Source organism: Aphis gossypii, chromosome 1 (assembly GCF_020184175.1).
Source record: "Aphis gossypii isolate Hap1 chromosome 1, ASM2018417v2, whole genome shotgun sequence".
NCBI lineage: Eukaryota > Metazoa > Arthropoda > Insecta > Hemiptera > Aphididae > Aphis > Aphis gossypii.
Window position 1 is genome coordinate 39,277,070 of NC_065530.1, and position 288,358 is coordinate 39,565,427.

General features: G+C 29.0%; 10 protein-coding genes and 3 long non-coding RNA genes across 66 annotated transcripts in view; 7 read left to right on the forward strand and 6 right to left on the reverse strand.

Moving 5' to 3' along the window:
* Positions 1-2,884: 2,884 nt before the first annotated feature.
* LOC114123885 (uncharacterized) lies at positions 2,885-6,358 on the forward strand. The gene is made up of 2 exons (XM_027987020.2): positions 2,885-3,994; positions 4,855-6,358. The coding sequence occupies exons 1-2, from the start codon at positions 3,599-3,601 to the stop codon at positions 5,197-5,199; spliced, it is 741 nt and encodes a 246-aa protein (XP_027842821.2). The 5' UTR covers positions 2,885-3,598; the 3' UTR covers positions 5,200-6,358.
* A 27,917-nt stretch (positions 6,359-34,275) lies between these two features.
* On the reverse strand, positions 34,276-34,891 carry LOC126548972 (uncharacterized). The gene is made up of 2 exons (XR_007603097.1): positions 34,445-34,891; positions 34,276-34,383 (listed from the first exon to the last, which is right to left on the reverse strand). It is a non-coding gene; the product is annotated as an uncharacterized LOC126548972 (long non-coding RNA).
* Positions 34,892-58,955: 24,064 nt separating this feature from the next.
* LOC114123869 (cyclic AMP-responsive element-binding protein 5) lies at positions 58,956-66,303 on the forward strand. The gene is made up of 2 exons (XM_050197120.1): positions 58,956-59,610; positions 62,815-66,303. The coding sequence occupies exon 2, from the start codon at positions 62,844-62,846 to the stop codon at positions 64,335-64,337; it is 1,494 nt and encodes a 497-aa protein (XP_050053077.1). The 5' UTR covers positions 58,956-59,610; positions 62,815-62,843; the 3' UTR covers positions 64,338-66,303.
* Positions 66,304-72,019: 5,716 nt separating this feature from the next.
* LOC126548969 (uncharacterized) lies at positions 72,020-72,866 on the reverse strand. The gene is made up of 2 exons (XR_007603093.1): positions 72,386-72,866; positions 72,020-72,293 (listed from the first exon to the last, which is right to left on the reverse strand). It is a non-coding gene; the product is annotated as an uncharacterized LOC126548969 (long non-coding RNA).
* Positions 72,867-72,992: 126 nt separating this feature from the next.
* On the forward strand, positions 72,993-88,678 carry LOC114123883 (pancreatic triacylglycerol lipase-like). The gene is made up of 7 exons (XM_027987018.2): positions 72,993-73,194; positions 80,899-81,037; positions 82,699-82,853; positions 84,623-84,871; positions 86,475-86,663; positions 87,958-88,126; positions 88,331-88,678. Exons 1-7 carry the CDS (start codon positions 73,122-73,124, stop codon positions 88,362-88,364), a joined length of 1,008 nt encoding a protein of 335 aa, XP_027842819.1. The 5' UTR covers positions 72,993-73,121; the 3' UTR covers positions 88,365-88,678.
* Positions 88,679-91,043: 2,365 nt separating this feature from the next.
* Positions 91,044-97,335, forward strand: LOC114123899 (inactive pancreatic lipase-related protein 1-like). Its single transcript, XM_027987035.2, has 7 exons — positions 91,044-91,235; positions 92,319-92,436; positions 92,533-92,684; positions 94,419-94,664; positions 95,199-95,390; positions 96,828-96,990; positions 97,080-97,335. Exons 1-7 carry the CDS (start codon positions 91,142-91,144, stop codon positions 97,120-97,122), a joined length of 1,008 nt encoding a protein of 335 aa, XP_027842836.2. The 5' UTR covers positions 91,044-91,141; the 3' UTR covers positions 97,123-97,335.
* A 140-nt stretch (positions 97,336-97,475) lies between these two features.
* Positions 97,476-102,197, reverse strand: LOC126548968 (uncharacterized). Of its 2 annotated transcripts, XM_050197122.1 has the most exons (3): positions 99,261-102,197; positions 99,091-99,191; positions 97,476-97,826 (listed from the first exon to the last, which is right to left on the reverse strand). In XM_050197122.1, exons 1-3 carry the CDS (start codon positions 99,583-99,585, stop codon positions 97,770-97,772), a joined length of 483 nt encoding a protein of 160 aa, XP_050053079.1. In that variant the 5' UTR covers positions 99,586-102,197; the 3' UTR covers positions 97,476-97,769. The 2 variants fall into 2 exon arrangements, 1 of the variants encoding a protein (XP_050053079.1); XR_007603092.1 differs by having other exon boundaries at positions 99,087-102,197.
* Positions 102,198-102,291: 94 nt separating this feature from the next.
* On the forward strand, positions 102,292-107,019 carry LOC114123901 (inactive pancreatic lipase-related protein 1-like). Its single transcript, XM_050197121.1, has 7 exons — positions 102,292-102,474; positions 103,206-103,323; positions 103,409-103,560; positions 104,314-104,562; positions 104,660-104,848; positions 106,578-106,740; positions 106,816-107,019. Exons 1-7 carry the CDS (start codon positions 102,396-102,398, stop codon positions 106,859-106,861), a joined length of 996 nt encoding a protein of 331 aa, XP_050053078.1. The 5' UTR covers positions 102,292-102,395; the 3' UTR covers positions 106,862-107,019.
* A 2,263-nt stretch (positions 107,020-109,282) lies between these two features.
* Positions 109,283-116,348, forward strand: LOC114123898 (pancreatic lipase-related protein 2-like). 4 transcript variants are annotated; one of them, XR_007604736.1, is made up of 9 exons: positions 109,283-109,540; positions 112,723-112,861; positions 112,974-113,125; positions 113,331-113,579; positions 113,886-114,074; positions 115,276-115,444; positions 115,844-115,886; positions 115,960-116,076; positions 116,150-116,348. XR_007604736.1 is itself a non-coding variant. In XM_050202582.1 (8 exons), the coding sequence occupies exons 1-7, from the start codon at positions 109,462-109,464 to the stop codon at positions 115,866-115,868; spliced, it is 1,002 nt and encodes a 333-aa protein (XP_050058539.1). In that variant the 5' UTR covers positions 109,283-109,461; the 3' UTR covers positions 115,869-115,886; positions 115,960-116,148. The 4 variants fall into 4 exon arrangements, 2 of the variants coding, with proteins under 2 accessions (XP_050058539.1, XP_027842835.2); XM_050202582.1 differs by lacking the exon at positions 116,150-116,348 and having other exon boundaries at positions 115,960-116,148; XR_003592394.2 differs by having other exon boundaries at positions 109,286-109,540; positions 115,844-116,076.
* A 437-nt stretch (positions 116,349-116,785) lies between these two features.
* Positions 116,786-190,185, reverse strand: LOC114124808 (muscle-specific protein 300 kDa). Its single transcript, XM_050202560.1, is given in 80 exon segments — positions 116,786-118,253; positions 120,497-120,552; positions 121,579-121,863; positions 121,967-122,101; positions 122,423-122,623; positions 122,712-122,886; positions 122,963-123,336; positions 123,409-123,615; positions 123,738-123,844; positions 123,847-124,066; positions 124,161-124,356; positions 124,435-124,589; positions 124,768-124,902; positions 124,963-125,269; positions 125,328-125,890; positions 126,000-126,494; positions 126,561-126,728; positions 127,131-127,643; positions 134,825-135,160; positions 135,230-135,481; positions 135,556-135,828; positions 135,895-136,188; positions 136,300-136,581; positions 136,654-136,962; positions 137,118-137,447; positions 138,071-140,373; positions 141,073-146,827; positions 147,949-148,107; positions 148,176-148,259; positions 149,291-149,455; positions 149,596-149,844; positions 150,348-151,688; positions 152,372-152,482; positions 152,572-152,721; positions 154,569-154,781; positions 154,835-154,993; positions 155,068-155,214; positions 155,751-155,930; positions 158,648-158,842; positions 166,918-167,031; positions 167,496-167,670; positions 171,576-171,727; positions 171,790-172,077; positions 172,160-172,495; positions 172,562-172,873; positions 173,427-173,750; positions 173,829-174,095; positions 174,158-174,487; positions 174,619-174,815; positions 174,905-175,028; positions 175,102-175,280; positions 175,362-175,734; positions 175,885-176,166; positions 176,243-176,524; positions 176,717-176,818; positions 177,025-177,198; positions 178,130-178,442; positions 178,505-179,150; positions 179,853-180,037; positions 180,110-180,756; positions 180,826-180,918; positions 180,989-181,195; positions 181,273-181,500; positions 181,559-181,747; positions 181,900-182,106; positions 182,204-182,386; positions 182,461-182,838; positions 183,375-183,659; positions 183,720-183,914; positions 183,975-184,106; positions 184,180-184,355; positions 184,413-184,734; positions 184,826-184,978; positions 186,247-186,402; positions 186,491-186,661; positions 187,218-187,385; positions 187,583-187,732; positions 187,816-187,978; positions 189,238-189,398; positions 189,486-190,185. Coding segments are annotated over 80 exon segments (27,903 nt in total). The 5' UTR covers positions 190,074-190,185; the 3' UTR covers positions 116,786-118,036.
* A 2,110-nt stretch (positions 190,186-192,295) lies between these two features.
* On the reverse strand, positions 192,296-224,333 carry LOC126550644 (muscle-specific protein 300 kDa-like). Its single transcript, XM_050202567.1, is given in 43 exon segments — positions 192,296-192,390; positions 192,393-192,470; positions 192,538-192,796; positions 192,883-193,078; positions 193,144-193,464; positions 193,604-193,892; positions 193,953-194,112; positions 194,181-194,345; positions 194,413-194,574; positions 194,680-194,878; positions 194,937-195,076; positions 195,134-195,277; positions 195,335-198,551; positions 198,662-198,954; positions 199,028-199,259; positions 199,871-200,070; positions 200,144-200,446; positions 200,515-200,765; positions 200,957-201,239; positions 201,366-201,887; positions 201,966-202,190; positions 202,268-202,582; positions 202,642-202,803; positions 202,861-202,998; positions 203,071-203,205; positions 203,273-203,458; positions 203,522-203,715; positions 205,342-205,471; positions 205,533-205,697; positions 205,779-205,919; positions 205,999-206,418; positions 206,584-206,745; positions 206,806-206,970; positions 207,042-207,188; positions 207,289-207,486; positions 207,560-207,755; positions 207,837-207,994; positions 208,240-208,332; positions 208,426-208,509; positions 208,576-208,671; positions 208,734-208,795; positions 214,884-215,222; positions 223,581-224,333. Coding segments are annotated over 43 exon segments (11,544 nt in total). The 5' UTR covers positions 223,732-224,333; the 3' UTR covers positions 192,296-192,322.
* A 26,582-nt stretch (positions 224,334-250,915) lies between these two features.
* LOC114124814 (cell adhesion molecule Dscam2) overlaps positions 250,916-288,358 on the reverse strand; it is a 65,243-nt gene continuing 27,800 nt past the window's right edge. For 9 of the 50 annotated variants that reach the window (XM_050198085.1, XM_050198112.1, XM_050198106.1 and 6 more), the window contains exons 7-35: positions 281,945-282,126; positions 281,586-281,843; positions 281,378-281,522; positions 281,061-281,323; positions 280,815-280,976; positions 274,663-274,950; positions 263,528-263,647; positions 263,267-263,449; positions 263,056-263,203; positions 261,951-262,099; positions 261,727-261,858; positions 261,487-261,654; positions 261,206-261,428; positions 260,781-261,022; positions 260,546-260,701; positions 260,338-260,477; positions 260,058-260,214; positions 259,728-259,997; positions 259,437-259,668; positions 259,196-259,372; positions 258,942-259,108; positions 258,416-258,604; positions 257,439-257,600; positions 257,145-257,291; positions 256,390-256,577; positions 256,087-256,252; positions 255,298-255,447; positions 254,069-254,132; positions 250,916-253,388 (exon numbers count right to left, since the gene is read on the reverse strand). In XM_050198085.1, coding sequence (XP_050054042.1) covers positions 253,316-253,388; positions 254,069-254,132; positions 255,298-255,447; positions 256,087-256,252; positions 256,390-256,577; positions 257,145-257,291; positions 257,439-257,600; positions 258,416-258,604; positions 258,942-259,108; positions 259,196-259,372; positions 259,437-259,668; positions 259,728-259,997; positions 260,058-260,214; positions 260,338-260,477; positions 260,546-260,701; positions 260,781-261,022; positions 261,206-261,428; positions 261,487-261,654; positions 261,727-261,858; positions 261,951-262,099; positions 263,056-263,203; positions 263,267-263,449; positions 263,528-263,647; positions 274,663-274,950; positions 280,815-280,976; positions 281,061-281,323; positions 281,378-281,522; positions 281,586-281,843; positions 281,945-282,126 — 5,101 coding nt within the window. In that variant the 3' untranslated portion in view covers positions 250,916-253,315. Of the gene's footprint in view, positions 253,389-254,068; positions 254,133-255,297; positions 255,448-256,086; positions 256,253-256,389; positions 256,578-257,144; positions 257,292-257,438; positions 257,601-258,415; positions 258,605-258,625; positions 258,806-258,941; positions 259,109-259,195; positions 259,373-259,436; positions 259,669-259,727; positions 259,998-260,057; positions 260,215-260,337; positions 260,478-260,545; positions 260,702-260,780; positions 261,023-261,205; positions 261,429-261,486; positions 261,655-261,726; positions 261,859-261,950; positions 262,100-263,055; positions 263,204-263,266; positions 263,450-263,527; positions 263,648-270,940; positions 271,229-272,386; positions 272,675-273,052; positions 273,341-274,157; positions 274,446-274,662; positions 274,951-275,230; positions 275,519-278,647; positions 278,945-279,599; positions 279,894-280,814; positions 280,977-281,060; positions 281,324-281,377; positions 281,523-281,585; positions 281,844-281,944; positions 282,127-283,708; positions 283,839-284,031; positions 284,156-285,314; positions 285,439-286,022; positions 286,147-286,821; positions 286,946-286,999; positions 287,124-287,535; positions 287,660-287,823; positions 287,948-288,358 lie in introns of all 50 variants that reach the window. The other 41 variants (XM_050198101.1, XM_050198104.1, XM_050198100.1 and 38 more) reach the window with 32 other exon arrangements.
* On the forward strand, positions 268,014-268,831 carry LOC126549309 (uncharacterized). Its single transcript, XR_007603452.1, has 3 exons — positions 268,014-268,139; positions 268,613-268,688; positions 268,748-268,831. It is a non-coding gene; the product is annotated as an uncharacterized LOC126549309 (long non-coding RNA).

Below are 288,358 nucleotides of genomic sequence, written 5' to 3' on the forward strand. Positions count from 1 at the left end.
AAAAAAAAAAAACATTGGTACGCCGCCTTCAGACGACGCAATAACACACGCGCATGCGCAGCTACCTCAGACCGGTTTCTCTTGCTCGCATACACTGACACTGCACCGTGGCGATATTGTCGGACGGGCTTATCTCATTCAAGAGCCCCGACGACCGAGTACAAAATAGTATTATTTTTTATTTTTCAGTTTATGACTTGATGTATTGAAAATTTAATTATGGGATCGACTTATATCATATATGCCGTCTCATCCGATTTTTAAATGTGAAAAAAGCCCGCGTACAGCGGTTTTGGTGGTGGGAGGAATGTGTGTTCTGCTTTTGAATCTGTTTCATTTTTTAAGTTTTTGAGAAAGGACATTTACGGGTGAGCCTATATATATATAGTGTATACTAATATAATTAATTAAAAGGGTTGAATAAGACGTATCTAATTTGTGGTTTTTCGATTCATCGTGTCATTTAATTGAAAATGTATATTTTTTATTATCAATTATCATATTATGTTCTTCATTTTTTTATAATTCGTTTGGTGTAGGTTATAAAGCAAAAGACATTTACTTTTCGTCACGGTGGTGTTTTTATTTTCATTTTTTTACTCCTACAAAGTACATAAAAAACTTTATATTGTTTCAGTTTATTATTTATTTATTGTTATTGTTTTTATTTTTTTTAATTACAAAACTTGTGTGGACTGAAATATGTTTGAGTAGCAGCAGTGTATATACATGTATAAATAAATTTTTGTAGGTGCACCATTAACAATTTTTTTCCCAACCGTTAAAAACATTTCATTCAATTATCTTCTGCTCTCGTAGCTGCCATCGTCTACTTCATGTGAAAAGTATAATTGTTTAAGACCCAAAACATATTTATACTCGTTATATTATTTTCATAAGTCGAGTATTATACACGCCTGAAATATAATATACTCCATAGATACTATAATATGTTCGATCTACGTAGACAAAATTATAAAATGGTAATACCTATATATTATACCTATGCAAATACTTGGCATATTCCGTAGTTATCCCGACTCTTGTGGTCTCACTCAGTAATTGTGGGCGTTGTGGCTACTAGAATAAATAAAATAATAAACTAAACAAACAACGATTTTGATTATAACGCAACCCTTTTACTTGATTTTTCATTATCACTAAAAACCAGATTTCCCATTGCAGTACAAAAATAATCATATTATGCAATAACATAATTATTCAATGATGGCAGTGTTTCGTTGTTTTGATATTTTACGCCTTTTGCGTGTGTATCATAATTTTATTGAAACTATGCGCCGCTGAATATAAGAAAATATATTACATCATCGATCGTCTAAAGACCATTTCGTGTAATTTGTAAGTTGACTTTTGAGACCTTTAGATAGATCATTTCAAACTTATCAATTTTATTTTTAAATCGGTATTGAAACGATTGATCCAACGGCGAATGCGCCGAGTTGTGAAACATAAATTATAATAAATAATAATTTGTACATAAATAATAACTAACAGTAAAACTATTTAATAATTATAACGTCTACAATATTGTTGGTCCTTATATAATTTTGCAGAATCAAAATAGTACATAACATTTTATTGTGGAATTGAATTGATTAAAAATCGAAATTTTCTCGTTAACTTTTCTATGTTTTATTTGTGCGTTTAATTAATTATTATTATGTCACGTGACTTCTAATTAAAACCATTTTGTATTAATTAACGTTGAATAATATGACTAAATAGAGAAAGTCATACCTATGACCTATCTCAGCTAGATTTATCTCCAAAAAAACCAAACACGTTTTGTTATTCATATTCATACATAAATATTTTTTTTATCTATTCGTTGAATTATATAATTATATGTGTATACAGATATTGTATTGTGAACAAACTATGTATAGGTATATTGCCAGGAAAATATAATGTGTATGTATATAATATGTTTTCAAGTTTTTAACAATAATTGACACATATAATTTTAGCCTATGCCTAAACCGCTAATATTATCATTTTACTTATTGTATTTTGAACACGACATAATGCATTGTTGGTCATTTAACAGAAAGTACATAACTATATATTTTTTTATTTCCAATTCTTTAAGTATATTATACGATATAATACTCGGAATACTTCAGACGTTCGTTCACGCAAACGATATCGTATACAAATTACATAATATTGTTTTCGATAATATTAAAATCAATATAGTTGAAAACATACAAGTTTTTTTATAGTATAGTACCTATAGTATACTCGATATTGTGTGAATACATTCTGTTGCGGTAATATATATATATATACTTGGGTAGTGCACACGTTAAAACGGTGATATTATTTATTTGTAATTTTTCGCCTTTGTAATATTTATACGTTACAATATGCGCGACGATTATTAAACACTATTTAAAATCGGAATTTCACTATCGAGATGGACCTTTGGAATATTATCTACGATATTAATTTTCGATTTGAAAAAGTCAGACTAGAAAAAAAAAACCGCACAGTCGAATGGTGCATGTAATCGATACCCGCTGTTTGTTATACAGCACATATTTTTATTTATTCGACGGCTATAAATATTATTATCGGTACACAACGTAATACATTATTATTATTTTATCATGTTATTGTACGCGCGGCTTGTAGAACTACAAAACGGAGGCCAAAGTAATGATGGTATAATAATATTAAAATGATTCCGAAATCGTTGTGAATATTTTAAAACAATAGATCGGCGCAGCCTCGTCTCGGAAATAAAACTTAGAAAACTATTGCGCTAAATAATAATAATAATAAATAATAATAAAACAATCAGGGTTTTTGTACACATAAATCCTGTAACAAGGATTATTACACTTCTGTTGTGAAATTGTGTAATAATAATAAATAATAATGTCGCGTCTACGAAAACAATATTTCGGTCGCGGTTTGGTGGATTGCGACGGGCGGCGAAACCAGTTTCCCCCCCTCGTTCCGCTTGCACGACATTACGTTTTATTCTCTTTACTATATTATCCGATCGCAATCGTCGGCCGCGAAAATCACTCCTTCTTAAAATAGGTTTTAATTCCAAAACGACGTATGATAAAAGTGTAACGACGTCGTGTCACCCGGTATCGATCGAGAGAGCAGAAAAAATTTTGAAAACCGACACGACGACCGACCGTTTCCGACCCAACCCAAAAGAAGACCGGCCCCGTATCATTTCGATGTTTATGACGTTATGATATATTATGTTAACCGCGCGCTCGCGCGCGTGTGTGTGTAAATAATCGACGGTCGTGTATTCATTATTATTTTTTTTCCTCTTGACGGGCGGCGGCGGCGGCAGCGCGCCACACACACAAACACATAATATACACTGTGCTCTGCCGCGGAACCAGCGACCGAGACGAGTAGGAGAGGTACACGCACAAAACGGGCGCTCGACGAGCACTCGCCCGCCCCCGTCGGCACTGGCGTCAGTACGGCCGCAGAGCGCGTGGGTGCCGGTTCGGTGTGTTTTGCGTTCTGTTCTTAATTTTATATTTTTTTCGATTTTTTGGCGGTCCGTTTCCCTCCTCCCCCGTCACACGACCCAGGAACCGACATGTCGTCCGTCATCAACGTGCGGCTCAACGAAAAGATGACGTTACAGTTCGTTGAGCTGTACCGGGACCAGCGGGTGCTCTGGGACAAGGAACACGAAGCGTACAACAAACGGACGGAGAGGTTGCGGGCGTACCGACGGATCGCCGAGGCCATGTCCGTCGAGGGACTGGGCGTGCCCGAGGTGGCCAGCAAGATCAAGAACATCCGTTCCACGTACTTGCAGGAGCTGAAGAAGATCAAAGACTCGGCGCAGCGGCACCTGGTCCAGTCCGAGGAAGAAGTCGCCTCGTCGCCGTACGTGCCCAAACTGCTCTGGTTCTCCATATTGGACTCGATGATCGGCGGCGCGGCCGTTAAACGCCTGTACTCGTCACCGTCCACCGCCGACATGCTAGTGAGTATAACCTACCTCGTTGTGTCATGAGTCGACCGTATATTTTTCAGGTTTCAAACCTGACAGTAGCTCAGGCCCCCTTCCGGGATTAGCAAATATAATTGGGTAACATTCTGTTGATGGTAGGCGTGGGGGAAATGTTTACTATAAACGAAACATTAATTGAATCGTTTGTCGAAATCGAAAAGCACGTATTTATAATAGTTATTTATGTCAAATTCGAATTAGCTCTGTTGGTATTTCAAATCACCGCTAACCTCGATACCACAGCCAGTCGAAGGCTTGTCAGACGGACTCAAAATGTTTATAACCACTGGTCTGTACCAGGTTTTTTTTTTTTGTTCGATATAAAGCGACGATCGGTGGGTACGTTTTGTGTACTCGCATATTCTTACTGCCATTGTTCGCGCGATAGGAATGGGACGACTCGCAGGTAAAATAAAGTAGTTTCCTGTCTGGAATAACGTATCCAAGTGGGTCCCTTACGTTATCGGACGTATATTTCTTTATAATAAATATGAAATTATAATAATGGGAGTAGTTAAAAACAAAGATATAGTGTTTACTGCACCGATATGTATAGATTGATTTGATCCGCGATAACACTAAACGCTATATTACATAATCTATAATACGCTTTATACTCGTAACTAAATTATGTTATAAAACGATTTAAATCACTTGAAGTGGAATCAAATATAGTATACAAAAAATGATTATAACATTCGTTGCAACGATATATGAGTTAAGAAAATATGTCTACGATAATGCAGACAAGTCCATGTTAACCCATTACTGATTAGTTTATATTGATAATTATTCGTTTTCACGTGATGTACTATTCTCTTGTGTTTTTTCAGTCCATAGATTACGCAGACGAAAGCAGCTGCCCCGCAGGTTCCAATAATTACAGCACCCCATACGACTACAACTCTTCGTATGCCAGTGACTCGGCCGACCCTGCAGTCAAAAGAGAGAGACCGTCGTCTTCGTCATCGATGGTGGATGAAGTGCCACCGGCCAAGAGGCTGATGTACGAACGACAGCAATCGTCCACTGAGCTCTTCTCCAGATACATTGCCACCTCGCTGGAAGCACTGCCGCCGCGGCTGTCAGTGTGGGCACAAAAAGAAGTACACGACGTCCTGGTCAAGTACAAATTTATGGAATTAGACCAACTAGACAAAATTGACCAACAGCGTTGACGACGACAGTCAATCATACTAATAAGTATACGCAGCTTAGAAATAAAATCGTCCCGAATGTAACTATACGAATTTTGTTATTTTCCTACCGGCTCGTAATCAACGACGGATCATCGATTTTCCTCCATTTCAGTGCAAAACGGCGAAGGGCTAGCGTGTAAAATGTTCTTTAGAATGTAAACAATAAACCTTTCTATACGGCGCGTCTCATGTTTAGCCGTTTTCGGCGCGCACATCGAAAGTCCCGAACACATTATTATAATAGGTATTGCGCACCTACTTATACCATACATGGCGGCCTGCCTGCCAGGTGTTCAGAAAATATTAACAATAATTTTAAACCGTCTACTATTGGGAACAAACGGTTTAATTCAGCGTTGAGAGAACATATATTGCGGGTACGTATACCTACTATTATTTTATAATGTTTGTAGTGGATAATATTTTTATTTGTTATCCTTTTATTTGTCGTTCGTACAATACCTATTCGCTTGGCATTTCGATTCCCTTAAAATGGATAAATATAAAGATTGCTCGAACCGTCGCTGTCTTCGAATTCTATCGTGCACAGTTCTATATAGTAGAGCTGCTGGGTATTTGAAGAATTTTTCACCATGAAATGTTTTTTTTACCATACATCCTAACCCGAGTAGAGGGGCGACTTGAGGCGACGCTAAAAATATCCATTATTACGCAAATTGGCCGCCGCGCCGACTTCAAAGCGAACGTTTTCGAATCGATAGGGACCGTAATCTCGCGGCGCTGAATCTGCGCGTTATCGACTAGAGACCCCTACAACTCATCCACTCTCCCTACTACCTTAGGACGAATTTTGTTTTGTATGAAATCGGACCGGCGCCGAACGGCGAGGGAGAACGATATTTTTTATTGTTGTCATCACTCATCAATCGCGGCGTATACTTAGCACTTAAGTAAAGGTAAAAATCAATTGTTTTTTTTTTTTTATCATGGTATATAGTGTATTATAAAATGTTTGTAAATAATATATTTTATGACTGAATGTATTTTTATTGACGGTTCATCATCGGACTTTAAAAATCGAGACATTGTTTATTAATATTATTTTAATTTGATATAAGTACCCAACATGTACATTATCTATTGTATTAAACATAATATAATATATTATATTAACATATGCATTTTTTAAACTTTTTGTCTTAAAAATATTGATATTTATTTTATATTTTATACTTTGCTCGACTGATAATATTATTACAGCTGCCAAAGTAGTAAAAATTGCAATGGCCGTTCGTTCAAATGTGGTTTTTGTTGATTTAATATAAAAATACAATAAAAAAAAGTAACACACTACAACAAATACGATGATAATATAGGTATTATTTTGAAATAATGGTCGGTCACCGATTGCCGTTGCCTTTTACGATTTCATTCACAGATCTATTCTTACAATATTCAGTATATTATGTTTGGCGATGGATCGTGAATTTAACTTTTACATTAAAAACGCGCCGACATTATTATGTCAATAAATTGTCCTTCCACGACCCAAACCAAACAATAAATATTGCGAAAGAAATTTAACATCTCAACATCTCTCGGCGTTCGTTAAATTATAGGTATAGTGAAAGTTAACTATGTATGATGTGTACTTTGAGTAAAATTTTGCCATGATAGTGACGTGCACAGATCACGTGATTCTATTACGAATGTTATAAACCGATTCATGTTTACGTAATATTATTAATATTTTTCAGTGAATAGACTTATTCGTATAGCTATTATAGTTTGGGATTTTCTGAGCTTCGAATGATCGATAACATCGATAACTGTGTTGTTTGCAGAAGGCAAAACTAAACAAGTACGATTTTATTATGTATATAAAATATAATTAACTCACGATGCTCGCGTTTTCGAAATACAATCCACATACCGTCAGCCCATTGGGAGCTTATCACCATTATTAGTCTCAGAAAATAATTCCTTAAAAAATATAAAAATATAAAATAAAACATAAAGTCACTTAAAAATACTTTTACAAATTAATTTAATTGCGTTTAATTTAAAAATAAATTACCTATTTATATATTTTTATATTACATAATCAAATACAACAAAATTCGGAATAGTTCTATTTTTATGAAAATGCAAGTAAAAATAATTGATTAGTATGTCATACCTAATTAATTTTCAAAATAAAGTTTCGATTTTTCTTTTAATTAATGAAAAATGGTTAAAAACGACCCAAATCACAAAAAATGACCTTTAGGTAGATCATTTCCCTATACATTGTCGTAAAATATTATATTAGATGATATGACCAAAGAGCTTTAAAAGGATAAACATTATAATATACACGTCATCGATGAGTTAAATTTTATGAACGTGTTACAATCATTGAAAATCTTCCAGGTAATGGCGCCTACGTTGGTTCTCGTGGCAGCATGATGTAGTCGGATTACGGCTACATTTTTTAGTAGTCCAAAATTGTACATTGTGATATAACCATTTATTTTTGACACTTTTGTAAGTCAAAATCTGATTTTAAGTTTATAGATTTCTGTTGTACATCACTATATTGTTATAGTAAGATATACAACGAGACAAAATGGTATTTGATGAAACGTCGACGCTATTAAAAAGATTTTAAATATTATCTTTATAGGTAATAAATAGCTCGAGAATAAATAAGGATTTAAATTTTATTTTGATTTAAGATATTATTAGTTCCTATTATTAATTTTTCTATAAGTATATGAACTGACATTTTTGAATTCATTTCAATTTAACCTATACACTCGGACTCGGATCATTTTGGTTCGTAACGTTTGATGTTTCTATTTTTATTTTCCACGAAGTTGGAAAAATAATAGCATTTTGCGTCAACGAATTGAATTACTTCCGAGTCATGATTTAATACTTATTTGTTAATACTTTATTTATCGGTGTACATTGAGTGTGAAAGTTTAAATTATATCTGACTTCATAAGGTTTTTAAAGTTTTTGTGCATTTGCCGTTTGGTTTGCTTATTTAATATTTCTAACCCCACATTTTATAATATTACTTAGCTAAACTTTTTACTGTAAGACGTTTTATTGTGTAATTGTGTGTAATAAACGATTACTGTTTACTGTAGCCTATATAGTGTCCATACGTACCTACACTTTTAGAAAACATGTCCAGATAGACACAAAAATTCTAGAATTCTAGAATTTGCATTTTATGCAAATTTGGCAGGTGATAGCAAAATGTTTCACTTTATGGAATTATATGTATTGTTTGCAGTATATAAGAAAGCATCGTGATTCGTGACAGTTGAGTGAATAATTTCGGAAATTAATTAAACACAGTTTAGTCAGCTTAAAAGTGATGTCAATTATTTTTTAATATAATGTACCTAATTCCTGTAGAGTAAAAAAACGTATAAATATTTAAAACAATCACAACAGCCATTAAAAAAAAAGGATAAATGTTCAAATTGAAAATATAATTAAATAAATTATTTTCATATTTAAAATTGTATTTTACAACCCCCCTCTCCCAAATAAAACTTAGCGTCCCATTTGAAATTTAAAATACTGCTAGCCATACTAATATAGTTTGGTATATTAAAATGTTTTACTGGCTGGCTCCCACGCGAGTTCATTTGTGAGTTACTTTTATTTGCTGACCAATAAATTTTTTAAAAATTCCAGAGCATTTATGACATACCAACATTATACAGGAGAATATCGTATTGCATGATGCGCATATTGTATCGAAACTATTTAATTCGTACCATTTCTCTCGTTGTGTGATATACATAAATATTATTAAGTTGGTTGTTTCGTCGAATCACGTGTATCGAACGAACGAGCAAGATTGTATATTACATGACAATTTGCCAGGATTAATTCCCTTCTCCTCGGCCATACCGTCAACACACGTTAGAGCTCTCTCTACGTCCATGTGAACAATAATAGCCGTATTATTGACTGACGATGAAATTTCAATATAGAACGATAGACGAAGCTCGTGTGTTGTATGGGAAGTGTATTTTTCTGAAGACTGCTAAAACTGTAAAAAAATGCCAAAGTACTTTTTCGTTTGAGTTTTTCAATAAACTCATAATTGTTAACTTCAGACTTTACGGAGTTAAAATTAAGTATTTTCACCATGCCATTCGATTTTTAATCGAAATGTCAAATTATTCCGATACAATTTCGTTTGCGTTGTATTGTTGAAAATAGTACCTATACTGATAAAGTGGTAACAGTGATAACGTTATGTACGATTTGTGTGATGTTCATATAATGGGAAAAATAGTTTGTCTGTTTAGTGTCCAGCTTGGTGGCTTATTTATGAACAAAACAAAAAACATACACATATATAACAGCAACTTCAATTTTTTTTTTTTTTTTGTAATAAATATAAAACAACCAAAACATTTATAAACTTTTTGCTTACACCAAAAAAGCAAAATAGAATCATTTACAATTTTACTAGGCGAAATTGTTATGTTGTATTTTATTAATAGATATTCCGCACTACATAAATAGAAATTAAAATATCGTGATTTCATAGTAATTTAATTTTTTAAATTAAGGGTGCCTATCATCAGAAACTATTAGTATCTAAAAATCAAAATTAATCATTGAATTGTGTAGATAATAACTAATAAGTTTGCCCATAAGACCATAAAAAAAAAATTGCTTACTTGCCAGATTTATAAGGATTTCTATTTCTATAGAGTATATTTAGATATCTAAATTCATCCCATACCACATACTTACTTGGATGTAGTAATAAGTTCATTAGAAGCTCATCGTTTCAATAAAAACAATGAAACTCCGCTTAAATAATATGTAAAGTAATACAAATTAACTACAATTTAAATTATTTTTCAACTTGATAAACTATTATAACAATTTCTTAACTTCTTATTAACTATTATTATTATTTATAATCCTTTAACATGATCTAATATCATAGACATGTCGATACGGTTGTGCGTGGGTTAATAAACACGTATATGCATACATAGTACAACACACGCGTAATAATAACATGAATATTACGACATGTACCTATGTTAATATGCTATATACGCTTATTTATAATATACGGACCGTACAGTAATATAATATTTATAGAATTATTTTTATCTGTCTAAAATCTAGAAAACTTATCAACCGTCACAAAGTAAAAGTCGACGGTCGATGCGCTTTTAATCGGTACTTTGACTTTAAAATGATTTGTATTAGAATATTCGTCGTTATATGCCCCGAGGTGATAATAATATTATGTCGTCGTATTATTATTATTATTATTTCAACCTGCAGCGTTATCAAGCTTGAAGTATAGTGGTTTGCGCAGTAAAAAAATGTCCTGGGCGTATAAAATATCTCACTCCCCGCGTTCACCGGTGTGTTTTAGGCGGAGGTGGAAGTGGGGGAAAATCCCTCTGATGCCTCTTTTCAGAGTGTTAAGTGTATAATACGCCTGTAATATTATTATGTACGAGCATAAGGTAGTTTTGTTCGTGGTACGGAGTTAACAAAAAAAAAAAAAATAAATAAATAAAACAATACTACGCTTTACGATGCCATAAATTATATAATAATATATTTAATAGGCGAGACCGTCAAAATTAATTCCATCGTTACCATATAATATTTTATGTACCGTGTACGACTGTGTAATATTATGATTAAATGAATTTCAATCAATTTCTAACAGCATCGCTTTTTATATTATATCGTCTCCCGTTAATCGGCTGCTTGCAATATTGCATGGGATACCATAATCGTCCGACAAAATATAATTATAACAATTTACAAAAATATTTGCATTCGTTTGTATAGGTATTGTATTTGTATATTTACACGTAAAACTTTACGACCTGACCGAAAAAAGCAATGAAATGTAGGCTGCATAATTAAGTTTGGTTTTCAATGTCTCTTAAAGCGTAGAAAAATTCATCTAAAATATAAAAAATACTATACACAAGCATTCAAACTCCCACCTAATTGCTATAAAACGCAGTTGCAGATCTCATTTTCTCGTTTTCTCGTCGTCCGACCGCAGCGGCGGTTTGATTATGTAACGGTATGATAATTTATTTTTTCACCCAATACCGGCCTAACAGAGGAATGGTTTTTATTAGTTTAATTATTCCATTTTTTTTTTTATGTTTATTTTTGGAACGTGTGAATTTTGAGTTTCTATCCGTGTCCACTGTGTCGTCGGTCGTTTTGAATTAGAGGTACCTACCTTAAATTTGTATTGAATTCCGCTATAAATGGTCAAAATACATACACATATACATAAGTATATTAAATTATATTGTACTGTATAATGGATCTATATCATGTGTAATTCGAACTGTTCATGTAACGAAATTACATTTTTATCATTTGGAATTTAAACAGCAATCATCAGTAATTGTTATAAATTAAAATATATTATAATTTATAGTATTCTCTCTTTATAATCTCACACATTCTTTAGCTACAGTCAGTGTCCTTAAATATACTATGCACTAATTGGAGGTACCAGCTACATTTTCGTTCAAAGGATTTCTGTAGTAAAAGAAAGCTTCAAAATGTTATGGGTGTTTATCATAAAGGTGTCAAGTTGCTTTTTCTAAATATTACGAGAGTACAAAAACAAAATGTAATTTTAATTACGCGCTTCCTTGTTATGTCACGGAAGACATCTATCATCTATCACATTTTTTTTTTTCATTAGGTATACTTGTTAATTTAATCAATGTAAGGTTTCAGATCTTTCGATGCTTGACAATTGCTTATGCCATTTTAAGGATAAAATTATTAATAATATAAATGCCTAAAGTAAAAAATTCAATTTCAAAAAAAAAAAAAATGTGTCATTTATTAGTGCCTTTTAATTGAATAAACGTCCGCGATGACATGATTCTCGTTTCAATTTTGAACCAGTAAAATCTCCAACGATTTTACTATAATAATTATTATATATTTTCAACTGTCTTTCATTGTCTATGCAAAATATATTACTACATTATGTAGTTCGACTGGTTCGTCATGTGTATGGTGTACCTATGTCAGAGTCGTCATTCCAATTATTTTTTTATATGGGATACAAATTAATATGTTTATTAAAATTCCAGTATAAAATTATACAGCCAATTTTTTTGCTCGTGAACTATATTCCTCTTTTTAATTTTAACAGTTGTTATGTACCCTACTTTTAGGTTTTGAGCGAAGCGATTAATGTATTGATTTTAAAATGGTGGGCGAGTAGGTATATGATTTTATATTCTGCATATGTGTGACCCTTTTTTTAGTGGAAAAATTGCTACCATTTCGAAGAATATTTTTAGTAGAAAATTGTATGAAGTTTGTAATTTGGTGGATCGACACTAAGCGTTTGTTTGTACTTTTTTTAATAGTTTAATACTTTTAATATCATTATTAAAATAATTGTTTGGTAACCTTGGTAACCAAAAAGTTATTCGCTCAGAATCATTCTTAGTCGTATACAATGATTTATCATTGAACCACAATTTAACATTACCATTATAATAGTAATAGTGACCTACTCAATGGCAATATACTACTCAACACTGTAAACAGCAGAGCAGTCACCTACTTGACGACTTTTTTATATTATTAAAAACTACTACTACTACTTTTTTGTATTTATATTAACCATCATACACACGAAGAAATATTATGTAATTTTAAGACGACCTTCCAATATTATTAATTAATCTATTTATATAAATGAATGTACGTTTGTACAGATGTTAAAATTGGAAACTATACTGAACGCATTGGTACCATATTGTTCATGTATATTCCTTGAAACTCGCAGAGTGTTCTTTACTATTTAATTCTCAACACTTTATATTACCATACCGGCATTTTGTTTTGATTCACAAAACCCGACTATTAATCGTTTATATATATATATATATATATAGTTTGCAATTGGTAACAGAAAAAAATAATTTTAAAAAATTGTATACTGTAAATTTGCAATGCGTTGTTATGAAATTTTTAAAATTAATAGTTAATCTATATTCTGTGTTACGTATGTTCGTTGTCGGAGTGCAGTAAATTATTATTATTTTTTCGTTCTTTGTCCGACTTGCGAGATTGAGATGTAGACCAATTTTAAAAGCGTTGTGTCGTCTTAGCAACCTAAATGGCTACATCGTGAAGATGTGTGCAAAATGCAAATACTCATATAATATTCGATTGACCATCTCTATTTATTCGTACGCGTAATTGATATTATTATTTACAGTTAATTTAGTAGACGCGTTCTGCCACACGATTACGACTATACGTATACTATGCCGGGTAGCCTGTATAATATGTTATGTCGTACCACTCGTACCGCACTGATAAATATTAATAACAGTTGGTTTATTCACGGTGTACGTGCATGTTTACATTTTACGAACCACTGACATAAAATTACACCGTTTTTCCAATGCATCGAATTCCCGACCATAACCGCTCTGGCTTTAGGTTTTTTGCCACCCTATCAAATCTAATTTACGCTGCCCCTATTTAATAGTTTATTTTTTTTTTTTGGTAGGTGGAAAGTCGTTCGGAACGAAATATATAAAATTAAATATTAAAATAAATGTAATGATAAAAATGCAACAAATCATATTTATAACCGACATTTTACACTATCATATAGGTACATAAAAAATGAAATAAATACAATATACATTGAAAAAATACAACTATAGCTACAATATTCAAAACATATTAATTTAAATTTATTATGCGAGTCATATCTTGTGAAAAAATAATTTTTGAAGATCTTTCATCACTTATTTGTTAATAAATATCATAGGTAGATCACATTCGTATAAAACACCTTAAATAGTATTTAATCATTTTTAGTTAAAAAAAAATTAGTTCGCTTGTTGTCTACATATTATTGCAAACATTGATAAAATTATGCAATATGATAGATCTACTTTTGGTTTAAATTTTCATTATTCATAATAAACTGTAACACTTCCTGCAATGGGATACTAATATACCATTGGTCTTTATTAATTTGGACACTGTCTCACTCTTCTTACTCTTCGGTCATTTCTAATGTATCTACTAATATCTGCTTATTAATAATATCAAAATTGTCTGAAAACAGTAATTTAAGGTCTATAATATTTTCATAATATCTTATTTTTTTGTCATATTATATAGATTTTTAAATTATACGTGTCATTATAATAACTTTACTGTTGTAGTAGTTATATATATTTATTGAAATCTTTCTTTAAAAGAATTTATTGCTGTATTTAATATGTATAAAGTATAAACTCTACTTTAAATTTAGTTTTTAAATCAAAGGAAAAAAAATACAGTTTTCTCTTTTTGTTGGGCAGTTGGGCTTGTGTGAAATAAGTCTCAATAATATCTAATTTAGTAGCAGTCATGACTATGGCATTTTTTAAGAATTCTTTCGAGTTCTCATCACTAATTTTTTTTTTTTAATTAACGGTCTAGAATGAAATATTTAGTGTGCCAATAACATTTAGCATTACTTTCTGTGGTACTTAACTTACTAGTTTTGTTAGATTTAAAATTGAGTTACAATGCAACACATAAGTTAAAATTTTTATCAGCTTTTAATCGAGCAATTTAATCAAAAGATAAATTTACCTCGACTTATTTTGTATAATGCACGATATTACCGATACTTCACTAGTTTGATATCTGGATGGTCCTAAATGTTGGTACAATAGGTATAATATTAATAAACTATTGTTCAATTAATATATGAGTCTGATACCGTTGACCGATCGACCGATCATTATCATCGTTCTATTTTGATTCAGCATTACAATACTATAAATATATTGTTTAGTTTACTGGGACTAATTATATAATTTAGTTTACTGGGTAATATAATAATAAAATAAATTTAGTTCATTCGAAATTTTTATCCCTTCAACTTATAACGTCCTAGGCGGCTGGTTATTTGTCTATGGCATTGGGCAGGCCCGTTAAGGATACCAGGCGGCAATAGTATTGGCACTGTTGCAATTTGCTATCAATTTTAAGAGATTATTGACTTCAAATATTATTGTCGCGACTCGTGAATGCATTTGGAAAATAAATTCGAAAAAACTGTTTCTTTTTCGTCAGTTAAATGCAATAGAACTATAAAATCATTTCTTAATCTGTAAATAATACGACGTATAAGCTACCCACCCCACCAATTGTATGGTCTACGTTACATAATAATGTCAATAATGAGAAATAAACGAAAACTAGTAATAATGATCTTTGATTTCACTGAATAATAATATTGCGCGTTATTCTATGTAGTATAAATAGTATAATAATAATATGTTGTGTACATTAAATTTATACTTTATCGGACGGAATTAATTAAAGACAAAATTTTACCGAAAATGTACTTTGTTTCCAATGGGAATAATCGTATTATTGGACATATTACAAATAAGTACTAATATATATTTAGACGTTTTAGATATACTTGAAACTTCTATGTAAATATTTTGGTAAATAAATAGCAATCTCGTAATACTAATTAAAACTATTAATCACTGTCCACTGATAAGACTGTATATTTGTACGATTTTGTTATTTTTCTTTCGTGCTATTTCAATTATTCATTCTTATTAATACAAACCTGTTTTTTGACGTCGCGACTATATACTTTTTCAAATCAATAATATTTTATTATAGTAAAGGAATATTATTATACAAATAACGGAAAATATTAAAATAATTTCTTGAATATAACACCTCCCTATAATAACCGTCTGTTGCCGGGGTTTAGGGCAGAATATTTTTACCGTTTTTCCCCTTGCTAAAACAATTGACACTCTGTTCTTGGACACCGTTTTCCAAAATCACTTGTTGTTAATCGAATAAAATTGACAAAATTATGCATTTTATTACATAGGCACACACGTATGGGTGGCTAATCAAACGGATGCCTATTATTATTCGTAATATTATACATATTAAATATTATTATTATTACATTGTCAAAAACTCGTAAATGCTGCGCACTGTGCAGTTTTACAATATTACTCATTATTCGGAATTTGAATACTTACTGTTTGATAATGTAAAATAAAATAACTAATTTTTATAACTCAAAATTCATAATTATTTTATGAACACGTAATATTGTCGGTGAGGTGTTCCTACGATAAAAACGTTTCTACAATAACGTAATGTTTTATATGAGGACACTCGGCAAATTATCACAAAAACCTTGACTGCAGCTGTGAATCGCTAAATAGTATCAAACGTATACACAACACGATGATCTATTATTAGGTATATGACGCTATATTATAATCCACGCGTAATCAATTTGCACTGAGCGCGGATAGGAATTTATTTTTTAAATGATTATCATTTCTTCTTGTTTCCCTAATCCTCTTAAGGTGTGGCGTGTGCGACTTTATTCGTATAGTTTACTTACAAGTTGACAATAATAAAGTAGGAATATAAAAAGGTAGGAAACTTAACGGGGAACAATATAAATATGTTGATATTATGACCATTATTATTATCATACGTAGGGTGTATTCGAGGGGAGGTGGATGTGTGAAGCCGTAGGAATTACCCATAGCGTTTATTTTTCAAAGAAGTGTTATGAAATTATTTTACATTTTTTTTTAATGCTTAAAAGTATATTACATTTTTAAATAGGTGTATTATAATACAAAGTGATAGAGAATTACTAATTAGTAATTACATAGAATTTGATATAGTTTTCTATGAACAATTTCTAACCAATCTTAACTGTAAAAGAAATAATAGCAAATTTATATTAATTTTTTTTAGCATTTTTCATTATACATATTCGCTGAAAAATAAATTTAATTATTTTATAGAACCAACATAATTTTAAAATTAAGCTTACTAAATACATAATATACCTGTATAATATGTTTCATTACAATAAAAATAAATAGGTGTTTTATTTTACTATATACACAACTAAACCTTTACATATATTATGAAGACTGTGGTTTGCTTAAAATTACTTTTTTATACAATAATGATCTTTGTTAGAGTATTTTTAATTTAAGGTGTTTTCCCTTGATTCAGGTTTATGTAAACGCCATAGATCACACAATAGACTATTATGTTGTTTAGTCGTATAAATAAAACGAGCAGAGAGAGTATCAGTTAATTAATGGTAATAATATCGATCTGCGGTTTTCATATATCGCATCGCACTGGCGCATTCATAAGCGCCAAGCATTACGCGGCGGATCCAGAACCGCATCCTCTTCCCTAACCCACTCACGAAAGGTTTAAAAGGTTTAAATCTAAAAGCATTGACACCCACACTCAGATTTACCGGAATAAAAACGTCATCACGCGCTTGTTATAGAAACTCTTTTTAAATAATTAATTTCGTTATAACATTACCTATGTAGACAATAAAAATGTGCGCCTACTAATTTTTCATAATTCTATATCACGTTAAAATTAGTAAAGTATTACTCTGTAAGGTAATATTAGGAATTATATTTTTTTTTGGAATGTATTCTTGTATATTATACATTTAATAATACATCGAACCGATCAAAGACGTAGGTCTTACCCGTGTAATTTTCGCCGGAAAAACAAAAGCATGCACTTCTGAAAATATTGTGGTATTTATTGGTCTGGGTTTTGGAAGCTGAAGAATAAAATGTATAAAATCCCAAAATATTGTTAGTTTCACGGAAATGTACGAGTACTTAGTTGTGTGTCACGAGGAGCTGCCTCGTGACATTTCAAAAACCCAGCGACTATGGCTACAAATAAACTTTATTATTTATTTATATAATACAACCGTTGTCGTTGACAGATTTTAACCGTTTCGCCGCATATATACGCCTGACGGATTAATCGTTTTTAGCAATTGACTCCGATCACGATGTATAACATGTTGAACAAATACAATATTATACATTCGGTTTTCTTCGTTCTGATATAGAAACAGTAGTGGTAATGGCGATACCTATATACAGTTATTTTTTACTTGTAGGTCGCCAAAAAACAACATTGCCGCGCCGCCGGGAATTGCGCAAATGACCGTGACGGCTCGCTGCTGCAGTGGAGAATCAATGCGATGCCAAAAAATAAAATAATATAAATAATAATATTTTATAATAACCCGAATGGTGTTGTATTTATTATTTTTATTGATGATTTCTAAAATATCGTAATCACGGTATAAAACCGTCTTGGTAGTTTTGTAGTGCAAAATTTTGATTTTCTAGTTTCTATTCGTATATCGGGATCAAAATAATATTAACCATTGCTATGAGGGTTTGAGGGTTGACATCGATATAGATTTCGAATACTACTCCGGATCGAGTCGACGAATCATCGATCACGATTTTTAAATAGGTATTAATATATAATATCGTGTTTTGCGCGGCGCCAAACAGACGGCGTTGTTCAAACGAATTGTTTTTCTCCACGTATTTATCACCGACGCGATAATTACGTCGCCGGAAACGTATAATACCGTCGATACGGCGGCGGCAGTGACGGTCGAGAAGGGATGCTGCAAGATGAAGAAACCGGCGCCGTGCATTGTTAGATTAAACGACGTCTATTACACTCGCGAACAACGGTCGTTTGGGTAAAAAAAAAACACACACACACATTATTAATATACTGCAGACCTCTCGTCGTATATATATAAGATCTCTGTCTCATCCTCTCTCACTCAAATATACGATTGCGGCGCGTATATACATATAAGGTACCTATGTGTGTATGTGTATATATATATAATATACCGGATTCGGTCCTCGTCGAAGATATCCATCGGACGGCCCCGGTCGTTGTGTGTATACCGACAATAAATCCGAGTTCAAACTTGTTTCTCCCGTCGTCGTCGTATATATATATATATATATATTAATATGTAGAGTCGTAGAGACGACGACTATACGACGACGGTGGCGGCGGTGGTTACATACCCCGAGGTCGTTTATCTGGCTTATCAATGGGGTCCGAACCGAATACACCCCAAAGCAAGGGGCTGCTGCTGCCGCTGCCGTTCGGCGTGTAGGCGGTGGTCGTACGGGGGCGGTGGCGAAGAGAGGCCAACCCGGCGGCAAAACGATTCGCATATCGATCCGGCGGCGGCGTGCGGTGTACAGTGTACCTACGCCATCGTATATATATATACGTATACATACGTACACCCGTATATAATATATATATATATATATATAGCTGGCTCACAAACACACGGACACATCACTGCCATCACACAACACACACAAGCTTGCGCGCGCGAGGGGAGCGTAAAGTGCCGGTGAAATTATTTACCCGGCGAAGAGGAAGGACAGCGTGCACCGCGGGTTTAAGTGGCTTTTTCGTTTAATTGACATTGCGTGTACATTTTTGTTTCGTTATTATTAGTCTATATAGAGGTAACTTACCTTATTGTATACACTATTTACACGCGCGCGCGCAATAATAAAATAGCTTCACCAGTTTAGCTTCCGGGTATGTGTGTGTGTGTGTGTGTGTGTGTCGCCTTTGGCTCTCGAACACATCAAATAATAACAATAAAGACGACTACTCCGGTGTAACGATAACAATAATAATAATAATAATAGTATAAATAATAAATATCGTTACGAAATACGAGAGATGGTTATTGAACCGAAGACGGCGACGGCCCACTTCGACAACTCGAATTCCAACAGCAGCGGCGCGGTGAGAGAGAGAAACGGAGAAGACGAGAGATGGGAGACTGACAAACGAAAACGGACGGGATAAAAAAAACAAAGCGGTACAAAAACACCGCTCTAATACTGCAAATCGCTCAAACCTAAGGACTAAATAGAAAATTGTATATGTATATGAACACAATGATGATCGACATCTCTGGTGCAGAATCCAATCCGACACAACTATATATAAATCGTGATTTAAAGGTTATTTTTAAAAATAGCTTATTCGGCTATACTCTATATACGAAAACCATAGTAGTCAATTATCTCTCTCTATTTCTCTCTCACACTCTCTCTCTCTTTCTATATATATATATAACTTATAATATGTAAATAACAACATTATATAACATAATTATTGTTCATATATTGTTCATTTTTATTATCATTTTGGCAAAAACAGTTAACCGTCGAATTCTACTAATCTTGGCACGAATATATGATGTATAATATAGTATGGTAAATTGATGCACAATTTAATATTTATAACTTGTGTTTAGTTGATAACCTCATTGCTCGAGTATACGAGTATACCTACCTATACTTGAATTTTATCTCTATTTTTTTTATATTAATAGGTACCACCGGTGTACAGAAATACACTCTAACGGTTTTTATATTGTTTACACTCGGAGACGGTCGGTGTTTTTCTAAGTAGTATGTTATACAGGTACATGATATCCACTAGCTGCAGTACATATTATTATCCTGCTTTGGTAACAGTGCTTTTTGGAAAATGCCTTTCTAGCAACGTTGTAAAAAAAAAACCGAACAAAATGCTTCGTGCGTTACACCCTCTTGCAGTGTACGATAATAATATAATATATAATACCGTATATCGGAAATCGAACACTAAAGGGGTCTACTTCGTTTTTCGAATTTTGGTGGTATACAATACACGATGTGAGGCTGTTTTCGCGGGAAACGTCCGTACCCAGATCAATATATTATTATTATACAACGGCACAGGCACCAGTGTTTCGCGTACCACACGGACGGACGTTTGTGGATGGACGTGCTCGGAATCGTTTTTCGGGGCGAAGTGCGCAACGATCACAAATCCAAAGCGTTGGACCGCCGTTTTTTTCTCTCCTCCCGAAAACGCCCGCCGGAAATGGTCGAAACGCTCTCGAACCCTTCAATGCACTGTAATATTAAAATTTGTGTATGATTATGGGTACCTACGCTTTACTATATTATAATAATTCCGACCCCGCGTGGAGCCTATTACGGCAATTAGCAGCTACACCCCTTCCTCATCTGCAGTGCCTTGGTATAGAGGTGACGACGTCCATAAAACATTTACCGCTAAATATAATTATTAATGCGCCGGCCGCGCGCGCGTTTGCCGTATAATAAAACAATATGTGGCTTTATATAATAATAATAATAATTTACGTTTTCGTTTAATCAACCGTTCGGTGAAATGTGTAATATAATATATTATAATAACATACCTGTGTAGTGCGCAGAGTACTCTGTATATTATACACGTATACCTTATTTTTTTATTTTTTTTTTATTATATTATCATCATTATTATTTTCTACGAGGGTCAATAATAATTTACATACAAAGTATACGACGAGTTCAGGGGAAAAAAGTGATATAAACACGCTCACCGCCCGGCAAAAATTTACCCGAGTCATTCCCTCGAGAGGTATATTGGATTTATTATAAAGGTTCCGAACTCGCCAAAAGTTGTATTGTGTTTTATTGCACAACGTTTTTTTTCTTCCTTCCTCTTTCTTCTTTTTTTTTTTTTTGTTGTCCTATACACGGACAATAATAATAATTATAACAATATTATATTTTACGAGGATTTTTATCCTCTCTGAATAATATTAAAAATAGTCATTTTCGTCGCGTGCAATGCGCCCGTTGCTGCAACAGCTACCTACCTGCGAATTCTGATGTATATTTTCGAGAAAAGCATAAATTATTTAATGTAAATCGTATATATTATACAATTATTAAAGCGTAAGTAAGTTAACCTGTATCTATAAGTTAATTTTTAAAATGAAAAAACACTAATTCGAGTTTTCGAAAAAAAAATTCATTAACTGTCAGAGGCGGCCCATCAGAGACTATTTTTTTTAATCTCAGTTCTACTATACCTATGCATGGTGTATATCATACCGACACGACACGCTGCCAAATCGGTCGTTTAAAATAATTAGTCGTTTTTCCCCTCATTTTTTTACTTTCGAGGGAAAGAGCTTAGGCTACTATATGCGTTACGCGACCCCTCTGTGCACGCGCATATATTTTATCACGCGCCGCTGTCAGGAAATCCTTTTCGATCTCCGACGGCGCCAAAATTCTCAAACGGATGGAAAACCCGTTATCGTAATATATTATTGCATTAGGTTTAAATGTGTTTGATGTCATATTGCCGTCGTGCTGCGTCGAATATACTCGCGTAATATGTCGTTCGATGACTGCTGAAATGAGTTCACAAACCTCGGACTAGTCGCGGCAATTAACGGTTGACGTTCGATTCTTTGTTTTAGCTCGAGCGCGCGCAGGTCAAGAAAAAAAAATAATATTAAAATGAATGCGTTGTCCATACGGCGAGCACACAGATATACGCTCGCGCGCGTGCTCGTAAAACCTTCGATAACATCGACCGACGACGACGATCCCAACGAGTTTGCCGAGTATTCACACGCACGTTTACGTAAATAATATTGTAGTATTGTATCCATAATAATATATATATATATAATATATATGTGTGTACGCGTACTACGTGTATAATAATATTAAAATATGTACAAGTGTATGTAATGTGTGTCGTTTGTTAGCGCGCAGTGGTTGACGGGAAATAGGTGGGGACGTTAATGTCTCGATGATTATCAGACGACGATTAAATTGTCGCCCTCGAAAAACGATTCGGCGAGAGGGCCGCGGCGAACTCCTCTGCAGGTCCTCGTTGTTTACCCCTCGCGCGTCACGCCACGGCGGCGGAAGGATCGGGAGAAAAACATTTTTCGTCGAGTATTATAATATACATAATATTATTATATACCTACGGGTAACGGGGATGACGGGCGCTCCACGAGTCATCCGCGTCTTCACACAGTTTTTAAGTGCCCGCGTTCCGTGTTTTTTAATTTCCGATCTACATAATATTATATACGTATAACGAATAACAATAATACGCACAACGCGTGTCGCTGCCACCGCCTATGTTGTATCGTGCGAAGTCGTTAACTCTTGGCAAGATGTTCACGCCACCCAGTCGAGTACGACAGTGTGTTTTATGGTGTAATGACGTGTGGGAGTGAACGAAGGAGTGAAATAAATCCCAAAACACGTGTACCTACTACTGCTGCAGCGGTGACGACGTGCAGTTTATTATAATATTATATAGTCTTTGTTCCGCGGGTGTCTCAAAGTCGTTCTGTTTAATATTTATACAAGTCAGACTGACCCGTATATATGTTTACGATGTACTTTAAGTATATATTCATAAAATTTTGCGCCCCGTGATGGAACTGCAAGCCGTGCAAGTTTCGCGCAACTAGCGACCATATAAAGTATATATTTTTGAATTTTTCTTCTAATTCGAAGGAAGACGATCGCTTTTTTCACACGTTTGACATTGCATGTCAAAACCGCAATCTCTGTGTTATATATACCTACGTACATGTACACAAATAAAATGTATATATAGGTATACGCAGTCTCTGGGAACGACACACACGCTGCTGCAGATGGGCGGTCGCCACGAAGGATATCCGCTTCCGGCCGAAAACAATGAAATCGATACTATATGAGCAAGCAGACGGTATAGGACGAACGCGCTATAAAATAAACCGAATTCCGGTCCAGTGCCCGGTGGCGATCGTATTGTACATTCACATTCGTGTATATTTGAGTATGTTTGACCTTTATTTTATGCAAAAATTGGCGGTCTGCGCGACATCTTATTCGTTATTTCTTTACACGTCGTCTGCAGCAATTGAGTAAAATCGTATTTATTTTTCTCTCAGTACGTTCACAAAAGCTTTTATGCACGTTTTTCATCATCAAAGCATTATGATTTTGTTATCGTTATACGCGTCTTGCATCAGTTGCATCTATATACCGAGAACCGTTAAAATGTTATGATATACGTATACGTTGTCGTTTCAATATTTGGCTGGGCCTAAAAAATTCAACGCCCCGAGGCGCGAACAAGTCTGTCGGCGAACCGCGCACAAGTAGATGATTAATGAGTATATATAGATATATAATGATATATTGATATAAACGATGTATAAACTATCGACGAGTCTTTCACCGCACTAACCTCCGGTTTAAGAGCACTTAAGCGTAATCCATACGAGTACAGTGTAATATTAGTTTATATGTGTGCATGTTAAAAAAAAAATCAAAAGACGACCGCGCACCGGACGACACGCGGCCACGTGGGACGGAAAAACGGAAAAAATTATCATTATTATACACTATATATTGCTCATATATATTGTGATACGTACTATATAACACGACTACCGCGCTGTTGCAGTTACACACACGCACTTATACATATTTATGTGCTTGCGCGCGTTTAAGACTTAAATATTTATATCATATTGTATACGATAACGATGAGCCGGTAATAAAACGTTTATGTATATCGGCCTATTGCATATATAGGAGACACAGGTACTACCCCGGAGGAGCTGAATATATTATGTACAATTGTACGCGCGTAGGTATATAATATATATAATACTTGTTTTTTCAAGCGCCGCCGCTGCTGCCACTCGATTACTTACGCGCGTGTAACAAGGTGTCCGTCTCCTCGCCCGCGGCATCGTGGACTCGTGATGTGTACGTATGTTTGGGGGGAGGTGGGTCAATTTAATGCGTTTTGACACGACAACCAGATGAATAATTTTTTTTCCCGTTCGCTTTAATCGTTTATTTTACAGTTTTACACACGTTCGATTCGACTGGCTCAGGAACAATTGACAGATTTTACCTCTAAAATCTAAACCTCACAACACGTTATATACTCCATACATATAGTCACTAATACATTAATAAATAATAATATTGAATCACAATTCACAATAGTATAATATGCGTGTTCTAAACTAGTAATACGCGCAGTGTGGGTGGTCAGACGACGCACTCAACTTCGATAATTACCGTTGATTTTATAATATATTCAATTCAGTAAATTATAAAATCAGATCTATTACATCATATACAATATATTGTGATACCTGTATTGTATTGTGATTTAATATTTTTGTGACTACTCGATGAGAAAGTTTTGTAGAATATAATATTATTACGTTTATTATAGTATATTATTTATATACAGCGATAATTCAATTTTTCTCTGCATTAATTCGCTATTATATAAGTAACACAATACACTTATGGTTTTAAAAAATATACCAACTAAAATAATTTGTATTATAATATTATACACGTGCTGCATTTAAAGAACATTAAATAACGTAGGCATATACTTCGCAGCAGAGTAGGTTCTTTAGGCTTTGATAATATGAAGGCGACCGGAAAAAATTATGCGACGATATGGAAAATAAACATTTAATTATAGGTCTTCATAAATCATAAGTCTTTTGATATTTAGTCTTCTTGTGTATACTTCGTACATCGGAATACAGACGCGTTTAAAGACCGCAGGCGAATTTCTTGGATCGTAATTGGCGACCGGAATTGGATTGTGTCTACGTTGTCGTTTGCAGGCTTCAGTAGATTCACTGGTTTGCGTTTCGTTGTAAAAATAAAATAATTTCATGGGATCCTAACTCCTAGGTGTCGACATAGATCGGATTAGTAAGGTATAATATTATGTAATCGGCTACCGACCGTTGTAGACGTCAATCGCGATATACGTGTTCTGTGCTATCTATTCTGTTTATATAATTTATGTTTGTGTGTGTACGTGTGTTATACGAGGCACGTGGTGACGAGACGATTTTCTTCTCAGACTTATTGTTTTCGGATTATTGTCGTCGTTTCGGCATCGCGTTATACTAATACATACACATATATATATATATATTATTATACGCGGGGGATCTGTCTTTGCTCCCTTTTCACGACGATTATCGCAACTCGCTCACCAGCCAGTCACCCCTCTGTCACGACTCTTATATAACGAAAAAACCCGCGTTCACACACACACACACGGGAGTGCGAAACGACCCGTGCGGGAGGGTGCAGCAGTGTGCCCGTACTGCGACGCTCTGTATATATACGGTCGTTGCCGCCGCCGCCATTGTTGCGAGGGGGCTTTTTGGGACGTCACTTTAAACCCGAAATACAAATGTAAAATATTATTAAAGTCACCCGACACCGGTGCGCCGCCGGTGGTTCCTCTTTTGTGCCATTATATACATTTATATATATATACATATTGTATACATGTATATACGCGTTATATTTGTGTGAGTACACCGCCTAATCCACCCCCACCATCACTGCCACCACGCACCCTTCCGTCGCCGCAGTCCTCCTGTAATCTGTATATACATATATTATAATACACTACTGAAAGATACGTAGTTGGTATTTCGATTGCCGCCTCGAGAACGCACGCTGTTCAAGCGTAAAACAACACATCACGTCATAAGTAACGAGATCGGACAACGGTTTAATTTTTTCTTTTTCGATTTTCGATAACATATACCACATATATTATGTGTGTAACGTGTAATCGGTCGTGTGGACGTGTACAGGACGATCAGGTTTACTCGAAACGGGCTACCGGTGTTTAAAAAAAAAAAATCTAAGCTAATGTTCGACTAAACGTTCTTTTGGGCGGCGACGCTTAAAATTCAATCGCCGCGAATGGGTTCGCGATTTAAATATACATTATAATATTATAACCTCTGACTATATGATATTATACTACGGTCAGCGTACTCTTATAATATATATAGTACATCGCTGTTGATCGTTTCAATTATATAGTCAAGGATTCGGGGTCGTTGCAAAATTATGTCTTTTTATACATATTATTACAGTATGATTGATACAAATCTGAAAATTCGCTTCGTGGCGGGGCGTGTCATCTAAGCAATAAATAATACAAGTAGCTACGTATATGTACAGTAAGTACTAGTAACAGCGGCGATGACTCCTTTCGACGATCGAAACCACAAACATCCGATATAACGCTGTATACATATTACATATTATATTGTTGATAGTCTTTGTGCATGTATATTGTTGTATACTATTATGTATTTCGTTTGTCTTTCACCCAAAAGCGCGGCAAGGTTATAAGGTAGAACATATTATATTATTATTATTGTGTACGATATAATATTCTATGACTGAGCACGGTTTGCGTCTGCGTCTCTCCCCCACCTTCTCTCGTGCTGTCTTTCTCCTACGATATCGTTACAATGACCGTCGCGTGATGTAATCATCGTAGGCCAGTCCCCCTCTCGCCGGCACCCTTCCGGTGGGTTTTTGCGCAGCAGTGTGCCGGTGAAAACGGTTTTTTTTTTTTTATTTATATTTTCGTTTTCCGCGATATTTAGACAATTCGTCATCCGACTACGGAGAGAACGGGAACAGAGTTGAAATCGTGTCTGAAGGCCGGTAAATAATATTCTACATTCGATTTACGGGGAACCGGATCGTCAATAATATTATCATGTGTAATGAGTAGTAAGCTCTCTCGTAAGTATTGGTCGATTGGTAATAGGTATAAAATTGTTATGCGTCTAAGACCGCGAAGTCACGTTGTAATGCGGATGGTCGCGCCATGGCGCAGTGATGATGCGGAGTTGTCGGATAATATGTTAATATTAAATTTTATAATATTATGCCATATATTACGCTAATCTGCTAATATCATACTGTTATAATACTTTGTAATTTGTATATTGATTACAAAACGCGTGGCGAGAAATCGATTTTTTCGCGATTTTGAAGTGTTATTTTTCATCATTACGGCAATGATAATATATTATAATAACAATACAATGACGTACTTTATACACGTCGCATATTATAATAATAGTACATTAGTACATAATATATATTATATTAGTCTGTAGTACCTACGCGTGTTGTGCGTGCGTGCGTGTGCAAACATGTTTTCCCGACAGAACTATTATACAGGTCTCGACCTATGCCGATAACGATAAAAACCGAACAAAGAAGTAACAAACCGTAAATTCTGCCCACGGTGTATTGAAACTCTAAATTCTCGCCGTAATATACTCCGTGCAGTGTCGATGACATTGTACAAGTAACGCCGAATGAATATTTTACATAATCCATTATAAAAACCAACAGCGTCGTCTGCGGCGAAAACAAATGGCACGGTTTAAATTCATTTTTGTAAATAAAATATTATAAACGACGACCCGTAAATGATAACACCGCGTGCGTTACTGGCCTACAAAACCGATATATTACTGTGTACATTATATTGTTGTTGCATTGGTTGGACTTGTGGTCCTCAGTTAGATAACTATACACTTACGCCAGTTATTTTTTTTTATTTTTTAGCATTTCCATGTATCGATTTCATATTTGCATACTTCCTATAGGCATCCTCTCAGCCGCTGCATTTTAATTTTTCGGCGATTAATCAATCATCCTGTGCACATCATGTGTCGTCCGTGTCGTAAATCACTGCAATCGTAATTATTTATGATGCGTTATTAATTATTATAATAATAATAATGCTATCGTCGTCGATTGCAACTCGTGTGTATTATTACACCTGCGGTTGCAGTTGCGTTTCTTGTTCGGATTTCTATTTAATTGACGCGCGGCGGCGGCACGTCACCACCGCGTGACCTAGGTATATAGTATTACCCGTATCATTATATTATTATACCTGAATACGGTACAAGCTGTACCCACGGCCGAACTCGTGTTTTTCACGCCGAAACATATTATAATAAATTAATAACACGATTTAAAACCAATAACGCCGATGTTTAATATTTTCTTTATTTTACTCGAATACCGTTTATTAATTTATTATTATGGTGTATATACGGTGTAATTTATATTTGCCGTATATTATGTTACTTTTGTAGTGTTGTACGCAATTTTCGACGGATCCGCTCAAATCATGACGACCCGTTCGGAGACTAGTACGCCATTGTCCAGTGATCGACACTCTTTTCTCAGTGCTCCGCTATATTATGTTTTTTCGATCGTTAAATCGATGTTATGATGTTTGGTTGGACACCGAACAGTATCCTTATACACCCGCGATATAATGTCTCACTGAACAACAGGTTACCGGTTGCGCCTGCTCGCAGGTGGTCGAGTGACGACTAAATGCCATCGGCCCTTTTTTCACGATTATTCACATTAACTGTATAATAATATCGTCAACCCGGTATTTTATTTTCTCCGTTTGATTGTCAGTTAGGTACACGGGCGCGCACATACGGTTTTTGAATCCGAAGCCTCACGTCGTTATTATACTCGTTAGATCCCATTATCCCACTCATTGTCCGCCGCTATAATATTATGCAGCGGCGTGCGTAGAAAGTCTGTTTCACTGCGTTTTGTAATGTATAATAACGACGCGCGACGGTTACTATTTTGCATGATGGCTATAAATACTTACTAATAGTATTCGCGACGAGTGTCCATTTACGTTTTGGACTTTTTTCGCGTGGTTCGAGTCTAAGAGATTATTACTGAAAAAAAAGAATATTATCATTGTAGTAGGTATAGGGTTTAATCGTTTGATATAATAATATGATTTTACCGGGAAAATCGTACGGGCCTTTTGAACCATGTCATACCCAACGGTACGTGTCTACCGGCTACACAGCCCGCGCGTTCCAGTTTACTATCGTTATTAAATATTATTATCATATTACGTACGCATTACGAAATATTGTATGAAGTATTCGTCGTATAATTAATTCGAAACGTACAAAATGCATTTGTACGGCACTAAGCGTAGCCAGAGGTCTACAATACACACGTTTATTATGATAATAGTAATAATAATATGTGGTTGTTTAATGTTCATTAGTTTTTAATGACTCGGTGGGACTTATTACACGCGTCATACGCGTTGCACGAAAACGTAGACAAAATACTATCGTACCCATACACAATGAAATACGTAGGTATTTGTGGGGAATAATGGTGTTTATTTCTTTTTAGATTATAATTGTTATCGTGTGGACATTAATTATATTTGGGTTCTGGTGCAACGATCAAAACGCAAAGTTTAAATCAATGCCTTTTTGGTAAATTAAATGCCACGAAAATTCGAAATTTCGTAATATCGTGGTGAATTAAGTAGGACCTGTGCCGAGCTATCACATCGCACGTGCAATATATCGTTCGTCGTCCAATGAGTACCGATAAATAGCTTTGATCCAGGCGTAAATGCGTATAATGGAATTATATATGAAACAGTTTGTTCACTTGTAATGTCGTATTATTGAATTAGTTTTATCTAACATTCAATTTTTATTAAATACCTATATCTCTACTCTCGCGGTGCAGTCCTAGGTTACGGAACATCAATGTTAACTTCAATTACCATAATATTTTATTATTGTTGTTACAAAACAAGAACCGATAAGTACAATAACAGCGCGTTGTGTTATAATAATATTATAAAGGTAATAAGGTAATACTCGACGTGTTTTTTCCTATTGTTTGCGACATGTAAATGAGAATAATTCATGAAGTATACAATTTCCACGTCCACTACTACCACTGCGTCGCCTACCCACCGGAACGTGTAATATACATACCTTTACGGCAAGCAATAAATTATCGTTATATATTGAAATGTGTTTTTCAACGCAGGTATATTTCGGATCGGCATGGCGAATCAAGGACATTTACATCCGTGACATTTCCCCCCGCAAATAGAATTTTTTTGCTTCAAAATGTAATAATATGAGGACATCCCCCCCCTAAAAAAATGTTTTTTATATCGAAGTTTTCAACTATATTAATATATTAGTTAATAAATAACAATTAATTTTGTAATTTTATTTATAATTTTATAATGTACTATACATTATACATCTACTTATCTACTATACCTAACCTATAACATTTACGACATCATTTATCTATAGATAACCTAACATACAAGTATTTGTTAGTACAAAATTGAAAAAAACAATAAATATCTTTATAATAGTGTACAAAATATATCGATTGCATTTAGCATAATATATAGTGATCATAATTTTTAAATTCTTGATTACCTATGTGTTTATCTGTAATTAAAAATTAAAGTATTTATTGAAATTAAATACCTGCAATTTAATGATTAATTTCGTTTTTATTTGATTATTATAAAGAAAATATAGAAATTAGTTTCATAACTTTGAAAATAATTTAGGATGTTATTTCTTTAGTCTTTAACATGCACCGCAAACTGCAGCTTCCGTTGAGGCGCCTCGAAAAAATATAATATTGTATAATATTTATTAATATCACGGGCTGCAGCGGTCACAGTTTATCAATCCGACGTCGGCGATAAATGATTATTATTATCGCATCTCGCCGCTCCGTAGCCCTATTCTAAAATGTATATACTAATACTATAGAATTGTATACTAATAATACCATTATATTATTATATGATATAATATAATATGTATATGGTTACTGATACTTTTATCGTATTAATATTTTTATCGGATTAGTATCTAGCGCTGGGTCTTGATATCGCAATCGCGAAGTGGGTTTATGTACCACACGCCATTTACGGTCGGTTTACGTCCGGTGTGGCTTATTTGACGAATGGTTTGAAATTTTTTGAAAAAAACACTGCCTCGTCCTTTTTCTCGCTACTCTGCAGTCGCTTCGGTGGTATTTCGGTAAAATGGTTAAAAATGAAAACGAAAAAAAAAGTAATAATAAAACATCCGACCTCACCACCGCCGCCGCTACCCCGTCGTGAGCGCTCGCCCCAACCATACACACTTCTCGCCGGACCGGGGGAATCCGCCGCGGTCGACCACCGCAAGCGGTTATTGAACCGCCGCCGTAGCCGACATGTGTTTATCGTATTTTTAGAGAGACCCTCGTCGTCGACCGTCTGCGTTCGTCGTCTCCCTGCCACACGCACGTACGCACGCACGCACAATGCACACAAAAACACACTCGGTACACACAATATACCTGTCCCACTCTACAAATCGGTCGAGTCAAATCGGGTCTAGTCGGTCGATCGGTCGGTCGGTCGGCTGGTCGGCCGGCCGGCTGACCATCTACAATACGTTCCGGGATGGCGTTCGTAATAAATAATAATAAATTACACACGCACACTCACACACAAACACATACACATTACCCGTCGTCGAGGAGGACAATAACCACCGCCGACAGCGTTAGTGCCATATTATAGTGATGGCGGTAGGTTAGGTGTGTGTACGGCGTATTATAATTTATAATAATAATATAAGTAGTATTTTTTTTTTCTGTAGAAAAAAAATCGAACCAAGAGAGGACGAATGAAAGAAAAAAAAAGAGAAAAATGTAAGAAACCTGCAGACGGTGTCTGGGGATCAGATTCCAGAGGGTGTCGTCCCGAAGAGCCGTTTGTACGGACAGATGTGTACGTGTGTGTGTGTGTGTGTGTATGTGTGACGAACGCGTCTGCGCGTGTGTAAGTGCACGTAGAATACGCGTCCGCGTGCGACGAGTCTGGTCTCGCGCCGTAGCGTTGCGCGTGCGGTCGAGTCTTTTTACACGCGCGATCAGGCCATCTGCCCCGCACGGTGCATAACATCGGATAAACGATATATTATTATTCCATGCGTCGTGTTGGCTACACGTTTTACCAGACAAAAATAATAACATCGTCTAATCGATCTGGGACCCGAGAGACCCGAAGACTTTTTACCCTCCCCGGTCGAGCTCGGTTCTAGAGATGTGGTGACCCGCGCTTTTTGCCGAATACACGTCGCTCTGAAGTGTGAATTCGACTGATGACGAAAATCCCGTAGGTTGTAATCCAATAGACTATCATGCAAATATTAAACGGACCCTATGGGCACGTCGAAAATGAAATGTAAAATTAATAATAATAATTATTTATGACTGACACTTTCCGCAGTCATTATTAGTCCAGTGTATATTTCAAAAGATAATTAAGATATTTTAAGCGTTTACATTTAAGACGAACAAGTTATCTATAAAAATGGTTATGACTGTAATGAGTATACACTTTACCGTGAGATACTTTTAAGTTTATAGAATATATATTCATATTATTTTTAAATCTTTATAATCTTAATTCTTAAGTGTTATATATAATATTATATCTGTGTGACTGCAGTGTATAAAATGAGTAATGAATAATGACTAATGAGTAATAAGAATAATTAACTACTAATTATTTTATTTATTTAGACTTTAGAGTACAAATGTTTAAATATATATATCTATATGAAATTAATTTAAAATAAACGATTAAAATGACACCGTTATTTGTTATTAAAGAACATAATATAATATGCAAATTAAACGAATCAACAAACCTAAAATTTATTAGTACCATATAGATTGTAATTACTTTTGAAACATTATTTAATTTCAGAAAAAGAATGGGAAACAAAAAAACATTCGGTTCACCAGATCAAGAAGATTAGAATTGCATTAGTAATTTGTATGTAACAATTTGGGACATTTTATAATTATGGTATGCAGAATTGGATAATAGTAATTTAAAAATATATGTAAAATTACAGTTTTTACTTTGTTTAACTATCTGAAATCCTGAAATAGTTTAAACTTTCTGCTATACATTAATTGACAATAATTTTTTATTACTGTATCCTTAAATAGTACAAATAGTTGTTGGTTTTCATTCTTCCTATATTACCATACATAGTGGCATAGTGCCATACAAGTTACAACCATAATAATATTATCACAATGCACGAAAGATAACAGGATCCACCATCTAACTAAGGTAATAATAATTCTTCGTCAATACAATATCATAATAACAATAAACAATAGAATTAAAAATTAATAATATCGTTAATTGGTATTTGGCGGTGATGAGAGACTCGTCGCTGTCGAAATTGCGTGAAACACATTATTATCTATTACTCTTAACGCTAGAAAGTCCTCTCAAATATCTTTATCGCGGCGTATGATGTACACTATTTTAATATATATTATTATTATTCGGTACCCGCCGAAAACGAGTTATGTTAATTTTGGTACACGGGAAAAAAACTCTCGTTTGATCAATTGAAATTGAACACCCGTCCGCGGCCGAATCGAGTCGAAATCCATTCCGACACACACGGTCGTGTAGGTACAAAACTACAAACAGTAGGTATACTAAATTATTACAACTCAAAACCGCAAACTATGTGTGCTGCGCGCGACGTCTGCTGAACAAAAAAAATAAAAAAATACTATTCCGATTTATTATATATATATGAATAATAATAATATGTAACAACTAGATTGTTGCGCCAGCATTGCGTCAAACGGTATGCAAAAACGGTAGCACCTAAAATAATACAAATTTTATGACAACGAAAAAAAAAATAATAATACAAATAAAAACATACAAACGGTGTGATTGACTGAAAATAAATTCATTTTTTTTCTCCGGCACGCAAACGTGATACGATAGTAACAATCTGTTTATGTTGAACAAGGCGAAGGGCCCGTCGACTCGGCGGCGGGGATAATAATAAATAATAATTAATCGTGGTTTTGTAACAGTCATCACGTGTCGTAGTGGCCGTATAATAATGATATTCACGCGCACCGCTCGTGTAACTGCCGCCGCAGTAGTCGCACGTCGTCGAGCCGCAATTCGTTGACATTGATCTGACATTTTTCCATCAAATTGTTAATATTTTTGTGATACAATAATTATTATCGTCGCGATTCGCGGTAATGAATACGAATATTTTGTAAAAAAAAAAAAAAAAAATTAGCTTCGAGATAAAAAAAAATATCGATATAGTCAGCACTACAATGTCAATTCTGCCGTTACGTCGTTACCCGACCACTTGTCAATACTAAATAATTATCACCGCGCGTGTGTATTGCGTAGGTAATTGAGTATTTAAACTTTTAATCGTCTTTTAAAGAGCGGAGGAAAAAATCGTCAAAATACAATATTAAAATAATATTATATTTGAAACACTTGTATAGAAATCATTTTCGGTCGGTTATTATATAGAATTTCCCCGCCCACGCAGTATAACAACGGTGAGACTCGCCGTATGAGAATTATTATTATGTAAAACTGACGCTTTATCATATTCACTCGTCGCCTGCAATATAATATTTATTATGTACAAACAATAAAACACGTAGGCGGGTTAACCTAACCTAACCCAACGTGTTTAAACGAATTAAATAAACCGCCGTACACGGCAAACGAACTGAACTATGTATACAATTTTATAATAAATTATAAATCGCGCGTTAAACTTATACAAATATATTCAGTAACACGAGTATCGGTATAAGAAATAATTAAATACAAATTGTGAGATAGCAGATAAAATGTGCATCGTCGGTGGAACTTCGAGACGGTAATTCGTATAGGTATACTTATTACTTGGTAGTTACTCGTGTATGTGATGAAGCTCAGTAAAATACGAAGTAGCTATAGAAAATTGAACCTGGTTCAAACGTTTTACGTAAAAATTATTAGTGACTTATCAATGGCCAATGCATCGTTTGGCTGTGAAAAATGTCTGTCCGGTAGCACCTGCAACAGAACGGAGGTCGAAGAGAAAACTAACCGACGAGCGGTTCCACCCGAAGGCGACAGCGGTGTCGTATATTGAATTTCAAAAACCGGGAGTACCAGTCCATCGTATCTTAGGTCCTATGTATCATTGTGTGACCTATATTATATCTTAACAACTATATAATAAAATAATATGTATTAGTGTACGACTATCATTCGTTCGGAAACGTAAATATACTTTTGGAACGATAGGTATGCGATGATTTTATTATTATACCTAGGTATTACGCTATATTATATTCAATTTTGTTAGCTTTTATTTTATTGCACGACATCGGCACACGAAGATTGCTAAATTTCAATAATTTTCTCAAAATCGACGACAACGTTTGTAGAAGTTATCAGTATCTATATTTTAGTCCTGTGCAAATATAATTGAATAAATAGTTTGAATTTTTTCAGACAACCTGCAGTATCTAGATGAGACATACCAAAATATTTATAAAAATTAATTGTTTAAATAATATTATTTTTCAAACATATTTTAATTTTTCTCCGATTTTGGTATTATATTTGCAGATGTATTTCATTGGTGTTAAATCATTAAATAAACGTTTTCCGATAACTAACTTATTTATTATTATTTATATTTTCGTAAATATATAACGCGGAAAGCGACAAATTATATTATATTATATTTTGCTCAAAGTCAACGACGCTTTGAAAGTTTCCAGGAAGAAACTATTTCTCGTTTCTAAGAACTATATGAATTTTATGATTGCTGATTAGAATATAAAGTAAAAACTATATAGACAGTTAACATATTATCACCCATAGATGATAGATAATTAAAAGACATAATTTTTAATTGAATTCGTAAAAATAATGAAAGATGTACATATACTAAATACTGTGTACTAATTTTGTAGATAAGTAATATTATACAACAATTGTATATTGGCTGTCGGTTGACTTTAATATAACCATCCAAATCCTTAAATTTCAGAACTCAACTTAACTTTAACGCAATACCAAGAAACTCCCTGAGAAGATTAAAGAAAATACGGCGAAGAAATCTAATTCCCGACAAGAAAAAATATAATAAAATCTCTTCAACCTATACGTCCTGAACTTAAATCAAGTCCAGTACATTAATATAAAGTGTGATTGTTGAGTTGTTTCTTGTTTCTCGTTATCGTGCACATATAATTAATATTCATTATTCAGCTAATAACTAATAAGTATTTACTTATTGTAAAAATTGTACCTACAGATTAAATTCTCAAGCATTCTTTCATTTTATTTTAAAACGAATTTTTAAAATTTGTACACAATTAATACATAGCATAACAAAAAAAAATAAAAAAAATAATGACTAATGTAAACATTTGAGTGATTTTAAATTTCAAATTATTTCCTTGAAAAATCTTGTTTTTTGAGTTGTTCACAATCTTATATTTAAATCGTATGGATTTTATTTCTGATGGTCTGACTAATACCACACCCGTCAATGAATTTTATAGGTCTCGTGATAGTTGATAGTTTTATTGGACCGTCTCATAGTTTATTAATATGACGTATATATATTATATTATAATTGTTCGATATTCGTATAATATGGTATATATTATTATATTTTATAAATTATAATCGCATTGCAACTTGGTGGTGGTCTACACGCTATACGGTAGATGGATAGTTCGCTTACAAATCAGGTATTTTTTGTTATTTTTCATTGTACATTTTTATTAAAAAAAAAATCGGAACGCCAACGAGCCGCCGTGCACGCGCGCATTTGTGTGTGTTCTGCGTGTAACAATAATATACCTACACTATGAAGTGTTAAACCTACAATTTCGAGTGGTTACACAAGGTAATGGAGTGTTATTAATATAATATTATACACGAGAAATAAACGAAAACGAGAATATTATTTTTTTTATCACTGTTAAAAAAATCAAGGATCCAGTTGTTTTCGAATAATTTTATTGGTGGTTGCATGATAATTATTATTGGCACGCCGTTACCCCCGCCTTAATATTTTTTTCAATATTTTAACGAACGCTTTTTCGTTTTTTCATAATAATATTATATTTAACACGATTATTGTTCGTTTTGACGACGTGCTCTTGGGATCGTCGACGAAACAATAATATTATATTTGAATTACATTTTGTTTAATGTTTTTAAAACCGTCTGCGCTGCGCGAAAACGTATGTGTGTATGTGTGTTGTTGCGTGTTTTTTTTTTAACAGTTTTGTTCGTAACAAGTTCCCGGTCTACGGTAGAGAAAAAAATTAGAAAATTGAGAACATGCCAAGGATAAAAGTCGGACGTTGGTTTTTATACGATCGCTTCGTCAATAATATTAAAATACACAAACACATACGTCAGAAAAAATTTTGTGTAAGACATTATGACGATATATCATTACGTATCGATCTAAAATTGATCGGAAACGAAGTTCGATGAAAAAGTTTGACTATTATTGGCGAGTGAGTTTGCAAATAATTAGTAGGTATATATTATAAAATAATTTAAAATAATTATTATGCCTACCACCGGGATGATGCACTTGATATAGAGATAAATATTAATTGGTCATTCCTCATTACTCATAACAGCCATAACTACAGTAATCACTAATCACTAATCAATAATACAACATTATATTTTTCTTCGAAAAACAATAACAGCGTATTAAATAATAATTATACAGAGGTATAATATAATATAATCGTGGTAATTCCTATAGTTCTCGGTACTCGGTAGCGGTCCAAACTCCTCCGACAACCGATGGTCGCTGGTGCCAAGTCCTTTTCGAATTCACGACAATTTACCGATGATCAATAGAAATATCATAATTTTTTCATTCGTAAATAATGTACAATCGCATTAGAAAACGGTCGTAAAACTACCGAGGATGTCAAAGTCCAATTGGCTTTTCTATAATATTTCTTTATATTTATATTTGTTTACATTTTTTTCTGTATTCACTCCGTGTTATATGAATATAAAAATTGAAAAAAAAACTACAAAAATTAATAACGCCATTTCAGACTCGAAGTCTGTGGAATGAAACGTGCTAATTTCTTGTTACAGAGGCGGTACGGACGTGTGGTGTACAGAATAATAAAAATAATTATCAATTTATTATTATTTATCAATATTATTATGATTGAACTGAAACATCTGAAACTAATAAAAATTTAAACAAACGATAATAATATGGTTTCAGCGGTTTCATAGTTTATACGCTCATTAATGAATAAAACGTCGTCTTAGGATTTTTTTTATTTGAAAATTCGCGTGTGCGATTTTATTAATATCCTGTAACTTATTGTAAATCGTCCAACTTATTATATTTGGTCTCTGACGCGGCTTATTATTATACGACCAGACAGCTATTAAATTTTAATTCGGACCAGTCCCGTGGAAACTAATTTCGGTTACGTAAACACTTAATCTACATTAGATTACGTTATCACGATCCGACATTTTGTGTTTATTTATGTAACTCGGTCTGCGTGCGTTTACTCACGCGATTCTCGAAAAATATAATAATATAACCGAATGGATTCACAAGTGCTCTCTTAGTGTCATTTCTACGAAACGCTACATATACGTCATATACAAGCGTGCAGTATAAAGTTCAAAACGATGAGGCCAAAGATATGGCCAAAACTTATTAGCCGAAAATTTTCGATCAACTACGAACATTATTTTTATGTTCTACCTTTAAGTTTGGTAAAATTTATCAATTCACATTTCACTCAATAACAACGTTAGCTAATTTGACAAAATCTGTTGTACTTAAATTTGGCATGGTGTACGTTTGTAAGACAACACGTTACACATTGCGCAAAGTAGTTTCTATACGGTGCAGGCAGGTTCAGGCCGACCTTAGCCTTAGTGTTGAATTATAGAGTATAGGGTTAGGTTTTCAACACGTATTTTAACACGTATCGTTTTGGGCTTGAAAAAAATGCTATTTCTCAGACCGAAGGAAATATAGTTCTCATTTAGAGTGAACGTTGACCGTCCGCGTCTCCCCGTACGTTCGTATCGGATAATGTAATAATATTGTTATTGGGCAGTCACTAATAACCACTGTAGCAGCGTATCACGCGTATTATAGTAATGGTAAATATTACTGTGTTCGGGCGTGCGTATAAAATTACCATTTATGCGTTCGCGGAGGATCCGTGATAATAAAATATTATGTTGGAACTCGTTTCGGTCGTCGGGCAACAATAATTTTTATTTAAAACACATAATAATAATAATAACACGATAATATACGAATCGACGGCAATGGCAGACGGGCCTCATGTGTACGTATTGTGCTCTCCCCGAGCAGCAGCCATGTTCGTCATCGTCGTCTCCCGCGGCGAGCGCTTGCTTGTGTGTGTCTGAGTGTATTTATGGGTCTGTGTGCGCGCATTATAATCTGTCGTCATTCATCCGGACAACGATGATTAGGACGAGGGTCTTACTCCCGGTGGGAGGGGGGGGTGATACGGCGACGACGGTACAATAATAAAAAAACGCACTGGTCGCGTTTTTTCCTCTCTGTGTGCTCTTGTTCTTTTCATCTACCCTCTGCGTCGCCGTGTCGTTTTTAATGCAACGTTTCGTATCGACACATACGGTTAATAATCACTTTGGTTCGGATGTTTATTTCTTATAGTTATATTTTTGTGTACACCACACACCAAATCGTTTAATCGTCGTTTGCCATGGCATAGAAGCAGATGTATTCGATTTTATTTTGACAATTTTTACATTTTCGGTATAAACGCATGTGTTAAGTTTTCACAGATTGTTTTGTACTGAAGTTTATTTTTTATACATTTTATACAATGCAAGTCGTCTTTCTTTGATTTTAAATTTCAAATAACATTTTTAAAAATATATATACCTATATTTTTTTTTATTGGATTTATTAGTATTTACAAGTACAGGGTTTGTTGACGCTATACAGACGTGTCGTATACGCTCATATACACGATAATATAATATTATGCTTTTTCAATCTTACAGACACGCCCGTAAATACCGACCATAGGTAGGCATTGTTGGTGTCACAATTCACTAGAACGCTCGAATGCGAAACGTGTTCTAGTTATAGTCTATTAAAAATGTATGATATTATAATTTATATTGAATGAATAATGAATAGGATACAACAGTTTTTTTAACACATTTTATCATGTAATTTGATTGTTTTAAGGGTATACTATAAAGTATTGTTTGGGCGTATTTGCATGTATTTTGTTGTTTTTTAGGTCATAAAAATCATAACACTAATGATTAAATTATACTAATAAAATAATAACTAATAAGTAATATTGTTTAATAGTTTCATGATATAATAAACTATTATATCATGAATAGTATTATATAATTAAATATATAGTTTTATTTTCAAATGATTATCATTCGCTCGAAACCACAAACGATAACGACGTCGAAATAACAGTATAACGTATTGCGCTTCTTGATAGCGAGTCTGAAAATAACCACTAATCAAATCGTCCGCCGCCGTTTTATATCATTGCAATTTCATAACAATTTCTAACAGAATACATTTTTACGTCAAAAATTGGGTCTCTCAAACGGCGTAAGGTGTACTCGACTTATTTGCAGATTATCAAAATTGTGTACCGGTTGGTTGCAGTAGAAGCACCTCGACAATAATTATAAAAAACACCATCATTGTTACTTTACATTTTTACGGGCTTTTAGTTTTTTTTCGGTTTTTGTCATTTTATTTTTAACGATGAACTGAGCGTTCACTCATAATCCTTGTTGTCGAGTTGTTTTTTTTTATTATTATTGACATGTATCTTTAAACATTGTCTTGCTCCGGGCGTTGGCAAATCGTCGAGATTTGGTATTTTACCGAAAAACTCATTTTTTTTTTTTTTATTACTTCTGCTACAGTGCTACGATACTACTGTGCGCCACTGTTAAACATAATATTAAATATTTTTATGAAGTTATGACTAATGTAGTAACGAATGCGTCATTATTTAAATAGCGACATTATTATAATAATATGTAACAGATATTTATATTATTTTCGGTTTATCATCGTATCAAATCGTAACAACTAACAAGCGCATACGCTAAACGAATAAATAAACATTTCGTAAATGTGCGTAAATCGAATTAACGTTTGCACGCGAAATTGGGGATTTGGCACGTTCGGGTAATATCAGCTGTGCAGTATAGAGCCGCGAGCAACAACTTCTACGTAATTTGCGATAACGTCGAACGTTGAAAGAAAATAATATATTATAGTGTATTTTATACTTCAGAGAAGAAGTCGAATGATATATTATAATTATTATAATAATTTTATAATATTACCGAATACGTTTTTCGATTAAATTTCATAATGCAATTTATTATTTGTTTTGTTAAGTTTCGGGAACCGAAGAAACGTTCGACACCATCATGGACGTTCACACGTCGAAATCAGTAATTCCCTTGATAATAATTTATGAATTCTTAGTACATAATCCCCGACTCCCGCCATATCGTCTGCTGTGTAAAATAATACCATTTTTATAAATGTTTGATGCGATTACGAGAATAATATGTGTGCACAAAACGCACTAGTTGCGAACAAAGTATATTATGGTATAAATTGTATATACCATAGTGATAATAATTAATAACGATCGAGTGACGTCAAAGTGTGTGTGTGTGTATATAAATAGTTTAGTTGATAAGCAGCGACGCAGAGAGGTCGTCCGTAATGTCGAGTGAGAGATATCGTTTTTAGAGGTATCGACTGCACTGTATCAAATTTGTATAAAATTGAATACAAATTGTTGGCAGCACGTCAACAAATGGCGTAATTTCTCATATTTTTAATTTTACCAAAGAGCGGTAAATTTGGCGCAGTTTGGCCGTTTGTTGGATGTAAAAATTAAAATTATCAAATTCGTGCTCATCTTGTGGTGATGCATTGAAATTACAAGTCAATTAGCATTTTGAAAGTTGAAAACAGCTTGATAATATGTTTTCATTGTTTTCAATTCTTGGAGTTATTAGTGACTATTTAATGTTTTATTGTATTATACATTTTAACAAAGTATAGATTCTCTACTAAATCTATAATATGTGTGCCATTAAGTCTGTTTTAAGGAATTTATACTTTGCCTTAACATTTTGGAAATTTTATGTTTTGACTGAGGAAATTTACTTTTTTATTTTTGAAATCTAGAATTACTAAAAAAAAAAATGAGATACTAGATAACCTATTAGAATATTATCAGAAGATGAAAGCGAGTATAGGTCAGTCTCAGAAAGTCAGAATACATAATGTATTTAAAAAAATTAAAGAAAAATAATTTGTACTCGACAACATAATATAATGCACATATAGATGAGCATACAGTCTTACAGTTGTAGATGTGCAAAGGTCTCGGTGATATATTGATATTCCTTATAAGTTGTCAGTCCTAGACTTCTCGAGTTATGATGTACGTCTATCATAGAGGATAAAGAGGTCAGTGTGTCAGTCAGAGTCCTAACCGTCCGGGATCCGGCACGAAAACCGTCAACCCAACCGCTCCTCCTGCTCTGTGACGTAAAAAAATAAACAGACATCCAACTCGTGTATTGAATCCGCGAAAAAAATAGTATTCCGAAATATTATTTTGGTTTTTAATCGTTTGGCTGCGTCTACGAAGGAATTAAGTGCGTATACAACAGTACGACACATGGTGGTGTAATCGTGTAAACGTAATGTACCAGTGTTTATAATACAGTAGGTAGGTCGTATAGCTGGCGAGAGTTATATACGAAAAACGCAGTCGAAAAATCGGTCGGGCGCGACGTAATAACAATTATTATTATTATTCGTGCGAACGGGAAAATTGCGGCTCGATTGACAAGCGGTTAAGAGCGGGGGGAGAACGGAAAGAGAGAACGCCGCCGAACAAATGTCGGTCGGAGCAGTGCGGCGGAGTGGGGTTTCAAGCGCGAAACCGGTCGCGGGGGGCATTGTGCCTATCGACGGTAATTTTACGGTTTTCTGGTGTTACCGCGCAGCGGTAGCTGCTTAGCCGTCGCACCGTTGTCGTCGCGCCAGTAATAATTAATACCGTAAATAATAAAAACAATCATAATACAGAGGTACAATGTGTGTACTCTGTATATAAATTGTGTGAGGGGGGGCGCAAAAATATTATAATTCACAGTTCAATCAGCGAAAAATACTATATAAAATAATAATAATAAAACGTCGTCGTCGTCGCTGCACCGACCGACCTTATCGATTGCGAGTATAGAGTATAGACCGAGTAGGCAGGTAATAATAATAAAGGTGTGTGTGTGTATGTGCAGTTTTGTTTTATGCAGAACTGGTTTTCAAATTGAAATCGGACACGATCCACACTCACACTACAAGTACACTACTGCGTGTTCGACTCTCGGCCGGAATGTCACTTTGTTCGTTCTTTTATATTATTTTCTTTCCTTGTAATTCGTCGGAAGACATTCCGTTGTCGGTTCAACGCGCGGCTTCGTACGGACCCAACGACGTCCGCGCGGCGGTTTGCGCTCTTTTTTTCGCGGTCGACCGTCGTCCACGACTGACGCACGACGCGCCGCCGTTTGACGTACTACGGTCGCGCCAACGACGCGTCGGCGTTTCAAAAGGCGATCACGGGCGGACCGAATGGATATCGTTATATTTTCGTGCGGTCGACCGTAGTCGAAGTAAAACACTTATCGAAATTAAATCGGTCGAAAAACCGGGATTTGTGTCGCGCAACCGAATATAATAATAATAATATAAGCCCTCGAACGGGCGCGCGTGTCTCCTCGTCAAAGGACGTAGGTAGGTCGGGTCCGGCCAGCGATATTTCCATAACGTTATTATAATATTCAAGTGTCTTGGCCGAGGCGATTACGATTTCTCTCGGCGGCGCGCGCCCGTTGTACGTCACACACACACACACAAATAACAATAAACACGACCAACGACGATAATAATATTATAATGATGATGATAAACACAACAATAATAATAATAATATAATATATTTATATCAGTAATAAAAACGTTTATCCGAAAAACCGGACGAGAGTGGTGAAGAGACACACGACTACGCAGTGTAGTGGAAAAAAAAAAAAAATACAGAAAAAAACAAAAAAAAAAAGGTCGAAATTTGACGACCCGCGGCGATGTGTTTGTTCCCCTCCCGCCCCCCGGCAAACCCATCGCGTCTCGCCGTTCGCCTACGTGCCGTCGCGCGCGCCTTGTGTACATTTATGTGCGTTTGTGTGTGGTTGTTTCATATCATTATCGGGTTGTTCCATTACACACGACGACCAAGGGACGCCTTATTACATTATTATATATATATTATTATTTTCGTTGCCGCCGCGCCGAGTGAGTTTACACCGCGTCTCCCCCCCGCCCTCCCGCGATGGGCGGCGTGAGTGCGTGCGTCCGTGTACCCTCCGCCGCCTCCGCCGTCGTCGATGTGCAACACTGACGCGCGGGCGCGTGCACTCGCACTCGCTCGCACGTACGCAGCATTCGTTCGAAACTTCTATCCACCGCCTCCCGCCGCGATCCGTTGCACTCGCCATAAAATATTATAATAATAATAATAATATATTAATATCACATTATTATTGTGTAACTTATTTTACAACAATAATAATAAATATACCTTTAAAACGCAGTCGTTTATAATGTACTAATACCACTACTACTACAATTGCTATACTCTTTTATCACCGTACGTCATACTTTATTTTTGGTATTTCTCCGACCGCGTTCGATTGTTGCCCCGTCGAATCCTTTACGATTCTGGCGAAGACTTGTCGTTTTATTATATAACACAAGAAACGAATGAGGGGTGTTATCCGCACAATATCTCCAGATATCAGATCTCGATGTACGTTTCGATAATATCCATCTCTCGTTATTTTATTGTGTATTGAAAAAAGAGTACACGTTAATAATAAAACCACATACAATACTCCAGATTTCGTCTTCACAATAAAATTCAATTGCAATAATTTTTCTAATACCTGTCACCAAATACCAATAAACGAATTGTAATTGAAAGTGATTACTGTTTTAAATTTACAACATTTTTCTAAAAGGAAGAAGACCATAACAAAAGTGTCAAACTCCTCGGGTGTGAATGTTGAGGGGAGGGGGTCGGGGACGTGTACGGGATTTGTACGTTTCGTACTCTTTCGGCCGTTTCTCTGTACACTCGGCACTTCGGTAGCTCTATTAGATTAGATCTCTTGGGCTTATATGATTTATAATTTCGATGATCGGTGGCGTTAACGACGACGTGCGAAATCAATAATCCGTATACACGACACGAATTTTGTCTGCCAGATTGTGCGCGTGACTTTTGCCGATGGCCGATGGCGGCGCGCCAGCAGATTCGATTAAGCCGCCTCGAAATAACTCGACGACGACGGTCCATTACTGCAACAATAACGCTCAACAGTCGGACGACGTTATCCCGCCGCCGCCGCGACGATCACACCGGAAACGGTTAGTTTACACCACCCCTACCACCCTCTACAGGATTAACGAGCGGCCGTCCCTCCCAAGAGAACCAAGTGCCTTTTAATTACATATTTTTTTCTCTCGTCGTATGCACAGAGTTTATGATTTGTTGTCGTGCGTTTCGCAGTTTGTATAGTTTTCCTACGAAATTATATCATTTTTTTTTTTTTTGGAAACAGCGGTACGATGTAAGATACAATTTTCGTTTCCATAAACTTTTATCCTTTGTGCGTGTATACGTATATCGATCGGGGAACCGTCGTGAAATTATTACGCTCGGAGGTTGGCGAGGAAGACTCGGAGGAGTAAGAGGAGGAGTCGACGCGCGCGTGTTTCGGCTGGCGTATAAGTTTATAAATATTGGTAGTCGTGTGCTATAATAGGGTTGTATAGATGTCTTTTTTTTTCTATTGTTACACGTTTGCGGAAAACAATTATCGAATTACACTGATTTATTTTTTGTTTGCATCCGTTTGGACTCTTATACTTATTTACCCGCCGTGTGCGGAACGTCTATTTCAAATCGTATTGTGTACCCCGTACTTCACCATACCGTCCAGTACGTGTATAGTTTACTTACAACTCACGTGGTGTTAGAGGCGACGACGATGATGATATTATTATTATTATTACCCGGTCGTGATTCGTCATATTATTGTATATTGTCAATTTTTTTTTTACATCATTCAGTTAAATGGTCATATTACGGTCGCACATCGGGCCGAAGCGTTTATTGTGTAATATTGTTATTACTGTCGATCGTGGATGTAATATAGTCGTGTACGACGAGTAAAAAAATAAATAAAATAACAATATGCAACAATACGCGATAATACGATTACGACGGATTCGACAATGACGGTAGTAGTAGTATTATAACAACAATATTTATTATTTTCAAATAAATATTAATTTTATAATATACCTACGATTTATTTACACTTAATACACACCATTGTGTGCGGTCGAAAACAAAACGCGATTCGAGTGCGCAAGTGTGTCAGATGTAACGAAGCAACGACGTAGTAGTTTTATAGTGGTAAGAGCTGGTGAATTGCCACCATTGTCTATGTGTGTATAAGTATATTATGTATAATAATATTATACGGAAAAACAATAATAATTAGAAGAACAACAAAAATATTATTCGAGTTCTAAACGAATGACGTAATGCGTGTCCGTTGCAATTAACATAATATTATTCTGGACGTCTATATGTTACTATTATATTATATTATGTATGGTATTGCGATTATAAGTATCGTAAACACTAAACGATAATAATTGTATTTTTACAAAACCTATTGCATTTTTCGATCTAAGCGTGCGTGTATCCAGTGGCTATTTTTTTTATTTTCCGTAGTGCACATTTGTAATTTTGTAGTATACAAAATGTGTCGTAGTACACACAAAAATAGCCACTGCGTGTACCGCAATCGAACCTCACTTAACCTTTATTAATTATTATTTATTACGAATGAAAAACGAGTATAGTGCAGCTTAAACGTTGTAATATAATATAGTAGTTAAGTTGTAAATAGTTTTCAACTAGTAATCGTTCCAGGTTTGACCCCATACTCGTAAAAATCGCAGAAAACTAACTTTCACCACGGATGTAAAAATATTATATTATTTTCTGCTTATAAACGACAACAATATTGTACTCTACCGATGTGTTTGAGCGTAGACAACCGTTCTTCTCGATCGCTTTAAAACGTACATAGGTATTCTGTCAATTACATTTTCTCTCTCTGTCTTCTATTCACAGCTATATAGTAATGAAACGGAGTGTTAATCACGACGATCGCCGAGGAGATGGTGATTGGTGGGGGGACGGGTGACAACACACACTGTTCCGAGCAAATTCCCTCGTCAATAAAATTCAATAGAAATACCTCCTTTTAGGATACGTGAAAGTTTTTCAATCGCCGTAGATAAAGCATCATCAACCAACGTGTTTGTACATATTATACACGATTGGACTGGCTGAGAGTGAGAGAGAGAGAGAGAGAGAGAGAAAGAGAGTAAAAGACGCCAACAATTTGTTATATATACACGATGTGGCGACCAAACTATAGTCACTGCGACTGCTTGTAAAAGAGGGGTATGATGGCGAATAGGGGTGGTAGAGATACGTGTTGCGAGAAACAGAGGGTGAGTACTTGTAGTAGTACGCGTGCGGGACGAGGGAAGGAAAAAAGTTCGAATTTGAACAGTTTCCATTGTGTCGGAGCGTTATGGATTTTTTGAACGCAATAACCGCGTCCATGTATTTAACACACACTCGGGGCTCAGTGACACTACGTTCAAGATGGTCATACCGCACTCGCTTCGATCGTTCACATAATAATAATTATTATATTTGTTGATGTTCCAACTACAATGTAAATACAAAAATAGTCGAGAATACACTTTTTCTGTTACCGGTGGTGTGTAATTGAATTTTTTTTTACTTGGTTGATGCTGAGGTGGTTGCGACTATGGCTGACTGAAACTTATTCGAAGATTGTATATCATTATTATCACTTCACCCCCGTCAGAAAAGTGCAACACTCCTACGTTTATCCTATATACGCACGCCGATAATTTTCGGCGTAATATGCTTATATTATGTCCACATATATATACCTCACGTATACACGCATATACACGCAGATTATAATATTATAATACACGTATATAGGTATTAGGCTACTAAAACCTATAGTTCGTCGGGCCTGCTGGTTAAATAGTTGTGTTAATTGTTCATCCGAACAATATGTATAATCACCGCGTAATACGATTAACTATTGTTGTACCTATATTACTATACATTCAATACAAATATAAATACTTATATGATGTGTTTGATTTTTAAGTGGAATGCAGTTTTCGTTATATGATATCTGATATCTATGTCCTATACCTATAATAATTTTGACAAGCCACCGTTATTATAGATTTTTGAATTGTTTGTATATTTACGATCTCACGTTTTGTCAAAATAATATCAAGGTCTGGAATCTGAGGTACATTGATTAATGATTAAATTTTTTTTTGGATACAGGTAGGCCTTTTTTTTGAATAAGTTAACGTTACAATATTTTGTAGGTATCACATTCATTGAAAATCATTAAAAACTAGTTTATAATAACTAATAATAGTAATAATAAGTAGTATATACGTATACAAGATAACTTTTTATTAGCAAATAATATATTATACTGTTTACAATACACTTTGTTTTATAACTTACCATTGTTTAGTTATTTATTCAATTACAATCGATTTGTAGTGCGCTATAGTTAAAAACTATTATTAATATTCTATTATTTTGTAGTCTGTAGCAAATTTTGGTTATCAGTTATTATTTGTAAAGGTTTTGTTAAAACTTCAAGGAGAAAGGTATTGAGAAAATTTAGTACCATATAACAAAAATATGTTGTTTTTTTTATACTCTTGCCGAACTTTATTTGACAGATGAAGACTGCGTCCACAAGCGTATTTACTTTATTCTAACTTTGTAAAAACATTTGCTTTGTTGAGATAATTATTTAATTAGTTTTATAAAAACTCAATTATTTTTCAATATTTACATATTACAACGAATTAACCAATTTCTTGTACCTTTCCTCCGTGATTATTGCTTACTCTTTCAAAACCATCCCATCATTTGAAAATGATATCATTATAATATATGATGGTTAACAAAAATAAAATGAAAAAACATCAATGCAATCATGAATCATTGCTGTAATACCGTGTACTTCCTACTTATAATAATAATATGTAAGTACCTATAAAATCCTTCATTTTCATGCGCATCTAATACTAATGTATTTCTTTACAAATATATATTCTGGAATGAGAATACCCTCCACTAATAGGTACACCTTTGTGAGCATGTATATATTACCGTCATATCGATAGTTGAGACTGCATGAACGAGTTACAAATCGAAATTAAATCGTGATTGGCTTATCGTTAAAACATTTATACTTGTGCTTGTATTGTGTATACATGATGTATAATATTATATTATGTTCTTTTGTTATAATGGTATAATGTTTTTTGTACATTATGATGGTATGGGGTGCGCGTATATTTGTCGTCACTCGTCGAGCGTTACAAACTTACAAAATACTTACTTCGTGCGTCTATAGTTTATTGTATTACGACTATAACGTTATGTCTACCCGTTATATTGTTACTATTATTATTAAACAAATATTTGTAATTACGTTAAAATATCGGTTTTGAAATGAATTCGTCGACTTTGTATCTATTGCAACGCACAACAATTGACTTCGTTAGGGTAGATTTGTGTGTGCCGTTTATATATACATATAGGTACTTCGGGATGTAAAAGGATATTTTAAGATTGACTATGTCATTCCGGTGAGGTACCTACTACTGAGGTTTTATTTATTTATTGCGAAAACGCGTATACACCGGGAACCTTGGCATGTAGGTCGTCCATTCGTCATTATACACAGTTTGTTCAGCGATGTATAATACTATATATATATATATACACAGTACACACACACGTACACACACACATACACATTTTTTTACGTTCAGTTTCACTTTTCATACATATACGCCCGTCAATTGGATAATTTTATTTTTATACAAAAACGCCGACCACACGTATTTTGTTTTCAATTCATACATCATAATATTAAATAGTAAAAAAATGTGTATATAAATGTTATACTCATTCACAGGTTTGTTTCAATTTGATAGAATATTGTTAATAACGTCTTATTAAATTGTGTATACACCGTCTGAGCATATCATTTACTTTTCTTATAGATTTAATGCGATATTAATTTTTCAATGTTTTTTATCCTGCACAAAGCCCGTTACAATATAATATAGGTACGTATTAAATACTTATTGATTTATCGTAATACTTTATGTCTCCACTGACTCCACAACTATACTAGTCAATATATAGTAGTGAGCAAAATATTATACAGAGTACATCGGTCATAATATTATTTTTTTTATTATATAATATAATATGTTTGACTGTTTGAGAGCAAAATGTACGGGCGGTGTACCCGCGGTGCATTGTCATTTGCCGTATATTATATTATATTATTATAATAGGTATTAACGTAGGTACTATAGTGCATGCGCGCGAGGTTCTTTTGGGTGCTAATTATTGTGTACATATTTGAATAACGCGACACACGGTTTCACGTGCGTGGGATAATTATATATATCTACATGTGTGTATCGGTAAAACTGTAACTGGCGTGCAAAATTCGTTCGTACTTTCCGCAGCACAATGTTTACACTTTATTACAACGAGTGTTGTTCGATTATTACGCGTATACAGGGCGTTAATCTATTCGAGTGCGTACGTATTATTATCATCTATATAAATTATAATTAAGACGCAGAGAAAAAAAAAATTAGAAACCGTCCGATTCGTTATCACGATGACGGGCGACGTGTAATAATTATGCCGCGTCGTGTCGCGTTCGTTTATATTATTATATTATATTAATATATACTATAAAACACATGATATTACTACGCTATACGGACTATACGGTACTACTTACTACTATGAATACTACTACGACAACTATTACTATTAATACTACGACTACTAGAGTATAGATTATTTTTTACTATTATAAACTATAGATACCACTAAAAAATATTACTATATAATATTTAGTTATAATATACAGTCGTCGGATGCGGTGAGCAAAACCAGTTCTTACTGAAGCGGCTTTTACCGCCGAAGACGTCATATTCCGATACGAATTGATATGATATTATTATTGACGTCTAGATTTAAATTCTTTATTAACTCAAAAAAAAAAAAAAAAAATGACCTTACAAAACGTCTACAATAATGCAATTGAAAATAACCTAAATATGGTTTTTTTTATTTTATTATAAAAAAAATCATGTACATATTTCAATATTTAAGAAAGTTTAATTATCGATTGCGGTGATGGTTTTTACTGGAGAGCGACTTACATAATCTTGCCTTTTGAGACTGAATATTAATTATTCTAAACAAACAAAAATATTAAACAAAGATTATGTAAAATTATTCTTTAAAATGTGTTATACCTGTTAAATTATGACTCGTGAGCATTGCATTAAACCTAACAAAATCTTTAGAGATAATATTTTGAATTTCCTAAATTAAAATCAGGTGAACGCGTTCTTTCTAAATACTGCTAATTTTTCACTAAAACTTTTAATACACATGAATCGAATTGAAATTTATTGTTTAAGAGAATTAAAAAAAAATGATTTAAAACTAATCAGGTTTAATCCTTCAAAAAATAAAAATAAATAAATAAATAAAATTATTCAGAATATTAGATAGTTTTGTTTTTAAATCTAAAAACCTATACATAAATATTTTTTTAATGTTTACGAACGTATCCTTACTATTTTAACAGTATACACGTTATACTTCACCAAACGGGTATACACCATAATATATATTTTACAAAACAGCTCTAGGTGTATAGTGTATTTTATAAATACATCCAGAACTGGAAGGGTTGTCATTTAACGCGAATCTATCGGTTTATGTCTAAGCTAAACGTTTAAATTATAATATATATTCCGTTTCTATATACTGCAGCAAGCAGCTTTATAATGTTTGCACACTGGTACCAAAATGGGGTTCACTTTTCATATGATTCATGTCAAACGGCACTACAGCATGGCATCTACTTTTTATTTTAATCAACAACTATATAATTTATATATCATATATTTTCTAACGAATATAATTTACATTTTTAATATTTAAATTTTTTAAATCTTGTAACGATCAATATATTGTTGATATTTAAATTCTAAACGTTAAGAAGACATTATAATTAGATAAGTATGTAGATTAATCTGTATATCAATAGAACTATATAGAAGGATCACTCTGTATACATAAAATGTATGTATGTATATTGTATATAGTTTTTCTTTTCTCGAAAATATTTAACAATCAAAGACGGTCATCACATTGGGAGAAGCGACGTTCATGCATTGTTCGTTTCCCTACTGCTCCAGTCACGGCGACCATGACGACGTTGTTGGTCGATAAAACACCACTTCCCTTTGGATGAATACTTTTTTAATGTTCGTTAAACAAAAAAAAAATAAAATAAAAATAAATAAATAAAAACTGATTTATTATGTTCAATAAACCCCGAAACCTTATACCACCACGCCGTTGCGTGTATAAGTCTTCCGGCAGAAATAATAATTACAAGAGGGTGTCTTGATAATCTCTCGAACCGTGTTGATCTGTTGTCGCGTATTTATTATGAGGCCCGCAGCTATTCGGAGAGAGATGCTAATGGATTTTTATTTGAGCTATAATTCTGTTTTCGCTCAGTTTTTTAACCGTATGATAATAATATTATTAAAATGCGGTTTGTTCATCGCGATGACATATTTCATCGCATCGTTATTTAACGCGACCAAACGAGTTTTATTAACACTCACTATTATAAACATAGGTTGTGTATACCTACCTATTATAATATATTATTATCTACTTTTATTATAATTAATTTTTCAAGCCGAACTTACTCGTCCGTCGAGAAAACAATATAAAAATACACATACGTTCGATTAACGGGGGAAATATTAATTTCAACGCACCGTTACATATAGGTACAATATTATGATTTTTTCAGGTAAGTACATTCGTCATTCGGTGTAAGTACTCTGGACTCTGGTATTGAACAGTGAATCAACCGCGATAGTATAATAAATAATAATATAGTTGATTTGTGATCGGTATAATACTCGGCACAATAATAGTATGACCGAGTTAATATAATATATAATATTATTATTATACGTCGGTATAAAACGACAATAATAAAATATTTATTAAACCGTGTTTTAAATCGCGCACGTGTGTATACAACATTATTATTACGCTATAGCAGTATAGACGTATATTTATAATTGGTAATGAATGAGTTTTAATCGTGTCCACAATGACTACGTTTTATGGTCGATTTGATTTCAGTTGTTTAAATCGTCGTAATTTGAACATTGCACGACGAACGATATTATAATAATATAATATTTCGAACCGCGGCACGAACAACATATTTTCAGTTGCTTTATAAAACGTTTGAATGATTTATGGCGGCCATTAGCTTGAATACACACCACGCACAGACACACAAACACACACGTCGTACATGTGTACAGCGTACGTTATAATATTATTTTCTTCGTGATGTTTTTCAAGTAGGTACCTAGGTAATCTACTTGGTAAGTACCTGTGTATTCGCGGGTATATACGCGATAATAATTATTATACATTTGTACACATGTAGGCTAATTTAATTAGCACCGAGCTCGCTACACATATTGTGCGTACGGCGTACCCATTCGTAGTTCTATATTATATTGCATATTATAATATTAACGAGTCGATAAACGCGCGTGCACGCGAGTGTGTGTTTACCGAGATTACGCCATGACGTAAATCGTACGATGATGCGAAACAAATTTTCAACGACTTAATATACCGACTAACAGTATGATCTTTCCGGTCGCGTTAAAGAATAATATTGTTCGATGTAATAAAAAAAAGTTTAAAAAAGTATATTATGCAGCACTGCGTGGGCGAATCGCAGCGACTTGTACAATTAAACTTTTTTTACCGTCACTATACATACAGAATCACGTTGATTGTTGGAAACGATAATATTTTATTAAATAAAAACATGTTTAATAACTTATCAAAACGTTTAAAAAAAAACAATGAACAATAACACATTAAAACGCCGAGGAAGTATAACAATGTATAATATTGGAAAATTTGAAAATTTTCAAAGCCGGAATATTTGTATATTAATAAAATATATTGTATGTTTGTGTAGAATACAAAAAAAAAAACTTTGGCCAATAATACAGGTATTATAGTGCACGGTTAATATAATATTATTCTACACAGGCAATACTGGTGAACACGCCTGTGTGGCTGTGTATACATTATATACGTTGCAGCATATTGAATTATATTTACGTCATCAGCTGCTCTTGTACATATCGTGTAATGTGTGTTAAAAACGGATAATAATAATAATCTTTTAATTCTTATTCGACGACATATTGTACGCAATCGATTATTGCTATTACGGCCGTTGATTTGATTTTCTCTCTGACAAAAATGTCCGAGCGAGAGACATTATAAAATGTAAATTGTCATAAATAATGGGTGGCTGGAGCGGGAGCTGTGGCAGGTCTTCTTTTTGTGGTGTCGTAAAAGTAAACACGTGATTCACTCGTCGGAGAGGAATAGACAGCCGTCGTCTTTGTTATTCAGTCGTCCCCTCGTCACCGCCATTGCAATGACACCCGTCGACGATTTTTCGTAATAACAATAATAATATAATATAGGGGTGTACGCCAATCGGTCTGACTGTGTCGGGCTACCCTCGGGCGGTAGCGATGGCGAAAAGGTTGACCGTATACACAGTGTACACACACGACAATATTATTATAGAATAATAATTAATTAATAATAATAATATATTATATTATATTATTTATTGTGTTTATATGAAAGTGGTCGTCCGGTTTTTATAGTTTTTCGTTTGAATTAGAGTTAGTTGAATTTAGACTTAGCGTGCGTGTGTATCGGCGTGTTCGACGTTTACGTACATATTTCGTGACCCGAAAGACCAACCGATAAAAATAATAATAATAATAATATATTTTTATTATTATGGTTCCGCTGCCTCCGTCGATTAAATAGGAATATTGTTATTATCATTAAAACTTACAAGACTGTGCCGACGAGAATGAGGAAAACCGACAGGTATACATTATAAAAAAATGCATACACCGTCGTAGATGGAGAGAGAGAGAGAGAGAGAGAGAGAGAAAGAGCGGTAGTGTAAGAGAAAGGGAGAGACCTGATTGAGTGAGAAAGAGAAATACATGCAAACGCATCGCACGGATGTACGACGAAGGAGGATTAAAATGTACCACAATATATTTGTCGTTTGTTGGACGCATGTCTTTTGTTTTCGTCTCTTCTTACCCGTTTAATATAATATCTAATAACACCGCGTCGACGGATATTAATTGTACGACATTATGATATTATTATCACTATCATCATCACAATGACATGGGCGTGTATAAATAGCGTATTATATCCGCATACGAGGCGGATGTGTGATGCAGGATAAATAAAAAGAAAACACTTTTCCGCGCCGAATTTTGTTGGTTTTTCTTTTTTTTTTTACCACCGTACAAAGTAATATCATAAGAAATATTTTATGAATCTTTGAAAAATTAAAAGACGCTTGAAGAGACACCTTACGATTTCCGGATCCCCATCATTTGTTATTGTCCCGTCCTCTAAAACTGGTGATGGATTATTATTCGTCTCGATGTTGCATTATTGTTGTTGAAATGCAAGGACATAAGTAATTACTAATAAGTATGATATTGTAATATACTAATATACATCACATGAGCAACGAGCTAATATTTATCGTTCACATTTCGTTCTATTCGACTTTATGACCATATTTACTTATATTACCATTATTGTTTATTGGTGTTGTTAATACAACACAAACTGCTGCAATGCATCGTATGTAATATTATTATATTTATTATGTGTGACAATACGAGTTCTATAATTATTATTATTGTTGATACGCATTCCAATTTTCGATCGCGTTTCAATGGAATTATGTTTAGTTGAATTATTGTGATTATAATATAATAATATTATATATTATATTATTTTATGTTGTATGTACTATGTACTGCCACAGATACTCGCGATAAAAGATAAATAACTACTGGCTCGGCTATAACTAATCGCATTCCACCGTGTTTTTTTCTTTTGGAATACTTAAAATACTATAAGTACCTATATTATTATATATAGATTTATTTTTTTATATCGAACATTCAAACTGGGTAAATGACGACGACGACGCCATATAGCTTGTGATTAACAACTACAACAAGTATAAGTCTGATTTTTATCTCGAAAATCCATTAGAACCGTTGTTGTCTGTATAGTATATGGTTTGAATAATTCAGTTATTCACGTTCAATTTTTATTTTCACGAACACGACGAGAATTTAAATTAATTTTTATACAAATGGCTCTTTTTTACGCAATATACATGGGCAAAATTGTTGTCTTGGAAACATTAATTATATAGGTTTATTGTTAGGCTATTCATAATTATCCGTCTTTCTTTTAAGAGAAAAACAAGTTTTCACAGAGAAAAGTAGGCCTACATTAAACATAATACCAAGTACTACGTGTTAGGTGTACGTAGTTATTGAAGTGTTTGCTTTATTCGTTGACGCTTATTTTATTGTCTCGCGATTTGTGTGCTCGTTATGTCTAATGATCATTTAAATCTAAAATCAAATGTATACTCAACCAATTAGCACACATAAAAACAACCACGGTCTGTAAATGAAATACACACTACATTTGACGTGCCGAATACATTGTCATTCCAATCTTGCTTTAATATGTTGATGTGTAAACAAATGGAAAATTTAAATGTGTGTTTTTATACAAGTCGTTCCGCAGAAGTTAATTTTATTTTAAATCATTCGTAAACGCGCGTGAAAAAAGAATAAATAACTATTGATAAAATGAAAAAATTATAATCATTTTACTTTCCAAACGGAATAATCAATAATCATTAAGAAAATTAAACATGATAAAATACAGAAGCGATTATTCCTAAAAGCCATAGGTTTAAGCTGGGTGCAACAGTTCAAAATAGTTATTAAAATGTAATTAATACATGAATACGGTTTCAGTACAACAAAAAGGAAAATAAATGAAAAAAAAATAATTATAACGATGACAACACGATTCGTTAAAGAAGACGTATTAAGAATTATCGATAAATATTCATTTTATCGAATCTTGTTCGATTTTCGAACACAACAAATTAAAGATTGTGTAATACTACTGCAGCTAACAGTATGTGATTACTGATTACGCTCAATTTTTCGTTACATTCTACCTATGGGCTATGTTATTTTGTTTTAGCGTTCCGTGCGTTGTATAGATACGACACACGACTTTGTACACGAGCTTATAAAATACAATATTTTGAAATTTAAACGCTAGAACGAGCACCTGCCCGGAACTCGTTGTAATAAGGCCATTACGAGGAGTCGACTTGAAAACGTGCGTGTTTCGCACACGACACCGGAAAAACAACGGAGGAGGAAGAAACGAAAACGATTTTATTTTTGCACGGAACTTCAGCATGGTCGGTAAAGCCACGGCGACTCGGGAAAACACCGTACACGTAAAACAATATAATAGCATAATATTAATTACAATATTATTACGATTTAGTAATTATTTTATCACATTATACCGCGGCGATTATAAATAAACGAAAAGATAATATTATTATTATAATACATTTAATATTATTATTATTATTATTATTGTCTTTGGCGCGCGGCGAGTCAAATCACTCGAATCCGTTTTGGCGAGCGTCGTCGTCGTGCCAGCAGCTCTATACGGCAGTGACGGGTCGGCGGCGGCCGGCGGGGTGGGCACGAGCGGCGGCGGCGCCCGTTCGCCCGTCATCGCCGATGTCGCGTTTGGTTGTCGGGCGCGCCGGCAGGCGGCGGCACGTTACGGTCCGACCGTGGACGTGACGTCACGACACGGCACACGGTAACGCGCGCGCACACGCACGCACACGAAACTTACGAGGCGGCGGCGGCGTCCGACTACAACTCACATAACGGAGTTCCCCCCACCGACGGATACAGCTGTGCCGGTCGGGGCGGCGGCGGGGGGGACGGACGAATAAACGCACACGACGCGCGCACGGCGCGCCGCACATTCTCCAGTTCGCCTTCTGCCCGTCTGCCGGCCACAAGTGCCAGCGCTCGTTCCGCTCTCGCTCGCATCGCACACACACACGGCCGCCGCCCGACCACGACGTCGCTCGCTACTCGTACGCTCTCCGTGACCACCGACGCCGTCGCCGCCCCGCCCCGCCGCCCGAGAGCGCGCGCGTGTGTAATTGATTCCATAATCTGTCCCAGTCTAATTTCGCGCGCCCGTCCGTGTGCGTCTCCGTGTCCGTCCGACTTGGTGTTTCGTTTTGCGGTGCGTTATATAGAGATATCGGCGCGTACACGACTATCAATTGATATTGCTATAATTTTTATTTATTTATTTTTTTTTTCGATTTGTGTTTTTATTACATAAGTGCGAGCGGTGTTTGAAAAATACACTATATTTTTTGCGTCGTCCGTTCGCGAAAAACATTACTTTTCCCGTCTACTCGCGGACGAGTGTGTGCGGTTTTTTTTTTTTTTGTTTTTGGTTTTAATAAATATTATTAAATCGGTTTATATACCCGGATCGTCGACGATATTAATGGTGCACGTCGTCTGTTTCGATCATATTTTTGGATTACCGTTCTTCCGCTCCGGATTCACCGGTAAGTCGAAATTTTTATTATTCACTACACCACCACTTCCCCTCGACTACGATAGGCATATCCGAGTGTTAACCAGTTCGTCCCGCGAAACGGTCGTTGCGCCGAACACGCGTGTACGGTACCGATCGCCGCGCGTACGTCCTATCCCTTTGGCGCCGCCAAAGCTTGGTCGCACGTGGCCTTGTCGCGACGATAAAATTTTTTCGATCGAAAATAGCAGTCACCGATTTTGAATATCCAATTTTTATTATTATTATTATTTTTTTTTATCGAAAATCGCAAATTGACATTTTTGCACGACGACGATTTTTTTTTTGCAAATTATTTATTTTCTGTACGATATTGACATGTCTTTCTCCGACGAATCGCGTACATCATCAATCTTTACATCAGCGAAAATATGAATAATTTTTCCCGTATCGACTTGGATTCGCGAGTGTTCGCACTATTATTATTAGCATAATAGTATTGCTTTCAAAACGATACTGATATGATTATTATGTTATTATACACCTGTGGGCGGTGGTGGCCTAATAATCGGCCTTGCCTGAGGAGAGCAGTGTCGTTGCCGTGCCCGCCCCCGCCACCGTCAAAGACTGGTCCGACAAAACCGGCCGCCCCTCCGCGCTTGGGGATACGACGTCGCCGTCGTGTCACGACTTGCGGTTCACCGTCTTCCGCGATGGCCTACATATTCGTCACCGATTTACCGACACATCTATGGTCGCCTATATATAATTCTAGCCGTCCTATAATTTTTTATTATTTTGATCGTGCTGGAAAAAAAATCGCTAATCTCTGGTCAAAAAAAATTACCGCGTCGTACTATTTACATAACGTTTTCTGCATTTCTTTAGTGGTGGTTAATAAATTAAATAATCCCGTCCAGTTCTTTTGGCGGCGGCTCCTTTGCCTTGTCGCACGGAAATCCGCCGAAGTATTAATATGATAATAATAACAACATAGTCGGCGAAGTCGCGGCACGCGCGAAGGTTGCGTGCGCGCCGCCGTACTGTACTCTCGCGAGAAGAGATCTCCGCGAGGTAGAGGGGAATCGAAAAAATAACAAATTTTATTATGTGGGTCAATGTCGCGGGCGCCTGCCCGCCCGCCCGCCCGCTGGGGGGCTGTCGTTGCCGTTTAGCGGCACTGTCGTATAAACATTTATTGTCGTTTATTAGGTTAGGTGTGTTGTTATTTTTCCAGTCAGTAGTTGTGTGTTATGATTAAAACAAATTTCGAGAAAATGCAGAAACGCGTGTGTGCCGTGGTGTTTCCCCCCAAATCATCAGTCCGACGGCCGTTTATCCGTTTACTCGATTTTTCACTCGTTGCCACCGCCACCGGTTAGTCGCCGTCGTGCTTGCGGTTTTACGTTTCGTTTGGATCATTCGTCACGCGCCTGAATGGCAACTGCGCAGCGCCGAGCCGCTCGGACGGACTAGAGAAAGTGTTGTCGACTTGCGATCGTGTTTATATTTTTTTCACATAGGTATATTTAGATCTCGCGAAAATCGCGTTTAAGAACGAATTTCGATTGAACTGTGTGTTGTGCGAATTGTGGAAGAATTATAATCGTCCACTCTTTAACAGTAATACCATAACAATTATATGTCATCAGTTCGTTTAACCGTAATTGGCTCGTTTGTGATAACTAATATAAGTAATAACAATAATTCGTACTTGCACAACACGATATTTTGTCGTCGGTACCGATTACCAATAGTTGTGCTGTAACGTTTGCGAACAGTATTTCGTTACGACCTTGTGGTCTTGTCCTTTTATAGTTTACCTTGAAACCGAGATATATCTACCGTCGATGAAAAGCTTTTCCGGTAAATTCATATTTACGTTTGTAACTATAAATAAATAATAATAATAAAACGCCGTATTACGTTTTTTATACGTATTTAATGTTTTGACTGCGGACCACTTTCTTTGACATTGAGATTTGCGATCCGAAAATTATAATATACCTATTAAGACATGATATATGAGTATTAAACCGTCTGTCGGCTTCTGCAAAGCACTTGAACAGAGTAGTAGTTAGTAGTAATTTGATGAATAAATAATTATTTTTATCGAAGTCTTTTGAAATTCACATTAACGGTTTGAAAATACAATATTCATCGCGTACTTGGAAATTGCCAAGGTCAATTTGGTGCACAAGTAGTAGGCATTTACAAATTTTTGCAACAGCAGCGTTTTACGGAGTCGGTTGTTTGCTGCAGGTTTGTGTTTGTGTATGTTATGATGTGCAAGTCGTGTACATCGTCTCGGCCTTGCTTTGGCAACCTCCAAGCGGCGGCGATGACGACATGCGATGACCTCCCGACCAATATTTACGTGTTAAATTTTCTCTCTCGATAAACGTTATGAAGCGGTGATTTTTTGATTTTTGTGAAATTATTGTTATTGTAAATAATTATCGATGTAGATAAAATTGTCAAAAAACGGCGTTGTTCCGTAGGTTTAAAAACAATCTTATTTTCGTTTTTTTCGCAGCAGATGTCGAACGACAATTGACTCGGCCTCGCAACGTCACTGCGCATTTACTCGTCGTCTTAAAATGTATTATATGCCACAAGTCTCTATATGTATATTATACGTATAACCTATTCATTATTATTGTATAATATTTACTCGCGACATTAGAGTCTTGTGTTTATTTGACACGGCGCAGCGGTAGCCTCTCTCATTCACTCGCTCTCTCCTCTCTCTTTATGTATTTCAGTATTTGTATTACGGACGTCCGATTTCGGTTTGTTTCCCACACACCCTCGAAGGGTGCTAACCACGACCGTCGCACAGCCGTGTCTCCCGCACATAGGGGTGTAGAATGCATGGGTACACAACAATGTGACATCGACGACGCCGAGGGGGTCTTTATATTAAAAATACCTGACCCGTTGATAAAAATGAATAATATTATAATATATATATATATATATTACGCCTTTCGTCGGTAAACCCTTTCCGAGATGTAAAAATTGATTATTGCCGATCGTCGTTTTTTCACTTCACTTGGTTCCCTCTTTCCGACCACAACTACGAATCGAATTGATTGTAGAGGTCTCTTGGAAAAATCTCTGCCGACACTATATAATAAATTTCTATAACAATGACAAAACATTATTATTACCCTATCCGATGTGTTATTTTAAACCGATATTTAATACGTGTTTTTTTCCGTTTTTTTTGCAGAATGATATGCTATTGGTGAATCACGACAAATGCTTGTGGACATGAGACCCGTTGAGTCCAGCGAGAACATTACGATTATGGACGAGATCGACGAGCTGTTGGGCACCCGGAGGAGTTATGGCTGGAATTCGGGTTCGCGGCCATCGATGATTAGCGCCAAGTACCGACTGAAGGAGGAACGGCGCAAGGTGCTCAAGATATCTGTGAACAAGATGAAGAAGATCGACGACGCCGAGAGCTCGTTGTGTCGGTCCGTGTTGATCAACAACACGGTGAAGAGGCTGCAGGCCGAGACCAGGGACGACCGGACCACGGGACGGACGTCACCCGCCTCTCCGCCATCGCCCACCTCGGCCGGTTACGGTTACCACGGTCCCCAGCAGTCGCAACCTTGCGGCGGCCCGGGAGGCAATCCACAACTCGTGGACATCACTAACCTCAGGGAATCGTCGTGTACCAATGGAACCGGCGGCGTTGGAGTCGGTGGTACCGCGGTCGCGGGCGGCAAGTCCCTCACCAACAACAACAACAATAATTTAAGTAGCAACAACAATAACAACAACAACAACAAACCTCTGACGGAAGCGCAGTCGCTTTTGTTGGCGTCCGACCACCACCACCACCACCACCACCACCTACTACACCACCACCACTTACAACACCACCACCAAAACAACAACCACCATCACCACCATCACCAACTGCAACAACAGCAACACCACCACCTCCACCACCACCATCACCATCACCAACAGCAGCAGCAACAGCAGCAGCAGCAGCAGTCGTCGTCGGCGGCCGCGCCCGGTGGACCGTACGGTTACGACGACGACGTGGACGACGAAGACGTGGATGACGAAGAGGTGGACGACGAAGAAGTGGAAGACGACACGATCGCGTCCATAATGATGCAACTTCCGTCGTCGTCGCCCCGCGGCAAGCGGAAGCGGTGCGTGGACGAACCTCTGGACGACCTTCTGTCGCAGTTCATCAACAACAACCAGCGCGAGGACGAGGACGTGAACGTGGTGGACTTGGACCTGCACGAGTATCCGGCCGCCAAGAGACTGAGGACGGACGAGGCAGCCGCCGCGGCGGCCGCAGCGGCCGTCGCGGCCGTCGTCGCCGGCACCACCCCGTCGTCAGCGGCGGACGCGTCATCAGCCCCATCGGCCACCGACCTGTGTTCGCCCGACTGTTGGACGCTGATGGACACGTGCTGCGACGACCCGCTCGACCTGTACGGCGGCCAAGTGCCGGCCGCGGTCGAACACCAGGACGTGCTGCTGCAGCCGACCACCGCGTCCTCCGTGGACTGCTGTTCGTCGCTGTCGCTACCGCCGCCGTCGCCCGCCCCGTCGCTCGACGAACAGCACCAGCACTACGGCGTGGCCACGTCGTCGTCGTCGTCGACGGCCACGGGGTCGACGTCCCCGACGAACCTGTCGTGCGGACAGGCGTCCTCCATGTTCTGCGAGATGCAGTCGGCCATGTTTCGCAACCTGATCGCCTCGCTCGAGTCTTAACCGCCGTCCGTGTCGTTGCCCGACGACCCGAAAGGCGGTCGACAAACCTAACAAAAACGTATATTTTTGTTTTCACTTAAACGACTGTCTCCTAAAGTATATTTTTAATTCATTTTGTCAAATGCGCACTCGTCTTGACGGCGACGTGTGTGTTGTGTACGTCTTATCCTTTTACTGCGGTTCTACACACACACAATCACGTGCGATATGTGCGATATTGTTTTATGTGCAGTCCGGGAGACTTATACCTACAAAAAAATGACCATTTTATTATATATATTTTTTTTTTTTTTTAAATATTTTTATGTGCAATAAACGACCAATTCGCGCAAATGTTTTTTTCGTTTTTCTCTCTGTATCTATTTTTTTTTTCATCATTATTATTATTATTATTATTATTACTTTATATTACTATTATAAACATATATATGAAATGTATTTTTTTTTTGTTTTTAAAACGTTTTTCAACGTTCTTACGAATAAGTTAACATTTGATTGTGTTATTCATTTTACGCGTAATCACATGTATATCGCGAAAGTGACGTGTACATAGATAATGATAATATAATTATGAATGTATTTTTTGTTTTTTCGTAACTGTAGATAATCAAACAAGGGCTGTGTTAAATTCATCCAATCGGTCTCTTTTTTTTTTTAATCGAATGAAAAGAGTAAAATAAAATTTATATAATAATATGTATGTATAAAATTAAAATATAATATTATGAGAATGTATAACTATATATTATATGATATTAAACAACATAGACAATATATTATTAAAGTAGACAATTTTATAGAAAACCGATTGGGGTATAGGCTAATCGGTAGTGATAGTACAAAAAAAAAAAAGATGAAAAAAAATGATAATTTTTAACAGATTGTTTTTATTTTGTGTTTTCGTTTTTTTTTCATGTAGAATCAGGAGCACAAGGGAGGGGGAATGCTTTACGCGAGTTCTCATATTCGGCGGCCGTATAGACATTATTTTCCTATTAAATACGTATAATATATAAATATTATTATATGGTTTAATAATTATATTAAAATGTAATATGATAAAAGAAAGTTTTTAACATTTGTTTTATAGTGTTTTTCGCTGCTACTAGACAAAAAATTTTAGTGCGATTATTACGTTTAAGCTATGTAAGGAACAGTCTTCCTGACTTTTTCCAAACTTAATTTTTTTTAACTGTGTGATAATAATATATTTATTATAGCGAATCTAGCATAAAATTTTGTATAAAACGAGATGTCATAGAAACGCGATGAAATTAAATAAACAAACAAAGTATGAACACTGTCCGGGCGGCTAATTATTGATGTTATATTACGTTAGTTAATTTTTTTTTTGTTTCCTTAAAAAGAAAATACTACAGAACCGCCATCATAACCTAACCTTCTATACACTCTGCGCGTGCAAGAGAAAGTGCAGCAGTCTTTCACGCATTTCGTTTAATTCGTTTCATTATATGTTATTAATCGTTTTTGTACAATTCGCGAAACCGAAACAGGCGCCCCCTCCAATAAATAAAAAAATGAATAAAAATACTCGTCTGGGCTCCGTTACTTAAGTCTTCCTTTATTTATTTTTATTTTTATTATTATTATTATTTTTTTTTAAACGTGAGATTATCAACAATATTTGATGAGTATAAAACATGTTACCCGGGTGATAAGAAATAATAATTAAATGATACAATTTTTTAAGCAAATAAAAAAAATTGGTAAAACCGTAGATACGTTTATATAATAATGAAATTATATGAATATATTTTATTAATATTATTACGATACGAATAAAAAAAATTATATTGTATTTTTTTTAGAGCTTTATTATACTGATTATGTATGAAAAAAAACATATGTATTCGCTAATAGAAATTGTTTTTTTCGATTGAACATTACTTTTTTGTGTAAAATATTGCGAATGATAATATAATACATTTTGTTATTCCTTAAAGAAGTTGTGTTTTTTGTTGATTTATTTCTACACCTTTCCGCTGTATCAAAAATGAGAACCGTCAACTTTCCTCTCCTCTATAATATAGTCCTTTATCGATTTATATTACCTATATTTCAACGTGTGTCTGTATATATAGCCAATATTTGTGTTTAAACGAGTCGGAAACGCGAAACGAAATCGTAACGCAGAGATCTACGAATTTATAGGTTATTGGGTATGATGAAAAAGAAGTACGTGATGTTAAATATTACGATAAATTGGTAGTACGTCACGCGTGTGCCGTCAGTCTACGACCCGGTGGCGGGCGAGTGCAAAAGTTTGTATAGGGATCAACAGAGAACGATTTTTTTTATTCACTTTAAACAGCACATCACACGATGGTTTATAATATCAACTCATGAATTTATCAAATCTACCGTTGCATAATGCATTATATGTATTTGATATTTCTAACTTTTTGGGAGTGAACAATTATATGATGGTCTGTACCCATATGCGGACAATACTGTCATACATTTAGTATAGCCAGTTAACTGATTTCAGAGATACCTATCTATATATATGTATTAAACACCGATACACTTGGCTGAAAGTTAATCGTTCCAGATTATCGAGTTCGATAGCGAGAATGGCCTACACGATGCTCACCGCAGTGGCCCATCCCCTTAAAAGTCCTCGATCGTCCGATTGGTTACCATTGACTTTGTTTGAATCAACTGGTTAATATCATGACGTATAGCAGCCGCATTTATGGCTTATTTTAAGGATATTTTAGAAGTAAGCGTGACTTTAATATCATGTACCCCCATACGGACACGGCCACCGTCCACCAACGAAAAATTGCACCAACTCCCCTCATTGTTATTAAATTAGAGCTACCTACGCAAAATATGTCCAAATATATATTAAAAATGTAATATAAGTTCTGCATAGCTCTATCGTATATCGTGTAACATATATAAGACGTACGTTCGTTAGGGTCCAAAACGTTCTTCGTATACGTAGTGCCAAATGTTTGTTTTGAGTACTTTAATACCTATATATTTGTATATATAATACTTTTCACGCTAGCCACTTAAAAAATGGTTCGAATCACCCGCGCGCGCACTGCGCAACAAGTACTTTGGAACCGTACCTAATTTGCAGTGATGTGATGGTAAATTTGAATTGGTCTAAATGGGCACTTGTTCGAAACTTTGAAAAAATAATTGGTGTGGCGTGGGGAAAGGGTTGGTTCATGTCATATACTCTTATATTTTTGCGTATGATAATTTACTGGTCATAGTCATTGAAGGTATACCTATTGTGTAATAACGCTTAATTGATTATGTATGATTAAAGTAAATATGTAACGTAGGTTTTGCTTTGCTCATTGAAAAAATATCACTTACTATACCACTATGGTCCCGACGTGTAATAAAACGTCATCGCTGTCTTCGTGAATACTGTTAGCTGCACGTCATATTGATTGACAATCTCAGGAGATTTATACAATAATCACGTCGAAGAAAAAAAAATAAACCATTAGCTCGAGTAAGCAAACAAAAAAAAAATGCTTATCTCCGAAAGTGTGTAATATAAAAATATTAGTAAGAATTAAAGACAGTATCGATGTAATCATCAAAGTTGATTTAAATACGTTTAAAAAAATCAGCATCGTTCGTTTGAAGAAAATAATGTTATTGAAATATAACGGCACGTACCGTTGCGAAAAACTATTTATTGTTAGGGAATAGGGGGGACGCAGTACACTTATATACGTTAGTTATGAACAATTAGAATATATACATAAAATAAGTGTAGTTTTAAAATATACAATATTCTTTTTTTTTTAAATTTAATAGCTGCAGATAATAAATAATATCATAAATAAGAGGATTGTAATTTGTAATGGAATAGTTATAAGGAGTTCAGTATAGGCAATTTTCTAAGTGCACACATACGGGTATTTTGAATATGAGCGTAGAAAATGATCATTAGTAGTGATAATTATGTAGAATGACTGTAAAAGAAATATCGGATCGTTCCGTACGCACACAGAAAAGTCACCACTCCAATATCGCCTTGTTACTCGGGTTCTCGCTCATCAAAACTTAGATCGTTTTTTTGTAAATTATATATAATGTTGAGTATTGTTCAATTTTCAGCACCTATTTGTGTAAATCAAAAATGTTCTCTTTGAGAATGAAAAAACAAAAATAAGGATCTAAATCTCCTAAGTCCTAGTATAGAAAATAGCTCTTTAAGAGCTTTTTTTTTGTATTTTATTTTATCACTATTAGTGAGTTATAATGAATTTATATTTATATTCGATTTAATTATACACAGATTCATGTATATAAACAATTAAATTTTCTTAAATCAAATAATTATTTTTTAATTTAAGTTTTAATTAATCGATTTTATTGTTACTGTTACCATCATATCAATCTCATAAATAATTATCTTTTCATTTAAGATTATTAATTTTATAGTAATGTATACTATTTTGATATGTTTTTGTATAACAACTGATTTTTGATACCAAAAATATAGAAAATAAAATAAAAAATCCTTAAACATGGCATAATCGACCATAATGATATTTTCATAAAGGCAATATTTTTTCGAAAAATGCGGAATAAAAGCATGTAAAATGAAAATAAATAAATATAAAATCTATATTGTATACCTGATATTTGAATAAACAAAACATAGAGAAACACACAAATGCGTATTATATAAAATTGTGTCCGCGACCTGTTTGTTCCATTATTATTTATTGTCGATACAAAACAAATACATTGATGATGAATTAATAAAAAAATAAAATTGATATGTAAAACAATCAATGTAATAATTGCATTTGACAATACTACATAATTGTATCCTACCTTTCGAGTCATCAACCGCAAGAATCGCGCTGTATATCTTTGAGTACCACACCTATTTGCACAGGGTGAGTTACACAAAGTATACTCACTTCAAATTTTCATTTAATTATGTATTACTCAAATTTTTTTTTTTTTTGGAATTTTTTCAGGTAAATATTATACTTACTAAATTTTCGTATCATTTAAGAAGTGTTTTGTAACTTCTTTTTTTCACAATTTTTTCTATTACTGTTATTCAGCAGACGATTTCAAACAAGTTGTTTCCAAGCTATTAAAATTTAAGTAAAATGTTCTAGGGGGATAATAGCCTACAATAATAGGAACGCTATGGTTGTTTTAAATTATAGTAATAATTAACACATAATTATTAATATTTTATAATTTCTAGAAACTTTTCGAGTACTTATATTATAATAAGTTTATTATACTATATGTGTAATAAAACACTTGATCAAATATTTATATTTTTGCGAAATCATTATTAATATAAGAACTATAATTCTTAATGTACTTAGATAAACGTTTCAATAACTACGAGTAAGAAACGATTAACTCACAAATTTGAAAATTCGAATAAAGTTTATTTGAAATTCAGATTACCAAAAAAAAAAAAAAAATTACATGCTTAACAATTTACACTAATGAAGTCTGAAGGTTAGATTTAATTTTAAAAAAGATGATTGAATTTCCCTAAGACACTTCTTAAACAATATACGAAAATCTATAATAAGTATTAAAAGTTCTGAAAATCAGAATTTGAATAATTCAATATTAAAAGAAAAAATGGGGGGTAAGCATAGTTATAGCGAAACACCCAGTATAATAAATTATATTATATATGCTGTAGTTGTATTATTATGAGTGCGAATGTGTAATATAATGTACACAATATGTATAGACGCATAATTTATATATGCCTGGTTTAAAATATAATTGTAGCACTCGACCGCGTGTTTACGAGTTTTTTTTGTTATTTTGTAGTGCATTTAATGGCGTCGAAAAATTTACGTTTCACGTTGGCGATGGTGTTTTGCAAATAAATAAAATTTATTTAATTGAAACGTGATCAACGGCAACAACGACACTGAAATGTATATGGTATTAAAATTTAAAATATTATAATATAATATATTATTGCGACGATTTAATTATATTATTGAAATAAGAATATAATAATATAACTGACGGACGACCGAACAACAGGAATTATTATTTTGTAATATTAATTGAACAATGGGAAATTGATAAATTAGTTTTATTAATCATTACGATGATAATATAAAATTGTCTATGTTGTGCTAATAAATATAATTAATTAAAAATTCAAGTATCAGTTTAACAATAATATATTCGTCAACAATACAATGCTATTTTGTTGGTATTATTATCTTATTAACAATTATAATATAATATTATGTCTGTTGGTTAGGCAAATATCTTGTTGGGTGTTTATAGCAATAAGATTATTGCCCTACATAATTTTTTGTGAATATGATCAAGGTTTTATTTTCAGTGATGTTATTAAAATTATTAGTGTATATCATATTTTAATAATAGGTACTATGTTGGTGGCGTTGGTCAGTTTCTGTATTATGTCGTATTTATACTTGTATAGTGTATTGCGTGTTAGTATATTATGTATTAAATTCATAAAAAAAAAAAAAATAATAATAACAAGTATATTATAGATATACCAAAAATAATAATAATTATATTAGTTTATAAGGTATTTATGACGTTTACGCGGCGCTTTATTATATTAAAGACTATTAAATATTACTTTTAAAAGAGTAGTTTGTTCTCAGTAAATATTATATAATCTGAAAAATCCGTGCAATTTTTATGAAAACAATTTTTGAAACAACGTTCTGGTTGTAAAAATATATTCGGTAAAATAACTGAATAAATATTTATGGCGAGTGTTAAGCTTATAAACTTTGAAGATTACGCTGCCAAGAATTTCGGGCCATAAATAAAATCTTTTAGTATATTATATTTCGAAAAAAGAATGGTTAGTTTACAATAGCTTAATAAGTATTTATATATTTATAATATTATATTTGGAGTGCATAGTATTATATCCTGTATACTACCCCGCAATGTCGAGTGTCGTGGAGAGATATACAAATCTATTATTTAGACGTTATTTGACTTTTTTAATTTTCATATATTTACGGGCGCGTTATTTATAAACGTATAACAGATGCATGGCATACATTATATACGTACTGATGTTAAATTAGTGATTGGGGATAAAAACTGCACAATTTAATCATCCGAATCGTAGTTATTGCGTAGCGAGCTCCATTTTACCAAGTATGTAAATTTGAGAATTTCTGAATTTTTTCATAAACGTTATTTTACAGATACTTAGTGTAATTTTAAAGACTAGGTTTTTTGTTTGTGAAGAATTAAGAAAAAACAACGGCTACTTGTAAAATGTCGTGAACTTAACCAACTTTTCAATGTATGATAATTTTGCGAATAATTTGTTTGATTTTTTGGACGAAAAACAACAACAAAATATGTTCGTAAAATTACGCATAATAACGTTTAATATATACCTATGACTTATGAGAATAATTGTCGAAAATTCATAAATGTAAATAAATGCTGAAGATATTGGAGTTATATAATATAGCGTATCTATGTTATTATAATACACTATAAGTTATAGTTGTATATAAATATACCCATAGTAATAAATATTGATATTTGTAAAAACGATAATACCGACTTCGATAACAATAAACTCTACAACGATTGCAGTTAGGTATATATATACAGTGTGGAGTGTAATGAAACGGAAGATGTTTGAATATTGAAAGAAAAAATAAAACACATTTTCTTGATAATTTATTTTATATACTAAAAAACAAAAAATACCAATAAATAGCATCATCTTAAATTTCATTTTACAGATTAGTTTTCATCAAGCTGTCTGGTTATGTTTGAATGCGCAAGTTATTGGTCGAGATTTGACACGAAAGCTTTTTTTGGCGATTTAGCTGGAACTTTTTGGTTATCAGGTTTATCGAACTGCAAGAATATACTGCATTTGCATTGCTGCATTTGATGTGCAGTGAATGATATCGTATTCCTGAACAGCGTCATTTTCTGAAATGTAGTTATTTCCGAATAACTTTGCATCACACCCTGCAGCAGGTCTTAAAACTTAAAATTTAATTTAGATAATTACATAAACCTACTATTTCGTGTGTAGGAATCCGGAAAATTAGTGCCTTTGTCGAGTTTCGTATTAGTTTATATTTTATGTTTCTGCGAAGACTCAACGCAAAATAAACAATAAATATTATACACGATTACGGTCGGTGCAATATTGACAAAATGTATAAACGCACACAATATTTAAGTATATTATACATTGTGTTCACAGATTGCAACATAATAATTTATAAGTACGCTGAAATAAAGTTCACGAGATCCGGATATGATGCGGTTCGAGTTAACGATTTTTCATATTATTATCGTCGTTTTGTAGTCTGTCGAATATCGATTTATATAATCTGCAACAGTGGATTTATATTATGCAATGTAATAATAATTATAATTGATATGCGCTCGAGAATCGCTCATAGTTATTTTTAATGTGCATATTATTATAATAAATAAAGTTAAAATTATACCATCATCGTGACACTAAATTGATTTTTCGTGTTCTTGCTGTATTTCCTATTAGCTTATTATTTATCAAGTGATTTTTTTTTATCTGTTTTCATTACGGTGTCGTTTCATGTTCGAGTGCGGTGATCCGAGCCGCTCGTAGGTATTATATATAGTACTTACTATAAATTAGAATAGTATAAATTAGAAACTCATCGAGTCGTCTGGCGATATATTATACATATTATATGCACATTTTCCGTTTGCGATTCAAAAGACGACTTATTCTTTATAGTATAACTAGCTGCGTTTGTCATCACAATGTCTAAAAGGATACTATCGTCATTCGGCCTCGTCCAGTTTTTTCTTCTTTGTTTGCAACTATCGCACTTCGGTAAGTATACAACCGTTAAGTTTGATTTTCGTTCTCGGACGGACCTCATACCGGTATAATTGAAGTACTTATTTTTTTTTTTTGTGCGTATAACGGATAGATTTTTTTTTATTAAAATGGTGATCTGTTTTAACGAGAAAACAAATTATTTATTAAATAATGTATAATATTTATAAAATATATACTGATGAGACGACGTGTCAATTTTTCGTTCAAAAATTTATGTTTAACGACAAACACGAAGTGTAAACACGACATTGTTCTCGACGTATCGGGTTGATGAAACTGAATCAGTACACTCACAGTACCTATGCATATATATATATATATATATATACGGTCGTTAATGCTTGGCACATTTTTATTTTACCGTTGTTACATAACACGAATGTATATAGTATTCACCGAAGAGAGATAAATCTGCGAAGGAATTACGAATGGCGAGAGTGTGAGATTATCGTGTTTGTTTGTTGTACTAATATAGCATGCGAGTAACGTACTTATACACATATACGCACTAGATTATATACATGTGCATTGCATTATAATACAACCTTTTTAAAATGTTAATTTTCCAAACGTTTTTCCAAAACAAATTTTTTAAACCATTTTGTCGACCTCACAAAAGCCAATTTACATATAGTAATATTGCTGCTGGTCATATAATAATAATCGTTCCGGTACGCATAATATTATCGGGTAAATTGAATTATTCCGAAACAATAACGTGGTTGCCATTTGCGGTGCAGGAGAGCACGAATAGATTCGGGAAGAGGTCATCAATTTAAAATGTAAACCACGCATACCTATAAATATTTTCCCATACGAATTTGAATACTTTATATACTACGAGTACTTATCACATGTAATACATTTATCTCTTTTTTTCTATATATACTTTTACGATTAATTTAATATCAAGGTTTCCCGAATTTATAAGATAGTATATACAATTATTTCATAATCTATTAATGTCGCTGTCGTTATGGTTTCTTAATTTGTAAAGCAATTGATTGTTATGTTTTTTATTATTTCTTAAACACTCAATAGTAAATATGAATAATTATAATTCTCAAGTATAAATTATATAGATATATTACATAGTAATATACTTATAAAATATTTAAAAATAGAAACTTAAGTTTTACAACACAGTGAATGTAATTCGGATTATGAGAATATTTTGATAAAATCGTCAATCACGTGAGCGCAATTTCGATAACCAATTGAAGGAGCTATTGAAGGTATCCACGATGAAGTCTACGGCCTCTCCAGCCGCCAATATAAGTTTTGGCAAGGGTAGTAAAAGGTTTAAAAGCTATATTATGTGCGGAAGCTTTCCTTAATTACTATTCCAAGCACATTTACCCTTATCGTGTATTAGTTATTTTTTTTAAAGGTGTAATATTTATGGTTCATATACTATGTATATATTGTTTATGGACTTTTAAGTCACTTTTTAAAATTACAAGTATTTGATATTTATACATTCATGGAAGTACATTTTTAAAGAGATGTATATTGTTCTGTGTGTAGTTCATCCTTCCATTTTATTTTATTTCATATACTTAACGTCCTAACTGTCATAACTTTGTCCCTGAATTTGACTTCTTCGACCACGAGGGTCTTCACTCTTCATAAATTTCTTTCGATTTTTAAACGATTTTAAAAGCCCCGAAAATCTATATAGGTACCCGGTACACTCTGCGGTATAATCGTTTACATGTTTAGTAAACCGTCGAGCAATTTATTATTATTCAAAATAATAAATATCCGTCCACTGGATAATCCGACGGCCGCATACTGTGACCGAAATTCTTGGGGATTTTTAGAACCCAAGATCGACGGGACCGAATCAAACGTTATCGCCAAAAGCATATCGCATATTCCCATCACTGACGTGTTATAAAATAACTAAATAGCCGACTCCGTGCGTATTATGTGTTACAACATGATGGTACGGTCACCATTTGTCACACTGGTGACAGTGCGTGTTTACATAAAACCCCACGACAACATATTTTGCTTTTATTTTGATAGTAAATCGTGCGATCGATATTCGATAAACGTGTTTTGTATTAGCTACACTAATTTCGCAGCTATCGTCCGGACTACAGCGTGATAAGCTGCGTACATTATAAATTATGTAAATATCACCAGTGCGTGACAATTGGCGGGAGGCCGTGCATCAGAGATGAAATCGAGTCATCTGTATATAGTTGCTTTATAAACTTGTCTGTGCATGCGTATTCCGAACAAAAAGCTCTCAGCTCGGAACAAGGGGGGGACCACTGTAATAATGCGTAGGCACCTAATATTATAATATCGCCGTGTATAATATAACGTGTAACCGCACACGTAAAAGAGTGTACATATAATAATATATCAGGTATAATATAAATTGTAACGTATCAACGCGGTTTTTATTTTCTTCGCGTACATATTAAAATATTTTAATGCCATAAATAATGTATATATTATTACACCGTAAATATTATCATCATTATATTCGTTTACACGTATATTGGCGTTACGCGAGTCGGGCGGCGCATGTACATATATCGTAGTCCGCGGCTGCAGATGCTGCGCGTTCTTGAATGTATACAGCTAAAACCGACAAATCGCGCGCAACACATTCGCACGCGAACACGCGCCGCCATAAATTATGATAATATTATAGTATTAAAAAAATTAAAAAATAGGCGATAGTTGTACAGTATATTATATGCATGTCGGTGTGGTGTGCGTTATTGATCTACCGAGCGGTGTGCGGTGTATCGAAGGCTTCGCGTCTCTCTCGTCCGCCGCCGCCGCCGCCGCACATTACCACTGCTGTATTTACTATATTATGTGTATAATATTATCATGTTATATTATATGCGCTTATTATTATGACTAGCATGGCCGTACTTTATATATATATATATAAAAAAAAAAAACATTATTATCGTACGTGTAGTATATAATATAGTTTGCGAATATTATTATACATCATTATTATTGTTATTATGATCTATTTTTTCGGGTTTCCGCGCGCGTAATGGGAAACTGCTTTCACTGTACGGCTAGTTAGACCTACCGACAACAATATTTAACATACACACACTTGTTAAACATAAAACCAGAAAAAACATTATATCCTTTAAACGTATTTTTTAAAACGAGGAATTTTGCACGTCCGTCCCGAATTCGTTTATAATAATACCTTCCATTTATATTATTGTTTTCGTCGAAACCCAGAACTCGCTTCCTCCTCTATGATATCTCGTAGAAAAAATGTTAAACATATTATATAGGTAACCTCAACGCACGTAACCTAACGCCTTATCGACTTTTTAAAACGCAGTAAACTGCAGAAGATAGTGAAAAACGTGTATATACATTATATTATTATTATCTGATACTGGAGGCACGACTGAGTATATAAACTGTGTAGTGCATACGTATTATAATTTAATTTTCAATTTTGGTGATCCACGGTATCATTTTTTTTTTTATAATTTTGGAAATAATACAGTTAACAGGATATTGTATTTATATAAATAAGTGGGTAATCACATGTCAACATAACTATTATAATACGAAAAACTCTTGTAAGAATGCGTCGAGTTATGTCATTAGTTGGTAACGAAGACGTAAAATACTGACAATGTATTTGTCACAAATTCTAATCGAACGATGTAATTGAATTACTATAGGTATTATCAGCTGGTGACGTACATGGTTCAGTCAACTGTCGGTGGTCGAACACATTTTATGTAGAAAAAATGTTTGTATTTGAAAGAAATTGAACTCGTGGGTTTTATGATCGTCTCGAATTTTAGATGACTGCAATAACGTTTAATAATTACAGTAATATCACTTGTGATATAAAACATTTTATATTCGCTTTTCACCGTTTACAAAAAAACGATGTATTGTTTAAAATTATATCAAACACTATATTTCTTGTATTTCATAAGAGTAGAAGTTTGAACGGTAAATTCATAAGAATGTTAACATTTTTATTTTTTTTCAATATCATCCGATCAGCTATATGGTATATAATATGTTCTTAAAACAAGAACTAACACACATTAGTACATTTCACATCGAAATATACACAAAACGATCAAGCTGCTAATAACCAACGTAATTAAATAATAATTATCTTGTTATGAAGTAAAATTATGTATCTATACTAGAACAGGAACATTTGTTACTTATTATAATATTATTTTAATTGTACAAAAACTTATCTCAGCTTACTAGCGAGTACATATTTCATACAGACATAATATAATATGATATTCGCCATATTAGGTACTTGCTAATTGACCGTAACATTTCACTTTTAACACATACACGACACGTATATAAATCCATTCCGGTAGTATGTAACCTTGACATAATCAATCATACATCACTGTTCCATGTACCTAGATAATGTATATAAAATATATTTTCGCCAGCCGCGTTGACTTTCGTCACTACAACTGTACGCGAATATTACATGTATTATGGTTACCAATGCCGTTGTCGATATAATCACAGTATGTCCATTATGCGTTTCAATGGGACTTAATACATTTTGTCCCACACACATATATACGCACACACACACTGTAGGATTTAGGAATGAAAAAAATTCGTGGCTAGACACAAATTATTATTAACCTATATCTAATTAAGTTACATAATATACAATATAAACAACAATTATAAATACTCGACCGCAGTGCTCTAATAAGTGATAAACCATTGGGTAATATTATAATATTAAGTACTTATTGTAAATATAGGTACCGTTAAAGAATAGTATATAGGTACCTAAGTATACTACGGTTTTTTTTTTTTTTTTGGTAAATTAACTAGTACAAACGAGAAATAATCCTTGAACTAATATTGTGGGGGGGAGGGGATTCAACCACAACACTATACCACCTCTTGTAAACCACCCCTGTATACACACACACTTAAACACTTATATAGAGGTGTCATTGTAGCGTTTTTAGCGTACTTACAGCCATTATTACGTTTAATATGCATATATCGCGTGGTAGAAAGTATAATTTTTAATTAATATACTACTCATTTATTTATATTGTTATTCATAAACATGTTAATATGTCATAGGTATATCATGCATATTCGTGTATATTGTTTTCGTTATAGTGTCTATTACAGTTTATAACATTAAACATAATATTATAATATATTATATTGCTTAAATGGACTAAAAGTATTGAATACTATTGAGAAATATCATAATAGGTATATTATTATTATATGACGTTAATGGTTGGTTGTAATATACGTATCTTATCGTATTTTCGATTAATAAATATTACGCGTATGGAAACCAGGAAGTTGAAACGATTTTAGATTGTGTTTTCCTCACTTCTCTCGTGCGTTTTAAATAATAGGTATAATAATATTGAATTTCAAGTGTACAAACGCAATGATATTATTGATATCATACCAAACTAAAAGATAATAATGTAATACCCGATTTTTTAATGAACGAATTCAAGTAAAACATGAGAGCACCCAATAATAGTAAAAATGCATAAAGAAGGATAATCGTTTGATATTCGATTAATGCTGATAGAAAAAAAATCGTCTCACGACTGAAACTTTCTGAACCATAATATAATATAATATAATAATGATGCCATAATAAATATATAGGTTAAGATAGTCGTAACACTCGGTGCAAAATCATGGCAATAAGAATACCAAAATGTATATTATAATTCCAACATCGACAAATAAAGCAAGTTTACCCACGTCTATTATACGACATTGTGCTGTCATCTGAATAATCATCGCGGGTCATCAACGCGGCACATATATTTCTAATTATAAGATACCTAAATATCGTTCACCATAAATATGCGCAGGTCTTTTTGACACGGGAAACAATATCTTAGTGACGTTTAATTCGTCCAAGAATTCAAATACCCCAACCCCGATGTTTTTTTAATGATTTGTATTAAATTGTTCAAAAATATAATGAAATACATTAAAATACAATAACAATTTGTGTTCAGTAAATTTGACTTGAAATACGACACATTTGAAGTATAGACGTAATCGCTACTTGTTATAGTATACTCATTGGCTTAAGGTGTATGATATCTGCAGTTTTAACAAATTAATATTAATTAATAGTAATTTTTTTTTTAATTTAATTACGCATTGGTTTCAATAATACAATATGTATAATTAATTAAAAGGAAATATATCAAAGAAATGTAATAAATAATAATGGTTGGTTACATATTACTCGTATGTAAGAAAAATTATAAATACATTATAAGGTACAATTAATATACTTGGTTTGCTTGGGAGTAGGTGTACGCTGCAGATATAAATTGCAAGCTTTTAAAGTTTTAGTGCATTAACTACACTTAAACTTGTCAGGATTAGGTTTAAAGAAACCTTGTAATGTTTTTGTTTTAAATTTCTTTGTACTCATATTGTTTACTAACTGATAATAAAATCATATAGTATAATAATACAGACAATTAGTAAATTAATATTATTATTTTACAATGAACAATACAAACAGTATATTATAAAATATAAATCATTAATAATAATTATAATAACATCGTTTATAATAAATAATAATTATCACATTATAACGTTTATGGTTTATCATTTGATAACAATATTCTGGCGCTTAAATTGCATTATCAAGTTTGAGTGTTTGACTGATTTGAGTTGGGTACCATTTTATGCGCATTCGATGTACTGAATGTGGTATCGGTATTGTCATAGATCAAACCATTTTAACTATAGTTAAAGCTGTTTTATCTTAGAAAAATAAATGTGTATTAATACGATATTATATTAATATTTTGATTGCATATTAAAAATATTTAAAAACAAAATAGCAATTACTTTAACAGATGAGGAGAGAGAAAAATCCAGCGGTGGGGGCAGCTGCCTCTCCTACCTACCCCACGCGCATGAGTATGTCGTTCAATAAATCTTTTTCTTTTCTACTAAGAAATCGTAAAATTATTAACACAATGTTTCACTGATATATTATTATTATATACTTACAAAACGGTAAGTAGCTTAAAATGGTTAGTATCGTTATTAGGTTATTGACCATTGTGTGCTAGTTGAATTTTTAAACTCATCCTTAAAAGAAATTAGTCACGTGATCTCCTATTAAGTTTACATTAAACGTTTATACCTACTCATCGTTTATGTATAATACAGTTTGTAAATATTTTTTACTTAAAAAAATAAAATAATAAAAATAATACCGCTTTAGTATAATTTAAATTATTATATATAATTCGAATTGGCATTCGTCATCGCTATATTAATGGAGGCGGTAGTGGGACGTGGGTGACGCGCATTGTCACTACCTATATAATATCTTATATATTATGCACATTCGCACAAACTATTCATCGAATGCGACATTGACAATACTCAACAAGTGTCGTTTACCATACGAGATATTATATTATATTGTGTATAGGAGAGGTTCGTTTCGTTTTTAAAAATGTCAATGCAGATGTGTACATTTTCACAATATTAAACAGAATACAAAGATTTAATCATGTATATATTACGAAATACGAATGTATTATATTATTAATTATATAAATGTGACATTTTATGTATGTGTGTATATGGTTGTGGTGGTACTATAATATTATGTAAAGACATTATAGTGAAATGTTTATTTTATCCTTTCAGTGTCGTCGACTCAAGTGAACTCATTTGACGATTTGTTTCACGGAGAAATAACAGGAAACAACGAATCAGACCAATACTCCATGACGGATTCCTTTCTAGTTGAAGTAAACAAATCTGTGACTTTCTGGTTGTATACGAAGTAAGGGATAGGGATGAAATGAAATCGTTGTATTGTTCCAACGGCAGCTGTTTTTTTTTTAGGATATATTTAAAAAATATATTTCTAAGCATTGTTTAATTTGTAAAAAAAAAAAAATTGCCGAAAAGTACTTTGTTTGATGACACAGAAACAAATTTACATCCCTTTATTGCTAATGAATATACAAAATTTAACTGAAAAGGATCATCCACATGCCCATCATCCACAACCCTATTTTTACACCCTTAAACATATTACCATAAACCAAAACACATTTTATGATATGTTATATTAATTTTAAAAGTTTCATTAGTTTTAATCATTTACTCGTACGTTATGATACGTATAGTGGTAGATTTTTGCAGTCGATTGAAGTAATACTGGTATAAAATGGATAAGTAAATGTAGTTTTAAATGTTTTAATTATGTTAGCTCTTTATATAGTACATATGCCAAATACCAATGTATACATATATATGCACCTTATATGTATGTATTTTATTGTCTAAAATATCAAAATCAGTCTCAGAATTCTAATTACGTATAACAAGAAACATGTAAGAACTAACCTGACACCGCAGGAGGTGTTAATAGGTTGTAACCGTTTAATGGAATTAAGGAAATACATTATAAACAATTATACGTATAATATTTATTAATCATGATTTGATAAACTTTATGAAATGAGAATATTTTTCATTTATAACATAGTTTTTATGTTAATGTTAAATTTCCAATTTCTAGATAATGGATTTAGATGGTATTTTTGAACTTTTCTTCCTATTATATGAGCAATATTTTTTTTATCCTTTTTACTGCAATCGAACGCTTATGAACTCATTAGTTGTAGCTTATACAAACTTTAATACACCGCTTGAATTATTGAATTATCACAATATTTATAATATCCCACATGGGAAAGTTTATATAGAGTTCTTTTGGATTAGCAGCGGATCGTCGCTACCATTTCTCTTTTAATTTATAATATCCGTGGCCAAATGATTTATTCTTAAACAGTGTATACTCAGTATAGACGTCGGTATTCATTGCATCGTCTTCGTCACGGGAGCTCAGATTTTCAGGACAGAAATACGCGACAAACATGTTTGACCTCTATAAAAAAATCTTACTCTCACTATTATTATGCGTATTGCAAAAACAGTAGGTACCAATACGCGCATCTCGTTGCGATATACCTAATAATATAACCCGGTATGCGCATTTGATGAATTTATCATCCGTCTTATTGGACCTAAATCGATTTTCTGCGTTTTTGGTTTATCAAGTCCATCAAGGTCGGAATCGACCGAAAAATATAATATTAAATTTAGTTTAATATAAAGAGATGTATGGCTGAATGAAAAAAAAAAAAAAAAACAATAATAAAATTTAATTATAAAATGTTTTGTTCACCTACGCTAGCCTCTCTAGTCACGTATGATAGTGTAGTGTACCAGATGCTTAAACTTTGTAGAGTAACAAGTGTACGACATAGTGACTTACTTGCAAACAAACACACGCGAACACGGAAGTATTTTTACTGCTGAATAAACGATAAAATTACGGGATGGTCTTATTGACGTTTCTCGGAACCACTAGCGCTATCTACACGTGGCGGGCGTGGTTTCAAGCATTTGATGGTCTGTGTGTTTTGTTTGTAGAGAGCACTCCGAATCTAGTCTCAGGCTGGTGCCCGACGACCCGGAATCATTGTCGTCATCGGGCTTCAACGGCAGTAACCCGACCAAAATCTTGATACACGGATGGTTGGGCGACAGTGAAAGCGACCAGAGCATCTGCATGATTTTGAAAGCTGGTAAGTGCTATAGACTAAAATATATAATATAGTTATTAGTTAAAACACTACTTAACAGTGACGGTGCACGTAGAAGCCAAGCATGCATTGGGTTAAAGATCGGTAATTAAGCTGGCAAACAGTAGTTATAAACGCTTAACTCATTGCAAGTATTATATACACACAGCAAGTATTCGAATACTGACTCATGGAAAAACTTGTAAATAATCGTTCATATATATAGCGATGGTCGACAGGGTGTGTCCAACACGAGGGTGGTATTGTAGTTCGTTGGTCTTGTAGTTTTTTGAAACGGCAGGCTACGACGTGGAGCGTGTGATTTCCTCCCTGTATATAATCGGATCTCGGGATAGTGTCAATAACGATTTTATTTTGTCGTCGACAATAAATCGCACGCCCTGTACCACATAAATGTATAATTTAGTTAGCCACCTATAGCTATACTTTGCATACGGTTCTGATTTATTACGTTTTTTTTTTTTTTTTGTTTTTACTTCCCACTTATATTGGAATATGGGCGTGTTGGTCGGTAAAATTCGATCTGCGCTGTGGTTTTCGTGACAAAACTAGATTATTTCGCAATCAATAAATTCAATAAGACTCAGGTTATGTACGCATAATATATCTAGATACATTCGGCGAATTATGTTGATTAGTTCGATCATTACTGAGAATAGGTTGTCAGGACACCCGGTCGAATGTTCCAAACACCCAAGGTCACTTGTTCATAGAGATGTGTGTCAACAATAGGTACATATTATGAAAACCGTCAAAAACGCTGCACAGTACCTATAGCATAATATAATATACATTATATCGTTCAAAAATATAGTAACCGATTACAAAAAGGAAAAAAAAATTGACATGTCTAGATAAAATTACTATGAAAATATGACCTATCTTCCTTAGAATTTTAATGGGATTTTATCGGAATTGTATACACTTTTGTACTCAAAACCAATTAGTGTAGATTACTCATAGTTGATTAAGGTTATATATAATATATATATATTTATCACCTTTCTACGGTAATGTAAATACTAAATTTTATTATAATTCAACTTATATCTGTGACATTCGAATAATAAATTATTATTATTATAATATTTTTTTAACAATGTACTGAAACAAATATTATGCTAATTAAAACAGGTAAAATAGACTAGGTATTCGAAGTTCCTCTGATAAGAGCTGAATTTCTCATTCTGCAACGAATCATGTTCTTTTTTCATTCACATCATCACATTCATTTTGTTTGACGTAGGTATTTTAATAACATATTGTAGAATAAGATTAAAAAAAAAAATCTCGCACGAAGCAATATCTAGTGGTGAATAGAATAATAAAATAATAATTATAGGTCGACCTCTATTGACTTAGCTTGGACTTATAAACATTTGGCTATGTATATTTTATTTTATCAATTTTCATTCAAAATTCAACTTTTAAATTCTGGTTGTTACTTGTTACGCACATCATGTAATAGGAATACTATAGATGTACACATAATTTTCAATTTTTTTGGTTGTATTGATTTGAGAGTGAGTTAAGTTTACTGTACCGTTTATAGTATATACATATAAGGAGATGTTGTGAATGACATTTTTTATTAATTTTGGTTTAATGGGTTGTGTGGAGAGCAAAACAACAATTTATTTGAAGTGTGATAAATCCTAGATAGAAATTTACCTATAAATTCACCATCGATGGTTTGCAGTTTTGTCCGAATTTCTTTTCAACAAATGTTGACAAACTTTTAATTTTTCCAGAATATCTTCCGTTGTACGATTATAATGTGGTGTGCGTGGACTGGAAAAGCTTGGCAGTGGATATTCCGTACTTTACGGCTCGGATGCGTTGCAAAGAAATCGGAAACTATGTAGGTGAAATGATAATGACAATGACGGAAAACACGTCTCAGAGCAACGATGATATACACATTATAGGTTTTAGCATGGGTGCTCATATTGCTGGTTACGCCGGTAAACGACTCGGTGGAAAAGTACATAGGATCACTGGTACGTATAAAATTATAATGTAAACGTAAATTCAGTATCGATAACTATTGGTTTTTTTTTTAACGTCCGATCGAATAATGATAATGATAATAATATAAGACAAGATCTGACCAGTACTTACCTGTATAATATTATGTATTACCATCGATTATAAATACTAATATTTTCAATGGTATTACACACTAACTCTGGTTACGTATTTGAACCAATGAATCGTTTTCTAAAGAATTAGATCGCTTATATTTTTTTGATAACGATAACTTTGTACATTAGTTTTACTTTATATATTCTTATAGTTAATATATTCACTACTTATATAAGTACATTGGTATTTTTTTAATATATTAGAAGTCTCGAAATGATTATATTTTAATCTAATAATAACATGCACATGTGTTTCAATAATAAAAGCAATAAATTCGCATACTTGAAGCAGATTTTGTGCTAAAAGATGTGCGTGTGTAATAGATAGGTACACTTAAAAATATTCTTGATAATTATTTAATATTGAGTGGATACTTGACAAAAGATTAAACTGTTTACCTCGATATTAATATAAGTTATTTATTATTAGTAATGACAAATAGCAAAATAAAATAAAAATAAAAATAATAATAACTCCGTAAGAGATTGCGTTAAATTACATACAGAATTGAATGTTTTGATAATTGTATTTCGTTTTTTTGTTCAAACAGAAATTTACACATAGTAATTTTAAACAAGCCGTATATTTTTTGGACAGTAATAATTTGTCATCGTTATGTGCGTATATATAGACAATAGACCACTTGAATGGGTTCTTTATAGATGTGGTTCGAAGTTTTTAAATTAGAACGGAATAAATACAACACTCACTTACAATTCTTACCAAATTTAATTTCTGATGGATAGTGTTTGCAAATTTCACGAAATATTAAATTATGAAATATTTTAGGTAGTACATTTTTTTTTTTTTATTAATGAGCTTATTTATTTTTACGTAGAATATTTTGTTTTCTTTAATATTATTATAGACTATAGTATTTGCAATTTTTTATATTGACAAAAACATATAAAAATATAGAATAGGTATCTACTTACATAATTATTAAAACCTTTAAGGTTGAGCAATTTGAGTTTTATAAGAGTTAAATGCGGTATCGAAATTCTATGGAACAGAACCGGCTATATTCGAAATAGTCTTATAATATTGTGCGATATACTATGGTAAAATTATACAATTTATGAATAATTAATGAACAATAATGAGTGTATGAAATCGTATTCGTGTTGTGTTTTATGGGTTTTTTTCGTTTTAATGAATGACGGAGAAAATAATATTCACAAATCTGAAAATACACAAAGTAAATAGTAATACACCTACCTCAATGATAAAATGTATACGTTTGCCATGAATATATTATATGCATTATGAAAACGTTCGTTACTCTGTGCTGTGTGCACAGTATAATATTGCTGACGATATTTTTTTATACGTTTTAAAATTCGACTAACACTGATAGATACACCATTATCATAATGCAGAGTATGGAAAGGGTATTTTTTCCGATTGAAAACCTAAACGAGTGTAATGTTTAATTTTCAACGCGTATACACGTTCCAGGCTTGGATCCCGCCAGACCGATGTTCTCCAGTAAATCGCCTGCCCACAGACTCGACCAAACCGACGCGCAATTTGTGGATGTCGTGCACACGACAAGTTTGGTGTTGGGGCAGTACAAACCGATAGGAAATATCGACTTCTATCCTAATGGAGGCAACACCAAACAACCGGGCTGCAGATACGATTACGGTAAAACAATAATAACAACAATAATAAATAATACACAACTATTATAATATCAACGAGATTATTAACGGTAAAGGTCGGAATCTTACGTTAATTTTCACAGGAGATTTCTTGTGTGTTCACTGATCAATTATATAATTTTATAGTTTTAATATGCATCGTATACAACTCGCAACCTACTACAGAAGTAGGTCTACAGAATCTGCAATTGAAGATAACTTACATACATTATATTTGTTTATATAAGTACTATACCTATATAATATTATATAAATACATATTATATATTACGATGATATTATATTTATTTATTATAAACATCTGTTGCCAGTATTATACATTGGCTTGTTTAAAAGTTTTTATTATTATTACTGGATATATTTAAATTTTCGTTAACACTTTTTCAGGCTCAGGGCTAACAGTATTTTTACGCACATCTAATGTTTTTCAAGTTCTTTGATCTAATTGCATACACATGTTTTTCTTCTTTTGCATCGCAAATTACTGAGTAAAATACTAGATCAGAATCTTCAGCCTCTATTTTAAAACCAACTATTGTTGGTTAGTATAACTATTTAAAAAAATATATACTGATATTTGACATAAATACTGTTATTAAAATATAGAAGGCGGAAGGAGAAAAACATTAGATGCGTATAAATTAGATAACCATTAAAAAAAAAAAAAAATGATTGTGCCTAACAGCAATCAAGAACTAGAATAAATAAATTTATTGAAATACCAATAAAACAAATGATAACACTTTATTGTATATAATATTAAACAAATGCAAAGTTTATTGAAATGAATGTCAATTATAAAAGTAGGTATTGTTATCATAAAAATTCTTTATAATTATGATAATAAGCTTTTAAACACACTAGTAAAAAATACGACCACTCTTAATTAACTTTTAAGACTGTAAAAGAGTGAAGGAAGATGAAATATATCCAATAATAAATAATAGTAATGCATTTTGAACTCACAAGTCTACTTTTACACATTCTTGTAATAAATATAATATAATATTAATACCATACGTATATTGTATATTAAATTGCATATAAGTATTCGTGTAGTAGACCGAAGTAAAATGACCGCAAATGGCACAAAAAATGTGCTGAATGCAAATAATGTCCCACAATTCTAAATAATCAAAAAAATTATGTATACGATGAACACGTCATGTGAATTGATTGGTGAAAGACGTCCCTTATCATTATTAAACGTTGACCGGGAGATACATAGGTATCGTGGTTAGTCGACAATATCTCATGTTATACATTATATTGTTTAGTGTATGGCGAGATATGCAGCCATTATAAAGCTTATCAGTTTTATGCGCGGTCCATCCGGTCCAGAGACGAGTTCAAATCGATCAAATGCGACAAATGGAAAGATTACGAGCAGTCCAAATGCGAAGATTCCGAGAATTACACGTACATGGGCGAATACGCGAATTGCAGGTACGCGTTTTGAACTTTTGAAGTGATAACAACTTACTATCTTACTTACTATCATACGTATTATTTATGTTTTATTACCCAATTGCCGAATCGCGGTTTTCTGCAAACGGTATTTTTTCCTGTCGATACCATTATTATTATTATTATTTTTATTTGTTCAAACTATTATCTATTTCTAACACATATTTTTTATATTTTTTTCAGTCTTTCTGGCAATTATTATTTGTCAGTTGTGTGAGCTGCAGTGGCGTCGATCGTATCGTTACATCATACAAATATTGTTAAACATTTTTATTTAGCTTGATTTGTCTGTATATTAATTAGTATTTAGTATGTTACTCATAATGACTGTAACAGCTTTACGATCCAACGTTAAAGTGTTTGTTTTACAAGCATATTGTTTACATTTTAATTAATATCTGTGTTCTAATAATTTTGATTTTGTATAATCATTTATCATTATTCATTATAATATTCTTATTATTAAATCGTTCATGCAATTTATACGATTATATTAAATATATACTAATAAAAAATAATAATTATATATTATATTTGTATACATTTTAAGAAGTACGTTAACTCAACAAATTAATCTATGTAATCTAAGGCTGGGATTTTAATGACTTAAAAAATTTCAAAAAATGTGAAAATGATTTAAAAGATGCAAGTTAGAAATGAATTTCAATTTATTTATAATAGTTTGAAAAAAAATAGATCACAAGTGTATTTTTAGATTTTTTTTTTTTTTAAAAATATAATACTTGTAATAAATAACTGCAGGGTTTCAATCGTTATCAATTATCATTTATACATAGAGTTGAAAAATTAATATAAATATAAGTTCGTATTGAATAACGTTGAATAATCTATTAAGATCCTTAATCTTCTCTCAATCTCTTTAGGATTAATTAGGTTAGGATAAATTTTCAAAAATTTTTGAGTTATTTATAGACCATTGAAATTTTCGATTTTTATGAAAATTTTTTTTGAAGTGTCGATAAAAAAATGTTGGATGACCAAAAAATTTTAAAAATGTAATAAAAAGTTCCTTATGAGTTTTTCTTATTGTAGCTAAAAAGATTTAAAAATCGTTAGTCACAATTTTTTTTTTATAAGCGTTTATAATTCAAATTTTTACGAAATCTGTTGAAAACGCGAAAATTTGCAAGTAATTTTGAAGTTGAAAAATCATATAACTTTTGTGTTTATAACTTGTGTGTTTGAATTTTAATTTTTTACGAAATAGCTAGTGTAACGATAACGATTTATCCTCAAGCGATTTTAAATATTTGTTATTATTCAAAAAGTATAAGTCGTAGATACTTGAAAATTTTACCAGTTATTAAAATTGGTATTTTCTCTATATGATTTAATTTTCAAAATATTTTGACTTTTTTTGAGCTATTTATAGACAACTGAAATTTTCAGTTGTTCTGAAAATTTTTATTTGAAGTGTGGATAAAATTTTTTTGACCCAATAAAAATACTTGAAAATTTAATAGAAAATTCCTCATAAGTTATTCTAATAGCGATTAAAAAATTATAAGCATACATAGGTACAATTTTTTTTTATTAGCATTTGAAGTTCAAATATTGACAAAAATTCGTCAAAATCATGAATATTTGCAAATTATTTTGTAGGTATAATTCATAAAATTTTTTGTATAAGTAGCTAAGAGTTGAAAATTCAATTCGAGATTTTCCATAAGTTTAGCTTATAATAATATTATAAAAGAACTTAAATTCTGGTGTATTCAGGCCATTAAAACATAAACCACCTTTTTTACCAACCATTCGAAATGATATCCTAGGCTGACAAATCATCTTCATTCAGAATCGTTTTTCGTATACAATGATATCTATCATTGGATTCAAATTTAACACTTCTATAATATATATAATGATCCATACGGCCCTAATGTACAGCAGAGCGGTACCCACTTACCTGCTTTTATATTTTATTTTTATCTAAAAAAAAAAAAAATTATAATCTGTATTTATCTAACACAATAAGTGAACAAGATAATATTGTAATGATACAATATAAACATAAAATATAACACAAAAACATGTGAAAAGGGGTATTATCCAGTGATGAAAGATGAAACCTTTCAGAAGAATCGGTTTATTTGTTAACTAATTTTAGTTTCGGCACTAGCGGGTTTTGAGGCGGAATGGATAGTTGCCAGGAAGAGCGAGTGGTGATAGGTGAGAGACTAAAAGATTAGGATGGCGATGAAGTTTTAAGTGAAATATTTGGCCATGGCTTTTAGTTAAGTGAACAACAGTTTTCATTTTCAAGTCTTTATGTAAAGATCCATTTGTCCCCCGTACGGGGGGACGGAGGTTAAAAGGCGAGGAGGAGTGATAGATTGAAATGTGTGTTTGGAAAGGTTTGGTGCATATCTATACTTGCATACCATAAGCCCAAATAGGCCCAAATAATTAATATACTTTTGTGTGTATTGTGCATATTATAATATCTTCATAGCAATTCTTTTAAAAGTAAATACTTGTTTTCTAGAAAAGTATTAAAGTTTTTGAAAATATTTTTTACATAACTTAAGTCGTATTTTTTTTTAAATAGCTATAGCTATATTCATACAATCATACACAATGCTTATCTTAAAATGCACTTTATAATTAAATATGCGAATGAAGAAAATAATTTTAAATTAATTATTTCCTACATATGCATTAGTAATTAGTAATTACTATTTACAACTATTATATATAGTGCAATTATAATTATGAATTTACTTGTTTGATCAAATAATGTTATCTAAATATTATCTATTGTGTAAGAATTTAATACAATTATATGTATATATAATATATATATATAAGTTTTTACATAAATTCATATTATTGACATAAACACAAGTGCGTATTTAAAAGACCATTCGATTGAAAACGGTGTTTTTGTATTTAGTCGTATTTATAAGACAGTTGATTATCATTTATCATCGACTACAATTTAATATTTAGACACCGCGAAACCACTCTGTCGAAATGTCGGTAATCTTAAATTATCCAATTACAATAAAAATTTTATTTTGCATGTTGAACGTTTTTGTTTATACCCACGATATTTCATCGGGAAGCGGTAAGTTGTTTTATTATGTCTACATTTTTACGGTAAAATTGTATTATTCATTCGATACTACTTTATGTGTGTTATGTAAAAGAATATATTTACTGTATAATAAGTTTAGGAATTATAAAAGCAACAGTTGATAGAATTAACCTTAAAAATATAATCCCAATAAAATTAGCATACTATTTGAATTTAATAATTTTAACCTAACCTAAGTTTTTGCTTTATATTTTAGATTTTGAGCGGAGCGATTTGAAATATTCTGATTTTCAACTTTGGTAGTAGTTTCTAGTATTAAATATCTAATTTAATAGTTGATAGTTTGGAGAGTGTCAAGTAAAAAATTCCTAATATATTTTTTTTAATATTAGGCAAAAAAAATAGATTAAGGAAAAAAGGGAATTTTTACGTTAAATAAGATTTATTTCTGTATTTATTTAAATATATTTCTTAAAATTTTGTTCATTGTTCACACTTTAATTTTCTATACATGATATTATTTAAAAAATATTTAACGCTACCTTATAATACTAATAGTAAAATAAATTAATTTATGGCAATATTGAAAATATATTATGAAATATAATTAGTAGTGATATAGGCTGACATGTCGTCTTTATTTAGAATCGTTTTCGTATACACTAATACACTGATATATTGAACTCAAATTTTATAAAAACATTTAATATTTAATATACTTGACATACTCGATACCCAATGTACAGCACAGCGGTACTCACTTGCCCATATTTTAATGCTACTTCCACTTATAAGCTTAAAACGACTAGAGCAAGTATTTTATCGATGTATGAAACTATGAAGTATAATAGTCATTAAAACAAATTAAATATATAAATACTTTACGTGGAAGAAATATTTTTTTAAAATTATTATAAGTCTATTATTAGTAAAAACAGTTATATTTTTGAGAACGAAAAGATAAAATCAAAAAACGGGTTTGATTTGACACTTGAACTAAATTCACGTGAGCTTCATGCACTTTAATAATAATATAATTGATTAGTAAAATATTGTATAATATTAAATACATTTTTAGACTAAATATTAATTTTTACATTTTTTTAAATTCAGCCTATGAATCTAATGGACTTGATGATGGTCAAGAAAATGATTACGATAATGACTTTCTCTATGAGGACTACGAAACGTACCAAACATCGAAACATGTATTTTACTGGCTTTACACCAGGTTAAATTTTTAAATATTATAAATAATATATAATAATTAACTGCGAAATTTGATTAATAAGTAAAATTGATTGAGAGATTTTTCCTTAAATTTTAGAGATGACACTGATGGTCAACTTTTAAATAGAAGTGAGCCACACATGATCGAGTCGACGACGTATAACGAAGATAATCCAATTAAAGTTATAATTCACGGTTGGCTTGGCACTACACAAGAAAAAGATGGCGTTTGTTCGTACAACGTAAAATGTAAGTTTTAAATTTTTTTTATATTAATTAGTATACCAATATAATTTCTTACTTTTTCTTTTAATGAAGAAAAATTTTTAAATTTAAAATTTAAAATTTTTTTTTTCTAATTTTTCTTTCTTTTTCTTCTTTTTCTTCTTCATTACTAATGAATAGCGTTCACCTAATTTACTTATTGTTATTAGGTTTAGAATTTTATGGGGTTTGGTATTTTTTGTTAAAGTTTGTAATTATGTATTTTTAAAATAAAAAAACTTGATTTTGATATTGAAAAATTCAAAAATAATATTTTTATTTTAAATTTTCATGCTATTTTTTAGTTTTTTTTTTTATTTATTTCGATGATTAATTTTTATTTTTGTCTTATGTGGATTTTATATTTTTAGATTCTATAGATCAGAGGTTTCCAACCTGAGGTACCAGGGTTTTATACCAATTAAAAAGAAAAATTGGGTTAAATATTTTAAGAGAAATTACGTGAACAATAAAAAAATGTATAATGAGGAGTACAATTTAGTAAAATATTAAACTTAGAGGTACAGAAGGAAAAAAAGGTTGGGAACCGCTGTTACAGATTATTTATGATTCATAATTTACGGATTGTAAATACAAGTTAAAAAAGTAAAAATAAATATTTACCCATATAATATTATATTGTATAACGTTTACACTTTTGAGGGAGATATTAATTATAGGATTAAACGCAACAACCAGATTAGTTAATTTTTTGAAAAATTTTTAGGATAAGTAATAAGTATACAACACAATATTATTTGTAAGTTGTATTTTTGTAGTAATGTTTGTATTTGTAATGTGCTATGCGTTTTATAATGTACAATAATTTGAGATACAAAATTGTGATACATTTTTTTTTTATTTAGGTTTACTTAGTAATTGAAAAAAAGTTTTTTTTATGCCCTATGAAAAGTTTTAAAAAATTGGTACTTATCGGTTATCGTATTCCAATGGTTGTTGGTGGCCACCGGAAAATATCAATTCCATTATTGTACTGCACGCTGTTTTTAAATATTAAAATTTTATTTTATAAAATAGTTATTTAAAGCATAAATTAATTATTACCATGTAGTATTGTAGGTACTTGGTATAAAATATATATATATATATGAATAAATGTACGATGGAAAAAATATCAATATAAAACAAAAATATTTATGTAGGAGACAAGGATTTAACAACAGTTTATATGATAATTTGAATAAAATATATACAGTAATTGATTAAACGTTTTTGTCGCTAAAGAAATTCATACACCGCTACTATAATTTAATAATCTGCCACGGATCGATGAGTTACTTATTGTCTTTTATTTTGTTTTTCAGTCAACGTTCAACGTTTTGAGTAGGTATATACTTTTGATAGATCTGTATATAATGTTGAAATGCATTTTTATTTTTTAAAAAATCATATAATAGGGAATGATAACAGAAAAGTACCAACAAATTAACTAATCTGGTGGTTTCATTCAGCCCTTAAATTGTGCAATACGATAGTATAATATAATATTATATGATATGGAATAAATACATAATATAATTTTGTTTATAATAGTGTATGAATATAAGTATAAATGTAACTAAATAAAAATGTATGAATAGAGGTAATTTTTAACCATTTTAACAGACAAATAAATTGTATATTTTTTTATTAGAGCTTTACAATAATAAGGTATAAACTAAATTTGTAGTTATTTTACTATTATAAAGTAATTTTCAGCGTATTTTAAAATGGGCGATTACAATGTGATCTGCGTGGATTGGAAACAATATTCGACTGACATATCATACTCGGTCGCTAAGGCAAGGGCCAAACACATAGCCAAAGATATTGCCAACGTGTTAACGAGGATTACATACAACCTGACGATAAACTTTTATAGTTTACACATAATAGGACATAGTATGGGAGCACACATTGCCGGATTCGTTGGACAAGATTTACCTGATGTTCCTCGGATCACAGGTAATTAAATGACGCATGCCAAAATATTTAATACTTTTAAATAATGCATAATATCGATTCGATTGATCTATGCATATCATATACATTTTCCTCTTCGCCCCTCACAAAAAAAAAAAAAAATAATAATAATAATAAATACGGTAACACGAGGTTCTCTTCACAGTCTTTAGGGTGAAAAATGGGGGTGTCATCGACTTTGTGTAACCGTTGATTCAGATCAGTTCAACAACGTTTTCTAAAAGTTAATAAAATACCAAAAACCATATTATATTATTATGGCTATAGTTTAAAATTTACTGTTAGTCGAGTTCTCATTGAACAACTAAGAATTTTTTTGGAGGGATAGTCTCCAATTTTATACTTACTCGAATAAAAAAATATTTTTACAAATACTGTAACTTTTAATTTAATTATTCATTAATTAATTAGACAAATTAGCTGTATTTTAATTTGTTATAATAACCAATTATTAATAGAAAATCTTTCAAAAATTATAATTAATTATTGATGTTTTTATTAATTAATGTATTGCAGGATTAGATCCTGCAAAACCGAAGTACGATAAATGTGATCCAGAAGATAGACTAGACAAGACTGATGCGATATTTGTTGATATAATACATACTAACGCTGGTCAAAACGGATTTGACAGATCTATTGGTCACATGGATTTCTATCCAAACGGAGGAAAAAAGCAACCTAACTGCGAAAAAGGGGATAAAAAATGTGATTACTTAAAATATTACTCGATAGCTAAAAGAAAAAAGTACCTATCATAATTGAATATGAATCTGTTAACGAAAACCGTTTTGGTGTATTTATTTTGAAACGTTCTTCGATTTTTTTAATTAGGGTAACTAGAAATAGAAAAATACTACAGATTGATTATCAAATTTTGAGTATCAAAATAGCTTTATTTTATAACGGGACTCAAAAGTTTTCACTTATTATCAGATTTAAAACAAATGTTTTTAAAACCTGTGTCCATATAACGCTCAAAGTTTCAAACAGTTATTGGTTCACAGTCAAATGCATTGACTCATGTTTAATGGATTTACACATAGAGTTCTACTATCATTATAGTAGTTTCTTGTAATTTTTACAAAAAGTTCTACTACAAAAGAATGCGTATAATAAGTTGCCTATCTAATATTCCTAAAAATCGCAAGGAGTAAATAATTTATTTGATTTAATATTGATATTGTAATATTACTATACATTTACTCTCGATACACTATTAAGTTATTTTTAGTTCAGTATTTAAATATATTTAAAATTTTTTATTTTTTACAATGGGGCTGTTCGTTTTTAGGCAATTTATAAATTTCGTCATCGCCGTTCTTGATGTTTCTGTTAGACATAAATGATTATTAGTGTGAATGTGGCTAGGCATCCTCGAAAATATTTATAACATGGCGTAACAATTGATAATTTCATTTAGCTGCCAAAACATAAATATACTTTTAGTAATCCAATTTAAATTTTGATAAATAAATTGAATCCGTTTGCTCTTTTTAAAATTTTTTTGGAGTTAAATCTTTAATATTTTGTCCTACGACTTCAAATAAATTTAAAGGGGTAAATAAGACAAAAAAAATATATCAAAAAGTAATATAAAAGAAAACTAATGAATTCAAATTATTTATCAAATTTAAGATTGGACTATTAAGCAAATATGATTATTTCTCACTAGGTTGTTGGTATGTATGAAAAATTCAATCGCTTAGAACTCCTTTAAGAGTTTTAGAGCCGACGAGTTTATAGAACAAAAATTTGGCTCACAGGACATATTTCATGATACCGTCAGATTTCATTAATTTTATAGTATATATTTTTATAATTATTAATTAAAAAACTTGAGTTCTCCAATGTCATCTAAATAAAGTTTTACTCTTACATAATACAAAAATTCTGATAATTCTACGGAGCTTAATTGATGTTCCGGGAAACTCAATTTTGATTGTTAAAATAGTTTTATTTTATTTGTTCGTATGGTTTATTACAGTATGGCTACCTTTTCGCGTAATTGAAAATTGCCTGGAAACTTTTTCCACTTAATAAATAGCAGTCTTCAACTTCTTTAGCGTATACACATAACACCGTAGTATTGGTGGTGACTTTTCGTGCATATTATTATATTTAATTGATATTGTGTGTTTGCAGCTGGTTCGTGCAGTCACGTTTCGTCCTATCATTATTACGCACACTCCATATGGGCCAAAGGCGATTATATCGCATATATATGTTCCAGTTGGGAGGACTATGAAGCAAACATGTGTGACAAAGCCAACAGTACTTATATGGGCGAATGGGTAGACATGAAAGGGTTTGTAGTCTATTTGTATTTTGTACCCATTTTCAATACCGTTGTTTGAATAGTTATAGTAAAAATATAATAAATTTATTTTGTTTCAGGGAATACGGCGATTATTTTTTAAAAACGGAAGTTCGAGATTAGTAGATCACATAGCGTTGAACAAGTCCATTTCTGAAAATCTTTAATATTATAAAAATAAGTGTTAAGTATTAAATTTTTTTTTTTGAATTGTATATTAATGTTCAGTATGGCTGTATTATACTTTCCATATCGATACATTTTATAACATGCGTACCTAAATACGTTTTAATCGACTTGCTGTGGTTGAATAAAATTATTTTCATACAACACTTATATCATTTTGTAATGAATTAAGTTAAATATATTAACATAATATAGTAGAACCTCGATTATCCGAACTAATTGTATTATTTGTACAATAAATTTAGAATTATTATTACACATTACATATTATGTTATTACTTATTATGGATATAAGAATATTATTAAATATTATAGACTTATTATATTGTATGTATGATTATTTTTTTTTGAAAAACTGATTAATTTTTAAGCATCATTGACATTTGGATAAAAAACGTAGTTTGGATACATGAATTGAAACGAAATAACATTCAGATAATTGAGGTTTTACTGTATATTGCTTTATACTATTAAGACTGTTGAAAGCGTACCATTTTTAAGGAGTCGTATTTAGACAATATTCGATATCCTTCGTGAATTTAGCGGAGTTGCCCGATTGCGGTCGGAATTCAGGTAGTCGTATTTTATCCTAAATATAAGTATCCCGATTGCGTCCAAAGACACATTGGTTCACAAAATACCTTATAATTAATAAAATAAAGTCAATATTTTAAATACTGTATAAGTGTGTATTGGACATATTTGTGTTTGAAATTCAAACTTTTATTATAATATGAAGTACGTCAATATACCAAAATTCTTTCTCAACGGATATAATAAAATAAATTGTTTACAATAACAAAATACATTAAATACAATTAATTTGTTAATAAATAGGTATCTAGTCGAATATTAAAATAATAAACTGTTCTGTTCACAATAAAAAAAGATAAAAAATATAATTAATATGTCAATTAGTAGTAAAATAATCATAGTGTTAGAGGTAGATTTTTAAAACTTATTATTTTTACAAAATCAAAATTAGATATTTCCAATTTTTTTAATTTTATGATTTGAGTTTGTATGAATTTTTTTTTATTAATTTGTTTAGTTGTTTCCCGGGGAGTACAAACTATAGATTGCATTTTTATTTTGGCATCTGTTTGGCATTGTTTTAAAATTTCCAAAAATTGAAATATATTTGGATGTGACGTATAGAACAATGAATTAAATTTCGAATGAAAACTTTCACACGCATTCGTTGTCAAATACATACTGGAACTACAAGTAGCCCATATTTCAGGGGGGAAATCAGAATCATCATCGATATAAGTTTCTACTAAATAATCACAAAATTTTTGTATTTGTGCCGTTGAAGGTTGTATTGAAACTAAATCTATGGCAAAACATTCACCTACCATTTCAGGTTCTAAAAATGGTAATCCAAATATATATGTTAAAAATTTGCCTATATCACTTTCTTTATCCTTATAATCCGTACTTAACCCTAAAGATTGTATTTTTCGCCACCATGATTGACCTAGATGGAACCTACAACCTTTTATAGTAGCCAATGGCCAAGTTAAACGAATTGCCTTGTGTATAGATGTTTCGAAATCTACGAATATTACATCGGGCTTAAAATTAAAATTAAAAGTATTACATTGTTCTACTAGTCCATTAAATGCGTTTTGATAGCTTTCAAATTTTTTGTCTGGTAATAAAAAATATGCTATAGGATAATAATGACCATTATTCAATGCATGGACAGTAAATAATTGACAAAAATATTTAGTACAGCATCGGAATGTTCCATCGACATAAATTTGAGAAATTGATGATAAATTTCGTAAGTTACTTTCACAAGAAAATAGAATAAAATTCTTAATACTGTCATTGATAAGTAAAAATTGTTCACCTTCATTTGTTTTAGTATCAATGGACCTTAAAACGTCATGTACCTACTTCTCCTATATTTGTTGGTTGAGCTGGAAGGATTTTTCTACGGGCCCCATAAATTCCTTTTCGAAAACAATTCACATCCGTAGTAGTAATATGCTCAACTCCTATTAATATAATCGAAAAGAAAAATGTTGTAGCTAATAATAAATATATATTATTAATTATGGACTTACCACTTTCTTTTAAACCACAATGGATTAATTTTGATGGTCGCTCACAAATATTTTCAGTTGCTTTTCTTTTAATACCATTACGTATTTTTTGACGTTTCAAAATTTGTTCAGTATTAGCTTCATGATTGTGATCGGTAACGTTAAATTTACTTTGACTTATTAATATTTCTTTATTGAATCGTTTGACAAAGCTTTTACAACTTTTATTCGTACAACACCATTTTTCTATTTCATTTGCTAATAACTTATGAAATCGAAATTTATACTTAAATATTACTAATATTGGTTTATCTTTTTCGCTAAGCATTTCGTGAATTTCCATCATTAAAACTTTATAAAACGAAGAATCAAACGACACTAACAGTACAATATACAATTATGTTCCACTAGTTACCTTGCAATCTTACAGTTTATCTGATTATTTTTTTTTTTTTTATCTTTTATGAGCTGGAAATTACCAAGCCGAATATTGGCGATCGTATGAATCGCTAATACGATAGTTGTATTTATATCAAAATACGTATCGGACGCAATCCGGATTTTTATTAAGTTTTGATAACCACTTAAATAGTATTTCCTACCTACTATGGACGGGCCGCAATCGGGATAGGCAAAAAGGTAAAAAGTTTACTTTGGGCCGCAATCGGGCGACGTCCGAATTTAGTGTAACTGTGTGTGTTGTGATTGATCATTTGTGTGCGTGAGTTCCCCGAACGCTTTATGTAATTATTTATAGGATAGACTACGGGCTAAGATTCTTGGAAATCAGTAACGTATGTACGCGCAGTCACATGTCACTGAATTTTGCGATAAAAACATTTTTACATGAAAATCCCAAAAAGCGAAAGAAAAATTAACCCAGTACCAAAAGTCCGATTTTAGTTTTAAAAACGTATTTTAATTCCTTATTCTCTTTTCTAGGTTTTGTAGGAAATGGATTTTCGATTTTTTATACTGTTTAATTACTATAGTGACAAATGAATCATATTTGTATATAATTTTTTTTTTCAAAATTCACCTTAATTTAGAGTTAATAAAAGAAAAAAAATTAATATCCATTTCCTACAAAACCTAGAAAAGAGAATAAGGAATTCAAATATGTTTTCAGAATTAAAATCGGACTATTGTAACTGGGTAAATTTTTCTTTCGCTTATTGATCTAAATTCACGAAAAAACGACCCTCTCTCAACAGCCTTATTAAAAAATTTGCAATTGGTCATCGAGACAATATGTACCTATGATAATGATGTGTATACGAACTTATGGACTCAATTTTATGATTCTATGAGAAATAGATTTAAATTTTTATTACTTTTTTGCATTTTTGATATTGTCTTCATATAATACTTGCAGTTATGCGAAAAACTGTAACTGATAACTGAAAAAGAATAGATAATTAACATTAAGTATTCTAAAATATTTATAAAATGAACGAATGAACGAAATGTATTGCATTATGTCTTGATGCAGATGGTTGTCATCGAATTCTTATAAAAAAATAAACGTAAATAAATTACGTCAAGAGTGGAGTAACTCAACAATTTATATTTTTTAATTAGCTAAAAATATTCAACATCAATTTTAGAAAAAGTGTCGATAGTGTCACAGTATAAATTTCAATGCTTTTTTCAATGTTTAGTATTTTTTCTTCCTTTTTAGGAGTATATAATACATAAATTATATACATAATAATAATAAACGAAAAATTTGTTTTGTTTATTTATATCCTTTTGCAGTTTAATATTAACTATATAAATAATATTCTTATACATACAATAATTGTAAAAAATTATAAGATATTGTCGTAATTTGGCAACACATTTTCTCATCTTGTTCAGTATCTACATTGATTTTAGAATATTCTAAAATCAATGGTATCTATAATAAGTCACGTGCAGTGTGCAGCAGAAAATCACATGAGATAAGATAACCGGTTTTTTATACGTCTGTAGTAGAATTTTTTAAGTTTATTTTTCTATAGAATATATTATAATCATACTTAAACCTTTAATTGTTTTTTGGTTGTATTATAACTGATTGGTGGAAACATAATACAAACACAAGAAATACTTCGAATTAAAAATAAATCGTTTAGAGTGGACGTGAATTGTGATGATCTGCGAAACGAGTGACTAATTCTCGATTCCATATTATTATATTTCTGATGATAAGTTGAGCACATGGCGTATTTTGTGTGGATTTTTTAAGTAGGTTATTTAGGTTAATAATTAATGTATATATTAATAATGATAAATGATGGTATAGACTATAGATATTGTACTTACAGAGTGTTCAGAAATTTTGTTTTTGATAAAACGGTGGCGATTTCACACAATTTGTAACACGAAATCTTGTTAATTACAAATAAATATTTTTCAAGTTTAGTTTTATTGCATGTGCTGATAAGAAACACAGCATTTCTAGATTATTCAAATAATATTCAGTCTTCGTCTATATTATCATTGTTTTGTAACAAGCTTGCGCCTATAGATTTTAAACATAAGGTGGCATACAAGCAGTGGCGTATTTTCAAAATTTTTCTGAGGTGGTCCATAGTTTATACATAATTAAATAATTTATATAAACTATGAGAAATATATACCTATTGTATTTATCACATATTATATTTAGCCGTAACTTGGAAACCGTCGTCAGAATACACAGAATACCAATTTCCATACTTATTACTTTACTATACTGCAGGGATATGTATAGGTTTTTTTTTTCTTTGGGGGGGGGGTCCAGTACCCCTGGACCACCCCTGTAAATACGCCACTGTACATAAGATTCTTTAAAAAATAAGTGTTTATTATAATTAAAAACATTAAGTAATATATAATGTTAGTTACAATTATTTAAAGTAATTTGAATGATTATAAATTTGATTAAACATTGTTATCTATTTATTATTTATTAGAATAAATCTCATAAAATAGCTTTTAAATTAATAAGTGCTATTAACATGATCATAATTTATAAGTACGTAAGCATTAGTTAAAGTATAAAATCCCAATCATTTGATAAAAATTATTGTGTTCTCTGTTAGTGTTTTCTCAACAGTTACAATAATTAGTCGTTGACTATAGTATCTTTAATTTGTATACTGTTTTATTTTGAAAAAGAGTTTGTCAAAAATGTTTTTTTTAAATTTTATGTTTTTCAACATTTTGTTGACTGTTTTTGTTTATGCAAACGATATTTCATTGCAAAGCGGTGAGTTCTTATAATTAATACGCAATGCATATTTTTCAAGTATAAATTAGAAAAAGTATTAAATTAATCTGTATCGATTATATTTTAAAACTTTTGATATTCTACTCCATAATATTATAGCTTGTTATGATGACATTATAATAATTTATTATGATAGCTGATAAGTATGTAATAACAATTAACTAATAAGTACCTATAATAAAATCGAGAATTATCTAGTGCCTCGGAAAACAAAATAATTTACAGGGACAATCGTTTTTATCCAATATCCAATTTAACAATAAAAATAATAACCTTGAATGTTTGCTTAAAAAACAAAACAATGAACATAATATGATTTAGTTTAGATACATACAACAGGTATGGGTACAACAAATCACATTATTAAGTACAAACGCCCGTACTGTATATAAACATAATACAATACGTAACATCCTGTTTGTATGCGATATATCTTTATTTGTATTTATGCATTTGAGTGATAATCGAAATTTCACCTCTATTATTACTATTGACTATTTCCATCAAACCTTTAAGGTGAAAATGTTAAAACTAGAAGGGATTTTAGTTTTGACCTAAATTTCTATAAACTGTTGGTTATTCAATTCAAAATAAGTTATTGGGTATGCATTTTCAATGGTGCGATACGTTTTAAATACAATCACACATTTTTTAGTTGATCAAATATAAACATTGTTATGGAATAAATATTAATCTTGAATTTTTTTCAGACTCAGTTGCCGTTAATGACAAATTTGATGATGAATATATTAACAAAATCGACTTAAATGATGAAAATAGCGGATTGTACCATACATCGAAGCATGTGTTTTACTGGTTATATACGAGGTTGAATAAAAAAAAAAAAAAATTAATAATTAACGACTAATTTTTAATTAGAATTTACTACGATTTTTTTTGCTTTACATTTTAGAGATAATCCCGACGGTCAACTTTTAAACAGAAGTGAACCACACTTGATCGAGTCTACAACGTTCAATGCAACAAATCCAATTAAAGTAATAGTGCACGGTTGGCTTGGAGATACTAAAGAAAAAGAAAGTCTTTGTAATTACAATGTCAAATGTGAGTTTGTAATTTTTCTTAATTATTATCTATTTGAAATGTATAGGTTATAAACAAAATCAATACTGACGATACCAACATCGATCGTTAAAAAAACACCATAGATCAATTGTCATTATAATTAATATAGTTTAATATTAGATTGGTTGAATTATAAGTCTTCATATTCAAATAATTATTAAAGATAAATAAAAAATAAATTTGGATAATGATGTTCATTAATAGTTTTATATTATAAAATCAATGGATGATACACACCAATTACAAAAATTATTTTTTGTTTAGAAGTTTTAAATATTTAATTATGATTTTTTTTAGTATCCACTCTACTGTTTTGCATTTTTTTATCCGTAGAATCGTTTGTATATTGTAATAGCTAATAATTGTTGATTTCGTTTTTTAAAAGATATCTTCGGTACGGTACTTGATATTTTCACTTCAAGGAAAATGTATGAATCATTTATAAGTTTTTGGGTATTTCGCGTTGTTTGATAAATATTGAGTACCTATAAGTCATAAGAGTGCTACGTTATGAGTTTATGATGCGGAAGTGGAATTTATGTTCGACGTTAACAAGAATAATATTAACATTATTTAGATACTAGTGTAAATAATATAAAGTAAAAAAAAGTAAAATTAATATATTTAGCGTTATTCAAAATAGGTTAGAGTCAAAACAGAAAAATAAAATATCTATATCCAGCCCGAAAACGACAAAAATATATTATAGGTAATGTTAAAAATATTTTACAGCGTATTTAAAGGTGGGTGAATATAATGTGATTTGTGTGGATTGGAAACAGTATTCGACTGATCTATCATACGCAGTCGCAAGAGCACGAGCTAAACACATCGCTCGCGATATAGCTAAAGTTCTGACCAGGATAACGTATAACATGACCATAGGAGTTGAGACTTTGCATTTGATTGGGCACAGTTTGGGAGCCCACATTGTCGGATTTGTAGGGAAAAATTTGGTTGATAAGATTCCTAGAATTACAGGTATATACCATAAACGTTCCTAGTAATATTTTTTTTAAATAACCACAATATAATATACTAAGTTAATATATAAACGTTTATTATTAATGTATTTCAGGATTAGATCCTGCAAGACCAAATTATGAAAACAATGCCCCAGAAGATAGACTTTATATTACTGATGCTCATTTTGTAGATGTCATGCACACCAATACTGCCAAAAATGGGTTTAGAAAACCAATCGGCCATATCGATTTCTTCCCAAACGGAGGGGAGTCGCAACCTAACTGTGGATTTGGAGATAAAAGTAATGTATTCAAAATTAGTTTATAACGTAAAAATATTTGTTCTAATGTATTTATGATATCGGTATTTGCTATAAACATATAGTCTATTTATTACTAGCTGTTATTATAATTTATAACTTAGAACTGACATAGAATCGTAAATTGGGGTTTATAGGTTCACAGTATAAATAATTTAAAATTAATCTAAATATATTGAAAATTCAATTGTGTATAGTAAATAACAAAAAAAAAAATATACTTAATTTGTCGATGTTTGAATTTGAAATGGTTATAAAAAAAAATGTGCGAATTGAATTTTTAATTTTTAGTTTCTGGAAATACATTAATACAAACATATTACACGTGTACATATACCTACATATTAATGAGAAATCTTTTATTCAATTTCAAGCTTTTTTACTCAATTAAAAATGTATAATGGCAATATAATAGCACTAAAAAATCCAAAAAATTTCTTTAAGGCTGTTGAAAGCGGGTCGTTTTTCGTGAATTTAGACCAATAAGCGAAAAAAGAATTTACCCAGTAACAGAGGTTAGATTTTAATTATAAAAACATATTTTAATTCCTTATTCTCTTTTCTAGGTTTTGTAGGAAATAGATTTTAATTTTTTGTAACTTAATTAAAATGAATTTTGGAAAAAAATTATATTTAAATATAGTTCATTTGTTACTATAGTAATTAAACAATACAAAAAAATCGAAAATCCAATTCCTACAAAACCTAGAAAAGAGAATAAGGAATTCAAATATGTTTTTAAAATTAAAATCGGACTTTTGGTACTTGGTGAATTTTTAATTTTTATTAAAGAAATTCCTATAAATTGATTTAGGTACCTAGTGATTTAAAATTGTCAAACTATTCAAGAATAGCAATAATATAATATAATGGGCATGTACCAGTCGCCCCCAAGAGTACCCTTTTTTATTCCAATTCCCCCCAAACTACCTAAAGGAAAATGTACCAGTTGCTCTCACATGTTAAATAATATACAATATACAATATACATGAATACAATATATAGCTCGTAAAATAGGGAAGGTAAATATACAAATCATAAATAAAATATAAAATTCAAAGTTATAATAATTTGTCAATAAAAAATAGTACAAAATTCAAAATTATAGAAACAAATTCATAATAAATAATCTAATTATTATGATGAGTGGTATATTTAATAAGTTAAAAAATTATTAATTTTTTTTACGTGCATTAATTATTATTTTAGTTATAAAATTTAAAAGTCTCAACTCTCAATCAATAATAGAAAATATATATGTTTTATTTGTTACGACTAAATATTTTTTTAAATTTTCAAATATAAATGATCGGCGAACGTACATAGTACCTATATTGTTCCATAGAATTGTATTTATAAAAATAAAATTCATGTTTGACTAAAAAGCCAAGTTATAAACTTTGATCAGTTTAATTATTATCGACTTAAATACAATAAATTCGATCATATTAATTATGCAAAAATATGCATTAAGTTCAATGTATGCAAAATAAAAATATTGCATATTTACCTCTCCTATTTTACGAGCTATATATTGTAAGAGTGTATATATTAACATGTGAGGGCAACTGGTACATTCGATTGGAGGCAACTAGTACATTTGGTTGGGGGCAACTGGTATATTTTTATAATCTCGACAACAGCCGTGGGGGGCAACTGGTAAACACCCAATATAATATATAATTTTTTTATTTTTATTAACTTTTATAGCTACGGGTTCGTGCAGTCATATCAAAGCCTATCATTATTTCTCACATTCCATATGGGCCAAAGAAGATTATGTAGCGCGTAAATGCTCCAGTTGGAATGATTTTAAAGCGCACACGTGCAATGACAACGAGAGTACTTTCATGGGCGAATATGTGGACCCTAAGTTCGTATTCTTTGTTTTAGAGTTTCAATCTTGTTTGCATAATGAAATTAAAATTTAATTTTTTGATTTTTTTAGCAAAACCGAAAATTATTATTTGGAAACGTCCATAGACGAACCATAGACCTATTATTGGCTACGAATCAATGAAGAATAATTTTAGATATGTTTGACTTAATGAAAAATTACAAGTCGCGATATTATTGAGCGTTAAAGATTACTATACATAATATAAACATACAATACAAATAACAATAACAAAATACATAAAAATACATTATAGTTTTCTGTGTACTTCATTTTTAAATCCAGTTCATTTGTCGGGATTATTTTTTAAGCCTATAAAGGTTAATATGTATATGTATATATGTTATTACATGAATTATTATATTTTTTATTAAAAGCTTACATTGTTATTGCATATTTGCATATTCAAGAGTGGTTTGGAAAACAATTTTGTTGTGAGAAAATGCAAATAGAACGGAATATGGTTGTTTATGCAAACAAATGTTTATTACCCAATTCATCAGCTCCGTTGTGCCACTTTAGAATTTTTAAATCAAACCTTGACAGTATTATGTATTTTTTTTTGTACATTTTTAAACAAGTAAAACAAAATTGTGTACACCCCTCCCCCCCAAAAAATCCAACCAAAACCGTGCTGGAGTAATGTAAATAGGTATCTACGGGCTACGACACGTAGCGCAATTATGTAAAACGTCCATCATGTCAATACGTCAATTACCAATATACGTTTGCATCCGCAAGTTTGAAATTCAACTCAAAAACCACATCAGAAAATGTTATACAATTTGTATGAATTTGAAACCACAAATCCAAGATTAAAAGATGATGAAATTGTTGTTATTTTGTACCATTTGAATAAAAAAAAAACAAATAAAAGCTAAAACAGCAAGGCGTTATTGAGTATATCCTTGAAATATGGAAATATCACAAGGAGGACAATTTCATGTTTATTTTTCAACAATTAATTTTGGGGTTATACAAAATTTTGTTTTACTTGTACAAAATTTTACAAAAAAGTACATAATACTGTCAAGGTTTGATATTAAAATTTTAAAGTGACAGTGTTGGCGTAGCAGACGAAATTATTAAAGTTTTGTTTAAAACATTATTTTATAAAATTTTTAGTTGCTAGTTAATAATCTGCATTCAAGATTTTAGTATAAAATAAATTATTTAGTGATTAAAAAAATATGTTCACATAATATTATATATTGTATACTGGTTTACTAAAATATTGATTATGAAAGAAGTTAAAGTATCAGTTGCTGCACAATTGTATAAATAACTAGGAATAGTTATGTTATGTTTAGAGACTAATGTAAATTATATGGTTAATGATTATCTATAGATTGCAATAAATTTTTACTTACACAAGTCGCAGCTTCTGTTTGAATTTGCTGTAGAATTTTTTTTATAAAAGTATCAAATAAGACGTAATTTTAAATTTATGTTATTAGTATAATACGTATACTAAAAAAACATAAGACCTGAGTTGATAGAGTACACCTCGAACTACCAAGGCACGAAACTGTATAATATATTATAATATACATTATTAAACCAGGAAATGATATAAATTTTTACTGCAGATTACACTAAAAGATTCCATACAATAAATAAATATATTTTTTTTTATTACTCACTAAGTCGCAAAGCTATGATTTACTATAGACTTAAAAATGTAATCAGTAATTTTTTTTTATTAAATTATTATACAGTCATTTTTTCATAGTGTACCCATAATACAACGTGTCAATCATAAACAAGTATGTATAACATATTTAGTGCATTGATTATATATAATATATAATCAATGGTTGGTGATATCGTTGTATTTATATAATTATTAACCAATGATGATGTACCGATAATATGTTAATATATGTTATAATTTATCAATGGTGTAAATGTGTAATTAAGAAGGATCAGAGGATACAAGTGCTCTCGAGTCAGCTCGCTTAGGGGGCCCAAGTAATACATTGTTTTTCTTTTAATAATTTATAATCAACTATTAAACTTTTAATTTTTTTTCAATATTTCATAATTAATTTAATTTTAAATTATTAAAATATGCAATATTAATATTTTCAAAAAAAAAAACCAAAAAAAATTTTTAGTAAGACGATTGCATCTCCCCTCATCCTCATATATTATCGGTACATCATCATTGGTTAATAATGTATGGTCGAGAAAATGCTGTTGAAAATTTCTCTTTCAGGCCCAAATGTTGACATTTTTTTACTGTAATTTATTAATTTGTTGGTGACTAATGTTATAGATATAGGTTTACACAAAATTAGACGATTGCTGTTTTTGAGACATTCGGTATTTCGAGGTCGACGGCCAAAATCGATAAAGTCACATCGCTCGAATCTCGTCTGAAGTAAATAAAATGTTTTTTTACATTTTAGACTCACACGTACAACGCTTGCACACACACGCACGCATATAATTATATGAAGTGTTTCTGAGATATGATTCTTCGTCATAATAAGTGCACGAGTCGGTCGCGTGCAGTACTGCTGCAGTGTATTATGACACTATTTGACAACTGTGTAGATAATAGTGTATATAATATTTTACAAGTATTTTTCATTTATTCGTATATGAAAGCGGTGGTGAAATTCAATTCGATTAAACTATTAAACGCCACGCTAATAATAATATATTGTATGTTCGGAATATTATTTTGTAAAAATGTTAGTGACTTCGAAGTATTTCACGAGCTGCAGCAACGTTGTGCTGTTAGTTATTTTGCAATATATCATACTAAGCGGTGAGTACTTTTTATTTATGTCGATTTGGCATTTACCACGTGTTTTGTTTGGGAACGCGACATCGTTTTAATCGAAAAATCTTGAATGCAAAACTGTACAGCATAGGCGCAAATAGGGAATTATATTGGCGGGGGCTCAAGTCCTTTAATATATTCAACGAAAATTCCCCACACTCCCTCCACATCAAATAAAAATATTAAATCTATAATTAAAATGTAAAAAAAAAAAAAATGTTTATTGACAATATTGAATACTTTTACAGTTATAGGGAGCAGTCGAAAACAATATTTGATTATTAATAGATACATTCAATTTTAATATAAGAGTAAATATTGGGGGGGGCTTAGATGGAATTAGGGGGGGTTTAGCCTCTCAAGCCCCATCCTATTTGCGCCTATGCTGTACAGTCGGGTATGGTAAACTTGCTAGGTGTTGATCGTTATTTCAACAAACAGCTAAGAATAGTTTTCGTATCGATTTCGGACGAATGATAATTATAATTGTCGGGGGTTATGACCGTTAGGCGGTAGATAACTACCGTAAATCACTACGATTGATTTGTCTAATGATTAATCCTCGATTAATCCACAAATATTTTTTTATAGACTAAAATATAACTGTAGGTATTTAGAGCTGACTTTAAGTACTCTTTTAATAATATTATTACGTAATATTGTAATAATGGCATAAATTAACGAATATTCGGTAAACTTTTTTTAATCATCGTATTTTCATGTACTAATGGATGTATGATTTATATAAGAAAACATTTCATACCTTCTGGCAGCTTTACCTTGGTTATATATTAAGGCTCGATAATATATGTGCTAGAGCAGAGCTCGAATTGGTAAAATTGTAGTAGTAGCTTTAGGTCGACTATTGCGGTTTACTTTCAAAAAATCAATAGCCCATCACTTTTTTCTGGCGTTAATTAGTCATCACGATGACAAAACAAAATGTAAAAATTATGCAATAGTACTCCAAATAAATTAAAGACTACAACGAAGTCTTAAGTTTAATAGTGGTGAATTACATTTTAATTTTCAAAAACAATCAAACGGATTAAGCAAACATACGTAAGAAAATGTTAAAAAATGATGTTATTATAAATTAATATTATAATAAATAATAATTATTATAATTATAATAATTAATATTATTATATAACAGGAAATTGCTTGATATTATATTTATGTTAATTTTATGTAGCTGTTACTATTGAGTTTATAACACGCTTATCACATTTAGGATAATTAATGAAACCTATTTTATTCGTTTTATTATCTGCAGTCAGTTTACATAATATTTATACATATATATTATGTGTATGCATTATACAGAGTGTATTTTATGTACATGTAGTTTTTTTTAAGAAAATCTAACATTTCTTAAGAGAACTACGTTCTCGATTATGTTTTTTTCTGTCTTACAAATAGACAATGTAGAAAATTAGCGTTCAGCAGTTTTAGTTTTATATTGTTAGCTTTAAAATTAAAATAAATTGACCTATAATTCATACATAATAAAAGTATTAGCTTAATTTTATTCTTTCGATGGTTTTTTTTTCATATTTTAATTTTTAAGATAGTTATATTAGCATTTTTAAATCTCAATATTTTACATAGCTACTCCGAACTCGCTTAAAAATTTAAACTAACTAATGAGAGTACACAATTAATATTCTTACCTTTTATAGTTTGATAATTGGGTCAATTCATTTTATTATTTGAGTTAACTATACAACATTGGATCTGTCCTAAGCAGTGGCGTCGAATCTTTAACCCAAATGGGGTGACTGTCCCCCTTTTTTCGGTGGGGGCTGACGGGGGGCTGTGTATACCAAAAAAAACTATTTATATAAGTTATAAATGTATAATTATGTTGGGTTAGGTTAAGTAAGAACGCAAGGAATAGGGACATACAACTGGCTGATAAATAACATTCGCAGCCTACTATTTATTTTGGTAAGTTATGTAGCCACTGATGATGTAAATAGTGGTGGGTAATGAGACATAATTTTTGCCCCTCCCCCAATTTAATTTTAGTTCGGCTGAATGTATAAATGTTCAATATTGGTAGATGACGCGTTAGTAAAACGGAGAGAAATTGTGTCTTTTTAAGTTAATAGAGTTAATAAAGTAGTCAAACAAAGTTGGTCGATTCAATAATCAAAAGTTTGAAAAATAAGCACTTCAAACTAAACCACTAAAAATATAACGTTTATAAGGCATTAAATATACTCTGTATATATATATTATATAGTGTAGTATAAATAGTATAATCAGGCAATGAACATTTAACCATTGTATACGTAATTATTTATATAATGAGTATCTCGCCGAATAAGCATAAATTCATGCAACACAGTTAAAAAATCGTTAGTTGTACAAGCTTTTAAATATCTTATATACTAGAAAGTATATATCTCACAAAACCGATTGCTACACTCATATCAGGCTACAATCATTATTATTTTTACGTAGATTTTTATTTTTTATTTTTGTGACTTATATACTATTGTGACTTGTGAGTCGTCGAGTAAATCAATCGTAAAATTGGTCCACTTCAAATTCAACACATTCAACTCTATTATCTTACAGGTTTTTTTAAACTTAATTATATTTAGTCATATACAAATTAATTTACCTGTAAATCAACTATTTTTTTTTTTTTAGTGGGAGGTAGGGGGTAAATCATCTTAGTCAAGAAGTGCTTTGCCCCTCATCTTTGTTGCACCGTTGCACGCTGAAGCAGGACGAAAAATAATAATAATGAATGGAGTTTAATATTTTTCAAAGTCATAGTCAAAGACCTATTTAGATTAATTAAACTTTGTAAGGCTATGAAACAAAAGATTTACTATATCTTTGTTTTACTCAAGACGAATAGCAGTAATATTCTCAGTTCAACAGTACCCTATCACAATTCACAAATCGATCACACAATTTACTTGTTACACTATTACAATCATTAATTGTAATTATTTATTAGTATCTATTAACTTAACTCCATGTAATATTTGTCTTGTAAATTAGTTACCGGATGATAATGACGGTGAATGTTATGAAAATATTAATAAATGTTTATGCAGTTTAAAATTTAAATAATATTATATTTTAATAATAACGATTAAAAATAGTTTTCAAAGAATTTGTTTGTAATAATATTTAAATTTATATAGGTAACTGTTTAGAATCGGGTCACGGTGTTGATCAGTTGATCAAAAACCAAGATCTAACTTTAAAAGAAATGGATTTTTTTTATGTCAAATTAAAGATTTACAATATGTCAAATCACTTGTCTTATTGGCTATACACCAGGTAAAGTTTCATACGAATCAAATAACATATTATTGTTTGATGTTTTTTTATAACGTGCCAATCAAATATTCATGTTCATATTATCATTTAACATGTTTGACTTAACTTTCAGAGAACAGTTACACGGTCAGCTTTTAAACATGAGCGATCCATCTATGATAAAATCGACAAACTTTAATGCAAAAAATCCGATAAAAATCCTCGTACACGATTGGTTTGGAAGTTTCTATGAAAAAGAATATTTTTGCTCACACATAATGAAAAGTTTGTAATTATTTCATTCGTATCGCAGTGGACTAATTTTTAAATTTAATTTATTGGGCTAGGTTAAATCTGTAACATTTCATAAACACATCGATTTATTATACAATTAAATCAAAATATTCATTTTCATACTGTAAACGATTAATTACGAACCTTTTGACATTCTATACTCGTTGTTTACTATACATTAATTATTTGTTCGCAGCTTATTTACACGCGAAAAGGTGCAACGTGATCTGCGTGGATTGGAAGCAGTTAACTTACGATTTATCTTATGCATCGGCAAAAATCAATGTCAAATACATAGGTTACGATATAGCTAAAGCATTGAAAATTTTAACGAATAACATGAAAGTAGGGTCTAAAAATATCCACTTGATAGGTCACGGTATGGGAGTCCATATCGTCGGATACACCGGGAAGAAGTTAAACGGTCAAATTTCTCGGATAACTGGTATCTATAGTATTATTATACACATCTAATGTTATTTTTTTTAAGAAACGTAATGGTTAAATCGTTTAGCTTATTGGAGAATGAGAGCTATTTTTTTTTCATCCGAAAATAGTTCTTATATCACTCTTTAACTCTTTAACTTTAAGAATAATTATATTATTTTGTGTTCATTAGTTTTTATAAATAGACTAACGTGATAAATATACAATATATATATATTTGTTATGTTGCTTACCATTGTATTATAATATTAATCATCGCAATTTCGTTATTAAATTAAATATGTTTGTGTTCTGCTTGTTTAAGGATTAGATCCCGCGCTGCCACTTTATGAAGATACTGATCCGAAATACAGGATCAATAAAAATGATGCGACCTTTGTAGACATTATACATACAAACGGAAATAGTCTTGGACTGTTTAAGTCACTAGGTCATATCGATTTTTACCCGAGCGGAGGAAGATCACAATTAAACTGCAAAGTATTAGATAAAGGTATGTTATTGATTTTTAAATTGAAATTATTAAATATTAGTACCTATTCAGTAACCCAAAATTGTAAATTGTAAACATTTATAAACAAATAATAACCATTTAAATTGTGTTAAATAATAAATTATACAAAACATAATATTAGATTTTCTAGGAAGCAATACTGAAATTATTATTTTAACACTACTTTTTGATTTATGCTAAATGTTATCACAAATTATGATATATATAGGTAGATGATATTTACAGATAATATTATACAGAGCACCGATCAGTTATTTAGATATTTGTTTAAATTTTGTCATCATAATTTAAATATTTGAGTAAAGATCGCGAGGAGTTTTGACTATATTCCGTTCTAAAACGTTGTTTTCATTCATTTATTATCGTATAGAGTATATATATATCGTTAGTATATATAGAAATATAGAATAATGCGTCATATACTATTAGAAATTCAGTCTTAGAATCATAAGCGGACATCCTTTGAAAATGGTGGGGGGCTACAATTATTTACATAATTTACAAAATTATTTAATGCATACAAGGCAATTAACATATCAATAATAAGATAATAACAGTAAAGAATATTTTATTTTAAAACTAGTATTCTGGAGGATTTTGAAAATTCATTTAAAATACCTTCACTTTCAATTCATTTAGTCAGATCTTTTTCAATGTGAAAAATAGATAGATTAGTAAATCAATCTTGAAGCATAGATGCGTTCTCAATTCTCATTCATGTTTTAATTCTAATCACTGTTGTGTAGGTGTATAATATAATACCTAGATATAATATAAGTAAAATGTTCTCAACATTTAAAATGTATGATATATATTTGAAAAAAAAAATGTTTTTTAAAATTTTTCCACTGAACTGTACAGTATTTTTATAATTTTGCAAGCATTTTTGAAGGGGTTAGTGGCTATTAGGGGGGGGGCTATGCCCCCCCAAGCCCCCCTGGATATCCGTCAATGCTTAGAATTAGCGCTGGTTTTGATCGAAAACCCGACCGTTATCCTTTAAATGATTGACAAATATTGTATTCGCAAATAAGTTTATAATAATATTATAGTAGGTAGTATCATTGATTACATAGATGTTTATAATCAATGGTAGTATGCATTAATATTCAATAATAGTCAATAGAGTTCAGACGATCTAAACCGTGTAATAATTAATTTGTTGAAATCGTTTGTATAGTTACCGGTGGTGCGTGCAGTCACGCCAAAGCTATCGACTATTTCGCCCATTCAATATTGTTTAAAGAAGAATACAAATCGTTCCGATGTGCCAGTTGGAGAGAATTCAGAATGGGCGAGTGTAGTGAATTCGCAAACAGCACGTACATGGGCGAATACGTGGACAAAAAGTACGTAATATTTTCGATTTTCCAAAAAATCTTATTCGTTATAGTTGTATAAATAGACAACGGTGTCAGTGGTTTTCAATCAGTGGGTGGTGAAGCGCGTATCCTACATGTATAAACGACTAGAATAACAAATTTATATAATATTATTTTAAAATTATCACGTGATAATTGTCAGTAGAAAAAAATACCATATTTTATACGATGGATATAATAGAGATTTTCTCTTATTTCTATAATTATTATTAAGTCCGGCAGAAAATGCGTCTGGAGAGAAAATATTATCATCTCCGAAAACATGTGTCAAAATGTGTCGAAGACCACTACGGATTACACGCAGCTACAATTTATACCTAAAAACAATGCTTTATACTATATCAGTTTTAATATTTTTTTTTTTAGACAAACCGGAAATTATTATTTATGAATCCAGAATCTCGACTGGGTACCGTATCATAATATTATAACAACTATATTGGTTGACGAAAACGTCTCGGACATGTTTATTGTTTATATAGATATCCCCGAGTACTGGAACTGTAATATCGTGATCATCAATAGACCATACAGCACGCGGATAAACGTTATATAATTTTGTATATATACATGTAGCCGGAGCTCATCATTTGCAAAGTGTAATATATACGTTTTATTGTTTTTTTACCTGTTTAATGTACATATAATAAACATCAAATGTAAATATTGTAGTCGAGTTTTCACGCGTATTTGCGGATCTTTGGTTCGACTGAAACTGACGAGTCTCACGAGTATATACCACAACGTCTACAATCCTCACATGAATTTAAAATTATCTTATTTTTAATTCGTGCGTTTTATTTTGTAGAAAACAAAATCGTCACTGTATATAGTATAATAATACATAGCACCACTACAGAATAATTCAAAAATGATTTTTTTTTTTAAATTTAAATTTGATGCGCTTAAAGACTGAAATTAAAATGTGTTTTTAAGAGTTCAAGAAATAACAATTCAAGCATACTGCTTTTTATAAATAGTATTTAAATAGTTATTTAGTCCAGTATACTTTTTAAATAGTATTGTATGAAATCATTAATTTTAACTTTGATAATTGACAACTAATAGCCGAAGTCAATTTTACTAATAAAATAATTACTTATTAATAATCGAGTGATGGCAACTAAAACCTATTGCAAGCACATCACTGATCAATATTTTATTTACATATAATTAACTATCAAGGTAAATAAACACTTATATCTTCTTAGTTCTTTTAAGCCCTGTTGAGTTGTACAAATTATGAATAAACATTATAAATTGTTAAAATCCATCATTTCGTGGTATAAAATAAGTAACAATTCCGTATGTAAAATTGTATCGTATAATATATATTGGTTATATTTCAATATTTGATATTTGTATAAAACAACACATTTTAAATCAACAAATGAATAAAATTTTCATGATAATAATAATATATATATATATTATATAGTCAATATCAAATATATTATTTATATTATGCTAAAATCAAAAATAAAACTTATAATAATTTTAAAATTAATCACAAGTTAAAATACTTTATACTTTTATAAATAACAATAAAATGAGAGTTAGTAGTGTTAATGTTAAGCACGAAACTTAAGTTGATATATTATTAGGGGATAAGTATTATGTTTTAATTAACCTAAAGAACGAAAACGCTTTAATCATTTTTAACAAAACGAATTATTAATGATTGTTCTTTTTATGGACGCAACTTTTTGTATTTAATACAAATGTGTTTATTACTTTAAAAATATATAAATTATCATTAATAAATTGACAGTAATTTTAAAACGTTCAAATCACACGTGTTCATATTAAACTTTTATTTATATTTTTTCAATAATGAACACAGTAAATATAATATATATATTTTTTTACTATTCGCTAATTATTAACGACTATTTTTTTTTCGTACCCTGCACTTTGACAGTCTCGTATAGTTATAATAGTTTCAATTTTGATTTAACGTCGTGTGGGTATCATGATGATTAGAGTGAAAATCTAACAATCAAATTACTGTCAATTACTTATATTATAGACGAACGCGTCACACTAAATTACCAATAACAAAAACAAAAATCGGCGACGGTATAGCAGGTAAATACGCTGTATAAAGTACTTTCTAGAGCACTTCATCGAAGGACAAACTTGGGAAATGTTTAAAGCGTTCGTATTACATAACAATAATATATCTCGTATATGTTTAAAATACATTTCCAAAACAGACATTTAATAATAATCTAATGGCATATGCTTTTCGATCATCGTGTCATCGAGACGACGACGGTTCGAGTAACATACCCCAAAACAATATTACAAACGGCGAACACAACAATATTATATAATAAACTATTTCAACTTGGGTGGTGTGTATGAGTGCGTATAGAAATAATAATAATTACAATAATTATAATAATAATAAGAAAAAAAAAATTACAAAAAATAATGACAATTATAATCCTAATATTGATCGATGTTGGTGATTGTGGGGTGGGGGGGGGGGGTGAAAGGTGGGGGACACGTATGATCATGTGGTGAGTCGTTGGCGAGGTGGTCATCGGGGTCGCTCTATACGGGCGGTGGTCCGCCGGGGTAACGGAGCAACGGGTAAAGGCTCCAGGCGATGTTGTTGGACTCCATGCAGCTGAACTCCTCGTCGACGATCGGAACCAGAGAGGCTGCGCCCAGGACCAGCAGCATCAGCACCTGGAACGGCAGGGACGCTCGCATCACCCGTCCGAAGAATCTGTAGCCGCGTCTTAGCACCGTCTCATCTCCGCCAACACTGTTGAAAAACCGCGTGTCGCGTGACGTAAATAATAAATTATCCGTGTATTTACATAGTATCATCATAATAATATTTTGCGACTGTCGTTTATTGAGTAAAATATCAATCCTCGAGTCTTAAACAGGTTATTTAGGACTAATATATTGGAGTCAGTGCCGGATTTATGATTTGCGTATGGGAGGAGGGGTGAAACTCTTTCTTCGTATGACTTTTACTCAAGAGCTCATAATTTACGAAATAGTAATGTTTATGATAAATAGTAAATACCTACTAAAATATTGTGTACTAACTATAGTTTTTAATCAAATTTTTAGACCACCTTAAATGATAATTGTCTATTAAAAAAAAAAAAATTTAAAAATTCCATCAAATATAATTATAATTTTCTGTGGAAAATTCTTATCAATGGAATTAATCAAGTCTTACTATGCTGATCGCCGACAACTCAAAAAACACTAGAAAATTTGCAGTTAATCATTATATAATAGAAAATAACATTGTCAACAGCTTAGAATATAAAAAATACATTAAACGATTTTGCAGTAGAACATTTTTAAGGATAAACTTCTAAAAAAAAACACCGTTGAAACTTTAAGATTAAAAATTTAAATGTATGGTTATTAATATTATATTGAAGTATTATAATTTATATTTTATAACTAAATATTCTTTTGTTGAAGTGTATAATAAGCTTAAAATCGTTTCATTTCATATTGTGCCTATATACACACAAATAAGGTACTTACTAAATATCATAATATATGCTTAAAAAATCCATAATATCCATGAAAATATATATTTTATCTTTATGCATACTATGTGGTTTACATTTTTTGGGATGAAGAAGGGATAGAAAGTCATAGATTTACTTTTTGCCCTGGGTAAAAAGCCTAGATCCAGCACTAGATACTATTTTTTATCCAATATACCTACATTATTTTACACTATTGTATGCAACTATAAAATATATAAAATAAATACATAATATATTGTTATTCATTTATACGTTTATATTAGGAAACTGTTAACGATATCCACAAGCGCTGAAGACTTGAGTTTACGTAAAATGGAAAGGGACAATATTTTGATTTTTAATCGTTATTGGATCAAGATCTGTGTTTTAAATGTAATTAATAAAAACGAATTTTTCAAATTTTCAATATACCAACTCTTTCCGAGACCATAGTTATGGATCAATTTCATAATTTAAATACTATAAAGGCATATTTAACAATAATTCTTTATAATAGACACCGACCTGTGTATGATGACGGACATTAGTATATTTTATTTCCAGATTTTATAATCAAGCGCAAATATACATATACTAAGTACCTATATAGGTTAAAAAAGTATTATCACCACATGCATAACTAAATCTTTGTGTTTAAAAAAATATATTTTTTTAATTATTTATTGTTTTTTATTTGATGTTTGTTTATACTATTAATATTTAATACAACTGAACGATAGATCTATTTTCAATTCTCTGCACAATAACAACGTAAATGATATGTAAGAAATCACAGGTTTAGCCATGATACTGATCTACAGTGTACTAACACGGAAATGGTTGAAATTAAGGAAATTGGATTGCATCCAAATTCTAAATTCAGAACTTTTCATCCCCGCATATATATATATATAAATATATAGACATACACGTCTACCTAAACGTCACAGTTGTATCCAAACGCATAGTGTCTTTGGAGTTAACACGTGTGAAAAATGTAAATGAAAAGTTTATAAATATTTTAAAAACATTCATTGCTCAATAATTATATAACGCCCAAACGAAACTTTTACATATGTGATTAAATTATTCAATTTAATCTTTGTAAGGACTAAAAACAATTAACTGTTAAAAATATATATATTTATAACGATAAGGTAAGAGAAGAATTGTATCTCAAAAGTGTAATACAACCAGAGTTTATTTATTTATAAGCATTAACTGCAATGGTTGTTGGAATTTCTAATAAATATATTATATTACAATTAAATTTAAATATCTTTAAATTCATTTATCTGCACCTATGTACCTATATTAAATATATCCAAAAATACCTATTGGAATTAGGTTATGCGTTGTATATAAACGTTTAATAATTTGTTTAATTGTATTATATTTAATGTTATTATTTTTTCATTAAGAAATGCACTAAATAAGCCAAAAATAATAAAAAGTGTCATTGATAAATAATAAATATATACTAATAAAAGTGTGCAAAAATATTTACTTTGTGTTCGGTTCTTCTTCATTGGATCGATTCATAGCGGTGCTGGTATCATCCACCTTTAAAATGGGAACAACAAGTTATACAAAAAAACTGTGCAGACTAATAAGGACATTATATGTCGTATGTGTATCAAAAATAAAATATGTATATGTAAAAATACTTAAAAAATAATAGTAAAATAAATGTAAAAAACAACGTTACGGTCTACGCGAAAATACAGTATAATATATAATTTATATATTATATTATACTATATATAATATATATATATATATACGTACAACAGTTAAATATGTAGATCACATCCTATGAAAATATTAATATATTATAAAGTATATATATTACAGTGTTCAGTACATATATATATATATAACAAATATAATAAGCAATAATAATAAAATGTTATAATAATATAAGCGAACGTGTGTGAAAACGCGGTCCTGTCGAATGCGTGTGAATAATTATTCAATTATAGTAAAAATAACGAAATGTCTATTTTCAAAATAGTCATATGTAATAGCATTATTATATTATATAATAAATAATAATTAATAATAGAGATCGTAAAACGAATAAAAGTGTATGAAAATGAAACAGGGATTAAAATAATAATACGAAAATGCTAATATCGGCTGCCATGAATTACCCAAAAAACAAAAATCGAAGATAAATATAGGAACATAAGTTTTTGAATTGTTCACGTTCAATACAATTGAAGTATAACGATATAATAAAATATTTATGAAATGGATACAGAAATCTCTGTGTGCCCTACTAACATCCAATTGCACGCGTGGCGCAGAAGTATAATAGTAACTTTATCATAAAAATATGTTCTTTTCAAATGGTTTTTAACATTGATATTTTAAATTGTTAACATAGATCACAGATAATACGAGAAAAAATGATGTCAAATCGTTTTTAAAATAATTGCCTAAAGAAAGAGACGGAATCGATTTCCCTTTACAATTATTTCCGATAATATGCATTGTTCCGCCTCTATAAGTTTATTATGTATTAAAATAATTATTATATGCGAAAAGTATGATATTTGTCTTGCGCCGGATCGCCGTGTATCGTACCTGGTGGAGTCTTATGCAAACGTTGTCCGGCGACATGTCGTAGCCCAAGGTCGTGCCCAGTTTCGTCACGTAGCTAGCCGTCATGTTTATTAACACTGTAAGCCGGGTCCTGAGGTGTGACAGTCTTGCGTGAGAGTCGACGATGGTCTGATCGGATTCGGAGGCGGTGGCGGAAGCTGAGCGCGTCGTGGCGCCAGTTTTTTCGTTGGCCTGACGTAGCCAGTCGGCTGCCTCGAGCAGCGACACCACTCGTGGTTCGCACCTCTCCAGTTCCGCGTGCATGTTCTGATAAAAGAGCAAAGTACAAAAAATGGTCGGTTAAAAATTACGCTGTTAAATGGTTTTGGATTACAGAACTTATTGATATTTCAAACTTGTATTAATATACCTTAAACTTGTTGAATTTGTCTACTATGATAGCCGTATCTTCGGCCAGGTCTACCGGTTCGGTCGTCTTGATCGCTCGTTCTGTTTCGTTTAGCCAATCGACGAGTTCGTCAATTACGCCGTAAAACTCATCGTTCTGAAATAAACGCGAAGTATAAGTATGATTTATGAACGATCTGTTGGTATGTTAAATGCAATAATATTACTAAGACTACGCAACTACGGTTATTTTGATGTTGTACGCTGCGTTAAAGTATTACCTCATAAATGTTCACACAATATACGAGACAAGATAAAGCACCAGTTTGAATATCAAATACGTTAAAGATGTTTTAAAATAACAAAAAAAAAAATCATAAGGATCTTGTGCTTGTGATCGAATAATTTTGATGTTTAATCGGCATACTATATATTATGGCGTATTACATTTAAATAATTAGTTAGGTACGCTTAATACCTCCATGAGTGCAGTCTGCAATTTAGTTTGCCATTCGGTGCACGCGAAACAGACACGATCCCATCTGGAATTGGTTGCAGATAAACGGTTCTTGATCTGAGATGCTCTTTCCTCGTCATTGCTATGATCGGCCAAATGCTGTCCAATCACGTTCAAGGACTGCACAATATTTCGGTGACTGTCCAAGTACAATAGGAGTTCCTATAAACGAAATAGTTCGCGCAAGTGTTAATAAATATGGTCCACATTACTCCAATCAATCATTTTGTGCATTATGCGTATTGTGTACCCTGTGCTCTTGTATGACGTCTTCTAGTTGTTCAATCTTCGATGGTGGTATCATGGGTTGGACGCTCAGCTTAGCTTCGGTTGACTGTATCCAGTGTTCCAAGCGCCACATGTCGTTTTCGAACTGTGACCAGTTTTGTTCGGAACACAGTGGACACATCGCCGAACTGCTGTTTCTAAAAACAAATATGGCAATTACTAAGATTATCATGACTTATCATACATTGCAACTAAAGTAGTTGGTTTACTCACTTTGGTTGATTGACTTGTTGCTGTAATCGGAATTTCACGAGAAGTTCCTCGTACTTGGTCAATAACTCTTCAGACCTGACTATGGTTATGTCGGACTCGGACACTCCACATTGTGTTTTTAATATGACACTGAGATGTTTGATCAAGTCTATGGACATTTGACAAGTTGCAATGTTTTTCGACAAATTCTTGTCAGATTTTTGTATAGCTAATTCTAACTCGTTTAAGTTAGTAGTAGCGTTCGCTATCGCTGTTTGTAATTCGTATTGGAATGAGTCTTTTCTGAGTAATTCAGTGGGAAGAGTGTCGACTTGTATTTGTGAATCTTTGCCAAACTTTAATGTTTCTACTTGAACTTCTTCGTTTACCGACCGCTGTTAGTCAAACAATATAATTAATGAAAGTAATTAAAAAATTAATAGTTATTTTATAAACTAAATTCTTACCTTCTTTCTACACGAGGTTTCTTGAACACATGCCACTTTCAATTTTTCAATACGATTATTGATATCTTTCCATAAAAGTTGGTACTCATCAATCATTTCTTGAATATTTTTTATATCATTAGGAGTACTATTAGTCATTAATTGCAGACCTAATGCATCTGCCTTTTCGAGAAGTCCTCCATATTTTTTCAACTCCATTTCTAATATCTAAATAAAATAGAATAATTTTAATTTTATGAAACATCATACACTTGATGTAAGTAATATATAATAAAATTGTTACAATTATTAATGAAATTATCTTTATTAATATATATATATATAGTTACTTGTAAATTTCCAAGGTTTTTCTCCATAACACGTGCATTTCCTTCGTCATCATTGTCAGATTTATCTAATAACTCAAGTTGAATTAGTTTGGTATCGACTTGAGTCAGGTCACTACAGCCCTTCCATGAGCATTAATGAAGTCTTTCCATAATGTTAATGATTTCTTAAGAACGATAAGTATCTTATCAATTTGTTCCAACAAAGATTCTCGTTTTTTACTAATTATTTCTATTTCTTCGTCAATAAACTTCGCAGTATATGTAGAACGAGATATAGAAACAGCGAGTTCTAACTTAGAAAACTTGTCTTTTGCGGTTTGTTGTTCCTGCTAATATAGTAAATATAATGTTATTATATTAGTAATTAAAAATCAATTCAAATTTTTTACAATAAATTAAGTATGGTTTTGTTATTTTACTTACTTCGAAATTACTGATTAAGCCAGACAAACTTTTATGTTCTATGAATTTCTTTTTGTTATGTTCTTCGACGGAAATATTTAACCGATTCAGCCATTTGGTTTCTACGTCGACTAAACCAAGTATGGTTTGCAGTTCCTCCCATGCACTTAATACGCGAACACGTTTGTCGCTTATTTTGTTTTCTAGGTTCTTCCAGCTGAAAATAAGTATAGCACCAATTAGTTGAGTAGTTAAAAAATAACATTACGAATTATAATATTATGTAGTAATTTACCTGATAGGCAAGGTCTTTGATGGGCACTGTAAATCTTGAGTACTATCAATGGTATCATAATTATTTGTGTTTTTATCGCTATTAAGTTGTTCATTACATCTAGCCATTAATTCGTTATACTCTCCTTGTTTTTCTTTATAGGTATTACTTAATGCCTTAAAAATTACATTTTCAAATATTAAAACATTTATGATTTATTGAATAAGAACTTTAAATTATGGTTTATTTGTTCTTTAGAATCACCAAAAAAATTATCATTAATTTTTTTTTGAATAAACATTCAATTATTTTTGGAATAGTTTCAATCACAAATAAAAATAAAATATTACTTACATCTAAACACTTTAATTCTTCTTTTAAGTTATATTCTGAACGATCGTTAAAAACAATTGCGTTGTTTATTTTTGATTCTAAGTCGCTGATCCAAATTTTGAAAGTATTAAGTTTATCGAATAATTTATTTGTATTCTAAAAATAAATATTTTAACAAATTAAAGATAAATAAAACAATGTATAATTTAAACTTACCAAAATTGTTGTAGGTAATTCGACGGTATATTTATACAATGATCCATTTAAATTATTCCAGTTTTCATTGATCTCTTTTAAGTTAGATTCAGTAGTTTTTGCTAGTTCAGGATTTATTTGGGATTCTGCTTTAATTAGTTGATTTCCAGCTCCATTTAACCAATTAAATTCTTTTTGTTTAGAATTAATCTGAGATTCAAATTCAGGTTTCAATACATCAATAGCAAATTGTGGATCTTTCAAAGATTTAGTTAAATTTTTCAACTGAGTTTCGGTATCAATAGCCCAATTTCTAAATCTAGTGTATCTATTGACAAAAAAAATATTTTTAATAAAATATAAATAAAATATTACGTATAAATTACCTATGAGTGAATTCTTGTGGTTTATATAATAAATTGTCAATTTGACAAGAGTACAAGAACAATTGATATTGTAAATCCTTTTGGTGATATATTAAAAACCTAAGTTTTTGACCAAATGATCGAATTTCTATAGGATCTAAGGAATCTTTTAGCTTGTCTCGTATATCTGTAGTAGACGAAAATTGCGGATCTAATTGTTTCAAGCTGTTATTTAATTCCTGTATTTTATTAGACTCTGTGTTCAGTATATCAGATGGCACTATATCCTCGTTTGATCCAAATTCATGTTTCAGTGTATCAAGTTTAGTTTGAACATCTTGCAATACTTGATCTATTTCTGTGCATTGAACGTCAAAAGAAGTAGTAAGCTTTTCTATGTTTTCAAGGTAACCATTCCAAACTTCTAATGACGCTTGGATCTCATTGACTCGTTGACTAATCGCTATCAGTTCTTTTCTGTGTCCGGTTTCTGTAGGCTTATCACAAAACGTGAAGATGGTATTTTGACGATTCTCTAAGTCTTTGATTTGAGCACGTTCTTCAGTCAGATTATTTAATAAACTCTGAAAAATAATTGCAAAAATAAAAAAGGTACCGAAATAAAATTGTAAACAAGTTATTATTTTTGTATTTCAATCAAGTCAATACGAATTTTAGAGGTTTTATACTTACAGTTATTTGAGATTTTAATTGTGGCAGCCTTCTGGTATTGATGAATTTAAGATTTAAATTTGAATGAATTTTTTCAACCTTCCATAACCATTCATATACTTTCTTAACATTTGTTCGGTATTCTTTCCAGTGGCCTAGTTTGGTCCACACTTCTTGATGAGTGTTTTCGAGTTCTGTCATAGTTTCATTGTGCAAATCCATTAAAGATGTAAATCTTTCCATTGCTACTGGCTCAGAGATGATGTCTGGCTTATTCATACAATTTGGTATAGTATCCATCTGACTGATTAATACTTCTTGATGTACTTGACAAAGTCGTTCATGACTTGTCAGCGAATGGTAGTCACTAGGAACAGGAGATTTTAAAAATTCTTGTACATAAATTAAATAGTCGTGCCATAATTCAAATACAGCAGTATTGTTTTCGTTTTCAAGTAAAGAACACGATAATCTACGATATTGGTTGAAAGTTTCTTTGAACACTTGCTGCCAGAGCTAAAACAAAAAAATTATTTATATAGGTATACATTCTATTATAAAGTCTCATTTAATCGATTTTACCTGGAATACTTCGATTATAGAGTATGTTCGTTTTTCACTTAATGGTATTTCAAAATTATCAATGTCGAATGATTCGTCCATCTCTTTTTTCGATTTATTCAAATCTAACAATTTAATTCTTAATTCCTTTAGGTTCTCGTCATTGTTCTTGGTGGATTTTGATGAATTCTAAAAAAGTAATTAATACATTTCTAGATAACATTTAATATTATTGTTTACACAACGAAATAAATAATTTGAATATAAAATGTTGTAGTAGGTATATTAGTATATTTCATATGTAGTATGTATATATAATTTTATTTGTTTAAGATGAGAATAATAGTAATTACGTTTAAACTTTTATAATAGGTACCTAACACTAGAAAGGTGCTAAAAGTTTTTGGAAATTGTTTTTGTTGAATATCGCACGCCTTTGTTTTTACTTCTAGGAACCATTAAAAACTTTTTATCGGATTATTAGTAAAGAGGGCAAATCAATACATAATAAAGATACCTATAGTTTTTGTTTAACTACTACATTTTTTATCAAATATATTTTATAATTTCTATTGAATATTGAGAACATACCTTTTCGATATCATGTAAAAGTCGTTTCGCATCTTCGATGTTGTCCGACATTTTGTTCTTTTTGTCTGCAACATCTCCGAGTGCGGCTAGAAGTTTTTGGACTTTCTCTAGTTTCAAATTAAGTTCTTCGATTTCATTTAGCGGTACGTCATCTGGATTTAGTCCAATGGTTTCGGCTACGTCTGTTATCATGTTACGTAATTCAACCAGATTTTCTTGTTGCTTATCAATTGACTTTGACTTATCTGATACATCTTCCGTGGTTTCAATTGACAAAAGTTTATTATTCAACCAATCATTTGTAGACTCTTTTAGCTGTTGATAATTATGTAGTGTTTTCGATGCTTTTTCGTAACGTTCTACCAATTGTTTTACAGCCACCCCGGTGTCATTCCATTGCACCAGATCACCGTCAATTATTTCATCAATTTGGTCTTTGTCTCCTTTCCTACGAAGGGTTTCAATGTCAGCCAAAATTGCTTTATTCTCTTTGTCATAAGAGCTGCGTACATCCTATAAATAGAACAATGTTTAGTATTATATTATATTTGTAAATATTTTAATGATATATTATTGGCACGTATTTTATTTAATTGAACGGACCAATTACTGTTGTGGTTAAATATTTCAAATAAATCATGTAACCAATACACGCACATGACTAAATACTATATTAAATACTTTAATTATCAACTACAGACATAACCGTTTTGTTCATATCTGTATTGCAGTCACATTTTGCAACATAAATGCGAATGTAGTAAAAGATTCCCACTTCCCAGAATTTATAAATACTCAGTATCTAGTGATTTCAGTAAAAGTAACGATAAATATTAAATTAATATATACTCATTATATGAGTAAAATACACGTCTTTTAATACAAACTATTAAACGTTTACATATTTTGAATACGGTAATTAAAAAAAAAATGTTGATACAATATTTGTGGGTGGATTGCGAGATGGTAATCATCAAATATATAATCAACGACTACTATTTGTATTTAAAAGTCATAAAAAATATACACTATAAACCAATGTTTGTCAATATTTTTTAATGTTCTCACAGTTTTTTTTACAATTTTTGTAATTTATTGAAAACTAACGTAAAGGTTAAAAAAAATACCATTTTTAAGGTAGGTATAGTATATTATATAATATATATGTTATTATATACATTATATATATGTGTGTAGGACGTGTAGGTCAATGTACAATCTATTTAGGTAATAAATTTAACTTTTTGGTTTTTAAACAATCTGCAAACTGTTAAAAAAAAATAATAAATAGCTTCCTAAGAATCTATCTAAAATCATAAATTATGTTGTGTAACTGAGTTTGTGTAAATTAAGAAATATTTGAATGATTTTTATATTTATTAAGTTTATGGTATAGTAGTATGTTTTTATGGCTTAAACCATGAGTTATTTATACAGTGAAACTATATGACATTGAATAAGTTAAAATAAAAGTGTTGTATTTGCTTTTCATTATGCTGATGTTGTCTAGTATGATTAGAATGCATAATATACATTTGAGTGGTCTTCGTGCATTTAATATACTGAAGTTATCATTTCTGCAAATAAATTATATCGTCAACACTCATTATGTAATTGAGTTTGTTGAGTATTGTAAATAACTATGGAAAATAAAAAAAAATATTTTAAAATATATATACTTAACGAGCTCTTAAGAAAAGTTTTGGTGTACGAAATTCAAAAATAATATTACAATATCTATTATTGTTATAGGATTATTAGGTTTGTTATTATTTACATTTTGTTAACTGGATTATATGCTTTTGTTGAAAACCACTTATAAAATCTACCTAATGTTAAGAACAGATAAAAATTACAATAATAAATTTGGAATTCATTATAAATTAATGTCTATTTTATATTTTATAAAACTTATCCAATATATAATTGATTATATTTAACTATTATTCAAATTGATATTACTTTGAATTAGATTTTTTAATAGGAATAATATCATAAATAAATATAAAACTATTATACATATAGCGATGAGTGCCTGTTTTTTAATCAAAAAAATATTATAGCTAAATATGAACTTTTAAAATTATTTTATAGGTATATTTTTGTTTTTTAAAATAATATAAATATGTTTAATACCTGCAGATATTTAAGAATTATCAAAACTGTAAGATCATAATAATAATTATTTGTCAAAGTAATGTATTTTTTAAATGTTAAATTGTATGATTATTAAAATAATAATAAGTAGGTACAGATTTTGAAGATATTGGTTATTGTATTTTTATATAATATAGTATGTATTAACATAAGAAAGCACACCAGTGAATATTTTTTCTTTACATTAGATAAGTATAATAATAAATAATAGTTACATCCGCATTCTTTATTTCACTCATTGATTATACTACTAAAGTATTATTACCTATTAAACCAATTATAAACAAAACTTTTTAATTAGAAACTTCTTTTATATTTTTAAAAATAGATATTAATAATTTAAAATAACAAAAAATTAAAAACTAATAGCTTTCTCAAAAATAAAAAATACTAAAAATGTTTTTATCAAAACACAGCTAATAATAATAATAATATATGGTAGGTACTTGGATTTCTATAATATAATCACAAAGATTGTAATATATTTTTGTTATCAATTAATTAGATCGAAAACAATAAAAGAAAATAGTTTTTAAAAATAAATTATTTATCTTAAAGTTATTTAAGATTATTTCAATCAAAATATTTTTTATTTATAATCGACACCACATCTGTACTATGTTTTGTTATTAAGTTACTATGTTAGTAATAAAATGAGTGATTATTAACATGATGTAATCAATATCGATAACAATTTATGACGTACCATAAAAAAAATATTACTGTACCTACTTGAAATCTAAGTGAAATATTAAGGTTAGTAAAATGATAACAAACTGTTATAGAAAATCCCAGTGAAATAAATATTATTTATTTTAGTCTTAATGCTCAATGAGACCTTCGGTTAAAATATTTGTTTACTTCATACTGGAAATGATAAAATAAGATAGACCTTCAATAATGATTAAAGTTTTAAAGCTCGAAACTTATTTTTTTATCACCTAATTTTTAAATATAGGTTATCATTATTCTACAAACTATGATATTATAAAAAGCTAAATCGCGTAAACTAAAATTTGTTTACAAATATCAATCGTTTATATTTTAATCCAAAACATAGATAGTACCTATGTGAATTTTTGTCATACGGTTAAAGTTGGAATTAATTTTATTTTTTTTATATATTTGAATTATCAATATAGATTGTAAAATCATTTTTATACGTATTACGATTTTTATCAAAATTAAATCTTTTAAACACGTAATAATGTACGACATAATGTAGAAAAAAACAAATAAAGTAGAAACTTATTTTGCTCACTATAAAATATTATTTATTACCTACTATGATATTAAGTGATAACGTTTTGTTATTAATTCAGTGAACATAGTTATGCAATGGTGGGTAAAATTTTTAGGGCACCTACTATCAAATTTACTTATAAATAAGTATAAAGAAGAAATTCTGGTCTTCCTAGACGGAGGTCTTGTATTTATAGTAAATTTCTATAAATTTTAGTATTATAAAATTAATACTTTGATAATTTGATTATTTATGAACTAAATAATTATCATCTACAGTAATATGATTTTACTTCATTAAAAACAAATATAATATGTTAACAACAGTCATAAATATTGACTCAAAATACAAAAAAAAAAATCAACCAATTTGCTAATTTTCTTAAGTAAAATATTTCGTACATTTTTTTTTAAATCGATTAGGTACTTATAATTTAATATTCATATATTTTTTTATGCTTTAAAAATTATAGTATATAGGACACTATACGATAGCTATATGTGACTTTTAATTAGATAATATAGTATATTTATTAACTATTAACTTAACCTCTCGTATCTACTTTTATTTTCTCTACAGAATCCGTTAACAGCGGTACCTAATCAATAATTATTATTATTATTATTATTATTATTATTATTGACGTAGTATTACGAGTGTTACCCATTCGTTTTTAATCGGTCCTATAGCCGAGCTGCAGCGTTTGGGTATGCACAGCTGTTGTAAGCGCGAATTCCACACAACAATATTATTATACGTTGGCGACGGTGATCGAGGCGACAAATTTTAAAAAATTTTCGACACGTACACGCTGCACTGCTGCCGGCGCGAGACTATCGCGTGCGGCTGGCGGTAGCGTCGTCGTTGTCGCCTCGCCACTCATCACAACACGCGGATAAATGGCACGATTAACGAAGTAGAGGGCATTACGTCTTAACAGCCACGTATTATTTTCCGACCGCGTGTGTGACGGTTGTAGTTTTAGATGCGCATCACATGTATAATAATATTGGTAATACGTTTTCGGACGTGGGTACCTACACCATTTTTTTTTTTTAAATCGTATTTCTCGTATAGACAATTTTATAGCTCCGGTTAGATCGCATTTTTGAAACATATTTTCTCTCTGTATAAATTCAATCGAACTCATGGGTTTCAAACGGTGCGACAATAATAATATGGTAATAGAAATTCAATAGCTCGACTACAAATTAAAATATCATATTTTAATTATTAATTCAGTGATTATATGAATTTAATGATCTGAACATATTATGAAACCCATGAAATATGCATTAAAAATACCAAAATATGCAAAATAAATTGCATAACATTTTTTTTTTAAATTATGTAAATAGCTTGAAAAGTGGCGTTGAAAGGTTATTGGTAGACATAAAATAATACAATATTTATTGTACTAAAACAAATAAATATAGTATGAAAATAAATAAAAAAGTTTATAAAAGAAATGGATTAAGCACGCAAAATACATTTTACATTAAAATGCGTATGTCCAATAATATTATTTGTCTAAATAATAAATCATGTCAACTCTTCGCCCAAATACGCAAAATTAGCATTTACGCATGCTTTTAAAATAGGTATGTAAGATATGTCTACACTCTACTCATTTTTAAAACATAAGTATCCAAATTAGAGCTTACACTAAGATTGGTGATGGTTTTATCGTAAATCTAATTTGTGTCTCTTTTATTTTATTTTTTAAACTTATTCATCGACGTGCATCATAATAAATTGTATAATGTATAATAAATAATAATCAGTTGATTAAATATAATTTTATGTGTAATTACAGGTGTGCGTAATATGGGTATAATGATACGTAAGTATATAATTATTATAGTAAGTAATTTATCGAGTCTTAAGTCTAATAATTGCATACATATAGTAAAATGTATAATATACCTACAATCTACATATACAAATTACAAATCTACGAATAACGTTTTTGAATTATAACAAAATAATTGTCAACATTTAACTTCAAATGCTTATAAAATATTTATACAAGTTTCATGTAAACTTATATCTTATCAGATACAGAAAATCGTATGAGGAATTTTATATAGGTATATTTTTCTAATTTTAAATATAAAATTAAATATTTTCATGAATTTCTAACTACTTATAGAATAATTAAAAAAAGTCAAGATTTTATGAATTTTGTCAACATTTTAAATTCAAATGATTATGAAGAATATTGTGACTATGAATTTCGATACTTTTTTTTAATTTAAAAATTAACGACTTAGGAGGAACTTTGTTTTAAACTTTCAAGCTTTTTAGTGAAAATGTCGAGTATCCGTAATAATATTTGTTTTTAAGTTACACTAAAACATAAAACTGATTTTATCGCAACTTCCAGTTTTTCTTTAAAAAATAATGGGAATTTTTAATTTTGACCTCTTTAAACTAAAAACTAGATCCAATTCGTTATCAGAAAGTATTTTTCAACTATTTATAGTGTATAAACATTAAACACACACACACACACACACACACTCACAAGATAAAAAATAAATACACATTATTGTAAAATCAATAAATTAATTGCTCCGCTCATAATCTAATAAAAAGTAGGATTCGTGTTAAAATATTTGAACAATTACTTAGGGACAAGGTATTGATTATGGTACTTAGTCCGCAAGTGCCCGTACTCTCCAATCGACCATTAGACTATGGCCTATAGGCTATAATTAAGGTAAGTATCAGATTTTAGAGAATAAAAATATAGTGAATAATATAAATCACATATTATGATTAATTTATATACGTAATATTTATAGAGTAAATAAGTCTTTATTGACATATTATATTGATGATGATTTGTGGTCCAAAGCGACGAAATGTTTTATGAGACTAGAGAACAGCTTACATATACTGTGGTTTATAAGAGGAGCATCATCATCGTTATCAGAAGTGGTGGCTCACGAATGGTATAAAAGCACTAAATACTTAAACATTTTTACTCCGATGGTCATCTTATAACACACACACACACACACAACACACACACACACACAAATATATACAATATGTTTGTATATGTATATGGTATAACTTATAACAGAATATACAAGGGACGGGAACGCGCACCGGAAATAGAACGGATTTATTTTTGTCCGCAGATGTCGTTCTGTCTTGGCTGAGGTTGATAGAATGTGCCTTATACGACTGTCGAAAATCAGAGGAATTCATTAGCTATCGTCGGTCGTCAGTGGAAAACGTCTATGAAAATGATTCGTCAAGCCAGTGACATTTTTTTTTCAAATGTTACTATATTTGAGTCATCGAGTTCAACACTAAAACACTGGTGTAATCGATAAATCTGCCGTCGTCAATATTTTATATTAGTTTAACGAGGCAATATTATTGTTATTGTGAGCGGTCAATTTTTAAAGCTTGTGTTTTATGGATCTCTTTACAATACTATAGCTAATCAAGAGAAAGAATTTTTGGTTAAAAAATCGCGATAATTCGAGACGAAAAATAAATTATAGGTACCACTAATTTGAAGATTTTAAATTGTTTATTCAGATATATTTAAGTCGTGATTATAAAAAAACCTTAAAATTAAAATCCTCTGTACTTTTGTTCGATATATAAAGATACACACGTTACAGTGACATTATTTTAAATACTACATTTTTTTTTATTGTTTGATTAACGATAAGATATAATTTTATGCTGTTTATAATAAAGTATGTGTAATACATATATTTTTTTATAGTTTTATTGATTTTCATATTATAGTTTCATAAAAAGATTTCCTATAGACGAGTGATAAATTATTGTTATTTGTAACACAAAAGTATTGTAATTTACATGTTTATTTAGTATTGTAACCCCTCCAATCTCCTGTATCAGATATATTTTTTTAATTTCAACATATTGTTTACCTGTATTGTTAGTTAGCAATTTAGTATAGTTTATAAACTATAATATAATATTATAATACTATAATATTTATACATTATAATGTAATAATTATATTTTTTGTTATTTTTATATGTATTTCATGACGAAAGACCAACTCGTATTTATTCATATTATGTAGATTGATCTTTGAAAGTAAAAGTTAACAAATAAAATATGCAATTATTTTCTATATAAAAACCGTTGTCAAAAAAATAATTTACGGCAAACAAAGATTTAGATAAAAATCGCCAGCTAACTGCTGGAAAATCAACTAACAGAATTTACAAAATCATATAATTTCTTATAATAGTATATCAATCAAAATATTATAAATTAAAACATTTGAAATATGTACCTTAAGGTGCTTCAATATCGCTTCTAAATGTTTGCCAGCTAGGGTATCCGAGTTCGACGGGATTAAAATTAAATTGTTTATATGGTTATTTTTTATTCTAATTTTTAGCAACAGCTCGTCGACCATTGTCCAATAGTTGCACTTATTTTCCAACATTTTGAGTGTACTTTGATGTTTTGTTTTTAATTGTTTATACCGTTTTTCAACCTCATTCACTTCAGATTCCAATATTTTTCTGTCTTTTTTAAAGTGCTTAAGACTATCTTTTAATTGTTTCAACTGTTGAGAAGTCAACGACAGCGTTTGTTGTATATTTTTCATATTGTCCGAAACTTGCTGTAAGTCGTAAACGCGGTTAATCATTTTTTTTTTTAAATAAGAAAATATTTAAATAGTACAACTTACATGGTACGTTTTGCATATTGCTGTTTCGGAAGTGTGCCTGTTTTTATATGATTCATTTTCTAATTCTGACAAAGTGAAATTAGCATTGTTTATATCGTTGGTTAGCTCGAACAGTGTATTTCGTAATGTTTCGGTTTTGCTATTTAAATCCGAATAATCTTTTAATTGACTATTACATTGATTTTTGAAGGCAATTAATTGTTGGTCATTATTCTCAAGACTCTCAGCGGCAATTATTTCATATGACACACCCTGAAAATTGAACAAAATAATTAAATTAAATTTACATTAAATTAAAAATTAATAATTGTTTATATTTTACATACTTTGAGCGCCTTAATATGGTCTAATAATATGTCTTTTGGTTTTTCTAAAACGGTTTCGAGGTGTTTAAATGTTTTTGAAATGTCACAGTTATCCATGGTAGATCTTGTTTTATGTAGTTTATCTTTTAATGCCTTACATTCTATTGCAAGTGACCCCATGGTTTCAATTTCACCTTGTCCATCAGAGATGGGCAAGATATCGAGTGATTCATTTAAGCTATTGGAACAAGTTCTAATAGATTCTTCTAAAACCTCTAATTCGTATCGAATTATCTAATAAAACATTTTACAAATAAATACATAGGTATAGCATGGTTACTAATAATTATATATTCTTACATTGCTATCGATGATTTCCTGGTTTGGTGTAATATCTTTCAAAATTGATGTAATACGTAACAAACTCGATTCAATATTGTTTTTGAGTTCACTGTATTTATCAAATTGTTTCTTAAACGTCATCAAGCGCATTTCCTTTGCTCTTAAATTATTCTTCAATTTGAATGTATCATTCGCATGTTGTTCACATACATACAATAACGGTTTTACATCAATTTGATTCTGGAGTTTTTCTATTACGTCCTTCAAATATATAAGCTTGTCGTAATGAATTGTCACATTTGTGATTGTATTCTATAAACAAAATGTAAAAAAAAATATCAAATTAGTTCACAAAATAAAAATATTTGAAACAATTTTAATTATTATTAAAAACAGAAAATCATTATTTGATTTCTTTTTTACTTGTGTATTAGACAGCGTTTCAACGTAATTAATTGACGTTATTTTCGTTAGATCAAGAATAGAAACTCCAACTTCATCTAACCATTTTTGTTCAGCTGTTAAAATATGTTCTAAACGAGTCCACTCATTTTGAATAGACAAAAGCCTTTTTATATTTAACTGAGTGTTATTCAGTTCCGTATCCAAATGTTTTATGATGTTTTTATCGGGTTTTTGGGATTCCGATAAAGTTTTTAAGTTCACCAGTTTTGTGATAACATGATGATAATTATCAAGATCCTCCTAAAACAAAATTGCCGTAGGCGATGAGTTATCATTACAAATTAAAGTAAATTATTTTAAAGTCTACCATACCAGAATATGTTTGATGTTATAATATTTATTTGTATTTTCATTAAAATTTTTTACAGGTCCACAAACTAATTCCAAATGTTTAGAGTGCATATTGGTGAAATTATCTTTTTCGATTTCATCAATAAAAAGTTTGTTTGTATTTCCTAATTCTTTATCAAGTTTTATCGCAGCTTTTAAATATTTATATGTGTCATCTGGTAATTTATGTTTCAAGTTGTATTTTAATTTGTAAGTACTTATAATATCATATAATTCTTCAATGACTAACTGATTATGAGCTAATAATATTTCCAAATTGTTAAGTTTTTCCTAAACAATACAATAATCAATATAAATAAAAACTATATAAAAGAAACAAACATATAACATTTAAATAATTGATTGAGTATTCAATTTAAAATGATATATATTATAGTATTAGTAAAATCAAAATATTAATTATTTTTGTAATTTTGATTACTCACTTGATATGACGACTTTCCTTTTTTTAATTGTTCAAAATCTGATTTATATTGTTCTATTTTTTTATGAACGTTATCAATTGCTAAAATTTGATTCTGCCAATCCACTATATCAATATCCTCGTTGAAAGTATCAATCTGACATTTTACTAATTTTATCTTATTTTGAAGTTTTTCTATCATCAATTTAATTTTTTCAAATTCTTCACTATTGTTAGTTTGTTTTTCCTTTATGTTAGATACATCCTTAATAACTGATTCAACTTGATTTATAATTTGTTTTGAATTTATGGGTTCCTCCAAATGGAATTCCAAGTCAGCATCACTCAATTTCTAAATAACAATATCAAAATAATCAAATAATATCCAACAATATCATAAATCATGGCTGAAAAAGACTTTATTCAATCATAGTTAAATTATATTATAACTAATGATATATTTACAATATAAATAAAGAATGAAAAAAAAACTAAAGAGTTAAATACGTGAATATTTAAAAACAATTAAATTAAAATCAATGCTGAAATTTAGAAAAAAAATTTTAAAACTTAAAACAAAAGATGAATATTGCTCACAAATAAATTGATAAAAATATTAAATATATGATTTATGAGTACTAATTTTTAGTTAATTAAAGAATACAGAAAACAAATTATTTAAAAAATGAATGCATGATTCGTCAATAACATAAAAACTAACGATTTAACATGTTTTAAAATCTCATTTAACTTGAAAAAATAGTATATTATTAATACTAAAAATTGCGATAAATAGGTAAAAACCGGTAATCTCAAAATTTTTAAAATTAAAAAAATACTAAGCAATAACATATCAAATGTGCAATAACTGTACAACTAAAAACACTAAAGGAATATCTACAGTAAATTATAATACAGATAACTATAAAATATACAATAAGAAAACCAAAAACGAATAAATAAAGGAGTACTTACTTTATGTTTTGAGATGTAGAATTTGATAAAATCCAATAAATCCAAAATCTCATCGTAGAATATACAATACGTAGCATATTTTTTATTATTGTCAGATCTCATAATATTATTTTTAATGTCATTAAGATAATTAGAAGTCGTGGATAAGTCACTCAGTTTAAATGCTTTTACTTTTGGTAATTGATCATCGACCTTATCTGACACAAGTATCATTCTAGCTTTATCACCAATTAATTTCGTTCCTATCAATTTCGTTGAACAGGTGTTAAGTGGGGATTTATCAGTAGACACTAAACAATCAATAGTATTCTGTTCATCTTTATCCATATCATTCAAATTAAAGTTATCTCTTGCCTCAGGTTCATCAACTACCTCCTCTATAACTGTCTCTTTACCATCCACAATTACTATTCTCCGTATTATTTTTCGAGTTTTTACCGTCGTCAAAACGGTATGGTCTGTTTGAGTCTCGTTTATAAATTCAGAGTCAATATTTGTGCGCTTATCCAGCGGGATTGTTGTAGTACCGTAACTTTCATTACCGTCTTTATTTAATTCTCGACCTAACGATTCTGTAAAATCAAAACTCTGCGGTTCCTCCACCACCTCCTCTACAACCTTTTCTTTCCCATCTATCACTACGGTACGCCTAATAATTTTCCTCGTTATAGTTTTTGTTATTAATTTATGGTCAACAGGAAGGTCACTGATAGATGTTTGTACCCCCTCTGTACCGTAAGCGAACGGTTTTAGTATTACGTTATCAGTTATCTCGTCGCTACTAGGTTCATCAATTGTCTCTTCTACTACAGACTCTTTTCCATCTACAATAATTTTTCGCCTAACTATTCTACGTATTCTTGTGGTTGTTACACTTTCACTGGTATTCTTTACGCTATCGTTGAGTACGGAGAGACGTAAGATCTTTTCAATTTCTTCCGGATCGATAATATTTTCAACTATTTCTTCGCCGTTCTTAATGGTTTTTCTCGTTATACTCTTAACCGGTGCACCAGCTTCCGGTTCATCAATTATCTCTTCTACCTCGCATTCTATACCATCTATGATAACGATGCGTCTAATAACCTTTCTCGATTTCCACGTGGTGGCCGTTCCAGTTTGATTGATCTGAGTGTTGGACGTTAAAGGCCTATCGTTTCCAGAAATATCAGATACCTCATAATTTCGTAGCACGATTGATTTATCTCCTTCTACGGGCGTTTTCGAACGTTCGTCTTTTCCGGGATATTCAAGTCCAGAATTGTCATCAGTTGCTGGTGAATAATGTACGATTATGTTCTCTCTCTCTTTTTCAATAAAATCATTCAATAAAGATTTAGTTTTTTCGTCCGATTCTGACATTACTGTATCACCCTTGTCTTTCAATTTTTTATTCGTCTTGGATGATGAAATTTTTAGACCTTTACGCAATTTACTTAAGAATGACGGCGAATTAACGTTTTGATTAACTGATTGAATATTATCTACATTGGTATCAATTTCTATATCCGGCATTTGTTTAGATTCGTCGATGTCTATGTCCGAAATACTTGCGATAGGAACACCAGTAGTTGATACTTCATAATCAGAACTCTTCTTAAGATCATCTGCTTTAGGAATGGAAGTTGATTTTATACTAGTTGATGGAACAGCAACAGAAATGTTATCATTTTCGTTGAATTCAATATTATCAGTGCCCTTCGGTGATTTTCCTTTTTTGATGTTAACATCGGGAGTTTTGATGTTTGTAGAAACTCCTAATTCCGAAATCTCAGGCGTTATAATTTCTGTAGTGGGTACTTCGACTTTAGGTACATTTACAGTAGGAATATCCACCGAAATGCTGTCGTCAACTTTAATACTTGATTCTGAAGTAGGTTTGGACTTTTTATCTTTCTTTCCCTTGAATCCAGGAATCTGAACATCCGGCAATTCGAATTTCGATGTTTTGATATCAGCTTTGATTCCGGCTTTTGGTATATCCGGCTTCTTAATTTCAACTGTTGGTATTTCTACATCGACGGATGGTAATCCAACTTCAACGGTTCTAATTTGTTCCTCAATTGTTTTTTTCGATGGAATTTTAATATCAACACTAGGAACGGTTACTGATGGAATGTCAACAGTCACCTTTTCCTTGATGTCAATATTAATATCGGTTGATCCTTTTGGTGATTTTCCTTTTTTGATGTTAGTATCGGGTGTTTTAATTTCTGCAGTCGGTACTTCTACTTTAGGTACATTTACAGAAGGAATATCCACCGAAATGCTGTCGTCGAATTTAATACCGAATTCCGAAGTAGGTTTGGTCTTTTTATCTTTCTTTCCCTTGAATCCAGGAATCTTAATATCCGACAAATCGAATTTGGTTGATTTGGTATCCACTGTTGGAACTTTGATGTCAAGTTTTGTTGCTTTCACTTCGGGTACATCGACTGATGGTAAATCGGTTTCTTGTATTGTGATAGGCAACTCCGCTCCAGATTTCGTAGGAGTTATGATATCAACACTTGGAATTGACACAGATGGAATCTCAACCGAAATTTTATCGTCAACTTTAATACTTGATTCTGATGTAGGTTTGGACTTTTTATCTTTCTTTCCTTGATCCAGGAATCTGAACATCCGGCAATTCGAATTTCGATGTTTTGATATCAGCTTTGATTCCGGCTTTTGGTATATCCGGCTTCTTAATTTCAACTGTTGGTATTTCTACATCGACGGATGGCAATCCAACTTCAACGGTTCTAATTTGTTCCTTATTGTTTGTTTTGATGGAGTTTTAATATCAACACTAGGAACGGTTACTGATGGAATATCAACAGTCACCTTTTCCTTGATGTCAATATTAATATCGGTTGATCCTTTTGGTGATTTTCCTTTTTTGATGTTAGTATCGGGAGTTTTAATTTCTGTAGTGGGTATTTCGACTTTAGGTACATTTACAGAAGGAATATCCACCGAAATGCTGTCGTCGAATTTAATACCTAATTCCGAAGTAGGTTTGGTCTTTTTATCTTTCTTTCCCTTGAATCCAGGAATCTTAACATCCGGCAATTCGAATTTCGATGTTTTGATATCAGCTTTAATTCCGGCTTTTGGTATATCCGGTTTCTTAACATCAACTGTTGGTATTTCTACATCGACGGATGGCAATCCAGCTTCAACGGTTCTAATTTGTTCCTCAATTGTTTGTTTTGATGGAGCTTTAATATCAACACTAGGGACGGTTACTGATGGAATGTCAACAGTCACCTTTTCCTTGATGTCGATATTAATATCGGTTGATCCTTTTGGTGATTTTCCTTTTTTGATGTTAGTATCGGGTGTTTTAATTTCTGCAGTCGGTACTTCTACTTTGGGTACATTTACAGAAGGAATATCCACCGAAACGCTGTCGTCGAATTTAATATCCAATTCCGTAGAAGGTTTGGATTTTTTATCTTTTTTACCTTTGAATCCAGGAATCTTAATATCCGACAAATCGAATTTGGTTGATTTGGTATCCACTGTTGGAACTTTGATGTCAAGTTTTGTTGCTTTCACTTCGGGTACATCGACTGATGGTAAATCGGTTTCTTGTATTGTGATAGGCAACTCCGCTCCAGATTTCGTAGGAGTTATGATATCAACACTTGGAATTGACACAGATGGAATCTCAACCGAAATTTTATCGTCAACTTTAATACTTGATTCTGATGTAGGTTTGGACTTTTTATCTTTCTTTCCCTTGAATCCAGGAATCTGAACATCCGGCAATTCGAATTTCGATGTTTTGATATCAGCTTTGATTCCGGCTTTTGGTATATCCGGCTTCTTAATTTCAACTGTTGGTATTTCTACATCGACGGATGGCAATCCAACTTCAACGGTTCTAATTTGTTCCTTAATTGTTTGTTTTGATGGAGTTTTAATATCAACACTAGGAACGGTTACTGATGGAATATCAACAGTCACCTTTTCCTTGATGTCAATATTAATATCGGTTGATCCTTTTGGTGATTTTCCTTTTTTGATGTTAGTATCGGGTGTTTTAATTTCTGCAGTCGGTACTTCTACTTTAGGTACATTTACAGTAGGAATATCCACCGAAATGCTGTCGTCGAATTTAATACCGAATTCCGAAGTAGGTTTGGTCTTTTTATCTTTCTTTCCCTTGAATCCAGGAATCTGAACATCCGGCAATTCGAATTTCGATGTTTTGATATCAGCTTTGATTCCGGCTTTTGGTATATCCGGTTTCTTAACATCAACTTTTGGTATTTCTACATCGACGGATGGCAATCCAGCTTCAACGGTTCTAATTTGTTCCTCAATTGTTTGTTTTGATGGAGCTTTAATATCAACACTAGGGACGGTTACTGATGGAATGTCAACAGTCACCTTTTCCTTGATGTCGATATTAATATCGGTTGATCCTTTTGGTGATTTTCCTTTTTTGATCTTAATGTCGGGTGTTTTAATATCTGTAGTCGGAACTTCGATTTTAGGTACATTTACAGAAGGAATATCCACCGAAATGCTGTCGTCGAATTTAATATCCAATTCCGAAGTAGGTTTGGATTTTTTATCTTTTTTACCTTTGAATCCAGGAATCTTAATGTCGGACAAATCGAATTTGGTTGATTTGGTATCCACTTTGGGAACTTTGACGTCATGTTTTGTTGCTTTCACTTCAGGTACATCGACGGATGGTAAATCGGTTTCTTTTATTGTGATTGGCAACTCCGCTCCGGATATCGTAGGAGTTATGATATCAACACTTGGAATAGATACTGAAAGACCTTCCCCTGATTCGATGTTATAATCTTCTATCGGTTCATCCACAATTTCCTCTATTACCTTTTCTTTCCCGTCCACTGTTTTTATTCGCTTTATTATTTTCCGTATTTTTTTAATTGTACGGGTGGTTACTGTTTGGGTTTTATCGACATCTACGTTATCTACTTCAAACGGTTGTTCAACTATTTCAATTGTTTTCTGTTCATCTTTATCCATATCATTCAAATTAGAGTTATCTCTTGTCTCAGGTTCATCAACTTCCTCCTCTATAACTGTCTCTTTACCATCCACAATTACTATTCTCCGTATTATTTTTCGAGTTTTTACCGTCGTCAAAACGGTATGGTCTGTTTGAGTCTCGTTTATAAATTCAGAGTCCCTATTTGTGCGCTTATCCAGCGGGATTGTTGTAGTACCGTAACTTTCATTACCGTCTTTATTTAATTCTCGACCTAACGATTCTGTAAAATCAAAACTCTGCGGTTCCTCCACCACCTCCTCTACAACCTTTTCTTTCCCATCTATCACTACGGTACGCCTAATAATTTTCCTCGTTATAGTTTTTGTTATTAATTTATGGTCAACAGGAAGGTCACTGATAGATGTTTGTACCCCCTCTGTACCGTAAGCGAACGGTTTTAGTATTACGTTATCAGTTATCTCGTCGCTACTAGGTTCATCAATTGTCTCTTCTACTACAGACTCTTTTCCATCTACAATAATTTTTCGCCTAACGATTCTACGTATTCTTGTGGTTGTTACACTTTCACTGGTATTCTTTACGCTATCGTTGAGTACGGAGAGACGTAAGATCTTTTCAATTTCTTCCGGATCGATAATATTTTCAACTATTTCTTCGCCGTTCTTAATGGTTTTTCTCGTTATACTCTTAACCGGTGCACCAGCTTCCGGTTCATCAATTATCTCTTCTACCTCGCATTCTATACCATCTATGATAACGATGCGTCTAATAACCTTTCTCGATTTCCACGTGGTGGCCGTTCCAGTTTGATTGATCTGAGTGTTGGACGTTAAAGGCCTATCGTTTCCAGAAATATCAGATACCTCATAATTTCGTAGCACGATTGATTTATCTCCTTCTACGGGCGTTTTCGAACGTTCGTCTTTTCCGGGATATTCAAGTCCAGAATTGTCATCAGTTGCTGGTGAATAATGTACGATTATGTTCTCTCTCTCTTTTTCAATAAAATCATTCAATAAAGATTTAGTTTTTTCGTCCGATTCTGACATTACTGTATCACCCTTGTCTTTCAATTTTTTATCCGTCTTGGATGTTGACATTTTTAGACCTTTACGCAATTTACTTAAGAATGAAGGTGAATTAACATTTTGTTTGGGTAGTTGATCTTCATCTTTTTCAAGTGCTTCTCCTTTTACATTCGGATTTATTTCTGGTAACGTAATATCTGAGCGTTCTTCTGTTTCTATAGGTTCTGCTATATTTTCGTCGACTATTGTTTCTTTTCCGTTGGATATAATAACTTTTCTTATTATTCGTGTTTTCTTAATTTTATGTATATTTCCACTACTTTTGTTTGTCGGATCTTCTTGTTTTGTGATATTGTCTTTATGTGGACTTTCAATTACATTTTGTACCTTCTTCGAAATGTTTGTTTGTTCCGTTGTTCTTTCCTTCACGTTGATTAATGTTTCAGGTATGTTTGGTTGAGGTAGATCTGATTTATCATTATTTTTGTTTTTATGTTTCTCGTTTTCACTATCTATAATTGAATATTGCTGTATTTCTCCTATTCTCTCATTTTGTTTATTATCACTGTCCGTCATATTACTAGAAAGCATTTCATACTTATTTTTGTCTAGTAACACCGTTTTTATTAGTTCATTTTCTTCATCTTTTTTAACATCACTGATCAATTTTTCTGATTTTTTTATTTTGTTTGTATCTTCATCTTGTTTGTTTACATTTTCAAGTTCGTTTTTAGTTTTTCCATTTGATTTTAAAATACAAGGTTCTTTGATAACTGACAATTTCTCTTTATCTGTTTGTATTTCAGTATTTGATTCATTTTTGTCTAAATATGATGGTTCGTTTGATTGTAATGTATATTGCAGGCTATTGTTTTCCCGTTCTTTTTCTAGGAAAGTATTTAAGTCTGATTTGATTTTCTCATCTTTCTCTATGTTTTCATCTATAGCATTGTCTCTAGATTTTTTATTAGCTTTGGGTGTTGATATTTTAAAACCTTTACGTATTATTTTACTTAAGAAAGAAGGAGAGGTTTCAATTTCTTTAGATGATTTATTTATACCTAGATTTTCAATATGTTCTTGTTCTTCTGATAATAATGGACTATCACCATCTTGAGGTTTGTTACGATCCATATTATTGTCGATTGATCTTACATTATCTTCAAAACCTAATGCTGGAATTATCTCAAAACTATCTTCTATGGATTCATAGTCTTGCTTGTTACCTATTATTTTTTCTATACTTTCATCTAATATTCCTTCGTTTTCTGTCTTGTCAAAGTCTTCTATCAACGTCTCTTTTCCATCGACAACTATTCTTCGCTTTATTATTTTTCGTGTTTTAGTGGTTGTAACTTTACTGTCAGTGATATAATCATTTTTTATTTCTTGGAGACCAATCATTTTTTTTATTTCATCCGGATTTTTCACCACTTCTTCTATTTCATATCCGTCCTTTAACGTCCTTTTAGTATATTTTTCATTCATATCATTAATGATAGATCCATCTAGTTCCTCTCCATCAATATTATTTCCACTTACCATTGTTTTTCGTGTTTTTGTAATAGTTACACATGTATTTTGTACATTATCATTAGTTCCAGACAACCGTAATATTTTTTCAATTTCTGTTGGATCACTTATACTTTCAACTTCTTCTTTACCATCCTTAGTTATTTTTCTCATAATACTTTTAACAGATTCACCAGATATAGGTTCATCAATAATATCTTCTACTATAATTTCTTTTCCGTCAATAACCATTATGCGTCTAACTGTTCTGCGGGAGTTAATTATTACAGCGGGATCACTTTTTATGATTTGTGTATCAGATGTAATCGGAAATTCATGATTTCCCGTATCCAGTTGGTTCTCTTTTATTATTTGAACTTTTTGAATAGTTTTATCACTTGGATATTTTAATTTGTTTTTTTCAATTATCCGTGCTACTTTATCATTGATACTTGTAAGTGTAGTACTATTATCTTCCTTTACATTATGTGGTGAGTCTTTATCCTGGATTTTTTGATTATTTTCTTTTTTATAATTTTCATCATTTAATTTGTTTTCATTTTGTTGTAAAATGTTGGTATCATTAATTATACTACTCATTCTTTTGTACATTAATAGTTTTACATTATCACTTTCAATGTCTACACTTTGTTCCTGTGTATTACTTGGAATACTTTCATTATCAATTTCACCTTGTTTTGATTTTTTCATAAACACATTTGGCATTTTAAACCGAAGAAAACCTTTGGATTTTTTATCTTCTTTCTTTTCTGGTGATTCTGATTTTCGTATATTATCATGATGTGTAGATTGAAATTGTGTATTAACGGCTATTGTTTTATTTTTCTCTAATGGCTTATCAATTTCAAAACGATTATTTGTGTCTATTTCAGTTTGTTCTAGAGAGCCTAATACTTTGTTACTATCAACATTTATTTCATCTCGCAATGCTTGGTTTACTTTCCTCACTAACTTTGGACTTCTTAAAACTTCACTGTCTTTTAGCATATTTATTGTGTTTATTTCATTCTCTCTTTCGGTGTTTTTTATTATACTCGGGGCAGTTACACTATATTTTTCTTGCGACTGTAATCCTATTTTTGGGTGATTTAATGAATAGTTTAATTTTGGAATCATCATGCTTTCTACACTAGTATTATATAAATCTTTAGGTGAATTCATGCAAGATAATTCAGTTGATATAATCGTGCTTTCAACATTGTATTTTGTGTCCTGAAAATAAAGCATTTTTTATCTACATAAATATTTATACTTTTTATTTTCATCGTTTAAAATGTAATGAGCTCAATAAAATGATTGATTAATTTTATGTTTTATTTTTATAAAATATAATATATTTTTCAATAATTATTTTTTCTTAACCATGTTTAATTGATAAGTTTTTAATTACACAATCTTAATAATCTACAATTAATTATATAATTATAAAGTATACAGGAACAAAATTAAAGTATTTTTAACATGTTTTTACTAAAAACATAATATGCAAACTTATGTAATGTTCTTCGCATTACAAATTCCCTATTTTATATAATGAATGTGTGATAGAAAGGAGCAAAAGATTTTACACAAAATAAAATATGTCATTAAAAAGGTTTGAAAATGTAATTTTTATTATGTAAAAATCAGAACAATAAATTTAGTTTTACTTGTGTTATGGTGGTGGAAAACAAATATCATGTAGTTATAAAAATGTATACTTAATTACACTGTTTATGAAATTCTAATTTATAAAAAGCAATTTTTACAAATATCTTACAATAGTTTTTTACTGAATGATTTTTATAAAACTCATTACATTTTTATTTGTTAAACCAACTTGGTACCAACTCAAATAATTTTTATTTTATTGCTATTTATTTAAATTTTTTCATGGCATTTGATACAAGTTCCTTATAAAATTGCATTATACTAGTTTTAGTTTATAATAGTAGAACATTTTTATTTTTTTATGATAAATAATAACATAATTAAAAATTAAAAATATGAAAATTATGGTCTTTGCATTAATGTTGGACATTTTGTTCATATATTCTAACATATTTTTGTATCCTCAGTGTTCAACAATATCACACAAAAGAACTCGCATAATTGAAAATATATTAATATGTTGAAAGTAATCAGATAAATCAACTACGTTTATCTAGTAGTCAACTAAATAATACCGTGCATTATCAAAAAATGTGATAGGTACTAATTTAATTAAATTTCACAGTTTAAAATTCTGTTTTGTACAAAATCTACAGTAAGTTCTAGTATCACATCAACTAATTTACAGTTGTTAAAATTATTAATGTATTAAATAAAAATATTAAATAACTATTAAAACATACCTTTTGATTCAATTTTGTGAAGTTATCTTTAATAATTTCAAGTTTTTCAATTATATGTTGAAATTTTAAAATACGTGTCTCATATTCAACATTTTTTTCATATGTTTTTAATTGTTGTAGTTTATCTTTTAATTGAATAATTTGTTCTTCAATATCGTCCTGAAATTATGAAAAGTTAATTAAAGATCAATTAAAGTCAATCCTACCAATTTCAATGATAAAATTACCACAAATTTGGGACCATCATTTTCAGTTGTTAATAACCAATTTTCATAATAACATATGATATGATCAACATCTTTTAATTTCATCTAAACAAATTAATAATAGTTAATTTTTTTTTAAATTGATAACCAAACAATAAAACTTAAAAGTATTAACCAATTTATGTAAATTTTTTATCGTGTATAAAATACAGCCATTTTTTACAAATTTTTGTTTTTTTAAATTTTTTTTATTTAAAGTAATATAATCAAAAATCATAATATAATGAACTCTATAAAAAAAATCTTTTCTTCTGATAAAAATACTTATTTAATCAGATAATCACTTAACGAGACTTTTATTTTATTATTATTATTATTTTTCTTTTTACACCTGCAGTTATAAATTAAAAAATTATTATGTTTATAAGCCCTACGTAAAAATTTAATAATATAATATATTTAGTAACTTTAATGATTATATATGTATTATGTATTTTTTTCGTTAAATAATAATTGTAGTTTGTAGGTACACATACAACTTAACAACTTAGGTAAATCATTAAGTACAATTTTTTTTTTTTAATTATTATATACGTACAAAAATATTATAAAGATATTATTTAAAAAAGTTATTAAATCAAATTATCAATAAAAATGTACATATAAAGTACCAAAAAAATTAATTTTTTGAAAAAAAAAAACATTTTATTTCTATGAAATTAATTAATTAAAATAAATTTTTGTTATCACAAATTTCAATCTAATTATTAAGTATTATGATAAAATTATATTTAAATCATATTGTTGAATAATATAAATATAATAATAATATAATATATACGTAAGGGTTCCCAAACTACAAAATTCTATAATTTATAACAGACAGAAAATGGAAAGTTCATTTTTGGTAGAAACTAGAAACCGGCTATATTCGTATATTATTGTCCGTTACCGCAGCATACAACCACAAGCACAATAATTATAATTTACGACTTATACAATAAATTTACAATGCCACGGGTTGCAGCGTCGAGATTTAAATATTGATTTTATTGTTCCTCATTAAATAAATTCCAGCACTCAGCAGAACCCTTAATTTATATAATAAAATACCTATTCAAGATTATTTGATTTACCTGAGTAGCCATGTTATTTCTGTTTATCACTATATTCTCAAGTTTTTCCATGATAGTTCTAAGATGAACAATTAATATTTGAAATTCTTCTATTTCTTCATAAGATTTGTATCTAGTTAAAATGTCTTTTAATTTCATAATTTTTTTACTTAAATCATATGATTCCTATAAAAATATATAAGTACATATATTACATTAATTATGTAATTTCTTTAATAGTTTAATTATAATATATTGCACTACTTACAAGATTAAAGTAACTAGAAGTACCTAGGTATAATATAATAATTAAGTATTTTACTTACGTCTTTATCTTCATTAATTTCTAATTCTATTAACATTTGTTCATATTGTTCTATATATGTCTTCAGTTCTTTAATTGCCTTAGTTTGTGATTGATCACTATCGTCCGTGATTAATGAAGTAATCATAGTTTGCGTTGAAGTTAATTCTTGTATTGCAGTATGCCCTTCATCAAATATCACAAATGGTTTCATTGCTAATTCTAATGGTATACTATCATCGCTTAGTGCTTGTAAATGTGATTTGATAGTCTAAAAAAAAATAAAATTTTCCAACAATTAAGACAATTTATTTTAAAGTACTATTTTTGTATTAATGAAGAATTCACCAAAAATCATATATTAGTTATTATATTATGCAACAAATAACAATAGAATTCACAAAAACCATACTTTTGGAGTTTAGTATTCAAAACTATTGAATGAAGGGTATATTATAATTGAAGTCTATAGACAGAAGTTAATATTTACAATCACAAACATATTTGTTAGTATTATAATATAGTCTTTTAAGTTCAACAATATGCAAAATCAAATTTAAAAAAATATATTGTCGGGTACAAAATATGTCAAAATTCCTACGATATTAATAACTCAAATACTAGAAATGATTTTCTAAAAAATTGACAAACCGTCAAGTGTAAGAAATACGAGTATTAATAGAACTATCACACAAATATATAAAAATTATTAAGCCCAGACGAAAACAATTCCAAAATCTGCACAAACGTCAACACTCAGGTAGGTAACCTTACAGACTCGTCGTGTTCGATGTCAATAGTTCCGTCTGACTGCCGCTCCATTTGCGTGTTTCCAAGAGGGGATAAGATAATAATATTATCAAAAGAACGTCTACCGGAAGAGGAGTCCCTATTGAGATGGGTTTTAACCGATCCGGCACTACGTTCGAAACGGCACGTGTACTTATTTTTGTCATCGATATTGGGGTTAGTAAATATCTGAGTGAGTTCGTTCAGATCACGAGTATCAGATTTAGATCGCGGACGATCGATAACACGGTGATGCCTGTAGTGTTTCTGGTCAACCGAACCAAATATCCCTTTCAATCGTTCGTTTAAATCGAAACAGCTGTCCGAGTATCTGGTGCTACCTAACACACCATCCAATGACAATCGAGATTTCGAAAAGTCAACGGTGTCCGACGCAGCGTTTAATGGTACTGCCTCAACAGTGTCGGCTTCGGTCAATAAATCCCAATCACCACCGCAAAACACCGGGTTACATGTGTCAGAGATTTGAGTGACCAGGTTTCGCGATTGGAGGTTATCTTCGCTATTCCGTCGAGTTTTTATGTTTGACACGACAATTTCCGGTTTCTCTGTCGATGACAAACTCATAGTGTCCCTTGATTGACTTAAGGGTATAAATGTTTTTGTAACGTTCGCTGAGGATTCGCTATCGGTGTCTTGTTTGTTTCCGGAGTCTTTCTCAGTTACGTTTCGGTTCCTTCTGGAACGAGATCGTCGTTTTACGGGTTTAGAACTTGGTAGTGCGAGAGTAATGTAATTTAAGTTGTCTTCCTTTAATTGTTCATTCTCAGTAAATGCTGAAGACGACGTTGTTTGCAGCGGTGATACGCGTAAAGTAGTGTTTTTTTTTAAATCCTTCGGTTGCCATCTATCCTTTGGTGATTTACTTCTGGCTCTCGTCAATGATGGCGTTTGGAGTAGATTATTGAAACTTGACTTTCTACTCATACGTACTCCGCCCTCGACATCGATTCGTTTCAATTCTGGACTTGGGCTTCTACTGTTATTCCTTGACAATACGTAACCGGTTTTGACAACTTCTGAGTACGTCGACGTCTCACCTTTTATCCAAAACGGCGAAGGGGACCGTGATTTAATTCGTGTTTGATGCCTATCGGTTTCAGTTAAATTTAACACTATTTGGGGAGTTTTAGTAATATTACTGCTTATTTGTTTTGATGAATTTTTAAGATTTTTTACAGGATCTGTACATGATGTGGATTCCAGCAAAGGATTGGAACCGATAAAATGTTTGATATGCGTTCGCACAGCATTCATTGTGCAATCCAAATGTTGCTGATATGATTCCAGTGCGTTTCGAACGTCCTGCGTGACCGAATAAATGCCTTTAGAAACTAATTTTTATTTTGGATTTTTTTTTTTTTTATATAGCTTAAATAGAAATTTGGAATGAATACGAAGGTATATAAATAAATGCATTTAAATGTCTAATTAGTTTAGTAAAGGGTCGGATATCGGGGAGCCTCGTTGAATGATCAGTTTGATTCTTTCAGTTCTTGAGTTAATCTTGCTTTGCAGCACTCGTATTTGTTCTTGGAAAGCCTGCAATGTTCCAACCAATGGAACGGATTTTTTTTTTAATTTTTTCATTCAGAAGAGTATTTTTTTTTTAATGTGTGTATCCAAAATGTCTTACAAAACATTATAATTAATCTTAGTACATAAGCACATATAACTGTTACTTACACTTAAATTAATTATAACTTAATGTTTAGACTTAGACTCTATTCAATCTTTACTAAGTAATTTATGTGCACAATAAAATGTATTCTTTCTATCTTATGTCAATTCCTTCTTACTAATAATCATTTGTAATGTTGTAAAGTATAAACTAAAACGTATTCTACACACAATTTTTCTATAATATTACTTTATAACATGTTTACTTCAATACGTATACATAACACATAAAAATATCTCTCACTGTTGTTTTATTTTGAACAATAAAATTACTTATTTTTGAAATTTAAATTTATTTGAATACTTACGTTTTGTTCTTGCATAGCCTTTTGTCTATCGTGCGGTAAATACGTTGGACTTTGTGTTAGTCTTAATTGTTGCTCAGCAGTAATAACTTTTTGACGTAGATGTTGTATTTCCTTAGTAAAAAAAAAAATAGATAACAGTTACTATTGTATTATTAATAGTATTATTTTAATTTGAATATGTATAAATAATAAATTATTACTTGTTGATATTTATCGAGTTGTAAGAGACTTTCTTCCAAATTATGTGCTTGCTCTTCCACAATTTTGAACAATTTATCTAACTGAGCCAAACTATCTTTAGCTAAATGTTCAATGTTTTCACTGCCACCAAAACCAGCTCGAAAATGAATCTAAAATTTAATATAATACATATAAAACATATTACCTATGAAATATATAGACTAATATTGTATTTTAAAAACATCTGTTTCTAATTTTATAAAATATTTAAAATTTAAAATTATTTTATTAGATATATTTTATTTTGTATTATATAAATTCACAACAATTATTATAACTTATAAGTATAGTTAATAACTTTAAACTAAGATATGAACAAAAAATTATACATTTATATGTATTTTCATAATTAAGACATTTTTAGATCATAAAAAATATTAAATTTATATTTTAAATATGATCATGCGATGAAACATTGATGGGTTTAATTATAATATAACTTAAAAGAAATCAAAGTTTATGTTATAATAATCAAGTAAAAAATTGTCATAAGCGGTTCACTTAAAAATATTAAATCAGTTGAAATTATCCATAAACTCTATAAACACTTACTATACACATAGATTAAAATATTGAAATGCAACATAAATTGTATAAAATATTGAACAGTTGATTCATTATCCAAAAATAAAATACTATTATTTAAAATTAAAAAATTTTATTACATAGGTAAATGATTGTGTATTTGTATAGCATGAGCTATAAAGTACCTATATACAATATTAAATTTAAATAATACGCATATTTTGTATCAACATAACATAACAATTACTCATATTATGATAATTTCTGTAATATTAAAATATCTAACTAACTATTCATATTACAAACTAATTAATATATTTTGTATTTTTTTATAAATATATTTCAATTTTAAGATTAGTATTTTAATAAAATTTGTAAAATTTTTTTCTTATAAACTCCAACATATAAACAAATAGCAGTGACATTTATTCTTGGAGAAATTAAAATAAATAATAGAGTAACTTATAAATTTAAATTTAACTACATCACTATAAATTGAAACCATCACAAATGTCCAAAGTAGATATATATTATATAGTATTTATATTACAACTATAAATACACAATTTTAGTGTAATTTGTAATTTGTTTATGTGTATCCAATTATAATTAATTAAGTCAGTTGAGAATTTCTTTCAATTTATTTATACTTTTAAATTATTATTCATTTTAAGCAGAAATTATTTTTCAATATTTTATGTGTATTCTTTTTGATGACAAAATGTGGATGAATTGGATTCATTGCTCTCAAACTCTAAGAAAATAATAATATTGCATATCTATCTACACTATTTTTAATTATTTTTTAGTCAGTTTTGTGGTTTTGTTTATTAGTTTTCACATTTTACAATTTTTTAAAAATATAATAAAAATAATTGAAAACTATTGAGAGTTTAATTACAACATTTTCAGATTATATTTTACGGTATTCAATATGTTATAGAAAATAAAATAAAATGTTAATATTTTTTTTTTGTTATCATTAAAATTTTAATATAAAATAAATAAAGTATTAAATCTTAAATCATTTTTAATTTATTTGTTATTATACTACTAGTATAGGCAAAGGAGACATAAGAACAGTTTTGTATTTTTAGGACTGTTTTAATGAAAAAAGTATGGACACTAGTACAACTTCCCTATACTTTAAATATTCAATATTGTAAATTTTTAATGAATAGTCCATAATTATTTTAGAATCTAGTTAAAAAATAGGCATAGAACAGTCTTACATAAAATAACACTAAAGCTAAAAACGCTAAAATTATTCAGCTTATAACTTAATTATTTAAAAACCTTCAAGATACCTATATAAAGCAGTGTAAATTATATTTTTAAATTCATAATATTATCATTTTATAAGGGATAAATAGCTTAATATGAAATTAATTAAATAATGTTCCAGATAAGATAATATAATGTAGTGTCTAACCTGCAATTTTTCAGTGGACAATGTAATCTTTTTTCTTTGTATTGTAATATCAGCCAACATCTTTTCTCTAAGATCATGTTGTTCACGTAGTGTTCTTTTTTTGTTGGCAGCTGATTCAATAGCATTTTGAGACTTTTCGATAAATAATTTTACTTCTTTTAATTTCCTTTCAAATTGCTCCCATTCTTCACATGTTTCATGTAATAGAGCATTCTGTAAAATTATATTTTATATATTATTTGAAGTTACATGAAAAAGTTGAGTACCTTTTCTGAAAGTTTTCCCTCAACATCATTTTTAGCATTATTAGCTTCTTCTAGTTTTTCAGGCAAATGTCCAACATCTGTTGACAAAGCAATGATATCCAATTCTTTACTCATTTCAGCCAGATGTTTGCTTTGTTGTTTGCTTGATTTCACAGCAGCCTAATAAAAAATTACAGCAAATTATAAAATTTACATTAAGTAGGTACACTAAAATGTATAAATTGCTATATTACCGAAAATTCGTGAGCTTTTTGTTTTACTTCTTCGAGTGAACTTAGAGTTATTGGTTCTTCTAAATAATTTGTTTTACTTTGGCACCAGGCCATCACCAAGTCATAAACAGATAAGAATTTTTGCCAGGCATCCAAAGTGTCACCAATCTAAATAAAAATTGTCAATTTAACAGATCAAAGAATCTTATAATATGCAAAACATTATTGTTATTATTTTTAATTTAAAAATTTGTTCGAATATTTTAGATGTAATGTAATAATAATTATACCTAGTAATAATTTTTCTGTACATCTAATTATAAGTATTTATTGTCTACTTGTATCATATATTTTATCATATAAACCTAATTTTAGTTTTTAGTTTTAGACGTTATAGTATATTATTAGATATCTATTGATTTATTGTTATTATTATTATGATTAATTTTATTTTTGAATTTTGGGTACAATAGGTACATAATATATAAGAAATCGCATTTAAATTTATATAAATTATATAAATAAGCTTTGAAATAGTATATCATAAAATGTTTTAATAAAAAATCTGTACAATAATGGACGTAATAGTACAATGTAATAGTTTTTTTTTCTGAATAGACTATAGTTTATTCGTATTTCATAATATCATAATAGATACAGTTATTAATTAGGTATTAATGATTTCCGTGTATATATTAGCTTACTTGACTACGTTTTTCGTCCAACCAAAATTTCACTTGACTCATTTTTCCTACTAACGATTCAATCGTTTTTGGAATCATTTCTTTTTCTTCTTCATCTTTTGTTTTTTCGACGATTTCGTTTCCGTGTTTAATAGCTTTATTTAGTTTATCATTAATTGCACTTATTTCATCTTCAATGGTCTAAAAAATAAAACAAAAAAATATTCTTACTAACTACAGCACGTAAAACAAATTTTTATTATGAGTTACCTACTTTAAGTAAGTAGTCTTATTTTTATATACTAATATTATAATTCGGTACAATATAAATATTAATAAAAAAAATAAGAATAGGTAATAAAAAGAACAGATAAACTCGAGTTTAAAACGATTATTGGAGGTACTGATTATATTTTATTAAATTTCAATAAAAATAACTTTAATACTTTAATATTAATACTTTGTTAGAATATAATATATAGGTACCGACATATTTATTGTCATTTTGCTGGAATTAAAAAAGTTGCTGCTTATAACAGCTTATAGTTAACAAGAATATAAATAATTAATTAATTGTAAAATATATATTAACTAAAATTGTATATAAATGTTATAATATTTAATTCAATTGAAATGTTATCTTCAAACATAAAAAAAAATCATATCCCTATAAAATTACCATATTAGTACATTTTTTAATTTTAAATATTCAATAATATAATTATAGTATAAAATAAATAAAATTATATAATAATAAAATATACTTTTAACTTACTTGAGTACCCATTAAAATATATAATAATAATAATAATAATTAATTTGTTAATAATATATTTTTTGAAAAACTGTTACTCGTCTTATATTTATAATACTATATTAATTTAAAAGTAATTTATCTTTATATTTAATATTAACACGATAATTCAATAAAATATAGTAGTTAATAGGTATAATCATAAGTCAATCAACTCAAACTATACATCCAAATACATCTGAAACATGCAACTTATTTAACACTTAAAAATTAAAAAAAAATCCCCGTATGTCCTAAGATAATGAATGACGTAACTCCTGAATACTCCCGTAAACTGAATAATATAACGATGTTTTAACTTTAAAGTTCTAACACCCGATTAGTAAAATTTGAAAAAAAAATGATGCCATAACAATTTGTTTAAACCAATAATAGTTCCAAATTAATTTAAGTATGTTTTTAAATAGCTATTTGCTGCTAATAACAAGGAAGAAATAACAGTATCATTTAAGAGTACTAAAGTCTTCAAAAGCCAAGAATAAATCAAAACGTATCCCTTGAATGTCATTAATTAATTAAAAAAAAAGCCTTCTCAATTTTTTATTATTGCTAATTGTTTTATATTACTGTAAAACTAACAGTCCAATTTAAATTATCAATTTGATAACACTAGAGAAGGTAGCTATAATAAAAGTATGACTAATAACCTTATGACTTATGAGGTTTTTACAAAAATTACAAACAAGTATTATACCGCGCTAAGGCCACTAGATATACATTTTATTAATAGTATTTTTAAATAAAATAAATGTGTAGGTATTGAAAAGTTTTCCTAGTGTAAGTTTTTATTTTAATGTATTATTTTACAATGTCTTGACCAGTTGACCAAAAAATTAGTCTTTGATAAATTTATTATGTTTAAATCGTAAATATTTGACTACCCATATTCAACAAAATATGTTATCTAAATAATAAATTACGTTCATTTTTCAAATAATATATTATATTATATTGTCAAACATATTAAATTGTTCAACGGATATATGAGTGAACAAAAAGCAATTATTTTAAAATGTTTAATGTATTACCTACATTTTATTAAAACCATAATAAATTATAATATTTTACTAATGGAATCGGAAGAAATTAAACACTGTTGAAAAAGCTCTTACTCAACCCTGCCTTTAAGTTAATTAAACGCCTGAATTTGTCGAACACTAAAAAGTTCACCTGAATATAAAACTAATAGATAAAATAAAACTATTTGGGCGCATTTCTATCATCAAAAATTACTGTTCACCGGCAACTTGTTATCATGATACAATGATGTAAAATACAAATAATAATTAAATAAACATACTATCAATGTTATGGTCAATTACTATAAATCGATAATTTATTAAAAAGGTATGATTACCGGCTTGAAAAATGTATACGTCTGATTAACTATAAATATTTAATAATATTTAATAAAAAATAATTAGGTAGATAATATTAGTTATTACATCTATCAAAATTTAAAAAAAATAATAATTCGTTAATTATTAACTAATTAACTACAAATAGATTTTACTTATAGCTGTATACAGTCGAACTGTATTAACTAAATTTGGCTGACTTGAAGTTTAGGGCAAGGTCGTAACTGGAAATTAATTTCGGGAGGGGTTTTAAGCTAAAAAAATTGTTTTATAATTTTTTTATAATATTGTATAGGTAATTTAATACCCCCTCCCTAGGTCCCTTGGTTTAAGGGACCGGTAAAAATTTTCAAGTTATCCAAGAATTTCAAAATACTTGTATTTATTATAATATTATAGATGTATATAATTTTAAAAATATATAACCAAAAAAATCGAAACTTCGAGATTTTTTTGTATTGCTTAAGAAGAAAATTCTAAGGGCCGGGAAAAAACTTCGAGGTATCGATGATTTCGAGTTAACCACATTGGATTGTATTATTTATTAATGACAATATTTTTTTGCAATTTCGCATAATATTTACGAAATGTATATTGTATAAGTGATTTTTTCAATTAATCATTAAGTATAAATATTCGAAACCGAATAAAATAATTAATTTAAGATATAAAATTATAGAATATATCTTTCAAAATCGTATCATATGAATACATGTAGAATAATATTATTATATTATAGGTCGTACCTGAATATGTTCTTTGACTTTTTTTGGTTCACTGCCGCGATCTTGAACCTTCACTTCAGCCTCTTGAAGCCATCTCTGCACATCGTCTATATACTTCACATACTCAGTTCGAATAGTTTTGGCCCGTTTAAGGCCTCTACTGTTTGAATCCATCAGACTCGTCAATTCTTCGGAGACGAGCTCCAGCGGATTGAACTGAAAACGCAATGTTGGTTAACGACTATTTTACTACTGACGAAACAATGAAATTATAAATGAAATTAAAAAAAAAACCACAATTAGTGATCTGTAATGTAATATTATGAATAGTTTTATTTGTTAATTTATGAACATTTCTTCGGTTTTTAATTAATTTGTTGATAATAACTGTTTAGGTGTACAAATTACGATTAAATTTTTTAAATGATTGCTATAATTTGAAGTATGTGTATTTTTTTTTTTTAACATGATATAGCATAGCGAACGAGTGAAAACGATAAAACAATATTATATTATAATAACGTTGTGGTATTTGCGTACAACAGTTCAACGAGTCAAGTGGCACAGAATACGCGCTTGCTGCAGGATAAACAAATCGCAACAACTATAATACGAGAACGGACGAACGTTTAACCGCACTGACGACGGAATACGGTTTTTAGTTGCGCATGGATGCTGTACAAACAGGTTTTATGCACATGAAGAATAATATTAGTCATCACAACAACACTGTAAAGGACGTTTTATTTATAAGTCTTCGGTAATATACAAACACATTTGAGACGGTCCGCATATCAAACGAACCAAACCTAAAAGATAATTTTCGAATGTTTGACCTCCGATTGTGTAATTTTATTGACGGGCCAATCAAAATTATACAAGAAACCGTCTGTATTAAACTGTTCACCCACACTCCAGACATTATTATTTTTACTTTTTATCATCTATTATTGTAGTACTTTTTTAATTTTATTCGAACAACACATTTGGAGATAAGTCTCTATATCCTACTACTTATAAAAAGACGTATACTGTTAACGATTGATTAACAATTTTTTTAGGAAGTACAACTAATAAAAAAAAATCTCTTAGTGTAGATTGATTTTTTTTTTTATTGTCAACAATCAAAATGTCGTTTGCGTTTAGGTAAGTTATAGTTTTAGTATCGAGCAAAAGTACTATTTTTTTCTCGTAGTCAATAGATACTCGTTACTCACTATTTATAATTAAAATAGAATTATAAGAAAACGATTGAACATAATAATTAATATTAGGTAGGTACCTATTACCATAACATATTATATATCTGCATACCTAGGCAGGCCAGTCATATATTATTAGTTTTCACAATAATGAAAAAAATTATATTATTAATGTATGAAGAATGAAGATTAAAAGGTGGGTAGGAAGGTAGAAACCTACTGGTTCTATCTTGCTATCTATGGCATAATATAATTTATTAGCTTGCAGAATGCTATCTACATAAATTATAATAGGTTGGTACTTAGAATTTTTAAGACATACAGTGGGATAGTTATTTAGTTTTATTATAGCATTTATATTTAAAATATAATAACGTGAAATATGTTTCTGAAAAATATATATAATATATTATTATTATAATATACAAAAAATATTTGTATAGTTATATTTTAATGATACACAGAAGCAGTGCGTTCCCAAAACATGTTATTTGTTTTCCGAAGAATAGCGATCAAATATTCGAAACCATCAGCGACTATCAAAGGCCATAAATGATTTAATATATTATTTATTTATTTAACAAGAATTATTGTTTGTCTTTTTAATAAGATTAATAATGGATGATTTCATAATATTTTTGAAAACAAAATATAATTTGTACGTTTTTCATGTCATAATAAAATCACATAACCTACATTATCTATATATTAATTTTTACATAGTAAAATTATTTAATTGAGTTTAAATTTAAATCAATTACATACGAGTATATTATATTTTACGTATAATTAAAATTCATAAATTATATTGTCTGATACTCTGATCTGCTCTGCACCTTATGTTTCGTAATAATATGCAATAAAAACTATGAAGTACATGTCGAAGGGACGGAATAACGACCAATTATAATAATATTATCATACGGGATTCCAATGGTAATAACCACTTGTACCTACTGAAATATATTATTTAATAATTTTCGCGCGCCGACTTGTTTTGTTGTCCAATCATTACAATCATTTAATAATAATAATAGATTCTGAATTAAATAATGAACGATATATATTCTTTAAATTGTTATTTTTATTTTTATCGTAAGAAAAACGTTTATACATCGAAAAAAAGTTTTCTGAAAAAATGTACTATTAAAGTAAGTATACTATAGTTTAAAACAAAACCTTATTTTATGGAGAGCCAAATTTGAAATACGTTTTAACATCGGGAGCCAAAATTTAAAAATATATTTTGGTAAGAAATTAATAAATTCAAAATATATTATCTAAAAAAAACACACATTAACTTGGCGGTCTCAAGTCAACTTATAGGTTGGAGACCCCTGGTTCATAAACTTTAAAAATATCAATTAAAAAAATTAAAAAGAAAACACTGATGATAATGAAATTTATATTATCATTATTATGAAATACAAGTTACAATAATAAAAATAAATATTTATACTAAGTCTTTAACACCTTTAAAAGCAATAATAATGAGTACTTTAATCCATGATTGCTTTAATAAAATTACATAATATACTTCAATAATACTAACTTATTTTTTTTTATTTTAGTTACTAGCCTTTTTTATTTCAGTTCTGAGAATATAAATTACAATATTTTTAATAGTACTAATTATTTATAATTAATATAAATAAAACTATAAATATAATGTTTTAGTTAAGAAAATATATGATACCTATATACGTAATATTTAAATAATTTTACCTTTGTTCACACAATATTTTATAATACAATGCATAATGCATATTGTAATAATCGGTCTATGTTATTAATTTTTAAGTAAATAAAATACTATATTATTTATTTTGTATTGATTAAAAATAATTTGGCACGCGACTTTTATAAAGATTCTATTTATACTAGATAAAATATTGTTAAGAAGCAAGAAAATACATCAAAAGAATTGCTGCAAATACTCGTTCGATTGACGAAATATACTTGAAGGTCATGTGAGAGAAGGCCTGGATACATGGTCACATAAGAGTATTAGATAATAAATTATAAAAAGAAGCTCGTTTTTACACGAAAGACTAGTAATATTAAATAAATAGCAATAAAAATTACAGTTTACTCACCGTTGTTTCGAACGATTTGATTACATGATTTTTGTCGTTGTTAAAAAGATTTTATTCGAAAAATTATCTAGTATACATTATTTACGCGTATAATACGAACGTTGTTGTCGTGATACGGAGCGGTAAACAATATTTAAAAATTTTAAATATGAAAATTATTGTTAAAATCGGTTGGGTCAAAAATAAATATAGTCAAAATAATAACGTTCGTCAAACAGTGGGTTATTTAGGGTTACAGAATGAAAAAAAAAATAATAATAGTTCAGTGTTCAGACGCCCAGACAGAAAACGTAATTGTACAGGTAGGCGTGGTAATTTGTCTTTTTACTACATGTTGTAGAATAGTGTAGCTATCGCGTACTGTTCCTTATATTCATCACAGAATAGAAAGGCCTTGGGAATGAATCGTTCTTAAACACAGCGATGAACAATCGAGAAAAAAATTCCGACTTAATTAATTTGGACTAAAAAAAAAATACCCGGAGCGCGCAGCACAAGTAGCCAACTTCTATAAATTCCGATGACAAACACCTGATTACTGATACAATATATGCGCGCGACCAAATTTGAAAACAATTTGCTAACAATATATCAATAGTGGGACGTGATCAAATGTACAAGATTAGCCGACGTTGTACATAAATATATGTAAAAAAACTTCATACCTATACGCCCGGCATGGCAGTAAAACATAATAACAATATTTGTTGATAATTTAAACCACACTTTACACCGTCGTTTTATTTTATCTTACAGATTTAAAAAGTTAATTATATTATCAGCAGGTTATAGTTTAGGGACACAAGAAATAATTTACATTTAAAAAACCTACTTAGTATATACAAACAATAATATATTTAATTACACTAAAAGCGTAATTGTTTATAATACATGCATTATTTTTACGTATATAATACACATGCATAATAACAATAAATACTTCAAATAGTTGAATAATATATTCATATATACCTAGTATGATTAATATAATATCGTATGTCGTTGGCAATTATTACTAACGGTATTTCAGTAAATTTTCAAAAAAAAACCATTTATAAAATTATAATTCGAATTCAGCAATTATTTGTATTTATTGTGATTTTTTATTATTAAACGTTTGAACTAAAAAATAAAATTATTATATTTACAATAAGTAATAACCAATTAGGTACAACATTTATAATACGATTTTCGTTTGTTCGTGTAAAGTCGTGGCAGTCGTCTCACTTAGGAACTAGATTCTGATATTAAATAGTAGATACTACACAGAAATTAATTTATCTTAAGTAAATTATCATAATATTAGAAAAACAAAGTTGAGTAGATTTTAAAAAAGTCAAAACAATATTTAGCGTTGATGTTAATTTTCTTAACGCCATCAAAAAATTTGAAAATTATTACCTCTCCATAATCTTATGCCATCAAATTATCGAAATAATACGTCATCTCGATAAATAAATGTAAATTCAGAATTATTCTTATTGAAAATGGTAAATGCATGAAAAACATTACAACATAATACACATGTATGCTAATATACATTGCACCACATCCTATAGGTATTTATATTGAATATTATGTATTAACTATACGGTTATTTAAACTGAACTATAGCCATATTATAAATAACAATTAAAAATAAAACCATAATCGTTAAATTCTATTCTATGATTTAAATCAAAACAACCAACGGTGTTTCTCAGCTACTGATATAATTGTTATTTGTAAATGGTAGGTCTACATAATTATTATCTAAGTTGGTAAATTAAAAGTAATTATATGTTAAATTACCATAAGTGACCAAATCTTTGATTTCAATATAAAATTAAATTACTAACTTGTGACTTAAAACATTTTAAACATAATATTTACTGCCAAAGTATACAATGATTAATGATTATTAATTATTATATAATCAAATCACGATAATTCGAGTAAAAAAGAAAACAGGAAAAACATGGGAAAATTTTTCTAAATAATAATTGGCATTTTTTTAGTTATGTAATTATATAATATTATGTTTATATTTTTTAATAAAAAGTAAAAGTAAAAATAAATTAAATAACGTTGGCCTAATGGGCAATTGCATATTATTATTTTTTATTATTTTTATTTGTATATAACTGTATGATTGTATTAACATATCATTTATAATTGATACTGATAACTTATTATTTTCTATGTCGTTATAAAATAATATAATTTAGCGTTTGTTTATAGACATATAAATCCCTTATGAATTAATAATTAGAAAATAGATAAGCCACCAGAAAAATTAAAACATTAAACTTGGCAACGCTCCAAAATTTTCCTAAAATATATAATATATTTACATTATATAGGTTTTTAGACAAGGGACAACACAATCATTCAAACTATGATCTTTTCTGTGTTCTTCAGACTCAAAAGTAATTTTATTGTTTATACGAGTGCAATAATAACTATTGACTATAATAAAAAATAATTTATTTTATTACGAACATCATTAACATAATAAGGAAATGATCAACAAATAAATTTACAAAATCCATGTTATCGTAATATGTATGTTAATTAATTTATTTATTTTAGATAAACTTAAAGAATTTAAATCGTCATTAAAAACTATCATAAATTAATACAAATTTTCGATAATAGGTACTTACAATAATAATAATAATTTGTTCGTTGATAAATTATTTTTAATATTACTAAACTAACTAATCACTTGAATGTCTAAGTTAGATTAAGTAAACCTCTTCTCAATTAGTATCTGAACTTAGACATTTGAAAATTATTAGACAATAAATTATAATATATTTTATATAAAATATTAAAATATGTAGAATTGTAGATAAATTTATATTAAAAATGACTAAAGTCTAATGAGTATGAGTTTATAATAATTGTAATTATCAAATGTATTTGGAAATATTATTGTTTAAAATGCCATCATACTTCTTACTAAAATAAAGTTTTAACTCTAAAGTCTTAACTCTAAGCAACATAATAATTAAATACGAGTATTTGTCTGTATAATATACCTAATTGTATAAGATATTAAAGTAAATAACCAATTTATTTTATTTTGTATATTAATTGAAAAGAAATTTATCACATTGCTGAGAAAAATTTTAAGCGTTCGATAATTTAGTTATTTTATAAATGTATGATACACTATTTACAATACATTTATACATATTATATTATAGCTACCATTTCCCTCCAACTAGTCAAAAATTAAAAAAATACATGTTGCGTGCTTATTAAATTATTTAGGATATTACCACTAATACCCATTTTCACCAAAATAATATTGACCATTCCCACTACAGCTCTTTTCCACCAAAAACAAAAAAAGTATGATTCCTGTTTCCACCAAAAAAAGTTTGGAATTAATGATTTTAATTTTTAAGCAATATTAATAGGAAGTGGTAGTAAGTGATTTAACTTACAGTAGCAATGACATTTTTAAATAATCTAGATTTAAAAATTATCGAAGGAGCAATTATAAAAAAAAAATTAAAGAAATTAGTAGATACACTTTTATAAAAATTGTTTCTTTTAATTATGCAATTTTTTAAAAACTCTAATTTAATTCCATGTACATCTTATTTGACTTAAGTACCAATTATTATTAACCAATTATTACCTGCTTGTGTTAAAATTTATATTTTTAGGAAATTTTGAAATACATTATATTTAAATATAATGGATGTATGATTTTATTACATTTGTACATGGTTCCCAAATAATAATTGACGAAAATGGGAATCGTACCTATTTTGTTTTCCATGGCGGAAAAGAGCCATGACCATTATTTTAACATTTACTCGAATCTTTGAAATTACTACGTCCAATTTTCGTCCTGAGAACCTTTTTTTTATACCTATTCCGTCCCAGTTAAAAGGGGTATAATGAAAATAATAAATAATATGTACATAAAATATTGTTATTATAAAATATATACAAAAAACATCGGTGTTCATAATATTAGTATATCTTTATAATTTAATTGTAATTAATCGTAATTGTATAATATATAATAATACAAAATTTAGTCAATATTAAATAGTTTAAGAGGTACTGAAATCATATAAACTTTATTTTTAAATAATATATTATTATTAAATTCGATTGTCGACGTTATTAAGTTTATTAAATTGTACGTTTTATATAGTTATACTCTATAATATAATATTAAAAGATATACAAAAGAGACGGTACCGGAATAATAAAGTGTTTGACACAGGACGGAATTAGTATATCCATTAAAAAAAACCCAGGGACGGAACTAATATATCTTTAAATTCAATTTTTTAAATGGGACGGAACTCGAAAGCGGCTTTTAAAATTATTATTATTATTATTATTATTTTATTCTCATTTAATTTTATGCTTTCTTGAGTAAACAATGCAAATAGTAATAATACTTTAAAGGAAACCATATACTTAGGTACATGTATTTCATAAGGATATATACTAATTTGAAAACTCGTTTCTTACAATCATTCCATGAGATCATATTATTACATGGTGTATAGTTCCACTTTTGTCAAATAGTGAATGTAGATACGCATTTAAAAAGCATCTAGGTATGTATTAAAATATTTCTACATTAAATGAACATTAAGTTAGCTTTTAATTTCTTTAAATATAGTATTTAGTATTTTAAAAAGAATGTAAAATTTTTTTATTTTATTTTATTAATTACACTCAATTTAAGACAAATGTAAAAACTACAATTTTAAATAGCTTAACCTAATTATTAATTGTTTACTAATATAAAAAAATATTTATATGATTTTCTAGATATATAAAAATATCTATTGTTTTAAAATATATATTATTATGAGTGACTGGGTGAACAAAATAACAAATTGATATCAAAGTTATAAAAAATATAAATACCTATCACTTACTTTTTAGGTTCATATAATAATCACAAAATATTTTAGGTAAACTTTGAAAAAATAATACCAATCAATATAACGAATAATAATAATTAACATACCTTGCTTAACAAATCGTTTGGCACTAATTTTTGTAATGAAATATAGTTGTTTTGTGTGCATTCGATAAATTTTTTTAAATCATTGGCAGCTTCTTTTACTTTTTCGGATAAATCCTAAAACAAATTAATGAATATTAAGTATTTTTGATTTATAAATGACAAATTTATATAAAAATTAACTATTTATGTATGATATAAACAAAAAAAGATATTTCTAATAAATAACAATATAGATCAAGGTAATAAATAACATTGTTTGGTTGGTAAAAATATTGTAATGAGTTATTAAATATAAAAATTGTACATGCTCATTAAAATAATTTGACTAACTTAATTTAAAACAATATGGTTTTCATGTATTAAAATTTGAAGGAGCAATTTTATAGAATCTCTGCCAAGTAAAAAATTTTAAATGTTTTGTATAAATTTTATTATTTACATACTTGTCTATTCACTTAGTGTAATTTCTGTTGCAATAATCGATAAATTACTAATATGTTTTATGTCATAATAAAATTAATGAAAAAGCAGAATTTTTATAATGTTGCAATAATTCTATTGCATTTTTGTAAACTTACATCAAATTCCTTCTGAGTTTGTTCAATGTCTTGAGCAAATACGTAAAAATATTCCACTTCAGGTTTGAGATTATTCAGGGACAACTCTAATTTGTCAAGTTGGGCTTCGACCTGGGTGAAATCATTCAAATTCACTTCAAATTGACCGAGTTGGTGGTTCAATTGGTTCGCGAGCCTGAAACATAAATGTTTAAAACGCACTGGAATATACTGGATCGAAATCGCAAACTTTTGCCACTACACTAGAAGACACATACTAAAAAATGCCAACAGTTTATTATTGTAAATCTGGTTACATATATTCCAGTGCTATATTTATACATATAAATTTTGGACAGGACCCAATTATTTAAGACTAAATTGTAACGATGCGAATGTTTTATTTTAGTCGAGTGTTTTGAGTAGCATTTCGCACTAAAAAAAATTGACGATATGATGAAGCCTGCATGGGTATATTACAAGTTACAACGCTGATTTGTTAAACAAATATAAATTAAAATATATTTACTGTTTTCCCACGCAATGTAGAATTGTAGAATTGTCCAAGCATACCAATTTTACGACCAATTTTATCATAATGTATAGGTAGTAGGTGCTATTTTTTTTTAAATTATATATATTTTTCAGAGGTTTTTTAAATTAATAAAAGTGATACATTTTTAAAAATCCAAATTTATAAAATATATATTTGAGAAACATTACGGATACAATTGTTCTTCATATTATTTTCTTAATGTATAAAACTATGATATGTAAATTTTAACCATAATTTAAACCAATATAAACGTAATTAAATACAGAGGGTAATTTTTACTAAGCTTAATGTATGGCATGATTATTACTGATTAACATATTGAATCCTCTTTTAATACCACTACTGTAAACTGTTAAAATACAAGCAAAGTAGTATAGAGTATAATGTTTCTGAATTCTTTGTTTAACAAATTAATATACCCCACCACAGGTATAATATGTACAATAATATAAATAGGTACCTACTAAGTATCAATTTATATTTTACAAGCACGTGGATTTTAATCATTTTGTTATTTTTCCCTATTGCAAAATCTTTTTTAATTTTTATTCTCGAAATCGTACTTTTTAAATTTTAACAAAACAAAAATAATTTGCATTACATACTATTTGAATATAATTATACTAGGTTTTATTCATAATTCATACCATCTCCAGTAAATTACGTATTACTATTTTGATATGAAATTATAAAAGCTGCAACACTTTGTGTCTTTGAAAAGTATGACACAATCAATTATGTAGTCTCATATATTAATAATTGTCCGGCAGCATGCCAATGTGTTAAAAAAAAAATTTTAAGCACGATACGTCGTACTGCGGGATGAGTCATATATAATATTATATGATATAGGCTAACATATACCTATTATACAAAATTGTAATATTGAATTTACGTATATTATGCTAAAATAAAAAAAAAATTGTTTATTCATTAAAATTAATTTAATAAAAGTAACCAAAGTAATACGTTATAACTAAAAATTGTTTACTTCTAAGTTAAAATGTATTTTTATTGGTAGTTGGTATTCATTTTTCATATTATGGAGTGTATTAATACATTTTTATATTTAATTTTATATTCTTATAAATTTACGTAGAATATCAATAAATTGATAGATATAACTTATTTAATATTATTATATAAACTAATGAAGTATTGAACCATTTGAACCATCCATATCACATATTTATAAAACATTTTTAATATTTTTTATTGAATTTTGTTGTATTACATAATTTGAATAGGTATTAATGTATTATATTTGTATAATGAATACTATATAGCTTATGGGTGACAAATCCATGGCACACGTGCCAAAAGTAGCACGCAAAAACTTAAAATATTTATTTTATATATAAATTGTCTTTATTTAATAAATAAAATCACAATGTTTTGTTGACGTCTTTCAAAAATTATTAGATTAAGTAGTAGGTTTGTTAAAAACATAGATATCATACTGAACGCAATATTATAGTTAATACTTAATAGTATAAATTCTATACCTATTTATAACTACAGATAAAATTAAATAATCGTTATTGATCGATAAATATCCTCATAATTAGTCATAATAATGTACCTAGGTAATCACTAACTACTACAAATACGTTTGTCAATTTTATATAATTAAAATTAAAGTTAAATAAATAAATAAAATATTAATACATTAATCATACAATAAAATTACGATAATGTTTTATTAGAATATTGAATATAATTTATAGTTAATATTTTTCATAGTTATTAATGGCACGCTCAAACAGGGCTGTAACTGAAAAAAATTCCGGGGGGGGGTCGACATTTTTTTTAAATATGTAAATACTGAACACTTAAGGCCATTTTACGTTTAAGCCCGTGAGGCTTAGGGCCTAGGGTGGCAAATTTTGTAAGAAATGGAAAAAAATCATATAAATATTTATTACATTTTTTTCTTGGGGTAGGGTCAGCATATTAAAAGGGCCTAGGGCGGTACCTGTTCTAAATCTGGCACTGTGAGCACTTGTCATTTTTACATTAAAAATATAAAAATTAATTATTATCGTTATTGAAAACATAAGTCGTCATTAAAATATTCAATTTAAATAATAAAAAAATATTTTTACTTTGAAAAATTTCGGGGGATAGGGGGCGGACCCTTTGACCCTCCCATTAGTCACAGCCTTGCACTCAAAAGAAAAAAATATAATTTTTGGCACGTAGAATCAAAATAATTTGCCACCCCTACCTATCTGTTAAAATAAAACAAATGTTAGGTTAGCCTACAATAATCCTTTATCTACCGACTATCTAAACATTGTCTAGCTCTGACAACGTAATGTAACAAGTTACTTTTATATTTTATATTTTTATCTTACCTGGATATAAACTAAATAGTAACTATTATAGGTAGATATTATCACTATTTTATTGTGATGTTGACGTATTATTTCGTTAAAATATAATATAGAACAGTTGAACAGTACCTATTATTCAATTTAAAAAGATCTAACCTATAACAACTAGGTCAATATTGTGGTTCAAATAAGTAAAATTAACCTATAATCCATAAATAAATAGTTAATTTAAAAATAAATTTAAGGTGTGCGATGAAAAAACACATGTTCAGATTTTTTTTTAATAAAAAAAAAACCTAACGTGTACTTGACAGTTCTGATTATTATGAAATGTATTTGATATTAAAACTAACAAATAATAAAATTTAGTGAAAAACGACTGATTACCCATTTTCGAAGTTATAATAAGGTAATTAAATAATCGACCGTTTGCGAACATTAATGTTTATTGATGTAAAAATGTATATTCTCTCGTTGAATTTTATTCTTAATTTTAAATGAATATATCTATTATTCAATACTCTCTAAATGGATTATGGAATCAAATGTATAGCACCAATAAGATAAAAATGAGTAACGGAATTTTCTTTCTCCTTAAATCCTTATTTAATGCATACTTAAAACAGCGAATATTGGCTTAAATAAATATTTACAAAATACAAACTGTATATAATGTACGTTCAATAACTGAAAATGTTTTATGAGTCAAGAATTAAGATTATGTCAATTTTCAATATATACCTAATGCAAAGGTTACAATATTTAATACGATTACGACGATTACGTCTTTATACTTAATAAGTAAACATTTTATTGTCAACATAACTTGTAAGTTGTCCAATAACCTAAGATACATTCATATTTTAAATGCACTAATTTCAGTACATGACATTCGAACAGTAACTGTTTTAAATTATTTAAATTTCTAAATTATTTTCCAACGTGGAAATTTTAAATTAAATAAAAATATATTTTTATAATATATAATTAATATGTTATTACTTAAAAATATCTATTATGATATTTAGCGCCAAATAGATTTTTTTATTTTGCATGACATTTAATATTAATAGATAAAATACCTAATACGATTTATACGAGTAATATAATATGTATAAACGTTGAAAATTATAATTAAATGTACTATTTTTAAATTAGCAAAGAAAAATATTTTTTTTAATAACACAAATATAAAACAATATAACTTACGACTCGTGTTTATTACAATGCGATTCAATGTCATCCTTCAAAGTAGAAGATGCAGGATGGGATTCGGAAATTAAAAAGTTAAGAACACTCTCACCGATCGGCATAATATTTCTGAGTTGATTGCCACAAACATCCAAGTTTTCTTTTAATTTCTAACAAAAAAAGCCATCAATCTTAATAAGTAATTAAAAAAATGCACATCGCTTAAACTTACGCGGAGTGTAACTAATGACTCAAATAATTGATCTTTTGATCTAATCACTTGATCAACGCTCATTAAAGTATCTTTAATACGAGTAAAATCAGTTTCGATTTTTCTATTCTCATCTTCGAAATTTTTCCATTTTTCACCCACTCCGGTCACTAACATAATTCGAGATGACATTTCTTTTTCTAATTCTGACCATTGTTTTGTAAGCAAATCGGTTTCAGATTGGATTTCATCGTTGGCATCAAATTGTTTTGATTTATTCAGTAATAAATCCAGTTCGGCTTGTTGGCGCTAAAAATGCAAAACATTACTGATATTAATTATAATTTATAATGATTAAAAAACAATTTAATAATACCTATACGTTACTTACAAATAAGTCGTTTTGAACTAATGTAATTTTTTCAACATTGAAGTATAAACCAGCTAAGTTTTGAATAGGGTCTTCGTTGTATTTACAGCGGTCTAAAATCGATGATACTTTGTCGACAATACTTTTATACTCTTTGAAAAGACTAAATTTGTCTTCCATATTTTTCTGAATGACTTTAGCTGAATTCATTACATCTTCGAGGTCTTTATTAAATTCTCGTTGTTCTGCCGTCAGTACATCGTTTTGCTGAGACGTTAAGGATGGTCTGATTTTATCTATTGAATTTTTGATTTTCTTTGTGACTAAATCATGAATAGTCTTATCACCGAAAAATGCCTGAAAAAAATAAATATTCAATAAACAGATCAATCCAACACGCCTTGCATCTAGTACTACACATACTTGTAAATGTTCCAAATTTGAAATCATACTCGTGTAATCAGGTTTGTTTTCTTCAACAGATTTTAATTTTTGTTTAGCTTCGTTGATCCACAGTGTAAATTCGTGCTTTAACTGTTCGTAGTCTATACGATAGTCTTTATTTATATTTAAATATGTTTGTCTGTCTTGCAATTCTTTTGGTATAGTATTTAAAAATGAGTTAGCTTCACTTAAACATTCGAGCATTGTGCTGTCTTCAATAGTTTCGTTTTGAGCTGTTGAATGTATCGTTTTCAATCGAGACAAATGCTCATCAACTCGTACTTTTAATTCCTAAAAACAAAAATAAAACATTACACTTCAAATGTACCTAAATAAGTATTTATTATTAAATGTATGAAGAATATTTTGCTTTTAAGTTAACTGATAGAATTCATATCTTATTTAAGTATGGTTAGGTATTGAGTTTATACATGTAATATAACATACCTAATAAGTACCTATTTAATACTATTTTAAATTAACAAAGTAGGTACTATTATGATATACATGTGTATAAAAGATTTGTAAATGAAATGTAAATACATTTTATTATAAAATATTTTAAATTGGTATTATATACTACTGTTATATTATTAAACTGAAATCTTAAACATTCTCTTTTACTAATTTAAAAACTAATTTCATATTAATCATAAAATATTATACAACGGTTTTAATGGAGTTTTCTAATTATTAAACAACACATCATGATGATAAACTTTTATTAACAGTATTCTATTAGCCATTAGGTACTTTTGAGCTACCTATTATTATGGTTTTATACTTTTATCTAGTTTCTTAATGTGTATTTAAAGTTTGTTCATATTATTTAAAATAACATTACCTCATGTGCTTTTAAATCGGTTTCAACACTATTAATATTAATTTCAAGTAATGGTCTAGATTTAATGAGAGCCTCATTTTCACGAATCCAATCTAAGACTTGTTCTAAATCAGAAGCAAGTTTAATGTGTTCTGCTGCAGTAGCTTCAAGCTTCTGTCTTTCTTTTTCCACAGCTTTTCTCAAAGTAAGCAATTGTTGTTTTAATGATTGCAACTGCTGAGTTATGTTGTTATGATCGAACGCAGAACCTACTTCAGCAATTCTTTCACCTTTATCTGTTGCCAATAAGAGAGTTGCTTCACACTCTTGAATCTTAACCGTAACCTTGAATATATTAAATTATAATAAATTATAATAATTAATGTAAAACATATTGTAAGTATACAAGAAAAATATAAAAACCTCATCAAACTGCTTGATTTTATTTTGAATAGTGTTTCCAGATTTTCCAATTTCATTGACTACACTAGAATATTTAGTAAGAAACATGACAATATCTGCAATTAATGTCATAAACTGCTCATGAAGGTGTAACAACTGTCTAAGTTTTGATAGTTGTTTTTCAATTGTATTGATTAGATCTTCTTGCTGCTTAACAATTTCAATAAGTGATTCATTATCATTATCACTTAATTTATCGTTCCAATGTTTTAGTTCTTTTAACAATACCTGCAAACAAGAAATTTCATAAACAACTGTATAAATATTCTAAATTTATATGGTTGACTTACTTCATAAGAATTTATCATGTCTTTGACATCATCCATAGTACTTCCTACCGGACGATCAAGCTCTTGCAAGTTTGACTCAACTTTTAAAATAATTTTCTTACTTTCTTCTACAGTTTTTGAAATACTTTTCATTTTTTCTAGATACTGTCCAATCATTTCAATTCTATCTTTTATCATGGCTTTTGTTCTTTTTTGACTGTTTTCTAATGATAAAATCTGATCACTAATTTTTAATGTATCTGGTTCACATAGTACCATTTGTTCACTAATTATTTTAAGTTGTTCAATAGTTTGGTCAATTTCAGAACTGCGTTTATTAAGATCATCATACTGTAATATGAATTATGAATATATATTAACAATAAGTTATTTAAAATTTTTATTCAATTAATATATAACACGTAAAAAAAAAATATTAATTACACCTACTTATGATTTTTAAAATAAAAATAAAAATTTACCTTTTGCAGTTGATCTTCCACAATGTTTAAACTTGATAGACGAACATCAGCAGACATAATCACTTCTACTTCACTAAACCATTGTTGACATATATTAACATTATTTTCAACATTTTTCCTATTTTCCAAAATAGATTTTGATTTTTCTTCGATAATATTACTCATATTATCAATTTGTTTAGTCTTATTTAGAACATCTAAAAAAACAACACACATTTATTAAACTTAAATTAATATAATAAATACATTGTTTGTGCCTAATACTTATACAACCAAAATGATTTACCATTTAAGATTGATTGTATTACTGAAATATTGTTTTTATCACAAAAATTAGATAAAACTTGACTATTTTTTTCCAAATCCGATAATTTCCCATCTTTAAAACATTGAATGTCCGTTTTAAAATTCTATTAACATTTATTTAAATTAAATAAGTTTATCAATCATTATGCGTGTATTATATTGAAAAATATATCTTACCAAAATTTTTTCAACATTTTTTTCAGCTACAATTAATTCTAAAGGTTCAAGTTTATATTTATCTGGTGAGAGATCCTTTTCACTTCGATCTAACCATACATTACATTGAGTAAGTGAATTTTCAAACTTTAGACTGGCTTCATGCATATTTTTCATTTTTTGTAGAATTTCATTTATTTCTAGGAAAAAAAATGATATTTTAATTATTGTAAAAGTATGGTTAAGTTATTTTTTAAATACAAAGAACTTATTTGGTTTACTTGTTTTAAAATTATCCAACTTGTTGATAGTAGGTTTATATAATTTTTCCTCGAGGTTATTGTACTCTATAGGCTCAGATTCAAGTTCTATAGCATTGAGTTTAACTGTAAGTGAATCAGTTAAAAATACTTGTTTTGTCTCTGCTTCTTTATTAATATTTTTCAAATCAATTAACTTCTTTTCAACATTGTTACTATCATAACTAATTATATTATTTTCATCCAACAGTTGTGATTTTTCATCTATCCAACTATTAATTTCTTCTATTTGTGATGTAGCATAAAGTAAATTTTTTTTTGAATTTTCTATGATTTCATATTTTCTTTCCATTCTTGTCCAAAAGTCTCTATAACGCCTATCAGCTGATTTCATCTATAATAAAATAAAATTATATGCATATTTTAAAAGCTGTTATGGTTATAAATATGAATATAATATAAATAAAATAGTTTACATGATCAAAGTCATAATTTACTTGTTGTAAAAATTAAAAATATAGAAAGATAAAATTAACATAAATACCTGATCATCAAGTAACTGAGCATCTGATATACTGACTACTTCTCTTAAATTTTGACAGTTGGATCTTAAACTATTGATTAGTTTTTCTCCATTATTTATATAATCTTCTTTAATACTATTAAACAGTACTAATTTTTGTAGACAAGTATTTCCACTGCCTTTTTCCAAGGATTCAATACACTTAGACAAATTATCAAACCAATTTTGTAAATCTGTTTCACTATTTTTATATACTAACAATAAGTTTTGATCAGATTGTTTTTTCTGAAGTATTTGATTTATCTAAGTAAATAAAAAACAATTATTATTTAATAATAATAAAAATAATTTTTAGTTTAACATCTTCACAATAACTTACCATATCTATCAAATTGTCTAAATCAGTAACAAGTTTATCAGATGGATCATCTGAAACTAATTGAGCTATTTCCAATTTTTTATCATTAACATTTTGTAACATTTCATTTAAATTGGTTATTTCTTGAGTAGTTGCCTCTATGTTAATCCTAGTTGGTTTTTCTTTCATTTTGTTTAAAATAATAATTTCTTTTTCTATCCATTCATAAACTATTGCACGCTGGTTGTGTTTATTCTCCAAAATTGATATCATATTGACCAATTCATCAACAAAGTTTTGTACCTACAAAAAATAATTAGTATTACAATGAAATTCATAAAAAAAAAATATTATGTTATAATTCATATTATGTTATTCAATCAATATTAATATATTAATATACTGTAGTTAAAACAATATTGTAAAGAATATATAAATACTAAGGACATATTATAAACAATCTATTAACAATCAATATAAAATATAATTACATACATAATCAGTAAATGGAATTAAAATTTTAGGTATGCCTGTGTCTTCTAAGTGTTCAAGCATTGATAACAGTGTTTTAGAGAGTTCTGGTGCTGGTTTGCTTTTCTACATAGCATAAACAACATAAAAAACAACACTACTTTGTTATATGAAATCAAAAAACTACAAACATTAGTATTTTTAAACACACAACTAATTATACTGTTATATTTAAAACAAAAATTAATTATTTTGCAATGAATATTAAATCAAAACAATGTTTTTTGAATATTATAATAATTAAGTTGTATAATGTAGGTATTACAGGTTACCTGATCGAGATTTTCTTCTAAGCGTAAACGGATAGCAATTTCTTGTTCAGGAATCATAGAGTTTGTAGACTCCACAGGACTGCTAGGTCTTGATATACTTGCTACTGCAGCCTCACAAGCTTGTACAGCTAAAGCCAATCTAGTTTTCTCTCCTTGTAACTTGTCCAAAAGATCCTAAAATATTAAATAATATAAGTTAAAGAAAAAAAAATTTGACGGAATTAAAATGTTTTAGAGTTATTCCTAGTATGTTAATTTATTATAATTGATTTAGTTTAGATATTTAGTGATATAGTTTTAGGTATTATATTGTTTGTGCTTAATTTAGTCTGTCATTTCAAATATCAAAATTGTATGTAAGTACATCTTTTCAGTGGTGCCGAGGTTCATTTCAAATTATGTTGTAAAATTATAATTTTTTATATAGACACCCACCATCTAAATTTATTTGTTTTATGACCCACGTAAATATATATATATATATATATATATATATATGTATATGTATATTCTATAATATTCTATATTACACGATATACCAAGTAGGTATTATCTTTAAGTCTAACATTAAAAATAAGCCTAGGAGAACCACCACCCACCCAAAGCATGTGTTGCGGCTGCAACACTTGGATATAGGGCTCAACGCCACTGCATCTTTTGAATTTACACAAGCTACAAGGCCTATGTTAATGCTTATAACTCTGCTTCACATACAGTTTTTTTGTTTTGAGAGATTGGATAAAAGTATAGTTTATGAAAAGTTATGGATTATTTTTTCAATTTAAATTTCCTAAAAAAATAGTTGTTTTAGTTACTAAGTTGATTCCATGTTTGTGCATTTTTGTTACCTTTTACAGTGTTTTCCAAATATTGAAAATACAAGTATATGGGATTGAAATATCAAAGAAAATAGAACATACACATATTACCATAGTTAAACAAATACTAAAAAATATATGTTTATTTCAATTATATTATTAAAACATTAAGTAGGTACCTAGGGCATCTAAAACAATGTTATTAATTTATAATTTTAATTTATGTGTATATTATATGATGTTTGTTGCCTAACATCCAAAAAAAGTTTATAACAATTTAATCTTACTCGGTAAATTGCTAACTGCTCTTTAGCTTCTGTAAGAGACCAATTATCATCTATGGTTTTGTTCATAAATGGTTGGTAATCATCCAAGTTTGACCAAATACTTTCCAACATATCTTCGTATTGTTTAAATTTTAATAGAGACTCTTCGAGTCTAGATTTTATTTGCTGGGCTGTGTTAAACAAGGAATTATAACTATCTTGAATATTACTCAATTGTTGTTCAACTATTGTTTGAATTGTTGGTGTGGATGTAACATAACGTTCTATTTGAGTTTTTCCTTTTGATTTTAAATCATCTAATACTTCTTGATACCTGTAGACAAATAAAATAATTAATTAAAATTTCCCTTTAGATTTTCAATTACATTTGATTACTGAATAATTTCATTGAGTAAGACTTGATGGTGTCTTATTTGTTCTTGTGTTTGTTGTCTGTTGGTGATATACAATGAATTATGAGCCATCAACTGAAATGATATTTGTAATAACCATTTTTCAGATTCTTGAAGTGCTTGTAAATAATTAGAATGTTGTGATATTTCACTTTCTAAGCTATCTATACGTTTCAATGTTTTTTCCTTGAGAATATTTTTTCTTGTTTTTAACTGTTTAATATCAGAATTTAGATTATTATTTTTACAGAACTTCGAAAGTTCTTCGGTTTCAGTGATAATATGATTAAAATCTGTTTCTTTTTCATCAATCTCATTTATTGAATAATTTAATCTTTCAAGAAGCGTTTTCATTTCTCCAACATCTGCTCTAAAATCATGCTTTTTAGTGGTTTTAGATTCCAATGAACTTAACCATTTCTCAAGGTTATCTTTTGCTTCATTATTTTCTTCCCAGCGAGCTTGGAGAGATTTCAAATGTGCAATAACAGAATTTAAATCAATATTTAAACTGTTCCAACTGTTATTTAGTTCTTCCATACCATTAACTAAAGTGTTTCTTTCTGCAGCTAATGTGTTGTTCAATGCTTTAGTGAAAACTTCCTGCATACCATTCATTAAATATTGACCTAAAATTTAAATGTGTAATTTAAGCTGAGACCTTTGGTTATATAGCATTATTTTTATTGTTTTACATAGCAAAATTAAAATTGAATACCATAATGTAATCATTAGGGCTGAGGTTTTTATTGGTGTTTCAAAACGTTGATCTGTAAGTATAAAATGTGTTTTGGCCTTTTGGGTGTTACTGATTATTTTAAAGTATTTTTTTTATTTTGAATTTTTTGACAAACAAATTTTTTCAAATTTTTAGGGCATTTTGTGACAATTTTAATATATTTTCTTGGTTTTTATAGAATTTTTCAAAAATTTTTTATAAAATGGATGAAAATTGTTGCAATTAACAAGAAACTTTCAACAAACTGTCAACAATACAAATAATAAATTATACAGCACAAAAAGTTATCACCAATAACAATTTTTTCATAGCTTGGCCTTTCCGCTGAAATAATTGTCTACATTTATTTACAATTATCTAACATTCAACTAAAGAAATAACAACATGAAATACAATAAAAAAAAATACACTACCTACTGCATTATTTTTAAATATTTTTCCAATTTTTAAGCTATAATAAATTTTAAATTCATTTTTATAGTGCATTATTCGATTTCTTTTAAGACATTTTTTCTTGAGATTTTTTAAGGAATTAAAATCCCAGCCCTAGTAATCAAAAAATTATAACTTGCTATGAATAATTCAATAGTACCTTCTGTTATTCTAGAAGAAACCAGATGTACTGTTTGTAGTTTGTCTTTCACCCAATCTAAATCACCTTCACCAATGCAATCTTGAACTGTACCATGAGCATGATTTAACCATTCTTCAACTTTTTCTTTTGCTGCTATAAATTCAGTGTGATCAGTTAAACTCTTTTCTGCCTTTGATACAAGTCTATAAAATAATAATAAATATCAGTACTACAATTTTTACAAGTTATTTGTTAATAATAAAAAAAATCCTAACCCTTGAGTAGTAGTTAATAAAGTTGTGTATGATGATTGTATTTTTAATGTGTCATCCCTAACCCAATTGCATGCACTCAATTCCATTAATGATTCACATCGATCAGTAAGTTCTTCAATAGATAAATTTTGATTGATGATTTCTTGTAGCCAAAGTTTGTATTGGTCTAAATCATCTGGAGTATATGCCTCATTAGACATTGAAGCAATGTTGACTTTATTGGTTAAATCTGTTTCCCAGTCTTTTAATGCCTTATATACTACATTAAAATCATCCCACGCCTTAGCACATTTATTTAATGCTGATTGAACTTCTTTAATGAAATGCTTTAGCTCATCCCAGTCACAGTTTAATTGATTTTTATCTTGATTTAGTTTATCACAACCTTCTGGACCAGTACTGTTTTTCAGAGTTTCAATTAGTGTCAAAACATCTTTAATCATTGCTTCACCACTTGGAGAAGAATCTTCAATATTCTTTAGCTGAGTGATCTTAGAATCATTAACTTTATAATCACCATGTGTATCAGCACAACTTTGAACTGCAATTCGAGTTTTTCTTAACCAATCATTTACGTTTATAAACGCACTTCTATAAGCTTCATGTTCTGCTACTTGATTTTCCATAGCTAATAGTTTATTAGTTATCTATAATAAAAAAAATAATTTTGATAATAAAATATGAATGATTATTCATGTTTTGATATTAACTATTACCATATTAATAAGACTATTATATCTTGATACACAAGTTATTGATTCCGGAAGTGAAGAAGACTTATTTTCAATATTGGTCGATAATCGATTAACCTGTTATTATTATTTTAAAGATAAAAAGTATTTAAATACAATAAAATTGTATATTTAAATGTATACATACCAAATCATTGTGAGTATTAAGTTCGTGAAGTAAGGACTTCAATTTTTCAAATGCAGTTTTCTTTTCACTTAAATTATTTAATGGTTGATCAAGATCATTTCCATTGATTTTAGAGCTTATATCATCCAAGCATTCATTTAATATTTTTATACATTTTTCTAATTCTTCAAGTTGTGATACTTTTAATGTTAAATTATTGTTACACACCTTTATTAATATTATAAAATTGTATTAATAATAAAACTTATACTTTTATTACACGATTAAAATAAATTTTTACTAACTTGAATTTTATTAGAAAGCTTGTCAAATTCTTGTCTTAAATTTTCTGTGTCTTCTTCGATTTTAACAGCGCCTTGAGGTTCAGTACTTAAAACAACTTTTTCTTTTAATTCCATTATGTATCGTAATCGATTTTGACCTTGTTCAAGTGTTTGTCTAATCACTTTTAAGCTTTGAAGTTTACTCTTCACTTCATTTAAGCTGTTAGGTATTTCTTCGCATTCATTTAACTACAAAATAAATAAAAATATTGAATTGATTATCTAGTAAATTTGTTAGTGAAAATACCTTATCTCGAGTTCTTTCGAGCCAATCTAGACATTCCTGGTACAGTGAATTATGTTGTTGGTGTTCTTGATAATGTAATTCTAAACGTCGCATTACTTCTTTAGCTAAAGAAAGTAATGTATTGTATTTGGTTGTCATCTGAGTGATTGAGTTTGATAAACGTGTATCAGAACACGTTTCTAATAGAACCTGAAAAAAAAAACAGTGTACAATTTTAATAGTATTAATTTGCAATAATTTTTACAATTTTTTAAAAATATATACATACACAAAAAATGTAAAAAAATGTAATAAGTTAAAAATAAATTATATGTATATATATATATATATATCTGAAATACCTGTGCTTTTCCATTTAAAATATCCAATTCCTTTTGCCAATCAAACAATGTTTGCAAATGCGTTTGGAATTCTTCTAATGCTTCTTTTTTTCCTTCTAAACTTGGCTGCAGTTTATTGTATGATTGAACAAGTTTTTCAGTATTATTCAACCATTCTGTTGCACCTTTAGAGTAGTCATCAAAGTCATTCCATTTATATATGCCATCCTAAATTTAAAAATAAATGATTAATAATATGAAAATTTAAAAATACAGTTGAAATTAAAATGTTATTGTATTGATTTGTTAAATTTTATTAATTTACTTCTAATAATGCTTTTGTTTTTTGAAGAGTGTCATTGTGTATATCAAATTCTTCTTGAAGCATTACCACTTCTTGTTCGATTATTTCTTTTTCTTCTTCATCAGCATAGGAACAAGCTTTCTCTGCTCTTTCAAGAGCAAACTCCAATTTGTTTTGTCCTGTAGGTAATTCACTCTGTAATACCTATAAAAAAACAAATAATTGTGTTACCAAAATTTAAATTTACAATTATTATTACATTATTATAATATCAGTACCTTGAACTGAACAGACTTTGCACTCAACATTTCTTTATCTCCTGTTGGTTCAGATATTTTACTAACACGTTCTTTAGCTGACCGTAACCATGTAGCAAAATCATTTCCAGCATCTATGAATTCTTGATGTAATCTAACAGTTTCTTTTTGCCTTTCATAAAGATCTTTTGCTTTGATACTTAATGTATGATATTTATTAGTTATTTCATTAGCAGGTACAGCCTGTTGCAAATCTTCAGCCTTAAGAGTCACTTTTTGAATCATAGGTTCAAAAGAAACTATGTCTTGAACAATACTATTTGTTCTACGTAATGTTGCTTTACGTTCTCCAATACTTAGAGAACCAAATCCAACTTGATTTTTTTTTGCTTTTGATACCTAACAGTAAATATATTTGTTACTATTAAGAATGCAATAAAGTTTTTAAGAAGAATAAATAACTATTCTTCATTGTTAAATTAACAATATGATTATGATATATAAGACATACAACTCAGAATAAACATCAATGAATATAATAAAAAATTAAGTATTTTTTTTTATTAATTTTTAATGGTATACTTAAGTAACTAATCAAAGAAATAAATTAAGAAAATAACTTAATTCTTATAGATTCAATCTAAAGGAATTACGATTAATATATGTATTATTATTTGATATTATATTAAAAATTAAGGAAAAATAGTTGATAGCCATAGCCGTACCATCAATCTTACTTATTTTAGCCAGTATATTATACAAATTATAAAATTATTTTTAAAAAAACAAAAATTAAGATTCTAATAATTTATCAGTTAACTATTTGAGGACCGAATTTTTAATAATGCTATTTTATTTTTTAAATATTTAATTATTATTTTTTTTTTATAAGTAAAATATTTTATTAAAAGCCTATTTAAAAAAAAGATATTTACCTTAAGTTCACAGACTTCGTCGAGTTTAGCTTCACGATCTGAAATCCATTGTTCTAGATGCGAATATGATGAATTATAATCAGCCCATTGTAGGAGGCTTGTTTCAAGGTGCACTTTTGATGTAGCTATTTTCTTCACAAGTCTATCCCAGTCTACTTGAATTTCTTTTAATTGATTATTTATTAGATCTTTCCCATCAGATCTGGTACTCCTCAGAACTTTTTCACCAGAGTTTACAGTGGAATGAATAATTAATTGACCTTCTTCTTGTGATTTTAATAATTCCTAAACATTTTAACTGTTAAATATATTTTTCATTGTGCATAACATATAATCGGTTTTTACCAAAATGTTATCAAGTCGAGATTGTAAAACTTCTTTACTAGTATTAGATGTTGTTGTTTCATTTCCACATCTAATTGCCTCTTTTGCATCATTTATCCATGTTTTGGCTTTTTCTAAATAATTTTCATACTGTAAATGGTGTTCAAGATTTGTCTCTACTTTTCTTTGAACATCCTTTGCTAAATTCACTTGTACCTAAAATATATTATTTTAAAAGTTATAAATAAATAAATAAAATTAATTTTAAAGTATTACTTCGTAACGGGAATTGAGATGTCTTAACTGATTATTGACATAAGTTTCAAGATGCGATTTTAAAAGTGGTCCCGAACTTTCATTAAATCTCTCAATATTAGATTTACCTTTTTCTAAATTATCTAACACATCCTATAAAAAAAGAAATAATAAGATAAATTTATCTTTACAAAATAGTTTTATGATAAAATTATCACTGGTTTACCTGTATTTGTTTTACTTGATCAGTTTTTTCTAATACCGTTGCTAATGGTGTATTTTTAATAGCCTTCATAGATATATCAATTTGTTGTAACCAATCTGATAGTTTTTCATACTCATCTTTATATTCTCTCCAATGTGTATGAATAGCATGGAGATTATCTTTTTGAGTTAATATATCTAGGTGGAACGAATAAAATTAAATATAAATATAAATAAATATTTTTTTTGACATACCATCAAATAATTTGTTTAATTCATCAGTTATGGATGAAATTTCTTGTTTTATAATTTTTTCTCCATTTTCAGAAGTGCTTGCAATTATAATTCCTCCAATTGTGTTCAAGTTATCTAAAAGCAATTCACCTTGAGCTCTTTTATTTAATAAGGTTTCCAACGGTGTTATTGCATTTTCAATTGCTAATTTATCACTAAGTGGTCGTTCTTTCAGAGATGGTATTTTATCTCGAGATCTATTCAAAAAATTAGATAATTCTTCATATGCTTCTTTATAAGTTTTATGATCCTTATATTGTTGCTCGCGTTGATTAAGTAATTTCTGAAATTAAAATTATAAATATTGTTTATTACATTTATTATTGTTTAATTAAATAAAGAAATATTAAAATTATCAAAATCAAATATATTACCTTGACTTTATCTGAAATTTGATCAAACTTATTGAATACTTCTTGTGTTTCTGCCACAGCATTGCTTTGATGCCCAGTTTTTAACATTTCATGTGCTTTTAATTTCAAAGAATCCATTTCTAACTTTTCACAACGGACTTTTTCATCTAAATGCTAAAATAAAATTTTAAAAATTTTAAATTTTTTATACCTAAGAACTCACTTTGTTTAACCATTAACATGGATATATTAAATTATTTGAATTCAATGATAAATTATTGTGTAAAATAAATATGATTCTGAGCAGAGGCAGTCGTCAGTCTATATTTCTATGAATTATTTGTTATTTATTTATACTTTTAGTGGTAATTTGTTTTCTATTAGTGGTCTAAATGATAGGTTTAATTATTTTTAGCCCAAACTAAATTGTTAAGGTACATTGACTAGTTTTATTATATTACTTCATATAATATTACTAAATGTTATTGACTTATAAGTCAATACTGATATACTGTAGACCTGTTATATTTAATATAAATAGCTTAAAATCAACCTTAATTTTTTAAAAATTTCATTGGATATAGTGAATAATAAAATGTATTGAGGTGAAAAGTTCTTACGAATAATATTTTTAAATTAAAACAAAATTATTAAAATAATTATTTTTTGTTTAAATAATAAGTATACGATTTTTCTGAAATAGTGAAATATAAAGTTTAAATGTTTATATTTCTTCTATATTTATATGTAGGTATTATTAAGATTTTATAGGTTTCTGTAAGAACAACTTTCGAAGAATCCTAAATTTCAAGTTCTCACTATAAAGAATGAAAATGTTATTAATTTTCAACTAAAAAATAATTTAAAAATTTCCATAATGATGCATTTTTTAAAATAAGAACTTCAGAGGCTTATGATAAGTATCAAACCTATGAATTTTCAACTGTGTTTAATTAGTACCTATAAGAATGACTTAATATGATAGGTATCTTTTATTAAAATTTTAAGATTTATGACCGAGTCTAATATTTTTTATTGAGACTATAAAGATTAAAAATATTAAAATTCTAAAATAATTCTAAATAGCAAAAAGTTAATTCAAATATTTTAAAAATGCCATTGTATATAGAAAATTATAATTTATGTTATAGATTACAGAGGAATGTTTCAATTTTCTAACATTAATATTTTTTGATTTACCTACAGAATTTATTATTTTATGTGTAAATATCCAAGGTTAGGTATCATTGGTATTTAAAATTTAAGCAGCCTTTATCACTTATAAGACATTTTATAAGTGCTAAATTTTTTTAAATTCCAGGAAAACCTAATAAATCATACATCAGATTTTCAAATTTTAGGTGCTCAAATGTATGATAATAAAAATTTTCAACTATAAAATGAATTAAAACTTAATTTATATATAAAAAATAATAAAATACTTTTAATTTTTCTAATTGATCTCTTTTTTCAGACATAGTCCCTTGAAATTCTTCCAATTCTGGTAATGCGTCCTCAAATTTTTCTATTATCTTTCCTTCTTGTTTTACATGTTCTAAAAATCCTGACCACCGTTGAATTGATTCATCAATATTTGTCTTTAATATACGATTAAACAAGTATTAGTTAATAAAGTTGGTGAATATATAATATATAGGTTATAGAAGTATTTAATATTGTATCTACCTTAGTTTCAATCATTTTTGTTGCTAAGCTACTCCAATGTTCTTGTAAAGATGTAAGTGATTCATTTATTGATTTGTGACCTTCAGGTGCGGTATTGGCCAAAACTATTTGAGCTATTTCAATGCAATTTTGGACTTTATTAAAACCATCGTCTTTATACAACAAGATGTCCTAAGCAAAATACATGTATTTTAATTATTATTTTCTAGGTAATACATGTTTTATAAATCATATCCTCCAGAGGTTCCCAAACTGTGGGTCGCGACCCAAAAGTATGTCGCGATTATACTTTTGGTGGGTCGCGCTATATTTTTAAATAATACATAAATATAATCATCTATTACTTTTCGTTGATGTTCAAAGTATTTTTTGTTATATGATAAAAAAAAAAAGTCATTCATTGATATTGTGGGTCGCCATATTTTAAAAAAATTTTAAAATGGGTCGTACAATAAAAAGTTAACTTCTGATGTCCACATTAAAAAAAAAAAAAAAAAAACTTTGAGAATTGACATTTGATGAATTGTATACAATTCATATTTAGTGAATTTCATAAAATAATTTAAAAACTAAACTATACACATTGTTTTTGCAATGTAGCTATTAAACATATACATTAAGGATACATGTTTAAATGTTACAAATCCATAATTCACTTAATTATATTTAATTGGATCAAAAAGCTAATATTATATACAAATAAATATTATGAATTATATAATTTTACTTGAATAACAATAAGTTTTTCTTCTAAATCAGCTTTACTGGTAGATTTGAAATCTGTACAGCTTGTTAATTTATCATCTGCAGAATCTAACCAAATAATGGCTTCACTTAAACTGCTTTCAAATTCCAAATGATTGTTTAAAAATTGTTGCCATTTTCCAACCAATTCCTTTTTTTAAATTAAAATAATTAAATATACAAATAATAATACTTCTATAAATGCAGAAAAAAGTCACAATAATAATTATTATAATATTCCTATTAGTTATTGTCAGTCATATCAAAACTTGTTACAATAATACACATTTGTGAAACTTCAAAATAAAATTATTATTATATATTTTAATAATTAATGAATAAATTTACTTTTATTTTCATTGAAAGCTGATGAAACTTTTGAACAATTTCTGTGATCTGGGAATTTTTGGTTGACATTGACATAGTGTATAGGTTTTGTGATTTTTCTGTGATTGAATCAATCTCAAACTCTTTAGCACGAATCACTCCTTGTAAATCCTAAAATTATAAATTTAAAATTTATAAATATTTTTAGTAGTAAATTCAAAATCAAAGTAAATATTTTTTATGAAAATTATCACCTTAAGTTCTTCAAGCTGAGTTTTCTTTTCTTGTAATGAATTTTTTAAATCAATAGCATGGATTTTATAATCAGTTTCACGTAACCATGTTAAGCATGATTCCTTGAGTACATCAAATTCATTCCAACTATTAAGTTTATTTTCTAAAGCTTCTATTGATGTTCTAAAAAATAAAATAAATATTTTATATATTTTACAATACATATTTGTTTAATATTTTAAAAAGTAAATGTAGATCAGTTAATATATTTTAATAATTGTGCAAAAATGTTTTAAATTTTTAAAATAAGGTTTTATAGATAATATAATTTTTTTATACTTAGAATATAATATAGTTGCATGAATTTATTGTGTGAATTACGTAAAAAGTATTTAAAATACTCAAATTAATAATGATAACTTAAAATAGAATTCAATTATGTTTTTAAGTTTTACGTTCAATAACATCATTTCATTTCAATTTATCTGAAATTTCTTAATATAAATATAATATTTTATTTAACACGTGCAAAGTTATTAACTATTTTTATTATTTGTGATAGGTAGATATATTTATCATAAAAAAAACATCCTGTGACCTAAAATTAGTGTCACCAAATATAAACGAGGGGAGGGGAGTAAAAAAGCAACTGATCAAAGCGGCCATCATGGGATTTTTTAAACTATAGATTATTGTACAATTCATAATGTCACAAAAACAGTATTTTAAAATAAAATAGTATGCCCATATACTATATAGTAAATATAGTAATATAGCTTTTATATTTTTATTATTTTTTATACTATATAGTAATGATAAGAAACTTTGATCTTGCCCCAGGTGGATGTTTATCCTAAAAACCTGCTTAAGTGTTATAAGAACTATATTTTTGTTTTTTTTTCTGCTACACTATTTTAGCATAGCATACAAATATGTGAAGGCTTAATTTTTTTTATTTAAATAAAAATGATCATAATATACAATATATTATATTTTTTAATCTGTACTTGACTTGTTTAAATTTTTAAATAATCCAAAGATAATTGCTCATGCATATTTTTCCAAACCATAAGTGATGAGTCCATAGCTATAAATGAATTTATTTTAATAAAACTATATTATTATTAATGATAAATATAAAATAAATAATAAATCAATTGATTAAATATACAATGATAAAACAAACCTTCTCATTCAAATTTAAATAAAATTATAATTATCCATTATGTTGTACTCAATAAATAATTATTATAAATATAATTTCTGAAATATCAAATTTTAAATTATAGATACCTAATCCTAATGTGAATACATTATTAGTTTTTTATAATATACTGACACATTTTAAAAGAAATTATTTGAAATAGCCATTTGGAACAAATAATATAAGTTATCAAAAACTTTTTTATATATATGTATATTAGATATGTGTATATACTCACTTTACTGTCGTCATTAGTCCTTCCCAATCTTGTTGTGATGAATCAATTTGTGCCCTAATATTTACTTGGCCATTTTCAATGGTACCAGGAATAACTTTTTCTGCTAGTTTTTGTATATTATAAATTCTGTTTTCTTCTTCATTAAGGCTTAATAACAAATTCTAAAAAGTATAATTAGATAATTAATGCAATTAATGTAGGTTGGTATAATATATTTAGTAAGTATGAGAAAAAATTACTATAATTACCTTTATTCTGTCCAGATTGCTCAACAAAGAGATCTTTTCCAAATTTGTATCGCCCCAAAGCATCAAAGTATTATGTGTTGCATCAAGCCATTCTTGCATTTCCATTACAGATTTTGTATACTGTTCATGGTCTTTTACAATTGCTTCATATTTGTCTACGAAATCTTGAATTTGTTTTAAAATGTCATTGTGTTGTTTACTCATTGATGATAAGAGTATATCATTATTTTCTCGCATTTGCATTTTGCTTGTAAGGTCCTGTAACTTTACAATATCTTGTTTTCTCTTTAATGCGGCTTGGAGCATCTCTCTGTAAATTTGTAATTGCATTTTCTTTTCATCTAATGTAGATTTAAGCACTAAATCCTTATTTAATATCTGTTTTGTGTTGTTAAACCATTGGTTTAATTCATTGTATATTTCTTCAAATCCACTCCATCTAGTTAGTTGATCTTTGACTTCTCTGTTAATATTCAAAAGATCATCATACAAAGTGTCAAATACTGTTTGAAGTTCATCCAATTGACATTTTATGTTTTCTCTTCCAGATGTAGATGTACTCAAATATAATTTTTCTCCTAATTCCATACAGCTATTTAACAAACATGTTACATTTGGCTTTGTGTCTAATAATTCATTTAGTTTTGCATTTTTCTGAATTAAATATTGATGATTAGCTTGTGATGATAATGGAGGTTTGTTTAGTTTTTAAATTGACTTTGAACATTTGAAAGTTGAATTGAACATTCATTATATTTATCCACATATTCTTGGTGGGTTTTAATAGATTCATTACATTTATTTAAAATGTCCTTTGGTAATAATTAATATAAAATATAATACAAATTAGTTTCATTTATAGAATTATTAATTTTAAGTTTTACCTTAATTGTAGTTTCCATTGATTGATAACGAGATGATATTTGTTTGACTTTGGTTGATAATCGTGCTTCTCCTGCAGATTTATACTCATTTGATTGATCAATAAGTTTGTCTATATCTAAAACTTTATTTTTCATATCGTCCACCAACGACTAAAATTGTAATAAGTGATTATTAATTTAAATTAAACAATAGGGTTTTAATCATTTTCTTATTCAATGAAAATTAATGAAGTTAAATTGTATAATGTATTCATTTTTTAAGTATTATACATTATATTTTTATATTCTTATAATCTTATGTATCTGTTTTACTATATAATCATCTTATAATAACATGGTGCATGCAATATTTGTTTTTTTACATCTATGTCTTACTTGTTGAAGATGATCACCAAATGCAATTAAATCTTTCACTGAATTAGATTTTCCTTTAATTTCTTTTTCTAAATCCTAGATAAAGTTTCAAAAATAGAATATTATTACTTTCTGAATTTTCATTTGTTTAGCTAGACATATTTTAAGTTATTACTTTCAAATAGATACTAAATAAAAGTTTTTAATATTTTAATAATTGTATAAAAATTAACTAAATTTACTAATGTATTTTACTATCAAAATGTTATTCATTTATTTTTCTTGGTATAATATTGAATCAATGTAAAATGCTTTTAAAATATTTTATTAGTAATTATGACTAAACCTGATCTTAGGCTCAAACTTTACATATATGATGTATGCATAGATAACTATATTCTTTTAACGTTACAAAAGTTTATTTTGTAGGATAAAGTTATCTTATCCTTGAAATAATGTTAAACACATATTCTTAGAGATTTAAAAATGTAAAGTAGTAAAAATTTTATCACACTATGTTTTAGAACTGACTAAATATTTCACATCAACTGATGTAATGGAGATATACTTCGTGTTAGCTACATCAAGTACCTAGTATGAGTTTGATGTACAATTATTTTATGGAATTAAGTTCTAGATGTATATCTCTAACTAATTATTTATTTATTTATCATTTTTCTGAATACATGTATAGTGTATACATTTCTCTTTAAATAAATATTTTAAGTAACCTTATGCTTTTTCTAATTTATTTTCTGATTTTTCAACAATGCATAAAACTTGGTAATAACTAATAACTACATATTATTATAGGTTTTCAGTTGTTTTATCATATAAACCAAAAAAACAAAAATTTATTACAATCAGTATAAGTTAAATTATTTTTTAAATTAACATTTTCCATCAAATTCTTAGCCATTAAGATATTATAAAATATAATATTAATGTTAATGTTATTATTTTAGGTTTTCATTACCTACATATCAATGGCATATATTTTAGTAGTGGTTTATTTATATGTGAATACTATTTAGATAGATAACACAACTAATTTTTATTATGCTCCCAAGTCCCAAATCAATGAAAAAAATCATAATAAATCAAAAATTATTAAAATATCTAAGAATATGTAAAAATATGTAAAAAAAATATCTCATTCCAATAAAAATAAGTATTTAAAATAAAATCCATTCCCTAGTTATATTATCATGAATCACATTAAATAATAATATCTATTTGATAATATTTGATTATTTAAATATAGAACATTATACTCTTATAAATAATATTTAAATATAAAATGATTACCTGAAACTTATTATATTGCTGAGTTTTTTCTTCAAGCGTGCCCTTTTCTGAATAATTTTGTAATTTTTTTTCGGTATCATTATGCCAAGAAATTAATTGATGCATTAAGTTTTCAAACTCTGCCCATTGATTTATTCTACTTTGTAAACCTTCTAACAAATCATTTAACAATGACTGGAACTTTTCTTGCTCAAATCTGTAATACATTCGATCATAATAAATATTAGGATAATGTTTTAATGAATATTTGTAATATTTAACTGTAAATTTGTATGATCTCTCAACATTGTGTCAATTGCTTTTTGTGGAACTGTATCCTTTGAGCCTTCTACAAAACGTTCCATCGCCAATAAAGTTGTTTTATTGTTATTAAAAGTAGTTTGTATAATATTAACTTTATTTAATCGAGACTCTAAAATTTGTTTATTCCCCGAATAATCTAAAATTTTTAAATATTATTAAAACAATGAATAAATAATGGCAATTTAAATAATATAATATAATACCTGTATGTATTGAGAGCTGATCCCAAAGTTGTTTTTGAGTATCATGGTATGATTTATGTAAATCCTGATACTGTTGATAAGTCTCTAAGTAATTTTCGAGTTGTGAAATAGAATTATTCATTTTGTCACGTAATAGATCATATCTATCCTTCAATGACATATCTGAATCAGATTCATCTTTAGGCTTCTTTATAGTTTTCCCTTTCTCTATGATTGTTTCTATCATACGACTATGTGAATTTATTTCTTGCATTGTTGCCTATACCATTATTAAAAGTTATTAAATAAAATTTTTTTTAGTTGAATTAGAAATATATTTTTTTAGTTTGAGTTATCAATTAATACCTTTTGTTTTAAAAGTTTTGATCTTATTTCTTGTGGAGAAGACCAAATGGGTGATTGATTAGAAGCAATTACTTTTTCTATACCTTCTAACCAATTAATAGTTTGTAATAGAGTTTCTTGATAACTATTCCATTGTTGTGATTGGACTCCAAGAGTTTTTTGAGCTGTTTTTACTTTTTCATCTAATGTGTCCCATCTATAATATACAAATTAAGTCTTAAATATATTTTTATACCAACATATTGATTTATTGATTTATACCTATCGCGAATATCTTTAAGTTGTTTACGAATAATTTCACGCCCAGCAGCAGATGTATCAGGATATAAACTTTCACCAAGAGATGTTAATAATGATATTTTTAATGATGTTTGATCAGAACTACCATAAATACTTTGTAATTGTGATAGTTTTTTGTTTAAATCCAAATCATCGTCATCTAAAATTTGGGCAGGTTTACTTTCCAATGTTTCTAACCATGACTCAAATTCAGTTAATTTTTTGTTGAAATTTTTGTGTGCATCAGAGATATTTTGCCATTTAGCAACCATTTCTTTACTTAAAACTAGAATTAATTGGTACCTGTAATAAATATATATACAAAATGATCACAAAAAATATTTTATAAACTTTTCAAAAAAAATTATACAGTTATTTAAAATAAATATTAGGAGGCATGTTAATAAATAAAATAGATTTTTTGTGTTTATATTGGTCATACCGATTTCCAACTTGAAGTATTAGTGGTTTAAGACGTTCTACTCCACTTGTATGCAATAAGTTATTTGAATTATCAATGAACTTTTCTATTTTAGGTTCGTAATTTAATATTTCATTTCGTTTATCTGTAAAAAGTTTTAGTTTATTTTCTTTATTTTCAAATGTTGATTGCAATTGTTGATCTTTAATAAGTGATTCTGTTGATCTAAACCAGATGGTAATCTCGTCAAATTCATTTTCAAAATCAGTCCATTGTATCAGTATTTCTTCCATTTTTTCAATAATGGTATCTAAAATATGTTTTATTAATTATAAATTCAATTATTAGATTTATTCTGTAAAAAAATTACCAAGTTGAATTATTATTTGTGATTTATCACTATCTATTTTTGAAATTTCTTTTGACATAACATTAATTCCTTTCTTTGTGGTTGTTTTGCAAACCAATTGAAATACTTGTTCAAGATGATTTCTTAATTCATTTTCAGTTGTATTTGCTGTTTTCATTTCCTATAATTAGTAGTATGACATTTATTAAAGGAAATATTTAAAACATTAAATGTATTATAATTATTTACTTTAAGTATATTAATTCTTTTAACAATATTTTCTTTTTCTGCAGCAATACTATCATTTTCTCGAATTTTATCACGTTGTTCTTTTAACATCAATTTAAGTTTCTGACAAATATGATTGAATTCAGAATGATTTTGAACAGAAAGCTCTAATGAATCCATTAACTCCTAAATATATAAGTTCAATTTTAATTAACATATTAATGGTAAGATTTTAACTGATTTTTTTAATTACCTTAGATTTTGTAACAATTTTTTCATAAAGATTTTTAATTGATTCTAAATATGTGTTTAAAGTGCTATCTTTAGTTTGATTTACAAGTTCTTGAGCCTTGTCACACACTGATTGTACCAAATTTTGATGAGATAATATTTCTTGATTAATAACAACATGATTCTAATAAAAACAAATAATAATTTGTTAAAAAATAAAAATAAAAAATAGTTAATATTTTTTAATATGTGAAATTGAATTCAAAGATAAAAATATAAGATAATAAACCTGGAGTTGTGCTTTTTTCTCTTGTAAAGTAGCTTTTGTTTCAGTATGTTGTTGCATTGCTTGCTCAATATTTTTCAGCCATTTGGTCAGTTGTTCTTGTGACAATGAAAATTCAGCGAATTGTAATAAGCAATTATCAAGTTTGCTTAAGCTACATTGTAAAGTGTCTGACACTAATTCCCATGAATTTCTCAAATCCCTAAAATTAAAATTATTAATAATTTTGAATATTATACTTGTTTAAAATATTTTTATACTTCATATTTTGACGAATCATTTCTCTTCCATCTGGAGAGGTTTGAACATATAATTTTTCTGCCATATTAACAAGAGACTCATATTGTACACTTTGTTGACATTTTGAATCTAACAACGCTAACAGTTTCTTTTGCCTTGCCTTAATAATAATAATAAAATAAGTAAAATTTAATAGTTAAACATAATTATAATTTACTTGTAAAAGTCCTAAATCGCCAACAACTTCGCTGTATTGGTTAAGCTCTTCTGATAAACAATTTACTAATCCAATAAATTCTTCATAACTCAAATTAAACTGCTGGTGTTCTCTTACAAAATTGTCATACCTTAATATTGATTCCTAAAACAAATAATTGTTTTATTATTTTATTCACATTACATTTTAATACATTAGTACCTTTGTTTTGGTTTTAACATTCTGATAAGTTTTTATTAAATTAGTAATTGCACTATTTACATTGGGTGAAACCTCAATAGTATTAGATTGTATTTCTAATATCTCTTTGTGCTTTTTTGTAATATCTTCATCAAATTGTTTCAATTTTTCCAAATATTGTTGTTTACTTGCTAATGAATTTTTTAGACTTCTATCTTTAATTTGTGTTTCAATAGATTTTAAATATTTATCCAGATTTTCAATTTTAGTTAAAATTTCATCATTTTGATTTTGTTTTTGGCTTAACATTTTTGAAGTATTTTCACAATTCAACATTAAACTTTCCCAGTTAATTTTAATCTCATCGAGTTCATTCTGTATTGCGTTTTTACCATCTACATCAGTTTCTTTTAATACAGTATTTCCAATTTCATTACATTTCTTTAGTATTAACTCTCCTTCAGATTTATGATCAATTATATTTATAAATACATCAACATCAATTTCTGAAAGATTATTGACTGCAACTGAATACTCATCTTGTAATACCTTGAGATAATTTTTAAATATTTCTACATTTTCTAAGTACAATTCATGATTTTTCAAGTGTGATTCATTTAATTTTAAACATTTATTCACTCCTAATGCAAGATTATCATATTGTTTCAAAAAATCTTTTAGTTTTAGATCAGTATCTGGTTCATTTAGTTGAGTTACCTTTTCTTTCAACTGATTAATATTATCTTTATAATCAATTAAATCTTGTTTTAATGTTTTTAAATTATTGCAATTAGTTTTTTTCTCTATAATATTATTTTTCTTTATTCTTTTATAATCAATCAATTTTTCTTCTGTTTCGTGAAGCCAATTTTTAATTTGACTACAACTTTCATCAAATGATGATTTTTGCACTAATACATTTTCAATTGATTTTGTTATATTTCCACATTCATCATTTAAGTTTTCACAAGCTAATCTTAATTGCTTAACTTTGAATCTTATTTCATCCCGATTCTCCATAGTAATGTCAGGATACATACATTCACCTTTTGACACTGTGTCATTAACTAATTGTTGACTTTCTTCAAGTTGTTTGTTAAGATTTTTCATAATTCCTAAATCTGATTGAGCATTTTGAACAGATTTTTTTCCCACAGGTTGAGTGGTTTCAATAGATTTAAATTTATTACTTAATTCTTTTATTAAATTATCAGCTTTTTCATAAGAAATATTAAATTCTTTTTTCATTTCTTTTAAATGTTCTATTCTTTCCAAACATTTATTGATGCTATTTTGATAAGACTCCAATTTCCGTTTAACTTTAATAACTTGATTATCTAATGTTGATTTACTATCAATGCACTTGATATTTTGGACACAAGATTCAAGTTCATTCAAGAATTGTTTGGCTGTATCAATTTTGAACTGGAATTTATTTACGTTTTCTTCCATAATATTAATTGAATTCATATCAATAGGAATTTCTACAGAAAGTTTTATATCATTTTCTAAAACATTTACTAATGGTAGGATATTATCCAGATGATTTTGATACTCAACCCAGAAACTTATAATTTTTTCTAGAGTCACCTTAAGCTCATCTATTTGTTTTTCAGTGTTCTCAATGTTAATACTTAATAACTCATCATTGTTGCTCAATTCTTCTAAGTTTAAATCCAACGATGAATACTGATTGAGATATTCTAAAACTTGATCTATTTTACATTTTTGTTCCTTAATCACAGTTAAGTTTTCTTTGATACCTTCAACAGAACCAAGTTTAATTTCTATTTGTTCTTTCTCAATTTCTTCTTCAGGCTTACACCATGTTAGCTTTTCATCAATACTTTTTATCGAATGTAAAAGGTTATTCAAATCATCTTCTAAATGTTTTTTTAAATATGTCATTAATGTTGTTTCAACTTTATCAACCTGTTGAACAACACTTTCATATCGTTTCTTAAGACTTTTTAATTCCTTAATAGCTGTAGATTCTGCAATTATAGGAAAAGTTTCTGTCATTTCTGATACTGAATGGTTAACAGTGTCTATGTTTAAATTCATTTTAATCAGTTCAGTTTTGCATTTTTGACAAGATTTTAAATTAATCAATAATGTATCTAATTCATTATTTAAGTTGTCACACTTACTAACATTTTCTCGTATTTGATTAATTTCAGAAGTACGTTTTTTTATTTCAGTTCTTATTGCTTCTTCTCGTTGAGTAAAAGCAGAAATTAAACGAACTAAATTACAAGCAATACTTTCAACAGCATTAAATTGGTCATTAATCAATATACTTAATGAATCTAATGTTATAATAGGTTTATTTTTATTAAGTTTTTGTAATTTATTTATTTTTTCAACAAGATTGTCTTTTAAATCTAAATTAAGTTCTTTTTCTTCTGAATATTTAACAAGCTTGTTTTTAATTTTTTCAATATTGTCAAAATTGTTTGTGCAGTCTAAAAGCTCAATATTTACATCAGATAACCATTGTAAAATAGTATCTTTGGTTTGGTTTACTTGTTTCCAAATAACTTGTTGAGAATGCGCTATTTCAGCATTTTCTTTAAGATCCGCATGATATTTTTCTAAATGTTCAATGTCTTTTTTATAAATTTGATTAAATTGTTCAACATTTAATTGTGGATAATTTTCAGCCAATGTTACCATTTTATGCATAGATTCTTCTACCACAGGCAATACATCCAATAGAGCAGAAGTTTGTTTTAATGCTTTGTTATATTTTTCTTCTATTACCTGAGCCTCAGTTAAATCATTTGGAGTTTCTATCAGTTCTAAAATAGTTTTGCATTCTTCTTTAGTTGTCTTTATTTTATTTTTAATATCATTCATATTTAACCAATTATTGTTCAATTCTGTTAAATTTTCAATTGACTGTTCAGTTATAGTTTTTAAATTAATCAACTGTGCATTTATATCCAATAAAATATTTTGTACAAATATTGAGCTACTTTTGTCAAGCTGTGTTAGTATTTCACCTTCTTTTTCCAAAGTCTTAAGTTGTTCAAATAGTTCACTAGTGTCTTTCAGTTTGTGTAGTTTTGGAATTATAAGAGCGATATCTGTCCACGATTTTAATGCCAACACATGGTCATTAACTTTACTCCCCACTACTTTAATTTGTTCTACTAAATAGTCATTTATTTCACTGACCACTTTTTGGCAATCTTTTACTTTTTGTTCATTTTCTTCTTTTGCTTTGAGTTTTTCCCTGAAATAATTAGTTAAATATATATTAAAATATTAAATTTATTTAGTTAGTTAAATATAGTAATTTGTAAAATTAATTGTTCTACTGAAACAATATAATATTTCACTTACTGAATTTGTGCCAGTTTAAATTTTAATTGATTAAATTGATCTGTAACTGATAATCCTGGGATAGTAGTTTTACTTTGCTGCAATAAATGTTCAATTGAATCTATATTATTTGTCCACAGTTCTACTTCCTCAGAACAAGCACTTATATCATTTATTAAATTTATATTATCTTGATTTGTATCAAACTGGAATTCAGCATGCTTCAATTTTTCTAATAATGTTTCATTCCAGATGAAAAATTCATTTGCTTTTTCCAACACAATTTTTTTCTTTTGCATTAAATCTTGAAGTTCCTATAAAAATAAAATGAAAAGTATAAATACAAATTTAAAAGAATATGATTAGGATTAATTATATAATACTTACTTTATATTGCATAATTGATTGTTGTATAGAAGCATTATCATTAAAATGTTTGAAATCATCTTCAATTTCAATAAATAATGACTGTTTTTCCATATGTTCTTCAGAAAAAGTATGAAGCTTTTTCAATATTTCTTCAATTGAAGTGCTTGGAACAATATTGCATTTATTTACTTTTGAATCCAATTCATTTAACCATTCACAAAACATATTGACTTTGATTTTGTGTTCTTTTCTAAAATTTATTAAACATTATCATTTCTCAATACTATTGAATATAGATTTCCCTACATCAATTAAAAAAGTTAAAAATATATTTATAAAAAAATCTAATAATTCTTTCTCATTAAGTTGGGTAATAAATTTGCCATCTAATTTATGTAAAAATAAATGCACAATGAGAAGAAATAATTATAAAAATCTTTAAGCAAATTCTAAATGCAACCAGTGTTTATCTTGTTTTAATAAACATATTTAATTAAGTTATAATCTGGTGAAAAAATGGTAATATAAATAACTAAAATTATTAAAAAATATAAATAAAACTACATATTGTCTTTACATTATACATGATATTATAACATATTTTTTAGTAAAAAATCAATATACAGTCGAGTCTTGATAACTCAAAAACCTCAATAACTCAAATTTTTTTTCGTCCCTATGAAACTCCTATACACCTTTTGCAATATTTTTAATTCGAAAAATACATAAATTGAATTAATTTTTACATCCTTAGAAATTCGAGTTATCACGATTCGACTGTATATGTAAAAATATAATCTTTATACAATATTATTAATAACGTTATTAAATATTTAAATGTAATAAATTCAGTTTAGGTACTTTTCTGAAATAATATTGGAAATTGTTAGCATTTGTCCATGCATTAGTTTTAAATATTCATTATTTTTGGTCTTTAAAATAGATAACTTCTCCTTAATATCACTGGTCGTTTCAAGTGAAAAATGTTGGTTTAATCCATTTAGATTTTGTGAAAGACTAGAAATTTCACTAAGACATTCGTTAAGTTCTTGAGTTAATGCCTAAAATTAATACATAGAATGTATACTAATTTATAGTTGAAAATAAAGGAAATAATTAATAGTTCTAAGATACCTTATGTTCCATTAATTTTTTTTCGAGTAAATCTTCTGAAATTGATTGATTTATAATTAATTCCTTCAATTCAGATAACAATGGTTGATTTAGTTTTTCTTCTATTTTTTGAGCTTTTTCATTTAATTCTTTCCAATTAAGTAACAATCTCTGTAGACGAGTAGTTTGTTGAACTGCCGATGATTGTATAGATATACAGCGAGACTGAATTGCATCTACTTCATTTAAAATAACTGCAGTTTTATTCTCAGAAGTAATCGTTTTAAGATTTTCAATTTTTTCTTGGCACTCCAAAGTGATCAACTAAAAATCGTCCAAATTATATAAAAGTGCAACATTTATTTTTAACATTTAATTTTAGCATAACATACTTGTGCAGTTTTTAACCAATCATTTGCCATTTGCAATGTGATTGGTTTAACATGATCAGTATTTATTTTTTTTTCCACATTTTCTAACCAAGGCCTAATTTCTTCTAACTTTGCTTTATGAACTTGCCACTCATTTAGATCAATATTGATTTCTTCATTCTTACGATTAGTATTACACTCCAAATTTAAAATGGACATTCTTACTTCATCCAAATCCTGTCTGAGCTTTTGTGTTTCATTTGTATCACTTTCTAAAAATAATAAATTGAATAAATGCATAATTAAGTTTTTATGTTTAGTTAGTAATGTAATTTTTAATATTTATAATAATCCTTAATTCTTAATAATTTTTAGAAATGCATCTGCTATGAATATAAAATCAAAATCAAAAGTTAATAAAATATTTTTGCAGTAAGTTTTAAGCAATATGTAAGAAATTTACCTTTTTCAAAACTATGTAAATCTTCTGTTAAGCGTTCTAAGCTATTTCGCTGTTTTTGTAGTTCATCTTGCACTTCTTCAATTCCTCGAGCCTTAATCTCAGGGTTTGTTTGATCTTGTTGTATTCTTTCTATAACAGCAGGAGCAGATTCAACAGACCATACATGAATTTTATTTAATCCTGAATCTAGTTCACACAGTTTCATTGAGAGCTTTTCTAATCTCTGTGTTTCTTTATCCACTGTTTGAATTGTTTCTACCAATTTATTTTCTATAATATTAATCTGTAAAACCAAAAATATAAACATATTTAAATTTATTTACAAAAGAAATCTATATCAAAATTATATACTTCTTAATAAATTAAAATAATATATTATGCTTATAATAATAAGTTTATATAATATTACTTCATTTTCAATTGCAAATTCTTTTTCAGGAATATGTAAATTTTGTGATATATCTCTTAATTTGTTCAACATATTTTCAGCTGCTTCTCTTAAAGCAAGACTTAATTCTTGTTTACTTCTTAATTGCATTGATATTTCTTTTGAGTTATGTTTATTATCATCAGATACTGTTTTTAATTCATTTTCAGCTTTTTTAATTATTTCCATTACTTCATTTTTTGTTTTTGTATAATCTATTAATAACCTTTGAGCATTTTTTAACTTATTGAATTTATCAATAGAATCATTATAAACAGAACTCCAATCTGTTTCCAATTTGGAAACAAGTTGAGGAATAAAGTTTGGCACAGAAGAGGAATTTTTTACTAATTGCTTTCCTCGCTGCAATGTTGACATGACAATTATTCGTTGTTTCTCGAGTCTTTCAATTATTTGTTCCTGATTTTTAATGAGCTCACTTAAATCATCCCACGATTCCCCTAATAATTGTTCATCTTTGGCTTTTTCTAATATTTTTCCAATCTAACAAAACAAGTAATTTATACAAATAAATTAAATTTGAAATGAAAAAGAAATGTATATTAGTATAAATCAACTAACTTCTGTAACTTCTTTTTTGTATACAAAGCACTTAGTATACATCTCAGTTTTAGTTATTGTCATGTCAATGGTTGGTATTAAATGTTTATATCGGCCAATTAATTCTTCAAGATTTTTTTGTTCAACTTGTTGTTGTTTTTCAGATACATAAGGTAATAGACTATCTAGTACTTGAACCATCCATTTCATATCATCACGTTTACTATCTACATCACGACAAATTTCCTAAGAACAAAATGTATTACATAAATAACTTAATATAACTTATAAGCAATAAAATATTAATTAAATTAAATATTTACTTGGAATATAGATTTTTCAAATTCAAATTCTTCATCATTTAAAAGTCCTTTTAATAATTTTTCAACGCTTACATCAACTGCATCCATCCATTTTTCTAGATTATTAAATTTAGATTTATAATCTTCAAATTGATTAGGTATTTGTTTACATTTTTGTCTCATTTCGGCAGTTCTTTTTTCTATACTTTCAAATCGATTAATTGATTTGTTTAAACTTGAATCAATAGAAGGATTTGATATTTTTTTACTTTCGACAGACATATTATTTAAACATGATTTAAGTTCTTTAATTATCATGCCGTTATCAAAGTATTCCTAAATATCATTAAATTAGGATTAATACATCAGTAAATTTATAAGTAAATAACACTTACAATGTTCCTTCTTAGTATTAAATTAACATTTTCATTTCTATTAAACATTTGTTGTTCAATGTTAAGTTCTTTTTCTGCTTCATTTATACATTGATTGAATGTAATTTCGTTCAGTTTAAATTCAACTCTTTTTATGTATGCAGGGACCATACTTAAACATTCCTACAAACAGTATAAATCAATATTTGATAATCGGTTATGTAATGCAGTAGGTATTACTTGATATTTTAACTTTATTGCTTTAGATCTATTTTTTATTGTTTCCTGTTCACTAGGTAAAATACACCTAAGTAGTTCACCTTCAACATTTTCTAACTCGGAAATCCATTTATTATTATTTGAATACTCAAAATATCCCTAAAAAAAAAAAAAAAAATTCATAAAATATTATCTAATAGTAGATTAAATTTCTGTTTTAAGTAAACTTACTTTTTGAGATTCTAAATTTTGTCTTGAACTTGTCTGTTCCTCTAAAAATATTTGTTTACTTGTCTCAATCCAATCTTGTATAACTTTTTCTATTTCAATAAAATTATGCCAACATCTCAAAGTCTGTTGTAATTTCTGTATAAATAAAAAAAATTTAAATATTTACTTATAATAATATTTTATACATTAAATATATTCATACCATATCCCACTGTTGACATTCTTGAGTTATTCTAGAAAATTTAGCGTTCAAATCAGCCATTGTTTGTACAAATTCTGAATTATTTCCTTGATCTTTCTCTGGTTGAATTGATTTAATAATGCTTTGGAATATTTTATTCTTGCTAGATAACATAGACTGGTAATATGACATGCGCACTATAATACTCTGAAATTAAAATTGAAAATTATATCAACTTTAAAATCTTAACCAACTATAAGCATAACTTGCCTTTAAGTAGTCAATATCTTCATGTAATTCATTTTGATTTTTACTTAATTTTAATGTTGATAAAAATTCTTCACAATTATTCAACCAATGATTTATTTCTTGTTGACCTGTCTCAAGAGCATCATACTGAACGAGCATATGATGAAGAGCATTTAATTGTACAGGTATGCTTGCTCTAATATTAACAAGAGATTCTATAAACAAAGGAAAACCAATTAAAACACACTGTTAGGTATATTATATGATTATACATATTTAACTTGTTTTTTCTTTGCATTTTAACATTAAAGGTTACACCGTATACATAATATAATATCATACAGGTACACAATAATATGTACTTTAATATATAATACTATAATTTTAATGATAACTTTTTAGGAAAACACATTTTAATGCCTTAAAAAAAATTCAAAAAGTCTAAGGCAGTACCTAGACTTGAATGAAGACATAATCAGTATATAAGCTATAACCAGTATAACCTATAGAACTATGATTGGCCACTGATTTAGGGGTACTATTCACAAACTTTTTATTTAAAATACAATTTTTTTTTACGATATGAAATTCAATTTATTTAAAAAAAATTGTTGTTTTGTTTGAGTATAGAAGTTTATTAAATGTATAAAAATTATTATAAAATATTATATCAATAACTATAGAATATACTGTATTCATACCTAAAACAATGTAGTTGTACCTATTCTTGTTTAATTGGAATTGTTTATATCTATCGGATCACAGTTAGGTCATGTTGGGAAATACCTAATTCATATCACTTATCATATTTGTGTTTAAAATATAATAAATCAAACATTATTTTATTTTTATTTTTTTATACACAATACAATAAGTTCAAAGTATTATTTAATTATTTATTCAAGTTGAATAAATATGGGCTTATGTAAATTAATTAAAAAATGTAAAAAGTCTATACAATAAATTTATAAACACAAAATAAATGTTGAAAAATATTTTTACTAAGAACTAGCTAATAAAATAGGTGCACCAAATTTTTAACAGCCTACTAGAGACATAGTTCTAAATGCAAGTCTGGCACTCTGGTAGAAAATTATTTTATAGGCTAAAAATTAAACTCAAATGAGATATGAAAAATGATAACATAATAATTACTAATTCAATTTATTTTTGTCTGGCAAATTTGTTAGTATTTTTTTTTTTTTAAGAAAAAGAATTTGTAGAGAAAATGTATTAAAAAATCCTTTTTCATTAACTATACTGATTAATGAATATTAATTAATACTAAAACAAAAACAAATCATTATAAAACCATAATATGGTTAATATATTATGATTTTAATTGTTTCATTCAGAATAAATTAGATAATGAAATACCTTATATAATATAATATAAAATTATACATTTACATATGTAATTCAAGAGGACACTATAATAACCGCGTGTGTTGTCTCCATCTTACAAATTTAAGACAGCAAAAACTGTATTGTACGGAAAAGAACCGAGGAGGCTATAGTCATAACCAAGAAACAAAATTTTCACCATATAGGTATAAAGAGGAACTTTAACTGTAAAATATCATTTTTATTTTTTCGATATCACTTATACTAAAAAAGTTATAATTTTTTCAAAATCGATTCTTCTTAAACTCGAATAACTTTGTTTGTAGACACGATATTTCACAGTTAAAGTTCTCCTTTAGCTGTGGTGAAAATTTTGTTTCTTAGTTATGACTGTAGCCTTCTCGATTTTTTCCCGTGCAAAACAGTTTTTGCTATGTTTAACGTTTGTAGGACAGAGACAATACATACGGGTGTAGCGTGCTCTTAAATTGACTTGCCTTTTTCTTTTTTAACACACAACATCATCTCATTAACTTCATCCCTTGTTAAATCTTTTATTAGAACTTGAAATTTTTTACTGATTGTCTTAAAAAGATCATCCATTTGATCCAATTGTGTTTGAAGATTCTAAAGAACATTTTATTTAATCAGAATAATTTTTAGATTATTATAATAAATATTATCATACTTGGATGTCACTAAGATAATCTTTAATTTTTTGGGACGAACTCAAATGTATTGATGACATAATTTGTTCTGCTTTTATATTCCATTTATGTAATGTATCCAATCCTTCCAAAAATTCTTTACGATTTCTAATCATATCACCAGAATGCATGTAATCTTTAGCTTTCTATAAAAAAAAAGATTAAATTTATTGCAACCTATGTACCTAAATTTGTTTGAATTAGTTGTATGATTATATTTTATTTACCAAAAATATACTTTCCCACGTAGTTGTAATATTTTGGAACTCTTGTTTTAATTCAGCACAAATTAAATCTTCACATGTTGCAATTAAAAAACTTACAGTATCATTAAGCAATTCATATTTTTCTTTCCAGACACCAATATCCTAAAAACGAAGTATAGCTCATTCAGTATTCAGTTCTCTCAACATAATGCATGTATAAAATTAAAGTTTAATTAAATACCTGGAAAAAATCAATTCGTTGCTCGTGTGGCAAATTAATTTTTTCAACAGCATCTGCTAACCATGCTTTCATATCTTCAGATACCGATTTCCATCGTCTCCAATATGAAATTACTTCTTCGAGCATACTTTGCGCACATCTCAGCTCCATAGCAATACTTTTCCATTGTTCGGCAGTCTGTCTCATGAATTTTTCAATTGCAACTGCCTCTTTATACTCTATACGGCATTCATGTTTATATTCTTGTACAACATTTTGCATATCTATAAATGCCTTATTAAATTCTTGAAATATATTATTTCCTATAACGAAATTGTTGTATTTCTCGAGAAGCTGCAAAACATCCTGATGACGGCCATATTTAACAGTCCATGCTTTTAGTTTATTTTCAGTCAAACTTAAAAATGCAATCAAACAACACTAAAAATAAATAAACTTTCTGTCATTTTCGTAAGGTACATGCTTTTAGTTAAAGTTTAGTCAACCAAATTTATCATATTATGTTTCAATACTTGCAAGAAATGTCAATATTATTATTCGCTGAAATATGCAATATTTTAGTTGAACTATAAGTTATAAAAATACCTTGTGTTCTAAAAATTTTAGATGGGTTCGACGTTTATGTGAATCTACTTCAATGTTGTTGAGACGTCTTGATAAATCATTCACTTCTTTGTTTTGGTTCTTAGTTTTAACCAACAGTTCATTGAATTTTTGTTGAACTTCAGGTAAATCAGCAAAAAATTTCTATATAATGATCATTATTTAATGAAATTTCTTTAAAATAAAATATAAATCAATTTGTACTTTATGATCTTCCAGTTTTTTACTAATTATAACCGCAGTCTCCTCATTCATAATAGATGGGATATTATTATCGTTTATGAGTTGCTCAGCTTTTGTAATCCATTCTCCAATTACTTTAAATGGTTCTGGTAAATACAGGTCCAACTGCCATTGCCAATGTTTCATCTGTAAAAATATTTATGATACATATTATGATTTTAAACATCATCAAATATTAAAGCTTGAATTTTCTTTACTAGATTATCTAATAACGTCCAAAGTTTTTCTAATTCTTTCCACGATTGTACTGAAATACCAATTGACGAACCAGAATTACATATTTTCTTTAACCTGTTATATAAATGACTCATAGAAATAATTTCATCTTGGGTGGCTGAAAATTCCTGGTAAAAGTGTATATAGATATTGTTATATTATTTGTATTTAATTATATACTAAAATAATAAAATACTTATATTTATTGTTATTTTTAAATTTACTAACCGAAAAATCTTGAGATAAATTTTGAGACCAAGACAGGTGTTGAGTTTTTTCTATTAACCACGTTAAAAGAAGATTATAGTCTTTCTGAATTTTATCGATTGATTCACCACTTTCACTTCGAACTTCAGGATACTTATGCACAAATTGCGCTACATAAGTCATAACCGATCTTTCGTCCGGCCGATCTACATCGACATCCTAAAAATATATTTTAGATTAATAAGACAAATATAAACTAAATTTAATATATTATAATTAACATTAAACATACTTCTGGATCCAGCAAACGAGTAATTCCTAAATCTTGTTCAGCGACATTAAATGCAGTTTCTAGTCTGGTACGGTTTGTTTCGTTTTTCAAAGTAGTCATATCAATTAAATTTGTTTGTATAGTATCTATAATAGTTAGAAAAGCTATGCCATCTCTCCAACTTGGTCCAAAATCTTTTACTTTTATATTACTTTCCCTAAGTTGAGCAAAGATATTTTAAGCTTAAGTACTATTTTAACATAACTATAAATTATATAATTACTTATAAAATACATACTTTGGTATTACCGTTCCGACCCATTTTAACAATGTTTTTTTAGCACCATCGGCTTTCCGGTTGATTTCCATCGTAGGAGATCGAATGCTTTCCAAGCTACTCGTGCTTCCACTAAAAGAGTAATTCAATGACGAAAGTCCTTTTGTATTTTCTTCAATCTATTATATACAAAAACGAAGCTTAAAGAAACATCATAGATAATAATTTATGAGTATTATTATATTTTTTTTATATTCTACAAGTGGCAATCGTTTTTATAATTGTTTATAATGTTTAAAATGTTTAGCTATATACTCACGTCATTATTTGTAACAGTAATTCCAGTCTTACGAAGCTTAGCATTTAATTGTATAATAGTTTAATAAAGTAAAAGTTAACAATTTATAATTTATATTTTTATTACCTGGAAGTATAGAATTATAGTCCAGATGAGCCCTAATACTATAGGAGGTCGCCCATCAACAATGTCAGCAGAATTTATATTTACTAATTTGATCTAAAAATTATACATACAATATACATACATCTAAATATTATTAAATCTTAAATTAATATAATACACCCATAAGGAACATTAGTTGTTACTTACCCGTTTACTTTGTAAAAATTGTATTGCAGAATTTACATTACTCAAAAAATGAGGCCTCCTCATGTTACGACCACGCTCAATAGCCTTAAACAATTTTTTTTTTTTTTTTAGTAAAGATTTTATTTTAATAAAATTTTAATCGATGTTTACCAATCTTTCTCCTGATAAAACTTCCAACAATGCAAGTAGTTTAGTGCCATCTTTAAGGTCTTCGATCAAATCATCAATTTTCAGTGGTGGTATCCTCTACAACATAATGATTAAAATTATTCGATCGAATATAAAATATTTTAATATGTATACGTTACTTGGCTAAGATATGAGTTTATCCAGTTAACAAAGGTCTTCTTCTGCACTCTCTCCTGTTCGTCTATACGATAGGTACAATACATACAAACACCACATCGATATTAGTTACATGCGCCTTAAGGCTGTTTTATTTAAATAAAATATGACATAGTGAAATCATAAAGATTCCGTGTGCAATTGTAATTTGTAATATTGTTTTAAAAACATGAAATATATAGGACAGTAGATCACTCGTTTTTATTTCAGGTTGTCACCGTGCCGGTATATGAACTGACATAATAATAATGCAATAAGGGACAAATGTTTAATCGATACCATTATATTAAACGGCTTAGGAATATCGCACTACAATTTCATTTCTACAAGTCTTACATAACAGCAAAAACCAAATAATCAGCAAGTCAATACTGATACAATCATCATTGTTGTTGTCATAAATATTGAATAGGATATCGCATTAATATGCGAGTAATAGTTTTTCAATGTAATATATAAGTACGTTTATAAAACAATGAAAAACTGGTTTTTTTTAATGTAATGTTGAAAAGAATAATAAATATTAAATCCTTATTATGTTTAAATTTGTACGGAGAATATTAAAATTAAATTATTTGCCGGTATGTTTGCTACTATATAAACAATATTATAATATGATATATCTAGTATAAAAATAACAATAATATTATTAGTTCTTTGTATATATATATATATATATATATATATAATCGTTATAATTTAAAAACAAAAAAACAGTTAAATTATATTTTATATCTAATATTTATAATTTGGAACTTCATAAAATATATTATTTTTTTTTTTAATTCTATGATAAATAATTTATTTGCTTATAGAAATTAGGAAGTAAAGTATTTTATACATTTAAGTTATTTATAATAAACAAAACACATTAAATATATTTTTCCAACTTTTTAACAAATATTAAATAGATTAAATAATCGGCATTGCGTCCAAATATTATACTTAAATTTTGATTAATTTAGGTAGGTACCTATTTAAGAAAAAAAAATCATTAATAGATTTCAAGTTTTCAGATTTGTTAAGGGTTTAGATGAGTGGTACGATTTTTTGTTAATTAGATTTCAAAACCTGTTAAATAAATAATATGGTTATAATATTATGTTAAAATAATAAGGTCATGTTAAATATATCTTCAAAAATAGGTATCTTATGAGTGACAAAAAATAGTTAATTTAAATATTTTGATATTTTAACCAATTTTTTTAAACCTTCATACTCACAAGTCACAATCCATGTATTTATTTAGATTATAATCAATGTATCCAAGTTTACTTTTAAGGGATTCACCTTATATTATATAATATACACATTACGATAAAGCTTTAAGCTTAAAATACGTGTTTTAATTAGATAAATAGTAATCATTTGACGTTTAAAACTTTTTTCCAACAATAAACCAATAAGAAACGAGTCACAGACATGCAATACATATTACATTCAATGACGGCGAGACTATGAAAATAATAAAAAAAAACTACATTTACCATAAACAATTGTAAAACTCAAGACGAAAAAACGTTCTATTGAATCTAAATTCATGAAATAACCGGTTTTATATTTTTATTTATGAATAATAGAATCTAATAAGGGATGGTTTTCTAAAACCATCAAGTAAAATAAATTATAAATGCAATCAATATTTTAAAACATCAGAAGGTAATATAGGTATTATAATGTTTTCGTTAAATAACAAAAAAGTGGATGGGTATAATATTATTACCTATATAAAAATAAAAATTTAGCAATTAAGTAAAACATACAACTATTGTTTATTAGATATTATATCAACTTCTCAGCAATTTTATTTTAATTTTAAACTGACAACAATAAATATACAACATAGAAAGTGTACCAATCGATTTCAGTAAGTATAGTTGTAGCTACTAGCTATATTTTATATTTGTAACTGTTATCATAACCGAAACAGGTTTAAATAGTCGATAAGGTGTAATTACACGTTTAAGTAATTACGTTTAATACATAATATATATGCAAATTAACAGTCAATTTAAGTTAATATATTATGTAGGTTATCGTTCAAAAATAAATTTGTTTTAATATTATAGTATCTAAAAAAATTAAATAAATAAACAACGAATCAAATATAAATCGGCAATTCTGAAAAAAAAAAAAATTTAAGTTTATCTATAAGTTCATATATACCTAAGTGTGTTCAACAACAAAGGTAACACAAAATGTTTGGAACGCCGCGTGACCTTGAATTGGATTTGATTATTTTTACCATATAAATAGAACTTACTGTTGTATTTATTAATTATTTTCAATTTCATATTCAAATTTAGAGAAAAAAAAATTAAAATTAAAATTTTTCAAAAATGATGCAGTAAGAACTAAACCGAATCAATGTAAATGCGTTGGTACTTGGTAAATATATTTCGTTATACTTTTATCATCACACACATTGTATATCTACTATATTATATTATAGGTATATTTTCTTTTTATAAAAAGTAAAAATCTTGGGTATATAAAAAAACCTTTTAATAATTGTGATCATGTTATTACAAATTTCCATCACATTTATCCGACTAAAAGTAATTAATAAATAAATAAAGTAGGTATCTATACATTCTACACAAATAATTAAATACGCGGAGGAAGTTTTACAATAGGCCTACACAGCCTTAAAAATATTATTTATTAAAAACATCAGTGTTTTGATATCGTATGACATAAAAAAATAGTTTTACTTTAAGTTAAATGAAAACAATCAAATAATTGAAGGTTTATAAAACTTTCATAGAAATACTATTTTAATTTATCTAGTAACGTCACCATATTTAAAAAATGTGTCCACAAGACGTGTGGACACACTTGAACTTTCAATTGATTTTATTTATGTTGGCTGAATAACTGGACAGTGAATGATTTCACAATAGCCTATTTCATCCGGGGACAGCGGCTATAAATAAGATAATATATAAACTGCATAAAATGTACTTTCTGAAAGTCCGTTGAAATCGATTAAACTTAAATGATGCTATTTTAATGTAAGTCGCTCTATAAATAAATTGGCGTACAGTTGAATTTTTAATCAGGCGTTTATTATATGAATTTTATTACAATGTTATGTGTATGTCAGATTATTTGACAGGGAGTAGACTGAAATTAATTTAAATAAAAAATAATAATAAATTCATGTAATATTAGATTTTTAATGTAAGTACTCTAGTAATAACACTATTAACAGAATAATTAATAAACCACAAATGTTGATTAATGTAGGTAATACATAGTACTTTCGATTAGGTACATTTAAATAATTCAATTTCAGTGATATCATTATATAATTTAAGTTTAACGATGATTAATTTTTTTTATTGATTTTTAGATCCTTAACGAATGTATTGATTTTACAATGATAAGGGGGATTTTTTTTTGCGTCTGTGTACAGCATAACTTGTCGAAACAATACTTCAATTTAAAACTTCAGAGGTGACTTCGGATGGCAAAGTGAATATTCTTGCACTATTTTGGTGCATTATAAAGGTCAAAAGTAAACATTTTCCAATAGTTTTCAAAAAAAAAAAAAAATCAAGAAAACATAAAAAAGTGACGGAAAACGGAAATTTTTACGCAAAACCAGTTTTTGACCAAATCGATTTTTTTATATGGTTGTAACTCAAAACATATCACTATAAATACTTGAAATTTTCACCACATGTTTATATTAGTGTTATCTATACATGGACTTTTTTGAGTTATTTATAGACAACAGAAAACTTCTGAGAATTTTTGTGACGATAAAAAAATGTTGGGTGCCCAAAAAAACTTAGCACATAAAGTACGTAAAGGTACAAAAACATATAAGGTTACTTATGAGTTGTTCTTATTGTAGTTAAAAAAAAATCAAAAATCGTTACTCACAATTTTTTATAAGCGTTTAAAGTTCAATAATTACGAAATACGTCAAAATCGCGAAAATTTGCATGTAATTTTGTAGTTAAAAAATCATAAATTTTTTTGTGTTTATATCATAAAAATTCAACATTAAGTTTTCCATAAGTTTTCTTTCAAGTAGTTATAGAGGAAACTTAAAATATCATTATGGAAAAAATATTAAATGAGTTTGAATTTTAAATTTTTGAGTAATTTCGTAAAGATAACGAATTATCCTACACGATTTTAAATATTTGTTATTATTCAAAAATTATAAGTCGTAGATACTTAAAAATTTCACCAATTATTTAGATTAAAATTTTTTTTACATAAATTAATTTTCAAAATATTTTGCTTATTTTAAGGCTATTTATAGGAATTTGAAATAGTCGTCTTTGTTTAGTTTTTTTATTTTAAATATCGATAAAAATTTTTTGGCTAAGTCAAAATACTTGAAAAATTAATACAAAGATCCTCATAAGTTATTCAATAGTAATTCAAAAATGATAAGAATACATATAGACACTTTCTTTTTATTAGCGTTTGAAGTTGAAATATTGACCAAATTCGTCAACATCATGAATATTTTCAAATTATTTTATAGTTAAAAATGTATAAAACATTTTTTGTAAGTAGCTAAGAGTTGAATATTTAATACAAGATTTACTATAAATTAATTAAATTTCATATTTAAAAAAATAATTTTTTATTTAATTATTTAAAAAAATCGAAGATAGCCATTTTGTACAGTTTATTTTCTAAAAATGTTGACGTTTCAACATTTTATTTTCATTAACATCGTGATTTTTAATCCTTTTTTTTTTGAAAATTACAAATTACCGTCCGATAACAATTATCATTAAAAACCCACGGATCGCATATTTAATATCATTGTCACTAATCGCTTTGGTATTAAACAATTCACAATTTTTCTCGAAACTAGTAGGTAAACATATTACATTCAACGAAATTGAATATAAAATGTTGAAAAATAAAATTTACAGAAAAATTAATTCTACAAAATGACTATCTTCCATCTTTTTTAAATAATTTTTTTTAACTTTTTTATTAAAACATTAAATTAAATTAAAATATGATATCTCTGTTATTTCAGGAGATGTCGCAATGAGCAAATCCTCAAGGAAACTGTATGTATTTCTAGCTATCCCTCATGCACTTCATTGCTCGAATAAAATGCAACCATTTTAAATTTGGTTGCCTAATGCTAATATTATTAGCGTGAAACATGTGATTTATTGTGTGAATAAATAATATTCTTGGTTTTCTGATTTGTTGTATAGATCAGTGGTTCTCAACCGCCGATTCCCGATAAAAACGGTACCGATCCGTATAATATAATAATATTATATTTTCAGTACAGTAGTTAAACGAACCAAAACCCAAAATGGTCAATAGTCCTACTTAGATCTAGATTTTAGATTCTAGGTGGTCCGCGAAAACAAAAAGGTTGAAAACCACTGGTATGGATGATATTTATGACGTAGGTACCTACCTATTAAACTTACACCCCTCAGCGTTTTTTTTTACCATTTAACGGCAGCATTTTTTTTAAATAATTATTTTTTTTTTTTTAAAACAACCAAATTCTATTTTTTATTAGCTTATAGAATCAAAAACCAACTTAAAACCGGCTCCGTGAATTGAAAATCAAGATAATTGGATGAACAGTTTCAGAGAACATAGTGTGACAAAGATTTCCATTTTCACATTTATACACATAGATTATGAGATAGATATAAAGTGCTGCAGATTTCTGTATAATTCTGTAAGAAAAATTATTTTTAGTATTTTGACCTATAGGTAGTTAGCGCACGTCGATAAAATATAAATAAAATAAAATCAGCCCGTTTTTTTTTTATAATATATTAAGGTAACTACTATATATAGGTACTGTATAATGTATATATTATAAATAATCGATATGTGTAATTTTATTGTTTTACGCGTGTTATGGAATCCCCTGAAAAGTTCATAAGCAAATTAAAAAATATTGAAAATCTTAATTCGAATAATTCAGTATAGTTGTATACCAACAGGCTATATTAATCATTTTATAGAATGTAATTGTGCATTGTACATTTTCTCGTATATTTCTTTAATGTATATATTTAATGTTTTAATTTATTTATGTATAAAGTATAGATATGAATATTTTTGTTAAATATTCAATATTCGATGTAATTGCTTACTTTTTATTTCTTCAATATGTAAGTCGAATTGTGACCGAGTACCGACGAACGATTTTCTCCAAGTACTCGGGGAAGAGAGACTATCTCTGGATGAAGACCTGCTCATTGAACCTTCTCGATCGAATGATGACAACGAATGTTTGACAGCGGGGATACTAGCTTCAGAAGTACCCGCTTCAGGGTTACCAATAGCTTTTACACTTTTGTGTACCGTTATCATGTTCACGATGACCATTTTGCCTTTTTTCCGGCCATCTTTTGTGTATACATCGCGTTCTTCAAGTACTTGTTCAAACGTTTCATCACCCGACCCTTCACGTAGTCCCTCACCACCAACAGCTACTTAGCAAAAGTTTACATCAGGCAGATTTATTTTATTTCTTTGTTTTCATTACGACTGTGATCATTGGTTTGATTGGTCATTATACGTAATAGCATAATATGTACATTGTACATTTGGAAAATATCAAAGGATTTATGTGAAAAAAATTGTATTTATAAAAATATAAACTATTTTATAATTACCAATATTTTTAACAGTACATTTTTATTTACCTAAATTCTAATTAATCTCTCAAACGTAAACGTGCTTAGTAGTAGGCGTATATTATGTAGGTACGTACTATAGTACGTATACGTATGATCAGCGGCAAAAGGCTACAACCAGCTTATAGGTGAAATGGTGACGACCACCGCGACCATTATACGAGTATCAATGTATAATTTATAATATTATTATTTCTATATAATAAAATCAAATATATATATAATATATATAAATATATAATTATTTTATATATATTATATGTGTATTACAGTAAATGATATTAATCCGAAATTAACGTTATTCACCGGTTATTATAACGTTATTGACCAAATAATACTAAATAGACGGGTACCTAATTATTTTTTAATACTGGATATGCACGTGAAACTCAAATTCTATAAATTGAAAAATTGTATAGGTATTTTGAAAAATAGGCATTATTATAATCATTTATTTATTTTTACTAGTTGTAGGTACTGCTGTGAAATTCACTGTTACACAATTTTTCAGCCCCGCGACAGGCACAATGCTTATTGTTGAAACCAGTCTTGCAATGGCAGCGCCGCGCTGGTACCCCTTAAGGCTTGCAACAGTCCTTTTAATAGCTACTTACTAAATACAATTTTAATTTTCTAATTTGTCCAATGAGATATTTATAATCCTTAGAAGACAAAAAATATTTATTATCCAGTTTGTTGGTAAGCAGCAGGGCGGAGTGGCCCACCGGGCAACCGGGGCATTTCCCAGTGGCCTGGATTGCCTATACAAAATAATATAGCCCATCGGACATCATTATATATTATATTTCTATTATTCGATAATTTTGTGATACGTTTAATTTTTGGTTATAAATGTATAATGTTTGAGTCAAAATTAGAAGGATAATAAAAAAAAGGATAAATGATAAGTTCAACTAAAAGAGTTATTGACAACATATTATTATCATTCCATATTGCGTATTATTTAATATAATTCTATAAATGACTTTTTTTTAATAATGTTTGGTTATCATATTTTGATTTAATAGTACCTATGCCATTGCCCATTTTGGACTATATTATAGTCTGTATAGTTTTTCGATTTTAAATTTTCTTTTTTTTGATTTATAATAATAAATAATTAAAGTATTTTCTGTCTATAGAAAAATCAATTCTAATGGAACTAGTAATAATATATAATTAATAAACTAGGTACTAAAAGTAATCTTTGAAGTAAATTATTGTAAAGTAAGAATTTGTTATTTTTTTGAAACCTTAAACCTTATACTGTTTAATTTGTAAATTATTTACAGCTAAAATCAAAAAAAAAACTTTTAGTTAAAAATACCAAATGATCGGTGGCAAAAATATATTCAGTAAAAAAAATTAAAAAATATGTTCATCGTAAATTAATATATTAGTTTAAGGACCTATAATATTATAATAGTTTACAGTGAAGCTGAAAATAATATAAGAAGACATAATATGTGATGAGTGATTACTGATCAGTACTTTTTGCACATTGATTGGACATAAATAATTATATAAACGCATTCCTAAAAAAAAATTTATTATGTTAATGTACGTAAGCCGTAGTGCTAATATTAAAAAGTGGCCTGAAAATATTAATTTGCCCGGTAAGATTTTTGGAGCCACTCCGCCCCTGTTCATAAGGATATTTTTTATTTGTATGTTAAAAGTTGTACGAATGGTTTATACATCAATAGCCATTTCAAATCCGCACATACGACGACAGACGACAGTCGTACACATACTAAGGCAGTAAGGTACAATCAACTGTATTATAATTTGTCATTAGATTTATTATATGCTATTATTATAGGCACAAGGTATACCTACGTTTTATCTGTGCTTGAAAAAGTTTTATTAGTTTACTCAGTTTATACCTCAATTGGTTTAGTGGCCACCTCATCATTGCTCGTTGGAAATCTATTTTATAAATTATAATCAACATTTCCCATTTTTACGGTTATTAACGTTATTCGCTAAATAATCCCTACATTCATAGGTAAATAACGTTAATATGACCAATAAATATCGTTATTTTTTGATATAACATCATTTACCATGCCATTTAATTTTCAATTAAGTATCTGTGTTTTATTCTCATTTCTCACGGAACACTAATTTTGGCGGACAACGACAAACAGCAATCAAACCCGCATCACCGTAGTCCGTATCAAAATATGCAGTTTATAATTTATTAGAAAAAACCTACTGATTTAAAATATTTTCTTTATTATCATAGTTTAATTATAATACTTAGATATATTTATACGGTCTATATTAAACGCTATATAACACAATCGACAATATATTCTAGTAGAGCATTGTTTATTTAAATTTTAAGTATATCATATAAACTTAAACAATAATTTAATAAGACAACTATAAACATTTACTTAAAATACTTGTCAGTTATCATAATATGATAGAAACACCAAAGACAATCGTATAATACAAATACTTTTCGTATAAAATCGATTGTTTTAATATGCTAATGTCTGATATCATACTAATGTCATACTTATTAAAGTTATTCTAAAAATAATAGTGCACTTTTTTATAGTTTTATAAAATAATGATTATCATTTCTTAATCAGACACAATAAACTGGGTATAGTCAAATTGCATTTGGGTTTAAAAAAGGTACTGGTCAAACTGCACTTGGGTAAAAAAACAGGTAGTGGTCGAACTGCACTTAGGCTCAAAAAAAGTATTTCAACAAAAATATTTTAACGTTTAGAAAACACTCATTTCCATTTCCATTTATAGGCATAGGACTGACAGTGATTTTAATCATTGGCGTGGTTAAAAATGATAGTTTTATATAAAAATCATGTTAATATAATATTATAAATTCTTAATCGTCAAATATAATTATTGTCATTATTACATTTTTTTTTTAAATGTCGATCATTTTTTTATAGTAATAAACTAATAACAAACTTCAATCAAAAAATTTAGCTTAGTATGTATTTTTTGTAATTGTGTTAAAACATAATTTTCCAGTTTCTATTTTAGATTTATAATCAGTTGCAAATTTTGTATTTTACAATACCATGATTGCGATAAATTAAATCTACATCCTAATTCCTATTATTCTACATAAAGGAAACATTTTATAGACCGCATTATAACTAGGTACACGTCATACATAAACATTGTCAGTTCTAAGCCTGTAAGTGGGAAAGGAAATGAGTATTTTCTAAACGCTTAACCCCTTAAAATGCATAATATTTTCGTTGAAATATTTATTTTGAGCCCAAGTGCAATTCAACCATTTCTTTTTAGGTACCTAATAAGTACAATTTATTCGACTATCCCGAGAATAAACTTATCATTTATTGGTAAACGCTTTTAAAATTACATTTTTATTTTATTGCATACTGCATACAAATATTTGAAACATTATTTCTTATTTTAAAGTTGAAATTATTTTATAGCTTTAAGAAATACAATTGAATATTTAATAATTTAAATAATAACAAGCTTAAATAACAACTATATATTACTTTCGATGAATTTAACTGTACACACAATATGTACAATACTATTTAATTTAGGATAGTGTCACCACTTCTAGGATGAAATTTTAAAAAAATTTGCGTATAATATAGTATTACACCTTGACACCTTGTATTATTTAAAATTATTTAATGTTAAACTGAGCAGACACTTATATACATATTAACATATTACATACTATTCTTTAGATTCTAAAGCATATTATTACTTTACATAGTTAGATAATCAAATAGTTTGATAAATAATAATCGATTAATTAAATATTATGTATGTAAGTACCAATATGTATAATTAAGAGTACATAATAATAGTAATGACGCGCGGGCGCCACATATATTTGGATTAAGTAGGTCGTAACCCTTATTTACTATACGGAATACGGACTAGATGTCGTGTACTGTCTGGTGATCACTTTTAGGTTATCATATAAATATTAAAAATCGATAAGGAAAATCTAAGAATTGAGCGATTACGGATTGTATTGATAATATAAAAACAAAAATAAAAATAATGTATGCATTGTAGGTAATTAATTAACTGTGTAACTACAGTAGCATAGTCTACAAACCTCGAATACCTCACGGAATTCAACTAGTTTACAACAGTTATAAGTTGATAACTTATAAATGTCATAATAATCGTAACTCATAACTCATATAAGTCATAAGTACTCATAACTAATAACATTTGATTATTTGAAACATTGTTATAGGTACAATTCGTCTTTTTAATAATTTAGACTCGGATAGTAGTTAGGTCTGTAGCAATAACTGATAAGTGTAATAAACGTTTACAATATTATAGGTACTAGGCACCTTATACTCGGAAGAGGTATTTTATTTTAATAACCTAAGAAGGGTCAGTTTTTTTTTTAAACTTATAAACAGTATAAATCTATTGCATAATTGTTCTTGTAATGATGTAAAAAATAGGTTAAGTATAAAATACGTATTGTTGTGTTGAATGTTTATCATTTAGTAGAATGTCCCTATTGAAATATCTATCAAAATACAAAAGAATTTTCGATGATAATAAGCGAAAGTGTAAGCCTAACAAAATTAAACAATTAAATAATATTCAAAACAATGCTTGCTTTTGTATTCAATATTTACACTTGATTCTCCCATAGATTAACGACTGTGTGATTATCGATTAATGATCTACAGTTTTAAAATTCGAATGTCTACAATACCTATATATGTACCTTAATACCTATTACTTTAAATTGTCGTAAAATAAAAATATATTAAATTTTAGATTTTAAAAAGAGCATTAAATATATTGATATTACACCATAACAAGTTATACATTTTTAATTTTATAAAAAAGTTTAATTTTTTAACTTTTCATAATGATTAAAAAAAACTTGATTTTAAACAAAACTTTTGTAAATAAAAATTGTTTCGTTCGATCAAAAATCTTAAAAAGTATTAAATAATACAAGGTTCCTCATAAGTTTTTATGAAAAGAATTTTTAAAAAAATAGAGAGTAAATTCACAATATTTTTTTATAAACTTTTGAATTTAGAATTTTATCATACCTGGTTGAAATTGTAAAATTTACGTAAATTTTATAGACATTTTAAGTTCAAATTTGGACGAGATTAAATTATAGTTAGTTGTAATTCAAAAACATTTTTCATGGAATTTTGAAACTTTTCGTAATAAAATAATTAAATTTTATATGATATATACAATATCATAATGAATTTTTCAAAATGCTGAAATTAATTTGTATTAATATTATGCTATTATTGATTTTACATCGAACAACTTAAACCTACATTTACACCGTTTGGGCGTTCTGTGGTAAGTTGGTATTAATTTGTATTAACTTAAAAGTTAATAACAACATAATATATTATGATAGATGCAAAGTTTTTGGAGAAAATTTATTCAATTATTAATAGTAGAATCTTTGTTCAGAATCGTTTTTCGTACACCTATAATGAAAAATTGAATTCAAATTTAACACAGAAATTACAGCGACTTACTGAATGACGAAGTAAATTCGAATTTTACTGTACACCAAAGAGGTTACTTACTTTCCTCCTTTTTTGTCCATAATAAAGCAAAAATATTATTTTATTAAATTATATTTTTTTTTCAGTAGATATCTACAATGAATGATAAATAGTTCAAATATATTTTTTATTGCGAATACTTTAAATGGTTGTTTTTATAAGCTGTATTTATTTTATCAACAAAATTAAAGGTCAATTTAATTATACAACTACATTTACGAAAAGAAACATTATACGATAAATCCATAATATATTCATAATTAATTTGTTATTTTACATTTTCTTAATAAAAAATATTGAATTTATGATAACAAAATAACAAGTTTTAGATACATATGGTGGGTTTGTTTTAATTTTTAATTTAATTTTATTTAAATTAATAAAGGCCATACACCTTTTGTTATTAGTACAATGAAAAACATTTATACATTAATAATTATTTTTCGAATTCTAAAACAATAATAATTTAACAATGCCATGGAAAATATCTGCAAATTTGCAATTTTGAAATGATTAAAAGACCATACAGTGTAAATGGGAAAATAACTAATAATTTCCAATAGTACCTCGTACATAGACAAAAAAGTTAGTACTAAAAAACTGGTTTCGTAAGCCGTTAGATAATTATATGGTCTGTGTATCAGTATATTATTATAATAAGCTTACTTCTCATTTGCAAAAAAAAGGTAATACTTTATTATTCTAATCGATGTTTAGCAATCGTTTTAATTTTTTATTATAAAAATAACGGTACCTGATGTAGTATAATAATAAGCGAATATATTAGAACCTATCTTATAATATCAATTAAACGACTATTTAAAAAAACTTATTTTGGAATTTTGCACAAATCATTTTTATAATTTAAAATACCAACTTGAAACCATTTATAACTAGGTTATAAAAATAAATTTTATAAGTAGACTATAATAAAAAATGTATATTCATATAAATATGTATTTTTAAATTATAATTTTAATATAGTATCAGAACCTTGTAAATCACATTGCTAATAATGTGAAAGTTTTGTTATACTATTGTTGGTGTTTCTAGGCATAAAATGATTGCCAGCTGACATAGATAAAAAAGGATGTTGTATGTTTACGACAGTTTTTAAGACTGAAATTAAATTAAAATCATTTATAAAGTTGAATGAGTAAAACTTAAACCGCGATAAATGATTAATATTTAATATTATTTTTTTTTCAATTATTATTATTATTATAATTTATAAAATAAAAAACTAAATAATCGTTTAAATCAAACATAAATCCATTTGAAATACCAATCAGCAACAATTTTCAAACAAATTAAATATACGAATATACCTATGTTCTTTCTTAAGAATTAATTTAATAGCGTGTTTGTAAAATCTGACGTAGGTATAACGTGTATAATACATATTAATATTTAATATCCATCTGTAGCTGTTGATTAAAACACATAATATAATAATTAATAATTATACTGTATCATAATATTATAACGGCCGACAATTAATTAAATTATATTATTAATTGTTATTACAATATGTAACTTTGTATCGTATATAAGTACCTATATTCTATAATATAGGCTTTAAATTATTATAATGAACACATACCTATTAATACTTAAATCTTTTTAAAAATATTATTCAACTAGATAATTAATGTTTATAAAATAAAAGTATTACACCGCTACTTAATTTATATAATAAATAATTGTAATAATATTTCATATCAATTTAGTCTACACGCACGAATACCTATCATTCAACACTATCTAATATCTATAAACATTAATTTGCTTATTAATTACCTATAGTAGGCACTATAGTAATATTTTTCTTTTTCAAAATCATAATTTATTTTATTATTATATTTATTTTTATTGTTATAATATTTTTATTTTTCATTGTAATTTTAATATTATTATCATTATTATGCAACAAAAATGGTTTGATTACGTCATTCTAGAAATTAGTACCTAAGACAAGTATAGATATACTATAGGTTCACAGTTTGTTTTATCATAAAAAAAGTTGTTATTTCACAGCCCAAAAATATTTAAAATTGTGCAAGAACTTATATCACGTTTACTATAATATATAAACAATACTATAAAATGAATATCGGTTAAAATGTTGTCTCACTAACTTTCTAAATTACAACAACTGAATAACGGATGAACGTGTTAACTGACGGATGGACCATCAATTAATAACGTTTTTCATAATTAATTTCCTGGAATACTACAGGGATATCTTGAATAAGTAAGTCTAAAATTTACGATTCATGCAAATTGTCTTTTTTTTATATAGGTAAGAGTTGCATGAAAGTTCTATTCAAAAATCTCTAAAAAAAACACACAACACAATATAAAGCAATAGCCAATAATATAGGTACTTTATATTATCATGTACAATATTTTCACCTAACACTATCAAAATCTAAAACATGTTGATATTATGATGTCACAAAAAATGAATTATCTTATATTTATTTTAATATATAGCTCAGGTAAAATAAATTAAGTACCAATATAAAACGTTTGATCACAGTCGTTCTACAGAAAACAGGAGTATATTAAAGTAATTTAAAGTTATTCCAAAATTTACCAGCATCTTGACTATCTTTAGAATCGTTAGACTTTTCAAAAAAATCTACTTTATCCTTGAAAGATTTTTTCGTAGGCACCTTATCTTGTGACGACGATTCGTCTTTTTTCGTCGTTTTTAACGAAAAAAAAGGCCTCTTGGGCCTGTCCATGTTAAAAGTTCTTCCCCACCTTCAACACATATTATCACTTATATCTTTATCAACTGAACTCGATAAGGATTTCAAACCAATTGTACACTGTACACAGTATATAATATTATAATGTATGGTAAAAATTAATAGTTCCAAAACATTAAATATAAAGTATTTACGTAGATATAAATAAATATTAACGACACATCGTTACACACTGACCGCGGAGCGTAACATTGTAGTACTAGACCACACGACTACAGCAGGTACGCAACAACTGTCGACTGATCGCCAGACAGCCGGAGAACCGGTTCAAAGTGTAGAACGCCGGTTCTACACGAGATGTTTTGCACAGTGTTGCCCCATTAATCAAATTCATCAAAATATGTAACAGACGAAAAGCCTATTTTTTTTTTTATAATACAACACTTCTGCTCAACGTGTACTATCAGTAAACGTTTGTTATCATCGCGGAAAGTCGGAAAAATCTCATAATAATTTATAATAATATTATCGTTCCCACTCATATTCTCACATCTCACATCTATTTTTTTTATACCGCTTGGCAGCAAAAGGTTTAATAATAATAATAATAATACAACGATGATACTATAACATTATGATTTGTTATTAGACGAAATTGTGCGAAAAACATAAATCTAGACATACGAATATTTTAATACCTACCTAATAAATATATTACGAGTATATTGATTTAATAGAAGTATGTACTAAAAAACAAAGTTAATGAAATTTTAATATTGACTGGTATTTCTTTGATTTTAAATGAAATATCACCAAGAGTTTTGGGTTTTTATAGAAACATTTAATTAGGTAATAAATCATATTTCAGTTTTCTTAAGATTTATTTTTAGTTTTTTCTGTGTCAGAAATAGTATTGTTTTGACATTATATATGATTATTTGTAATCACATGTTATAAGAACACTGTAAAGAAAATATTAATGTTCGTTCTTTCGTAGAAGCATTCATTGATTATTTAAAAATAAATAAGTAATACATAATTTAAAAACTTATTAAATAATTTTATATTTCTATATTAGATTATTAAATGTAGGACCTACATACATGCGGGATATAAATATACATAAATACAATAAGTGATTTTTTGAGCATTATATTTAAAATATAAATAATATAATTTCTTCATTCATTTGAAATGTGCCAAATTGTAGTAAGGGCGATGATATTAATTAGAGCATGACCATACCGATTAGTCCGAAACCGTATAGACTATAGGCAATATTATTACTTTGTTAGAAATTACCAAATCCATTGAGTTTTTAAATGGGAAACACGAATTAAAGAGTGATTACTTCAACTGGGGAGGTATGACGAATCAAGCTACCGTGTCCTACTCATAAAATGGAATTAATAATAACATGTTTTTCAACAGCTATAAAAGCTGGCAACACGATGAAGGAAATTTGAAGTACTATAAAATTCATATTACAATAGTTAAATGCCATCACATTAAATGATAAAAAAAAAAAAAGTGAAAACGCAGAGTCACAAACTCACAACGTAAAGCATACGCGTAATATAGTAAATAGTAATTTGATTTTTAATTCATAGATACAGACGCGTTTGCGTTATCATCAATAACAACTAACAAGGTCGTCTACTCACGGGCCTCCGGAGTCCGGACGTACAATTTTTGTTGTCGAATCGAAACTATTGTAAACATTACGTATACAACATAAACTCGCCTGCACTATACTGTTTTAAAAATAATATTATAAACTCCGAACGATTATCGTAGTTTTCACCACCGTAGCACGACTCGGTCTATGTTATTATAATTTCGATCTAGGCATTTCGACTAACACACATTTAGTTTATGATCTCGTGAGTTGCGTGTTTTTGCACGGATATTATACCGTTGTTGTTCGTGTACACACTGCCGAGTGCCGGGCCGAAGACCGGTGTAACGTCAATAAAAGTTTCACTTTCGCCTAAGCGCAGGACCGCCGCCGTCGAACCACGTGTTCGCGGTGCATAATGACCCCAAAAAACGCTACGCGTATTGTACAGTATACAGAGATAGGCAGTAAAATACACAACGCGTCTATACCATTATATCGATCTGGTAAACATTCAACTCTGTTATCACTACGACGACCGCGAGTCTAAACTAAACGTGTCCGGGTAATTAGATTCCCTGTTAATTTACGATTTCTTATATTTAAAATATTGAAACCAAAATGATAGTACACTACCAGTAATTTAATACGAGATCGGAGAATATTATATTATAGTATTACACCCAATACCCATTATGATACGCGCGCGAGTTATTACTATTATATTTATTATTACGTATGACTCGACCTAATTTTATAATAGCTTCACAACGTCGTTTTGTTTAATTATTTCTGGTATAATATTTACAATATTATAATATTATATAATATATTAACATACAAACTTTTGGTGGCCAAAAAAAATTATAGGGTTCATTTGACTTTTGATGCACCTATTCGATGAGAGCAATTATTTTTGTTTGATATTACTATTCTGTGTGTCGGAAATATTCATTATAATAATAATGTAATGTGTACCTTTATGGGTGTTCGAGTATCTATGTATAATAATCGTAGTAAATAGTCAACATTTCTAACTTTAATCGAAAAAAAATTGCTCACATACCTATTTAAAGAGTGACTTACCAGAATGATTACCCTAATATTTTTATATAATCAAAAACTTATTCAAATTCTAATATTCGTAAATTTTAAGTACAAAAACTTAAAATCATATTTTCAAATAACTACTTTCTTCTCTCATTATATACTTATTGTAATTTTAATTACAGATTGTATATTTAAAATAAAAGTTATGAAAGGAAATTAAAAAAATACCTACCTATTTAAATTTGTATGTCATTTAAAGAGTATCCCGTGGTAATTCAAACTTCTTGTTTAAAATGAAAACCGTCATTTTTTATTAATAATTGTTTTAATAAGCTGATATTTTTCGAAAATGTTGACGAATATAAATCAATACTTTAATGTTGTTTTCAAAATTTTTAATGTCTAAGAATTGAAGTCCTTAAAATTCGAGAAAAATGGAAAACAAAAATTCTATATAATATTTAATTTTGTTATCGTAAAATAAAAACCAGACAGATTTTAGTCTAATTATACTCCCAGAAACAAATTTTTTATTCTTGGATTATAAAAATGGGAATATCATAAAAAGTACATAATACCTACATGTAGATTTTATGAGGTACTCTTAGATTGGAATTTTTTTATGAAGCCTTAACTATTATTATAAGTTATAACGTTTGTACACGTCATATTATAGATTTGCAATAGAAATAGGTATACGTATTATAGTTGTATACATATATTATACCTACATTTATTATTAAAATGTATTTGTATCCAAATATATATTTTTATATAGGTATGTATTTATTATAAGTTATTAACTTTCATTTTTTTCATTTAGATAATAGGTATTCAGGTAGATAATTACACAATCTATAGATTTATGTAGTACGAATAGTAAAATAAATATAAAGGATGTTTTATTTATTTACAATTAATATATTATGTACAATGACTTGATGGTGTGAATGAAGACTTTTAAGTTTTAATTTAATTTTAATTGTAAGTATTTTATGATGTTTTTTTCAAATACAGTTAAAATATCTTGTGAAAAAAATGTATATACTATATGCTACAAATTATACAAAAGTTAGCGAAGTATAGCTAATAAATAATTTCGAAGTTTAAATAATTTCAGATAATTATTTCAAATTATTATTTATAGAAAACTTTAATACCTGCAGTTCATTAGTTACATAATTACATTTACATTGTATAATAATTTTAAAGTTATAGGGTAGGTATGAGAATATAATTTTAATATTATATCAATATTAAAAAAACATAAATATAGTATTTCAGTATATATTTATTTATTCTATATTTAACTTGTAGAGTAATAATAAATGATTATATCGAACTACGCGTGAACAATTTAAAGTAGGTACCAAATAACTTTTTTAAATACTCCCGAAGTTGACTATACTGGTTTACTTCTTAATATTTATTAAAAAATTAAAAATATATCCATATTATCTTAAATTCAACTTTCTTTATGAACCTATTGTAAAATATCCGTTAGTACCTATGTTATTTTATGAAATTCAATATATTACATACAGCCATACAGGTAATGATATTGAAACTAATAAATAATAATACAAATGAATAAGACGTATAATATATTGCTACAATTTTATATAATAATAATAATAATAATAATAATATGTCCTTCGCCAATGCGATAGACGATTGTGTGGCCTCAGTTTGTCTCTCACACATCGCCTGCGGTGTAATAATCAGGCTACAGCTATCACCGAATTATTATTGCGCGCAACTAATAAGACTTTTTGTAAATGTGGGAGTATTCGTACTAATAGCCTTGTGTTTGGTGTACCGTATAGCCCAACCGGTATAAAAACCGTTGGTAGGGGAACAATTTGTATTGTTCATGTTTTAACTGTATAATATATACAATAGCTTTATTCCCCAAATGTTCTATTTGATTTTTGTTATTAGGTCAAATTAAATAAAAAATAAAGCATAATGTAAATAATAAATGCATATTATTGCATAAGACGATTCAATGATCCCGAGAAGATTATTAAAACACTTTGAAAAATACTAATTTAAATTTTAGAACCTATAGGTAGTGTTATTATAAGATATTTAAAAACTATAAAAAATAAAACCGAAAAATTACATGTTCAAAACTTCTAAACATTATATATATTTTGTGTTTAGTACTAAATAAATAGAACTATTGAATAAAAATTATCAACACTTTAACACACACTTTACTTATACACAACATGATTAAAAAATATACAAACTATTTTTAGAAAAAATATATTTAAGTTTTTTAATTTTTTGAATGATAACATACATTTTTAACATATAGTTTTCCAAAAAATATTCAGCTATTGAATAAAAATGTTGTTATTGAAAAAAAAAAGTATACAAAAAGGGTGGTCAAGGGGATAACGCTCTGCTGTATATCGGTTAGGTTAGGTATCGAGTGAACCTCAGTCACTTTAATTGACGTTTTAAATTGTAATGCAATGATAAGACTTAGTATAATTTACTTAGTATATATATATATACTATTACTTAGTATCATTGTACACGGAAAACGATTCTGAACAGAGATGATTTGTCAGCCTACTATAAAACAATTTGCAAATATTCATGATTTTGACGAATTTTGTTAATATTAACTTCAAACACTAGTAAAAAAAAAATTGTACTTCAATAATATATTCTTATAATGTTTGAATCACTATAAGACTAACTCGTGAGGAACTTTTTACTAAATTTTCAAGTATTTTGACTCAGCCAAACAAATTTAAAATATTTATAAAAAAAAAAAACTAAAAAAACCTAATATTTCAAATGCCTATAAATAGACTTAAAATAATAACTGATGACATTTTCAAGTATTTAAGTAGACTTGACGACAAATTCAAATTTGTTTTCAGAATTCTTATCGCTTCACTATATTAATCAGAACGTTTGGCAAATAACACGTCTAAAATCCTATGTCACCCGTATGTTAGACAAAGACAGAAGATCATCGGGTGGAATCCTTTTAAATGAAAAGAAATTAATGATGTGGCTTAAAATACAAACGACTTTATGATTATGTATTTATGTAGCTTTTATAGTGTTATAAGTAATTAATATTTAGTAATTGTAGCTGTTACGAGTTAGATTACTGCAATAATTAAAATAACGTCACGAATAAACAGTAGATAGTAACTACTATACATCACCTATATTATATTATTGCACTCTTTGCAGAGCATAGATTACCCTATAATAATTATACAGATAATGTAGAAAATAAATAATTCTATTTAGCTTTTTGAGGTGTTCACAATTTATAATTTGTATAATATTTTTTATCTATAGTATATCGTTATATCAAATATTCTTCCCGTTATTATTTTTATTATCAATTTATTATTTTTTTCTTAAAATAAAATTCAAGAAAACATATAGAAGTAATGAAGTTAATTTCATGGTATATGATAGGGGATAGAAACCTTTTTTACTTTCCTCATAAATACGTCACTGCTTAATATATTTCTTATAAGTTATAACTATAAAATAAATGTTAATTAATGGCTTAAAATATAGAATTAAGATTAAGTCATAATTTTTATTTCATCAATTATTGTTAATCTTTTCTGAGTTTTAATAATTAAATTTAGATAATATATCCGTAAAAAAAACTTTTTCGAAATATATTTTGATTTGTATAGGTAAAATTACATTATTTAAATGAAATGGAATATACTAGGTATTTATTGGTATATGTCTAAAAAACGTTACATTTGTTTCATATTATATAGTCATTATTGTCAATCATTTGCAATGTTGTAGGTAGTAAGTATAGTAGACACTAAGTAGTTACGACTTGCATTGTCTACAATGACCACGGTGCTTATCGTTATGCTTAACGTTGTTATCAACCATTGACTAATTTGTTATTAATTATTAATAGCTATAATGAATAATGGATAAATTAGTAAGAAAAGTTTATACTTTACAATTATTTCTAAAATCTATACACCTAAGATGTTTTTTTTTTTTTTGTATAAGCCATCATTTAAAAACTTTTCAAGATTTTAATTGCACTCGGAATTTTTCACCAAAAGCATAGTTATCAATGGAACATACTTTATTTAAGACATTTTATCATTATTACCTTGTAGCATGTAAATTGTAGCTTGATACTCCGCCAATTTTTCGTCAACGTAATCCTGTGACTGTTGCGCAATTATTTCTGCTGTTGAACGGCCGTCTGTCGTGTTTTCTTCGTCTGACCACTGTTGTGGTGAAGGAGCTTCGAGCACCACGAATTCTCGTGGTCTATAAGATGGCATTGACGTAGGCGATTCGTATACTTGCGGTGATGGACACTTTAAATATAAAAAGTTAATAATTAAAAAAAAGTAATGCATAGTAAGAAGTAAGTACTATAGGCATAGTTTAGACGTGTGCCATTATTCATTAAGTAAATGATTTTGGAATCTAAAAGCATGATAAAATTCGATAAATAAAAAGGATTAAGAGGTAGGTTTATAAAAAATATCCAAAATTTTATTTTTTTTTTTTGTAAAACCCGTACCTATTGATTTTTGTTTTTTCATTATTATATTAGTGTATCAAACATTTAAAAGAAATTAAAACATTACCAAACCAAAGTACAACTTATGGTTTAGGTAATTTATAATTTTATAATGAAGCTACCTACATGAAGTATGTCGAATATCTTGTTTGATGTCATATCCAACATAATATTATGATAGTAATATGCGTTGCATATAAAATAAAAACCAAAATTTAATGATATAAAACAATGAGAAATTTACCGGTGATGGGTATCTAAATGGTTGTGTTACAACAGCAGGCGATGGAGATGATGTGGGCCTCATCGGTTTTGGGCAAGGAATGTACGGTGGTGGAAGACGATGGATCGGCGAGTGTCGTGTTGGAGTCGCAGGTCGAAAAGACATAGGCGGAGAAGTCACCGATGGTGCCGGTGCCCAGCCTTTAGGATGTGCTGGAGGCCTCGACATTACGCAGAATGGATAAAATTAACCTAAAAAGTGATATAATATTATTAATATGTTATTGCTTTTAATCATCTAATAACTAATACATAATTTATTATTAGTGATACTGTACACGTTGTATTTAATAGTTACCTATTAATTATTATAGTTATTACTTATTATTTATTAACCCCGTGACCCATGTAGTCCTGTTAATAATAAATAATAATTGTATTACTATGTTAAATTGTACTAAAAATAAATATAATGTATTATAATTAATATCATAATTAATATTTAAATGTATAAACAGAATAATTTATTTGAATAATGTTAAATATATGTAATTATAATTTAGTTAATATTTATACCCGAATTAAATGTCAATGAATAGGTAGTACTATATATTTTATTTTTAATGAAAATTCACATAACAGAACGAAAATTCCTTGGAATCTTTCCGTTTGTTAGCCGCATTACCTTGCAGGCTTCAAAACTAAGAATTTCGGAACCAAACTATAAGATCCTTTTTGTGTACTATACGTGTACTTACTGATATATGTTTGACTTTTAGTGTTTGTGCAGAAAATCATATAGTAGGAAATATAATAATTTTTTCAAGGTGAGGTGCAAATTCGTGCCATCGAAGTGCATCTCCACTATTTTCTCTTTTAATATCAACTAGATAAGAAATCCTCGAAAAATCAATTATATAAAAGAACTCGAAATTCACTATTGTTAACTCTGCAAGGTTGGCCAACCTGTTGTCCAGTTGGCTGTCGAACGATGGGCCGACGTTTGTAATGTTTGTAGTAAGTTAGTGGACAGTTGTGCGCTAGACGCCAGACGTGGTCTGTGCCGTTGTGTCAATCTTTTTGGTTTATGCTGTTAAATTAATTGTTTATGTTTGATATAATAAATCGTTAGTCGTTGAGAACTTAATTTCGTTTTTATTAGTGCTGCATTCGATCTAGGTGGTTAACATAAGTCAGAAGTGGGATTTGACCTGAAGTGCGTAGTGCTTATACGAAGTACGAGTGTGCGACCTCGACGCGAAACGTGGGCAAGGCCGTCGATTTGTTGATTTGAGGTTAACCGTTACTCCAAGGAGGTTGTAATCTCCGTCTGTTACCGCGTATCACGTGATTGCCGCGTTATCAACGTTGTTGTTGTTAACGATATTGTGTTGTTATTACGTCGTACTGATAACATTCGTTATGTCGAATGAAACGAATGCTACAGTCGAAGTGCCAAAAAGGCCGTCGTACAACGAACTTTTTTCGCTCGTAGAAAGCTTGCGACGAGAGATAGCCAGCATTAAGGAGCCGAGCGAATCGAGCACGGGGTCGGAACATTCGGAAGGAGTATTGCGCCAACCTGTGATGGATTTCCGGGTGTTGGCGGACTTGGACAAAACCGTTGGCATTTTCGAAGGACGTGAGTCTACCCATGTGTCGGCCGATTGGCTAGCTTCTGTCGAAGGTATTGCGGATTTAAACTGTTGGCCGTTTGCTTACCGCATTCAGTTTGTACGCGCTAACGTACGTGGGGCCGCCCGTGATTGGTTTGTCGGCCGATTGTTTTTGGATTGGTCAGACTTTAAAGGGCAGTTTAATGCGACGTTCGTTCGTACCGTCCGCATATCGGATCGTTGGGACGCTTTACGCGCGAGACGACAACAGAAAGACGAACACCAAATGGACTACTTCCAAGCGAAGGTCAGATTGTGTCGCGATTTATTACTTTCGTTTGATGAAATACGGGACCATGTCATACAAGGTCTGTACTCTAAGGAAGTAGCCATGTATGCGATGAGCCGAACGCACCGTAACGAGAATGAATTGCTGACGGACCTGCTGGATTGGGAAAGGATGTACGCGTTGCGGAACGCCGCGGGACATGTACAGACAAAGGTAAAAGAACCTATTAAAAATGTGGAACCCCGACGTAGTCAGACTACCACTAGTGGCCGTGATAACGGGAAGTCATGGAGGCGATCGACACCTGTCGCGGGAATATCTGAGGAAACCCAAGGCAAGGCGAACGATGATGCTGAGCGAGGTAGCTGTTTTTACTGTCATAAGGTTGGACACCTGTCGCGTGACTGTTCGGCTAGGCGTAATTCTATCACGTGTTTCCATTGTGGCGTAGCCGGTCATTTGAAGACAAATTGTCCAGAGTTAAGGCAAGTGAGCGCCGTGTCGGGCCGTGATGTTCCGAAGGCACATCCGTACCTGAAGGTTGGAATGATTAACGGACGTGAGTACAGCGCTCTACTGGACACCGGAAGTTCGTGTACTCTACTCAAGTCTACCGTGGCTATTAAAAGCGGACTTGACTTGCGACCGTCTGGGAGACAGTTGTATGGTGTTGGTAGCACGGTCGTACCTTCAGTGGAAGCGGTTGGTGAGTCGACTATCGAGATTGTTATCGATGGGGTCAATGCTGGACCCATAGGGGTACTTGTGGTGCCTGACGAGGCTCAGGGGCCTGACGTCATAGTAGGACGGAACTGGTTGGACTCGTCAACTGTAACTTACCGTAAGGCTGGTAATAATCTGATTATTGAAGAAGCAACTATTACTAATGAGCAAGTAGAACCTTCGGTAATGACACTAGGTAATACGTGTGATGTACTGTATGTGGTGGAAGATGATGATGAACCGACGCCACTGGTCATAGAAGATTTCAAGTTTGTATCTGAAGATGCCAGCTTGGTTGAGCGTGAAGAACTGCTAGAACTGACGAACGAGTATCGTATGTGTTTTGCTAAAGGGCTGTCGGAACTAGGATGCACGCCGCTAATGACCATGGACGTCAACGAGATTCCTGGAAGCAGACCGGTAGTGTGTAGGCCTTACAAGACTACGGCCGAAGACCGGAAGGAGATTGCTGAGATCGTTGGGGAGTGGAAGAGATGTGGTATTGTGGAAGAGACACAGTCGCCATACGCCAGCCCGGTCATACTAGTCAAACAAAATGGTGGTAAGCACAGGCTGTGCGTGGACTTCCGACGGCTAAATAAGCAAACCTTACGACACCACTTTCCACTTCCTGATATGGGTGAACAACTGGAGTCACTGGCTACGGCCAGCCTATTTGCTCAGCTTGATTTAGCGAGTGGGTATCTACAGATACCACTCACTCCTGAGGCGGCCGCCAAGACTGCATTTATTACTGCCGACACCACAGGGCAGTTTGCGCGGATGCCGTTTGGGTTATCCGGTGCTGTGGCCGAATTCACACGTTTGATGCACGTGGTGTTGGGACCACTCAGAGGAGATGTTGTCCGAAATTATCTAGACGACATGGTTGTAGACGCGGTGAGTTGGTCGGACATGTTGTCTAAACTCCGTCAAGTTTTTGACAGACTTAAATCTGCCAATTTAACACTAAAGCCGTCCAAGTGTTCGTTTGGCACCAGACGAATAGAGTTCTTGGGCTTCGTTGTGGAAGGAGGAATGATTCAACCCGGAGAGGAAAAGACCCGCTGTATCGCTGAGTATCCAAAACCTGGTGATGCTCACTCCGTGCGAAGGTTTTTGGGACTTACGGGGTTCTTTAGACGGTTTGTAAAGGATTATTCTAAGATAGCCAGACCACTCACACGGCTTACCAAAAAGGATGTAGCATACGAGTGGAGTCCAGAGACCGAAAAAGCTTTCCGAACTATGAAACAGATGTTGACTGAGCCTCCAATCCAGGCTATGTTTAACCCCAAGTCCGAGGTAATTGAGTTACATACAGATGCCAGCTCGGTGGGCCTTGGGGCCATGTTGATGCAAGCCGGTAAGGAGGGAGAACCATTACGCTTGGTATACTGTGCGAGCCGAACGACGAGCGAAGCGGAGTCTAGGTACCATTCTAGTAAACTGGAGTTAATGTGTATTGTCTGGGCTGTGCGGAAGTTAAGACAGTTCCTTTTGGGAGTGCAGTTTACTGTGTATACGGACTGTCAAGCTCTGGTGTACTTGAATTCGTTTAAGGGCACTAGTTCGCAGATAGCACGCTGGCATGACTCACTACAAGAGTTTGATTTTTCCGTTAAGTACAGGCCAGGACTACGCATGGGACATGTGGACGCGCTATCTCGCGCGCCAATTGCTTCAACGGAGGAAGTGTTTGACGAACAGCTGGACGTCTATGTGGTACTCTCTCTAGAAGAGAGGGTAAGAATGTGTCAGACTTCAGATGCAGAACTCTTGGACATAAGGAAGAAGCTAGAAGCTGAACCTGGGAGTGGAGGAGCTGCTGTGAATGGTAACTACGAGATTGAGGAAGGATTGCTGTACCGCCGATTCAACGGCAAATTGCTGTTTGTCATGCCTAAGGCTATGAGAAAGAGTCTTACTGTTAGTGCGCATGATCTCAGTGGCCACCCAGCTGTGGATAAGACTATGGCAAACATTCGGCAAGATTTTTGGTTTGGTGGCATGAAAAGATACGTGCGACTACATATTCGCATGTGCTTTGAGTGTCTCATGACGAAGGTGCCTAGAGGGAAACAGCCTGGATTACTGCACCCTTTACCTGTTGGCAATAGGCCCTTCGAGACAGTGCACGCAGACCATGTCGGGCCGTTCATAACGACGGGAAGAGGCTGCCGGTACGTCTTAGTGTTTGTAGATAGTTTTACTAAATTTGTATTGTTTTATGCGGTAGCTGGGACTTCTGCCGAAGAAACAGTGCAGTGTGTGCAACGTCTTGTGGAAGCGTACGGGCTGCCAAGAAGACTAGTGACTGATCGGGGTACCAGTTTCACGGCGAATAGCTTTACCACTTACTGTGAAAACCAAGGTATAACTCATGTGTTAGCTTCATCCAGACATCCACAAACAAACGGACAAGTGGAACGAGTCCACAGTGCGCTGATGTCCGCCTTGATCACTGCTTGCGTCGAACCAGATGAGTGGGACTTGGAGCTTTTGAAAGTTCAAAATAATCTTAATAGTAGTGAAAGTAAGGTGACCTTGAAAACCCCCTTTGAGTTGTTACTTGGCTACAGGCCACGTTTCAGAATGGGGAATCTGCGTTCACTCTCCAAAACCGAAGGTGACTGGGAACCACCTGAGAAGTTACGACAGGAAGCGAAGGAACGGATGGAGGAAGCTAAGGGAAAGATCAAAGCGAAGTACGACCAGCACCGGCACAACAACACTAGATATACTGTCGGGGAGGTTGTGGTGATGAGGCGTGCTCCAGTTTCAACAGGGGAGTCCACCAAACTTCAAGACAGATATAAAGGGCCTTTGGTGGTGACTGAAGTCCTAACTGGTGATGCGTACCGAGTAGCCAGTTTGGCTGCTGAAGGGAGAAGGGTTTACTCTACTACGGCTCATGTTTCACAATTGAAGTCGTGGAGACTGCTACCTGAGGAGGATGGTCAAACAGTCAGCGAAGAACTAGATGTGGAAGGTTCTGACGGAGAAGTCAACACTGAAGAAGATGACCAAACAGCCGACAAAGGAATTAATGTAGAGGACCATAACGAAGCGGAAAAAGGTGATGAAGACCAGAAGGAGAATAGACCTCGGCGGTTAAGAAAACCTCCAGTGTGGTCTAAAGACTATGATTATTAAGTTAATTCTTTGCTGTAAATTAAGTCTGAGTTAAGACTGATGTTGATGACTCTTGGTCACAACGATACTGTTAAAGCAAAATTATTTAATATGTTTTTTTTTTTTTTTTTTTTTTTTTTAATTTTTAAATTTTTAAATTTTCTTGTGAATTTATAGTTCCTAATGATGTTAATTTAGTTGTTAAGTATTTGGATCTGTGAAAGTTAATTCTTTGCTGTAAATTAAGTCTGAGTTAAGACTGATGTTGATGACTCTTGGTCACAACGATACTGTTAAAGCAAAATTATTTAATATGTTTTTTTTTTTTTTAATTTTTAAATTTTAAAATTTCTTTGTGAATTTTTAGTTCCTAATGATGTTAACTTAGTTGATAAGTCTTGGATTTGTGAAAGTTAAGGTTACTTGTATTAACTTGTTGAGGGCAACAGTAAGGTCAGGGCTGGTCGAGTGTTAACTCTGCAAGGTTGGCCAACCTGTTGTCCAGTTGGCTGTCGAACGATGGGCCGACGTTTGTAATGTTTGTAGTAAGTTAGTGGACAGTTGTGCGCTAGACGCCAGACGTGGTCTGTGCCGTTGTGTCAATCTTTTTGGTTTATGCTGTTAAATTAATTGTTTATGTTTGATATAATAAATCGTTAGTCGTTGAGAACTTAATTTCGTTTTTATTAGTGCTGCATTCGATCTAGGTGGTTAACACTATCTAGTATACCTACCAACACACATTAGTATTTAATATTTATATTTTATAATTTATTAACAAGACATAATTAGCTTATTTTAATATATTTCCATTTTAGTCACCAGATGTTCAATTTTATTTTAGAGTTCTTGATATTATACACATGACATGTATACGAATGTAATAATAATAATAAAAAAAAAACGGTTAGTTTTAACTATTTTTGTTCTATTTGCATTTTAACATAATATATTTTTAGTTTAATCGTTAAATTTTAGATTCTGGGCAGAGTGATAAATATATTGGTTTTACAATGTGTGTTTTATATTTTAAATTACAGTTTAAGTAGTCACTATTGACACTATTCGTTTTTTGGAACAGTAAATCGGTTTGATTTTTACTTTTATTGGTGGTTTATAGTAAATTCTATATGAATCGTACTTAAGAAGTTTGAAAGTTAAAATTTAGAGACTTATAACCGGGAGAAACTAATTATAAAATATTATGAAAAACTAAAAATTTTAAACGCAAAATTATATTTTCAACAAAATGGATTTTTTTTTTTTGTAAGTAATTTATTTAGAAACAAATAACTGTGGACTAATATTTTTTACCAAATAAGTACTTAAGTTTATAGTGTTTATAATTTATAAATATTTATAAATGTATTTTCTAAACTTATAATAAACTCAAAATATTTAGATCTTTGTGCTATTTATAGAACTTTGAAAATTTCATTTTTAAAGTTTTTTCAGTGAAAAAGCTTTAAAATGAAGTTCTTCAGAAGTTTGTTTTAGCCTATTTAAAACTATCGCAAATATATAAGACATAATAGTATTCAAAATTCTTTTTAAAGCATTTATATAGGTAGTTCAAATTTTCACATAATCGATCAATGTCATGAAAATTTGGAAAATTATTTTATAGTTGTAATAATTTTAAATAGAAAATTCCTTATAAGTATTTTTTTTTTATTGAAAAAAAAAATTATTATCAAATTCCATTAAATATTTTATGAGCGATTGATTTTTATGATATTAGATATTTTAAACACATTATAATAAAGATTTATTCTCATCGATTTTAGTTATTTTATTATCAATAGACAATAACCTATCTATATACCTATCTTACTATTACTAAAATAATCATTTTCCGTACACAAAAGAATTTTTCAAAATATTTAGACTAATTTCAAGCGAGTTATAAACATTTTCAATTTTAACAGTTAAACCTTGAAATTTTATACAAGGTTCTTTATAAGTTGTTTTCATAGAAACTCTTAAAAATCTCAATAATACTTTATACCTGTCTAATTTTTTTAAAGGCATTTCAAGCAACAAATTTAAACAACAATAAAATTGGATATTAAAACGAAAAATAAAGATTTAAATTATTTTTTTCTTTTTCTTTTTGTAATTCAAAAATTTTATCAATAGGAACTTAAAATTTTTTCATTATTACGTATATTATTATTTAATATTTATTACATAATGACACTTTTTAAATATTTAATATTTAAATTCATTTTATGTTACTGTTACTAAATGTTAAATGTAACACCGCATGAATACCGATTAACATAGTTGAACAGTATATACATCGTCACATCGGTATTTATTCAAAATCTGCAGTTATAAATTAATAATAGTAGTCAGAAGTAAATTATACGATACAAAATATTATTTTAATTTTTAATGATTATCTACTGTAAAATATAATACGTATATGGCTGTATTACATGTTTTTGACACGACAATACGTATTCAACTTTGAACTTATATAGTATACCTATTATTTATAAAAAAAAATTAATTACTTAAAGCATTTGGTAATACAAATAAATAGCCTTAAAATAAGCGAAATATTTAAAAAATAATATTATGTAAAGAAAATACAATCTAAATAACTGGTGACATTTTCAAGTATCTACAATTTATACTTTTTGAATAATATAAAATTGAAAATTGTTTGAGGATAAATCGTTTTCGATAGGTACGCGATTTCGTAAAATTTAAAATTTAGATGTTTATAACATATTTTCTTATAATGACTCTTCAAATTTTCTCTATAGCTATTTGAAGGAAAACAATTAGAAAATATTGTGTTGAATTTTTTAACCTTACATATAAATATAAAAATATACTACGAAATTACTTGCAAATTTTCACAATAAAAAAAATTTGTGATTAACGATTTTTGATTTTTTTTTTTTTTAACTACAATAATATGAACAATTTAAAAGAAACTGCTTGTTTTGATCCAAACATTTTTATCGACATTTCAAAAAAAAAAAAAAATACTTAGAAAACTTCCAGTTGCCTATAAATATCTCAAGTATTTACTATATTCGTTTTTGAGTTACAACTAAAAAAAATCGATTGTAAAAAATTACATGCGTAAAAATTCCCACTTTTTGTCATTTTTTAGTGGATTTTTTATTTAATTTATTTGAAACTATTAATATTAAAATTTTACAAATGATTTGCAGTAATTACTGTAATTTAACTACTCGCGTATATTGACTGTAATAGCTAATAATATATCATGTAAGTATTAAGATGAGTGAGTAGTAAAAAATTATTATTTGTTAAGTACCTATTTTTTACTCATTATATACACCTTGAAAAATTTACAATGAGTTTTTTTTATTGTTTCACAATTGTGTATATCCATAAATTAAAACTAATTTGCATAAATATCATAAAAATACCTTCTTTAATGACAACTGTTATTTGTTAAACTATGTTTGAGATTTAAATTAACATAATTGAGATCATATAGGTAATGTCACATTATTTTATATGAAAGTGAAATACAATATTTTTAAGATATACCTATTTTAAATTATAAAAATTACAAATAGATAAATTTAATAGATTCAGTTAACAAGTTAACATATTATTAACAAATAATTTATTTTAAAATTAAATTATTTAAAATATATATTCATCATAATTCATAACTTCTTTTTATTATTATTATTTATGTTAGAGTTGTTAAAATTATAAAATTTTAACAAAATTTTAATAGTTCCGTTCATTAAATGTATATTAATGTTTGAAATCATAAACAAGTTATTTATGAGCCAAATCTTTCATTTATAATATTTTTCAAAGGAAACTGCCGAAGTCAACCTAGTTGTTTGGCAAATGATTCAATTGCAATGGACACATGACAGTTTTTTTTATAACTTTGCTGAATAGTGAGTGATCATATTATAAAAAAATATTATGTTTTAAAAAATAAAATACAAATGAACACAAAATAAATAAATAGCTAATACTTTATTTCTAAATTGCATACATATTTTTTATTAACGAAACGAATAATTACAATTTGTTGTATAAAATTTAAATTGAGGCTCTATTAAACTTTAAATATATCTATCATAGTTATGGGATTTTTGTTTATAACATACAATCTAATTTCATTTTCATTTTTTTATATCATAATTGTTTGAAATATAATACAATATATTATATTTTGTGTAGCAGTACTACAAAAAATAAATTTTACTGGAATCAATGTTAACTTTTTTGTGGTACTAAGAAATTATGTAAATATCGTCATATTTTGGTATCAATGCAAATATTTTAGGTAATATACATATAACACACAATAAGTGCCATTTTAAATTAAATTGAAACTTGAAAGTTTAAAATACTCATAAAATTTAAGATTACAATGTCTATATTTTTTTTTCGTACATTTAAAGTAATTAATAATACCTGAAATAGTGGTTATAGCTTATAGCTAATATTTGTTGAAAAAAGTGTAAATTACCCAGTATAAAATGTATTAATAGTGGGAAGTACCTACTATTAATCGTGCCATAATTTCCTATGCAAATCTTTAAAACACTGTTACTGACTATTCATTAAAATTTATTTATAGTCTACTAAGTGGTTAGTATTATAACTTATAACTCTAAAAGACTAGAATAATCGCAAGCAATTTGTTTAAGTTAGCATAAAATACTAAGTAGATAAAAGGTAGGTTTATAATAATATTATAATGTAAGAATTTAGAGCAATGGATTTATATGTTTTCTTTGATTAAGTCATATACATTCGAGAAAAAAAATGATGTCATGTGATATACGATATACCAAAAATAGTTTCTAAAACAAATTGTACTTGCAAAATATGAATAATATATTATTTAATGTACAATTTAAATTTTGTTTTTATGCATTTATCATTAAATCATATTGTAATTAAAAATATTCTTTAAAAACTAAAAGTAAATGGATAATTAATATAATGCTATTAAAATATTTATAACAAGTTTATAATATGGATTTAAAATAAAATACATCATATTATGGTTAATTCTAGAGGAAGTCAAAGATTCCTAAACTATAAAAAAAAATCTAAAATCTAAATAAATATATTGTAGAATAAGTTATTATAGATAGATATTGTATTCATTGTTCCTACTATTATATTACATTATTAGTTTGAACAAGAATTTCATTTTAAAATCAATAATAATCAAAATAACAAATAATAATTTGTTAGGTAGGTATCAAAAAATTATCATAAAATCATAACCAGCTATTATCAATGTTTTCCACGTTAGTTTAACACCATTTTTAAATATTGACGTGAAAAATTTGTTCAACAAATAACATTTATTATGTATATATATAATACCATTTAACCATTAAAATACAAATAAAACTACAAAACTTAAAAACTATAAAATGTGTGTCTCAGTCTATATATTATATTCTAATTTTATGTTTTGTCTTATAAAAAAAATAGATATGATCTTTGGCAACTAGTTTTATATTCGTATTTTGTATGTACATACATATTTAAACTTAAAAATGAACACGCTATAAAGTTGTATTATAATATTTTTTAGTTATATCATTCTTATAGCGCACTGTTCTTTAAATAAAAATATGGTAATTAACGAAAAACATTTATTTTATATAGATAGGTTATTGATAAACTATGAGCTTAATCTACGATTACCTACTCAATAATAAATTGAAAACTGATAGAAAATTATCTCACTCCCACTTTTATACCATCTACAATCTAAAAACTGTAAAGCCATATATAAAAATAAAATTTAAATTACGTAATATATAATACAATTTTAAACAACTACATTTTTAGGGTAAGGTAAATTTAATATGTTCTTTGTTATTAACTTTTTTAATAACTTAATTAAAAAAAAAAAAAATTAGCATGCGAGTATACTTAAAGGGATTTCACACTACTATTTTTTGAATCAAATTATCAAAATCTAAAGTACTGATTTGAGTTATATTTTGATGATAATTTGGAAATATACTTAAATCTATTATAAAATATATTATTTTGAACCCTTGAAGTCAAAAATATAAAAAAAAAATTAAAAAATTAAATTTTTATTTCATTTAAATTTCTAAATAGTTTTTTTTTACTAAAGATTTTTTATTTAGGAATATTAAATTAAAAATATGGCTCGAAAGATCCAAACTTGATTTAACAATAAAAGAAAATCGGTTTTTAAAATTATTATCAGTGTAAAACTCAAACGAGTACATTTAGTATGTACCTACCTTCAAGTAATAAAGATGTAGCAACTCCTTAAGGTCTTTGATTTACAACATTTCAGCATTAAATAATTTTGTTCTTAGGCATATTTTTATGAGTGCATGCGAGTAAGTCAAGTTTACCTTACTCTCTATACGGATACAAAAGAGATTTCAAAATAAATTCAAGCATTTTTTTAAAAATTATATTGTAGTAAAACTTAAATTAATACTTTGACTATAGTCATTCATTAAAAATCGGTTGTGTACTTGTGTAGAAACCCTAAAATATTACGACAAATTTAATAAAATACTAATAAAATATAATTCTTGACGAATAATACAAAATATAATTAGATATAAAATAGGACTGTTGAAGTTTAAGAATTAAATATAAAATTAAATAATTATTAGTGTAAATATATAGTAGATAGACAACATCAACTTATAATCTAATACAGGGGTTTCCAAACTACGGCCCGCGAACAAATTTTAACCTGCCCGCGGCCCTCATATGACGGTAAATATATATGAATAGATATCTAACATTTTAAAATTAAAAACTATATGTGTTAATAAACTTTTGGCCCACAAAGAGCATTTGATATTTTTTTTGGCCCTTAAATAAATAAGTTTGGAGACCCCTGATCTAACATATAGCTTAGATGAAGAAAACAAATTATAAATTTATTGTAGATAATTAAATCTTAAATGATGATTTATAAATTTAATATGGAGTCTATTATTTTCATAACATTTTATTTTTTATTTTATTATATAAAAATATTCCAATAAAATAAAATTTTACATACGTTATTTTATAGGGATTGAAATCGGTGATTTTCTGTCTTAGTGAAATATACAAGCAATACGGGAACTGATAGGTACATCGTGTTTTATTTCCAACGTACCAATTTATCAAGTGAAGCGATAAGAATTCTGAAAACATTTTAATTTATAATCGTATAGCCTACTGTTAGACTGGCTTTCCAAAATCGGTGACTGATTTATCAAAAACTAAAATATGACAATATTTTAATTCATATTTTTTAGAATTTAGAGGGGTATAAAATAAAAATGTGAGAAAGTTGGCTTCATAGATTTGAATATTTGATAATAAATTCAAATTTATTTTAACAATTATGATCGTTTCAGGTTTTTAAAGGAAATAAAATACACAATTAAATAATCATATTGCGCTAGTATTAGATAAAGACAGATAATCACCGTTTTCAATCCTTTAAAAATTGATATATAATATATATATACATATAATATAAGAACAGGTATTTTTTTTAATTAACATACAATATAATTTTAAATTAGTCTTTATCATATTTTTTTTAAATATAACTAATATAAGGTCAATTAATGGTAGTAAAAATAATAATTAATTCATAATTTGTGCCAAGTTGGGTACGAAAAAAAGAATCACTTAAAAATATAGTGCTGATGGTGTTTATAGTGACCTCGATATGAAACGTGAGTAATGATCATAAAAATAGAGTGATGAGAAAATGACATTGTACCCACATAAGTAATTAGCATACTGGAAAGAAAATGATTTTATAACTTAAATGCAATCATCGTCTTGTGCAACTTAAGTTAAGTAAAATATTTAAACTTTATTTATTTATAACTATAATATGAATAATAGCATTGAATAATTTCTTTACATAGTACTAAGTAATATTCTATTCTTTCTATAAGTAGAAAGAAGAAGTACTATACTCGTATACCTAATATAATATGTATTATGTACTGTTTAATAAACTATAATAGTAACTAATCGAGATGATAAAGTTGTTTAAGATCTAATATTTAGTAGATAATTTAAAATAATAATATATAGGTAATATTGAAATCACCAGTAATTATTTATAAGCTTGTGGACCTTTAGTTTTATTTAATGTACGTTTTTCATGTGAAAATAATTATCAAATATTATCCCCTCTAATTCTCTGAATAAATAAACTAGGATATAGGAAAAATCTCTTAAAATCTTGAAAGGGTGTTTTATTTAATAAATAGCTTTTACAATTATACGATAAGTATAGTAAGTAATTCCTCTGAGATATTACACTAGTTATATCATTGTTTAAAATTCAAAGTAAATTACATTTTAAATACAATCTAAATATTCTTTAATTTAATAAATTATTATTTAAATATAGCTATAGAGAATTGTAAGTGCATTAGTATTGAACTGATATTATCACATTTAAATTTATAAGTCCGAGCAGAATTACCTATATAATATATATATATATAATAAGTAGTATAGTGCAATATTGAATATAATATAAATATTATGAATATTATAAAAAAATATAATATAATATATATATATATATATATATATTATATACATATATTATATTATGTATGTATCAGTATACGTATAAGTTATATGTATATATAAAAAAAAAACCAAGTAAAAAAATTATTGTTTTTCAGGGCAGAAATTATACTACCAAAACCTAGTATAAGAATGTAAAGCATTTTAATTGAGTGCAGTATTGTAGGTATAAAATAAATGTAAATTATAAAAATGATACTTATTTTTCAACCACATTATATACAATGTTTTCAATTAGTTACGCAATTTTAGCAATATAATTTAGGTTCATCTAAATTTGCATAAATAAGTAGCTATATATATATACTATTTGGTGAATGTTCTATATTTCTACGTACAATGTATAAATATATTAGTTATTAGTTTATTACAGATATCTTAACTACTCGTACTTAGAACTTTAAAACATTAATCTGCATAATATATATTTTATAATGTACATTTTTTTATAAAAGTGAAACATTTCTTACAAGTCTTATAATGTTTAAGTACCTTTTATTAAATGTTTATAAATATTTGAGAGGTTTCATAACTATTGCTTAACTAGTATGCACTATTATACATAAATAGTAAGTAGTACATGCCTACATGCCAATATTATATTCGATAAACATGAATTTATATGATGTCATCCATACTCAAAAAATTAAAAGTTCTTCATAATAAAATGATATTAACAAACTATAATAAAAATATTAAATCAACTATAGAATATGAAGACATTTATTGAACAATTATTTTTCTTTTATCAACTAAACTAATATTATTGCCATAAATGTACAATAAGTACCTAGATACTGTGGTAAAATAATAATTTAACATACGTAATGATAACTACCAGAACAAAAAACCAAACAAAAATGAAAATAAAATTATGTAAAATGGATAATTATTTTTAATTTTTTAAAACATTGCCCTTATAATAGCTCATAATCTTTTATTAAATAATAATTTATAGGTACGTTACAAATTTTTAAAACCTATTATATTTTGCATTTACTCACCAATATATAATGGGAAGGGTAATAATCCAGTGATCGTTCTATCACAAAACCATACGATATCTATTCAAAACACTGTATATATTATTGTAATTTAAGATGCACTACAACGAACACGTTTCACACTGGGGACGAGTTTTTTCAGGATAAGGGATTGTGCTGAAGACCACGAGGATACTGAAAAAGATTTAACGCGCACGGCTATTGCCAGCCGCGAGTTGATTTTTTTTAAATATAGCATTTGGCACTGGCGTGGCCCTTCGGCGGGCGACCGATCTTTTTTCGTGCGACTACACATATATATACTATATATTATAATATATACATTAAACACACAACTGTTTAAATTAAATTTCCACTAAATCCCGACGCAAACTTATAAAACGTAATAAACATATTGTATACGCAAGTACGTTATATATAGGTATTTATAAATCTGTATACATGACGGTAAATGTTTAACCATAAAATATCATTGCATGCATAGGATGACGCTGTTTATTGCGATAATTACCAAAATCTTGACTATCCAATTATTGATATTTTAAAATTCATCAAGAAGTTTCTTTCTAATTCTACCTATATGTAATACATTTATGCATTGTAAATGTTTTACCATCACTCAAGATCTTGGATCTTCTCCGTATCACGTTAAAATAAAGTTATTAAATAGTTTTAACAACACAAAAATATGAATAATTTATAGGTTAACCATAATTAACGGCGGCAATTTTGTTCCGCATTAATTATGTACAGTATATCGCGTGTACACAAGACACCCGCAATAAATTCTACAGCCAAATGACAAATAAACACTAAACAGTACAAACTATATTTTACTTCGGAACAACAAATAAATTATATGACTAAATTTTAAAATACATAATGTATTGTATGTCAATCAACAATTCAAAACATAAATGTTGTATACAGTTTGTCTGTTTGTAGTTAGGTATCTTTAATTTCAAAATGTTTATATAGTATCATATTATATAGTCATATTTACCGTTGACTAGCGTACACACCTACCTACTACACCAATTAAAAAATTATCAATAATTTTAAGTATATACGAGTAGTATATAGTAAGTTAACCTGCGGCTAAACTTTAAACCTGTAATTAATTAAAACAAGCCTCCTTTTGTAGGAGGTATCGCAAGTATACCCACTGGCCACTACATACATATAGAACCAGACTAAGATCTTAAGAACTAATAATATTAACAAACATATATTATTATATTAGTGTATCGTAATGGTGAAATAGTATGTTGTACTATGTCCGCAATCGTCAGTATTATAGAACTGAAAACAAATAAGAATTAAGATGTACCTACTACCTACATACATTACAATAACATATCTTTATAATACTCTAAAATAGTGGCCGATAACATTTAGAACACATTCAAAAATTTAAAAAGTTTAGCTTTATTTTAAAAACGTTTAATTATTATGTAATATATGTTCATTATGTAAAAATGTTAAAATTTATCGATTTTAAATTAGAGAATAATGTAATTATAACTGTTTTAATAGGTACTTGATGAATACACTTAATGTGATTTTTGCTGTTGAATATTGTTCACTATTTTTTCAATTTTTACATCAAAATTATTAATCATGCAGGCTCTAAGACCTAAGCACACGGTTGAGATGCTTATCTATTAAGCATGATCGGTGTGGGATTTTAATTTTTTTTTTCATATTAAAAAAAACTTGTTCACACACATTATATGTCTATCTAAACAAATTATAATATTTTGCAGCTATATTTTTAATTTTTGAAAATTATAGAATAAGTTCAACATAGTAAAATAAAGTCAATTGTTTGAATGTGTTTTAAGAACATCTGATTGCAGGTTTATTATTTTTATTCTAATCTCAGCAGAAACATCTTTAACATTTATATAAAATGGATTGATGAATAATTACAATTATTGTAAAAATCGTTTAAAATCTTGAAAGCGATTATTAAATTCGTATTTAAATATCGAAATAGATTCTACAATTAATTGAACTGATGAAAATGAAAATTTTTACAATTGAAAAAGATGTTTAGAAACATGAAATTGTGTTAATTCATTAATAAAAATAATGAATAAAATAGGTACAATTAAATAATCGAATTATTATTCATAAATATAAAATGTGCGTGGATTTACAAAAATAGCTAAGAATATAAAATATTAAATTTCATTATCATTTGACATTTTGGAACGACCACATAGAATAGTCGTGAGACCGAATGAGGTTCGCGGGCGGCCGTCAATTGCCGACCGGCGACCACTGTTCTAAATTATCAATAATTGGCTATTATACAACTATATTAAATAGAATATTACACTAAAGGTACCTTTATCAAAACGAAAATCCTAGTTTCATTTGTCCAAGTTCACCTGTAACGTTCAACGGTTTCAGACGACGGGCAACTGCGATCATAAAAATATGGTAATTTTCAGATAATATTTATTATTCACAATCGATGGAAACACTAAAAACATTAACGATAAGTTTATAGTTGCCGTTCATAATTTATGGAAATATAAAACACCTTATTAGTTTTTACACTATAATAATAACATTTCGCATGGGTGTCAAGAACCGCGTATATTGTGCTGTTAACTCAAGAAATACGCGGGAGTTTAAATTTAATTATAATATTATAGTTATCATACCTACGCAGGGCGTAGGCTCTACATAAGCTATTATTGCAATTCAATTGTCCGATAACTCCGTGATCCTCCTAGTCAAATTATTTTATGTTTTTACACCTGATGACCACGGTAATAATATTTACCAACAGATTACCATATCGTTTTTCTTAATTGCCTGCCTGAAAATGTGAATAAAAAAATTTTGTTTTTAAAACTTTGATGTCGAACCTTGTTGGAGATAACCCCTTTAGTCTTTACCCGTGTTCCGTGACGATGATGACTCGGGTACTCGGAATTGAGGTATACTTAGGATTTCATTTATATTAGAGTCTACAAAAATATTTTCACTTCTACCTTCACTCTGATAAATAAAACTACCAACTGCTCGTAATTTATTTATTTATCGCACGTACGGGAATTGGGTAAGATCTTTGAGTAGGTACCTATTATAATATTTATGAATTATTGATAGACTTTTTCGAACATATATTTATTATATTTATTCACAATGTTTAACATTTTTCACCCCATTGAATTTTCGCAAAAATTCGACGATTAACAATGGTTATCCATCGCTTCTATCTCAGTACATTTTTTGAGACTGGTGTTATACATTATTTACTAATACTTAGAAAAATAGTCGATACAATCGCAAGCAAACAGTTTAAATGAGTGGTAATAAAAATCCAATTAAGGGATATTGATAAAATAATATTCGTTCCAATATCTAGTTACTTACTTTTGTTTTACTGCAGTTCAGCACCGAAAGAAATTCAATATTTATAATTAATTTCAACGCATATCGCGTCATAGCGATCTTAATTTTGAGAATCAACGTACTGTATCTTGTTGCTTGGGATCTAATTAACTGCATTTTTTATGACATAAATAGTGTGATTATCATTTATCACTAACGCGTCATTGAAACAGGATAATATGCTACGGCATCTGGGTTAAAAGAAACATTTTTTTGATTTTGAGATTTTTATAAACTAATATTTATTTTGAACAAAATTGGTTAAAAAATAATAAGTGGTACTACTTCGTGGTACACTGGTACTATACTTTATTCATGGAATTTTGTCCTAAGTCTTTACTTACTTATTTGTATGATTTTTATACAGTCACATTATTTTTTACCTAATCTGTGGCTAATATTTTTGAAATCTAAAATTAGCAATTAATTATCAATTTATATAGAAATTCCGTTACCTTATTAGATATTCATGTCCATCGATGTCTTGCTGTGTATTTAATTATAGTTCACGCTAATTTATTAATTAGATAATATTTACTGATGTTTCTTTAAAAAGTAGAATAAATAAATATTAATTCGATATTTTAATCAATTATTTTAAGTCAATTAAAGTTGTTCGATCCCTTATTCATGGATCCGTGAGCTATAAATGCCAAATTAAAACAAAAGCTTAATTTTTATTGTTTAGAAAATCGTTAAATAGCAAAACTTAAATTTTATAAATTATTTAATAATACCTATGCTAAATTTTAATCAATTTAAAATGAACTGTTTACGTATAAATGAAAATTACAATTATATTTTAAAAACAATTCAGTGTAAGGGTAAAAATTAAAAAGCTGACTTCATATTTAATAACATTGTCAACACAATGCTTGACATGATTTTATGATATTGCTCAGTGCTCACTCCATTTAATATGGTATAATTAAATACACTGTACAGTGTAAATAATTTATGTTAGGTATACATTATTTTTTTCAATAAATAATAATAAAAATATTAAAGTTTATGGAATAATCATTTTATTATGATAGACGTACAGTAAAATAGCATTACAAATAGGTATGAATATAATATTAATATAATATTTAGTTAATACAGTAGTTATTATTATATATCGAGAAAGCTGAGTATTAGTTACAATTTACAAAAAAAATATTTATAGATAATAATATGAATATTTAAAATGTTTAATCTTAAATGTATGTTAATAATAATAATTAATAATAAACATGAGATATATATATATCAGAAAAACATTACTTATGGCATTGTTAACTATCATATTATATGAATTAAAAAAAAATCAATTGTATTTTCTAAAACCTTTAGTTTATATTATGTTTTAACATCTAGTATTTCAGTAATTATTAGAAAACCAAACTATTTTTTTCATGATTTAAAATATCTAATATTTTAAAGTTTACATTTATTAATGTTTATTATAGTTATCTGTGGTTTTCATTATTATAATATAGTTTTCTAATTTAAAACGTTTTAATTAGTTAATATTATAGTAATAATAAATATAATAATTTGGGAACAGATATTTTTCTATTAAATTAACAATTTTTATTAATATACTTTTCAACTCATCGAATAAATTTAAGATCTCTAGATTACAACTACACAACAGATGAAACACCTTATTGTTATTAAAATTTTAAATATGTTTTAAAAGATAAGTTAACTTATTTTTTTTTTAAATCTATTGAATATTTTTAAGACAAACTTTTATCAAATCTGCTCCCTAATAATAAAATACTAAAAATCACACAAATAATTTAAGTTGGTATAAAATTGATTCATTACCATTATAATAATACATGTGTTTTTAATTTTAATTTATTAATTATTACTCTATAAATTTAAAGTTTTTTAAATTCCATATTTTCAAACACAAAGCAAATTTTGGCACTAGGTTTTATTTTAATTTGTCATTTTTTAGAACCTATTTTATAGTAATTTGATAAAATCTAAAGAAAGGTATAATTTAGTTATAAAGATAAGATAATAATTTTAAATTATGAAGGAAAAATTATTGTGTGAAAAATGATTTAATTGTTGGATTTATTGTTGGATATTTTGAATGGAGTAAAATAAAAAACTTGAGCAATATTTAGTAAAAAAAAATAATAATAAATTAGTATTCCGGGTATTATTTAACTTTTAAGATTTTCTAAAATATTTAAATAGTTGATAAAAATATTCTACAAATAGTAGAAATACGATTTCTAATGTATGTTTCTGAACTAGGTACTTATTTATATTTTAGAAGGCTACAAATGTCACTAAATCTAACACAATATTATAATATTATGATTACATATGTTTTTTCTGAACAAAACACTCAACGTAAACATCAAACTTAAATTATAAAAATAAAACAACGATACAAAGCTGAAGTAAAATTAATAAAATATCAGGTTACTTAAATTAAATATAAATTGGTAATTATAAGACAATAAAGAAATATGTTTACAAAACTATAATATTGTATGCACCATTAAAATAAAATATTAACAAAATAAGAAAAAAAACTATTGTTTATATGTTACTGAAGTAACATTGTACATTAGTTTCTCAATAATAAATGTCTAAAAATTAAATAATTGAAAGAATACAAAGAAGTACAATTTTTAAATCACCTCACGCTTAGTGGTTTGAATTTAGAGAAAGTGGAAGAGCATAAAGGAAGTTTAGAGCCACATATTTTGAACTAGGAACTAAAAAATATTTCTCAATATGAAAATTTATTTAAAAAAAATATAGAAAAGGGAAGAGAGAATTTACGTTGTTCTAAATTTTAGAAATAATAATAATAGTATATTATACTTGAATATATTTGAAAAGCATACATCTTAACTATATAAAATATAATAAATTGATTACTGTAGTTTATAAACCAATACCTAATATTTGTCTGAAACATCATAAATGGCGCATCAATACTTTTGTACTCGTGTAAAAGGAACTCAAAAAATATATTTAGCGGAATATTATTAATAAAATTATAAAATTCTTAATATTGTAAATTTTTTTTTTTGTTTGGTAAATTAATGGACATTAAGCTAAAAATGTCTACTAAAATACATTAAATAAACCTAATATTCACAGATCTTTACATAAAATTAAATTTTAAAATAGGACATTATTTTAAACATCTAAACCACTAAAGCGAAAAAAAGACACAACACTTAGGATTCTTATTGTATAAAACACTCATAATTGGGACATTGTTATCAGAATCTAATATTGTTTTACTCACATTATGTGCATAAGTAAATCTGTTAAAAATGTTTTATAGTTAAAAGTGCAGTACAAATATTTTTGGAAAAGGATTTTTATTTTTGGAAATAATTTTAAATATTAATATTTTGGTTGTAGGCTGACTAGAGGTTACACTGCCATAGTATCGTAGGTTGTGAGCCCTCCGCTTTGGAGGCGTTGTTGTCCTGCTGGGGCTTCGTTTCTATATATACAAAGCAAAAAAAGATAAGAATATTTTATAAAACAATAAAAAATAATCAGTTTCTAAAATATCTAAACTTTTAAGATTATTAGTCATAAAATATTTAATTTGTAAAATCAATATTGTTTTAATAATCAGCAGAAGTAGATTGTTTGTATCTAAATCATAATCGTGGAAACTACTATGTTATACAAAATAAAATACCATATTGTTGTCTTCTATGCATACTACTTCAAAACCCACATCACACAGTTCTACTTTTAATTATAAAACACAATGCACAACAATATGGTATTATAAATATTATTTATTTATTAGAGCAACATAGTTTAATAGCAAAAAAAAAAATATATACTTACGGTTTCCTAAGTTATGAGTTTATGACCAATGCATTAAACACACACAAAATTAAATAACAAGTTAACATATGATAATTAAATCTATAAGGCTAACATCTAACTAATCATCATACTTTAATTGTATAATAAAATTTATTAATAATAATTAGTCCTAAAATGAATTTTTAAATTCAATTTTATTGATTTCTATGAATTTATTTATTAGGTAGGTAATTTTAGTTAGTCTTATAAATTATAAAATATGTAGGTAGGTAGCTTATATTAATTGTTTAGTGTATAAGACTAAAATTTTCTGAATATATAGGTCTATATATCACTGACCTTTCTATGAGTTTTCGAAGTTCTTCTGTGGTCATACCATCCTTGGTATTGCCCTTCAAATGCGCTGAAAATCAAAATTAATGGGCCACTTTCATTGATATTCAGATGTTGAGTTTAAAAAATGACTGTTGAAGCAATGTGAAATGTGTTGAAGCACCGTAAGCAAAATATGCCTTTGATAATGCAGACAAGTCATGTTAGTCAATTACTATTTAGTCTTTTATAATATGTACACTTTTTTTTTAGCTTGAAAGCATAAATAGCATAAATGATTAAATTTTAATGTAGATGAAAAATTAATTTTTAAAGCATATGTTAATTTCAATTAAATGATGTTCTCAACTGATGTTGAAAAATGATCAAAAAACCATAAGTAAGTGTTTGTTATTCATTAATTAGAGTTAAATAAAATTTATATCTGTATATATTTTACATAATAATAAACCTTACCTTTTAAGCCTCGTGCATGCAAAAGCAAAACAATCTAAATTTTAAAAACAAATATGTTCCATGCATATTATGATAAGAAATACTTATTGGTGCATAAATATTTTATTAATTTTGAGGTATATTATAAAGGTAATGGTAATACTTAGTAAACAATAAATATAAAATATATACTTAAATATACTATTTATATTTAATAAACAATTTAATTGTTTAGGTATAAAATTTGATAAATATTTGTTAGTGGTCTGTCTACATAGGAATAATACATTAAGAATAATAAGAACCAAATTATATAATTAAGTATCTTAGTCCATATCACATAAGTAGTTAATTCATTTTAGTTTTAAGATTTCTGAGATTAAATAAAGTTGAAAAAATAAGTTCAAACAAAATGTATTAAAGTATTAGGTCATTTTGAAATCATTAATAAATTATGTAGATAGTTTTGTTTTAGAGTAATGTAAATGAATCACCATTAAGCCTATTGTAATAGTGAATTTGTTTACCTTTTATACCAAAATACCTCTTGCAGTGGGATGTGGCCGCAAACATTTGCCTAATTTTAATATTGTGTAAAAAGAAAAACAAATGCAATTAAGATTATCAATACCAACAACTAATGCAAAAAAAGTTTGTGGTATACTTAAGTTCACTATTAACTTAATGAAGAAAATATATTTTACATAAATTCATATCAACTATAAAAACATTATCGCAACTATTCTAAAAAGCGTTATTAATAATACAATTACTATGTGTTGAATAGCTTTTGAGCTTACCACCATAACTTTGAGTAGCTGATTGTTGATGTTGATCACATTCTGCTTCAGAAATTTGATTACTGTCTTTGGAGTCATTAGCTTCATTACTTGTGTTGCTAACATTTGGATCATGATTACGAGGTGGAGGTGGAGGTGGTTCTGGGCTTCCTATAATTTAATAATTGAAATTGATTTTATTCAAAAACTTGTATTAGCTTAAAAATTATATAAATGTTTTTAGTAACACATTCATTGAATTAATGTGTACATAAAATACAATTTTTTAATATAATTTCTTTCAACAATCAACATTATGAACAGAAATAATATCTAATAAAGTAATATTCTTATTTAGTTTATATATGTATTATGTACAGTAAAACATTGATTAATCAACAGTCTTAGGATCAAAGCATTGACAAATAATTGAAAAAAAAACAGTTTAACAAGAAACGAACATTTTTTAAAAATATACAATGTACATATTATTAATAATTTTTCAATGATTATAGCTAACTGATTTTTCAATACAAAAATACGCCCACAATCGTAATATACTGTTTTTATTACACCTAAAAAATGTACATATATCATTTACTTAGTGGATATTTACGGAAAGTTTCAAATAAACCAACTCGCATAAAAGGTGACAAGATTTTCCTGCAATGTGTGAATAGTGGTGGTTAATCGAGAAAGATGGACAATTGAGGTTCTACAGTATGTATAATGTATATGAAAAAATTGAAGAACAGTGTAATATTGATATTATAATGTTTTGGAGTATAATAATTAGTATATAATTAGTACCAATACTACGTCCAGCCATTGATGCACGACTTTCATACTGTTCATAAGGAGCTCCATATTGTCCATATTGACTACCATATTCATCTCCCATATTGGCAGGATCATCATACTCAGGTGAAAACATGGAATTAGCTCCACCTACACGAGAATAACGTCCATTTCGAGGCTGAAATCAAATATTTATATATTAATTACCCATAAAACAATTACAATTTTCATTACTGATACAATACTTTTTAACTAGTATAATCAAAATACAAATTAAGTATTTTTATTTATAGATTAAACATTGTATTAATTTACCATAGTTTGGGTTCCTGGGCATTGATGCATGAGACCATTACTTGCTATAGTTCCACCGGGTCCAATTGTACCACAATGTCCATTAGGATGTGGGAATGTTTGGAATGGAATTTTTGAAGGATCCATTTCTTCACGAAAACCAAGTAAGTGGAATGTAGCATATGGACAGATGTCTTCACCATCTATTCCTGAAATTATTCAAAATTTAAAATCATGTCAAAACACATTTTTAATTCAAATATAATTGTAATATAAAAAAAAAAACCCAAAGCAACTCGCGACAGCGAAAGAAGGCACATAATAGTATGATAAGTATATTAATACCTATATAACATAATATAATATTATGATAGTATTAATATTTAAGTATTACAATAACAATTGTCAATTATTATAATCAGAGATATAATATTTAACTATTAGTAAATTGTTAGCATTTTAAAAATAGAAACTTGTAACTATTGAATGATACTCAATAGTAACACTGCTAAATAAAAGTATAAAATTATTATTTTAAAACTAATATTTCAACTGCAATAGACACTGCTTAAACCAATAGTAATTAATTATCAATATAATATAAATTAATACCAGGTTCATTTTTTAACATAGCTTTCAATAATAATATTTTTAGCTTAAAGCTTCCACACTGTTCTAAATTGGTTTGTATATGGTTAATGAAACTCTCACACTGCTGATATTAAATAATAAAGCTGCCGTGCAATAGTTGATGGTTCTTTTGTCATCTTTTTTACCTCTACACCTTGTGTACATTGTCTCGTCGGACCCTGGACATGGGGGCAAATGCCCCCTACACCTAGGATTACTACCATTTAGTTCTTCATACATATGACGTGCTCTAGGGTTCCATGTACCGTGACCGTGGTAGGGGCCGGGAAAACCTGATTGATAAATGTGACGAGAACAAAAATAAAATAGTTAAACGCAAAATAAAAACAAAATCGAGCGAACTCAAATCATAAAAAAAAGCAAAATAATAAAAAACAAACATGGACAATAAAATATATTAGATAACTGAAAAAATTTACCTCTTTTAATTCTGTCACATGTATTGTAATTGGAACCAGGAACTGGTGGAAGTTTGCGATTGGGAGGTGCTATATAACCAAGTTCATCATTGAAATCTGCGTGCCTCTTGTCAAGTGTATTGCCTCCCATAATCATTGATTGATTATAAACGGTCATATCATCTAATGATAATATTATATATTAATATATTCATATACGATAACAAACAATGTTTAATAGTTTAAGATTATGTGAGTTTGTAGGTCTTTAGAGTAGAAAATTGTATACATTGACTGATTATTGCATACAAATATCCAAATTGTCCGTCTTATATATACATATACATATACATATACATATACATATATATATAGTATTTAACATATCTACCAGGAGTATAAAGCTTGTAATATAATCTTAAAAATGCAAAACATCTTTTTAAATATAGTTAAAACTTTAAATATTATATTTTAGAGTATTTTTATATAACTGAATTTTATCTTTTAAAATATCATTATGTGGTTTTGTTGATCAATTAGATTTACATTCTTTTAGCTGTTACTCATACTAAATTTTTAGATGTAAGTATTTCAGGGTAGTCTTCATGTTAGCTAGTAGCTACTATTAGTGAATTTACGGTGGTAGGAGGGGGTACTGGACCCCTTCAGAGGAAAAATACCCAATACATATTCTCAGTTAGTAGTTAATTAATAAGTATAGAATTTGGTATTTTGTATATTCTGAAGACGGTTTCCAGGTTACGGTTAAATATAATGTGTAATAAAGGCAATAGGTATATTGTTATCATAGTTTATATTAATTAATAATTATGTATAAGCTGTGGGCTCCCCAGAAAAATTTAAAAATATGAAAATGGAAGCTACTCCTGGTAAATAATATATTTATTAAATTTAATTTATAGATAATATAAAAGTAAATAGAAAATGTGTTGACAATTTTATTTTGAGTTTGTGTAGTTATAGTTAATATTATGTACCTCTCAATCTAGTTTGTCCATTTTCATGAACTCTACGAGACCAAGCAAAACAAACCACAATTATACCAACAATAATGACTATAATTGTTGCAGCAGTCGGCACCACTACATTTAAGTCAATCCATTTTGGTATCCATGGTAAGTATGTATAGATGGATGTGACATCTTGTGCAGGGGGAGCAATAGTACCTTAAAAAAAAAAAAACTAACCTTTTATTTCCACTCCTCTTTTCTTTAGGTAACACAAGAAGATTATGGCCACAATAATAACTAATAATGCTGATGTGACTGGTATAACAAGATTCAAATTTGCCAATATGATACGTATAGCAGTATCAGTAGCTGAACCAAAACCGTTGTGATGAACCTCACGGGCTGGGGCAATAGTACCTGGAACAAGGAAATAGGAATGCATTTATATATAATATTTTCAAAATGGAAAAATTGTTCCAAGTACTACTTAAGCACCATCTAGTGAGCAAACGGTTTTGGAAGAAAGGATTTATAAAAAATAAAAACTACATACCTCCACTTAATGTCAGTGATGCAAATTCATATTCAGCAACAGAAAATCCAGCATTATTATGAGCAGTTACTCTTAAATGATACCATGAAGCTGGATCTAAATCAAGTACAACAAAATTTCCTCCCGGTCTTACATTATTTGAAACTTGAGTCCATTCAGATTGCAATCTTAAAAATAACACAAGTATATGTAGATTTAATTTAATTTTTAATCATAAAAATTAATTATTTAAAAAAAACTTTTATTAATGTTACTTTTTTTTATGTTCCACTACAAAGTATAGCATAGGGCAACCACCATCCAACCATGCATTTAAATGTAGTGTTACACTTGTTGCCGATACTTCAATAAATTTACTTGCTTCTGGAATTTTAGGTTTTGAACCGGTGGTTTTTGTGTTTAATAAATCTGATTCATCACCAGTGCCAATTCTAAAATATAAATTTTGAGTAATTTAATTTGGTTTAAAGATTGTAGTTATAAATGTATTCTTACAAGTTGTATGCAGTAACAGCTATTTGATACCGAGAACCACACCATAAATTTTCTAATGTAAATTTATCAGCCTTTGCAGCTACTTGAGCTGTTTGCCAATCGCCAAATTCAGGTTTATATTTAATTGTATATCCATGAATAGGTTCTTTATCAGCAGCATGAGGCTTTAAATTTAATGTTATTGTATTAGATGTTGTTGCTCCAACAGAAACTTCTGGTTTGTGAGGTGGTGCTGTAAAATATGTTTAACATGAATGCTCATGCTTACATTATGTACTTCATATAAAATACCTAAGACAACAATGCGATGTGTGATTTTATCTTTTCCAAATGAATTTTCTACAAAGCAGGAGTATTCTCCAGCATCAGTTCTAGTGACAGATCTAATTAATAGGGAACCTTCAGGTAACTGACGAATACGATCATTGCTCTCAAGGGGTGCACCTTTAACTTTCCATGAAATTTCTGGGGCAGGTACGCCAACAGTTAAACACGGAAGTTTTACATCTTCACGGTATGTTGCAACGAATGAATCATCAAAAGATGCAATCATAGCAGGAACTTAAAATAAATACAAACATTATTTAACTACTGTATTGACTTTAAGTAATTGGTAAATACCTCGAGTACTAGGGGCAATAACAATTGATTTGGTAGGTTGTCCTTCACCAATATTAGTCGATGCTGTGACCCAAAATTCATAAGGATCTTGCTTAATCAGACCAGATGCTTCAAAACTCATCTGATTTGGAGCAACTTTATGTACCAATGGTTCTTTCTATAGTAAGAATAATTAAATTATTTAATTTTACAATTAATACCTACCTAATTTTATTGATATTATTATTTTAATTTACTAAAATAGATAAATAAAAACATTTCAAATATTATTTATACATACATCTTTATTATCACCACTTGGTTTAATGTAAACAGTGTACTGATTGACATCTCCATTAGGCTCAGCAGGAGGTTTCCAACTGACTAAGACTGATTCTGTAGACATGACCAAGGCTTTGAGAGCGGCTGGAGCTTCTGGGACTGTAATGAATATATAAAGAAATACTAAGTAATGTTCTTGTACATTTTATTTCATATAATATCTTTACCATCTTGTTCAGTTTGGCAATATATTCTAGGAGCACGAACACCATCTCCACCTGCAGTGAATGCCAATACTTCCATACTATAATTTGTAAACTTCTTAAGACCATGTAAAATAGTTTCACTCGATACTGTAATTTTTGTGTCTTTTGTACTCTCATCTAAATTTATAAAAAAATAAAATACATAAATAAATAATGTGAACATTAGAATAAAAAAAAAAAAAAAAATTATACTTACTAAACCAAGAATCGCTAGGTCCATAAATCACTTTATAACCTTTAATAACTCCATTAGCTGTACTTAGTGGTGGTGATACCCAAGAAATTCTAATAGTTTGAGAAGTCAGAGTTGTACAAGTTGTATCATGTGGTGGTTGTTCTGGTACACCTTCAGAAGTGTATTGTTTAATCTCATCAGACATGGGTCCAGCGCCTAATTTGTTGAAAGCTTGCACTACTATTGTATACTGGGTATATGTTCTAGATAACAGTATATTAAAAGTAATATTAGAATTAATTATTTAATATAAATTTTAAGTAGGTAAATGTTGTATATTTAAAATGTAGGATATTTATACACATTAATTGTATAAACTTGATACTATACTAATTAAATATTTTATCTACTACCAAAGATGTATATATTAATAGCTGGTAGCCTACTTGAGATTAAATATTTCCAAATAATGTTCTTTTCCTTCTTCTTTACTGAATTCAACAGTTTCAAAAACAAATTTGTTTTCAACCAATGATGATTGTTTATATCCAACATAATATCCTTGAATTTCACCATTCCAATCACTACGTTCTGGAGCTTTCCACATTACCTTTAGAGTATTTTCATCAATAGGATCAACATGAATGTTAGTTGGTTTTCCTCCAGGTGCTGCATAACAATTTATTTATTAATAATCATAACAAATAATGAAAAAAAAATAATTTACCTTCTTCTGACGTAATTATGGTAACTGGATCTGAAGGTTTAGAAACACCTACTCCATTTTCTGCAACTATTCTAAAATGGTATGTAGTAGCTGGATGAAGACTTACTACACTCATTTCAGTTTTATCTCCCGTGGCTTCAACTTTTTCAACGTCTGTTTCCCAAGTGCCTGATGATTAAATCATAATTTAAACACAAAAAATAATTTTAATAGTTAGAAATGTATCAACTATATAATTACTTTTCAACAATTTATATTCAACAATATAACGAGTGATAGGTGAATTTCCATCATATGGAGCTAACCAAGACAATTGAACGGTTCGGCCAGATTTATCCAATACTTTTAATCCAAAAGGAATCTCAGGCACCTCTATAATATTAAATAAAACAATTTTTAAACAGGTACAACAAATTTATAATATATATAGTGATAATTGATAAATAATTTATAGTAGTATTAACCTTGAACAATAAGTTGAACACTTGAATCATCACTTCCAAATGAATTAGTAGCAACACATGTAAAAACAGCAGTATCAATTCGTTCAGATCTCTTAATGCTCAAGTCTGATTTTACTCCATCTGTTAATATTTCTTCACGTATTGTGTATCTAAATAAAATAATAATAAAAATAATAAAAATTCATGTACCTATTAATTTTAAAGAATTAGATATTGTAGTTTGCTAAAAATAATAATAATTTTATTTAAACATTCTATAACAGGGGTGGCGAACCTTTTTTGGGTCAAGTGCCAAAATTTAAAATCAAGTTTTTTGGAATATGCTCGCGTGCCAAAAAAAAAAAAAAAATGAATTTTACTAGGTAAGATGAAAAAAAAAAGCATGCAATAATTATACACATTTTATTAGGTATATAATTTAATAAATAAATAGTATATATGTAAAGTTTTATTACAAACTTATAAATTTGATTCTAAAAATTTCTCATAGGTACTAAACTTTTAAATATAATTTTTTTTTAAGATAAATAATATTTGCGTGCTACTGAAATTTGGTCAACGTGCCACTTCTGGCACGCGTGCCATAGGTTCGCCACCCCTGTTCTATAAGATTCTTTTTACGCATTATTATATTATTGTTAATTGAACACCAATCAGAAATTTTATACATTTTAATAGAATATATGGTATGGAAGTATGGAAGTAATTACATACAATTAATAGAGTAGAATACATATGATATTATATAGAGAACCTAAGAACAAAAATTAAATAAGATAGTTAAACGATATAATATAGATAAAAAGGTTTAGAACCTAAGAATTAATTATTATTTACAGCTCTGGTCACATGGTACTGAGCATGGTAGTGTCTATATAAAAATTTGGTACATACAATTTGAGATTGATATATGAAAGGATGAGAAGGGACTTTAAAAGATAGGTATAGAAGCAAAGAGTTTAGGAACGTTCAGCAAACTATTTAAAATTGATTATAGAAAATCGTAATCTGCTTTACAGCAGGATGAGACAAAGGTAGTGATGTTCAGAACCTGTCTTATGTTGGAATAATTGTGAAGTTTAATATGTTAATTTACAAAAGATACCTTTCTTCTTCTTTAGCATCTAGTCGTTTGTTATTCATATTCCAAACAATGCCAATAGGTTTCTCTCCTTTTGCCATACATTCCAAAACAGCAGGTTGTCCCTTTTCAGAAGTTTGATTTCTTGCTTTTATCTCAAAATGTGGTGGAGCTTAAATTTAAGTTGAACAATTAGTAAATAAATTCATCTATGACAATTAATTTTAACATTCACCTTGTACACTGATTGTAATCACTGCAGACAATCCAGAACCAATTCCGTTAACAGCTTCGCACAAATAGTGACCTTCATGATTTTTTTGAATGTTATGAATAGATAATGTTCCTTCGTCAACTTTAATATCATCACTGCCAGGTTTTAAATCCTTAATATCCTTATAATCTCCTGGAGAATTACCTAAAGTACACAATTAAATGTAAATAATTATTTAGAAACTTAAGACATTAAATAGACATTTTATTAAATAATAATTACCAATAGCTTTTTTCCATGTTACTTGTGGTTTAGGGAATCCATCTGCTTTACATTCAATTTTTGCGTCACCTCCTTGCGCAAAGGCTTTATCAGTAGGTTCAAGTATCCACCTGGGAGGAACTAAATAAAAAAAAAAACATAACTATGTAGATAAAGAATTTTAACTTAAAGTAACGGAGTAGCAAGAGTCTATTCAAAACTTATTTGATAGATTTTATAAACATACATTAGAGGTATATACAAAATATATATCTACATGATGTATGTGATTACAATTTATCACTAAATAAATGAATAATTTAATTGTACAAAACAGTTATCATATGAAATGTATAACAATGAGAAAAAAAATGAAACTCAGAACTCTTGCTACTTTATGTTAATAGGTTTTAAAATAAAGCTTTTCTAGTGATGGAATTCAAGTATAAAATGTTATTAAAAAAACAGTTATATCATTATATAGTTGATAGATAAAAATATAAATTTTTAACAAATTTAAATTCATCATCACACAGAAAAACTTAATTTTTAGTGCGTAAAAGCGTGCTAGGAAATAAAATGCAGTAGCAAAATGTACAAATAACTCGGTAATAAGGTACTAATAAAGTATATTAAACGGCAAAAAAAAAAATTAAATAAAAAAATAACTAAATAATAATAAATGTGTAGACAGATTACATAAAATGAATGTCAATGGTTTAAGATTTACGAATGAGGAAGAAAAATTGGACAATATATTTTAATACACTAAAAATATTTTGAACATTTTTGAATGTCAACAAGTTAATAAAGGTTTAATTGAAAAACGCTAAAGAAGCAATTTATTGAAAAATTAAAAAATATATAAAAACTAGGGTTTAGATAATTTGGTAGATAAAAATTGAGTAATATACTGTAATTTGATCTTCACACAGTGCAATAATTTTTATGACAAAGAGAAATAGTTGTTGAGTAATAACATACATTTATAGAAAAATGTCTACACATTAAAAATTGTTATCGGAAAAAAATATGATAAATACTGTTAATATATACCTAAGGTTAATAATATGACTGTCTTATACCTAATAATGCAGTATGAATACATTATACAATATACGTATACTTACTAACGAAATCGTATAATAATACATTACATTATAGGAATTAATTGCATGCACTTATTGTTACGATCAATTCAAGCGACTACACTAAAAGCAACAGAAAGGACAGTAAAGGACGGATAATAACGGCTGGATTCAATTTAGGAGTAGTATTCTTTTGAATTTTTAATGCGCGATCATTAAAACATAGAATGGGCACGATAACTCCTATAACTTTCGACAGGTCGTAGATGCGATGATCATATTATTTTAAAAGTATTTGTGTGTTTAGTTTATCGATACCACACGAAACCCGTGTAGATTGTGACGGTCCACATTGAAAATAGTCCGAAACTCGCACGCATACATCCCATGGACATAATTTATTATTATTATATTATGATAACGTGTATGTTTTTCGTTTTTCACTACACGCATGTAGGTTAGGTAAAGACTGGCTTACGGCACACAGAAAACGAAACATACTCGTAAATTTGCAGTACATCGAATTATCGCCATTTTTTATACCGTCGAAAGTCAAAAAAAAAAAGAAAAAGTAAAACCACGAAATAAAGACGCGACGAATTACTTGCGAGAAGTAGGTACCCAATTACAATATCGTGTTATAGGCAGGCGTATATTATTATTTTACCCATGACTTTCAGAGTAGCCGTACGCGAAGCGGAACCAGCTTCGTTTTGTGCGACGCAGGTATAGTTGCCGGCGTCTTCCGGTGACGCCTTGGTCAACGAAAGCAACGAAGTCAGTTCGTCCAACCGCTGCACTTTGAGATGGTCCCCGTTAGCCACGTCCGTCAACAGACGGTCGTCGACGGTCCACAAGAAGTGCATCGGTGTGTCTCCGGACGACGCGGAACACAAGATTTTCGCCGATCCCCCTTCATTTAACGTACTATCGGTAATCGAGAACGGTTCAACTTCCGGCTTGACTGCAACACACACACGCGCCCGCGCACGAAAAAACCATCGTCAGAGGACATCAGTAAAAAAATTAAAAATGATATGGTAACAATGTAACTCAATCGTGCGATACGAGACTGAAAACAAATAAATAAACAGAAGATACGAAAATATTATTTGAAGACGTCAAAGGCGTCATTTCTCGCAGTGAAATGAAACCGAAAAAACTTCCACCGACCGATTTTCGAATAAAATATAACAACGTACAAATTCTCTATCATAATAGTTGTAAAGACTGCAGATAGGTAGAAAGAACTACGACAAACTGGTACGTATTCATGCGGAATTATGTTTAGATATACAATTGTTTTAATAACTGTACATTTTGTAGTTTTAATTTTATTATTGTGATCTTAACAAGAGATATTATTCCATCATTAAAGAGTGTATCTAAAAAAAAAATTAATTTATAACTAGAAAATAGCGTATTAAACGTGTGTAGTGTGTGTGTGTGTGGGGGGGGGGGGGTGTTTTAATAAGTACGAAAAATACTAAAAAAATGTTAAGATGTGTTAGTCGATATTCGATCGAGAAAAAAATGATAAGACTTAAAAATTGTATCAAACATCTCATTGTTGGTTTAATAAATATATTGTTTTGAATTAAAATAGGCATTTAAACTAAAGGTTGTGGTTAACAATTATTTTGACAACCTAATACATTTCTTGTTGCTGTACGAAATGAGTGAAGGCATCATATAAGCGGAAATGCTTATCAGCCGACCCACCATGTCATAGTAAAGATTGGGGGAGGGGAGCAGAACTCAAAAAGTACGACCGTGTATGGCATTAACGGTTTTCGAGACGTTGGAAAAAATGGAAGATGGTAAAATAAGTCATACCGGAACAACGTCTACGTAATAAAGCACAACAGGCACATGTTCAAATATAAACCGGCGGGGTTCTGCCATCGAGGACAAACGTTTGTCCGGATATAAACGTGGTATGTACTATATAATAAAATAATAGGCAGGTATATGGGTGACAACCAGTTTAACCGCGGTAAAGGTTGCGATGGTAGTGTGACCGCTGTGCAGTTTTACCATGGACGTTTAACGCGGCAGTGCGGTCAGCGCGACCAGCTCGGTTGGTGGCGACGCACGTATAGTTGCCGGCGTGACGGGACGACGAGGCGGCGTCGATGTAAAGCATGGACACCTTGCTTCCCATTTTGTTAACGGACACGCCGCCCCGGAGCGGCGAGACGGTCGGGCCAGCGCGGCCGCTGAACGTCCAGAACAAGTCTAACGGCACATCGCCCTCCGAAACGAAGCACGTTACCTGCGTCGACTGTCCGTCGTACACAGGATCGCCAAAGCTGAACGGCTCTATTCGGGGGGCAACTGAAACACAAGCGGTCGACCGTCTACAGTAAGTAGTCTAGCTGGTACACTTGCTCAGGTTTCCGTGTTTTCTGATCGCCGTGACGCAATGACTAACTACTATGCAGAGTTAAGAATAATCGAATTTTGAAAACAAACAAAAAAAAAATGGTTTACGGTCTAAAATACAATCGTATTTTCAGAAAAAAAAAATCGATGTCCTCTCACGGGTTGCGGACGGAATAAAAAACGACATTTTTGTCTGTACAATATACAGTGTATATATTGTGTATACATCGCGAGCGCGAATCGTACGTTGTGAATACAGTGGTATGCGCGCGCGCGGAAAAGGCTGCAGCTGGACGCAATAACATATTATATAATAGGGACGGGCAACCAAAAATCTATCGAAGGGTTGGTTTCAAAAACCAAAAAGTCTGAGGGTTGTGTATGTATTTGAATCACAATTTTTTATTTTTATTCCTTTGTTTATAATTTTATAAAAATTCTAAAAATATATTATTTTATTTTACATTGAATATTATTTTTCTAAATAAAAATAAAAATAAATGACATATTATAAAGCTTACTTCTTAACTTAGTATTTTATGTTAAGTTATGATAAAATTTAAAAAAAAATTCTTGACTGATTATTATTTTCAATTTATAATAAATAATTACCTAAATAATATAATATATTTGTAATTTTTTTTTCGTAAAAATCAACAAAGGAAAATGCCATTAAAATAATTTTTTTGTTTGTACATGTTTTAGTGAACTCGATGCGGGCCATAAGTTGCCCGTCCTTGTTATATGATACACATAAAGGGAAATATAACAGATCTTATATACGCATTCCAATAACAAAAAGCATTCATTCAAGCTATTGAGCTGTTAGATGTATTAGATATGAGGTCACAGTAGCGTCGTTTTACCGTGGACGTTCAACGCGGATGTGTGTTTAGAACTCCCGGCTCGATTCTCGACGACGCACGCGTAATTCCCGGCGAAATATGAAGAAGTAGACTCAATGAATAGCATAGACAATTTACTACCCATTTTGTTCACCGATATGCCACTGGGTAACGGTTTCAGTTCAGACTCGTCGGATTTGCGAAACCACCAAGATATATTCAAAGGGGCATCACCCTCGGACACCAAGCATGTGATTTGCGCCGACTGGCCGGAATATATAGGCTCATCAAACGCGAACGGGACAATACGAGGAGGTACTAAAAAAAAATAAAAAATAAGAACGTAGCAGTAAAAAAAGAAACGAAAAATGGTTATGGTTTCTTCTTTAATCTCGAGGTAATCGGTTGACATCTTAAACTTGATAGGAACGAATATAATATATATGTTGATATAATATAGCCCGGATTTATGCATACCTACCATTAAAATGCTGAGACGTGAATTTAATAAAATGAGCATAGTTTACTATAAGGTACCGATATTTTTCTCAAAAAACCACTTTGCTCAGGGAATAACGATAGCACTTTTTAAGAAGAGTAAATAATAAAATAATTAGGAATTTCTGATTTTATGAACAGAGGAATATTAAGAAAAACAGGATTGGACTCTTCAATAAATTTAATTAAAAGCGGAAAATTATAAAAATGTCCCATAAAAAAAAAATGATTATTATATAAGTAAATCCGAACTCTAATCACGACGGTATTATAGTATTATATTTTCGTAGGGCGAAGTATGGACGAAATGCAACAACGCAACACAAAATAATACAATAAAAGTTCGACCACTGCTTCGAGCCTCTGGTAGGTTATAAGAGCCAAGGGTGTATGCGGGTAATAAAATGTTTAGTTGCAACTTGCAGCTGATAAGTACGCGTCACATGCTGAAAAACGTAGCGACCCGCGTAAAATGCAAACCAATTGTAAGTATTAGGTACCGTGTACGTTTAAGCCGGCCGTATAGGATGCCTGGCCTGCGCGATTCGTGACACGGCACGTGTAATTTCCCCGATGAACAGAGTCGGTATTATCGATCGATAACAGACTAGTTTTCATGCCAATGTTCAACACAGACACTCCCAGACCGAACACGTCCTGGGAACCGTCAAATGTCCACGACAACTCTAATGGAGAGTCTCCCTCCGAAACCGAACAGGCCACTTGGGCAGACTGTCCTGCGAAGACTGGCGTGTCCCCGAACGTAAACGGTTTTATTTTCGGGAAAACTGCAGGTGAACAGACCAACAAACATAAACAATAATGCAAATCACCGGATAGGAACAGAAAGAAAGAGAAATGGACCACCGTAAGTCCAACGGAATACAATATAATGTGTATGGGTATGCGTGTGGTATAAACATAACGTTGTTATAGTGTAGGTACTGCATGTGTTGTATCAATGCATTTGTTACTCTATAAACTTCTACCCAACGCAATCTGAGATAAGTTTCAGTGAATCTACGTCTAACCGGTAATTTTGCAGAACAATGTATAAATTCTAATAACCATTTTATAAATATACGATCCCTCAAATTTAATTTTTGTAAGCTAAATTCCGCATGTGTTTAAATTTAACGTGTTGTCTACTAAAAAAACATGTACCTACTAACAAAATATTTATTTTTTTGTACAATAGACGACTGCTGTTTTGAAAACAACACTTGATAACTGGTTCTCGTGATATTTTTCCTTTTTACTTTTAATTTATCATATAATAAACTTATAAAATTATTATTTATTTCCAAGGCTGGGCAAGTTAATGATTTTTTTTAACTTAGTTAAGTTAAGTTAATATGCATCATAAGAAAAAGTTAAAAGTTAAAAAGTTAATAAAATTTTTGGTTACTCAGTTAAGTTAAAAAGTTAATAAAATTTTTGGTTAACTCAGTTAAGTTAAAAGTTTATACATATATTATTTTAATTTTTTAATAAGTTAAAAGTTAAAAAAAAGTTATTTTTTTATATGTTAGCATTAGGTTAGATTTATTTATAATTTAATTATTTATAAAATAACGTAATTTAGATTTTATTAAAAATAACTCGTTATTTATTAAGTTAATATCAATAAACATCAATTAAGTTAAAAATTAAGTTAATGAAAATTAAATTCAAAAAAGTTAAGTTAAAAAGTTAAAATTAACTTAACTTTTAACTTAACTTTAACTTTTTAACTCGTTTATGCCCAGGCTTGTTTATTTCATAACAATGATAGCAAACAAGTGTAATAGTTATTTATGTTGCATATAGAATTATGTGGAATTGTGGAATCGTTTATATACCTATATTAACAGTTATAAAAACCTTCCCGGATTTATAGAATCGTCCTTTTCTGGTCAAAACACTAGTTAGTTAGAAAGGTAGTGTTTTGCGATACAAGAATCGTATGGTATAAGTACGGAATGACTAAATAATTATCGTCACTAAATGTGAAGTAATAGTATATGGGATTATAGGTTTAAACGACAAAGACTACACTAAAGAGTAAAGGTCCAAGCAGATGTTGTGTTATTAAAATAACAAAACTAATTTTTTCTATATTTTTGATTTTACAGTCGGAAGTAGGATAACATGTTTGACGTTTTTTAATTATTTATGAATTTTGAATGTCGATACTTTTTTTTTTTTTTATTTATCAATAAGTAATATCAAAATTTAAAGTTTATAGTTAATTTGTATTTAAGGAGAAGGGTAAAAATTAGCACTTGGACCATACAATTCTGAACAAATTTCTGTTTATCAATAAATTTAGATTTTGCAGCTTAGAAAACTTTACTGTTTAGTATATATTTTTATTTAAACACGTCAACAATTTAAGAAAATGTTATTTTGCTTCCGATTATATTATATTAAAAACAATGAAAAACTACAAACAAAAAATGAGATTTTTTCATTCAGAATCATTATCACCCACAGTAGTTAAAAATATCGTTCCACACACGAAATTGACTATATCTACAACGTTTTCTGTTATACGGTGAGCATGCTAAGTCTATACCTACATATAATATAAATTTACAACGACTCTGTAACCCGGATTTTTTTCAGTGAGTAGTTACCGTTCACATACAACGAAGCGGTGTGCCCTGTTTCGCCCGCCAAATTTCTGGCAAGACACGAATAATTTCCCACATTTTTCTCCGTCAACGATTCCACAGTTAACGAACTGACTCGACGTCCGTTTTTAGAGACAAAAACGTTCGCCAAGTCACTGGTCGATTTACCGTTGAACGTCCACGCGAACTCAATAGGAATGTCCCCGGAAGACACGGTGCATTGGATTGAAATAGTTTCACCGGCTTTGGGTATATCACCACCGAACGAAAAAGGAGTCATCTTGGGCGGGACTTCGAAATTAAATTATTCATGTGTACAAATAAAAAGACATTTATTTTATAATGTGTGTTAAGAGTGGACAATACTAAGTAATTAGGTAATCGCTTACAAACTTTGAGATTACTGAAACACATTATGGTTATACGTTCAGCATCTTTATGTTATAGCCTATAGGTTTATCGACCAAAATAAATGGAACGATTTAAAGGAATAATTTGAATTAAATGGTTACGGGCAAAACTATAAACAATACATGTACTAATTATCAGTTATCAAAAAATGTTAGACGACAAACAAACTATCAGACGTTAAATTTTAAAGGCTACACCATTACACAAAGTAACGCTATAAATCACAAGCAAAATTTTTGTTACAAATTAAAATGTGTACCATCGACGTTTATGTACGTTGAATAGTTATAAGATCCGATTCGATTAGAAGCTATACAGGTATATTTTCCCGTGTGTGCAGCAGACACGGTACCTATGGTAAGTACACTAGAACTTGAACCTAGTTTGGTTGTCGTCACGCTCAATTCTGAGGAGAGTTCGTCGTCGTTGAATAACCAGTTGAGTTCTAGAGGTTTATCTCCCTTCGAAACGTGACAGTTTAACTGTATACTATCGCCAGACCTTACTTTCTCGTCAACAGAAAATGGGACGATATGTGGTAGGACTACAATACCATAAAACAATAATTTACACATTTTAGAAAATAATTGTGAAAAAATAAACGACTGGATTAAATAATAAGTTGCTAAATGTAAAATTTTCACCAATAAGAGTACATTATACATCATGATTTCATGAAAATAAAATCTAAAAACCGAAAAATGTAGCGGGCGTTAGTCTTCTTAGATTTTCGCATAGGTAACTGATAGATACAGAATATCGAAATAAAAATATATTACATGAATTAAAATATGGTACCTTTTAAGAAAAACATCATTACAAGTGTCTTATTATGCTAATATCGACAATATTTAATGTAGAAAACGATAAAACATTAATTATAATGAGGAGACAAGATCGCGGTATTTGTTAAATGGGATAAATTACAGGAAAAACTCACCACCTGATGTAAGCGTTGTGCGGAGAACAATAAGATATTAATTGTTTATAATGTATAACGGGACATGCGAAGAATTCAAAAATAATTCGTTATTATACCGTTGACCATTAGTTGAGATGTAAATGAGTCGAGCCCAACCGAGTTTTTAGCAACACAAGTGTAATTTCCCCGATTAGAGCCACTGACTGAAGGAATTGATAAAAAATTTGTCGTGTCACCAAACATTTGCGTGGTGATACCCATGTGAGAAGACAGTTCTTCGCCGTAAAAATTCCAAGTTATCGACATGGGTTTATCGCCTTTGGCCACCGAACAAGACAGTTGGACAGACTCGCCGGCATTGACGGGTCCATCTCCGAAGGAAAACGGCAATATTTTGGGTAATACTAAAAATGATTATCAATAACGTCGAAACACTCATTTGTGTATAAATATAATAAAAGTTGAGTCGTGTGGTGATTATAAGGAGAATTCTATAAACTAAAAATTAATATTTTATGATTTGTATTTATATCAGCGCAATGATAGTATCTATGCCAATATTGATCTATAAACTAATATACCTAGTAGGATAGTTGTGATCGGTCTAAAAAATTATATTAAGTACCTCTAATTATTGTTATTATAATAGGAATATTAAGCTGCGGTGCTGTTGTTAGTGTCTCCATGATAAACTAGATGATTATTTTTAAACGCGTTGATCATGCTGCTGGTGTTTTATTAACACGCCCGATTTCCCCATTTTTTTTTTTTTTATTTAATACCGTAGACCACAAGCTGTGAAGTATATGTGTCGATTCCAGCATTGTTCTTAGCGATGCAAGTATAGTTTCCTTGATTTGAAGGACCGACCGAAGGAATAGACAAAAAATTAGTTGCATCTCCCAACATTTGTGTGGTTACACCCATATCGGATGATAACGCTTCACCATAAAAACTCCAAGTTATTGACATCGGACGATCACCCTTTGAAACCGAACACACAACTTGAATTGATTCACCAGAATTTACCGGGCCGTCACCAAATGAAAACGGTACGATCTTTGGTAATACTGAAATAAGCAGTTCTTAGTAATATGTAAATTGAAATGTTTGACATGTGCTACACCCAAATAAATGTTATTTTTATTAGTTTTAAAGGATTTTTCAATCATGATTCCATAGTATTAAAATAGGAAATATATGCATAGGTAAATAAGAAATCGTAAAAACAAATTCAAAAACTAGTGATCTAAAAAGTAAAAATATAAGTATGCATTTATAATATTTTAGTAAATCTAATAGTTACTCTAAATTGGAGAGTAAAAATCACTACCATTTACTAAGAGCTGAGAAGTAAAAGAATCATTTCCAGCTGAATTTTTTGCTAAACAAGTGTAATTCCCGCGGTTAGAAGGGACCACTGATGGTATAATCAAAACATTCATCGAATCTCCAACAGGCATAGTACTAACACCCATGTTTGATGATAATTCTTCACCATAAAAATTCCAAGTAATACGTAAAGGTTTATCACCCTCCATAACAGTACATCCAACTTGAACAGGGTTCCCAGCGTTGCTAGGCGAATCACCAAAAGAGAATGGTAATATTTTAGGACGTACTGTAAGAATTAATACATAATATTGCCAAATGGTTGATTCACATAATTTCTATAAAATTGTACATTTTTTATACTTTTTAATAAAATATAATTTTTTAGTAATTATGTACAACGAATTATTTTATTATGATTATAGAATAATTATATTTCTATACCTAATAGATTTATACGTTTAATTTAAAACGCTATCAGGACAGGTGTAGGATAAAAAGTGCTGCACTAAATACACATATACAAATAGTTAAAATCCAGGTAATATTGGATACCGTTAACTAAAAGTTGAGCTGTAAATGAATCAAGCCCAGCTGAATTTTGTGCAACACAAGTGTAGTTTCCTCTGTTTGAGGGAGCAACTGATGAAATAAATAAAGCGTTCATTGATTCTCCAACTTGCATAGTACTAACGCCCATGTTTGATGACAAGTCTTCACCATAGAAATTCCAACTAATACGTAACGGTTTATCACCTTCTGAGACTGTACATGCAACTTGAACAGTATTTCCAGCATTGCTAGGAGTATCGCCAAAAGAAAATGGTAATATTTTTGGACGCACTATATAGAAAGTAAAAATATGTGTGCATATTTTCTAATCAATTCAACAATTCAAATCTAATAAAATTACAGTATTTTTAAGTTTTGTTGTTTTATTTAGTACATAACACATAAGTATATACTATTTCAAACGATAAAAGGATTAAATAGGATTCAGAATTATAGCACTACAAAATATAGTTGCATATGTAATCAAAAGTATAGGTATAATGTATACCATTAACCAAAAGTTGAGCTGTATATGAATCATATCCAGTAGGATTTTTTGCTACACAAGTATAATTTCCACGATTCGAAGGAGCAACAGATGGAATAAATAAAACATTCATTGAATCTCCAATAGCCATGGTGCTAACGCCCATGTTTGACGATAGTTCCTCGCCATAAAAATTCCAACTTATACGTAACGGTTGGTCACCTTTAGCAACCGTACATCCAACTTGAACTTTATCACCTGCATTACTGGGATTATCTCCAAATGAAAATGGCATGATTTGTGGTGGAACTGCAAACGTATTTGTTAGCTTATTCTTAATATAACTTTTAGGTAAGTTATCTATATTAATGATGATCCATGAAAACAAATTATGTTTTTATCACCAAGTAATAAGTTAACTAATACTTTTTAACATTTAGATGATAACCCTAATACCTGTTTAATGTATTGACAAATAAATAAATTAGTTAGAAACCTTTTGTCAAATTACCTCGAGGAGAGACAGCTACTGGAAAAGGATTGTTGCATCATACACAATAAGCATACTAATTTTATTGAAATTTTCTACCATTAACCAACAGCTGAGCTGTAAACGAATCATATCCAGCTGAATTTTTAGCTACACAAGTATAGTTTCCTCGATTTGGTGTCCCGACAGAAGGTATAGATAAGACATTCATCGAATCACTTACAGGCGTTGTAGTAATACCCATATTAGATGATAACTCTTCCCCATAAAAATTCCAACTAATACGTAAAGGTTTGTCGCCTTTAACAATGGTGCAGACAACTTGCACTGAATCACCAGCATTGCTTGGTGTTTCACCAAATGAAAATGGTAAGATTTTCGGGCATACTGTAAATATTTAAAGATAATGATTTCTATACATATTATAAATCATATTAGTCAACTCTATGTAAATATTTATAAAACATTATTCTGGTACAATTGCATAATTTCCCACAAACAGTCTTATTAAGAATACTTTTTATACCTATGTATTTTAAATTGAAATTATTAACTATTGTGAATATAAGTACTTATTTTTAGTTGATTAATTTTAGTTTATATTTTGATAGTTAAAAGATAATATTTGATTTGACAATCATTTTTTTTTTAAAACAATTAGGTTAAAATATTAAAAATATTTTGTAATTAAGTAAGTTTTAAAGAATAATAATTTATAAACAAATTTAAAGTTGCTGCTCATCAACAATATTTTGATCATCGGCAATAGCTAAATGCCGAATGATCTATAGTAATTTTTGTGCACTTGTATGACAAATATACCTTTATGTATCAATAATTTCTTTTCTAATGTATTATTTTACCTGTGTTACATTATATTATAATTTTTGCCTGGTGTACAGAGATACACGATATATAATAAAATATTCTATACTTCAATAGACTAAGGAGTCTAAGTCAAATGTTTTTTTTTTAGTTTTGTAAATTTATTTTGTTAATTTAGTACCTATTTTTATAATAAGGATGAAAAGGAAAATAGTGTGATAATTATTCATTGAAAAACAAACTACTAAAACAATAAATTATGCCACCATTAAATTATATAATCATACGATAAGCAACTGTTTTATTTAAACCTAATATTATTGTACCATTAACTTCTAAGTATGCCGAATAATAATCCATTCCTACGGCATTTTGTGCTACACATGTATAATTTCCACCATTAGGAAGACCAGCAGAAGGAATGGATAAAATATTTGATCTATCACCCATAGAACTAGTATAAACTCCAGTCTGAGATGATGTAAGTTCTGTGGAATGGAAATACCATGATATTCTTAAAGGCTTATCGCCTTTTGTCACAAGACATGTTATTTGTACTGGTTCACCGGCAAAAACTGCTGACTCAAATTCAAATGGTCTTATTCGAGGTGGAACTGGAAATCATGAAAATCAACTTCAGCTTTAAGTGTCATGTTTTCAATAATTAATTTTTATTACAAACTCACGTGGGTACCTTTATAATATATATTATATACGTACAAGCATTACTTATACTGTTGATGATTTCTATTTATTATTTATTTAGTTGGTGATAGGATCATGAGGAATATACTCGAACAGAAATTACAGGGAAATAAAGAATGTATAATGTATGTATTGCGATAAGCATTAATGTACATAAATTACTTAATGTTTATAGAAATACAAAAAAATGTTTTACAATATTTTATATTGTACCATTTATTTCCAAATATGCAGAATAAGAATCCATTCCAACAGCATTTTGAGCTACACATGTGTAATTTCCACGATTGGAGATACCAGCCGAGGAAATTGACAAACTATTAGCTCGATCACCCAGATTATTGGTTATTATACCAGTCTGAGAAACTGTTAATTCTTTGCTTTGCAAGTACCATGATATCCTTAAAGGTTTATCACCTTTCGTCACTAGACAGTCAACTGAACTGGTTCACCAGCATAGACAGCTGATTCAAACTCAAATGGTCTGATACGTGGAGGTACTAGAATTTTTAATGTTTGTTTTATAATTTTAAATCATAAATCTCACAATATAATTAGTTGATATCTAATAATTAAATCATCTTGAATTAGATAATATTTTGCATAAATATTCTCTTTCAATATTATATTAATAAAAAATAAAAACCATAAATGATAATATTAATGTATAGGATAAAAGAATGAAGGAATATGTTACATACTTATCACAAACTAACTACAAGAGCATAAAAATCCAAACGTCTCAATTGGTTGCATCGAAATTAATTTAGTAGTTCCAGATCAACAATTAAAAAAAGCTTTTGACTTGTTACAAATATTTTGAGTATCAAATTATGTCCAAGTTTGTACCATTTACTTCCAAATATGCGGAATAAGAATCCATTCCAACAGCATTTTGAGCTACACAAGTATAATTTCCAGCGTTGGAAAGACCCGTAGAAGCAATAGATAAACTACTCGCTCTATCTCCCATTGTACTAGTTGTAATGCCAGTTTGAGATGTCAATTCTTTACTGTGTAAATACCATGATATCCGTAATGGCTTATCGCCCTTAGTGACAAAACATGTTAGTTGCACTGGTTCACCAGCAAATACTGCTGATTCAAACTCAAATGGTCTGATACGTGGAAGTACTGTAAATATTTTATACTTCAAGAAGTTTAAAATTGAGGCACTTACTACTAATTTGATATAAATATTACAAATCCTAAAATAATTTTCAGAAATCATAGAATATTGAAGAAAAGTCTGGGAACAATATTTATATATTTATAAACTTATTATAAAGACATTATATGTGATATTGTTTGAAATATTTGAGAACAACAGGAATAACATAGAAGAGTCTGTTAAAAATGAGAATTGTGATGGAAAAATGGTAACAAACAATAATCATCAAATATTTAATTGATTAAAATAATAGGTTGTCTAGATACTTCTGTAAAATAACTTATTATATATTATTAATAATATATATTAATTATTAAACTTCCAAAGCTTTATTTGTATGCCAAATGTTAACATATATTACTAGATAAATTATATAGTATATACTTGTACAATAATTTTTATTATTATTTATTATCATAAATGTTTAAAAAATATTAGTGGTTTGATATTTGGTATATAATGATAAATAGCAATTTATGGTAATTTTTGAATTCAAAATTACATTTTCATAAAAAGAAGACTTTTATAAATAAAATACCTACTCTTTGAAAACATAGAAAAAACTATTTAAAAAATCCTTTGGGATATTAATAAAAACACTATAAGTTTAATTAAATATGTATTTCAGTAAAAAAAAAAAAATATGAATATATGTTAAAAAAAAGTTAAAAATAGGATTATTATGATGAACGATCATAATAATAGGATGGGACAAACGTCGATACCTAACAAGGTTACAATAATCTGAACATGCAGAAGTGCTGGAAGCCATTAATATTAATACTATTGTGCAAGTCTGAACTGATGATCTTTACCGTTGACCATTAATTCTGCTGTGTGTTCGATAACACCAGCTCGATTTGTTGCTATGCATGTATAAGAGCCTCTATGATATTCAGTAACAGACGGTATTTCTAACATGACAATTTTTTTCCCTATGCGATTAAGCAATATAGGTTCAGGCAATGATCCCACTGTTCCACCATCAGCACTTTGAAACGTCCAAGAGATGTTAATAGGCATATCACCTCGTGCTACATGACATGTTAACTGAGCGTTATCGCCAACACTCAACTCACCATCAACAGAAAAAGGCATTATTGAAGGGGGTACTAAAAATTGAAAGATAAGGTGTTATGAATAAATCAAAAGTACTATTTTTAGTATTGAGTATTATCATATAGTTGTAGTTAAAAATGCATGAAAAATGGGAACTAGAAATACAAAAAGCATAATGTGCTAGTGCTAATGTTGCGTTGTTACATTTGAATTTTCAAAATATGCGCCTCTGTATACCATTAACCATCAAAAGTGCAGTTTGATTGACGATTCCTGCTCTATTTGTCGCTACACACGAGTAGCTTCCTCGATGATATTCTGTTACTGTAGGAATCTCTAACATTGTTATTTTTTTTCCAATTCTATTTTCAATTATTGGCTGTGGCATAGGTTGTATACGACCATCTGGGCCTTGAAACACCCATATTATTTCTAATGGTGTGTCACCTTTTATTACATGACAAGTGAGCTGAGCAGTTTCACCAACATTCGATTCACCCTCGAATGAAAATGGTTTCATTAATGGCGGTACTAATAACAAATACATTGTTTTTAATACCACAGGAAAGTAATATGAAGAGGAATTATGTATTTATCATTTTAATCTAAAAAAATTAACATTTAGCGTCACATTGTCAACAGTTAAGAGTAAGTAAGTACAGCAGACATGCTACATTATTTTTTTATTTGTCCTCCTTAATTGTTTACCATTCACAGACAAAACAGCAAATTGCGAAACTCGAGCTGCACGATTATTTGCAGTACACACATATGTACCACGATGAAACTGTGTTACCACAGGTATCTCAAGAACAGCTATTTTCTTTCCTATCCTATTTATAGTAGTAAGTTCAGGAAGTGGAACTGAATGATTTTTGTCATCCAAAAAAGTCCAAAATAATTCGAGAGGCATATCACCTTTGCTCACATGACAAGTTAACTGTGCATTATCACCAGCATTGGTTTCTCCGTCAAATGCAAATGGTAATATTACAGGTGGAACTAAAAATGATATTGTATATTGTGTTTGTTATACCATCAGAATTATAACAAATGGTTTAACTTAATGGGTTATACATAATAAACCACTAAAGTTCACTTACCTGGAGATGTAATGAATAAACTAATAGTGTCAATACATAAACAATTAATTATCATTGAATCAAAATACTATGTTAGATAAACCTAACTTAATCATATGAAGACATATTGGTATTAAACAACCTACAAGAATTCCACTAGTTCCTATTTAAAATATATTAAATATAATATATAATGTACACAATAATAAATATTGTGCAATATATAATATGAATTATTTATGTTAATATATTATTTCTGTTGCATATTAACCAGTTAATCAAAAATCTAAATCTATAGAATTTATTTAGTTTTAAATATTTTGGAAAGTTTTAACTGGATAATATTTTTACAATAAATTGTGTAAGCAACATCAATAATAATTATTAATGAATTATATATTTTTAATGAAAGCTAAAAACTAACTTTCATATATGTGCATACTCCATAAATCCTTTTAAAGGTTTAAAATAATTATTATAATTTTCTGAAACAGTTATACTTTATAATCTATTCTTCATATTTAAGTTGTTATTTTACTATTAAGAATTTGAAGTTTCGTTATAAAATGGGAATTTTGTTTTTATTTGAAAAAATGTAACTCTTAAGTTAAAATGAATGAAAAAAAGAAAGTCATGACCTTAAGTTATAAAAATATGTGACTGTAATTTTTTTCAGTAATTTGTTTCAATTGATAAATTTATACAATATGTATACAATATCAATTCAAAATTTGGTTAAAAATGTATTAAATAGAAAAACTGTATAATAAAAATAATAAATTTTTTTGGTAGATATGAAGAACAGTTATGTATAAAATGTGAAAAAAAAATATTAACATACCCATCACTTGTACTTCAAGATTTCCTTTAGCAGTATGTCCTTGAGCGTTTCGAGCAACACATGTATAAGTAGCTTGATCTGAAGACCTTTCGACGTTTTCAATAATCAAAGTGCCATTAGGAAATACTTTTTGCTTGCGGTTGATAGGAAGTTGTCGGTTGTCTAATAATTAAAATGTATTTAGATGATGTAATTAAATAAATATAAAATGTTAAATACTGATGAACACAATGTGTAAATGTTTACCTCTTTCCCATGTAATTGATTCCAATGGATATCCAGCTACTGGGCAAGTAACGAATAGATTTTCTCCTGATACAATATTTTTCTTATCCATGGGTCTAATAAAAGGAAGACCGTAAACATTGAGATGTGCAGTATGTTCAGCAGTACCAACTTTTGATACGGCTACACATCTATAGTGACCACCATCATTAGTGTGGACTGAAGAGATATTAAGATACGAAACTACTTCTCCTGCCATTGTAATATGCTGTCCAATTCGAAGTCTAAACATATTAATTAAGTAGAATACAAATTATTAGAATTTTTATTTTACAAACCTTTCTGTGCTGCTAAGGCGTTTGGAATCTAATTCCCAGTTAATTTCAGGAGTGGGATTTCCTGATGCAATACATTTCAAGTGCAAAGAGACTCCTGGCTGCATAGTGTTATCATTGAAATATTCTTTAATATGAGGTGGCTCAACTATTAAAATATTAAAATTAAATTGCATTAATAAGAAAAAAATATACATTAAAAGATACATACATCTTCCTCCTAATTTAAGTTCAGCACTTCCTTGAGCACTCTCCTGTTCATTTCTTACAAAACATTGATACATTCCTTTATCTTCCTTACGTACAGAATCAATTCTTAATACTCTTCCATCGTGAGAATTCAATCGTTTACCATCCTTCAACCAAGAAATAGTTTTTACCGGATTTCCTTCATAATTGCAAGTCAGAGTAGCAGGTCTTCCAAAATCCACAGTCTGTATGGTAGGTTCAACAATTGCATTTAATGGAGCTGCAATTTTCAAATTATATAATACAGTATGATAATTATTGAAAATAATATATTTTTTAAAAACTAACTAGAAAAAAAATATAATTTAAAAATAAACTTACCTGTAACTGTCAGTACGGTTTCTACACTTTCACCACCAACAGAGTTATTGACAACACACAAGTATTTTCCAGAATCATCTACTTTAGCTTCACGTATTATCAATGTTCCAGAAACTTGTTTAATTCTATCATCTAATGTCACTGCTTGTTTTTTATTTGATCCTTCAATAAACTTGTACCACCTGTTCACAAATAAAGTTGTTATTGAATAATTTTGTCTTTTTCCAACATAATATGTTTTAGAAATGTGACTTTTTAAAAATAGATTAAATATTAACTGATTAATGCTTATACAATTATGATGTATGTTTTAAGCTTTAAAATATCAAAAATAGTAATTATATAATATTTTAAAGTCACATTTCTTATTTGTTTAAATAAAAAAGGCAGTTTATAAAGTATTTAATTGAAAGGGATTTATATATATATATTAATTATTATAATTATACTATTAGATATTAAGGATTAGGAAAATAATCATATTGTGAAACCTATGTTACAATTTAGCAGAAAAAAAACAGATACAATTTAATAATTTTGTTCAAAAAATAAGAACAACTAAATAGGTATAAAAATTCAATATTTAAGTTTAAATTTAGAATTGTGTGATCATTACGGATAAAAAAATTAAAAAATAATAAATATAATATAGGTATTAATTTCAAATTTATAGAAAAGTTAACCAATAATAAATATTTTAATAAAATATTTTATTTAAAATAAATGTAAAAATAATTTTTTTATATTGTTAAAATGTAATAATCACACAAATTATTAAACTAAATAAATATAATAAACATATATTTTTCAATTAAATTGAACTACTTATAAAAATATGCGTCAACAACCATACAACTTAAACTTAAAGAATTGTTTGAACTTATAAGTGGGATAGAGGTACAGAATTAGATCCAACATTAACATATTTAAAATAAATTATTTGACTTTGAGTTTCTGTATGTAATTTCAGTAGGATAACAAATTAATTTATCACTTAGAAATTTGAACAGAAATGGGAGATTAAGTACATTTTAACATAACTTACTCATATTTGGGAATAGGAAAACCTTGCCCAGGACATAAAAGTACAGCTTGTCCATTAGCAATAAAATGATTGCCTTCAAAACGTTCTTTAGAAACTTTACCAGCAATATTTGAACGTGGTTCTGTAATTTTGTGTTTTTTTTTTTTTATTTAAATATTTTAGTTATGAAATAATAGGACAGAGGACCCCGATTATATATTTAAGAACACATTAAAACACTGGAATTTTTGAAGAATTTTCATAAAATGTGTAGGTATGCACCCAATAGTTCAAAACTTCAAATTTTCAATCATTATTAAACCAATCACATTCTAAACATTTTTTTTTTTAAAGCGGATGTTATTAATTTTGTCCATCATATTTTTCAACGGGAATTTTTGGAGATAAATTTCCTCCAGTGGGCTCTGTAAATTTATCTAAGCTAATTGATTGTTATAGAGTAGGTATGTCAGAAAGAAAAATATTAAGAATATGAATACTAAATGTCAGGTAAATATAATTAATTTTTTTTTAATCTTATAAACATAATATAATTTAACTTTAAATTAATACATGAATATATAAATATTTTAAATACAGGGTACTAATTAGGTAAATTTATTAATTTAAAATAACATAATGTAAAGTGTAGGATATAAATGTAATTTAATGCAATGGATGGAATTTTACTTTAACAGACTTGTTACAACACACAAACATATTATATTCAATTTACATACCGAAAATAAGGGACAGGGAATCCCTGGGCTGAACAAACCATTGATACATGAGATTCGATTGTAAATGGTTTTCCAATTAAAATGGCAAGTTCTTCCTTTTTAATTTTTGGTGAAATACTCGTTTGGGGATCTAAGAACATGTATGGATACGATAATATAAAGAAACTATCTAATGGAATAAATAATAATTGTCATCAATAAAGTTCCTGTCATAATGAAGCCCGAAATATAATTGATAAATTATTTACTTATTGGGTATTGACTTTTTATGTTATGATAAGTTAGTATATAGTTAGTGGTACATTTTAATGTCATAAATCTACCTGAAAACAGGCACTGGATGACCTTGAGTCTCACATAATAACACAATATTTTGTTCAAAAACCCCGTCAACATGGTCAAACTTTGATTTTGTAGGTACTTTAGGAATCACTGTTCCTATTGGATCTGTTTAACAAAACCATTTAGTTGGTTTAATATTTTTATTTTATTTAATATGCACTAAAAGCTGATGGTACTAATTAAAGTAATTAAGTTTCTACTTAAAAATATTGTAACCCTGAGGAAATATAATATTGAAAAATATATTTACATATAAATATAAGTAAAATCAAAAATCATAAGCCAAAAAAATGTTAGAAATCTAAGCTTGAATAATAGAGTATTTTTGAAGTACCTTACTTTTTGAGATTTATTTAAATATAATTATAATACATTTTCATATTGGCACCCAAAATTATCATACACAGTTATTCATAAATACATTACAATAATCAATATGTAATGTTAAAAACTATTAAGTTATCATTAAATAGTTTTTTTTGTATTGACGGTACTGTTACATAGTAAATTGAGCTCTACACAGAATAGGTTTTGATTTTTAAAAAACTTTTAATAATTAATGCATTTAAATTTATAATAATTATATAATAGGTCTATAATTATAAGTCAAAGTAAGCAATACCTCGCTAGATGAGTGCCAAAATTTCAATTTCTGGACTTATATTGTGTCAGGATATTTAAAACCCTTATTACCAATGTATTTATTTTTTATAAACTATTATTTATCGATATACTACAATTTATGTACCTAAATAATTATTATTGTTATTTATTTCATAAGCAGTTGATGGTTATAACAAAATAAAAATGTAAAAATCAATAAATATAATTAATAATTATATATAATTATTGTATTATATTATACAATAGACACTAAATATATTGATAAACTTCTCATTGTTTCTTAGTTTTTTAATATTGAAAAAATTAAATTATCTATGCCATTACTTTAGTCAATTAAATAATGAAATGTTATACCTACATAATATTGGGAATATTAAACTATACAATAATAATTATTCTATGAGTATAAATACAAAATTTTTAATAAAAAGATGTAAATAATAAAATAAAATTTCATCTTAATTAATCAATTAATTGTGTATAATTAATTAAAAATTTCAATTTAATTCAATACATATACTTATTTTTCTTTATTCTTTTTATTATATTATATTATCAATAAAATTTTAATGTGGGTAGTATTATTACATAAATAAATAGTTTATTCAGAATAATAAAAACAGATTTGAGTAATATTTACCGAAAATTAGGAACTGGGAAACCTTGAGCTTGACATTGTAGACCAATATTAGCATTTAATGATCGAATGTATGCTGTTATTTTTGTATCAGTTGAAAAACTAGGAGATTTCATCCCAATTGGTTCTAAATTATGTTTGTAACAGATAAAACATTAAAAATCTGTTATAATTTTGAATTTTTCAAGAAAATGCTTTAAATTAGAACAATTGCATAAGCTTCATTCATATTATTATATAATATTGGTCTAAGTCTAGTAAGAATTTTTATTTTTATTATACTTTTTTTGAAATGATGCTATATTTTAATCTTTCATTGTTTGTAATGGACAAGTTTTGGTTGAGGCTAAGGTTGAATAACAAATAAATATCTAATCTATACATTTTAGTGTAAAATAGTAATAACCTTTTTTTTATATACAACTTTGAATAGGTGTGTATATTAATGTTGATTTTTAGAAATATATTAACATTTATATTTTCTTGATGAATTAATAATTTTTATTATGACTAATTAAAATCATTTACTATACCGTATAGTTGCGATTGGGTATGATTGAACTTCACATAAAAGACCTATGTTAGAATATTGTAGTCGTTCAAAAGAATGAATTTTATCGTCACTTGCAAATGTAGGTTTTTTAACACCAACAGGTTCTGGAATTATTTTGATACTCATTTAATGACAATTTTAAACCTAACTAGACGAACCTGTATGTAGGTATAGGGTACGCTTGTAGTTGACACCACAACGACACGTCTTCTTGGGCATTTCGAAATGCAAAACGACTTTTTTCATCCAAAGCTAATGATGGAGGTTTGGCACCCAAAGGTTCTAGATTATGCAGTATAAAAATTGATTTAAATTAAGCTATTTTAATTAAATTAATCAATTATATTTAAATTTGTCTTAATTTAACTAGTTTATTGATATTATTATATGTATTTGTATTCTAATATATAATATCTGATTAAAAAACTTAAAATTTACTGTAATTTCTTTTTATATTTGGTACTTAGTACATTTTTATTATATAAAAAAAATTATTTGAATGCTACAGACCTGAAAGATGGTATAGGAAAAGCCTGAGTCTGACAAAAAAGTGTTATATATTGTCCAAAACGACGTACAATTGTTCTACTTTTATCATCTGGTGCAGTAGGGGCTTTAACACCAACAGTGTCTAAAGAGGAAATAGTTTATCATATTACAACACATTTTCTAAGAGCAGTATAATTATTCCACAATGTTAAAAATTAGGAAAAATTGAAAGAATATAATATTAACTAAATGATAACCCTAAATTAATTTATAATTTTGCCTTACTGAGATAATGGAACCGGTGAACCTTGTGCTAGACACAGTAAACCAATTTCTTTTTTAATTTGTCTTTCTATCCAACTACGTTTTATATCAGATGATAATGAAGGAGCTTTAACACCAACTGGATCTATAGGAAATAAGGTCAACTTTAAAGAAAATCACTAGACTAAGTGTATTATTTCTAACCTGAATGTTGGGATAGGATATCCTTGTGCGTCACATAAAAGATTCAAATCAGCAAAAGACTTCATTTTAAATTTGTATGTTTCTGATTTGGCAGAAAACGCAGGAGATTTTAAGCCCACAGGCTCTAAAAGGTACAGCACCAAAATAAGTTTTTAAAATTATAGTAAAATTGTCTCACCTGAATTCTGGGACAGGATATCCCTGAGATTGACACAGTAAAACAATAGCATTCTTAGAGCTTTTCTTTAAACGAGTACCCTCGAAATCTGAAGATAGTGTAGGAGATTTAAATCCTATGGGTTCTGGATACAAATTGAAAAAAAAATACTTGAATATTTGTATAAATCAAGCTGAATGTTGGAAACAAGGTTTTTCTTTTTAAATTAAGTAATTTATAAATGTTTTAAAATAAAACAATCTAAGCAAAAAAACAATAATTGTATCAAATTATTTGATATTCAAAAGTATACTTGTACAAACTGTTTAACAATAAATGTTATCCAAATTAAGGAAATGATTTAAGGAATAATTTAGGTAGCTCAAAATTTTTATTTTATGACCCAATACATATTATGATACCTACATACTTGTTTAATTCAGGGATACTTCATTTTTCATACAAATATCATTGTTTAGAATGTTTTGAGTCTCATCATTTGTATAGCTTTAATCATTTAATTTTAACTAGAGGTAAAATTCACATTTAGTTCTCACCTAAAATCGGGTACAGGATATCCTTGAGATTGACACAATAAAACAATTGGACCTTTTACACGTTTTTTTAACCCTGTACTAGAAAAATCTGATGATAATGTAGGTGCCTTATAACCAACAGGTTCTGAAAATTCAGTAGGCATATAGGTATTAACTTTACATCTTAAAAAAAATTAAATACTATTTCTTTGAACCCAAATGCTAGTGAAAGATTTACCCATGCGACTATAATGCAGTTAATTAAAAAAAAAAAAACTGTATGGAAATATATCGATAACATTCTCTCACCTATGATCGGGAACTGGATATCCTTGTGATTCACACAATAACACAATATCAGAGTTAGACCTACGATTAAATATAGTTCCCTTTGAATCAGATGAAAAAGCAGGTGATTTTATACCAACTGGATCTAAAAATAATCGGATAGTTAAGACAATGTATAATCTATCATATAAATACTTAAAAGAATAATTTATTTTTAGCCAAAATGTCAGAATAAGATAAGTCCACTTGGTTTAAAAATAAATATTATATGATAATAATAATTGAAAAACAGATTTTCTTTCAAGATGTTGAGAATCTTCCATAGGAGTTAAAATAAGTAAAATATATTAACATTGTGGAATAATCTCACCTGAAATTTGGGGCAGGGTACCCTTGTGCCGAACATAATACTGATAAATCATTATTAGACCGTTTTCTATACCTTGCACTTTCTGCATCAGATGAAAAAACTGGTGATTTAAAACCTACTGGTTCTATAAATTATACCAAAAGATGTTATTATTAATACCTAACTGTACCTGAATGAAGGGATAGG

Excerpts from the sequence above, each read along its gene's own strand:
- LOC114123885 (XM_027987020.2), top strand. The coding sequence starts at position 3,599 with ATGTCGTCCGTCATCAACGTGCGGCTCAACGAAAAGATGACGTTACAG. Across the intron at positions 3,995-4,854 it reads CGTCCACCGCCGACATGCTA|TCCATAGATTACGCAGACGA; the intron begins GTGAGTATAACC and ends GTGTTTTTTCAG.
- LOC114123869 (XM_050197120.1), top strand. The coding sequence starts at position 62,844 with ATGCTTGTGGACATGAGACCCGTTGAGTCCAGCGAGAACATTACGATT.
- LOC114123883 (XM_027987018.2), top strand. The coding sequence starts at position 73,122 with ATGTCTAAAAGGATACTATCGTCATTCGGCCTCGTCCAGTTTTTTCTT. Across the intron at positions 81,038-82,698 it reads ACTTTCTGGTTGTATACGAA|AGAGCACTCCGAATCTAGTC; the intron begins GTAAGGGATAGG and ends TTTTGTTTGTAG. Across the intron at positions 84,872-86,474 it reads AAAAGTACATAGGATCACTG|GCTTGGATCCCGCCAGACCG; the intron begins GTACGTATAAAA and ends TACACGTTCCAG.
- LOC114123899 (XM_027987035.2), top strand. The coding sequence starts at position 91,142 with ATGTCGGTAATCTTAAATTATCCAATTACAATAAAAATTTTATTTTGC. Across the intron at positions 94,665-95,198 it reads TGATGTTCCTCGGATCACAG|GATTAGATCCTGCAAAACCG; the intron begins GTAATTAAATGA and ends AATGTATTGCAG. Across the intron at positions 96,991-97,079 it reads GAATGGGTAGACATGAAAGG|GGAATACGGCGATTATTTTT; the intron begins GTTTGTAGTCTA and ends ATTTTGTTTCAG.
- LOC126548968 (XM_050197122.1), bottom strand. The coding sequence starts at position 99,585 with ATGATGGAAATTCACGAAATGCTTAGCGAAAAAGATAAACCAATATTA. Across the intron at positions 99,192-99,260 it reads TTGTGGTTTAAAAGAAAGTG|GAGTTGAGCATATTACTACT; the intron begins GTAAGTCCATAA and ends TTATATTAATAG. Across the intron at positions 97,827-99,090 it reads AACCAACAAATATAGGAGAA|GTATTTTGTGAACCAATGTG; the intron begins GTAGGTACATGA and ends ATTAATTATAAG.
- LOC114123901 (XM_050197121.1), top strand. The coding sequence starts at position 102,396 with ATGTTTTTTTTAAATTTTATGTTTTTCAACATTTTGTTGACTGTTTTT. Across the intron at positions 104,563-104,659 it reads TAAGATTCCTAGAATTACAG|GATTAGATCCTGCAAGACCA; the intron begins GTATATACCATA and ends AATGTATTTCAG. Across the intron at positions 104,849-106,577 it reads CTGTGGATTTGGAGATAAAA|CTACGGGTTCGTGCAGTCAT; the intron begins GTAATGTATTCA and ends TAACTTTTATAG.
- LOC114123898 (XM_050202582.1), top strand. The coding sequence starts at position 109,462 with ATGTTAGTGACTTCGAAGTATTTCACGAGCTGCAGCAACGTTGTGCTG. Across the intron at positions 112,862-112,973 it reads TCTTATTGGCTATACACCAG|AGAACAGTTACACGGTCAGC; the intron begins GTAAAGTTTCAT and ends CTTAACTTTCAG. Across the intron at positions 114,075-115,275 it reads CTGCAAAGTATTAGATAAAG|TTACCGGTGGTGCGTGCAGT; the intron begins GTATGTTATTGA and ends TCGTTTGTATAG.